The following is a 278,013-nucleotide window of genomic DNA, read 5'->3' on the forward strand; positions in this document are numbered from 1 at the left end:
TTTCTGTATGTGGGGGGCAGGGAGTGCACACAAGGAAATGAGAGATAAAAAGGGAACTTCCTAAACATTAGGAAGAACTTCCCGACAGTAAGAACTGTTCGGCAGTGGAATTGGCTGCCAAGGCGTGTGGTGGAGTCTCCTTCTTTGGAGGTCTTTAAGCAGAGGCTTGATAGGCATATGTCAAGAATGCTTTGATGGTGTTTCCTGCTTGGCAGGGGGTTGGACTGTATGGCCCTTGTGGTCTCTTCCAACTCTATGATTCTATGAAAGCTAGTTCAGCTCTGCTCCATAGCCTCTGAAGTCATCCACTATTTTTAAAAAATTTTTATTGATAAATGCAATACTCACAAACACAAAATGAACTTATTACACATACATTGAAGTCATCCACTATTGTCTAAGCAATATTTGCAACCCCTCTTTCCCCCAGGCTTTCCCTTTTCTTGCTTGCATTCCAAGCACTGTCATTTTTCTGGCACTCTGGGGACATAGAAACAGGCACCCCTGCCTACATGGGTTTCTGCCTCTCTCTGGCACTTAACTCCTTAGCCATTGTGTTGGGCAGGGGGACCGAAAGGGGACCATCTTTCATCCACGTCAGTGAAAGGAGCAAATATGAGCTCCCCCTCATTACAGGGTCTCTGTGGAACCAGGAACTATGCAAGCTGCTAGGAGGCTTTGATAATTAAGTGGCATTCAAATCCTGCTAAATAAAAATTCTGGAAGTTTGGACGTACGTGGCCTCATGTACTCACCACTGCATCCTTGAAGTTGGCAAAATCATGTTGTTGGATTATCTGGGAGCGGGTGACGTATTTTCACAGATATATATACAGTAGTACCTCGGTTTACAAACACAATTGGTTCCGGAAGTCTGTACTTAACCTGAAGCGTACTTAACCTGAAGCGAACTTTCCCATTGAAAGTAATGGAAAGTGGATTAACCCGTTCCAGACGGGTTCGCGGAGTACTCAACCTGAAGCGTACTTAACTCGAGGTATGAGTGTAATTGGTTCTGGAAGTCCGTACGGTACTTAACCTGAAGCGTACTTAACCTGAAGCGAACTTTCCCATTGAAAGTAATGGAAAGTGGATTAATCCGTTCCAGACAGGTCCGCGGAGTACTTAAACTGAAAGTACTCAAACCGAGGCGTAGTTAAACCAAGGTATGATATATAATGTCCATGAAATGAGGTTTGTGCCAAGACCTTAATAGATGGCTTGCCTGCAAGCACAGAAAATATCTCACCTACTCCTCTTTACAGGAGTCTGTAAATTCATAATTCTGGTACGTGATGACAGAAGGAAGACAGGGTCACAATTTGAGGCAATTCAAATGCTTATAGGCTGAAAATGTTTGCAGTGTGATCGTTTTACCTGTGATGAATCAAAAGCATACAGTGTTGCATGTCTAGATTCACCACCACAGAGAGAAGGCTTGGAAATCGAAATTAGCAGCCGGATAAGATTGAAAACAAATTTCCTGCTGAAGTGGTAGACCCCTGGATTGTTAAGTCCAGTCAAAGGCGACTATGGGGTTGTGGCGCTCATCTCGCTTTCAGGCCGAGGGAGCCAGTGTTTGTCCAGCTTTCCGGGTCATGTGGCCAGCATGACTAAGCCACTTCTGGTGCAATGGAACACCATGATGGAAACCAGAGCACACAGAAATGCCGTTTACCTTCCCGCCACAGCAGTACTTATTTATCTACTTGCGCTGGCGTGCTTTCAAACTGCTACGTTGGCAGAAGCTGGAACAGAGCAACAGGAGCTCACCCTGTCATGCAGATTCGAACCGCCGACCTTCTGTTCAGCAAGCCCAAGAGGCTCAGTGGTTTAGACCACAGTGCCACCCAGCGCTGAAGTGCTACTGACCCATAAGATGATTATATCTTCTTGATGACGGTTTGAATCAGCCCATGGCTGTCATGGAATGATGTGTATTTAAGACTGGGGCTAGACTTTGGATAGCACTGGGGTGGGGCAGGGCGATGCTGAAGTCAGGGCCATGCCCATCATATGGGCACCTCCTGCTAGTTCTACCAAACTCCTGAATCTGAACAATGTTACTTTTTCTCATGAAATTTACCTTTTAGTCAAGAGGCGTGCTGTGTGACAGCCATATAACTCATCATGGTCTATGTACTTAACAGCGTGATAGGACTTCCCAGTGTGCAAGCAGTACGCCTTGTAAAACAGTTATGAATGTATTAAGTAATGAACTTAATTAGGTATGTTACTTGCATATTAGCAGCGTGCATGACTCATTATGAGGAACTGCCTACATGAGTTTTTAAAACTTCTTATGTGGTTCACCACATTCTTTTTCAGTCTTAGAGTTTTGCTGTTCTTAGAAGGAAGAACATGAATCAATCAGCAGAGAAATTGCTAATGCTTACAGGTTAATATAAAACCAGTGTTTGACAGGTGGACTTTGCTTTCACTCCTAAAATTGAACCACTCACCAGATTTTGGAGGAAAGGACAGGAAAGACTTAATAGTCCTCTCTTCCACCAATCACCGCCATCAGGGCCGGCGCGTCCATTAAGGCAAACTAGGCAGCTGCCTAGGGCGCCAAAATGGGGGGGGCGCTGGCCAGCCTGCCCGCCACCCGCCGGTGCTGCCTGGAGCCGCCTCCACTGTGCCTGTCACTGTTGAGCGGCTTCAGGCTGCTATCCTGAGGTGCGTGTGTGCCTCCAGAGAGCGGCCTGAAGCTGCTCAACAGCTGACAGGCGCTGTGGAGGCGGCCCCAAGCTCGTGCTCCCCCTGCAAAGCTCCGCAGGGAGCGCGAGCCTGGGGCCACCTCGCTGCGCCTCTCAGCTGTTTTTTATTTTGTTTTTATTTTTTCTACTTTTTCTTTTTTCTTTTTTTCTACTTTTTCTTTTTTTTTCTATTTTCTATTTTTATTTTTTCTACTTTATTTTTTATTTTTTATTTTTTTCTTTTATTTTTTATTAATTGGGGGGGGGCACCAGAAGGTGATCTCACCTAGGGCGCAAAAAACCCTAGCACCGGCCCTGACCACCATTTGTATCAGATAATATGGTAGCTCTGGGTTTTTGTTGTTGCTGGATGGGTAGTTTCATATTCTTCTGTGACTTGAGCCATCTGTAAATGCTAGCCCTAAATTATCTCAATAGTGTATGGCACACCTTGCTGTCAACTTTTGTTTCATGATCAGCTGTCGGGCTTCAGGGAATCGTCTCCCCTCCCCCCCCCCCCGGTGGCAGTAGATAAGCAGATCAAAGGAAAAGGAGCCTTCTTACCAGTTAGAAACTTTAATAATCAGAGCGAGAGAACAAAGAACACATCTCCTAGTAATGGCGGTGCTCCCAATTAAGAATCCCACCCCCTTATGTACCTATTAATCCATGTCATTCCTAGTCTTGTAATCTGATTTTGTACACTCTGTGCTTTGTGTGCTTTCTGTTCTGCCTCTTTCCGAGCTCTTCTTGACCTTGGGGAAAGCGGAGGGATGCTGTCCAGAGACTGTGAACCTGTTAACCCTCTCTCTCCCAGTGTTTCTTCTTCTAGCTGTTCCCCATCCAGTATTTCCCAGCTTCTGCCCCCTGAACAATGTCCCTCTGCAAACCACTGTTCCTAATCTATACTGTCCTCCTGCTCCTGGGAAGTTTCAGGATCTGGATCAGGAGCAGGGGGAGGGGGAGGGGGAGGCTCCCACCATTCCTCCTCAGTGCTGCCCTCTGCAGCACGGTCCCTGACATCAGCTATGATTTTGTCCAGGTGTGTAATTTTAAGATTGCATTTTAAGCTGCATTTTAAACTGTATTCTAACTTATATTTTAATCAACTGTTTTTGTTTTTTTAAAAAAATGTTTTTACTGTATTTATATTCAGTGTTAGCCGCCCTGAGCCTGGTCTTGGCTGGGAAGGGCGGGGTATAAATAAAAAATGTATTATTTATTATTGATTGTGCAGGTACAGGACTTGAGAACAACAGCACTCTCTTTTCCTGTGTGTCAGGAGTATGGGCAGGAGTCAGGCTCTGGGGCCTGTAGTGCTTTGCAGGACTGGGGCCTGCCTCAGCTTGTGCTGGAGAAGCAAGGAGTGGCCACTCAGGTGAGGCCACTTGATAACTCACTGCACCTGGTGGCAAGAGCTGGGAGGGATAAAAGCTCAGCATTTCCCTTCAGCTCTTTGCCACAACAACACGATCCCAGCCTTGTTGCATCTGGCCTCCTGTTCCTTGACCTTGCTCCTCGACCCTTGGACCTTTGCCTTGCTGATGCCTTGCTCCTCGACTCCCAGTCCTTCGCCTCCGCCTTGCTCCTTGACCCTCGGGCCCTCGCCTCCATGACGCCCTGCTTACCAACCTTCGGTTCCTTGACCCTGCGACTGCCTGCTGCTGGACCCTCAGCCCTGCACCATCCGGACCCCGTTCCTGCTTCCACACCACCATCTTGCCCCCGGTCCTGATGTCCTCAGGCGGGCCTGCTACCTCCCGCCGACCAGACCGTGACACTGTGGTTTCCAGTGACTAGTATTCAGAAGCTTTATTGCCTCAAACTGTGGAGGCAGAGCAAAGCCATTGTGGCTAGTTGCCATTGCTGTCCTCCATGAATTTGTCTAATCCTCTTTTGAAGCCATCAAAGTTGGTGGCCTGTTGTGAGAGCAGCTTCCATCTTTGAACTGCGCACTGCATTGAATACTTCCTTTTGTTTGTCCCAAGCCGTCCAACATTCTGCTGTATCGGATGCCAGCGTGTTCCAATGTTACAAGAGAGGGAGCAAAACATTTCTCTATAGCCTTTCTCTGCACCCTGCAAAATTTTATTCACTTCTCTCATGTTGCCTGTTACTCATCTTTTCTTTAAAATAAGAAACCCCCAATACTGTAACCTTTTCTCATAGGAGAGTTTCTCCATCCCTGACTCAGTTTTACTTAGAATTTCACATGTGCACTGTTTCATTTCATCAGTCAGAGCTTTAATTCTGAAGGCGTGTCACAAACCAGCAAAGCTCCTCGACTATTTCTGAAAGGATGTCACAACTGGGACAGATTTTCTATAGCTGCAGCTACATCTCCTGAAGTGGGCACTTGTACTGAGCCCTTCAGTGATCTTTCAGCAAGCACTTAAACTCCTGCCTCCAGATTTCTCCAAAAAGCACAGCTTTGAGATATGCCATGCAGATGTGAAATCCGCCAAACATTATGTCAAATCTGGGACTTTTCATTTGCTTGTATTGTAAATGCAACGGCAAATGATAAGTCACAATAATAAGCATACCCTCGGCTATTTTGACAGATCTCTTCATTATTTCTGTACAATCTATAATGATGTTTGGAACTGGTTGATTTCCAGAGGGTTTTGTGAATTCCTTTGGAATGCTAACAAGCCCGCACTGGAATTTCCTATATATCGGATGCCAGAAACACCATCCACAAAGTGGATGAAAGCTTCATAATTTTCCAACATCACAGATCATCTGCCTTCATCAAGTTGTACAAATGTGTGTTCTTTGATCTTCAACATCTTTTCCTGTTTGGCCCCAGTTCCAACAAAAAGCTGTGGTATCTTTTAATTTTTGCTATTGAGTCTTGAGCATTTTTCTTATTCTGAGAGTTCCCATGCAACATGTTGAGAGCAGATATTAGCCCTGCTGCTGCAGCACAACTGGGCTCCTTCATCTGCCCCAGCTGCAACAAAACATGTCTCTTCTGTATTGGCCACTACAGCCACAACAAGCGCTCTAGCTCAGTGTTTCTCAACCTTTTTTGGGCCATGGCACACTTGTTCCATGAAAAAAATCATGAGGCACACCAACTCTGTGCCGCCCTATATTGACTATATAATTATGACTGTAAGAAACACTTGCCTAGTTTTGGGACGGCTGGGAGCAGGACAGCAGCCAGAGCAGCGGCGGCTCCCCGTCGCCCCCGGGCACGTCCAGCCCGCCAGGTGGCCAGCAAGGAGAAGGAGGAGCGGCGCCTGGTGAATCTGGCCTGGGCGGCGCTGCGGCGGCAGGAGACGCCGACAGATCCTGCCCCGAGGAGCCCATGCGTGGGTCGGGTATGTTCCTCCACCGCCGAGGGGAGAGGAAGAGGACGGTCTGCCGGAATGACCTTGAGCGATTCTCTCAGTGTCTCCGGGAAGGCGGGCGGAGCCGCGGCTGCAGAGACGAGTCGCTGGGGAAGGAGGGAGGGAGCTGCAGGGGCCGGATGTCCCTGCTCTGCAATGGAGCGCGGAGGTGCGCGGAGGAGAAAGCAGCTTTTCTGGGTTTTAAATAAATCTAACAGCTGGGAGAAGCTCTGGCTCCACGTCTGGCTTGGCTCTTTAAGCCGCCCTCCCCTCCGCATGCATCGGAAAATGGAGGGTGCCAGGACCGTGACAGAAACCAGAGCACACGGATGTGCCATTTACATTCCTGCCACAGCAGTACCTATTTATCTACTTGCACTGATGTGCTTTTAAACTGCTAGGTTGGCAGGAGCTGGGACAGAGCAACGGGAGCTCACCCTGTTGTGGGGATTCAAACTGCCAACCTTCTGATCAGAAAGCCCAAGAGGCTCAGTGGTTTAGACCACATTGCCACCTGCATCCCGAATAAACAAGCACACAATCACTGAAAGGTCCACCCGCCATTGTGAGGCTCAAAGCAATGAAGATGATGCCTCCCCAGCTGTTGCCATTGGCTGTGGGTCTCTTGTGATGTCACAAAAGCACTTGGCAACTGAGTGGATATAAAGGCAGGCCAAGGGGAAAGCCCTTTCCTGTTTCCAGCAGAACACACCTGGCAATGGGTGTGACATTCGGCACTGCCCAGGTTTCTTCCACTTGGAGGAGGCAAAGTGGTGAATGGAAGGAGGCAATCCTCTGGCAGTGGGATGCTAGGGAGCGATAATAAGGCAAGTTTGCTTGCTTGAAGGCTGCTGGTATCTGTGTTTGGAAGCTGGCAGACGTCTCATGATGGTCATAACAATAGCTTCTGGCACAATAGGACACTGTGACGGAAACCAGAGTGCACGGAAGCGCCTTTTACCTTCCTGCCGCAGCGATACCTATTTATCTACTTACACTGGTGTGCTTTCAAACTGCTAGGTTGGCAGGAGCTGGGACAGAGCAACGGGAGTTCACCCCATTGTGGGGATATGAACCGCCAACCTTCTGATCGGCAACCCCAAGAGACTCAGGGGTTTAGACCACAACGTCACCCGCATCCCCTCCTGGCAGTATATCTGACTCTTAACATGGTGTGACCAAATAAAATAAAATATGGTTACCTCTTGCACCACAAACAAACACAAACAATAATGCTTGTTTTCTCCTGCTCTGGAGGGTAGGACTCAAGCAGGGGTGTAGGAAGGGGGAGCGGGGGGTGAGATCCGCCCCAGGTGTCATCCCTGAGGGGGTGACAAAATGGCACACCATGGAGGGGGGTGGCACTTGCCACGGGGCCTGGCCTGCAGCATGCCCAAGCCACGTGTCTCTCCTGGGAGTGCCGTGGTGGCTTGAGGCCCCATGCAGCCCAAAACGCTGCCTGATCACCGTGGCGCTCCTCTGGGCGGTTGCTTTGCCTCCCATTACTCCGGGTGCTGGAGCAGCTAGCCAGGCAATGGCTTCAAGTTACAAGAAAGAGTATTTATTTTGGTGGGTCTTTTATTTGACTCACACACTAAATGTACAAAAAGCGCAAATGTTCGGGAATTCTTGCCTCTCCCTTTATTGCATCTTTTACTGTCATTGACTTGATGGCAAAGGTGTCATGAAAGTGCTCAGAATTTAAGAAGGAAGGCTGAGTCATGAATGGATATTAATGTATTCTCTTCACTGGCTGCTCCCTGTACAGCTGCTTCTAGCTTCACACTGCTCTCAAAGACTAATACTGTAATTAGTTTTAATTAGTTTTGTGTCTTTATTGGCTAAGCGTACCATTACCTTACAACGTTTCCTAATGACTGGGAAATGATTGGTGGTTTGGTGTTGAAATATAAGGGGTTCAATGATTCTGTAAGGTTGTCTGAATTCCTGGCAGGTACTATGTTTGGCCTGATCATTCCCAATAATCTTCTTTTGACTGAAGAACACCCACACCCAACATGCCCAGCTGCTCTCTGTTTTACCTACCCTTTGTGTTGTCTTCAAAATTACACCTGACACTCCTTTCTCAGTTCACACCCAAGAATCAACTGTGGGAGTTAAGACAAGTGTTAAGTACAGCCCATTCAAAACCCTTTGTACCCTTTAAAACCCATTTTAAACATAGTTGTCTTAATTCTGTCTTGATGGAAATGCGGGCAGCACTACTAATATTCCTGGTATTTAGCCTGTTTCTTTCAGGGCTGGCTCTGGCCCAACTTTTTTATTATTTTTTATGTTTTATTTTTATAAAAAATCACTGAATAAACACTGATGCAATGCACGCATTCTGGCACACACAGTGCTGTTTTCATTGGCACCAGCACAAACGTTTGAAGTTAAGCGTCTCTCGCCATCTTTCATGCCAGCTCTCTGTTTGTAGCTTTCGACTGAGTGTGACATTCTGTAAAAGTAGGGTTGCCGTATTCCCCCAAGTGAAAACCCGGACTAAGATGTTGAGTTTTGGTTGTTTGGTTTGTTTTTGCTCTAAGTTGTTGAGCTTTTTTGGAGAACATCTCCCCCCCAAAATCTAGGTTTTTGGTCTTCATTGTATTTTTTTTCTATAATTTTTATTATATTTTCTGTTTTACATTTTAGAATATTCATTTAAACAACCTTAAAATATCAATGACTTCCCTTCTTTCCATGGTTCATTTTGCATACCATAAATCCCTGCTATTTTTCATAAACCATACCATTCAGTATTCCATTATTGCTTCCATCAAAACTTACTTATACTGTTGAATTTATCTTAATGCTGCCAGTGTTTTCAAGTGTACACAATTTCCCCCCATATATTCAATAAACATTTTCCAATCTTCTTTAAACGTATGTTCTTCTTGTTTTCTAATTCTCTATGCCAGGTCTGCAAACTCTGCATATTCCATCATTTAAGTTGCCATTCTTCTTTAGTTGGGACCTCGCTCATTTTCCCTGCCTTTTTTGTATTTTTTAATGCTTCCCCCAAAAATATTACCACCCCTTGCCCCACATCCAAGTTTCCCCGGACATTTTTGTCTAATTATTGAAAATCGGAAAACCCGGACGTATCGCAGCCTTAGTAAAAGCCATGTGGATGGTTCTGTATTTTGTGCTATATGTAGACCTGTGGTTTAAAGCAGAAGTCTCCAGCCTTTTCAGACCTAGACCTAGAATGGACTGCATGGCACACAAAGCTTTGTCCCCCAAAAGAAGGGTTTGTCCCCCCCACCCAAAGAAGTGTGGTGATAGGGGAGAACAGCTAGTGGGCTTCCACCACTGTCCACCTGAGGCTATCATCTCACTCTTCCATTGGTGGGCTGTTATCCAGTCATGGGATGCGGGTGGCGCTGTGGTCTAAACCACTGAGCCTCTTGGGCTTGCTGATCAGAGGGTCGGCAGTTTGAATCCGTGTGATGGGGTGAGTTCCCGTTGCTCTGTCCCAGCTCCTGCCAACCCAGCCATTCGAAAGCATGCCAGCGCAAGTAGATAAATAGGTACTGCTGCGGTTGAAAGGTCAATGGCATTTCCATGCATTCTGGTTTCCATCACGGTGTTCCATTGCACCAGAAGTGGTTTAGTCATGCTGGCCACATGACCCAGAAAGCTGTCTGTCGATAAGCGCCAGCTACCTTGGCCTGAAAAAGAGATGAGCACTACAATCCCATAGTTGCCTTTGACCCAGGGGTCCTTTACTGTTTTTTATCCAATCAAGGCTCCCAAATAGGGGTGTAGGATAACTGCAATAAAAATGGAAACAACAGCAGAAACGGCCACATATTTGTCCTATGTCTGAAATGGAAACCAATCCACTGAATGCAAGCGGCGCTCACACTTCTTGTTGTTTTCAGTCCGCAAATGCCACACAATTAATGACACCACCCTTTCCATTGGAATCAAGCAACGCCAATGTAATTTATCACAATGGATTATGTAGGTTATGTAGCTTCACCACCGCAGGCAGCATGCCAAACGATGGTTTTTTGGGGGGTGGGAAATGAATCGCAGTGGAAAGGAAACAGTGCCACATGCAATGAATAGGAAGCAGAACCAAATGGGATACCTTCTGACATCTCTTGTTCGGACCTACCAGAAGAAGACTCATAGTAAGAGTAAAGTGATTTGCTGCCATTGTCAATAATTTTTTGATGTCAATGGATGGTTTGACATGGTATCTGATGCAGGTGGATGACAAGTATAATCAATATATAGCATGGGGACCTAGGGAAGGGCTTCATAGTCCCTCCCATTCTACTGAGGTACATCTGACCTCTTCATTATGCGCTTTTAGAAAAGAGGTTAAGGCAAACCTCTTTCAGCTGAGGAAACAAACTGTTAGCTTTTTACGGTCGGATTTGTGCAGAATTGATTAACAACTCAGTGGTGCCGTTTAAAATATTCTTCTTTGTGTTGGAGTCAAGGAATTGTTTTAATTATATTTGATTTGAATTCTATTGTACTGTTTAATTCTTTTTGCCAATGTAAACACCTCTGGGGCCTACTGGTGAATAGTGGCATAATAAACTCTTAAATACACTGGGACCTTACAGCGAACGGCAGGTAATAAATTGAAATAATACTAACATTACACTAAAACGAGGAAAGTCTTTTTCCTTGCAGACAGCGACACAAACAGGGCAGATATGGCCAGGCAGCATGCCTGATACTAGGGGCAGGACCACACCCCTCAGTACTCAAGTAACGCCCCTCCAAATGAGTGACAAATGAGAACTAGGCTAAAGATGCCCAAGTACTAAAAAAAGGTAAAGGTAAAGGACCCCTGGGCTGTTAAATCCAGTCAAAGGCGACTATGGGGTTGTGGCGCTCGTCTCACTTTCAGGCCGAGGGAGCTGGCATTTGTCCACAGACAGCTTTCCGGGTCATCTGGCCAGCAGGACTAAACCACTCCAGGTGCAAAGGAACACCGTGACGGAAACCAGAGCACAGGGAAATGCTGTTGACCTTCCCACTGCAGCGGTACCTAGATTGGCAGGAGCTGGAACAGAGCAACGGGAGCTCACCCCATCGCATGAATTCGAACTGCCAACCTTTCCGATTGGCAAGCCCAAGAGGCTCAGTGGCTTAGACAACAACGCCACCCGTGTCAGGACCCCCTAAAGAGGACACGTCCAGGAATTCCTGGACATATGTCAGCCCTATCACCAGAGCCAATGGTCATGGGAGTTGTAATTCAGCTACATCTGGAGGGCCCGTGTCAAGCATGGCTCTGAGAAACACAGGGAAATATGCCCATGTCCTTCTCATTCTGGATCTGCTGTGATCGCAGAAGGTTTCTGTTCTCAAGTCTGCTAGCATATTACATCAGCCAGTGCTTTTGGATTCACTTAATGAGCAGCAATTAGGCTTTGATTAAAAGCAGTGTTGTGAAAGCTTCACCTGGGCGAGTCTGTTGACTGTCTCTCCATTTCAGTCTGGACTGCCCTAGTTCTTAAATGATGCAAATAAGCAGAGCTCACTCAAATGGATTTCTGGATGGTTCAAAAGTCCCCGGTTTGAAGGCCTTCCAAAATAGCTTAGAAGAAGCAGCTTGTCATTAGCCATCATAGACAGTTTAGGCTGAGGGTCTACTAACAGCAAAATGCTAGATTAAGTAGATTGGGATTCAACCAATGTGCCATCTTCTGATATATTTACATGTTTTTGTTTCAGGATATGAGAGAGGGAGAGAGAGAGAATAGTATACTGTAGTGCTATTTTCATACTTTGGTTCTTCAGAGGAAGTGTGCATGCACACAAAAGCTCATACCAATGACAAACTTAGTTGGTCTCTAAGGTGCTACTGGAAGGAATTTTTTTATTTTGTTTCGACTACGGCGGACCAACATGGCAACCTACCTGTAACTTAAATAGAAATGTGCATCACTTCTTAGTGGCAACTATTGGTGGGCAAGTTCAAGGCTTTGCAGTAAATTGTATGATGTGACTCTGCGGGTTAGGAAACCGAGGGTGCATTCTGTGGGCCGCCGTGAAATGTGGGGTTTTTGCTGCCAAACATTGCAGGAGTACCTTTGCCGTTGTTCCGTGTCACTTTGGAGCGAATTGTATGATGTCGGGTTTTTGGCAAAACTGTGACCTAGTGGGTTAGAGTGCTGACAGCTCATTTTGTGGGGCGTCTTAGGGTTTCACCGCCAAACTTTGCAGGAGGTCTTTGCAGGTGTTTTGGGCCGCTTTGGAGTGAATCAGACCAGGGCCGTCTTAAGCATATCAGGCGCCCTGCTGCTGTGATGTGACGATCCCTCCGGCGCCCCCCGCCCTGTTTCTCCGCGCGGCGGGCGGGTGCAGCATCCTGGCGGCCCCCTGGCGGCCCGGCGCCCTGCGCCACCCAGCCTGGCCATAGGGCCGGCCCTGAATCAGACAACATCGTGTGTTCAGCAAAATCGCTGGTTAGGGCTCCGAGGGCTTCTTGTGGAGCTCCTGAAACGTGTGATTTTCACTGCCAAATGTTGCACTTGGACGACATTGGGTTTTCAGCAAAACCCTGGCCCTCCTGTCATGGGCTTGGAGCCCAGTGCTGTCAACTTTCCCATTTTTTGCAGGAAATTCCCTTATTCAGTGCCCTTACTTTCATATCTGGGAGTTGACAGCCCTATAGGATTCCTTCTCTTCAAATCTGGGGGTTGACAGCTATGTTGGAGTCGGCTTCACCCGCTGAGCAGCAGCCTGAAGGAGCAGAAGGCAAAGTGACTCCACCTGTTGCTGAGCAGCCCTCTTGCTCCTGATGAGAACTAGCTGGCTCCAGCTTTCTTAAGCAGGGTTTCCAGCCTCAGTCAGTTGCTGAGATCTACATTTGTTCCTGAGCAGACCTTGCTGCTTCTTGCTCAGGCACCCCAACCTTCGGCTCTCCAGATGTTTTGGACTACAATTCCCATCATCCCTGACCACTGGTCCTGTTAGCTAGGGATCATGGGAGTTGTAGGCCAAAACATCTAGAGGGCCACAGGTTGGGGGTGCCTGTTCTTGCTTTCTGAATCCTTGGAACCTCGGCTTTCTTGACCCCTGGATCATCTGACTACATAAACTGAGATACTCCTGAACTTAGGACTGGACTGGACCTTTTATACAGACTCAACCTCCAGGCAAGTACACCCTTAAGATTCAGTTTGTTGGCTGGCAACAAAGGACTGCAACACCTGCAGGTTAGGGTGCTGAGGGCTCATTTTTTGGCCTACCTGGAAATGCAGCGTTTGCACTGCCCAATGTTGCAGGGGGCAATTTGCAGGTCTTTGGCAGCGCTTTGGAGTGAATTGAACAAACGTTGGGTTTTCGGATAAAATGTGACCTGCACCTTCCTACTGTTGTTTTCTATAAACTGGACTTGGACCCAACAGCCTTTCAAATATAGCCCCCCCCCCAGTATAGGAAAGCCCTTCAAACTGCAAAGTACATGGCCATCCTGTTTATGGGGTTCACGCGTTCCCTCAACCTCAAGTTTTTAAATTGTACAGTAAATGAGCAGATGTTACACACACACTGCTAAAACTCACCACCTCAGATTTGCAGATACCACCTCTATTTTGTCGTACCTCTTTTATTCCTGTGAGCTGATCCGCCAAACAAATGAGGAACCCATCAAAGAAATAGGAGAATGTGCACTTAAGGTGAATTTATGCAACCACCATATATAATTTTAGTCCAGATTTACTCAAACCATTTGTTGCCACAGTCAGCCAGAGATTCATGATGGATCCTTTGCAAAGGTGTAGACGCCGCAACAATTGTGCTACCATTAAGATGCCGCAGAACTTTTTGTTGTTTTTCATCCAGCATGACAAAGGACTTTGTGTTACTTACAGTAGAAACAAAGTCCAGGCATTGCATTCTGTGAGAATTATGAATTATGAGCTCCTCCTTGTACTGCTGGAAAATGCAAATAACTGTACATTGTGCTTTTGCTGTGATGGAGACCAAGTCTGGAATTCCCAAGGGAAAGTGTTATGTATCTTTCAGAAGGTACACTTTGAGACCATTATCATGGCAAGAATGCTGTTGCCGCTTTCTTTCTGCTGCAAGTTTGCTGTGTCTTTTCCAAGACCAAACTGTTCTTTTTTGACTCAGGCTGTAATCCTGGATGTACCACACACATCTTTGTGTACCTGGAAAGGGCACAGACGAGTTGTCGAGGAATGTGTGCTAGAGATAAAGATTTTTGGCAGGAGGTAACCCCTTCGACAAAACTGTAGGGAATAACCTTACATTTACAGAGCAAAATATCCTCTTGAATGATATACCCAGTATATGGAACCTTACAAAAGGACAACACGACTGGACTCTCCGTGTCCTTACCACAGCAAAAAGAGTGCTACTGATGAACTGGAAAAATAAAAATACAGCTCCCTTCTACGATTGCATTGAACACTTACACATATGAACAACTTGCATATAAACACAGACTTGCCATGGACAAATTCAATGACATTTGGAATCCAGTCTTACAAATACTGTAATAGGTTAAGATATGATGAAGTACAATAACAACTTTGTAAAGTATACAGTTTTGGGTCCGTCCCCCCTTTATTTCCCCTTCTACACAGGTGCTGTGTCTCTCCCCCCCCCTTCTCTTTTATTTATGTCTCGCCATGTTTAGTGCACATACAATTATGTACTTTTTTAACGTTCAATAAAGATGTCAAAAAGAAAGGAAGAAAGGAATGTGGCTTCAGACCAGGAGTTAAGAAGCATGCCCGCATAGGTAGTTCAGCTTTGCAAAACCTAAGAACAGCAAGAAAAGCTTCCTGCAGCAATCTCTAGTGACGTGGAAACCAAAGATTACGTTTTCAACAATATTGTGTAGGAAGAAGATGTGGGGAAAGAAGTTGCCCTGATCGCAGACATATTTGCCCAGAAGACCTACAGATTTCAGTGAAACTTACTTTCAAGTTCATGCACTCGGAATTGCAGTCTAAACACCCAGGCTGTTTCGCAATGTTTAGGGCTCTGACCAGGAAGCAGGAAAGAAATGCTGAGGCCACTGTACTCTGAGGCTAGTCTAGACATCTCTCTCTCTCTGTATAAGCTGTCCTTAGTCAGTACACAGTGTACTAGAAACTCTGGGACAAACCACCTGTCAGCAGGACACGCTCCTAGTGTTTCCAACTTAACATACCTGTTGAGCAGAGACCGATCATTTGCATTAGCTCATTAATGATGAGGAATACAAAGGATGTCATTACGGGCCAACTGGAAAAGTCTGCCACACCTTCTGCAGTTGGTCAGCTTCTCTTTTTTCTATCGTGTATCATTTTTTTATTAAGTTTTCTAATTTACAGTTTAAAAGATTCACTCAACAACCTTAAGCATCAACGATTTCCCTTCTCTTTCCATGGTTCAATTTGTATAGCATTAGTTTGCCAGTGCATGGAAGACAATCTTACTAGGCTACAAGTGATCGCCAAAGAAGATCATCACAATACAATAACAAATGATTTTATTTTTATTTTATTTTTTAAAAAAACTTATTCTGGGCACTAACCGGCTCAAGAGATTAACAACCTCAGATTATTCAGGCCGAAAGCAGCTGCTATCAACAACTCATCAAAGGACAGACTCAACATTTCTCACTGTTGATGGGAGTTGATGGGTCAGACTTGAAGAAGTCACCAGTTCTCCATTCGTCAACCAACTCAATAACAGGGAACCATCAGCTGTCTTCCTGTTCACATATTGTTTCGGAAAGTGCAAACTGGATAGGTTTGAATTTAAAAATTCCAACCAAAGTGAATTTCTCCCCCTTGCCCTGCCTTGTCACGTGATTTGCTCTGGTCTATTGCAACTCAAGCTCTTTCTTGCAAGTCTTGTAGTAGGTTGTCCAGTAATCCCCTCCTTGAGAAAATTCTCATGGATGACTCATGAGCTAAATCCTTGCCTGATGTGCCAGAGGCTCCAGACTTACTGTAGTTCAGTTGCGTACAGAGAGATAAGACTACAAAATATCCCCGATCCCATTTTGTTGCTTCTATCTACTGCAGTGTTTTAACTGGCTCGATTCACATCATCATTCAAGAAAGATTTGCCTCGGTCTGTAGTAGAGGAGGTCAGGAAGCGGTTGTAACTGGGATGTGGTTATAGTTTTACCATAGATGTTACTCCAGAAGAATGTTGGTAGAACTACCAATTCTATGACATCAACATTTTCTTAAACCCTATGGAGATTTTCTTAAACTCAGCTAAGCTGTTTTATCCAAAGGTCTTATCTATTTCTGTCTTAGCCCCAATCCCTCAACTATTTCAGACACTTCAGAGCTTGCTGAAATGCTAAATTGACTAATAATATGTTGAAGGAGACTCTGCCCAGCAGCACAAAGCCTGATCGTTGATGTCTCTGGGAGATACCAGCAGAGAAATCTGAATACTACATTTCTGCCCAACGTATATGGATCTTATATCTCTTGTCAACGATATCTGTCTGCCTTTTTCAGCATGTTAATATGTTCTGCTATTTCCATCACCGCAGACTGATAAAAGATGACTCATGTATTATTCTTTTTAATGGAAATATTTTTGGGGGTGAGGTCACCAGGGGTTGCAGCAACTTCTGGAAAACCCAATGACAATACAAAGGGAGTGTTTTTGAAACCATACATCCTACAATAATACACATTTCATCTCCATTTTGCAGGGGCAAACCACCTTCTAAAGTCCTAGTAATGGAGCCAGGAATTTTCGAAAGGAATTGAACATTTTACAAGGAAATACTGCACAAAGCACAGGGCGGGGTGTTGCAATAGCTCAGAGTCCCATAAAACCTCCTTTGTAAAATTCCACAACCAAGGCCAAATTCAGAGAATAATTAGCTGCTGCCACTTTACAAATTATATTTCGATGAGAAACACCAGAGCTTTAGCGATGATCCCGTGAACTAACCATTCCTGTTGAGGACATCGGCCTTCAAAGGGAAACCAGAGAAAGGATTATTATCCTTTCTTATTGCATAAGATTACTGTTTGTGCCTTGTGGCATTGTACAGAGGAATGAAACTATTCAGTTGCAAACTTCACCACTGACTTTTATGTTAAGCCTTTCTTATCAGAAGAAGACAGAAGACTTCTATTTTCAGCATAAACCCTGGACTTGTCTTCCCATAGGCTAGCACAGACAACATGGAAACAGAGATTCTGCATTTAGTTCCCATAGATGGTGCTGGGGGGCAGGCAGGGGCACAAACACATGCCCCCCACCCACAAGGAGCTTCCCTCACTTGCCCTGTCCATTTCTGAACTGTTATTTTTCTTTCTTCCCCACCTAGAAATACACATTGCCCCTTCTGTGCCACCTTTCATAATTCGGCCCCCCTCATGCTGCTACTGCCAGTTCCATATGTTGATGTTGGTTGTGTACCTAGTCCCAGATTCGGTGCTCCCTCCCAGCACTCCCCTGAACATGCACAGAAACAAGGAGCGCACAACTTGCCATCCAGTGCTCTTGATTCAGCACCGAGGGCCTTCTGGTGGTTCCCTCATTGCGAGAAGTGAGGTTGCAGGGAACCAGACAGAGGGCCTTCTTGGTAGTGGCATCTGCCCTGTGGAACGCCCTCCCAGCAGATGTCAAAGCAATAAGCAATTATTTTACTTTTAGAAGACAACTGAAGGTGGCCCTGTTTAGGGAAGTTTTTAATGTTTGATGCTGTACTGTTTTTAATATTCGGTTGGAAGCCTCCCAGAGTGGCTGGGGAAACCCAGCCAGATGGGTGGGGTATAAATAATTTATTATTATTATTATTATTCGGCATTGTAATGGGAAGCAAATGTTGGAAGCCAAAAGTGCCAGGAGGCCAGGTTCAGAGCATCCTTTCACTTGATGAATTGTGCCGTCCGCACCGAAGACCACACAAGTACCCTTGTCTGCCGTTATTAAGAGATTAGCACAGGCCACTGTTTCTGTGTAGATTGCGGGGAACCGACAGATTGAACCCCTGTCCCCCAAAGTCCATATTAAGATGCCTTATGGATGATGAAGAGCTCCCTTCTTATAGACCACAGGTAGAGAACCTCCAAAGATGGTTGTACTTCCATTCCCAGCAGTCCTAGTCAGCATGGTCAATAGTCACGATTGATGGGTGTTGCAGAACAAGGCATTGGGCTTCCCATACCCCAACCCAGGGGTCAGCAAACTTTTTCAGCAGGGGGCCGGTCCACTGTCCCTCAGACCTTGTGGGGGGCCGGACTATATTTTGAAAAAAAAATATTGAATGAATTCCTATGCCTCACAAATAACCCAGAGATGCATTTTAATTATAAGGACACATTCTACTCATGTAAAAACACCAGGCAGCCCCACAAATAACCCAAAGATGCATTTTAAATAAAATAACACATTCTACTCATGTAAAAACATGCTGATTCCCGGACCGTCCGCGGGCCGGATTTAGAAGGCGATTGGGCCGCATCCAGCCTCCGGGCCTTAGTTTGGGGACCCCTGCCCCAACCCATATAAATAAGAGACCAATAAGACTGGTTTGGGGTCAAAACAGGCCACAGCTTTATTGAAAACAGATGAAAGAGGTTTGGCTTGGGCATGGGGCACTCCAGATACTTCTGGCCCGCCCACTGGAAGTGACGCATGGTCAATCCAGGCGGGGGTTCCTAAGACTTACATCAAATAGGGCGACCCCTGCAGGGACTGCCATCTTTGGCCGTGGCCCTGCCTGGGCACGCGGACATGGCCATTCCCCCCAGATCTCTTTAATGGGATACCCCAGCGTTTGGAGGGGCAGGCAGAGACTACAACCTCCCCTCCATCCAAAACACAGGATTGCCCCAACTCACAAGTACTATTGTCCGTCATTATTAAGAGATTAGCACAGGCCACTGCTTCTGTGCAGATTGTGGGGAACGGACAGACGGAACCCCTATCCCCAAAAGTCCATATTAAGATACCTTAGGGATGATATCAAAATCTCCATCCTTATAGAACACAGATAGAGAATCTCCAAAGGTGGTTGTACTTCAATTCCCAGCAGCCCTAGTCAGCATGGTCAATGGTCAGGATTGATGGGTGCTGTAGTCAAGCAAATTCTGTAGGCCCCTCCCTGTTATAGACTATAGCCCTTTTCAGATATAGGCTATTTATTTCTGTAGAACGAATGTGCATGGAGGAGGCACGTTTCGCCCCAAATCTCTGCGCATTCAAACATCTAAGGGGAGCCTCCCCACCTATAGCTTTCCTACAGACATTCCAGTATATCTGAAAGAGCATCTCCACCCCCATCATACAGCCCAGACACTGAGGTCTAGCTCCAAGGGCCTTATGGCGGTTCCCTCACTGCAAGAAGGTGAGGTTACAGGGAACCAGGCAGAGGGCCTTCTCGGTGGTGGCGCCCAGGGGCGTCTTAGCCATAGAGGCTACTGGTGCAAGGCGCCACGGCGGCAAGTTCTGGAGGGTGCCTCCGCCATGCTGTGCCGCGCCCGGAGCCTCCTTCCTGCCGGAGGAGCTGCTTCAAGCCCCGCTGGCAGCCCCACCCTTGCCCGCCTCTTCTCGGGCTGCAGGCGCCGTTGCAGGGAAGCCGGCTGCGAGCCTCCCATCGGCGCAGCAGCCAGGGCTCCCTGGACGGCAGCGCCGCGCAGCCTCTTCTGCCAACCAGGCGGAGGCGGAGCACAGCTGGCAGCGTCCCCGCCTGTTGGGCCGCCCCCTCTGGCTGCCCGCCGTGCCTGGCCCTGTCTGGCGGAATGCAAGTCTGGCATCGCCGTCGCCGGTCCTGCCCATGGTGGGCAAGAAGCAGAAGGCACGCCATACATGGGGGGGGGAGCAAGGTGGGCTGCAGAGGGGCCGGAGGGAGAGGTGCTGCCCACCCAGAGGGAAACATGGGGTGGGGATGGGGGGTGCCTGAGGGATCCCTGCAACTTGGCGCCAGATAATCGGAGGACGACCCTAGTGGCGCCCGCCCTATGGAACGCCCTCCCACCAGATGTCAAAGAAACAAACAACTACCTGACTTTTTGAAGACATCTGAAGGCAGCCCTGTTTAGGGAAGTTTTTAATGTTTGATGTTTGATCATGTTTTTAATGGAAACCCAGCCAGATGGACAGGGTACAAACAACAATTATTTTGAAAATAGTATATAACAAATGTGCATGCGGGAGGCAGGTTCGGCCCCAAATCTGTGTACATTCAGTATCAAACATCTAAGGGGAGCCTCCCTACCTATAGCTTTCCTACAGACATTCCAGGGGTGGGGAGTTAACACCCAAAAAGGGCTCGTGAAAGGCTATTTACACAAACACACACAGAGAGACAGGGAGCTCCATAAATGTGTGTATGCAATGGGGAGCTGGTCCCATTTCCAAATTCCATACTTTCAGCCAAATCTATGAACACAGCTGACACATGTAAACTTCCCCAGACTTCACCACGGCTTTATGCTCCTGTGAAGTACTCATTGGCCTCATCCTGAACAGTTTCTGATGAGGAGTCCTTCATTCCATGCCACTAGACGAAATGCAACGTGCTCATTTGTAAGATGTCATTGCACCATAAAGCTAAGCTAAACATGCAAAACACAAGTACAGAACACTGAGCACCCCAGGTATTTTGGCTTTCACTTCTTAAGAGAGCGCTCTGCACAGTATTTTTGCAAGCCAAACAAAAGTTTCCCAAGAGAAAATAAACACAAGAGGCAGAAATTGTGTCTTTTTACAGGGAAGCCAGAGGAAATTAGGATTGCGCCCTTTTGACCCATTTCAGCAAAAACGCGCCCATCCCTAGCAACTATATTTTGGTCTGTTCCTGGCCTGACCTCAACAGAGAACCAAAAAATTATGAAAGCCACACTGTTCCGATTTCCATTCCTTTGCTTTTCATACTGATCTTGATTCAAAATAGGCAGAAAGTACATTAAGCTTCTTCAAATACTGTACAACTTGCAGCTATTTTCGGTTTTTGATCTCCTTCCATCTCAGAGAGTTGTAAACACAACAGCCTATTTAGCATTCCTGGCAGGGTGTCTTATGCTAAGCAAACACATATGACATACACAGCATTTCCAGTAGCGATGTAGTGATTTTTTAAAATCCACTCAACAAATGCATATTAAATAACGGCCTGATCCTAAGGCTCACCATAGCTATAACACATCATCATCAATTTATTTATTGTCTTAAAACATATGATTTGTCTCTTTCCTCCAAAGCAAGTTCCCAACACACCCCAGGCTCCTCTTTACCAGCAAATAAATGCTAACGTTAGGGAATCCCAACTGCTATTTCAGTGGATCATCGCAACACACAACAGCTTGGTTCACACAATAATAATAATAATAATAATAATAATAATAATAATAATAATTTATTATTTCTACCCCGCCCATCTGGCTGGGTTTCCCCAGCCACTCTGGGCGGCTTCCAACAGAAAAATAAAACACAGTAATCTATTAAACATTAAAAGTCTCCCTGAACAGGGCTGCCTTCAGATGTCTTCTAAAAGTCTGGTAGTTGTTTTTCTCTTTGACATCTGATGGGAGGGTGTTCCACAGGGCGGGTGCCACTACCGAGAAGGCCCTCTGCCTAGTTCCCTGCAACTTGGCTTCTCGCAACGAGGGAACTATGGCTTAGCACGAACATGCAAAGGTGTGGGCTCCCAGAGAGTAGACTGTGGTTGCTTTGCTCCCCTTCTCTGCTGTTGTACAGTAATCCTGCAACATCCACATGCACTATGTTCTGGGGATCGTGCCTAAAGCCAAAATCAAGTGGAGCAAAATAAAAACAACCACTGCGTTCAATGGCGGGTGGAATTGCCAAAGTCTTCTTCCCCTAGATGGCTGTTCTCTTTCAACCCCTTTTTTCCTTTGTTTTTGTGATGTGCGTAAAGCTAACTGCACACAAGTTAAATGCACATACAACAAAAAATAACATTTAGAATATACTGGTCCCCATTACGTTTGTTTGAAAATGGGCTAAGGTGTCTAAATGTTGGAGATGCAATAGGGAAAATGCTTCTCTATGACATGTTTTTTCATTGTCCTATATTGAAAGATTTTTGGCAGAATGTAACAGAAACTATACATACAGACCTGTATAGAACAACCTTACATTTACAGAGCAAAATATCCTCTTGAATTATATACCCAGCACATGGCACCTTACAAAAGGACAATATGAGTGGACTCTCTGTGCCCCTACCACAGCAAAAAGACTGGTACTGATGAATTGGGGAAATAAAATGCAGCTCCCTTCTATGATTGGATTGAAGACTTATACAAACTCGCAACATATGAAGAACTTGCATATAAACAACAAACAGACTTGAATCGAAGCAAACGTCAGTTGGGTTTTCCATGGATTGACGTTTGTTCCAATTCAGCAGTAAAGAGCAGGTTTTCCTGGGGGAAGTGGCAGGGCAAACAGGAAACCACCCTGACCCATACGTTCTGACCATGGGATTAACATCCCATGATTAACATCCATTCAGTTAGGGAAGTTTTCATCCCTCCATGTTACAGTTCTCGGGTCAAAAAATACCAGACTACTTAGATAAAATATGATTTAAATACGTATTTTGTGATAACATTTGTATGTAAGTACTGTTCATATTTAAATATGCATTTATTTATTTTGGACACATTTCTTTTAAAAATATGTTCAGATTAATGCAAAAACTTAGATGGAACAGGTTTATAAATAAGCTGAGGTAAACTTGACATGGACGAGAAATAGATGACCCATCAATTTCTACAATTAGCAGACCTGGCCAGGCCCATTTATTTAAAAAAAAAAACACAAAAGTGATTTGACCATTGTAGTAACCCTCCTCTTTTTCAGATCCCTTGGATCTATAGGAAAACAGAGGGTCGGAGGGGACTCCTGACATCATTTAGTCCATCTCTAATCCTGTAACAATAAAAGCTACATCATAGTGAAAATATAGGGACTATACCGAATATGCCTGTGAAGTTTGTTGATGCAAAGTGCTGTATGTGATAGTGTAATGCAGTACAGAGTTGTTGGAGAGGTTTGACTATTTGCCACTGTACAATGTTTTTATTTTTATTATTATTATTATTATTATTATTATTATTATTATTATGAACTCTCTTAGCAGTGTACAGCAGCTAAATAAAAACAAAGGGTATAAATATACGATAAAGCCATCAACACAGAAGTGAACTACGTCATACTGAGGCAGAGCAGTTTCTTCATATTTGGAAGGTGAGTCAAAATGAGCCGTTGACAAAAACAGTCACCGTTCTCTGGTTCCCTTGAATGTCTCAATTGCTGCATCAACAACTCATCTGAGACTGAAATGAGTGTATGAGTGTGTGTGTGTGTGTGTTGGTGTCAAGTCTGACATCAACAGTGAGGCAATTCGCTTTCTTTTTCCTGCTCAGTGCTTCGTCTGACGAGAACATTGAAGATTTAAAAAAACATACAAGTCAATTTATTATTAATATTTGAAGCTTTTTGCATCTCAAGCATCTCAGTGATCTTCTTCCGCTGTCCCCTTGGCTGAAGCTCTAGCAGAGTAAATTCTGGATAAACTAAATATTGTGGACATTAGAGATATTTAAGAAATGGCCCTGAAGCTATGTCTTCCAGGATGCCACAACCCCAATCCTGAACAGGCCCACCATGGGTGATATTTGCTGTTTAATAACGATTCGTGCAATTCCAAATAGGACCCTGAGCGGTAGTGAAGCAGATGATGTAATAATAATAATAATAATAATAATAATAATAATAATAATAATAATAATTTATTTATACCCCAACCATCTGGCTGGACTTCCTCTGCCACTCTGGGCGGCTTCCATGAAACATTAAAATACATCAAATTTGTGGTCTGATCAAAGGGTTGAGCATGTTCCAGGAAGATTTGTACTAGCAGTGAGAACTGATAAAGTATCTGTCATCAGCCAGACAAGAGCTGGAGAGAGAAGTGTCTGCTGTTGTCTGATCTAATGGACAATTTTTTGACTGCAAACTCTTCAAAAACTCAACTGCTGTGGATGCCATTTTCACAGTACTGTGAAATGCACTGACAGGCTGACAAACAGCAACAACAGCAAACGCCTGAAGTCACCGAGCTATGATGGGAGTAGCCCTTCACTTCAAGTTATGGCCAAGTGGAAATGAAAAAGAAACAAGCTATTCCTCTCCGAAGTCTTCAGAGCTTCTTGCCCAGTCCCATTTAATCAGCTTCTTGGAGACCACATATTGTCCCACCCCAGGCTCAGTTCTCCTGGAACATAGGACCTACAGGCCACACGACGGCATTTTTCCCAAAGTTACTAATGTCCCAGGAGTGGCATTTTTAAACAAGTTATTTTGCCACTTCATCAGTTTCTGACAAACATCAATCATAGCTGGGGCAAAGTCATTAGATGAGGCCACTGTTTAGGATGCTGAATAAACACACACACAGAGAGAGAGAGAATGCAATCCTGTTTCAAAGGAGCTATTTATCTTAAAAAGCTAATAAAGCAAACAGAACATGAGTTTGACATCTATGGAAGAAACAAGGATGAAGTCCGAAGATCAAAACTTACTCAGTTAATAGGAAAGTCCATCTTTAACAATGACAGATACCCCCACAAACATCTCTAAACCTCCTCTTTTACACTATTATTAAAACAGAACACTTCCTAAATCAAAAGAGCAGCTTAGGTGGCAGAGATAACTGGAACACTTATTTAGATGGCAATCGTGTCCTCACTTACCTGGGAGTAAGTCCCACTGAACCTAATGGGATTACGTTTGAGTAGGCACACACAGGAGCAGACTGTTAAGTGGTTTATACGTCTCCAAAATTTAAGAGCAAAGGCAGATCATTCCTAGCTGAGATGCTATACCATTTGCAGATGTCATTGAAGCTCTATTACATAAAACTCCTCGTTATCCAAATTCTCTCTATCCACCATTTAGCTCAATGTCACCTTTTGTAAACAGTTTCCTTTTCCAAGCACCTGATTATTGAAATGTTTTGGACATCTTCCAGACCAAATGAGACACCGCCACACGCCCTCACTACTAACTAAAGCTCTTGGCATGGTTTAAGCCTACGGTAGCCAAAACAAACTACATCCCGAGCAAAATATTGTTGTCAGCTTTAAAGCATGGAAAATGAAAATCTTTCCACCCATCTCTGTGCTTCCAAATACTTTGGCAAATGAATTGGAAATATGGATGAGCCTCTTCTAGAAGAGGGATCAAACAAATTCACGCTAAAAGGCCCATGTAAAGGGAAACATCTAACAGGGCACGGCTGCAGAGAATAATAATAAAAAAAACACTAAGTCATTACATCAGTAATTACAACCGGAGTTTCATGCCAGGTCATACGAGGTCATGCGTTAATAGGACAGAAAGAAATGAGGGTTAAAATCACTTTTGCAACAATTACCTTCAGAAGAGAGGTGTTTGTATTACATGGGACCCTAAAGCAAATATGAGCTTTAGTAAAGGAAGTGAGCCAACCTAGCAGTTCGAAAGCACGTCAAAATGCAAGTAGATAAATAGGAACCGCTACAGCAGGAAGGTAAACGGTGTTTCCGTGTGCTGCTCTGGTTTGCCAGAAGCGGCTTTGTCATGCTGGCCACATGACCTGGAAGCTATACGCCGGCTCCCTCGGCCAATAATGCGAGATGAGCGCGCAACCCCAGAGTCGGTCACGACTGGACCTAATGGTCAGGGGTCCCTTTACCTTTACCTTTAAAGGAAGTGAGCAGTGCCCGACCACTTGGAAACATTAAGATGCTCTGGAGGAAAACATGTAGCTGTGAGCTCCAGCCCCATTGGTAAGGCTTCACACATAACACCATTGGCTTTGCACAAGGCAGAAATAGCACCAGGAGGGGGTGTTGCTTTTGCCTTCTACAAAATCCCCCCACAAAAATAAATCCAGCCCTTCCCTTCAGTCCTCTGGATCTCTGTAACCATGCAATAATGAATGGAATCAGGTCAGGATCAAGCCAACTTGACGTTCTAACCTAGGGATGAGAATCCTGGGCTGCTCCAGGTATGTTGTTCCCCCTCCCCCCGCAAACTCAGAGGTATTTATTTATACTTTTCAAGTTTATGCATTTCACTAATTTTATACATTTCACTGATTTTACATTCATTTTGACATTTCAAAACGTGACTTCCATCCCCCTCTTTCTGCGGTTCCTTAAATGTTCTTTTAATATTGTCCGCATATCCAAATTAACTTACTGGTAATTTGCTCATTTATTCATCTTCTTTAAATATATACAACTGCAGGTTGTTACAATAACCCTGTCAATGTTTTTATCTGTTTATAATTTATCTGTAAATATTCAATAAACCATTTCCATTCTTTTATTAATTTTTTTTTGTTATCTTGATTTCTTATTTTTCCGGTAAGTTTTTGCCATTTCTGAATATTCCATAATCTTTTGTATCCATTCTTCCTTTGCTGGGACTTCTGCTTCTTTCCATTTTGGGGCAAGTAGCATTATTGCCGCTGTAGAAGCATACATGAATAAGTTTCTATACAGGTTATGAAGCTCTGTCCCTATAATTCCCAGAAGAAAAGCTTTCTGGGTTGTTGCTTAAACATCTTTTTCGTTTCATTATATATCATTTCCCAGTAAGCTTTAATCTTACTGCAAGACCACCACAGATGATAAAAAGAACCTTCATTCCCATTACATTTCCAACACTTGATTTTGATTTATACATTTTTGCTATCTTAGTCGGGGTTAGATACCATTGATATATCATTTTTATATAATTTTCTATTAGACCATAACATGCTGTAAGTGTTCCAGGTATGGTTGGTCTCCACCTCCTATCTGCCCCAACCAGCAACCATTAGGAATGATGGGAGTTGTAGTCATTTGGAGGGCCACACATTGCCTATCCCTCTTCCCACCCATGCAATGAATTATGATTGGATGCCATATCAAAGTCACTGAGAAGTCCTCAACAGTGTGGGGATGTTGTGGATAGTAGGAGAGGATATCCTTCTTTACTCATGCTAGTGAGCTAGTAGTAGAACACATTTCCTTGTACATAGCAGGAAGCTAGTTGATGGATTCGTGAGAATTATCTAAGTTGAGCAATCCAGTCTGGCTTTAGATTGGATAGTTCCTGGTAAATCCCCTTTAGTTGCCTCTTAAAACCAAGAATGACACAACAGTCTTCTTTTAAAAGCAATGACAAGGTTTTCTTACACTCTTGTTTGCAGTACGGTCCTGAAGGCAGGCTTTAGCTTGTAGTTACAGTTTCAGAGAAAAGTGTGGGTTCATCCTCTGTGAGGGATGAGCCCATGTGCTGTTGGCTGAGAGCCAGCAGACAGCAAAAGGCAAGATGGAATAAGGGGGGAAAGGGAAAATGACTGTGTGACCAGCCCTTTTATAGGAACTACCAGGGTCACACCCATCTACCTGGTCACACGCAAGGGGAGAAGTCCTCCTGGCTGGAGCAACATCCCGCTGTGTGTCCACTCTGGGAAAACAGGAAATGTTGTATTTGACTGCTTCAGTGATGTTACATTCCACAAACAGCAAGGATCTCTCAGGTGTAACATTGTGGCAAAGAGGCTGCACGATGAATGAAACTGACGTTTGTGTTTGCCGTAACAGAGCATACATGATGGCAAGCTAACTCTCTCTCTCTCTTTTTTTTAAAAAAATAATTTTTATTAATTTTTATAAACAAAAAAGAGAAAAAATCAACAAAAACGTACAACACAATAAAACACATTAAAATACAATAACATGACAATAAAGGAAAACACAAAAATCCTAATACAAATCCAAATTCCTTTAACATTGTATATAGGGACCTCCTCGAGTTCCCTTAATCTGCGCTTCTTTTCATTTTTATCTTTAGCAATTTCTAATACATTTTTATAAAAATTTCTTGAAATTTCAAATCTTTCATACCTCTATATACTTCAGATAATCTCTAAATCCACAGCTTCTATACAATTCTAAATTTAATCTTAATATACAATGTTAGCATATTTTTTCAAATAAATTTTAAAATCTTTCCACTCTTCTTCTGTCACTTCTTCTCCCCGGTCGCGAATTCGTCCGGTCATCTCAGCCATTTCCATGTACTCCATCATCTTCATTTGCCAATTGTCCACTGTTGGTAATTCATGGGACTTCCAGTTCTTAGCTAATAATACTCTTGCCGCCGTTGTGGCATACATAAAGAAATTAACATTTTTCTTAGGGAAAACTCTCAGGCTCAACTTCTCATCTGTCATGACCCTGAAGAAGTTTAGCTCACTATATAAATGCTATTAATTTTGTGGTTATGGCTGTTGCTGCTGTTTTAATTCCCTTTCCAGATGCAGATAATTCCATCAGAATGACCAAATCTATCTCCATCGCAAAACAAGGCATGAAACTAGGTTCTTATCCAGAATGCTGATATTACTTTGCTGTACTCTTTCAATATTTTAACCATTCTCTGCCCTTCTCAAAAATATATATATATTTTAAAAAAACTAAACTAAATTATAACCCAACTCTTCTGGACATCAATCATATAAGAAATATGCAAAACAACTAAGCAAGTATTAGAAGTCATTCCAGAACTGGCCCTACCTGTCTCCAAGATAATAATGCCCACTCACATCACAAAGAGCTCATAACCCACCTAATCTCAGCAGCCAGAAGCATCATAGCCAGACACTGGGGAGACCTCTCAGGAGCAAGCATGAACCAATGGTATCAAATAGTATGGGAAACAGCCTTATTAGAAAAACTAACCAATAATGGAATGGCAAATGCTTATGCTTGGATATTTACAGCTGGCAAAATTAACTGACTCAATAAGGGGATCATCACCACAAAAAATATCGAATGAATGGAGTGTCTATAAAAAAAATATCTAAAAATGTACTATCCAAACAATTCTTTATTAGCAGAAATAGAGTGACGTTTGAGAAAGACAAAGATGAGGAGAATAGAAAAAATCAGGAAAAGAAAGCAGGAAATGTATAACACCAACCCGTGGCACAGAAAGAATTTGATATTGTATAATAAGGAGGTCTGGAAATATCTAAGATGAAACAGGAAGAGATATTTTAGTTATAAACTGTTCACATTGCGAACGAAGAATTTTGTGTTCGATTATATATTCTTTGCATATTATTTCTATGTTTCTTGTTGAATTGGAAATCATATTCTATATTTATGTTATATTCATGTAACTTTTTTAAACAATAAAGTTTGCTATTAAAAAAAAGAAAAGACCAATAAACTGAAACTGACACGAGGACAAATAGGATAATAATAATAATAATAATAATAATAATAATAATAATAATAATTTATTTATACCCTGCCCTCCCCAGTCAAAACTGGGCTCAGGGTGGCTAACACCAATAAAATTACAATAAGACATAAAAGAAAAGAAAACAATTAATTAAAATACTGATTAAAATACAATATTAAAATTTAAAATGCAGCCTCATTTTAAGTAGTCCATAAATCAAAACCACGAGGGAAGAAAACACAGGGGTCAGACTGAATCCAACCCAAAGGCCAGGCGGAACAGCTCTGTCTTGCAGGCCCTGCAGAAAGATGACAAATCCCGCAGGGCCCTGGTCTCCTGTGAAGAAGATGCCTTCACCCCGGTATGGTTCCCCTTTATCACATACACAGTGCAACAAGACAACAACAAAAACCCGTCAACAGCATATGAATCAATCTGGCTAACCTGACCCAAACACACACACATGGAAACAAATTTGACTACAGCCAATCAAAGACAACCAACCACACCTAGGCCAACCCCAACCTCTCAGCACCAAAGGAATATGGCAAACAAATAGTAAAGAGAAGCCATACAAGTGACGCTGACACAAAACCCCGCATATATACTAAGTAGAAGAATTTAAGCATTGCTACCCGACCCCACCCCACCCCACTCAACATTCCCCCCTCTACCTCTGTCCCCCTCTTTTCTTCTTAACCTAACAATGTATGCAATGCTAATGTCTCACAACAAATGATGCTGATCTTGAAAAAGCGCAACTTGAAAAAAGAGACAATGCACGTATTTTTGTAAATTAAGAAAACTTTAATAAAATATATTTAAAAAACAAATATCCCATCCCCAACCTGATGATGATGGCCCTATATTTAAACACGCGATGAAGCAGTTCTTCAAAGTAAGCCAATTATAAGATAAAATGGAAGGGTGTACCTAAAGATATTTTAAAGGGCACTTGGTGGAGATAAGAAACTAATGTTTAATTTAAACATAATGGGAAATGTCATGTTGTCCCTTTGAATGAAGGTGGCCTTTGAGAGACCACATACAGATTGAAAATACAATAATGCATTCTAAAAGTTCCAAAGGCGCAGTTCAAAGAAGGCAATGACTTTGATGTGGAAGACAGCCATTTTAGCATTAAGAGCAGGTGTAGTATAGTAATGACAAGCATGAGCTATGAACCAAGAAGGCTCTGGCTCCGATCTCACATTGGCCACTAGGCAGCCTTAAACAGGTTCAACTTTGCAGGATAAACCACGGGGAAATAATAATGGCCTACTTTAGAGGGTTTAATATGATAGAAATAACGTCTGTTGGAATATTGGGGTGTAAATCACCAATATTCTTACTACTGCCACTGGCTTCGGCAAAGAAGACAGCAAACAATCGTAGGTGCTAATCTACGTTTATTCAGAGAGTGTGTGTTCAGCCATCACTCTCCAGTTCAGAAGAAAGTGAAAGTAGAAAAAAGAACAAAGAACATCACATGACAGGAGATCAGGTTACAGCTTGAGCTCCTGTGTGGGAAAGTTACAGCAATCACATAAAGTAAACATTCATCCACATGCAGCATCTGTGCCATGCAGAGGATTTATGCTAACATCTCCCCTGAATCCTGAAATGGAAAAAGATGCAAATGTGAGAGCATCATTAAGAGAAGTGAACAGACAGTTGTCATAAACAAAGTAGGACTTTCCTGCTGTGGAACTCTCTGAGACTGGATTGACCAGCTTTGGCTTCCAGGGGACCAGAGCAGTTGCTCTGTTGACAGAAACAGTGTTGCGTTTGACAACCTGTTGTTGTGGCTTAGCCTGTGTGACTGCTGCCTGTTTTGGAGTTCTAAGCACAGCTAAATTTGCAATTGCTGTGTTGGCAAACTCCTGAGAATACCTCTTGGGTCCTCTTCTAATCCTCTCAGACCTGCGTGAGAGGTGCAAATCCTGTTTACTGAGATTCTCCCCTTCAGGACTTTTGGGAGAACTCATACCAATGGTAAACAGTGGGTCTAGTGCTTCAAGCACTTTTTCATCATCCGATGAAGGTCTGTTAAAAACAGCATGAGTTCCTTTGTGTATGACTGTCTCCCCTGTGTCAGAGCTACTCGGGGTAGAGCCTTCAGCAAAGGAATCATCTTCACTACCACTTGTGTCAGTGTAGGAAGCATCAAAATCATTGGCACCTATGGGAAATTCATCAAGAACATATGTTTCTTGTGGCGTAGGAGAGTGTTCTACCTCTTGAGTAAGAATCACCTCATTGGAAGAATGCAACATAACTCTGTATTGACCTTCCTCAAAACCCAATAGAATGCTTTGGACTGGCTTGCCCTCAAGCGAAGCCACCCACATTTTGGTTCCAAAAACCTTAGTGTTGCTCACATCAGGCTTTTGTTGGAACAGAATCTCATAAGGAGAACACTTCTGTCCTTTAGGAACCTGTCTGAGCCACTGGTAAAGGAAAAATGAGATGCTTTCAGCCCACAGTTGTTCAGACAATCCTGAACTCAGCAGTTGCGCCTGCATGCCTGCTTCTAACTTAGTGTTAACCTTAACACATAAGCTTTTGTCCCAAGCTGCCTGGGTTTTGGCAAACTTGTGGTGAATGCCTTTGTCATCAAAAAAAGCTTGAAACTCCTGTGAAGTAAAAAGAGGAATGTCATTGGTTAACAAACATTCAATTTTACAACCATGTTTCAGTTCAACCTTAGCATGAAATTCAGAGAATTTCACAAGAGCCTGCTGAGGCTTTTGCAGAGGATAAAACCACGTATACTTAGAGAAGTGGTCAGTTATCAGAAGATAATATTTGGCCTTGCCAAGGGACTTTGGCATAGGACCAAAAACACCAGCAGAAACGATCTGGAAACAACGTGTTAGACCTTTCTTGCTTGGTTGCTTCTTTGCCTGCTTAGGCTCCTCTGGACCTGTTAAACAATCATCAACAACAGTAAAACATGCATCACTTTTACCATAAGATAATCTGAAAAGGTTATCTTTGTCTCTGTGTCCCGTCAAAAGAACTTCTCCATCTTTAGAAATCACACAGGTGCCCCTGTGAAAACACAGCTCAAACCCCTTTTCATCAATTTGAGAAACACTGAAAAGGTTTTGCTTCAACTCTGGAACAAGATACACATTACTGATACTCAGATTTAGAGATTTCAGAAAAATAGTTCCTTTTCCAATGGATTTCAAGGAATTGCCATCTGCCTGTGACACGATGGAGTCCAGCTTCTCGAAAGTCTGGAACAGTCTCTTGTCGTTCACCAGATGGTGCGAAGATCCCGAATCTATGATCAGATAAGACCCGTCATCTTCTTGGTCATCAAGCTGAGTGAGCATTACAAGCATTTTGCGTGCTGTAGGGCCCTTGCTGCTGCCGCCGCCGCTGCTGCCGCTGCTGCCGCTACCGCCGCTGCCTCGCCCCTTAGGCCCAGAAGCCTGTTGTTGACTTCCTGAGTCCTTCTGGGGTCGTCTGCATGTCTTGGCTGTGTGTCCAGGAATATTGCATAACTGGCATCTGACCACAGCTTTAAGGGCTTGTGCAGTCTCTGCAGATGCACCAGGTGAGGGTGAGTAGCGCTCCCCGTTGGCCTCCGCCTGTGCGCGGGTCCTGTCCTCCTCATTAAGCAATGAAGCATAAATTCCTGCTGCAGTCATTTGCTGAGGGTCTTGAGCCCCCAGCTGGGCTGCAATAGCATTATAGGACTTGGGAAGGCTATTTAGCACTGTAAAGCAATAAATGTCGTCATCCAAATTGACGTTTCTGTCAACTAGCTCCTGGCGTAGTTGACGCATCTGATGCAAATGGGCTCTCAAGTCTCCTCCCTCCTTCAGACGCAAATTAATTAATCTCTGAAAGTATAACATTGTTGATCCGGCGCGCAACCTAAGGTGCTCGTCCCGAAGATGAGTCCAAACATCATAAGCATTATCTAAGTTCCGAATATGAACCAGCTGTGATGGGTCCAAATGCAGAACTATTGTTGCCCTTGCCTGTGCATTACGGTTCAACCACCTGTGGCCTGGCAAAACGGGCGGTGCGTTCTGAATCAACTCAATAAGTCCTTGCCGGATAAGAACACATTCCATTTTAACACTCCACGTTGCGTAATTGGAGTCATTTAACAAAGGACACAAACTCTTGGGTGTTTGATCTGAATCCCCGGCTTTAGCCATCTTGCTTCTGTAAGCGTGCTGCTAGCTTCTGACTTTAAAGTACTAAGAAGCTGCAAATTAGGCTTTCGGCAGGCATCTGCAATTAAGCTGCTGCTTTAGAGGTTTTATTGCCGCTATAAATCAGTCCCGGTTACTCACTGCTCCGGTGATAAGGAACGCAGACGTCCGTGCACTTCCTCCCCTGGAACGCAGGAACCGGTGACTCCCAAGCAGGCGAAATTCCTCAGGATCAGCTGCTGCAGATTGAGGCCTCCTTGCCAGTTTACGCTTTTCAGAGGTCCGAAGATCGGAACCATCCTCTGCTACCACTGTTGGAATATTGGGGTGTAAATCACCAATATTCTTACTACTGCCACTGGCTTCGGCAAAGAAGACAGCAAACAATCGTAGGTGCTAATCTACGTTTATTCAGAGAGTGTGTGTTCAGCCATCACTCTCCAGTTCAGAAGAAAGTGAAAGTAGAAAAAAGAACAAAGAACATCACATGACAGGAGATCAGGTTACAGCTTGAGCTCCTGTGTGGGAAAGTTACAGCAATCACATAAAGTAAACATTCATCCACATGCAGCATCTGTGCCATGCAGAGGATTTATGCTAACAACGTCCACAAAGTCCTCTGAGCACAGACAATGATAATTGTGTCTAGGGGAAAGTAGTCGTGTTGAATCAAAGCACCCAAAGGAAAGCACAGAAAGTAAGAAAAAAACCTTGTCATTTAAAAAACTTTGCAAAAGACAATCAAAGCGACTTTGAATGTTGGCTGAAATAATTTGGAACGTGAATGCATCTCCAGGAGCAGACTGGTAATGTGGTGAGGGAGGACAAAATTTGATGCCACCCTCCCAAATTCTTATTTCCACAATAATTCTGGCAGTGACGTCTCTCGGTCCTTTCAAATATAACTCAAAATGTGGAGCAGCGGCTTCCAGAATGCTAACTTATATAGGAAACTGTTGTGGAATTCTACTCAATATTGATCCAGAGCAGATTCCAATGTATAGTTAGCAGATTAAAAACTTAAACACGTTGCAGGATTCCCCAAAAATAGACCAGAGGAAATTAATATTTCACCCAGCAGAGCTTTACTGCTACTGAAGGCAAATGAGCATAGTGGTCACAAATCCAATACATTCAGGAATGGCATTGTCCATAAGAAACCCAGTTGCAGAAGACTTAACTTAAAATAATAATAATAATAATAATAATAATAATAATAATAATAATAATAATTTATTTATACTCCACCCATCTGGCTGGGTTTCCCCAGCCACTCTGGGCGGCTTCCAAAAAAATATTAAAATACAACCGTCTGTTAAACATTAAAAGCTTCCCTAAACAGGGCTGCCTTCAGATGTACATTCGTGCAATATTATATTATGTTAATTGAGTTTATATACAGCCCTATACCCAGATGTCTCAGGGCGGTTCACAGAAAAGATCACAACATATATATATAATCATATTAAAAAACAACAACCCCATAAACCCCCCCACCCACCCAAAAAGAGCCCCATTTTAAAAGGGTGTAGGATTTCAAACAGATGAACCAAAGGCCTGGTTAAAAAGGAACGTTTCTGCCTGGCTTCCTCGGCCTGAAAGTGAGATGAGCACCGCAACCCCACGGTCGCCTTTGACTGGACTTAACTGTCCAGGGGTCCTTTACCTTTAGCTTTTTTTACATGGCTCTCTGAATCATTGAGATCTTCTGAGTCATTCTGTCAAACAGTCATGGCACACTGTGCTGGGAAGGGGAAAGCTAAGAAGCTGGCAAATTACCGGTACTTCTAACCATTCTTGTGAATCACAAGTATAGGTTCTCACCTGGTTTGCGGATTCTGATCTACTAACAAGCTGCCTATTTAGCATGATGCCCTCTACTGAATCACAAGTTCTTCTACAGCTTCCCCCATCACTCAAGTTGTCTATCAAGAGATAACTGGAAAGAGACAGACAGAAATGCCGTGGACCTTGTTGAGACACATCCAAGGCTGAGGGCAAATACGGATGACTTTACCCTACATTTTATTTCATGTGTATGCATCTCTTTGAATGAATTCAAAGGTCTGGCTGCAGTGTGGATCTGAACTATATGCAAGACCATGCCCACACTTCAGACTTTCTAGTTCTGATAGGTAGGCAACACATCTCATAATATTTTAACACCATTTTAAAACCACAGAGGTTTATCTGACTAAGTTCTATGTAAAGTAGACCCATTGAAAATAATGGACCCTAGTAGTTATGCCTATTAATTTCACTGGGTCTACTCAGGGTGTTACTAACCTTGAAGAAAACCCAGAACATGTAAATTAGTCCACAGTTACTGCTGGAATATTTTCAAAAATCTTGAAGACTGGAAACATGCCTTTTCTATTATAGATATACTAGCTGGCCCTGGCACGCGTTGCTGTGCTTTAGTCTGTCAAATGGAGGGTAATAGCCCCCCTTCAGATCTCCCTGAGCCTTCGGGTCCCCCTGTTTTACAGGTGTTATTTTACAGGGTGAGTCCCCCCACCCTGTTCTGATCCATTAGTTATCCCGTCCCCTCTTCCCCCCACCCCCAAGTCATCCCTGTGATTGGGGTCACCCTGTCCTGAATCATGAGGTATTCGGACCCCGTTTCCCCCGTTCCCCCCCCCAGGTAAGTCCCCACCTCCATTCGGTTGGTGTGGGTGACCTATATCATTCCCCCCAGGGGTGTCCGAAGGATGAGGTCTCCCGCCCCCACCTCTCCCAGGTCCGCTGGTCCTCCTTGTGATTCTCCTCCCCCTATGTTGAGGTATGAAGTATTCCGTTCCCTTTCCCCCTGAGTCATTCCCGGTCCCCCCCCCCTGTGTCCGGGGGTTTGACGTATTGTGTCCTCTCCTCCCCCCATTCCATGGTCCCCTTTGAGTGACTGTGTGTCGACAGTCGTGTCGCCGGGCCGTGGGGGTTTCAGTGACAACGTCGGGGTGGTGTGTTTCCCGTGGCGGGTGTGGCGGGGGAGGGGAGCCCTCTGTTCTGAGGCCTGTGGTGGTGAATCCAACGGTTGGAAATGGCGTCCTGGCAAGGTTTGTGGTGGAGCTTGGGTGGGGGCGTGGTCAGTTGTATCCGCCCCCAGAGATGCAGATTTTTTGGAATAATTCCCGGCTTCCCCGGGTATCTGAGTGGTGGGTTCGGAAATTTGCCGAGAATTGTGTTTTTTCGGTACAGGTATGGCATCTGACCACGGAAAGGGAATGGTGTCACTCTCTTGGTGGCAAGTGAGGTTGTGGCCAAAGCTGAGGAGTATCGGTCCAGAGGTTTTTGTGACCATTCATGTGGAGCAAACAGGGTCAGTCTACATTTTTATAGTCTACATTTCCTTTATATAGATAAAGGAAATCTAGAATAGAATAGAATAGAATAGAATAAGTCTTCAAAAATCTTGACGGCTAGAAACATGCATTTTCTATTTCAAGTATATAAAGGAAATGCTCACAAATCCTAATTCTGGATTAGACTCCAGATTTTACCCCAAATTCTCTGGAAATACAGAAAATAACTAGCCTTCCTTACATGTAGCTGTGCAATATATATATAAAGGTAAAGGGACCCCTGACCATTAGGTCCAGTCGTGACCGACTCTGGGGTTGCGCGCTCATCTCGCATTATTGGCCGAGGGAGCCGGTGTATAGCTTCCAGGTCATGTGGCCAGCATGACAAAGCCGCTTCTGGCAAACCAGAGCAGCACATGGAAACGCCGTTTACCTTCCCGCTGTAGCGGTTCCTATTTATCTACTTGCATTTTGACATGCTTTCGAACTGCTAGGTTGGCAGGAGCTGGGACCAAGCAACGGGAGCTCACCCCATCACAGGGATTCGAACCGCCAACCTTCTGATCAGCAAGTCCTAGGCTCAGTGGTTTAACCACAGCGCCACTATACATATATATATATACTTTTCTTAACAAAACACAGAGGAGTCAACTGCAGGAGAATTTCCAAGTCAAATTTAAGAGTGTCATGTCTCTGCCTTGGTTGATAAGCAGTACATTTAGAAGGCGGGGAGAATAAGCGAGTGGGCACCATGACTTAAGAAAGGCTGTTTCTCAGAACAAATAATGAGTCACTATAATACAGAAAGAATTAGTCATTGCTTGAACTGAGCTACAAGTGGAGTCCTTTCATGAGCTGTATCAGAAGCAAGCCAGCAATACATGGTTAAGGAAGATATTCAGTGGCTGCTCACCCATTTTGTAGGTTTTGTACAAGGGGTAGTCAAATCCCGAACAAGGCATTGCTCCGGCTTAGCCAACTTAGTAGTGCCAACCTTTAAAAGAAGGTACTCCCCCTGAAAGTGCCAACATCTCATTTGAAAGGGGCACATCTTACTCTGAAAACCACTATTAAGAAGCAATAAAACTGGAATCACTTCTGCATAAGCAAGAAGCAGAAGAGCTGGGTCCTGCTTCTGACTCGAGCTTCTTCAAATTTCTGCATATCTTAGATTAGAACATATACTGTATCTTTTCGTCTATAAGACGCCCCCATGTATAAGATGCGCCCTATTTTTGTGGACTCAGATTTAAGAAAATTTGGGAGGGGGATGTATCCGTGTATAAGATGCCCCCTAATTTTTGACATTGTTTCTTAGGGGGGGAACCTAGTCTTATACACGGAAAAATATGGTAACTAATCTTTGACAAGCAGTAACCATGCTTCCAAATAGCATGTGGGGCCATGATGGTATTTAAGTGCCAATGGCCTAACTGGTGTCCTGTTACCGGGAAATTGGAAATGGGGGTGAGAGACCTCCCCACGAGCCTTGCCACTCCACACCACGAGGCAAAGACAAAGAGCCTCCGTTGCACATTCTCAAATGTAGCAATTCTCTGAAAAATGTATCTTTGTACCGGCTCAATGGGAAAACTTTAGAAATTCATAAGAAATCACACCATTGTATCAATCTTCCAATGACATTTAGGACCCAGGGAAGTGAGGTGTAAGGGGGAGAGGCCACCATAATCCCTGAGATGTACAGGGCCTTCCCAAGGAGTCATGACCGGTGATATCCTGCCCCAAGAGTGTCAGACAGATAACCATCTCAGTCACAATGCCTACAGTGGGATGAAGCCCGGACAAGACCAAGGGGTGTATTTGACTTGACTCAGGAACCAGGAAACTGCAAATGCTTTCCTTTGTATTGTGATGGAGCAAGTGTGAAAGACTATATTTGAGTGACAGGGGCATGCCTGGGTAGACCACACCTTTTCTGTGAAATATCTATGACGTCTTGATGATACATCCTGAACACTGTTGGAGGAAGGGGGTGCAGTAGGTGTGGCCCCCCCTCGGGTGTGATCCCTGAAGGGGGTGTGACACCACCGCCCCGCCCCCGGGACGCTTGCCATGGGCGGTGCCCCCCTGGGATTCTCGCTGCTCACCGTGGGTGGTGCCCCGCTGGGATGCTTGCCCCATCCCCACGGGCAGCTTGCCCTGCCCCCGGGTGCACCCCTCCGGGTGCCGTAGCAGCTAGCTCCGCCTCTGCTCCTGAGACGTATTTGTCATTTAAATTCTACTCAATATTGATCCAGAGCAGATTCCCACGTATAGTTAGCAGAGTAAAAATTTAAACACTTTGCAGGATTCCCAAAAAATAGACCAGAGGCAATTATATTTCATCCAGCAGAGCTTTACTTCTACTGAAGGCAAATGGGCATATTGGTCAGAAATCCAATACATTCAGGAATGGCCCTGTCCATAAGAAACCCAGTTGCAGCAGACTTAATTTAAACTTACAGTAACTTATAATAAGTCTAAACCTTAACACTAAGCATACGTATGTACAATACAGAACACCACACCAGAAGGAAAAGAGATCGAAAAAGAAAATGAAACCCAAGCTCCTTCTGGCCTTACTTTTATAGTCAGCATGACTTTGACAGAAGAGGTAAGAGAACCAGTTTAAGCCAGCTGTACCCAGCTTCTCTGAAGGAATAACCCAAACATCACGAACCTTTTGCTTGTTTCCTTCACACAGAGAAGCTTCCAGAACCCTCTTGAATTAATTGGAATAGGAAAGATCTCTACATATCAGATCAATACTTTCTGCACTAATGTACTGATGTAACCATTGTTAGGGGATTCTGGGTGCTTCGTCTTTGTGGTAGCAGGACGTCTTGTTGCAACAATAAAGATCAGGCCTACAGGCCACTGTTTTGCTTCTATCTCCTGACTGAAGTCTCTTGCTTGTGACCCCTGACCTGAACCTATGGGAGTCAAGGTTAGGCATTTGTGGGGTGCTCCAAGTACTCCCTTATACTGTACAGTCTGATACAGAATTGCAAGAGAAAGGAGGCAGTGATGTGGATAGCAGGAGATAAGCATGGCTCCAGAATATGGCTCAGGACTTATCATGACCTCCAGACCAGGTCATGCTCTAGCCCAGAATGGTCCACTATTGGTCCACTAAGTCCACCACGAAAGTGGATTGCAGAGAAAGCAATCTCTCTCCATGTGTGATCAGTGACTGTTTCCAGTAAGGGACAAAGCCCCCCGGGGCAGTCCAAAAGGCACTTGGGTGATCTGGAATGAAAATTAACCGTGATCAATGGCCACAAGCACAACACCATTTAGATATGGCTGGGTAATTCTGGTTTAAATTAAAGCTCTGCTGAATGAAAGCAGGAAATTATCAGGTTTAACCAGGTGTGGAATGTACATTACATCATGTACTAGAAGCTCAGTCGACAGAGTAAAGAAACAAGACAGAAAACAATGGGCAAGATTGTCATTTAGTAAGTACGGCATATGCATCAGGCTCATTGAGAAGATTTACTTTGTTGCATTTTTCCAAATCACTAAAAATTCCTCAGTTACATCAGATCATATGCATGTGGTAATAATTCTTCACATCGTAATCTAGGGGGGGGGGCTGGATGCAGCCATCCAGGGCTGTCTATCTGGCCCTTGGCACCCTCCCCAGACCAAACACCCTCCCGGCTGTACCTCTTATTCCCAGGTCACACCCCTCGCTCACCCTGCTTTGCACCCTCCTTGTGGGTTTTTGCCTGGCTGGAGTGTGTCCTTGAATGCCTCTTGCTCACCTGGATGAAGGGCAAAGAGCGGAGTGCAGAAACCAGCCTCCTGTGCAAAGTTAAACTCTACATTCCCTGCACCACCCAGTTCCAACCCCTGGCACTACCCTCCACTGGCATGTGACCCATGGCAGCTTCCCCAGGAGGGAATGTGGCCCCCCCTAACCCCTGGGGTGCAGAGTTCCCCACCCCTGCTTTACCCCAGTGGTGGCCAGCTAGGTTAAACATTGGTGTAACCAGGGGGGCAGCTACCCCCCCATTAAACCCAGTAGGGTATTTTTCGCTCCATAAGGGGCACTTTTTCCCTCCTTAAAAGTAAGGGGAAATGTCTGTGCGTCTTATGGGGCGAATATGTGGTCATTGGGAGAGTCAAAACCGCTTCAGGATTGCTCTCAGGCACATAGTTTGTATATTTAGATATGTGTGCATTTAAGAATATATTCTATACAGTATTTGAGACCTTAGAATTCTTATAACACATTAATTTCAGTGGGTCTGATTAAAACTTAAGTTGAACATCGCTCTCTGTCTGCAAGATTGGATGCTGTGAGGGGCTTGAAATGAAAGCCTCAAGACTTGCCCCCTTTAGACCAAAGTAATGCAATTATGTAGGGAAACAGAGATGGCTTGAGAGACCATTGACTGGCTTGCGTCTCAAAGTGCCTTCATGAAAGCCCAGCTTTCCCAACAGGAAGCACCAACTGTTATCAACCGAAAGCCAAGGGTTCTCTTCATGTGGACACCCTTTGAAATAATAATCCTATCGAGGTAGGGGGTGGGGGATATAATATAATAAAGAATCTCCTCTGCTTCTCAGCATCAGCAAAGTGCTCTGAGCTTCTGACTGACTGCGGATGAATTTTAATGAGGCCTGAATCTGACTCGCAAGGAGGCAGCGCTCCTTTTCAAAGCCGCTTCAGATAAGTCAGTGTGATATTACAAACATGGGCTCAAAACATGGCATAATGCAATAAAGCTCTTTGGATGAAAGAACATTTGGGGAACAAGAAACTGCCTAAATAAAATGACCCCTGCTGTGCCCCCACACACCTTGTAAACCACAAAAATTACTAGCTCCAAATCCCCTTCTCTAATGTCCCTTTGACTTTCTGTAACTCAACAGTTCAGCACGCAGAAGAAATAACTCTAAAATATATGCTAATCGTCATATTTCAGCCTCAACTATGCAACCGTCAGGCTACTTTTAGACAAGAAGACATGGCCACAGCCCAGAGACCTCCTGGCCCTGGGGATCGGGTGACACCAGAGAGCCAAGACTGTACCATTGGCTGCTATAGTCCCCAGCCTGGGTGACTTGTTTTATCCCTCTGTAATGTCTGCAGGCTACCTGACTTTCTTATTTATTGGTGCCTGGTGTGAAGGTAAGGGTCCATAAGAGATGAGATGAAAGGAACAACCCAAAATAGATTAGACAATAGAGAGGGATTGGGACAAAACTACAATGTCAGTGTATTAGAAGCAGCAAAGACCGCCAGTATCAAAGCAACAATTCTTCAACATCAACTTCATTGGACCGGTCATGTTGTGTGGATGCCTGATAATCGTCTTCCAAAGCAACCACTCTATTCCAAACTTAAAAATGGAAAGTGCAATGCTGGTGGTCAACAAAAGAGGTTCAAATATTCTCTCAAGGCAAATCTAAAAAATATATATAGTATAAACACTGACAACTGGGGAACACTGGCCTGCAAGTGCTCCAGTTGGAGAACAGCCTTTACCAAAGGTGTTATAGACTTTGAAGACATTTGAACTCAGGATGAAATGGAGAAATGTGCTTAGAGGGAGGCACGCTTTGCAAACCCTCACTGTTATCAACTCCCTCCTGGAATCCCATGTCCCCACTGTGGAAGGACGTGTGGATCCAGAATTGTCCTCCACAGTCACTTACGGACTCACTGTTAAAATTGTGTTTATGGAATACAATCTTACTCAGCTATGAGTGATCGCCAAGGGAGAAGAAGAAGACAGGACTCTTCTACAGTCCACACCTAGGCATTTGTTGTTTGCAGACAACAGCTTCAGAGCATTGCTTTGCAATGCAAGGAGCAAAAACACCTGCCTTCCACCTGCCAGTATTCTTCCTGCTTGACACCTGACTGCTTCATGTTGGCCTTTCATGTGCCTAACTCAGGTACTTAACTGACCTTGGACAGGAGTGCAATGGGCATTTTCTAGATGTTCCCCAATTCCACTGGGTATGAAATAGCAAGGTTGTGCAAATAAACATTATTTATTTATTTAGGAATAATTTTTATTTGGTTTTACAGGTGTAGAATTATAGAAAACAAAATACATAACCATATTTAGAGATTTCTTTGAATCTCCAGACTTCCCACCCCCCCTTCCATGGGCCCTATTGTCTACCTTTTCAACTGCATATTATTTCATAATCCATATTGTAAGAGAGAGGGCTTGCAGAGAGCAGCCCACTCTGCTTACTTCCACCAGATGGGAGAGCAGCAGCAAGTCTGGGAGTTCAAATCAGGAACAGGAAGGGTTAAGACGGGTCCAGGGCTCTGCAGAGTCCTGGTGGCTCAGCTCCAGGTTGGTAGCAGGGAAGCAGGGGAGGAGCTAGCTTCAGCAGGGGCTGGAAAGGAGGGAGGAGAGAGAACGGCACCTCAGGAGCCTGGTTTGGGACCACGGAGGACCCATAGAGCAAGGAGGAGGGGCGTTTGGAGTCTTAAAAGGGGGGTCAGAGCCCACGAGACGCCATTGTGGGCTTCTGCCCCATGCAGAGCAGACATGATTTGAGACATCTCACCACTGTATATAGCATGCACAATAAAACTATGAAAATCCAGAGGATATGTGGAGTGCTTACTCGGGAGTAGCCAACACCCCATCTGTGACAGCAAGCCCACAATCTTTTGATGGCTACCCCGAGGGAAGAGGGCTGCAAATGGAGCAGCCGGCATGAAGTTGGCAGCATCTAAAGCAGAAGAGAGAGATGCCGAGGGAGGATTGGCATGAGTTGCCAGCACCCTGCAACTATGGAACGGCTCAAGCACCAGGTAGGCACCCGGGCACAGGGGAAGCCAAGCTTAGTGAACCGAGCAGCTCTGAACACAGCCAAGCCGGGGGAGCGGAGGCTGGACAAGCAGAGAGGACACTCGGGACGGGCCAGCACTTCGTAGGGCGACCCTCAGCACAAGCTGGCTCTAAGACTGAGAGGCATGGTGGCGTGGAAGTGCAGGAGGCTGAGAGGCGAGTCCGGGCAGAGGGGACAGACGGAGGGGAAAGGCAGCGGCCACAAGTTCCCATACAGTCCCGGGGAGGCAGCTGCAGCACAGCACAGCCCCCTCCAGCCAGAGGTGATGCAGAGGGACAAAGCCCGCGCGCGGGTACTTTCAAACGCTGACGCGGGAAAACAGAGGGAAGAGAAAGGCGGGAGATGCCTTTACAATGCACCCAGCCACTGGGTGGAACACTGCCCCCAGAGGAAGGAATGGCGAGAGCAGGCAGGCACAGACACAAGCCTGGATGCCAGATCAGGAGGGGAGGGGCCAGGCAGAGCACCAACAACTGAGCCCTCCTGTAACACCCCACAGCACGACAAAGAGATGGAAGTGAGTCTGCAGCTGCCAAGAGGCCAGACCCAGGAGACAGTCGGGCTTCTCCGCAGGGGCAGCAGCAACGATTTCCTATCGGTGCACTTGGCTAAGCAGGATCAGATTCCCATTTTCCCAAGGGAGCTGCCCATGAGCGTCTTGACCGTAGGCGGCCGGGAATTGCAGGAGGGTGAGGTCACGCAACAGACCCCCTCTCGGAAGATGACAGTGAACAAGCACGCAGAAGTGCTAGCTTTGGACTTAATGGACAATGACCCTGTGGGCAGCCAGCGCCGGGGAGATCTCACCTTTGGAGATGCAGACGGCAAGGAGCACTGCAGGAAAGAAGGAGAATCCTCAGGATCGCACCACATCAGCTCCCCAGGCGGATGGAACGACGCAAAGGCGGGGATGCAGGAAGAGAAACTGAGCCAACTCACCAAAGAGGACACTTTTACCCAGAACATACGGAGGGACTTGAGGGAGAAAAAGGGGGCAGGGGAAGGGCTTGCCGAGAAAGAGGGGTTACTCTTTAGCAATGATGCCCGGTATATGCCCCAGGACTCCCTCAGAGGGAAGATTCTCAAGCAATATCATGACAACCCCACGGAGGGGCATGCAGTACATGTCTTCACGAGGCTCACACCCAGTAAGGCCAGTCTTGGGCGAAACCCCAGAGCCTTCCCAGAGCAGGGGGAGGGGGAGATTGGGGGACCTCCTATTGAGGCATGGGGTGAGAGGAGGGAGACAGTACACCAACAACTGGATGGAGACGTGGCAAGGGGCAATGAGGCTTACAAGGAGGGGGCAGACCATCACAGGGGACTGGAGAAGGTCTTCCACGGAGGGGACAGGGTCTGGCTGTGGTCAGAAGGCCTTCCCATGGGGGGAAGGGGGAAGAAGCTGGCACCCAGAAGGCTGGGGCCCTTCAAGGTTCTGACACAGATCAACCCTGTCACCTTCAGGGGGGAAGCACCTACAGCGAGAAAGGTCCATCCCGTGGGTCACAGGTCTTTGCTCTCACACTTTAGGGAAAGCCCAAGGTTCAGAGGACGTGACACACATCCAACACAAGACGCTGACAGGAGGGAGGGGGAGGAAATCACACAAAAGACACTAGACAGAAGGGTGGAGGGAGAAGGCAGCCAAGAGGTTCCAGAAAGAAAGGAAGAGGAGGAGGTCTACAGTGCCACAGCGAGCCCGGGCTCCCGGTGGGGGGAGGGGGGGTTAAAATGTCTGATGGCCAGGCAGGGCACTCCTGCTTCCCAAAACGCGGAGGCAACCACGCACACCATGCAAGGGGAGGACCGCACACTGGAACTGCACGCTCCTTTCTCCCACAGACCCAAACCACCACACGTCAGTAGCACAGGGAACACAGAGGGGGAGGGCGATCCCAGGTGGGGAGCAGGGGAGACGCAGACCCAAGGAGCCCTCCGGGAATCGGAAGCAATTTTCCAGAGGGAGGAGGAGGATGACAACGGAAGGAACTACACGGACCAGCCACCCAGCACCGACGGGGAACAGGATTTTACACACACTACAGAGGAGGAAGACCTGTCAGGCTTCCAGCCCTCTTTACAGACATCAGACCAGGCAAACCAGGCCTCAGGAAGGGGGGGGGAGCCTGGAGGGGGGGTGGATGTAAGAGAGAGGGCTTGCAGAGAGCAGCCCACTCTGCTTACTTCCACCAGATGGGAGAGCAGCAGCAAGTCTGGGAGTTCAAATCAGGAACAGGAAGGGTTAAGACGGGTCCAGGGCTCTGCAGAGTCCTGGTGGCTCAGCTCCAGGTTGGTAGCAGGGAAGCAGGGGAGGAGCTAGCTTCAGCAGGGGCTGGAAAGGAGGGAGGAGAGAGAACGGCACCTCAGGAGCCTGGTTTGGGACCACGGAGGACCCATAGAGCAAGGAGGAGGGGCGTTTGGAGTCTTAAAAGGGGGGTCAGAGCCCACGAGACGCCATTGTGGGCTTCTGCCCCATGCAGAGCAGACATGATTTGAGACATCTCACCACTGTATATAGCATGCACAATAAAACTATGAAAATCCAGAGGATATGTGGAGTGCTTACTCGGGAGTAGCCAACACCCCATCTGTGACACATATTTTATATCTTTCCATATTGTCCATGATATTTGCTACAAGTGTTAATAGAATCCTACTAATGTTTTCATCTGCTTACAGAGGACTCCTAAATAAATTATAAATTTCCCCCATTTTTTATTGAAGTTTTTGTCTTCTTGGTTCCTGAGCTTTCCGGTCAGTTTTGCCATTTCAGTGTAGTCCAACAGCTTGATTTGCCATTCCTCTCCGGTAGGGACTTATCCTCTTTCCATCTCTAGGGTAATAGCATCCGCACGGCTGTTGTCGCAAATACAGTGGTACCTCTACTTACGAATAACTCTACTTATGAATGTTTCTAGTTATGAATGGAGCTCCGTCCGCCATTTTGGATGCGGTTTAGATAGGATTTTTTCTACTTACGAATTTTTAGATAGGGTTGCTTCAACTTACGAATTTTTTCTCCCAATGCATTCCTATGGGATTCGACTTACAAAATTTTCAACTTACGAATGTGCATTTGGAACGCATTAAATTCGTAAGTAGCGGTACCACTGTATATAAAGTCTTTTCTGCCCCTTTGGGATATCGGTACCTAAAATTCCTAATAAAAAAGTTTGTGCCAAGAAGCATTCCAAGCATTTTTTTAATGCCAGCTGTCCACAAAAACAGTTTATGATAAGCCTAGGAACAACCTCTTTATCTAGCGTTCCTTATCGCAACTTCCAACCAGTGACATATTTGCTCATTTGCAGATTTCATATTTTTTTATTTTAATGGCATGGTCTCGGCAACTGTGGTTAATGCTTAATGTTGGGCCATGCTTAATGACATCACTGGACCTCACCCCATGACATGACTGGGGCCACCCACATGACTTCACACCATGGGCGGGGGGGGGGGGGCTGTCCTTCTAGGTTTCAGGTTTGGGTCCTGAAATCTCAAGGTCTGGCAACTCTAATGCATGTACTGTACACTTCTTAGAATCAGAGCCAGTAGAGACAGGTGACTGATTCCTAAGCTGCCAAATGATTTTTTGGAGCTAAAAGTGACTGGGCCTACCATACACTGAGCAGTGCGCCATACCAGATTTAAGGAAGCAAACAGATATTCAAATGTGCTCAGATCAGCATTCTTCCATTTTGCATCTTTGTCAGATTAGCCTCCTCCTTGCTGGCTTTCCAGAACTTCAGTGACATAATCAGCCACACCACAATTCCTTTCATGAGCAAGCTGCTGAATAACTCACAGCTGTACTAGTCAGGATTCAGAACGAAACAGTCAATGAAAGTCAATATTTGCTCAACCAAACAGGCCCATTCTAGCATAAGGTTTCCATGACCTGGTGACTCAAACTGCCTGAAGAGGGCTGTGAATGCTGCATCTATGAAAGGCTGATTCATTTCGGAGATTTAAGAGATCATTATGGTTTGCTGCCGAGTGCCAAAACCCAAAAATGCCCATGCCCAGTCTCTGTCTTTTGATGGCAAGCCAGCTCCAGGAGAAGACTGATGAAGTAGCAGATGGGTCCTAGAGACAGAAACAAAGACAGACAAGGCCACAATTGGTGAGAGCCACTAATGACTATCAAATGGCTGGTACCCACCAGCGACAGAGTCAGGCATTCATTTTCAACGGGAGCTTTCTCTTCAGTTGTCATAACAGAAGCTACAGAAGCTGTGAGGTCTAGAGCAGGGGCCGGCAAGGTTTACCGGCCATGGGCTGGATCACTCCCATGGAGATCGTCCATGGGCCGGAATGGTGCAGCACAATGCCAGAAATAGCTTCTGTGTATGTCCACGGTGCTGGAAATCGCTTCTGCACATGCCTGGACACCGAAAATTGTGCCTGCGCAGAAGTGATTTCCAGCATCTGGACATGTGCAGTCTTTGTGGGCCACATCTGGCCCGTGAGCCGCACGTTGCCGACCCCTGGTCTAGAATATTGCTGGAAAACGTCTTGAAAAGAAACACAGAGCCGCCCTGAATCAAAAGACAGACTGTCTTCTTCTTTGGCAATCACTCGTAGCCGAGTAAGATTGTCTTCCATGAACACAGTCTTTACAGTGAGTCTGTAAGTGACTGTGGAGGCCAATTCTGGATCCACACATTCTTCCATGGTGGGGACATAGGTTTCCGGATGCAAGTTGATCATGGTGAGGGTTTGCCAAACGTGCCTCTCCCTTTCGTCCTGAGTTTGAGCGTCTTCAAAGCTCATGACACCTTTGGTAAAGTCTGTTCTCCAATTGGAGCGCTCACAGGCCAGGGTTTCCCAGGGATATATGCAACCTCAGCCCCAGGGGCCACATGTGCCCCCCCAATACTGCCCTGGCTCCTCCCTCTTCCCAGGCTAAATCCATCACTGGTCCTTCTCCATAGCCCCTCGAGTGTTTTCTCTGGTTGGACTGAGATAATTCATCTTGCTTGTTCATTTGGATGAAGGATGGATAGATGCATGCAGAGGCCCAAAAAGGACTGAATAAACCCCCCATCTTTGATATAGCATTAAGACTTAATATACTACTCATTTTGGAAAAACTTGCAACCTCGCTTTTCTTTTTCCCTTTTTATTTATGATTTTCAATTTCATACTTTTCAATAATTTCACATTTTAACCTTTCCAAACTCGACTTCCTTCCCCCTCTTTCTGCGATTCCTTAAATTTATATTGTATACTTTCTGCCTATTCCAAATTAACTCATTTCTTCATCTACTTTAAATATATACTCTTACAAAACTGCAGGTTATTACAATAACCCTGCCAATGTACTTATCTGTTTACAGTTTATTTGTAAATATTCAATAAACCATTTCCATACTTTCATAAAAAGTTTTTAAACTTGATTTCTTATTATTCCGGTAAACTTCACCATTTCTGCATATTCCATAAGTTTTTGTCTCCATTCTTCTTTCGCTGAGACTTCTTCTTTCCTTTTTTGGGCAAGTAACATTCTTGCCATTGCAGTCGCATACATGAATAAATTTCTATATCGTTTGGGTACTTCTGGTATATACTACTCATTTTGGATAAACTTGTGACCTCACTTTTCTTAATCCTTGAATTATTTATTCTCCTAATCTTAACTCCACTTTAATGGATTATTATTTTTAGTCTGGGAGTACATAGGTATTAAATATATATGAGAAAATGTTGCGCCTGGAAGCCAAGATGCAATTCTGTAGAATGTTAAGCATAAAAAAGCAAGACTCTCACCATGTCTTCAAAGCATAGCTTGACATAAGCCGTGTTTGTCATCTTACGACAAAAACGATTAAAAATATGTCTGTTTTCAAATGTATTCTTTTCTTACTTAGTATTACCTGCCTGTTGGGACAAGGGTAGTTTCAGAGTGTAATAAAGATGAAGAAATCGAGATAAGAAATTACATAGACTTTACTGAGGATTGTAAAGTTAATAGCCTTTATTAAAAGCATTTAATTTTATATGTTAGAGCATTAAACACAAGGAAAACAATCAAAACTTCCAGCAAGTATGTGAGCACAGAACACTCTTAAATTCTTAAACTGTTTATGCTGCATCAAACACACAGCATAGAATTTAAATAGCTTCTTTCATGTTTGGTATAGTTGACGGGCAGTTATTCATTAAAACACACTTGTGGGGGGGGGGGGAAATCCCTTTGCCATTAGCAGAAATGAGAGAGGAATATTAAGCCATACAAACCATATATTCATGACATCACAAGGCGTCCTGACTCTCAGGTTCGGTGAACAACATTATGCATTTCCTGGGAATGTCAAAATATATTTTTCTACCAAAAATGAAGGTGAAAAGGTAACAAAATGCAGCCAGGCTTGATTTTGAACAACAATGGATAGGAAAGAATTTTGAAATGTTGGAATGTTGAAAATCCTAGGCCATAAACTCAGGGGTGGTGTGTCGTGTTTTGCTACCTTAGGCAAAAAGTGAAAGGGCTTCCAGGGCAACCTTACCTGGGTTGTGCAGCGGTGGTGGCTTCCAGCAAGATCTCACCAAAATCTAATGAGATATCAGCAGATGTTTCACGAGATCTCAGCGGATCTCTTGGGCTTGCCAATTGGAAGGTTGGCAGTTCGAATCCCCGCGATGGGGGTGAGCTCCCGTTGCTCTGTCCCAGCTCCTGCCAACCTAGCAGTTCAAAAGCAGGCCAGTGCAAGTAGATAAATAGGTAGCGCTGCAGCGGGAAGGTAAACTGCATTTCTGTGTGCTCTGGTTTCCGTCACGGTGTCCCGTTGCGCCAGAAGCGGTTTAGTCATGCTAGCCACACGACCCGGAAAGCTGTCTGTGGACAAACGCCAGCTCCCTCGGCCTGAAAGTGAGATGAGCGCCACAACCCCATAGTCGCCTTTGACTGGACCTAAGCGTCCACGGGTCCTTTACCTTACCTTTTTATACTCTCTGTGCAGCTAGGACTGGATACAAGTTCCACCACAAGAAAAAACACCCTTCTTAGAGAAATGCAGCCCAGCAAGAAGAGCTTAGCCTAACCTTCTCCCTAGCATGCTGTTTTGTTTTGTTTTGTTTTAGCAGAGTATGAAAACATATCCTTTCCCCCATCTGCAGAAGTGGTACAGTCAGCAATAAACATCACCACATTTCTGCTGCGTGTATAGACCAGTCAATTCAATGGTGCTTACTTCCAAGTGTTTAAGGTCAGATTAACCTGCAGTTGCTGTGCTTCTACCCCCTGGCATTAGAAGGAAGTCATAAGCAAGGAAAAGAACACATTAGCAAATCTCACGGGATGCAACTGAGGAACAGAGGAGTGAAAAGAGATGATAAAAAAACAATGTCCCCCCACGGAATACAGTCCTGCAGCTGATAATACTTGTTGATAGATGGCAATACAGTTGTCATCACTGGATAGATGCACTGGGAACTATCGGGAGTTCAGGTGTGTGAAAGCATCGTGGGGCCACGTGGTCTACCCTTGTCCCCTACTCAGAAGGGGCCTGGCACCTGAGTTCCTTGTCATTTACATCTGGAGCCGAGACTGAAGAACCTTCTCAGGTAATCTCACAGTATAGTGGAAAGGTTGATGCATGGAAAAGCCATCCTACTGAGAGCCCTGAATCAATAGATAGCCACCCTGAAACCATCAACAGAAGCTTCCCTGCCATTTACAGGGAAGGGATAAAATAGAAGGTTGATGATGATTATTATTATTTACTATGCGGAGCTTAGTTGTGGCGCTCATCTCGCTTTACTGGCCGAGGGAGCCGGCGTACAGCTTCCAGGTCATGTGACCAAAATGGACTAAGCCACATCTGGCGAACCAGAGCAGCACACGGAAACGCTGTTTACCTTCCTGCCTATTTATCTACTTGCACCTGATGTGTTTTCAAACTGCTAAGTGGGCAGGAGCTGGGACCAAACAACGGGAGCTCACCCCGTCGCGGGGATTCGAACCGCCAATGTTCTGATCGTCAAGCCCAAGTGGCTCAGTGGTTTAGACCACAGCACCGTAGTACTGGACTAAGATCTGGGAGACCAGCCCTGAAGTTCACTCAGCAACCCGGCCCCATCACTCTTCCTTAGCTAAACTACCTCATGGGGTTATCATGAGGGCAAAACGAGGAGGGAGAGAACCATTTCTGCCACCTAGAGCTTCTTGGGGGGAAAGGTGGAATGGAAATGTGATAAGTAAATAAATAAGTAAGATTAAATAGCTAACTAACAGCAAAAATAAGACACCAACATGACAGACTATTCATGGGAGACTTTCAGTTTGGCGTTTCAGTTTGGACTTTGGACATGTGGATTGACCGCAGACTGGGGACTTGACATACTGACTTGGTGCCAAGACACTGAACAACAACTCTCTCCAAATAAGAGAACAATTGTTGAGCCAGTTTCCAGATTCACATGTGGTGTTAAAGGGGAGCAGACAGTATTAACTGTGTACTGTTTTTAACCCCCACCCACGGCAGCCATTTTGTTTTACGCCACATTCCAGCAGCAGCCTTTTGGGTGTGTGTGTGTGTGTGTAAATAATTTTTATTAATTTTCAATTAATAATATTCCAATTGATAACAAATCGAATCAAATCTTGCCACATCATACAAACAATAATATCAATTATACATCCGAATTAAAAAGGAATTTCAAGGGAGCTTCCCATGTTCCTTCATTCCAATTTTATCTTTGTTTTCCAGTGCTCTGGGTGCTCTTCCAACTCTTCTTCAATTAGTAAGATTTATGGCACAGAGACCTTCCAAGCCTTTTAACCAGTTGTTGCTCCAAATACAAATTTTCCATAGAAAAACAATGCCACGGGCTATATCTCACAGTTTCAGTAATTATTTGTTGATTGTTTTTGCTCTGGGATCCAAGCCAGCTCCCCCCGGGCCCCTGGGGGTAGGGAGCCACAAATCATGAATTCACCTTTACTTTAATCCAGGTAAAAAGATGGTCCGTGCAAACAAAATGCAGTTTTTGCAAGAGATATTCCCAATCCATTGAATGTCTCCCCCCCCCCCGGGACTTCATTTATTTTCCTTCTGTGCCACAAAACTGCCACAGCCGCCACCATATTTCTCAGCCTGAGCCTCCTTCTTATCAAATCTTATCAAATTTTGCCTTGGGGCTCTCCGCAGATGGCTACGCAGCCAAATATCAAATTGATTTTAACAGCCCCCCCCCGCATTCCTTTTGAGTAATTAATTCTTTCTGGGTGAGGTTCACCGAAGTAGCAAATGTAAGAATATAAAAGAGAAAGTCGCTCACCCTACTTAAATTAAAGTGCAGCGATGAAAGTCCATTTCAAGTCCATTTCAACCTTGGACAAGTCCACACCTTGGACAACCCAGTGATTGTTTTGTTTGGCAGGTCTTTTTAAAAAATCTCCTTCTTTCCAGAACATGCCTGTTTCTTAGTCCAAATTTTAATGATTTTAGGAAACAGGGATCTCCCGCTCATGGCGATGATATTGGAGAGTTGCCAATTTGTGCAGTGCTCATACCTAGCGTCCCTGCCCCCTGCTGTAGTAAGCAGCAGTTATCAGATGAGCAGCAGGTGATGGCCAGTCCCCCCCCCCTACCCTGGGGGGCAGCATAGCTGTCAAGTTCTCCCTTATGCTGAATAGGCTTCCTCGTGAGAAAAGGGAAAACTTGACAGCTATGGGGGGGGGGGGTCAGCTCCCATATTAGCCCTGAAAACCTGCACAGTTGAGATCTGGTGTTCTGGGAAAGCAGCCAACAGCCATGGCAGGAAACCGGAAGCTTCCAGCCGCCGCCATTTTTTTACTGGTGCCATGATGCTCTCAAAACTCCAACCATGCCCATTTGCCCCAAATGGTTGGAGACCCCACTGCCTAGCAGCTACGTTTAGGGGTGGGAGAGAAATTCAATTCAATTCACATGTATAGTAGAGGTAAACCTTCCCAATTTCATTCCCAGCAAGTGTCCCGGAAAAAGGGGGACACCATGCTGTGAGAGCACGGCATCCATTTTTGGTGCTATGCTTTGAAAAAAAATTGCTTTTGTCAGGGTTATGATCTTTCGCGGTGCCCCAAAATGTTCTTCTGCTAGGGTCCAAGGGCAGGGGCTACAGCCAGGAGTAGCATTAGGCCCTCTACATGGGTAGAGGATGTCAGCTGGTGCCTGATCATGCTCACCCCTCACACTGGCTCTAGAACGTCCATGTAGCAGGATGCAAGAGAGAGACATCCCACCGTGTCCTGCTTATAGTACTCTGGAATCACTCCATCAAATACTTTTTGTTGTTGTTTAGTCGTTTAGTCATGTCCGACTCTTCGTGACCCCATGGACCAGAGCACGCCAGGCACTCCTGTTTTCCACTGCCCCCCGCAGTTTGGTCAGACTCATGTTAGTAGCTTCGAGAACACTGTCCAGCCATCTCGTCCTCTGTTGTCCCTTTCTCCTAGTGCCCTCAATCTTTCCCAGAATCAAGGTCTTTTCCAGGGAGTCTTCCAGGGAGTCTTCATGAGGTGACCAAACGTCCTCCTTAATGCCAGGCTTCAGGGAATTGGCTTCCTCCCCCCACCCCTGTGGCAGTACATAAGAAGATCATAGAAAGGAACGTCTTACCAGTTAGAAACTTTAATAAATCACAGCGAGAGAACAAAGAACACATCTCCTAGAAATAGTGGTGCTCCCAATTAAGGATTACACCCCTTTCTGTCCCTATTTATCTACATCATTCCTATGTCTTGTAATCTGAGCTTGTACCCTCTGTGCTTTCTGTTCCGAGACTTTCTGAGCTCTTCTTGACCTTGGGGAGAGCGGATGAATGCTGTCCAGAGACTGTGCATCTGTTAACCTTCTCTCTCCCAGTGTTTCTTCTCCTAGCTGTTCCCCATCCAGTATTTCCCAGCTTCTGCCTTCTGAACTATGTCCCTCTGCAAACCACTGTTCCAAATCTATACTGTCCTCCTGCTCCTGGGAAGATTCAGGATCTGGAGCAGGGGGGAGGGAGGGGGAGGCTCCCACCATTCCTCCTCAATGCAGCCCTCCTCAGCACAACTGACACTTAAGCAATATTAGGTGGAGGTTTGTGGATTTCCCAGTCTGTAGCATTAGATAGAGGCAGGATTAACTATATTCCACAAATGAGCCCACTTTCACCCCACAGAAATCATAGAAAGCTGGACACACGCTTTTATTTATTTATATTACTTTTCCAGAATATACAAACATGTAGAAAATTCAATTTCTTCCTCTCTCTCCCCCTCCCCCCATTCATTTACGCCAATTTCATTTCTTTTAAAGTGTTTATGGATTAGTTTCAGTCCGCAGATTGCAATTTATCGCATGAATAAAAATAAGGAGGAGAGCAAAACCCAATTTACTTTTTTTTATATAAAAAAGAGAGAAAATGAAGGGTGGACGAAGGTACAGCTGGTTTGCACACACGCATGGAGTTACCCAGTCGCTTACAAAGGCAGCAGTGTGCTTGAGCGTTTCAGAAGGCAGTGAACATTACACACATAAAAACTTCTAAAGAAATTGTATTCCAATTAAATGCATCTATTCACATCACAGTCTGTCTTGGAAAAATGAAACCGTGGATTGGATAGATAGATTTGGAGATCCATTTGTCTCAAAAGCCTCAGTGTATTTTTTTAAATGAACACAGAAACCCTCACTCCACCATCACATATTGTACAATTACCATCTCATACTGAATTTTGATATAAAATGAAGTGAAATCTTGAAAATGTACCCAATTCCTGCTAAGAACCAAACCTTTTAGCACAATGTACATGAACAGGAATGAGATGCATTGAGCCTTCAATTGCACACTCCCTCTCCTCTTGCAAGTCTGAGGAGCAATTTGAAACTTACCATGCTGTCCAGACCCAGAACTCTGGTTAATCTTAACCATGGTTAGTTTAAACAAGCCAGTTTCAGGAACAATGGCTTGGCATTTGGTTGTTTTAAACGAGGAATTGTTAGTGCAAACCAGTTCATGTCTCCGGATGACATGACACATCATGGTTAATCAAAAGTGGAAGTGGACGCATCCAAACTTCTCTCCAACCATGTGGGAAGAGGGGAAGAGGTAGGGAGCATGTGCGCCTGAGTCTTGCTACAATTTGTTCCTACCCTTGTAAGGTAAAAGGTAACGGTAAGGGACCCCTGGACGGTTAAGTCCAGTCAAAGGCGACTATGGAGTTGTGGTGCTCATCTTGCTTTCAGGCCGAGGGAGCTGGCATTTGTCCACAGGCAGCTTTCTGGGTCACGTGGCCAGCAGGACTAAACTGCTTCTGGCAAAATGGGGCACTGTGACGGAAACCAGAGTGCACGGAAACACCGTTTTACCTTCCCGCCACAGCAGTACCTATTTATCTACTTGCACTGGCGTGCTTTTGAACTGCTGGGTTGGCAGGAGCTGGGACAGAGCAATGGGAGCTCACCCCGTCGCAGGGATTTGAAATGCTGACTTTCTAATTGGCAAGCCCAAGAGGTTTAGACCACAGCGCCACCTGAGTTGTACACAACTCTATATCATTATTTAGCATGATAATATGAATGCGGGCAGGATCAGACAGCTTCGTAGCTTGTGCAAGATGACCTCCATAAATTTGTGTGAAGCAGGGCTCAAATTATAGCAGGGTTCAAATTATAGGGCAAAGCTCTCTCTCTCTCTCCCTCTCCTGCCCTCCCTCCCTCCCTCCCTCCCTCCCTCCCTCCCTCCCTCTGTGTCTTTGGATTTAATTTGACCTTACAATTTTAGCCAAATCCTGTACTTTTCATGGCTTTCTAAAAACAGCAACTAAGGCGGCTACCCCTTTGGTCCCCACTGCAATAATGGTGTGGACATTATTGTATTACATTTTTAACACATTACTATGCAGCCCTAGGAGATAGCCATATCAACCATGAGAACAAGCCACAGAGGGTCTCAATGAAGCAACTAGTTTTCTCATTATGAACTCATGCCGAGAAAAATGGGCGTTTCATTATAGAACATCTGTTTATATTATTTAATTATTCTACTCCACCTAATATATGCATATTAGGCATATGCAGTTACATCAGATCAATATCAGAAAAATATGTGATCCATTAGCAGGCAACTCTTTGAGGTAGAGAAGTTTAGCTATTAGGAATATTATTATTTTCCCTGTAATCTTTTGTCCCTCTTTGCGATTGTGATTGACGCTTTGCTTGATTAGGCATCTTTTTATAAAATGCCCCATGAGGATGATAGAAGTTGGAAGCAAGTCAAAAGCATTTTCATCATGTGGATGAAGGGAATGATTTGTGAGAGAGGATTATTTTGGGCCAACTATTTTTATACACACGGAGTGGTTTATTTTTACAATGCTATTTGATTAGTTTCTTCGTCATTACTGAACAATTCCCAGAAGGTGGAGGCTTATGTGAATTTTTTATGAGATGACTGCTCTAAGTCCTGGATGCTTCTAGTAAGTTGCAATGTCAAACATTGGCATTTTAGGGGGACGCTGTGTTATGATTTTAGGTTGTTTATATGTTCCATTTGATATACGTAATCATGTAGATAAGGGACCCAGGTGGCGCTGTGGGTTAAACCACAGAGTCTAGGGCTTGCTGATCAGAAGGTCGGCGGTTCGAATCCCTGCAATGGGGTGAGCTCCTGTTGCTCAGTCCCAGCTCCTGCCCACCTAGCAGTTCGAAAGCACATCAAAGTGCAAGTAGATAAATAGGGACCGCTCCGGCGGGAAGGTAAACGGCGTTTCCGTGCGCTGCTCTGGTTTGCCAGAAGCAGCTTTGTCATGCTGGCCACATGACCCGGAAGCTGTCTGCGGACAAACGCTGGCTCCCTCGGCCTTTAGAGCGAGATGAGCGCCGCAACCCCAGAGTCGGACACGACTGGACCTGATGGTCAGGAGGCCCTTTACCTTTGATCATTTAGATATGTTTATTATCTATAGAATAGACAAATTTGACCATTCCCTTATGGATTAATATATTTAAATTAACTGTGAGAGATAAGCCGGTCATATTTTCAAATATGCAAAGTGCTCACAATCTTAATTATATCTGACTTATCTTTGCGATAGAAACCCCAATGGGTAATTCATAGCATAATCCCCTGTCCATTCAGGACTTCACCCCATTGATTTCAGTGAGCCTTCTTGCAGGCAAGTGAGAGCAATTCAATACATCATCATCATCATCATCATCATCATCATCATCATCATCATCATATATTATTTATAACCCGCCCATCTGGCTGGGTTTCCCCAGCCACTCTGGGTGGCTTACAGGACATTTAAAACTGTAAAACATTAGACATTTTTTTTTTCCAATACAGGGTTACTTTCAGATGTCTTCTAAAAGCCAGATAGTTGTTTCTTTCCTTGACATCTGATGGGAGAGTGTTCCACAGGGCAGGCACCACTACTGAGAAGGCCCACTTCCTGGATCCCTGCAACCACACTTCTCACAGTGAGGGAACTGCCAGAAGGCCCTCGGAGCTGGACCTCAGTGTCCGGGCTGAACAATGGGGCTGGAGACACTCCTTCAGGTATACTGGGCCAAGGCTGTTTAGGGCTTTAAAGGTCAGCACCAAGACTTTGAACTGTGCTCGGAAACGTACTGGGAGCCAATGTAGGTCTTTCAGGACTGGTGCTACTGTATATGGTCTCGACGGAGACTGCCAATCTCCACTCTAGCTGCCACATTCTGGATTAGTTGTAGTTTCTGGGTCACCTTCAAATGTAACCCCACATAGAGCGCATTGCAGTAGTCCAAGTGGAAGATAACCAGAGCATGCACCACTCTGGCAAGACAGTTCACAGGCAGGTAGGGGCTCAGCCTACATACCAGATGGAGCTGGTAGACAGCTGCTCTGGAGACAGAATGGACACACTTCTTGGGAATAACTCCTGCTGAACACATCCTGTTAGGATGGTCCCCCCTTGAAGACTGATGGATGCAATGAGTTTCCTAAAAGCTCTGGGGGCTTCTTCCTGCTTATATGATTGGCACGCCTGTCAGAGCCCTGGCCAACCTCTGCAGTCTTGGGCCACTGTCACAATTGTTTCTGAGCGCTCTTTGCCCGCTTGGCTCCCTGGTATACAGCAGAGCTTAGGGCAAGGAGACACTTATCGTGTTTTTAATATTATCCATGTCCTGTTGGGAGCTGCCCAGAGTGACTGGGGCAAGCTAGCCAGATGGGCGGCATACAAACAATAAAATTATTATTATTATTAGCCGGGAGATGGCTCAACAACAAGTGGAGGAAAATTCCAGTTGAATGCAACTGAACATTGGTGAGGGCTCATTATCAAGTCTATATCAAGTCTACCTAGTGGCAGTGAAGGCATACAAATAAATACAGATATTAATGTATATTTTGGGGCATATACTAATTAATGTACATGACCCGAGTGGGGGGAATTAGTGTGCTTCTTAATTTTTGTGCAAACACAAAATTTGTCTGGGATTGCCATTGTTTGGCAGTGGAAGTTGACATTTAATCAAGTTAGGCAAGCAGCCCAACAAATAGGATGAAGATGGGTGTAAGCTATTCACTAAAAAAAAAAACACATAAGATGAGGCTACTGCCAGAGTTTCTACGGAAGACCAGAGCATGTTTTATAGAGCCGTTTATGACGCAGAGACACAGGAGAGGAGAAATCTAATATTTCAAATAGGAGCTACTGTGTTAAAGTACCTAAATCTTTATTCACTTCAGCAGAAGTGTTTTGGCTTTCAAAGTTGCGAAGCTTAGCACTTAGAGCTTCCATTTAGTTCACCAGTAAGATTATACAAAATTGTTTTTGAAGAATTGACATCCTTCAGAAGAGAGATGCCTGAAAGATCTCGGAAAGGAGCCTTGGCACAAAAGCATCTTTCATTAAAATAATAAAAAAAGACATTTTCTTGTTGCTACCCTGCAAAGAAACCACACACACCTGAAAACCACTTTCCCCTAAGTGGACACAACTACCTGTCTCCTTTTAAACTGTGTAGTATGCTCTTATAGCATGCCGGTTATTTGATATGGTGGCCTTCAGCCAAGCTATTTCAAAATTATTTCTGGGGAGCAGAATGCTACAAAATTGGCTTAGAGCAACTGCAGTAAACAAAGGAAAAACAACATATGGTAAAGGGGGAAGGAGGAAGAAGAGAAGCAGAAAGCTCTGGTTCACCTTACCAACAAGTTATTTTTGTTTTGCTAATGACAATGGATGCGAAAGATACCACTGCATCACATTCGGGCCCCATCTGCAGTATTAAGTGTTTTGTTTTTACAACAGCTCTTTTGTGAAGAACTGTTTTTGCACAATAGAGCCGTGATAAAAATAAAAACAACCAGGGGCTATGCTCGTTTTGCTTGCTAACCCTGCCAACACCTCCCTCCCCCTTTACACATGGCCAAGCCCTCCCTGCCCTGCTTGTTGCAAATCACGAAAAACCCTTTACCAGCCTGCCCCAAATCCCTCAGACCATTATCATGCTTCCCAGGCTGCCTGCCTGCGTCTTCATCCTCTAGATCAGGCATCCCCAAACTTCGCCCTCCAGATGTTTTGGACTACAATTCCCATCTTCCCCGACCACTGGTCCTGTTAGCTAGGGATCATGGGAGTTGTAGGCCAAAACATCTGGAGGGCCGCAGTTTGGGGATGCCTGCTCTAGATCTTCTTCTCCTTCTCTGGGCTTCCCTGCTTGCCCAGCAGCTCATCACACCATAGATTGCAGTGCCACCTGTCTGTGGCCAAGTGAACTGCAGCATGACAACACACTTATGATTTTATATATTATAGAGAAAAGAAATTTGCCCTTGCAGCTGCAAGAGACGGGAAAGGGAAGGAAGCAGCAGGCTTTTATGAGAGCGATGCCAAATCCTTGCCTGGCTTTTATTTTAATTTTAATTTTTTACTGCCTTTTTATGCAAATCTTATAACACCCCCCCTTGCATTTCAAAAATATTTTTTTAAAAAACAAATATCTGCATGCTTGCTCACAAATGATCTCAGGATTCCAGAATGCTGGGTTGGGAAGTAGCAATAATACTTCTGACATTGGAAAGGACCATTGCTGAATGGGATTTACTATTCAGTAGATATTATAAAATGATCTTGGCATTCCTGGATAGTATAGCACTAATATATTGTATTTTAATATTTTGTTGGAAGCTGCCCAGAGTGGCTGGGGAAACCCAGCCAGATGGGCGGGATACAAATAAATTATTATTATTATTATTATTATTATTATTATTATTATACATTAAGGGCTGTGTAGACCCTCTGAACTAATTCCACTTCTAGCTAATTGTGTGAAAGCAATTGCTTATAATTTGTTTCCATGACTTCAGTCTAACTATAACCATTTAGGACAAATACATGTTGCTGCTGTTAGATATTCCCTTGCTTTGAATTATAAATGGCACTGAAATTCCTACGTGTTATAAAGTGAATTTGAAAAATCCATAGCGGAGGTGTCTCCCAGCTCATTTGCAATTCCAAATGCAGACAACTTACATCAACATGTGGCTGATAGTGAAAAAAATATTTCACTTCCAGTGAAGCTTCTGCGCTACCTAAAAAGGAGCCTTATTTTTCAAGTGGAAAGGCTGTGGAGCAGGGAAATTCTTTTAAAGGCCAACCTCTTCTGTATTTCATGTCAAAAATAACAAAAATGCTATAAGCGGAAAAAATCATCACCTATGTCAATGCACTGTAAAGCAAAACACATCTTTTCGAGCTGCATAAAAACAACCAATTTTCACATCTAGTTTGAAAGGTCATATTGTCTCAAATCCTATGAAGGCACAGAAGAAGAAAACTGCCTTACTTACCTTCCAAGTCCCGGACTGCAGAATCTGGGACCGGCAGCCGCGTGACACCGCGTCGACATAACTTCCGGTGTCGCTTTGCCCTTCTATGGGCACCAAAAATGGCCGCCGCCGGCTTCGAAAGTCGCTTGTACGCATGTCAGGAAGTGCGTTGACGCAACTTCCGGTGTCGCTCCGCCCATCTATGGGCACCAAAAATGGCCGCCACCGGCACTGGAAGTCGCGTCTATGCACTTCCGGACATGCGTAGATGCGACTTTTGAAGCTGGCGGCGACAATTTTTGGTGCCCATAGAAGGGCAAATCGGAAAGGGAAAAAATGGCCGCTGGTAGGAGAAAATAACGGAGAAAAACGGGAGACAAAGTGATACGGGGGACCACCGGGAAAAGGTAAGTAAAAACAGGGGTTTCCCGGGGAAAACGGAGTACTTGGCAGCTATGCTGCCTTATGCTGCGTCAGACCTCTGGCGCTTCTAGCTCGGCCTTGTCTACTGGCAGTAGTTCTCTAGGGTTTCAGACAGGGGACAGCCCTACCTTAAGTTGCCAGGAAATGAATTTGGGACTTCCTCCATGGAATCCAACTGCTCTACCACTGAGCTACGCTCTTTCTCTCAACATCAGCAGAAATATCTTATTGGTAGCGACAGCAGTTCCCAGCTCTAAAGAGCACAAAACTTATTGAGTTGGAAAGTGCAATAATAATGCAGAAACCAACAGCTTAATTATAACTTCCTTGTGTCCATAACTTCACAGCATGCCATGTATATATAGCAAAGGTCACTTCTGTCACGTGGAAGATACAGAGGTGATACAGCTCTCTTCATCTGAAGTTATTGTCTCTGTAGACAGATATTTGTTTTCCTGTTGTTAGCTACAGAACTAGGTTGTTTGCTAGGTGGCTGGAAAGTTTTGTCTTTCTATGACTAACAGCAAGCAATATAAATTTGTATAAAGGTACTTATTTAAAAACCTGGGAATATATTAAAAGAAATTTGCAAAATTTGGAACAGAATGAATCTATTAGATAGAGTGTCGACTATAAAGATGAATGTATTACCAAGAATGTTATTTCTGTTTCAATCGATTCTGGTGATTGGCGAGACAGATTGTTTCAACATCTAGGTGGTAAGCCAAATTTTTAAAACTTTGAAATTAACATAAAGGCACCAGTCAGATTAAATCAAAGGAATATTTGGTGTTATGTTGGAGGGGATACCAGGAAACAGAGAACTATATTCACATGTGGTGGGGATGTAAATATGTACAATTTTGGGGGCAAAGGGTGTTTAAGGAGATAACAGAAATCACTGGGTTAAAGCTGAACCGAAAGTCCAGAGGCAGCATTATTATCAATTTATGATGGGGTGGAAGCTAGGAAGGACTTGCTCATAAATTTATTGACAACTGCACAAATTATGATAGCTAGGAAGTGGAAGCAGAATATAAAATGGAAGAATGGTATAAAGAGGTGTGGGATATATCTATTAATGATAAAAAAATGGGGGGGGGGGTTTCTGCCCGGACACGGAGGTCCAGCTCAGAGGCGGTTCCCTCAGGGCCTTCTCAGTTGCCTTCTCAGTTGTGGAACGCCCTCCCATCAGATGTCAAGGAAATAAACAACTCTCTGACTTTTAGAAGACACCTGAAGGCAGCCCTGTTTAGGAAAGTTTTAATGTTTGATGGTTTTTTAAATATTCTGTTGGAAGCCACCCAGAGTAGCTGGGGAAACCCAGCCAGATGGGCGGTGTATAAGTAATTTATTATTATTATTATTATTATTATTATTATTATTATTATTATTATTATGGGTGGGAGAGCTGTAAGATGTATCTGCAGGTATCACCTCTTTCAGTGCTTAATCTGAAAAGGATCCTGATTGATTTCAAGGATTTATCTTGCACAACAAAATAATGAAAAGGCGTGGCAATGGGAGCAGAGAGATAAGACGACAGCTGTTTCTGGTTAGAACCTCTTTTGAGCAGAGAATATACTGTACTTGCCAAAGTAACACACTGCTCTGATGATCTATGACTGTGAGGAGAGGCAATTAATGCAGCAAACATAAGCTTATTCATGCAGTCACTTCTGAATCAAATAAAGTTTTAATGGAATGAATCTGAATGCAAGAAGGGGGAAAAATAAAGAGTTCCCCAGTGTCTTTCTCCCATCTTTGTTTACAATATCCCCTCCCCATCATTTCAAAAAATGTATTTCAATTATTTATCTCCTTGTTATTTATTCATTCTCATAGTACTGTTTCATTAACTAGGATGTGATCTTGATTCTCAGTTCCCCTTAAGTATTTGGGGCATTAATTTTACACATGGAAACTGGGGTAGTTTCATTCTGACAAGGACTGAAGGATGTTACCTGCTTATGTTTCAGTGCAAATGAAGAGCATGCATTGAGTCAGATCAGCCTTAACTAGTTTAGATGAAGTTTAAGAGGGTATCTGAACACAATACTTCTTAAAGGCAGTTTAACTGCAAGATGGTCACTTGATTATAAAGACATTCCAGAAGGATAGCCATAGCGGTCTGCTGCAGAAAAAAATAACAAAGAGTTTTGTAGCATCTTAAAAGACTAATATGGGACCCAGGTGGCGCTGTGGGTTAAACCACAGTGTCTAGGGCTTGCTGATCAGAAGGTCGGCGGTTCAAATCCCTGCAACGGGGTGAGCTCCCATTGCTCGGTCCCAGCTCCTGCCCACCTAGCAGTTCAAAAGCACATCAAAGTGCAAGTAGATAAATAGGGACTGCTCCGGCGGGAAGGTAAATGGCGTTTCCGTGCGCTGCTCTGGTTCGCCAGAAGCAGCTTTGTCATGCTGGACACATGACCTGGAAGCTGTCTGCAGACAAACGGCGGCTTCCTCAACCTATAGAGTCGGACACGACTGGACCTGATGGTCAGGGGCCCCTTTACCTTTACCTTTAAAAGACTAATACAGGGGTCAGCAAACTTTTTCAGCAGGGGGCCGGTCCACTGTCCCTCAGACCTTGGGGGGGCTATTTTTTTGGGGTGTGTGTGAACAAATTCTTATGCCCTACAAATAACCCAGAGATGCACTTTAAATAAAAGGACACATTCTACTCATGTAAAAACACGCTGATTCCCAGACCGCCCACAGGCCGGATTTAGAAGGCGATTGCGCCAGATCTGGTCCCTGGGCCTTAGTTTGCCTACCCATGAACTAACAGCACAACCTCAACTGTTTAGGGAAGCTTTTAATATTTGACAGACGATTGTATTTGAATATTTTGTTGGAAGCCGCCCAGAGTGGCTGGGGAAACCCAAACAGATGGGTGGGGTAAAAATTATTATTATTATTTGCTGTTGTTAGGTGCTTGTTACTCAAAGCTCTCCAAGTGGCTTGCTCTTAAAACAAAAACACCTTTTTACCATTAACGGAATTCATATAAAGCACCTGCAATTATATATACATAACCCTCTGCCCCAAGAACCCCCCCCCAAAAAAAACCTACAGCAAGGTTTGGCAGCACAGTAACAGCAAAATAGCATTATCTCAGTCCATCTAAAGCCTGGGAGGGGAAAAGTAAGCCCTTACTTGATGCTGGAAAGATGTCAGAGAAAGCACTAGGTGGACGTTGTTGGGGAGAACATGCCACAGAGGCTCTCTAAGTCCTACTGAATTCAATGGGGCTTACTCCCAAGCAAGTAAGGCTAGGATTCAGCCTAACAAAGTTATCGAGACGTAAATATTTGTGGGCTGACTTCATTGGGGCATCACTTCATCAGAAAGCTTGTGCCATAATAAATGTGTTGAGTCTTTAGGATGCCACTAGGCTCTCTGCCAATTTAATAAATATTTGTTAAATTATATGGGTGGTAGTCAGCGTTAGCCAGTAGACGCATTAACATCTGCAGACTTAGGGTCTACTATGAGCGTAGCTAACACTGGAGATTACCCTATGAGCTTGTCAATTAATAAATATATTTATTAAATTAGTGGAAGACAATACAGTCCATGTGAAAATTGTTTTAGTTGACATGTACATCAACTAAAAACAAACATCATTCCAGGAAAGCTCTTTTCTATTCTTTCTCACACAGAAAAGGGGATGTCTTTCTAAAGATGGGGATTGTGATTTGCAATTTCTATAAGTACTCACACTGAATTTCTGTGCAAGAAAGCTTGCTGCCCAATTCATCAAGGCACATTTTTATACTATCAACTTTAAAAATATATCAATTAATTAATCAACACTGCAGTCCGATTGTTCCTGCCACCTCGTCACTGATCACCTTTGTTTCGCCTCTTTGGTCTGAATCTGTTCCAACATCTATCTGTGTTTGTCAGCGGGTCCATTTCAGAAACCAGGGACTAGTCACACCAGTGTGGAGAACCTGTGCTTCTTTCCCTTAATACCCAGTATGCCTCACCCAAGTATTTGTCTTGTTTTCCACACTTCAGTGTTAAGTCACAATTGCCATCTTTGATGCTCACTGTTACCGAAGGCAATCATTTTTCTGCTTCTCCTTCAGATGGAAGCCTTCAGAGACACTGCAAGAAACATCACCTTTCACATGCTGTCCTATTCTTAGTTACTATTTCAGATGATTCTGAAAGTAGCCTGGTATTCAAGGTATTTTAAAATGGCCCATGAGAGAGAGAGAGAGAGAGAGAGAGAGAGAGAGAGAGAGAGAGAGAGAGAGAGAGAAGGCTCGTCTGTATTTGTGTAAAAACCTTGTTAATACCTTGATAAACGCAAACAGTCATTGGCGATAAAGTTTAACCTTTCATTTCGATGAAGTTGTTGAATGTTTGGTGTTTTCCAGTTGCGCAGCAAGTGACCAGCATAGCAGTATGTCCCTGATGGTGCAACAGATGCCTTTATAATTTAATTCATGTGCAGTCCATGAATATTCATACATGTTACTTGAAAATCATTCAGCAAAGCAAACAGTTCCATAGCCTCGAGTCAAGACAGGGGGGAAGCGCTCATCATTGGCAAATGTTTTATCCGTTATTAACGTCCAACAACAAGCACCACATCCTCAGCGGAGAACATTATTTTGTAATTGCCTTGTTATTGCTTCGCATGCTAGGAGGGCATAGCGGTCCATCGGAATTGGGATGCAGACAACAACATTGCGCTGCTAAGCACAAAGCCAACAATTGATTGCGGGCACCACCTTGTGGGAAAGCACACAAACTACATCGTAGGCTCAGTTCAGAATTTTACAACAAAGGCTCACATTACAGGTATTTTCGGTTCTCAACAGATGTCAATGCCTTCTTCCCAGTGCTCAGTGGAAGAGTCGAATAGCAACGAGATCAGAAAACATGGTATTTAATGAAAAGCACATTCCTTTGGGGTGATCTGTTTGTGAGAATGTTACCAGGAGCCTTCTTCGCTCCTTCCAAGGGTCTTTCTCCACGGCACTTACAATTTCTTTACTACAACTGCTTAGGATACAATGTTTCTCTATGTATGACTTGAAAAGCACCACCGCCCCCCCCCTTTCAGTATAGGAAGGCAGTATAGGAAGCTGCCTTATATCTAGTGAGATCACTGGTCCATCTAACTCAGTGGTTCCCAACCCTTTTTTTTGGCTATGCCCCACCCAAGCATCTCTAAAAATGTGACACCCCCCCCTCGTAATTATAGATGTCCATTGCTGTTATATGCAGACGACGCCGTGATTCTCTCTTTCTTGAGAATTGGACTTAGGAGGGCCCTTAAAAATTTTACTTCATATTGTAAATCAAATTTCCTTACTATAAACCAAGCCAAATCAAAGGTTTTAATTTTTTCAAGAAGTCGGAAAACCTATAAGTGGGAACTGGAGGGGAAACCTATTGAACAGGTTCACAAATTTCAATATCTGGGTGTCTACTTCCAGTACAACATGGGCTGGAAAACACATATCGCATATACCCTAAATAAGGCCAAAGCTCTTTCGTTCACACTGTTGCGCTTTTTCTTCTCTGACGGAGCTCTTCATGTTCCATCAGCCTTAAAGGTATATAATGCTAAAGTGATCGCGACAATGGCCTATGCTGTCCCGTTATGGGGGGTCTCTGTAAACCTGATGTCCTTGGAGACGGTCCAAAATCAATTTCTGAGAAGTTTGTTAAAACTGCCCCAGTGCGTGAGCAATTCAGCCATTCGCTTAGAACTAAAAATCCCTTCTCTAGAAAACGCACTATGGAGGCGTATTTTTTGTTATTGGCTGTCCTTGCGACACAGACTTTCAAAACTCTATCTTATTCAATGTCTCTGGCGAGACGAATTCGCTAGCCCATGGGCACAGAAGATACATACAAAAATCGTGTCCTATGGACTGTCTCCATCGGACCTATTGAAACTAGATCTCGCCTCGGCCAAGAGAATACTTATGCAAAAACTAGATGAGTTTGATCTCCAACAAAATGTCATAATGGGAAGTGGTACATGTTCACCGCTGAATCTTGGTATACGGCTCACACCGCAGATTCCATCTTATTTGTCATCTTTATCCGTTGCGGCTCACAGATTTGCTTTTACTAAAGCAAGATTTAACGTTTTTCCATCCAACGTTATGAGCAATAGGTTTACTAAAGGACAAATTTCAGCATTATGTGCATGTGATAACAAAACTGTAGAATCTCTCCACCATATATTATTCTGTTGCCCCTTGCACACGGACTCCAGGACCAGATTTCTATTTCCCTTAATAACAGAAAGTTTGACTGAGAACTTGGAGTCTCAGTTAACATATCTGCTACAAGACAGCGACTCTAGCAGAACACTGCTAGTAGCAAGATATTTGGTTACAGTTCTCTCATACAAAAGGAAAAATGGTTTACTTCATGATTATTGAAAATCTGTTTTATTACCCGATTTATAGTGGAAATTGTCGAAACAAATGTATTGTTCCATCTATTTTAGCCAAGGAATTCTTGCAAATTATATCTGCCTATATGTATTGATTTTTATTTTTATTTTTAAACTTTATTTACTCTTGCTTTATTTTATCCTGTCTTGCCCAGTGTTTTTGTACATTGTGTTGCATAAGATTATATTGTGGGCCTTTGGCCGTAATAATAATAAAGTTCATTACCCCCCCTCGTGACATATACAGTGGTACCTCTACTTACGAATAACTCTACTTACGAATGTTTCTACTTACGGATGGAGCTCCGTCCGCCATCTTGGATGCGGTTTAGATAGGATTTTTTCTACTTACGAATTTTTAGATAGGGCTGCTTCTACTTATGAATTTTTTCTCCCAATGCATTCCTATGGGATTCGACTTGCAATTTTTTTCAACTTACAAATGTGCGTTTGGAACACATTAAATTCGTAAGTAGAGGTACCACTGTAATATTATTCAAAAAGTGAACTCCTATTCACGTGGTAGGAATCCCAAAAGGCCTTTCACTGTTAATAACTTCATTCTCGAATTGCGCCCCTTAAAAATCAAATTGCCCCCCTGTGGGGTGTGTGCCCCATGTTGGGAACCACGGATCTAGTGGAATGCTGCCTATGGTGTGACTAGGAGTGACCAACCAGCATTTCAAACAGGAGGCATCTTTGGCTGTACCACGAGATGGTGGGCTTTAGACAAGGGACCTCCTGGCTGCAGAAGATGTCCTACAGCCTTTCCTGATAGACGATTCATTACGATGAACAGGATGCAACATGGTTTGCAAAGAACTCCACGAAGAATTCAGACCAAGAACCAATATTTGGACACCACATAAAACAGCACCCTCTGGTCCTTAATCCACCTCCTCATAAAAGTGTTTTGCACATGCATAAAGGTAAAAGGTAAAGGACCCCTGGATGGTTAAGTCCACTCAAAGGTGACTATGGGGTTGCTCATCTCACTCTATAGGCCGAGGGAGTCGGCGTTTGTCCACAGACAGCTTTCCGGGTCATGTGGCCAGCAGGACTAAACTGCTTCTGGCACAACAGAACACGATGACAGAAACCAGAGTGCACGGAAATGCCGTTTACCTTCCTGTCGCAGCGGTACCTATTTATCTACTTGCACTGGCGTGCTTTCAAACTGCTAGGTTGGCAGGAGCTGGAACAGAACAATGGGAGGTCACCCCCTCCCAAGGATTCGAACTGCTGACCTTCTGATCGGCAAGCCCACGAGGCTCAGTGCTTTAGACCACAGTGCCACCCGTGTCCCAAATAAACAAGCACACAATCACTGATAGGTCCAACCACCATTGTGAGGCTTGAAGCAATGAAAATGATGCCTCCTTGACTGTTGCCATTGGCTGTGGGCTTCTTGTGATGTCACAAAAGCACTTATTTATCTACTTGCTCTGGTGTGCTTTTGAACTAGTAGGTTGGCAGGAGCTGGGACAGAGCAACAGGAGCTCACCCCGTCGTAGGGATTTGAACCACCAACCTTCTGATTGGCAAGCACAAGAGGCTCAGTGGTTTGGACCACAGCACCACCCGGATCCTCATAAAAGTGTTTTGCACATGGGTACAGATACGCAAGTACTATCTCATTGAAAAAGCATCATGTATGCTTCTCATATGACTTTTCCCTTTAAAGTGCATGGTGGGATCAAGGACAATGCCCTGGCTCCTGTGTATTTTAAAGAGGGAAACAATGTTTAGAACATGGATGTGCACCCTCACAACTGACAATTTATAATGCGCATTCTCTCCCCTAGCACAACTGATAATGAGTGGCTCTTCTTAATACATACAGCCTTGTGACTCACTGAGTTATTTGTAGTTTGACAGATCACTCTCCTTCCCAGGCTGAGAGAAAAATGGCGAAAACAGGATACTATTGGGACAGTGTGACTTTTGCAGTTGCTGCTAAAGTTGCAAAACAACAAAGCATGAGACGGAGGGATGGAGAACTTCAGAAACAACAATGGGATCTTAGCTCCGCCCAACACATGATGGAGAACAGCAATGACTGGGAAAAGATAAGACATAATGTTTTTACAAGGACAGGAAGAAACACCACGGACAGAATAATTGCCACACAGAGAAAGAAGAAGGATATAGTTTGACTGCTTCACCTGTAAGTTTATAAATCATTTCATGTGTCGATATGAATGGAAGTCGTTAAAATTGCAGTTGTTGTATAAGGGATTGTTTTTTGATTGGAGTGTAATTGAAATTAATAAGATTTTTGGAATGCAGAAATAAAGTAAATCATCAAACCATCAATTCTAGCACGTGGTGGGGGCACCTAAATTGTATAATTTGGGATCTGAATGATTGGTGTAAGTAACTGTATTATAATTTGCCATTGTTATAATGAGGCTCTTATTGAATTATTGTAATTGAAAACTACTAAAAAATGTTATCATACAGCCATGTGACTCATTTCATATAGACTCATATGAAAGGGACGTCATAGTCTAGGGGAATTTGTGGCCTTCCATTTGCTGCAGGACTCCCATATTGGTTGGGACTGATGGAAGTTGGAGCCCGAACTCCCACTTTCATTGTTACAGCTGAAAGGCTGCAGCAATGCAGGAAACCTTCTGGTACAGCATCTCCGATGAGTGGATATAGAATCACAGAGAATTTGTAGTGTTGCAAGGGACCACTAAGGTCATCCACCCCAACCCCCTGCAATGCAGGAATATTTTGCCCAATATGGGACTCAAACCCATGACCCTGAGGTTAAGAATCTCATGCTCTTCTGACTGAGCTATCCCAGGAAATGGAGCCTCTGCTTAAACATCAGTCCGCCACTGATGCAGTGAGTTCCACACAGCCCCTATGCCAACAGTGAGTGAAAGCAGCTGTCAGTGACGTTTATAGAAATAGTCAACCTTGCACTAAGGAATGCAGCCTGTTGACTGTCCTGTGACAATGCACTTTCTACAGCAATCTGCTTAACAACTGGCTATTCAAAGTCTGCCTCAACGGGACAGATACTGAAGGCCTCGTCCTACCTTCAAGGACACGGGCATGTTTTCTGAAGGCATGTGATCTGTTTTTTAAGATACGTATAAGCATCACGTTGGGTCTGTCAAACAGCTGTTTGGGAGCAGAGAAGCAGCTGCTTTTTGAAAACAGTCATACCATGGTTTTCAAACAGCTTAGTTTCCAAATGTTTTGGCTCCCGAACGTCACAAACCCAGAAGTGAGTGTTCCAGTTTGCAAACTATTTTTGGAAGCCAAACATCCAATGGGGTTTCTGCGGCTTCGGTTTTTGAATGTTTTGGAAGTTGAACGGACTTCTGGAACAGATTCCGTTCGACTTCCAAGGTACGACTGTATATGCATCTTCCTTCTGCAAGGGATGCTTGAATTACAGTTTTGTCATATCATATCATATCATATCATGTCATATCATCTTATCTCCTCCCTGTTCTCTCTAATCCAGGCTAAACATACCCAACTCTCTCAACCATTCCTCCTTTGATATTACCCTGTTTGTGACTTTGGAGGGGGAACTGTCCGACTTTTAAACACAGAGTGAGAAGTGACTTGTGAGTCACACATCTCTTATTTGTTCTCTGAATGGCCCTGTGAATCAGCTACTTGGCTCCAATTTGGGCCACTGACCTTGCTACAGACTATTTTGAGTGCCTCCTTTTTTATTTGATTAGAAGAAGAAGAAGAAAAACCACAACGTGGTCACTGAATTTTCCACACACAGGGCAACACAAAATGTTCTTTGTGGATCAGATTGTTGTAGTTTGGTGTTAGTCATATTTTCCAGCAGGTGGCTGCATAGACTCAATGTTCTATACTCCCGACTCATACATAATTACTCTTACTAATGGCAAATGTTACTCTGTGAGTGTGTGACTAATTTATTTATTACATTTCTGTACCCCCATTTCCTCTATTTTTTTAAAAAATAATGTATTTATTAAAGATTTTCTCAAACAACAAAACATACAAAAATACCAAACACACAAAGAGAATTACAAAACATAAAAAAGAAAAAAACAAGAATACAAAAAGAAAAAATGCAAAAACAAAAATTCTAACTATAACCCTTATTTCCAATCTATTGACTTCCTCATTCCACCTCCTTCTGCGATTCTTTACATATCCTCCGTAGTAAACTCTAAATCTTATATAATTTCTAATTATTACTTTAACTATACCTTAATTCTTTAATCTTTTATATCTTATCCTTTTATAGTCTATCTAGATCTTACTTCTTAATTTAATTGTCCTTAACTTCTATCAATACTTATTTCACACCATTGTATTATCTACAACCTCTATTTTATCTCCCTCACTTCCACTAATTCTAATCTATTATAAGTTTATTCTTTAAATAAATTTTAAATTTCTTCCAGTCTTCTTCCACTGCTACTTCACTCCGATCCCGAAGCCCCTCCCTTCCCCGAAAAACATTTCCCTGGGTGTCACGACCAGTCCCTTAATACAATCCAGTTTCAGACCTTTTTAACCCATCCATCAATTAAAAACCAATAGATCTTTCATCCCACACCAACTCTTGACCACTCTAACCCATGCTGCTCTCCCACCCCCCCATTCTGTTGTACAAATTCTTTAACACATCTCCTGCAACTCTCATTTTTTGCACCTTCCATTCCCACAACTTGTCCATTGCATGGATTGCGCTCCCCTTCCCCCCATTTCCTCTAAGGAGGTGGGCACATAGTTCTCTCTCCTTTCTCATGTTCTCAACAACCTTGTAGCATAAGCTACACACTTCTGCAAGCATAATGCCCACCAGTTGCTGTCTGACCAAAATTCCTCCTACTATCCCTGGTGATGCTGCCTGGAACTAAGGTGAGTTAAGAGTCCAACCTTGGGAGAGCACCGTGTTGGCTACTGCAATGAGCTTTCGGAAATGGATCCTCCTTGGAGGAGAAATCAGTTCCAATATTTGAGATGAGAAGCCCGACTGGAGAGAGCAGTCAAGGTGCATTTCTTTCCCCTAACATCTGCGCAGGGGAAAGTGTGTGAAAGAGGGGAGGGGAAAGAGAGGGAGAAGGAGAAAACGCCCCCTAAGCCCCCATAAATAGGGCAAAGAAGAGCTTATTTCCTCCAGAGTTTATTTCTCTCACAAAGGCTGTGACAAAACACACTTTCACAAATAATTAGATTATCCCCTCTTCCCTACAGAACTCCGGCTGGGAGCTCCCAAGCAGTAGTAGTAGTAGTAGTAGTAATTTAATTTTGTTATTCATACCCCGCCCATCTGGCTGGGTTTCCCCAGCCACTCTGGGCGACTCCCAACAGAATTTTAAAAACACGATAAAATATCAGACATTAAAAACTTCCCTAAACAGGGCTGCCTTCAGATGTCTTCTAAAAGTCAGATACAGTGGTACCTCGGTTTGCAACCGCAATCCGTTCCGTGGAGGCGGTCGCTAGCCGAAGCGGTCGCTCCCCGAAGGCACGCTTCTGCGCGCACGCAGATTGCTTCTAGGCATGTGCGACCTGCGCAGATTGCATCTGCGCATCCGACGCCGTGGAACCCGGATGTGAACACTTCTGGGTCCGTGGCGGTCGCTCGCCGAAGTGGTCGTAAACAGAGGTAGGTGTAAACCAAGGTTTGACTGTAGTTGTTTATTTCCTTGACATCTGAAGGGAGGCCGCCACTACTGAGAAGGCCCTCTGCCTGGTTCCCTGTAACCTCACTTCTTGCAGTGAGGGAACCACCAGGAGACCCTCGGAGCTGGACCTCAGTGTCCGGGCTGATCGACGGGGGTGGAGACGCTCCTTCAGGTATACTGGGCCGAGGCAGACTTTTTAGTGTTCTGTTGGAAGTCGCCTGGAGTGTCTGGGGAAACCCAGCCAGATGGGTAGGGTATTTTTTATTATTATTATTATTATTATTATTATTATTATTATTATTATTATTATTTCTACTACTACTAGCCAAGACGGTAAGCTTTGGAATTGCCAGAGGGGAGAGGATTGGAATCTGAGGCTGCCTGTAGCTATTGGAACTGATGGTTGCCACAGGTACCTGGGAGTCCCTGATGCTGTGGAGGTTGTTCATATGCCCAAGAAATAATATTTTGTTCGTGTGGTTACTCCATAAAAAAGATAATTGTGAACCATTACAGTTCTTCAGAATATCACTTGCTGTTCCTCACTCCTCCATGCAAGGTGTGTAGAAAAACAAACAAACAAAAAACACCTTAAGTCTCCCACTGACAACTAGGGTTAATAGAGTTCTGTCCTATATTATGAGAGTTTGGGGGAGGTTATTAATCCAAAGTTATGGCAACAGCTTTCTGTTACTACCCAATTCTGTTGCTACAGTTGAGCGGCAGACTGTTGCCATACTACATCTGTTTAATTCTGAGAGTAATTTGAAAGATAATTCAACAGCACTAAGTGCCTCAAGCCTTCTGAGAATCAAATCACTTTAAATGAACATAATTGTAAGATATTCTTATTCAACAGTGGAACATATGTGGCAGCTGAAAAGCGGCCTGCAAAAATTAATGCATCAAACACAATTTTCAGTGTTTCACTTCAAACAGAAAATTCATTTCAGAAGTCATTAAAATTAAGAAAATATTGGCTGAGCATGTATTTCCAACTCAGTCTCCATCATCGTATTAGAAGGATAATATTGCGGCAACAGAATGAAGTTTCTAGTTAGGTTTTTTAATCCCTTAATGAACTTATCATATGCATCTCCATTAAGATGCCTATTCAAGAAAATAAATGCTTGTATCCCATTTCTAACATACAGGCATTAGAGTTCTAATGTCCCTTCCTTTTTAAAACTACTGATGATTGATGTTTCCACTTTTAAATTTTGGCTGTGAACTGGTGGCTTAATTTTATGTACGAAGCTTGTACCATTTTTAGGACTCCTTTCTCCTTCATTGTGGTGTTTGGAGAAATGAAACAGCCAAACGGTGAAATTGTCATGGATGGAGAGACATCCGGCATTGACAGAGCTACGAAAGAAAAGGCTCTGTGTGCAACTTGGCGTGAACTCAGAGGGAAAAAGCTATCAAATCTCTGGTGCTTTACTTGGGAAAAGAACGGAAGCGGCGTAAATGGAAGAGTTTCTAAAAGATAAGGATGGAAAACCATGGCAAACACAACAGGAAATGGGAACTGAAGATAAAGAGCTGGGTGCAAATTAATGGCTATATAACAAGAAAAGAACTATGGAATAATATCTGAATATATGGAATAATATCTCAATATATATTCACAGCGGAGAGATTCCTATATGGACAAAGACGGAAATATTTATTATTGTTCCATATGGAGGCATGGTTGTTGAAGTTACTGGAGGCAAAGGTGATATGTTCAATTAGACAAAAAAACATTGCTGACCTGTATTATTATTAATAATAATTAGAGAACTACTTTTGGACTTTTTGTGTGAAAAGGAAACTGAATGAATTCGTATTGGGAGCAATGAAGAAATGAATTAAAATTGACAATACTGAACCTTGTTTTTTGATTCAAAGCCCATCCTTAAAAATTCCTGTGCAAATAAATATATATAAAATGAAGAAGTTGTTTACAGATTCAGTAGCTAAATTAGGACACCAAACAAGAACAAGAAACAATCATCAGAAGTGTACGAAATTGCTAGGGATGGAATTTTGACCAATGGGCTTGATATACTTAGATGCCACCAACGGCTGGGGATCTAAAATCCATAAGATCGGCAATGTTCCTATGTGCCTCCTATATTTTTCTTCCAGATTTGGAATCTAGCACATATATGGAAAGCATGTCTTCAGTCACATTCTTCCTAGTTAGATAAGTTTCTGTGATTAGTCCAACAAAAAATAAGCTCCACAGTCTATTGGCCTCCTGAAGGTGTAGGGGCTGGTGGCCAAAAATACTGCTGGAGTCAAGGAGTAAGGAGTTCTCTGGTAAGAATTAGGTAACCTACTATGTTAGGCAACAGAGTGGTTTCCATTATCCCAACAGTGTAGTTAAGAGCTGAGCAGTAAGTACTGATGTCCTAGAAGTCAAGAATTCAGACATTAGTGACCAAAGAAGTGGGCATTAAGGCATCTTCAAAACATTTTCAGAAAATATCTCAATGCATATGGGATTTATTCACACTAGTGGCCAAAACTGTGGAAACCTTTTGGGAAAAGTGCCTTTCCGAGGTTTGATGGCTCATAACACCTGATTGGCTCTCTAAACACTCGTGCTCATTGGCTACATTCAAATGAAGGAAAGCTAAAAGTTGTGCTTCCTTTTTCTGGTTATTTGGCTATAACTTTTGATTGAATACAGATAATTGAGCACACTTTGTTGCATTACATTCTTCATTAAGTTCATAGAATCATAGAGTTGGAAGAGACCACAAGGGCCATCCAGTCCAACCCCCTGCCAAGCAATTATATATCTTTCCACTGATATATAATTTTATGTTATTACTCTAAAAAGTGGTGTTGTGAGTAATCAAACTTCGGAAATACACTTTTACCAAAAGGTTCCCACAATTTTGGCCACTAATGTATTTATTGCATTGTAAATCTATGGAGATGACCTCAGGTTGTGTCCTGTTAGTGTGCTCTATGGATGGAAGGCTCTTTGACCCAGTAGATTCTTCCATCAGCAGAATAGGGATCTTTAGCAATTCCCCTCCATTTCTTTCATCCCTAACCCAGATCTGTACCAGATGTTTGAAGGGTCTTTTGGAACAGCATGGAAGATGGCACAAGATCATCACTGAAGATCGCCTTAGTCCCCGTTCCTCTGCTGGAAGGCTCCACCAAATCAGATAATTTTCAATCGGCAGAGAGGCACCACTTGGGTGCAAAACATTCATTTAAAATGAATGAATGAATTGGCCTCCCATTCTGGACTCTGGGCATACAATTATTTTTGTGCCGCCATGTCAATGCTCATAAATAAGAAAACGGGAGCATAGGAGGAGAAAGTTCTTAAATTCAGCTGCATTACAGTATTGAAGGTCATCGACGCATTTAATAAACTAAATAAACTTCAATTTTATTTGTATTATTTATTGATATTCTCCAACTCGCATTTATATTAACAAGCAAGAGAGCTTCTCATCCTTTACCTACCAGTGCATAGCAAATTTCAAGAGATAAACTGGAAACCAGTTAAGTAGTTCCTGTTACTAAGACAGGCTGCAGATTGCAATGGCGCGCCTCACATAACCCAAATGTACTTCGCAAAGGAACAGTTTTTATGGTAAAACATGGCAGAATGGAAATGAGAATTTCCACATTTACAGTGTATTTTTTTTCTTTTTACAACATCTTACAAATTAATCAGATATTTATGTGCTGCTTTGTTAGATAGTCCATGTGATGGATTTACAGCCTAGAACTACAATGTATATGTAGCTACATTATAATACAATTCAGGGAATATTTATATTACAGGATGTATGAAATGTATGGCTATGAAATGTTTGGACCAGTATTTCTCAACATATCAAAGCATACAAATCCCCATAAAATATTACAAAGCATAATGTAAACGGTTAAGTTATATAGGCATTCTTTTCAAAGATCCAAATGCTGCAATAAAAAACCCATATAAAATGTAACAAAACATAAATTACATTTCAAAGTCTGTACATGATTCATCTCACAAAGAAAAGCATTAAACATGTATCCACACATTCTATACAATATTGCTTATTTTGGTCTTTAAAGATCTGCAATCTCTAAAAAAGGTTCTTTTCCCCAAGAAAAACAAAGGAGGGTGTGTGTTTTTCTAGCACCTTTTTAACTAAATTCCAAATGAGTTTAAAATTCTTATTGATCAACACGATCAATAATATGTGATAATGTATTTCTGAGCCCTTTATCAAGATTTGACCACAACAGGCAAAAGAGGTTGGCTTATTCAGTTAGTGCAAAGCCTACCAGGTCACTTCTTTTGGTTAGAAAAATATATTTGCTGCTAAAACATATGTTATACTTCCATTCCTTTATAATGGAAATCAATTCATTTCTTCAGTGGGGTGGGGGTGGGGATGCAATGCTCAGTCACTAAGATAAATGCATACCAGTCATTCGGCTTTCTTATCTGAACTTCAGCTACATTTCAAATCTGGAATAATATTCTTACCTGTCTCTTCTTACCTATATTTGAATAACCCCCTTCCAAATCAATTCTATCAATGAGACAAAGATTCTGTTTGTAGGATGCTTACCTTCCAAGTCCCGGACTGCAGAATCCGGGACCGGCAGCCGTGTGACACCGGAAGTTGCGTCGACGCAACTTCAGGTGTCGCTTTACCCTTCTATGGGCACAAAAAATGGCCGCCACCGACACCGGAAGTCGCGTCTATGCACTTCCGGACATGCGTAGATGCGACTTTTGAAGCCGGCGGCGGCCATTTTTTGTGCCCATAGAAGGGCAAATTGGAAAGAAAAAAAAAGGCCGCCGGCAGGAGAAAATAACGGAGAAAAACGGGAGATGAAGTGATACAGGGGACAACCGGGAAAAGGTAAGTAAAATCGGGCTTTTCCTGGAGAAAACGGGGTACTTGGCAGCTATGAGGATGTCCCTTATACCTTGAGCACGTCTTCACATGCAGAACAACCCTGTGTGTTATTGTTAACCAGCTCTTTTTTTTTTGGTTACTGATTTTACCGAAATTCCTTAAAAAAAAATTACAATCAGAGTTCAAGATATACATGATGTGCAATGCATTTCGACTTTCTGTTGCACAGCAACAGTATATTATAAAAGCAGCCTCCCTGCAAAAAAACTGCAATCAACCCTAGATTCAGAAACAGCAATTCCCAATCTTCATATTTGCATACATCTGCCGGAAAGAAAAATCCTTTAAACATGATTGCTGCATGATTGCTGCATCTCAGGTGGTTTTGGATCATTGTGTGTGTAAAAGTCCAATGGGGGGGGGGGGAAACGACACATTGATTATACAAGTCAGAAGGACGACAGCCTCCAGTGGACTGAAGACGTGCCTCATTTTGTCTCTGTAGTAAGGCAACATCTCTAGGCTTCTGCCTGGAGTTCTGCCTCGTCCATCTGAAGAGTGTCATTATCACCCAATAATTCTGTTTCGGGCACCGAGCCCTCTTCCTCCTCCTCTTCCTGGACCAGACTCTGAGCAACATCTTCTGCGGCGTGCGCATCATCTGCGCCTTCAGACAGCAGAGCAGCCCTGTCCGCCACCGAGGCATTGGAGGGAGCAGTTGTTACGTATCCCGTGCTTGTGGAACCGCTGCCACTGTGGTGGGACCCTGGTTTGGGAATCATCTGAGGGGCCATCTGCTGAGCAGCCATGTGCATCGGGATCTGCACGGGATAGAAATTGGGCAAATAAGCTCCGTAGGCCGGCATCGGTTGGTAACCATTGACGGGAATGTAGAGTTGAGGTGGCGGAACCATGGGCCGTATCTGTCCTTTCATTTGTATGAACTGTGGCTGAGGGAAAGCTTGTGCTTTCTGTTTTGGTCCAACATACCTAGTGTTGCTGACATTGCTGACGGGGCTTGTGCTGAGGGAACTGGTTTGCGTGGTGTTGCTCGCCCCGGACGTTTGAGCCGAGCTGTTGTAATTCGACAAGTTCCCCCAGGTTCTCAGCCTGTTGTGGATGTCTTTAAATCTTGGTCTTCGGTTGGGAAATTCGCTCCAACATTCCAACATCAGCGAGTACATCCACGCAGGGCAGTCATCGGGACACGGCAAAAACTGCCTGTTTCTTATCATCTCGATGACATCTTGGTTGGAATAGCCACAGTAAGGCTGCAAGCCGTAGCTGAAGATCTCCCACAATACCACTCCGTAGGACCAGATGTCAGAATCAATGGAAAACTTGCCATACATGATGGCCTCAGGGGACATCCACCGTATGGGCAGAGGAGAATTTCCCATGAGTTTGTAGTAGTCAGCAGAATAGACTTCCCTGAAAAGGCCCAAGTCAGATATTCTCACACTGAGTTTGTCAAACACCAATACATTTCTAGTGGCTAAATCTTTGTGGACAACATGGTGGCTCGACAGGTATTCCATCCCTGCAGCTATCTGAGTCACAATGTGGAAAAAATCTGCTGGCTCCAAGGTGGACTTCACGGTCTTGTCGTCATCAGTGCTGCCGACGTCAGAATGAGGGGACCTCATAACCAAAAACTCATGCAGGTCGCTATGGGAACAGTAGCTGAAAATCATACTGATGGGCTGCTCTTTTGTCACTATTCCCAGTAAGCAAACGATATTTGGGTGCTGTAACCTTGACCTCATCATCGCTTCGTGTTTAAATTCTTCCCGGAGGGCTAAGTCAGCTTTATCCTTGAGGGTTTTGATGGCAACTGCCTGTGTCTGCTCGCCTGGCGTCGTGCCAAACAGGTGGCCCTTATAAACTTTCCCAAACTTCTCCTCGCCAAGCTCCTCCATGAACCTCACCGTGGAGAGACTGATCTCTTTCAGCTTAGTCTGAAAATAAAACATACCCAAAATCATTCTCTTGATTGTTTAATTCTATATCAAAGGGAAATGTTGCAAATTATTAGGTGGTTCTCACAAGAAGAAAGCTATGGATCAAAGTGTGCATTCAGCATACATTTACAGTGGTACCTCGGGTTACGAACGCGATCCGTTCCGGGTCGCAGTTCGTAACCCGAAAAGTTCGTAACCCGAAAAGGGCCCGAACCGCCGTTTTGCGCATGCGCAAAGCGCTATTTTCGTGCTTTGTGCATGCGCAAAGGTGCGCGGCGCTTCTGCGCACACGCGTGAGGCGAAAATACTTCCGGGTACGCGAAGTTCGTAACCCAAGGTGTTCGCAACCCGAGGTACGACTGTATACTCAAAGGGATCTCATTTGTTTTACAAACTCACATACAGGACAAATTATTTCATGTCTTAGTATTTCAATTGTCTTAAAGCAGCAAGTAAGAGAAACTGCCATGTGTTTATCAACAGGATCATCCCAGTGGCTTATGATTTCCCTCATGTTCTAGAAAGCGATGTTACTTTTTAACACAATGGCCTTTTTGCTAACCCTAAAAGTCACAGGAACTGGCATCATTTCCACCTCAATATCTCATAACTGAAGATTTTCATTTCACTGGGCATGTGAATGGCTTGTGGAAACAGGCTTGTGTCCAATGATGGTTGTGTGCTATCTGAAAATTACCGTGCACAGGGTGGGGAACTCGAATTTCACTAATCCCACTCCCAACTTAATCTAGCCCGCTATGTCCCCAAGAAAGCTGCTCCTGATTTTTGAGGGAGGCTCTGGAACAGTAGGAGGATAAAAGCTGGGGAACCTGCAGCCCTCTAGATCAGGCCTCCTCAACCTCTCCCCTCCAGATGTTTTGGCCTACAACTCCCATGATCCCTAGCTAGCAGGACTAGTGGTCAGGGATGATGGGAATTGTAGTCTCAAAACATCTGGAGTGCCGAGGTTGAGGAAGCCTGCTCTAGATATTGTCAAACTACAAACTACAAACTACATCATCACTGAAAATTGGCCATGCTGGGACTGTTGTACCACCTTAAGGAGCCATCTCTGGTCTAAGATATGGCACTGAGGGCTGCAGCTGGTAGGGGAGGATTGGCAAAAATTGGGTTTCTTGCCTTGGGCAAGGAGATGCTTTCTGTCACTATAAAGCTACCACTGGATAAAACCTGGTGTCTTTTTTTCTTGTCTAAATGGTACCTGTTTGTGCTGATTAATGAGAGGCATTTCCATATCCTGGCTAGGAGATGCCATCAGCTGGCGACGCTGTGGAGTAGTAGCAGATGTCTTCTGCTTGTTCCTGCACATACACACCAAGAAGAAAAGGCAGGCAATAACCAAAGGAATTGCTATGCTGGGTACCAGGATGTAGAGGATTCCCATTTTGCTGTTGTCACGTGGACCTGTTTAGGTTTAAAAATAATAATCACGTTTTCAGGAGGAGTCGTAAACATTCACACGTAATGCAAATAAATGCATGCACACAACCGGCACCAAGACTGTTAAAGATTCATTGCCCGTGTCTGCAGCCATGGGATTGTTGTCTATCACATGACTGTGTATGTTTTGACTCCACAGAGTGGGAAGTGACAAAGACAGGATGTTTGTGTTACTGTGTTTCCTGAAGTGGGACTATTGTCCTTTGTTCACTCTCTTTGCCGTCTGATGCTAGAGAGAGAGGGGGGGAGCCATGTTGCAGTGCTCCGTGTGTGTTTATATGTCAATAAAAGTAGATTAGCCAAAATGCTGAGTTGCTGAGTTCTGTTATGCAACTGCACAACCTCTGCGGATCCGTGAAGTGTGCTGATGTTTCTTGGCATCAGTCGCTGTGATGTTCGGGCTGAAGGAAGCTTTTGAAGCTCCTGAACAATCAACCAGGAGGGAGGGAACATGCCAGTCGGGCATGTGTCTCTGCCAGGGTCCTACTCGTGAGTAGGAGATCTTAACACAAACTTCAGCACATGCACCCACACAAGGAAACCCAATGGTAAACAAAATAATAATATTGCATTAATTGCCAACAGATTTCAAATTCCTAAGAATAAGGGGTGAATACAGTCCAAGAGAAGTTGATACGCAAAATAAATACAAGCTACATGGATCCAACCAGCACTCACTGGTCATGCATAGATAACTCTCTATAACTGAACTTTCTGAATACACAAATAACAATACTTCCCACCCCTTTCTGAAACAAAGGATGAAATCCTATGCACACTTACCTAGGACTAGGTCTAACTGAATACAGTCAAACCTCGGTTCCCGAACGCCTCTGTTATCATATGTTTTGGCTCCCGAACGCTGAAAACCCAGAAGCAATTGCTCTGGTTTTCAAACGATTTTTGGAAGCCGAATGGCTCCTGGGGAGTTTTGTTTCCTTTTTCCTCCATTGACTTTGCCGACCGCCCTTTGATCCTTGGTTGTCGAACGTTTCGGAAGTTGAACAGTCTTCCGGAACGGGTTACATTTGACAACCGACGTTTGACTGTACATCGGGGCTTGCTTCCAAGGTAACACACCAAGATTGTGCCGCATTGTCAGGGTGTGGCCCAACAGCCACTCATACAGGCCACTTCTAACAAGGCACACCAGCCTTGCTATAAGCCTGCAAACTTTTTTACTAGTTTATTTGGGTAGCCAACCTTTCCCCATCATCCCACTGCATTTCTATACTGGGCACGGAGAAGGGGGGGTTCTTCCCCTCATGGCCTGCTTTGCCCTTAGAGACAGCCCCCTCACTTGCCTTCTTGCTTATGGCCCCAGGTGAGTGCTTAAATAAAAAGGGTAAAAGGTAAAGGACCACTGGACAGTTAAGTCCAGTCAAAGGTGATTAAGGGGTTGCGGCGCTCATCTTGCTTTCAGGCCGAGGAAGCCAGCGTTTGTCCACAAACAGCTTTCCGGGCCATGTGGCCAGCAGGATTAAACCGCTTCTGGTGCGACGGGACATTGTGATGGAAACCAGAGCGCATGGAAATGCCATTTACCTTCCCGCTGCAGTGGTACCTATTTATCTACTTGCACTGCCATGCTTTCGAACTGCTACGGTATGTTGGCAGGAACTGGGACAGAGCAACGGGAGCTTACCCCATTGGGGGGATTGAAACCACCGACCTTCTGATTGGCAAGCCCAAGAGGCTTAGTGGTTTAGACCACAACACCACCCGCATCCTGTACATTACAAGTACAATCTACATAATCTTGACCAAGGACTCCTAAGTAATGTGGGCCCTCCTTTCAAACAAACTGACAAATGTTCACCCAATATTAGGTAAGATCATTAGATAAACTGCAAACCTGAAATATTTGTCTTGCTTTCCTCAAACCCAAGAACAGCAGCAGTACAGGCCATAAATTACATGCACTTAAATCCCCCTGGCTTCAGTGTTGAAAATCAAACAATGCATTAATACAAAATGGTGCAACGAAAAGGCCTTTCATTTGCTTTACAACTTTTTTTTTCTACAAACACTCTAGAAGCAGGGAAGAAAAATAATACATACTACAAGAAGGTACTTCACACAGTTCCATGCGTACGTTTTTGTTTTGCGTAAAACACCAGGGACCTTCCATCTGGCTTCCGGGATTGCGACAGTATGCGTGTCCCCCTCCAAGTTCTGGAAACTCTGTGCTTGACAAGTGATGGGGATGAGGATGCTGAGAGTCCCAATATTGGCAATGGTGGCCTGACTTTGTGACACTGATGGTGCCTCTATAATCTGCTCCAGAGCCATTGTAACACTGGTGATCTGCAAGAAGTAGTTTGGCAGAAGATGATTAACACAAAGCAATCCTCCCCTTGCAAAACAGTTTCCCTTGTCTAGTAAATCTGTTGTTTTGCCGACCTCTATGTCAGGAAAAGACAAACTCCCTATGTGATGCAGTGCAGAAATGTATGCATCATCACTTCTTAGCAAACTCATCTGCTTCAACATGACTTAAGCCTCTTTTTCACAGAACAGCTTCACCTAAGATTAACTAACTGATCCAAAAGCGAAAGATGAGTGAAAAGGCTTACTCTTGCAATAACAAACAAGAATAGCCCAATATGTATGACTTTCCCATCAGCTAGAATATGCTATATGAATAAATGAATATTTAAAACGTGGACCACTTATAATTGCCATCTCCAACTCCTTGAAAGATTCCATCAACGGTGTCTCCGGAAAATTTTACACATCACTTGGGAAGACAGGCAAACAAATGCCAGTGTACTGGAAGAAGCAAAGATCACCAGTGTCGAAGCAATGATTCTTCAACAACAACTTCATTGGACTGGTCATGTTAGGCGGATGCCTGATTATCGTCTTCCAAAGCAACTACTCTATTCCAAACTTAAAAATGGAAAGTATAATGCTGGTGGACAACAAAAGAGGTTTAAAGACTCTCTCAAGGCAAATCTTTAAAAATGTAGTATCAACACTGACAACTGTGAAACACTGGCTTACGAGCGCTCCAGTTGGAGAACAGCCTTTACCAAAGGTGTCATGGGCTTTGAAGACGTTTGAACTCAGGACAAAAAGGAGAAAAGTGCTAAGAGGAAGGGACGTTTGGCAAACCCTCACCATGATCAACTTCCACCCAGAAACCTATGTCCCCACTGTGGAAGGATGTGTGGATCCAGAATTGGCCTCCACAGTCACTTATGGACTCACTGTAAGATTGTCTTCCATAAACTGTGTTTATGGAAGACAATCTTACTCGGCTACGAGTGATCGCCAAGGAAGAAAAAAACAAATAAAGCAGCAATTCAGAAACCAAATAGGTCATGGCGTGAAGGCCAACAAACCAATATCTGAACCACGTAACTCCCACCAAAATTTGCATCCCATTTTAAACTGCTGTTCCCCACCCCCTGCTTAGCTTCCTCCGCTCCTTTAAAAAAACCAACATTTTCCTTGTTTCCCCCCTGCAACTTTCTAATCACCAGCCCTGTTCTTTATTTTTATCGTGTATCTGGTTTTGCTTCACTTCCATAAACACAACTGTACCAGTTTCATAATATTTATGTATCCCATTAAAAATTGCTCCAGTTGCACAAGGTGATCTGTACTGGCCCGCTGCCTCAGGCGTGTCATTTTGTGGGTAGAAAAGTTCCCTTTCCAGAGATGTCAATGCTTCCCTTTTCCAGCAGACTTATTCCACTGTGGATTCTTAACACCTCAAGCACTTCGCAACAGCACAAAGGTTGTGCCATAGTGCTGTGTATACACTGCATCTTATTGAAAACAATGAAGCTGGGAAAGGTTAGTATGCAGGAGGGCAGCCTTTTCTAACAGGGAGGTCTGGCAGTATCTCAGGTGCCTGGGGCAGAATCTGCATTCCTCTGGCAACAACCCTTTACATCATGCAGAGAGAAGCTGGAGAAGAACGATTTGACATCTGCTGTTCCTCTTTCTCACCAGCACACTTCACTCCCCTTCCAAGTACGCCCCAAGCAGCCGAGAGAACATGAAATTCAGCACATCGCTTTTGCTCTGCAGAGGAATGCACATTTAAAGCATCGCAATGGAATGAAACAAGCCTTGCTAATTTTGCAAAAGAGATTTGGATTTCTCTTGCAAAAAAGCACTGCATTGAAATGCAGTTCTTCTTTTGTATTCCTCTATTGTTTTACAGTCAGTGTTAGATCCTTTCAGGTCAGAACAGAAAGACAGAATGCCAAATCTAGGTATGTTTTCCATCAGGGAAAACTTCTCCATCCATCTTGCCTCCTGTGCCCAATCCAATGCATCGCTTTTTGGATGCCGAACTGCTTGCTCTCGAAGCCTAAGTAAAGCTTAATTGCTAATTTAGACTTGAAAAGCAAAAGAGGGGCATCCAACATTATCCTACCACCAGTAAAAAAAATTTTTTTGAAATTAAAATGTAAAGAGACCAACAAAACTGTCCCATTAGTGCAAGTATGTCGGCCTGCACAATGGGACTTCCTCTCCCATCCTTCTCTGCCCTCACCAATCTTTTCCAGGCATTTGAGAATTCCCAGAACAAAATGGCGGATGGGGCGGGGAAGGGAATCCAAGAGGGAAAGGAACCCTCTTCTTGCAGATGTCCTTTCACTAACGGGGAAACATGACTAGATGCATCCCATACTTTGTTGTTGTTGTTGTTTAGTCGTTCAGTCGTGTCCGACTCTTCGTGACCCCATGGGCCATAGCACGCCAGGCACTCCTGTCTTGCACTGCCTCCCGCAATTTGGTCAAACTCATGTTCGTAGCTTCGAGAACACTGTCCAACCATCTTGTCCTCTGTCGTCCCCTTCTCCTAGTGCCCTCAATCTTTCCCAACATCAGGGTCTTTTCCAAGGATTCTTCTCTTCTCATGAGGTGGCCAAAGTATTGGAGCCTGAGCTTCATGATCTGTCCTTCCAGGGAGCACTCAGGGCTGATTTCCTTAAGAATGGATAGGTTTGATCTTCTTGCAGTCCATGGGACTCTCAAGAGTCTCCTCCAGCACCATAATTCAAAAGCATCAATTCTTCGGCGATCAGCCTTCTTTATGGTCCAGCTCTCACTTCCATACATCACTGCTGGGAAAACCATAGCTTTAACTATACGGACCTTTGTCGGCAAGGTGATGTCTCTGCTTTTTAAGATGCTGTCTAGGTTTGTCATTGCTTTTCTCCCAAGAAGCAGGCGTCTTTTAATTTCGTGACTGCTGTCACCATCTGCAGTGATCAAGGAGCCCAAGAAAGTAAAATCTCTCACTGCCTCCATTTCTTCCCCTTCTATTTGCCAGGAGGTGATGGGACCAGTGGCCATGATCTTGGTTTTTTTGATGTTGAGCTTCAGACCATATTTTGCGCTCTCTTCTTTCACCCTCATTAAAAGGTTCTTTAATTCCTCCTCGCTTTCTGCCATCAAGGTTGTGTCATCTGCATATCTGAGGTTGTTGATATTTCTTCCGGCAATCTTAATTCCGGCTTGGGATTCATCTAGTCCAGCCTTTCGCATGATGAATTCTGCATATAAGTTAAATAAGCAGGGAGACAATATACAACCTTGTCGTACTCCTTTCCCAATTTTGAACCACTCAGTTGTTCCATATCCAGTTCTAACTGTAGCTTCTTGTCCCACATAGAGATTTCTCAGGAGACAGATGAGGTGATCAGGCACTCCCATTTCTTTAAGAACTTGCCATAGTTTGCTGTGGTCGACACAGTCAAAGGCTTTTGCATAGTCAATGAAGCAGAAGTAGACGTTTTTCTGGAACTCTCTAGCTTTCTCCATAATCCAGCGCATGTTTGCTATTTGGTCTCTGGTTCCTCTGCCCTTTCGAAATCCAGCTTGCACTTCTGGGAGTTCTCGGTCCACATACTGCCTAAGCCTGCCTTGTAGAATTTTAAGCATAACCTTGCTAGCGTGTGAAATGAGCGCAATTGTGCGGTAGTTGGAGCATTCTTTGGCACTGCCCTTCTTTGGAATTGGGATGTAGACTGATCTTCTCCAATCCTCTGGCCATTGCTGAGTTTTCCAAACTTGCTGGCATATTGGGTGTAGCACCTTAACAGCATCATCTTTTAAAATTTTAAATAGTTCAGCTGGAATATCATCACTTCCACTGGCCTTGTTATTAGCAGTGCTTTCTAAGGCCCATTTGACTTCACTCTCCAAGATGTCTGGCTCAAGGTCAGCAACCACACTACCTGGGGTGTACGAGACCTCCATATCTTTCTGGTATAATTCCTCTGTGTATTCTTGCCACCTCTTCTTGATGTCTTCTGCTTCTGTTAGGTCCTTACCACTTTTGTCCTTGATTATGGTAATCTTTGTACGAAATGTTCCTTTCATATCTCCAATTTTCTTGAACAGATCTCTGGTTTTCCCCATTCTATTGTTTTCCTCTATTTCTTTGCATTGCTCATTTAAGAAGACCCTCTTGTCTCTCCTTGCTGTTTTTTGGAAATCTGCATTCAGTTTCCTGTATCTTTCCCTATCTCCCTTGCATTTTGCTTGCCTCCTCTCCTCCGCTATTTGTAAGGCCTCGTTGGACAGCCATTTTGCTTTCTTGCATTTCCTTTTCCTTGGGATGGTTTTCGTTGCTGCCTCCTGTATAATGTTACGAGCCTCCATCCATAGTTCTTCAGGCACTCTGTCCACCAAATCTAAATCCTTAAACCTGTTCCTCACTTCCACTGTGTATTCATAAGGGATTTGATTCAGATTGTATCTTACTGGCCCAGTGGTTTTTCCTACTTTCTTCAGTTTAAGCTGGAATTTTGCTATAAGAAGCTGATGATCTGAGTTACAGTCAGCTCCAGGTCTTGTTTTTGCTGACTGTATAGAGCTTCTCCATCTTTGGCTGCAGAGAATATAATCAATCTGATTTCGATGCTGCCCATTTGGTGATATCCATGTGTAGAGTCGTCTCTTGTGTTGTTGGAAGAGAGTGTTTGTGATGACCAGCTTGTTCTCTTGACAGAACTCTATTAGCCTTTGCCCTGCTTCATTTTGAACTCCCAGGCCAAACTTGCCAGTTGTTCCTTTTATCTCTTGATTCCCTACTTTAGCATTCCAATCCCCTGTAATGAGAAGAACATCCTTCTTTGGTGTCATTTCTAGAAGGTGTTGTAGGTCTTCATAGAATTGGTCAATTTCACTTTCTTCAGCACCGGTAGTTGGTGCATAAACTTGGATTACTGTGATGTTAAAAGGTCTGCCTTGGATTCGTATCGAGATCATTCTGTCATTTTTGAGATTGCATCCCATTACAGCTTTTGCCACTCTTTTGTTGACTATGAGGGCCACTCCATTTCTACTACGGGATTCTTGCCCACAGTAGTAGATATGATAGTCATCCGAACTGAATTCGCCCATTCCCTTCCATTTTAGTTCACTGATGCCCAGGATGTCGATATTTATTCTTGTCATCTCATTTTTGACCACATCCAGCTTACCTCCATTCATGGTTCTTACATTCCAGGTTCCTATGCAATATTTTTCTTTACAGCATCGGACTTTCCTTTCGCTTCCAGGCATATCCGCAACTGAGCGTCCTTTCGGCTTTGGCCCAGCCGCTTCATCAGCTCTGAATCTACTTGTACTTGTCCTCCGCTCTTCCTCAGTAGCATGTTGGACGCCTTCCGACCTGAGGGGCTCATCTTCCAGCGTCATAACTTTTATATGCCTGTTGTCTTTGTCCATGGAGTTTTCTTGGCAGGGTTACTGGAGTGGCTTGCCAGTTCCTTCTCCAGGTGGATCACGTTTAGTCAAAACTCTCCACTATGACCTGTCCATCTTGGGTGGCCCTGCATGGCATAGCTCATAGCTTCTCTGAGTTATTCAAGCCCCTTCGCCACGACAAGGCATTGATCCATGACTAGATGCATCCCATACTTTGTAGCACAGTAGTAAAATGTACTTGGCCCAGAAGTCTAAACAATGTCATGTATTTTGTGACACATTAAAGGTAGAGTGAGGAAGCAGGGGCCCAAGGGCCACATAGCCTACTTTCATGCAAGCTTCGGCCTAGTTTCAAGTTTCTTGCCAGCTTTTTTCTCTCTCTTTTGCCTCCTTTTTTCTATAATTTTTATTAAATTTTCTGTTTTCCATTTTAGAATATTCATTTAAACAACCTATGACTTCCCATCTTCTCTTTCCATGGTTCATTTTGCATAACATAAATCCCTGCATATTTTATATAAACTAAACCATTTAGTATTCCATTATTACATCCTTCAAAAAAACCTTGCCGGTATTTACACTGTTGAATTTATCTTAACGCTGCCCACGTTTTCAAATATACACAATTGCCCCATATATTCAGTAAACGTATTCCAATCTTTTTCAAACGTATGTTCTTCATGTTCTCTTATTCTACTGTAATATGTTAATTAACTTATTCATCCTTTTTAAACCCAGTGCTTAAATAGATAAAAACCAATTATTTGATTTTGATGCGTTTGCACGAAAGAAAAAGCAAGAAAGATAACTTACACCTGTTGAGCCGATCTACAGGTATTCCGATCCTTATGCAATTGGCAGCCTCCAAAGTTTCTGGCAAGGGCAAGTCTTCACATTTGGGTGGCTGGAGTTGCATCAGAATGAGCGGATTAGATCTAGCAATGTTGTATTCCTGCCTACAGAGGTCATTCTCCAGAACTTCACACTCATCCCGACAGAGCTCCCTTGGTTTAGGTGTCCGAGCACGCTCGTCGCAGAGAGGAAACACAAAGTGGCAGAAGGAGGGAATGGCAAACTGGGAGCACTGATCCGATAAATGGGTGGATGTGCCAATCATGGTAAATGCAGCTGGAAAGAAAGACAAAGCAAACGTTAAAGACTCAGTTCAGGCAAAAAATGAGATACAACACATTATTATGGATCTCCTACAGAAATGGGGCTCAAGATCATGGCCACTGGGTCCCATCACTGGTCCCAAGAGTCTCTGGAGGAGACTCTTGAGAGTCCCATGGACTGCAAGTAGAAGGGGAAGAAATGGAGGCAGTGAGAGATTTTACTTTCTTGGGCTCCATGATTACAGTAGATGGTGACAGCAGTCACGAAATTAAAAGACCCCTGCTTCTTGGGAGAAAAGCAATGACAAACCTAGACAGCATCTTAAAAAGCAGAGACATCACCTTGCCAACAAACATCCGGATAGTTAAAGCTATGGTTTTTCCAGTAGTGATGTATGGAAGTGAGAGCTGGACCATAAAGAAGGCTGATCGCCGAAGAATTGATGCTTTTGAATTATGGTGCTGGAGGAGACTCTTGAGAGTCCCATGGACTGCAAGAAGATCAAACCTATCCATTCTGAAGGAAATCAGCCCTGAGTGCTCACTGGAAGGACAGATCCTGAAGCTGAGGCTCCAATACTTTGGCTACCTCATGAGAAGAGAAGACTCCCTGGAAAAGACCCTGATGTTGGGAAAGATAGAGGGCACAAGGAGAAGGGGACGACAGAGGACAAGATGGTTGGACAGTGTTCTCGAAGCTACCAACTTGAGTTGGACCAAACTGCGGGAGGCAGTGGAAGACAGGAGTGTCCATGGGGTCACAAACAGTCGGACATGACTAAACGACTAAACAACAACAAAACAACTGAAACAACTTCAAAGCAGGCTACCAAATTAAAAGCATTAATAAAAGAACTGAGAACATAGTATGCTAGATACATAGGCATCTCGTGTGTGTAACCAAAGTAGATATTTTGACATCATCACATTCACAGAGGGCTCATCTGCACTGCAAATTCCAGGCTGATTTGTCTCTCAGATGCAGAATTTTCAAACTTTCATAATCATGAATATTCCCAGAGTTCTTTGGTGTGAGAGGTGGTGGTCAAAGCAGTATAATCTGGTTTATGTCGTTACATAGCCCTTTGCAATGGCCGCGTTATAATATGATCACCCTGAGTTTCACAATGAAAAAGTACCCACCAACAGACCACCCACCATTTTTTCCTTTCCCCTTTGTTTGGCATGTACAGTGGAACCCAGAAGTAATTGCTTCTGTTTTTGAATGCGCCTCGGAAGTTGTACGGCTTCCACTGCGTGTTTTTCCATTTTCTCAATGGAAATTGCCAACAGCCCTTTGTGCCTCGGTTGTCGAACGTTTCGGAAGTCGAATGGATTACGATCAACAACCAAGGTTCGACTGTATCTGGTCAGCCACCTCTGCATTTTGAGGCACTGTCCCCTTTTGCAGCCCCCTCTTTTCAACAGCAGGACAACCTGCCATGACCCATTGACGAGTGACCATCTGATGAGGCTCTTGGACAGATCTGGATTGTGAAAGGAAAGTTTCACGTTATCCTACTGGTTCCAAGCAGAGATGCTCAAACCTATCTGGAAGTCACACCCTGTATTCTGCCATCAAATGAGTGATGAGATAAAGCCCACAATGTGCATGATCAAAGACATGTTGTTCCACAGTATAGCCTCACATGTTTGACTGCTGAGCCCTGGCACGGGAAGCGAGTCTCATGACTAAGCCCTAGTGAGGTCTGGCTCAACTTATGCTTTGTTTTGTTTTTAAATCACTATGGTGGATAAATGTATAACATGCATTTTTCCACTCCTGAAACTGAAACACACACAGCACAATTTGAAGGGGGGGGGAACCTGAATGGAAATATAACAATACATATTTGGCTAATACACAAGCTAAGGAGAAAATAATATTGCAAAGTTCAATTGCATTGTCCGTCATAGGTTGTATGTCAGGCATAGGCAAACTCCGGCCCTCCAGATGTTTTGGAACTACAATTCCCATCATCCCTAGCTAACAGGACCAGTGGTCAGGGATGATGGGAATTGTAGTCTCAAAACATGTGGAGGGCTGAGTTTGAGGAAGCCTGGTCAAATTTAACCCTTAAGCCTATGCCTGTTATATGTCATAATCAGAGAGTTGAAACTGCCCCTCTCCCGGCTTTTCTAGCAACTGCTGCTTAAATGCTCCTATTTGCTGGATTTTCACCTTGTCGTGGTCTTGAAATATTCCATCAACGGTGTCTCCGAAAAAATTTACACATCACTTGGGAAGACAGGAGAACTAATATCAGTGTACTGGAAGAAGCAAATATCACCAGTGTTGAAGCAATGATTCTTCAACATCAACTTTGTTGGACTGGTCATGTTGTGTGGATGCCTGATGATCGTCTTCCAAACCTACTACTCTATTCCGAACTTAAAAATGGAAATCGTAATGCTGGTGGTCACCAAAAGAGGTTTAAAGACTCTCTCAAGGCAAATCTTTAAAAATGTAGTATAAACACTGACAACTGGGAAACACTGGCCTGCGAGCGCTCCAGTTGGAGAACTTTGAAGAAATGTGATCTCGGGATGCAAGGGAGAAACGTGCAAAGAGGAAGGCACGCTTGGCAAATCCACACCATGATAAACTCCCACCTGGATACCAATGTCCCCACTGTGGAAAGACGTGTGGATCCAGAATTGGCCTCCACAGTCACTTACGGACCCATTGTTAAAACAGTGTTTATGGAAGACAATCTTACTCGGCTACGAGTGATCGCCACAGAAGAAGTTGTTTAAATGCTGACATTTATCACTTGAATTTTCTTTGATGTTTAAAAGTTAGGGAAATAAAAGACGTATCACAGGTGTGATACATGAAACAGGTCCCACCTACATATAGGTAGATTTCCACTTTCCGAATTGTTCTATAGCTTTCAGCTCACGACAAATCTACCCATCCTGCCAATGCAAATTGTGACAATCAAGGAAATGATAGAATAATGAAATTACTTAGTACCCCAACAAATTGCCACCTTCCCTTCCTAATGCGCAGGCTGTTGCTTCCCATTGGCACAGTTCACACTACATGTTCATCATAACATGCTCATTTGTTTGGCCTTTTATTCGAAAGCTGTGCTCACACCATAACCATAAAGCACATTCAAAGCATATTCTGTCCCTCAAAGAATTATGGGCACTGTAGTTTGTTAATGGTTGCTGGGAATGGACACTCTGTGAGGAGAAAACTACAGTGCCCAGAATTCTTTGAGGGAAAGTGTGTGTTCCAAAGTTACAGCGTGTACATTGCCTAGGACTAGAAATGCTTGTTCCAAATGTACACTGTCGATTTTAAACTGGTAATCAGATCTTACACAAAAGCACATACAAGCATGTGTGTGTACTTACTGAAATACACACACACAGAGAGAGGTGCTCACACACTATTACAAACACATGTCTGCAAGTGAAGGCAGGCACTTCTGCCCCACTCTCAAAATGGAACAAAATGGAAACTAACTCTCCCTTGGGTACTGTCACAGTGGCAGGTACTTTCATAGAATCTTAGAGTTGCAAGGGACCCCCAAGGGTCATCTAGTCCAACCCCCTGCAATGCAGGAATCTCAGCTAAAGCATCCATGACAGATGGCCATCCAACCTCTGCTTAAAACTCTCCAATGAAGGAGCATCCACAACCCACTGAGGGAGACCATTCCACTGCCGAACACCTCTTACTCTCAGAATGTTTTTCCAAATGTTTAGCCAGAATCTCCTTTTTCTGCAACTTGAAGCCATTGGCTCAAGTCCTACCCTCCAGAGCAGGCAAAAACAAGCACGCTCCCTCCTCCATGTGACAACAAGCCTTAAGGTATCTGAAGCTGGCTATCATATCTCCTCTTTTCCAGGCTAAACATACCCAGCTCCTTCAAGAGCTCCTCATAAGGCTTAATTTCCAGACCCTTGATCATCTTGGTTGCCCTCCTCTGCACATGTTCCAGCTTGTCAACATCCTTCTTAAATTGTGGTGCCCAGAACTGGATACAGTAGTGTGGGCTGACTAAGGCAGAATAGAGTGGTACTATTACTTCCCTTGATCTGGACACTAGACTTCTGTTGATGCAGCAGCAATCTCTCTCTCTCTCTCTCTCTCTCTCTCTCTCTCTCTCTCTCTCTCTCTCTCTCTCTCTCTCTCTCTCTCTCTCTCTCTCTCTCTCTCTCTCTCCCTCTCTCCCTCTCTCCCTCTCTCCCTCTCTCCCTCTCTCCCTCTCCCTCTCCCTCTCCCTCTCCCCCCCTCTCTCTCGTAATTGGTGGGCTTATAGTGAGCCTGTTTGGTCTACCTAGCAGCTCTCTTGTTAATCATCCTATTGCCTTATCCACATCATGTTCCTACACTCTTAGAATAACCCTTGAACTCAGTGGCAAAGATAGTACAGTACTGATTAATTTTCTTGGTTGGGCAGAGATTTTTTTTTCGAGAAGCTGAGTAACTGAACAGTGCAATTCCCAAGACTGTCAAGCCGGAGTTATCACACGGAGCTTGTAGTCAGAATTTTGAGCTAGGCCCTTTACAGCAGTCAGGACCATGTTAAGTGAAAAGTATGAGTGCACCAGAAGAAACCTGATATTTGCTAATGACTTTGGTAAGCTGCACTAAAGATTATAATGAATGACCAAACGACTTCAGTCAATGGCAAAGCATCTTTGAACAAGCCGGCCTTTAAAAAGAATGCAGATAAGAAGAAGGCCAAGATAAGTAAAGATCGTGGGCCCACTACAAAAGGAATACTTGGAAGGGAACATAAAATAGTTGAGCAATTTTCATATTTGGGATAATTGCTGCCAGAGAGTTTCCCTCTTTAGCAACCCTGGTTGAAACTTGCTTGCTTGCTTGATTCTATTCCTTTGCTGCTTTATATTCAAAAAAATCCCAAAGCGGCTTACAAACAAAAGATAAAAATAACATAATGGAACATCATGAATACAGCATAAATCGTATAGAATACTTAACGAATCAGCAGTAAAACAATCCCAAATCCAAAATACTGTAAAACAATGTCCATATATGTTACACTATTAACAAAACAACTAAAAAATAAGCTAAACATCAGTTACACCGAAAATCATATTATAGGAATCACAAAGTATGACAGCATTCATATCTAGAAAACAATATTAACAAAAGAGAAACAAAACAAAACAAACAACAAACAACAAACAACAAACAACAAACAAACAAACACAAATGGTTCACATTGGGAATCAACAGAAGGAATCTGTCAATAAAAGCATTGAGACTTAACAGCCTACATGTGGGCAGTCTCAGGTCATACATGCACACACCAATTTCATCATGTGATCACATATGCAAATGTGAGTTTACAATGCAGTCATCAAGCAATTTCTGAAAGTGCAACCACAATTTGGCCACCTGCTACAATCGCGTATCCGTATACTGCTCATCAGTTTACATTTTACAGTTTTCTACACCTCCAGGACTGAGGACAAGTTTACAAAAAAATCCCTAAAGCTGATTAATGGGAAAAGGTTTGTACACTTGCCCTATGCTCTCTATATATAAAAATGTAAACTGGGTATGTTCCTTCGTCTCCAATGTTCAACAAAACCGTTTGACTGATTGAGGTGAAATTTTGACACAACATCACATGGAATGTCCGAAGGCTATAGGAAAGTTTGCTAAGAAAGATGTCACACTTGTGCCAGGAAAACTCCCCCCCCAAAAAAACCCCGTGTTTCAAAACGCACCACTCAGCCAAAAGTGCAAGCTGGGAAAAGAACCAGGTTGCAAACCAGTGCCCTCTAGCGGCGGCTACACTGGTACTGCACCTATAAAACCTTCCCTCTCAACAGCACCTCGGCTCCCGTTTACATACTAGGCCGAAGCCTTTACAGACTAGGTCGAATGGAGGTACTGACTTGCCTGGTGGGGGTTGGGGGGAGGAGGGGACGGGATAGGTCAAGACACAGTGGGACCAGTCACAGGGATGAGCCGGGGGTGGGGGGAAGAGAGGGTGTGATAAGTCATGGGCAGGGACAGGGTGGGGGGGGAATCAAAGGGATCAGCCGGGGGTGGGGGCGGGATACGTCATGGATCGGCACAGGGTGGGGCAGTCACAGGGATTAACCACAGCAACGCATGGCAGGGCCAGCTAGTAATCTATAGAAGTTGCCAACTGCTAAGTAAGAACCACAATACCTCAAGGACCGCCTCTTTCCATATGAACCTACCCAGACTCTGAGATCACCATCTGAGGCCTTCCCTCCTTTGTGTGCCGCCTCCTCCTCAAGAGGTCCGGAGGGTGGCAACACGAGAACGGGGCCTTCTCTGCAGTGGCTCCCCATCTGTGAAATGCTCTACCCTGGGAAGTTCGCCTGGCGCCTTCATTACACACCTTTAGGCACCAGGCAAAAGTGTTCCTTTTTAACCAGGCGTTTGGTTGATCCAATTTACATCTTATACGCTTTTAAATTACGGTTTTTTTGGGGGGTGGCTACTGAGTTGTTGTTGTTAATTTTGTGGTTTTATATTTTGATTTTTATTCTGTGAGCTGCCCTGAGACCCTCAGGTATAGGGCGGTATATAAATTCAATAAATAACAACAACAACAACAACAACAACAACAACAACAACAACAACAACATTTTGTGCAGTGGAAATGGAAGATGTCTAGAGAGCTAAACAGATGGGGCATATAAATGAGAAACACTACAGAAATAATCCCATGCAGTTATTTCAGTAATCTTCTGGACAGTGCAGTCATAGCTGTGCCAGCTGTACAAGGAAAAGCACCAGAGAATGAACCAGCTGTGGTGGGTATGATGCGAGGCTGGTCTTCAATGGGCCCCAGTCTCTTGGGTAGAGAGACGCTGGATGCTTGAAAGGAGCATGCCACAACCAACACTCAGAGCTGTCCTTGTAGAAAAATGCACGGTGCTATTCTTTGGCCAGGAATAACTCAGTGCACCCTGTTACAAGTCAGAAAATTAGATCTAGTGGTTCAGAAGGTTCACAGCTCAATACAAACTAGTTCTTTCATGTTTTGTATCTCCTGTAAGAGATGCTTGGATATGGAATCTCCTTGCTCACTACTGGCCGATGTCTGAACTTGTTTGCAAAACATCTTGACCTGTATATGCATTGGGCAGATTAAGCAAGATAACATCCACCCTTTGTATATTTTTGCCATCAATTGCCTAGCAAATAATTCTTTTTGTTGTTGTTGTTTAGTCGTTTAGTCGTGTCCAACTCTTCGTGACCCCATGGACCAGAGCACGCCAGTTTGGTCAAACTCATGTTCGTAGCTTTGAGAACACTATCCAACCATCTCGTCCTCTGTCGTACAGGCATTGAAGCAGAATATAGCACTCCCATTGAAATCGGGTGCATGAAGATGGAGTTTTAGCAATATATGGCAAGGCACACAACTCCTTTCCAGTACTGCAAAGCAGCTTATTTCAATACTGACTTCCCTAAACATCGATAATAGATTTGCCGATGGCTACTCTTAGAAGCATAGGAACCCATGGCAGTTTTCTTCAGTGCCAGAAGCAGTAATAAGAGGTGTATTGCACAGATAAAATATACGAGTCAGCTGGGCTTAAAGAAGCCATGCCACACGACCTCAGCGGGGGCGGGGTATTTATTATTATTATTATTATTATTATTATTATTATTATTATTATTATTATTATTCTGAATTGCAGAAGGGCACAGGAAGTTTAAAGACAGAAAAAAAGACAAAAGCACAGTCTTTGTCTCCCCTTTCTTTCTATTTTTTTTTTGCAAAAGAGAGAGAGATATTTCAGAGATGCTTCACACTTTACACTGAAGAGTTTTACTACCACAGTGCTTGAAGCAGTCTTATAAAATTAATTTTCCTGTTTGGACTGCAGGTGTCACTATTTTCCATCCCCATAGGTACATGCTTCACTGGCTTAAATTAAAAACTAATATAATGGTTACATATGTAGGCTTCCTTTTCTTTTTTCCTTTTTTTAAAAAAAGAACTGCCAGAAAACTGCCTAGAACAAAAATAACCTTGTTCTAGTTCTCCCATTCTAAGATTTGCCACCTTACGTTTGATTCTTATGCTTTTACATCGAACAGACTTTACAGTGAACTACTTATCGACCCAAAATATCTGGCGCAACGATAGGAGGGAACGTCTATTCTTTCAAAACAATGCATAATAAAGAACTGTCTCAATATGACAAGTGTCCCAAATCTGCAGACTTTCAGGATCCCATGCCTTCAAAAGTGTTTTCCAAGGGGGCAAGGGGACCATCAGATAATAAGGTAGAAGTTAAAGGACCTCTGGACGGTTAAGTCCAGTCAAAGGAGACTATGGGTTTGTGATGCTCATCTCGCTTTCAGGCCAAGGGAGCCGGCGTTTGTCCACAGGCAGCTTTTCTGAGTCATGTGGCCAGCATGACTAAACCACTTCTGGCACAACGGGACACCGTGACAGAAACCAGAGCACACGGAAACACTGTTTACCTTTCTACCGCAGCGGTACCCTACTTGCACTGGTGTGCTCTCGAACTGCTAGGTTGGCAGGAGCTGGGACAGAGCAACGGGAGCTCACCCCGTCGCATGGATTCGAACCGGCAACCTTCTGATCGGCAAGCCCAAGAGGCTCAGTGGTTTAGACCACAGCGCCATCTGTCTCAAACAAACAAGCACACAGTCACTGATAGGTCCACCCGCCATTGTGAGGCTCAAAGCAATGAAGATGATGCCTCCCCAGCTGTTGCCATTGGCTGTGGGTTTCTTGTGATGTCACAAAAGCACTTGGCAACTGAGTGGATATAAAAAGCAGAAAGCCCTTTTCTATTTCTATTTCCAGCAGGACACACCTGGCAATGGATGTGACATTCAGCACTGCCCAGGTTTCTTCCACTTGGAGGAGGCAAAGTGGTGAATGGAAGGAGGCAATCCTCTGGCAGTGGGATGCTATGGAGTGATCATAAGGCAAGTTCGCTTGCTTGAAGGCTGCTGGTATCCATTGTTGGAAGTTGGCGGATGTCTCATAATGCACCTAACAATAACTTCTGGCACAATGGGACACCGTGATGGAAACCAGAGCACATGGAATCACCGTTTCCCTTCCCACCGCAGAGGTACCTATTTATCTACTCACACTGGTGTGCTTTCGAACTGCTAGGTTGGCAGGAGCTGGGACAGAGCAACAGGAGCTCATTCCGTTGCAGGGATTCAAGCCATGGACCTTACGATCGACAAGCCCAAGAAGCTCAGTGGTTTAGACCATAGCGTCACCCACATCCCATCAGGGTATGCATCTGGAGTGCTCATTCTAGTTTTTCCTGGCTTAACTCTTCACCTGTGGAAGCTACGATGGCAAGACCGAGGAGAAAGCTAGAAAGCCTTGGTTATTTCTGCAGTTCATTTATAGACACATGTAAGCAGCCCATTTGGATTACTGTGTGCATCTCCTGCATTCAAGTTTGCTCATGTCTTTTTCGCAGAGCACAGCTGTTCTTGTTTCTACATGTGGAGGAGCACGGTTCTCTGGATTGTGGCTTATTACAAGCCCCGATAACTATGCATACTGAATCACTGGACCCTTTGTATGTAACTGCAGAGTTGTCTGAAAAATCACTGGTGTACAACAGGAGCCTGAGCCTTTGCTGCGAAAACCTATTAAATAAAAGCAAATATACACCCTACGTAAAACTCTGAATAGGAGCACAGAAACATAGGAGCTGGCTGGCAGTTCCTCTCCCAGGTTTCAGACAGATTTTTCCAGCCCTAACCTGGGATGCTGGGAATTGGACCTGGAACTCGGTACATGCCAAATGTGCGCTCTATCACAGAGTCCCAGGCAGCCTTCCCCAACCTATCACCATCCAGATGTTTTAGATTCCAACTTTCATCAGACTCGGCCACGTGGTCAGAGAAGATGGAAGTTTTGAGCTTTGAGTCCTAAACATCTGGTGGACATAAGGCTGAGGAAGGTGCTTCCTGGAAGAGATCCACCATAGCAAGCATTTCATTTTTTGCAGCAGACTACAGAGGGTAAATAGGTAAAGGTAAAGTCATCTCGCATTATTGGCCGAGGGAACCGGCGTATAGCTTCCAGGTCATGTGGCCAGCATGACAAAGCCACTTCTGGCGAACCAGAGCAGCACACGGAAATGCCGTTTACCTTCCTGCTGTAGCAGTTCCTATTTATCTACTTGCACTTTAACGTGCTTTCGAACTGCTAGGTTGGCAGGAGCTGGGACTGAGCAACGGGAGCTCACCCTGTTGCGGGGATTCAAACCGCTGACCTTCTGATCAGCAAGCCCTAGGCTCAGTGGTTTAACCCACAGATACAAATAGTTAAAAACAAAACAAAAGGTTGCACAGTGAATCCCAGTGTTGACAGGTATTTTAATCCAAATAGAGGCATACCTCGGGTTGCATACGCTGTGGGTTATGCGTGTTTGGGTTGCACTCCGTGCCGAATCCAGGAGTACCGCAATGGGTTACTTCTGGGTTTCGGCGCTCGCACATGCGCATGAACGCAAAAATGACATCATGTGCCTGCGCAGAAGTGCAGAATCGCTCATGCCCGTGCACAGACGTGGCGCTGTGGGTTGCAAACGCGCCTCCCACACAGATCACATTCGCAACCTGAGGTATTAGTGCACTACTCAGGTATGTAACTGCTTTGCAAGATCGTTGAATTAGCTGTAGGGAGGTTAAAGAACATTGTATCATTATTCTTAATTATTAGGTAAAGGTAAAGGACCCTTGGATGGTTAAGTCCAGTCAAAGGCGACCATGGGGTGTGGCACTCATCTTGCTTTCAGGCCAAGGGAGCCGGCGTTTGTCCGCAGACAGCGTTCTGCAGGACTAAACCGCTTCCGGCACAACAGAACACCATGACTGAGACCAGAGTGAATGGAAATGCCGTTTACCTTCCCGTCACAGTGGCACCTATTTATCTACTTTAACTGGTGTGCTTTCGAACTGCTAGGTTGGCAGGAGCTGGGAAAGAGCAACGGGAGCTCACCCTGTCGCAGGGATTCGAACTGATGACATCCTGATCGGAAAGCCCAAGAGGCTCAGTGGTTTAGACCACAGCGCCACCCACGTCCCTTTTATATAAAAATTATATACTGTTTTGATTATAAAAAACCTCAAAGCAGTTTACAAAGATACAAGAATAACATCAAGAAAAATCACAACCCTACTTTCAACCCTAAAAAGTTAAAATACTAAAACAGATTAAAATTACCTCCACTCTCTAAGCATCTAGATAGGTTGGTGTTAACCTGAATCTGAATGTTTTTAGCAGCGAAGGTGTCCGCTTGGTCTCAATAGGCAAGGAGTTCCAGAGAGACCGACATAGAGACCGACATTGTCCACCTATGATGCTGCTTCCAGTGGCGGGTGCTAGTGACACTGAAAGATGAGAGTGCAAAATATGGTCTGGAGCTCAAGATCATGGCCACTGGGTCCCATCACTGGTCCCAAGAGTCTTTGGAGCAGACTCTTGAGAGTCCCATGGACTGCAAGTAGAAGGGGAAGAAATGGAGGCAGTGAGAGATTTTACTTTCTTGGGCTCCATGATTACAGTAGATGGTGACAGCAGTCACGAAATTAAAAGACGCCTGCTTCTTGGGAGAAAAGCAATGACAAACCTAGACAGCATCTTAAAAAGCAAAGACATCACCTTGCCGACAAAGGTCCGTATAGTTAAAGCTATGGTTTTCCCAGTAGTGATGTATGGAAGTGAGAGCTGGACCATAAAGAAGGCTGATCGCCGAAGAATTGATGCTTTTGAATTATGGTGCTGGAGGAGACTCTTGAGAGTCCCATGGACTGCAAGAAGATCAAACCTATCCATTCTTAAGGAAATCAGCCCTGAGTGCTCACTGGAAGGACAGATCGTGAAGCTGAGGCTCCAATACTTTGGCCACCTCATGAGAAGAGAAGACTCCCTGGAAAAGACCCTGATGTTGGGAAAGATGGAGGGCACAAGGAGAAGGGGACGACAGAGGACGAGATGGTTGGACAGTGTTCTCGAAGCTACGAACATAAGTCTGACCAAACTGCGGGAGGCAGTGAAAGACAGGAGTGCCTGGTGTCGGACACGACTAAACAACAACAACAATGAAACACTACTAAGCTGTGATCTGCCATGCTATTTGGCTACTCAAAATACAAAAGTGCCACCACTGCCCACCACTAAGAGACATCCAGGAGCCCTACAGGGCATGATGGTGGGCAAAATCACTGGGCAGAGGCCTTGTGGTTTGTTTGTTTTTGGAGGGGTGAGATCCTCCTCAGTACCATGGTTTGTTTGTTTGTTTGTTTGCTTGTTTGTTTGTTGTTTAGTCATGTCCGACTCCTGTCTCCCACTGCTTCCTGCATTTTGGTCAAACTCATGTTGGTAGCTTCAAGAACACTGTCCAACCATCTCGTCTTCTGCCGTCCCCTTCGTGCTAAAGTCTGTCACCAGCCCTGCCACAGAATAACACAACGTGAGCAGACAGAAACCTCATGAATTTCAATCTCCCCCTGCAACACACAAGACATCATTGCACCTCAAGAGTTAATCCAGATACTCCAAATCACTGTGTCCTATAACAGGGGTGGCCAACTCCCAAGACACTGCAATCTACTCAAGGGGTTCAAGTTGTTGAGCTTTTTTTAGGGAGGAGGAAAGCCCATTTTTAAGGGATGCAGGGCAAAAATGCTGTGCTTTTTTTAGGGGGGACAACGTTGTTGAGCTTCTTTCGGGGGAGCCAGTGATCTACCAGTGATTTACCACAGACTTCCGGTGATCTACCAGTAGATCACGATCTACCTGTTAGATGTGCCTGTCCTATAAGAAGTGAACAAGATCATGTTCATCAAGGTGCCATCATATGAGATAACACCCAATTATTCATGCAGGTTGGCAAAGGTGTCTGCCGTAGATGAATTGAAGCATCCTCTTCTTGACCTGGGGTCACTGCTTCCCAACACAAGCAAACACTTTAACCCTGGAAAAAACATCACTCCAAAAGAGGTTTCTTTTTTTGTGTGGACAGCTCTACATTCAGGCTAGAGTTGTACTCCTGTTGCCCCAAAGCAGGAACTAAAGTGAAGGGAAGAAACCCTTCCCCAGACATATATTAAAGCCCTGAGAGCGATTCCTTGCACTTCAAATTCCACCTTAGGAGGACTGCAAAAGCTACTGCGTAATAGGGAAAACACACTGCCACAATTCATTCTGTGATGCAGGCTGTAAAAAGCTGTTCCCAGATTGATTTCCATTCATTACAGTGTTAAAATTGGATTTCAGGCTTTCGCATGAAATACAATGTTTTCGGACAAGGATAGAGGCACGCAGGCTTACCAGTGATTCGGTTCTCGATTTCCCCTTGCATCTGGAGGGAATCCACGTAAATAGTCCTGTTTCCAATGATGCGAGCGCAAGCAATTCCCCTGTAAGGCTGGCAAAACCCATCTTCGTGGTAATCTTCCCTGCAAAAGACAAATTGGGGAGCCTGTAAGTACATCTGCAGATGTCTGCCTTGTCCCTGATGAATTTTAAAGAAATATGTCCTTCAACAGCAGCAGAGAAATGTTAAATCTGACATTTTTCATTCCTCCAGATACGGGTCTCTCACCTCAAGTTTTCACTAGACAATGTTTCTGGAAACAAGAAGGGCATCAATGAACATATTAATTCAAGGAAGGGAGGAGGGGAACCCTTTTAAAGTGAAAACAAGAATTATCTAAGAAATCCTATGCTAATGATAATGGGATGTGGCAGGTTATTCTATTAAAAGGCTGCCCAACTGAGACCACAATGTGTATCGTGTTACACCTCGTAATACATTGCTGGCATTTAACAGCATGCGATGCAATTAGGCAAGCAGTTGTTTCTCCTCTCCTGCCTCCTCCTGCAATTCTTCATTTCCTGCAAGCGAATAGCAAAAGAGGCCTTGCCAAGATTTAATTAAAATATGGCATAATTCTGAACTATGGCTTAGATAAACAGAATGAAATCAGGGCTTAAACGTCCTTCTCTCCGACCCCCGTCTAAAGTTAGATTTAATGCCAAATTCTTTTATTTCTTCTGCATTATGTTGAATTACTGTCTGGGCTGCTAAAAATCTGCTTAATGTATCCAACTTAAATGGAGTTGCTCCAGAGTACCATTGCTAGAAAAAAGAAAGACATTCCTTTTAATGCTAGGGATGGCCAGTTACTAAGACTATGAAAGAAGATAATAATAATAATAATAATAATAATAATAATAATAATAATAATAATAATAATATTTATACCCCACCCATTTGGCTGGGTTTCCCCAGCCACTCTGGGCGGCTCCCAACAGAATATTAAAAACACGAGAAAACATCAAACATTAAAAACTTCCCTAAACAGGGCTGCCTTCAGATGCATTCTAAAAGTCAGGTAGTTCTTTATTCCCTTGACATCTGATGGGAGGGCGTTCCACAGGGAGGGCGCCACCACCAAGAAGGCCCTCTGCCTGGTTCCCTGTAACCTCACTTCTCGCTGTGAGGGAACCGCCAGAAGGCCTTCAGAGCTGGACCTCAGAGCAGAACGATGGGGGGTGGAGACGCTCCTTCAGGTATACTGAGCCGAGGCCGTTTAGGGCTTGAAAGGTCAGCACCAACACTTTGAATTTTGCTCGGAAACGTACTAGGAGCCAATGTAGGTCTTCCAGGACTGGTGTTATATGGTATCGGTGGTCACTCCCAGTTACCCGTCTAGTTGCCGCATTCTGGATTAATTGTAGTTTCCAGGTCACCTTCAAAGGTAGCCCCACATAGAGCGCATTGTAGTAGTCCAAGCGGGAGATAATCAGGGCATGCACCACTCTGGCGAGACATGCCTTTGATACCTGAGAAATGGTTCATGCAGGACACCTGCCAGCTGAGAAGTGATACATTCTTTTGGCCTTATCAGTGCTAGACCTTGAGCTAAGTCACTCAATGAGCTGAGCAGCACTGGTCAAAAACAGCACAAAAGACTTGTGTCCTATCAAACTTGGCTGGGGCTTGATGCACAGGACTGGGAGACCGAACAAGACATATTTCAATTTGCTGCAGATAAAAGGTTCATTTCAGCTGCAGCCTTATCAGCACAGAAAAACAGCTCATTTTGCAGTCATGGACATCCTTGTTGCACCTAAGATGCACAGAAGGCGTCAGAGTCTGATAAACTGAACAAGTCAGTTGCTTCTTTACTGTTTATTTATTTATTTTTCTTCTTTCCATTTTATATTATTTATATTTTATACATTTACAGTCGTACCTTGGATCCTGAATGCCTTGGTGCTTGGGATGTTTTGGCTCCCGAACGCTGTAAACCCAGAGGTGAGTGTTGGGGCTTCTGATTGGTCGCTGTAAACCCAGAGGTGTCCGATGGGGCTTCTGATTGGCCGCAGGAGCTTCCTGCAACCAATCAGAAGCCACTCTTTGGTTTCTGAACATTTTGGAAGTAGAACTGACTTCTGGAATGGATTCCGTCCGACTTCCAAGGTACGACTGTATTTACATTTTATACATTTTTTTAAACAAAGTAATAATCATAAATAAATTAGAATAAACATGTGCACCCCGACACCAAGACCATTCCGTTACAACTATCCAACCTCCCAAAATTTCAACACCTCTTGCAATGGTTGACCCCTTTCCATTTTAACAGTACAAATTATACAAACACCCTCCATATCTCCTCAAAATCAATTCTCCTGCATATTCCCCATCTTAGCTTAATGCCACATGTTAATTTATCATTAACAGCCATATCCCACACCTCCTTATACCATTCTTCCATTTTATATTCTGTTTGCCCGTTCCACTTCCTAGCTATAATAATTTGTGCAGCTGTCAATAAATTTGTGAGCAAGTCCTTCATAGCCTGGGAACCTTCCACCCCATCCTAAATTGAGAATAATGCTACCTCTGGACTTTTGGTCAGCTTTAACCCAGTGATTTCTGCTATCTCCTTAAACAACCTTTGCCGATTTTTTTTTTTATTACATATTTACACTCCCACCATTCTTTACTGTTTAGTGCAGAGGTGGACAGAAGATAGATCTCTGACCAATTTGTACTAGATAGGCAAGGATTTCAGATTATCCAGTTGTTTGACACGAGAGCAACAATAAAATAAGCACCGCCATTGTGCACTTACTTAGACTTCTGAAATTTAGAAAGACTGGCCTTCACCCCAGTATGGTTCCCCTTCATCACATATACAGCCCAACAGGACAATGACAAAAACTTACCGTCAGCATACAAATCAATATGGCTAACCTAATCAAAACACCCTCCCTCCCCACTCACGCAAGAAACTAAGGATCATCACAGCCAACCACAAATGAACAACCACATTCTAAGACAAATCCTGACCTCTCTCACCAACAAAGAAACACGAACAAACAACAGAGAACCTGCACAAACGACGCTGACGCCGAACCCCTACACATATCAAGAAAAACAGAAACATCGGCAATCCACCACACCCAACTCCCCATCCGACCCACCGCTTTCCCCCCCCTTCCTCATAATGTCTCAACAAGTAAAATTGATGTGTAAAAATGATGCATGGAAAAAAATGAGACATTGCACTACCTTTGTAACCCAAGAAAATCTTTAATAAAAATAATTATAAAAGAAAGAAAGAAAGACTGGGGGTAGCCAGGAATGGATTTTTGTGTGAAAGGTTTGTGAGCTCAGCTCAAGTTTGGTACTGTAAGCAAACTCCAATGCTCGGCAGCTTCTCAGGGACACTGTGGTCTTTAGTTTCAAGTGTATGTCTTCTGCACGTTCCTCTAGCTCAGGCATGTTCAAAGTCTGGCTCGGGGGCCAATTGCGTCCTGCGTCCCGCTTTAAAATGGCCCCACGGGCAATTTGGAAAAATCTGTTGCTGCCCCTGAGCGCCTGCTGCTCTGCTTACTCTCCCCTGGAGCCAATGCTCCGCCAAGGAAGGTTAGAGGCGGTCAGGGCAGTTTGCGATTGGTGCGTCTCTGGCAGTGGCGCTGCGTGATTGGTTGCTTGGGTGGTACTGTTCTTGCTGCACTGTTCCTCAGGAGCTCAGCACGCAGGTGCGAGGCGGACAAAGCAGGCAAGGTGAAGCGAGAGGGGGATTCTGCAGCGGAAGCTCAGCAGGTGCCATCCGCAAGGATCAGGGGCCGAAGCCCCAGGAACCTCGTTCACCTTCCTGTGCACAGCCATTCACCTTATATCACTGCCTGGCTGCGGTAAACCCACCCATTCGCTGTGGTCTTCCCGGTGCAGTCAGACACCCCAGCATGCATGGATGTATGTATGTACCTGTATGGACGTGTAAACAAATAAATCCTCCCCTGTGCTTGCTCAAAAACCCCAATTTGCATCACGACTGGTAGCGAGTCAACTTTTGCTGCAAATCCTCTCGCGTGCCCGAGTTTTGAGGTCTGTTTTCTTGGCTCCGCAGCCAAAGGCTGCCAAACATACGACGCTCTGCTTTTACATTAACATTTCAGTGTGTAGGAAACTATTTACATTCTCGTCTTTACGGACACCTATGTAGTCCCATGGACTGCAAGAAGATCAAACCTATCCATTCTGAAGGAAATCAGCCCCGAGTGCTCACTGGAAGGACAGATCGTGAAGCTGCGGTTCCAATACTTTGGCCACCTCATGAGAAGAGAAGACTCCCTGGAAAAGACCCTGATGTTGGGAAAGATTGAGGGCACAAGGAGAAGGGGACGACAGAGGACGAGATGGCTGGACAGTGTTCTCGAAGCCACCAACATGAGTCCGACCAAACTGTGGGAGGCAGTGGAAGACAGGAGTGCCTGGTGTGCTCTGGTCCATGGGGTCACGAAGAGTCGGACACGACTAAACGACTAAACAACAACATGTATATAAAAACCATCGAACATGCTGTCCATGGGTGCATTTGTGAAAAAGCAGGGATCGATCTGCTGATATTGCAGAGAGGGCTCACGTCATGGACACACACACACACACACACACACACACCCTTTCTCCCCCCCCCTATTGTTTCATAAAGGTCTCTGTCTGATGCCTCTTGGATTTAGAACGTGAGGTTGTTTTTTGTTCGGGGCTTTTCCCATGGTTGTTGTTGTTTAACTGGCTCATAGTGTGTGAGGCGGTCACCCTGGGTGTTTAGATGCTGCGGTTTGCCAGCCGCCTGCCGCTCTGTATCCCTGCCACTGGTTGACTCGCGCAGGTGCCTGGTGTGTTGCTCACTCTCCCGGCCACCATTAGGCTCACGCTGCCACCCGCTGTTCATTTCTCACTCCCGCCTGCCATGTGGCTCCCTGTTCTGCCTGTGAACCTAGTTTCTGCTATTCCAAAAGGCATTTCCTAAGGATTCAATCCTTTAAAAAGGTCAAAAACTCTGGGGGAACAATCAAAATGGTCAGCCCTCACGCATGTTCACTTCATCAAATCTAGCCCTCTTTGAAAAAAGTTTGGACACCCCTGCTCTAGCTGATAGATCCTGAAGTTCAAGGGAAATACAAGGTCAGTCCTGAAAGTCCCGCGTCTGCCTTTCTCTTGGTTTCATGGATACCTGTAAAGAAGTTAAAACTTATAAGCAAGTTTTGATTTAGTCACTACTGCATTCCCCCTGCCATTTTAGTCAGCAATTGCTTGGCTAAGCCGGAAGGAAGGTCTCCTATTCTTAAGCCAGAGTATCGACATTTGTCCTTCTTGCCCAAGAGATGCAGCACAGGAGGGATGGTATGAAGACTTTCAGCTTCTGTCAGATTCTTGATTACTTAAAATGAATTTGTTAACTTTGCAGAGAAGGTCAAAGATGGGCTACAATAAATGTATGGTTTGTTGTAGCAATTAGGCGGTTGCATTGTTGTAATTATTGCTGCAATTATGGCCAAGAACAGCACAATGGTATTTGCAAGCTTTAGGTCAGCCAAGTTCATAGAAAATGATCAAGGAACAAAATGGATGTAGGAAATGTTGAGCACAGACACCTATAATTTAATATAATGTATTTAACTGGGATGCGGGTGGCGCTGTGGGTTAAACCACTGAGCCTAGGGCTTGCCAATCAGAAGGTTGGCTGTTGAAATCCCTGCAATGGGGTGAGCTCCCGTTGCTCGGTCCCAGCTCCTGCCAACCTAGCAGTTTGAAAGCACCTGAAAGTGCAAATAGATAAATAGGGAAGGTAAACGGCGTTTCTGCGTGCTCTGGTTTGCCAGAAGCGGCTTTGTCATGCTAGCCACATGACCTGGAAGCTGTACACTGGCTCCCTCGGCCAATAACACAAGATGAGTGCCGCAACCCTAGAGTTGGTCGTGACTGGACCTAATGGTCAGGGGTCCCTTTACCTTTACCTTTATTTATATAGGATGGAATATTTTTTTTGAAAATGAAGCCTTTTCTGCACACGTGGAGTTATTGTTTCCCAACAAAACTTCAGCAGAAGCACCAATTAGGGCAATTTCTTCTCTCCCTGACAGGTATTCAATACACTTTACAATAACTAAAGTCATCACAGAGTGTGGCGCTAAACAGAAAGGGGAACCAATGTAACAAAACAGGAACAGCCTCATTCCCGGTTCACAAAGAGTTCATGTACGTACTTTTCACTTAACCACACGGTAGTGACTCAGTTTCAAACCAGAGACTGCCAATTTGACGGAGGTTAAACATGAAATGAAATCTAGACCTTTCACATCTTTGGAGCCAAAACATGGCTTAAGGGGCCACCTAAAAGATCATTTTCATTTTGTCTCGGTAATGACAAGAATTCAAACTGCTTCTGTCACAAGTGCTTTGTGTTCGGTAACATCTATATGACGCAACTGGGAGAGATCATCAGGGGCTTTGGGCTGGAAGTTCATCAGTATGCGGATGATACCCAGCTCTACCTCTCTTTTAAATCAGAACCAGTGAAGGCAGTGAAGGTCCTGTGTGAGTGTCTGGAGGCGGTTGGAGGATGGATGGCAGCTAACAAATTGAGGTTGAATCCTGACAAGACAAAAGTACTCTTTTTGGGGGACAGGGGGCGGGTGGGTGTGGAGGACTCCCTGGTCCTGAATGGGGTAACTATGCCTCTGGTGGATCAGGTGTGCAGCCTAGGAGTCATTTTGGACTCACAGCTGTCCAGGGAGGCGCAGGTCAATTCTGTGTCCAGGGCAGCTGTCTACCAGCTCCATCTGGTACGCAGGCTGAGACCCTACCTGCCTGCAGACTGTCTTGCTAGAGTGGTGCATGCTGTAGTTATCTCTCACTTGTACTACTGCAATGTGCTCTACGTGGGGCTACCTTTGAAGGTGACCTGGAAACTACAACTAATACAGAATGCGGCAGCTAGACTGGTGACTGGGAGTGGTTTAGACCACAGTGCCACCTGCATCCTGTGTGGACAGAATGCCTCAATGGGGCTGGAACAGCATGACCAAGTGGTAGAGATGATGGGAGCAGGTAGTACAACAGCAGGCACCCCCAAACTTCGGCCCTCCAGATGTTTTGGACTACAGTTCGCACCATCCCTGACCACTGGTCCTGTTAGCTAGGGATCATGGGAGTTGTAGGCCAAAACATCTGGAGGGCCGCAGTTTGGGGATGCCTGTCCAACAGCATCTGCAGAACACCAGGCTGGGCTTGAGTAAAGCTGAAATATATTCAATGTACATGTAGATACCACCTTTCCTTCATGGAAGTTTAGGATTTTGCTCTTGAGATCCAGAGGTCCGGGGCATTAATCTTATCCTCTTAATTTAAAGGAAGAGGAGAATACCATTACCCAGAAATACAGCTCTAAAGGAATTACCAAAAGGGATGCTATGAGTGCCTTTTAGCCTGAAATATGTTTCCTCTCAGCCTGATATATTATATGTGCTTAACCTAGCCAAAGAGAGTCATTTGAAAGTCAAAACTGAGGCTAATTCAAGTTTTACATTCATGTTACAGGATATGGGAAATCCAGGGGGGGGGGATCCATTTGTGAAACTACCCTTATCAGTCACAGCACAGGCCAACTTTAAATAGTCACTGAGGGGGGCGCTTCACACATTATATCATTTTGAAAGTATAAACTTCATGTACGTATTCCCAGGGCCACTTCAGCATGCATGTTTGAAAGCTTCCCTGTAAATAGCTGTCTATGGAAAGCTAACAGGCAGAGAGAAGGATTCAAACCAGAACTTCTCCCTAAAGTGCTAGCTTTCTACAAGGAGGATCTGGGGGTCTCATTTTAAACATTGAATAGCAATCAAGCATGTGATCGCCAGCCCCCGTCACAGAGTGTTAGAAACAGAGATATGAAAGTTAGCAGCTAAAAGGCACCTTAAGCCCAGGTTATGGGGTGCAACAACGGGCAGTCTTGGTGTGCTTTCTTGTAACAAGAATACAAAGCTAAAAATGAATGAACTGCAGCTAAAATATTATGTCCATTTTTCACATGGTCCAGTCCTTCCCCTGCCCATCTCCCTAATATTCTTCAGAGGGTCTCTTCTCCATTCTTCAGAGGGTAGCTGGAAGTGGGGAGGCAGAAAAAGCTCCTTTCCTTTGGTACTGCAGTGTTAATCTGAAATCTTAGGCGCCGTACTGCGGCCAGAGCTCAGAAACTGCTCACACTAATGAAATTCCTTGTCACAAAATGCCATACCCTCCAACTCCCGGTTTGAAAAATCTGGGATCAGCGGCGGCGCGGCACCAGAAGTCGCTTCTACGTGGCGGTGCGGCACCGGAAGTAGCTTCTATGCATGTCCAGACATGCGTAGAAGCGACTTCCAGTGCCGGGCTGCCCGTGTCTGCATGTCCAGACAGCCGGGAGCTGGTACATGGCTGCCAGCAGGAGCTTTATGGGATATAATCAATTTGGGATAACAGCGGGAAATGGTAACAAAATACGGTAGTTTCCCGCGAAAAACGGGAGACTTGGCAGCTATGCAAAATGCACCTAGAACAATGGGAGTTTCGAACACTGCACGGTATGAAGTATTCTGCTTTGGAGGCAAACCATGGTTTGGGGGCTAACCATGGTTTGCCCAGTTTGAATACTGTTGCTAAGCACAGTAAGTAAATGAAGTAAAAACTGGAAGCTCCCAGATATCTGAGTGTGTAAGGGGAGCAAGAAGGAGCAAACAAGCCAAACACCTGTTCCTGGCGATCTAGTATGATTTGCCTGCAAACCAGGCCAATAATCTAGATTTTTTTTTACCCTCCATTACCAAAACTTTCTGCTATGTAAAATGGGATATAAAAGCAAAGCTTAAAAATATGTATATTTCCTTAACCAAAGAAAAGTTATATGGGTGCATTCAACCAACTTGTCCATCTTCCTCTTCCCATGCCCTCATCCATGTACGATGCACACTCCTTAAGAGATTTGGTATAGAAGTATAGAAATAAATAATCTGCACTGTTGGTTCTCCCAAGTGCCTGGAGCAGATCAGACATGGGGGCAACGGGAAAGGAAGTCCCACTGCCCAGGCAGAAGATGACGTTCTTGGATACAAGTCATACAAGCAATACTCAACAAAAAAAGGCATCAGTTAGTTCAAAAGGTGCGTCTTTGGGGCAATTATATTTGAAATATGGCACCTATTAAAGAAAAATTGTATTTTATCTTCCAGAGGACTCCTGGCACAAAAACAATAATAAGTCTTGTGGCACCTTAAATTTATTATGGCAAAGCTTTGAGGACTCCAGGCCACTTCATCAGATGAATGAAGCATTATCCTGGATTACATGCCTGGAGGAGGTTAGATGGAAACGAAATGCAGAAAGTACAGAGACAGTGCTAATTACATAATTAGCAGTAGTCATTCACCCGTTTTTTTGTGGATAGCATATATCCTGGTGTTGGTCAGTTACAGTAGTGAAATTTGCTCTCCTAGTGAGTAAGCAAAAACACACAGAGAAAAATCTACAGCACCTATTCCTAAGACATCATTCAACAGCACCATTACTCAATTCATTAGAACCAATAAATGCATTTAGGAAAGGCGATGCCTAATTAATGAATTAGTGACTAATGGATAAAACGTGCTGCTGGTTTTTTAAGTGGCCCTGAGATTTTGTTTCATTCATTAAATAAAACTCAAACCTGTAGACTCCATGTCAAAGCAATATTTGAAGATTTGCCAGAGATAATTTCCTCTGTGCCATTAGATTCATGGGTTAGTGAAATTAGGCTTGTAGTGTACTAATACCACCCAGACAAAGGTTTGAAAGATACCTGTAGAACAAAGGAGCCTTTCTTTACAAATCAAACAAGATAAATGCAAGAATAAATGCAGACAGAACCCGGTACAATATTATACACAGGCTGTCATGTGATTGAGCCAGAGGGCATATAAACATAATAACTATATTGTCTTCAGTAGCGAGAGAATAGGTAGGCACATAGCCTAATCTACATTGAGAACATAAAATCATGCTATAAAGAAGGCTTATTTTACTCAGAACTGAAGTACGACAGATGCTGGTATATATTATGTGTAACTGATGCTTCTCTGCAGGGATTTTTCTTCTTTTATGTCTATTCCTTATCACTGCAGGCAGATAAAGCTGCTCTTGTCTGCCTTCTTAGGGGCCCCCAGTTTGGACAAACTCTATGGAGAAACATTTCTGCAGCATCTCCTCCTAACCTCCCTTTCTGCCCCAAGCACCTTGCAATGAAAGCAGGCTGCTTCTTGCTGCGTACACCCCAAAATCACACAAAATATAATTTGAATTGACTGCTCTTGCCTGATTGTACGGAGGTTGCAGGAACAACCAACGCCGGAGAGAACAAGGAAGGCAAATAGCATGGAGTTCACCTCAATTCTGGAAAGAACAAGTCTCCTGAAACAGTTGTGAGTGGGCTGTAGTGGTGTCAGTCATTTTTGGACAGGATGGAAGAGGAAACAATGGAAAGGGGGTGCTCTAGCCCAGTGGTGGGGAACCTTTTAGAGGTCAAGTGCCCAAACTGTAACCAAAACCCACTTATTGCCAACACGGCAATTTAATATTGGGTAGTAATGACTGTCTGCATGTGGACATACAAATAAATATACCGTAAGGAAATGGGGTGAGATTAACCAGAGTTATTAATCTTTTCTTGAAGAAAAGTGCCCAAAGTTGTGGAGTTTTTTGGGGGGAGGAGTGCCCTGAGTTCTTCTCCGGGGGGGGGGGGGGTGTCTGGAGTTGTTGAGATATTTTTGGGGGGGGGATTGCAAACAGTTGTTGAGCTAATACTGGGGGGGGGGGTTGTTGTTGCTGATAAACACTAACACACTTCACCATGCAAGGCAGAGGAAAACAATACTCACAAAGCTCACAGGAACCAACAAATTATCAAAAGCCCTTGACTCAGCCAAAAAACACACTCATTACCGCCGCTTTCTATCTGCTGCTTGTGGCACTAACCAATCACACCTGACACTGCTGCGGGCAGCGCATGCTCTATGGAGCGATTCCTGGCCGGAGAGGCGTTGGGAGGAGGAGCCAGCTTTGAAAACCCCCAGGAACAGCACTGCAGGGGCGATGGTGTGCATGCCCACAGAGAGGGCTCCGAGTGCCCACTCTGGCGTGCCATAGGTTCGTCACCACTGCTCTAGCCAGACATGATGCAAAGTACGTAGAAGACTTGAAGTACAGAGCAGTGACACACCTTTGCAAACGCTCCCGCCCTCCCATTACACCCAGCCAGCATGGTTGAGGGTTAGGGGTGATGTGGATTGTAGTTGAACAACATCTGGACACCCAAGTTTGGGGAAAGCTGCTTTAGAACATAGAAGCTGGCCACACATTAACCTGCATCAAGGCTGCTATGCCTTGAAAAAAAGCCATTGCTATCTGAAATTTAGTTCACGTAAATCAGGCATCCCCAAACTGCGGCCCTCCAGATGTTTTGGCCTACAACTCCCATGATCCCTAGCTAACAGGACCAGTGGTCAGGGATGATGGGAATTGTAGTCCAAAACATCTGGAGGGCTGAAGTTTGGGGGTGCCTGACTTAAATCATGCATCTCTTGCGCTTCTCCTTTAGTTTAGTGTTTCTTTTTTTTGCAGGCCTCTCAATCTGTAGTGGCCAAGTTGCCGATTGTGGACTGATACTGCTTTGGCAGAATTCTAGACTCAGGTAGGTAGCCGTGTTGGTCTGACGCAGTTGAAATAAATAAAAAATTGTCCAGTAGCACCTTAGGGACCAACTAAGTTTGTTCTGGAAATAAGCTTTCGAAGTATGCATGCACACGAAATCCTGCCAACCTAGCAAGTCGAAAGCACGCAGTGCAAGTAGATAAATAGGTACCACTGCAGCGGGAATGTAAACAGTGTTTCCGTGCGCTGGTCTGGTTCGCCAGAAGCAGTTTTGTCATGCTGGCCACATGACCTGGAAGCTGTACGCCGGCTCCCTCAGCCAATAACACGAGATGAGCGCCGCAACCTCAGAGTCGGTCACGACTGGACCTAATGGTCAGGGGTCCCTTTACTTTTACCTGAGGTGCTACAGGACAATTTTTTTGCTTTTGCAGAAGTTTGCAAATAACGGTCATCATACTGTTTCAGAGCATGCAGTAGACTGCAATAAAATAGCAATTAAATGGCTAATTAAATCAAAAACACTCACTAGCAAGAATAGAATAGAATAGAATCTTTACAATTTTCAGATCCAATGTGAATCGCTATGTTGGGAGCCAACATGGTGCTCTCAGATGTTGTTGCAACTACATCTCTTATCATCACTGGACACGTTGAAGGGATTTGGAGTCCAACATCTGGAGAGCCACACATTGTCTATCCCTGCATAGGCCAGTACATTCGTATCTTCTACTTCCACATAGTTGAGCTACTTTTAGCATCCTTTTTAAGCTACCCGAGAACAACAAATCCTTCCAAAAAGAAATGCAATTAACTACTGGCAAAAGAGGTAAGGCACTGTTCTTGTATTATTGAAATAATGGTGCCTCTGGCCACAGAGTCTGCTGGAGACATATAATCAGTCTATTGTAGACATGTGCGAGGATAGCAATACAGTAGTGAAAAGCAGATGTGGATGCAGACGTTGATTTCTTATGAGAATAGATTAAACTATGGATCAGCTTTAAGCTCCTTTCTATTGGCAACTGTAATGAATACCATAGTATAGGCAATTGGGAGGAGGCCCTAGGAATATTATGGTGTGACAAGAGGATAAATACAGCTCTTTTTTTGGGGGGGGAGATCTAAACTGAAAGACGCATTGAGTGTTGTTGATGTTTTAAGTCAGAAAATAAATCAAATAAAGTCAAATCAATACTTCATTGAAAAAGACCAGAAAGGATTATGAACATTCACAGGAACAAACAAGACAAAGCAATGCTGAACAGAGCACTCCTGTTCAGAATTCCAGCTATCCAGCCATGCCTGCTTTCAGAATACTCCTTCCTTCCTTCCTTCCTTCACCTTCCAAGTCCTGGACTGCAGAATCCAGGACCGGCAGCCGTGTGACACCAGAAGTTGCGTCGACGTAACTTCCGGTGTCTCTTTGCCCTTCTATGGGCACCAAAAATGGCCACCGCCGGCTTCAAAAGTAGCTTCTACGCATGACCGGAAGTGTGTCGACGCAACTTCCGGTGTCGGCCCGCCCATCTATGGGCACCAAAATGGCCGCCACCGACACTGGAAGTCGCATCTACGCACTTCCGGTCATGCGCAGATGCGACCTTTGAAGCCGGCGGCGGCCATTTTTTGTGCCCATAGAAGGGCAAATCAGAAAAAAATGGCCGCCGGCAGGAGAAAATAACGGAGAAAAACGGGAGATGAAGTGATACGGGGGACCACCGGGAAAAGGTAAGTAAAAATGGGGGTTCCCGGGGAAAACGGGAGACTTGGCAGCTATGTTCCTTCCTTCCTTCCTTCCTTCCTTCCTTCCTTCCTTCCTTCCTTCCTTCCTTCCTTCCTTCCTTCCCTCCCTCCTTTCTTCCTTTTATCTATATTTATTGATACTTGTCAATATGTTTCCATGCACCCTGGCTTCCATCACGGTGTTCCACTGCACCAGAACCAGTAACCCCCTACCACCCTTTCTAGCTTCTCAGTTTGGCCATGTGCTGATGGGATGCTGCAAAAGCACTGGCAACGCAGCAACCAAACCACCACCACTGTCTTCTTCCCAGCCTTTAAGGCGGGAAGTGAGTGAAGACTGCCACAAAACCACAGGGACTATGACTACCCCACCCTGCAGCTCCAAGTTTGGGAGAAGATTGAGGCTCATTTGGCTTGGGCAGAGAGCAGCTGAACTCTCATGGTGGTGAGCAAAAACGGGGGACATTGTCCGTGAAGTGTTGTGACTGTGTCTATGTGGGGCTTGTGTTATTTCACCATTGCTTCCATTTTCAGGTGTTTGCCGATTTGCCCTTCAGCTGACCAAAAACCAATACTACCAGATTAGTAGAACGCAGGTGGTGCTGTGGTCTAAAACGCTGGGCCTCTTGGGCTTGCCAGTCAAAAGGTTGGCGGTTCAAACCGTTGCTCTGTCCCAGCTCCTGCCAACCTAGCAGTTCGAAAGCATGCCAGCGCGAGGAGACTAATAGGTACCACTGCGGTGGGAAGGTAAATGGCATTTCTGTGCGCTCTGATTTCTGTCACGGTGTTCTTTTGTGCCAAAAGCGGTTTAATCATGCTGGCCACATGACCCGGAAAGCTGTCTGTGGACAAACGCCTGCTCCCTCAGCCTGAAAGAGAGATGAGCGCTGCACCCCATAGTCATAATTTGACTGGACATAACTGTCCAGGGATCCTTTACCTTTATTATTTGTCCAAAGATATATGGAACACTGCTTTCCATTTTCCTTTCCTCTTGTTTTTTCTTTTCTTCCCCTAATGCCCAATCAGCATTCCATGCCTATCAAACCAGTCTTTACTGAGATATTTATATCCTCTCTTAAGGTTTTGTGGCTCCCCTGGTCTTTATTTTCTTTCTTTTTTTGGATGTTTGTAAACCTTTTGGTTCCCTCAAGCTTGCTGAAACACTGCATTGATAGTGGTATTTTAACTGTATAGGCAAACTCGGCCCTCCAGATTTTTTGGGACTACCATTCCCATCATCCCTGACCACTGATCCTGTTAACTAGGCATCATGGGATTTGTAGTCCCAAAACCTCTGGTGGGCCAAGTTTGCCTATACCTGTTTTAAGTACATAAGCACCCACTCTCATATAAGTTTGTTGTTATCATATATAGGGAAAAGTTAAACAAAGGCAAACAGCTTGACTATCCCCCCTCCATTAATTAAAAAGCTTCCACCTGACATTACCTTTGTTATTTTTAGCTCACTTATTTGCAACCAATTCAAGGTCAAAACAACAATGGCAATACATTTTGGATGGAGTATTTGGTTTGTTTTACAAAAACGGTTGAAGAATGCTCCCTCAACAAATAATCAACAATGAGAGATTTTTAGAGAAAAAAACATTCAATTTTTTTCCATCCCTGTTTTGTCAACAGAAAACACATGGCAATTTAAAAGGGAATTTGTGAAGAATAAATTGTTGGATCGGTTTGACTGCTCTTAAAAACTGACTTGATTTATACAATATGCGGCAATCTATTTAGATTTGCATTATACATTCTAGAGGGATTCAGCTTCATGAACATGGTACTAAGCAATGAGCTTAAGAACTGAATAAGGACATTCACATAATATTCAGAAACCAAAATATTCTGTTGGCTTAGTGTGGCACAGTGTCTTAAGCTCTGTTTCTGCTGACCCAGCCTATGTAAAACTACCGTGTTTCCCCTTTTTTAATACGTAGTCAAAAAGTAAGCCAGGGCAACAATTTTAAGCATTTGAGAAATATAAGACATACCCTGAAAATAAGACATACCCCCATGCCTGCCAACTGGGGGCCTGGAACCAGGAGGTAAAATGGCGTTTAAAAACGCCGTTTGAAGTGATTTCAGCTTGCCTCCCCGCCGCCTGGAACCGGCTGCTGCAGCGCGCAGCAGCGCCGGGCGGAGCGCCCAGCAACACGGACGGAGCGCTCAGCAGCACCAGGAGGAGCGTCCCACCGTGCCAGGCGGCGGGGTGGCAGGCCTCCTTGGCATGGCGAGGAAGAGACGAGGCCGCTGGCTCGGGCGCTCCTGAGTCCTGACCCCAGCCGCTTCTACGCGGCAGCAGCAAAAGAGACGTGCGGCCACATGGAGAGGCGAGCGCCCGAGCGGGAGACGCGCTCTCTGCAAAGCTCTGCACTCACTTCATCCGCCCGACGGGAAAGCGAAGTGGGGAAGAGAAAAAGAGAAAAAACCGAAGCGGCTCTTTTTCTCTTCCCCACTTCGCTTTCCCGTCGGGCGGATGAAGTGAGTGCAGAGCTTTGCAGAGATCGCGTCTCCCGCTCGGGCGCTAGCCTCTCCATGTGGCCGCATGGCTCTTTTGCTGCTGCCGCGTAGAAGCGGCTGGGGTCAGGACTCAGGAGCGCCCGAGCCAGCGGCCTCGTCTCTTCCTCGCCATGCCAAGGTGGCCTGCCACCCCGCCGCCTGGCACGGTGGGACGCTCCTCCTGGTGCTGCTGAGCGCTCTGTCCGTGTTGCTGGGCGCTCCCCCCGGGCGCTGCTGGGCGCTCCGCGCTGCAGCAGCCGGTTCTGGGCGACAGGCTAAAATCACTTCAAATGGCATTTTTAAATGCCATTTTCCCTTCTCAGGGCTGACTTCGCTGGGCGCGCGCTACACCTGAACCAGGAACAGCTGATTTCAGCGCTACAGCTGATCTGTATCTGCATGTGCCAGAAAGTGTCATGTGTGATTGCACAGAGCACCAAGCCTTAAGACATCCCCTGAAAATAAGACACCGTGGTTTTTTTTGAGGAAAAAAAGTTATAAGACGGTGTCTTAAAAAGGGGGAAACACGGTACCAAATGCCAAAAAAGTTCATATCTTCTGGACCCATGGCTAATCAATATTAGGAAAGTTAAATATTTAAGCGACAAACTATATTTCCAATCGTGTTGCCAGAAATAGCTATGAACTACAGTGGTACCTCGGTTTACAAATAGTCCTGTTTACGAACGCCTCCGTTTACGAACGCCGCAGACCCAGAAGTGTTTACATCCGGGTTCCGTGGTGTCGGATGCGCATGCGCAGAAGCGATTTGCGCATGCGCAGAAGCGTCCCTTCGGGGAGCGAACGCCTCCGTTTACGAACGCCTCCATGGAACGGATCGCGTTCGTAAACTGAGGTTCCACTGTACAATGAAATTAGCATTAGACAATATATATCTTAATTGGGAACCCTCCTTCATACGCTTTTAAGAAAAAACCCACAACATAACAACATATATCCTGTTTCCCCTATTTTAAGACGTAGTCATAAAATAAGCCATAGCAGGATTTTTAAGCATTCAAGGAATATAAACCATATCCCGAAAATAAGACATAAGTGATAGGCGCAGCAGCAATGCCGGCCGCAGCAGCAGGAGGAGGAAAAAAATAAGACACCCCCTGAAAATAAGCCATAGTATGTTTTTGTTTTTTTTAAGGAAAAATAAATATAAGACGGTGTCTTATTTTTGGAGAAACACGGGTACCTAGAAGTGGGACCTGTAACAAAATGTTGCAGCGTGGAGTGCTCTGCTTGGGGTTCCACCCAGATTCCCATCGGCTCTCCCAGTACACTCCACTTCAACCTGCAATCCAGTCCCCCCTCAGGTCAGTCAGCATTCTAAGCCTGCTGAGCATTCTCAGTTCTGATTGAATGGGAATCCTAAGTTGTCTTTACTTCTGAAAGCCTAAGGGTCGCCCTGAACCTGCTAATACTTATTTTTTGTCTGTGGATGGTGCCATTTTGGTTTCAAACGGATGAACACTTGGAGAATGAGTTCAGTATTACGATACAGGATTAAGGTCCTATATAGGGTAGGACCTGAACAGGGTAACTGTGCCCCTGAAAGACCAGATGCACAGCCTGGGAGTCATTTTGGAGTCACAGCTGTCCATGGAGGCACAGGTTAATTATGTGTCCAGGGCAGCTGTCTACCAGCTCCGTCTTGTACGCAGGCTGAGACCCTACCAGCCTGCAGACTGTCTTGCCAGAGTGGTGCATGCTCCTGCGGCATCTAGACGGGTGACTGGGAGTGGCTGCCGAGACCACATAACACCGGTCTTGAAAGACCTACTTTGGCTCCCAGTACGTTTCCGAGCACAATTCAAAGTGTTGGTGCTGACCTTTAAAGCCCTAAATGGCCTCATCCCAGTATACCTGAAGGAGCGTCTCCACCCCCATCATTCAGCCCAAACACTGAGGTCCAGCTCCGAGGGCCTTCTGGCCATTCCCTCACTGCGAGAAGTGAGGTTTCAGGGAACCAGGCAGAGGGCCTTCTTGGTAGTGGCGCCCTTTCTATGGAACGCCCTCCCATCAGATGCCAAGGAGATAAAGAACTACACAACTTTTAGAAGACACCTGAAGGCAGCCATGTATCAGGTAGTTTATAATGTTACATTTTTTTAATGTTTTTGTATATGCTGGAAGCGACCCAGAGAGGCTAGGGCAAACCAGTCAGATAGGTGGGATACAAAAAATAAAATCGTTGTTGCTGTTGTTGTCGTCTAGAAGCTTTTAAAGGTACATTATACCTTGCCACATATGTACTGAAGCAGGGCCGTCTTAAGCATGTCGGGCGCCCGGGCGCCGTGGTGCAGAGATCGCTCCGGCGCAGCCCCCCGCCCTGTTTCTTGCCATGGCTGGTGGGCGGGCGCAGCGCGGCACCCCCCTGGCAGCACGGCGCCCTGGAGCCCTGCGCCACCCAGCCTTCCCCTAGAGCCGGCCCTGTACCTAAGCCTCTTAAACTGACAAAGCATGATGACAGAACCTGTTTCCAAGCAGGAGGAGGATTGTTAGCAGATTCCTCCATAAATCTGACAGGGGTTGCTTTTGTAGTGGCACATGGTCGGGAAAACTATTAAATGCACGACTGGAGCAGGATTTCTAGAGTCTGAGATTCTGGGATGGGTATTGGGAGTTTTGTGGGTATTTGAATCCAAATTCACCCAACTTTTTCCCAGTCAATAGTTCCCAGTCATCTCTAATAAACATGCAAGCATGAAATAACTGAACATATATGGGTGCTTGATACAAAGAAATAAAATCCTGACTCGAAAACGGAGAACATGAAACAGCCATGAAACAAAAGCTGAACAATGGACAATTCAACTCTTTATTGATATGTGTGTGAGTAACCGAGAGAATAAACACACATTCTCCTATAAATTTCTGTCTCCATGTGGCCCCAAACAAGTTTAACCTTTTGGGGTGGAAAATAAGAACTTACAGTATATCTGAGTCATACATTCTGGCTGTCCTTCAGGCCCTTTTGATAAATGAGATAATACTCACACTTGACAATATTATGAATTTAGTTTCCAATTCTGCAGTCTTATCTCCTCAACCCTTGAGATACAATACAAGCAAATTTTTGCAATTATATAAATGGATGCAAAATACATTCAGATATCTTGAAAGGGAAAGGGAAACATTCCCATTTAATATGAAATTGAGATAAATTATGGCCAAGTACAAATCATGAAGTACAAACCAATTCATATTACAATGATTACTCAAAAATAACATCTTCAGAATCTGATTTAACTTGAGTTTTTGGGTAATAGTAAAATAAACTGGGTAAAAGTTAGAATTATAGGGATGCAAGGCTGTTTTCTGCTAACATTAAGTGTTTATCGCCATACCAGTACAAATACCATCTCAATGTAGTGCTATATTGCCCTTCTAAAATGGAAAACCTGCCTGCAGAAACAAAGCAAGACAATTTTGTCAAAATGAAACCAAATAAAGCACAATGCTTGTCTCCAAAGATCTCTTCAATCGTTCTGAAAAGTAAAGAAATGAGATGACTTCCATCTTCATTTAATGGTTCTATTACTGAGCCTTTTGCATCAAAAATAACTTAGGGCACCCAGTAAATAAATCACAAGGAGTACTTACTGGAAATTGTGGTTCGGACTGTGTGTTGGACCTATAAATGAATAAACAGAAATTATTAAATAGCTCTGGCTCTTGGAAAACAGAATTAAAACAAGTACAATCTTTTTAACAATGATTTTTCCTCAGTGTAGGGGGGAAAAGTATTTTCCACCCCACTATTATTTTGTGTTACTTTCAGAAGTGCAAATCAGTAACTTATAACTGCTGGATCAAATATGGCAAATGAGGTTTTGTATACACAAGAAAGCATCTCTCCTATTGGTCAATGCAACATTCTCCTGCTAAACACTATTAAAGCTAATTCAACCGTTAAAACACGACTCACAGGTACTGCTGTATGACCTTTGTTGCAAAAACAGATAATTACAGTGGTGCCTCGCTAGACGAATTTAATTCGTTCCACGGGTCTTTTCTTATAACGAAAAATTCGTCTAGCGAATCCCATAGGAATGCATTGAATTTTTTGAAATTTTTTTTTGCCCATAGGAACGCATTAATTGAATTTCAATGCATTCCTATGGGAAACCACGATTCGCTAGACGATTTTTTCATAAAACGAATTCGTCTAGCGAGGCAACCTCCGTTCGAAAAATCCTTTCGTTAAGCGGAAATTTCATTAAGCAGGGCATTCGTTAAGCGAGGCACCACTGTATGAGATGCTGTGATTTGCTGTCGCTCGAGGTTCAGGTGGCCTCAGTGTCCTGGAGTGCCTTCCATCAGCTTTGGCTGGTGGCCCTGCTACACCCCATCTGGACAGGGATAGCCTAACTAACTAAGCTCTGGTAACCTCAAGGTTAGATTACTGCAAAGGGCTGCCTCTAAAAACAGTTCGGAAACTTTGGCTAGTGCAGAATTCAGTGGCCAGGTTGCTCCCAGGAGCAAGACGGTTTGAACATATTACACGGATCCTGGTCCGACTGCACTGGCTACCAATTAGTTTCCGGGCCCAATTCAAAGTGCTGCTTTGGACCTATAAAGCCTTAAATGGCTCAGGACCACAATACCTCAAAGACTGCCTCTTTCCATATGAACCTACCCAGACCCTGAGATCATCTTCTGAGGCCCTTCTTCATGTGTCTCCTCCTCAAGAGGTCTGGAGGGTGGCAACACGAGAACAGGGCCTTCTCTGCAGTGGCTCCCCATCTGTGGAGTTCTCTCCCCAAGGAAGTTTGCCTGCCACCTTCATTATACACCTTTAGGTGTATACACTTTTATACACATTATACACCTTTAGGCGTCAGGCAGAAATGTTCCTTTTTAAGCAGGCTTTTGGTTGATCTGATTTACATCCTATGCCCTTTTAAAATGTTTTTTTTTAGGGGGAGGGGGCTATTGGGTTGTTGTTTTTATTTTTATTATATGTTTTGTGGTTTTATATCTTGATTTTATTCTGTGAACCGCCCTGAGACCCCAGGGTATAGGGCAGTATATAAATTTTAATAATAATAATAATAATAATAATAATAATAATAATAATAATAATAATAAATAAATAAATCACTTAAGTCACCTGTGGCAATTATTATAATAAATAGGCATAGAGGATACAGCATCCTTCATTGTTAGTGCCATTACAACAAAGACTTCAAACTGATCTGTACCCCAATGCAAAACCCACTGTGCAACTTATTACTTCAGTCAATACAGTTTTGGGGGATATCCTCCGTACAGTAAAATGCACACCTTGATTTTTAGCCAAGAGTCAGCTGCTAGCTGCTACAGGCATCATGTGCAAAGATTGGGGCCAAAGATATGAATACCAGATGGGGAACAGCTACTTAATTTTTCTGGCCAGTGAGAACAGAATGAGTTCAAGCAGTACTGTGAAATGTGAAGTAATGGAAGTTTGCCTCTCTGTGCCTTAAGACTAAACCTTATTTCACATTTGTGCTGTTCTCTGAACTTCATATTTACAGACCGTTCCATCTGCATCTACTTTCTTTTATTACTAGTAAATGGTATCAGGTTCAACCCAGACCTTTTGTGCTGAGGAGGAAGCCTCAGGCAAGGACTTTATTGATTTTCTTTCATGTTGCAATTTATTTTCTAAAAAGAAAAAAAGAAAATGGGGGGGGGGGACACCCAGTGAATTAATTTCTCATTTTGTGATTGTGAAAACTAGGAGCTAGTCTATAAAGCAATAAACCCAGCTATAAAAGCCACATTTTAAAACAAAGTGACTCACCCAGCCTTACAAACAGAACTCCTGTTGCAGTGATGGTCTTCATCCCATTTGTAGCCACGCATTGATAATACCCAGTGTCAGTGGTGTCGAGATCTTGGATTCGAAGTCGCGAGCCATAGTCTGTTTTCCTTATGGTGATCCTTCTTGGTTCTTGAACCACTGGCGCATCGTTTTTCAACCACCTGACATTTGGCGATGGATTTCCTGCGACTTTGCAGTGGAGAATTGCCGTCTGGCCCTGGACTATGGTGATATTGTTGACTGGTTCCAAAAAGGTCAAAAAGTAGCCTGAAAAGGGGAAAAGGTCAAAAAGAGATCAAAGCTGAGCTGGGATAAGCAACTGCCTGGGGGCACTTATTTATGAATAGTTTAAGAAAATCATTTCAGGTCTGTGGTTTTTAAAATTAAGCATTATCTGTGCAGATAGAGAGGTGATTATCTGAGACCTGGATTGACAGTTCTCTGCTTCTGTAGAAACAAGTTTAACCAAAAATTTGATTTGTCACTTGAACAGAAATCCTCACGCCTTACTTCAACGATTCATGACAGCGTTGGAAAAATTAGGAAGCTGGTTGTTTCAGCTTATAATTAGCATGCTCAAAACATGCTCTTCAACAAAAAGTGGTTACTTACAATATTCTGTTACTTCCTATTAGCAAACACAAAACTAAGCAATAAAATGAAATAATTTAAGCCTAAAGTACAGTATACATATATGGTAGTTCAAATCATTGCTAGTAAAAAATAAATTTTTCAGTTGCAAATGATTGTTTTAATATTTTTATTCAGCTTTGTGATTGAATTTGCTCATAGCACATAACACCCTGCCTTTTACAGTGGTGCCTCGCTTAACGAACGCCCTGTAAGACGAAAGTTTCGCTTAAAGAAAGGATTTTTCTAGCGGAGGTTGCCTCGCTAGACGAATTCGTTTTACAAAAAATTCATCTAGCGAATCACGGTTTCCCATAGGAATGCATTGAAATTCAATTAATGCATTCCTATGGGCAAAAACAAAATTCAAAAAAATTCAATGCATTCCTATGGGATTTGCTAGACGAATCTTTCGTTATAAGAATAGACCCATGGAACGAATTAAATTCGACTAGCGAGGCACCACTGTATAATTTTTTGAGGCAGAAAGTTCTTCCCACTCACAGAACACTATTGCAATGGATATAATTTAACTACCACTTCTTTGGCTTGCTTTTGCCTATTGTTACCTGCTCCTTTTCTAGTAAACAATGTGCCCCCTCCATTTTCTTTATTCATCCTTTGCACACCTGCTGAGTTGCTGGGCTATTTCCTAGTGATGCACAAACAAGCTCTGCAGTAGCAGGTCCTATGCCAAATTCCTACCACAATTATCCTTAAAACCCAAATCAGGGGGAAATAGGCACCCATGATTCATATATAAAAACAACTGGAAACTATATAAAAACAATACCAAATACCATCAGCTGGACAACGCAGTAAAAAAGAGGCCCCTATCTCTTACACACCCTCATTAAAAACAACCTTTAAAAAGTTATTACAGCCTACCTAATTGATAAAAAGGAGGGGGATCAGCATATTAAAAAGGTAAAGGACCCCTGGACAGTTAAGTCCAGTCAAAGGCGACTCTGGGGTTGTGGCTCTCATTTCGCTTCCAGGCAGAGGGAGCCAGCGTTTGTCCACAGACAGCTTTCCAGGTCATGTGGCCAGCATGACTAAACCGCTTCTGGAGCAATGGGACACTGTGACAGAAGCCAGAGCGTATGGAAATGCAGTTTACCTTTCTGCCACAGCAGTACCTATTTATCTACTCGCACTGGTGTGCTTTCAAACTGCTAGGTTCACAGGAGCTGGGACAGAGCAACAGGAGCTCACTCCATCGCATGGATTCGAACCGGCGACCTTCTGATCGACAAGTCCAAGATGCTCAGTGGTTTAGACCACAGCGCCATCTGTGCCCCGAATAAACAAGCACACAATCACTGATAGGTCCACCCGCCATTGTGAGGCTCAAAGCAATGAAGATGATGCCTCCCCAGCTGTTGCCATTGGCTGTGGGTTTCTTGTGATGTCATAAAAGCACTTGGCAACTGAGTGGATATAAAGGCAGGCCAAGGGGAAAGCCTTTTTTATATCCAACAGGACACACCTGGCAATGGATGTGACATTCAGCACTGCCCAGGTTTCTTCCACTTGGAGGAGGCAAAGTGGTGAATGGAAGGAGGCAATACTCTGGCAGTGGGATGCTAGGGAGTGATAATAAGGCAAGTTTGCTTGCTTGAAGGCTGCTGGTATCTGTGATTAGAAGCTGGCAGACGTCTCATGATGGACCTAACAGCGGCTTCTGGCACAATGGGACACTGTGACAGAAACCAGAGCACACAAAAACGCTGTTTACCTTCCTGCTGCCATGACCACAGTGCCGTTTACCTTCCCGCTGCTGCGACCACAGCGCTACCCGTGTCCCTGGGATCAGCTCCACAACTCTAGCCACCACAGAAAAATCCCTATTTTTTCTGCTTCCAGCTTATCCTCTCTTCCTGGAAGGCATATATGTAGGGCTTCGGTCACCATATGTAATTCACGGTGCAAGTAATAAGATCAACGGAAGGACAAGCAAGTAAGGACTCAGCAACGGTCTCACACACATCATGATCGTCAAGGCCTAGAACAAGGGTAGGAATCTTGTGGCTCACAGGCCAGATTAGGCCACTAGGCCTCCATATCTGGCCCACAAGGCTGTGGACCACCTGAGTGGAGGAAGTAGAGATGCTACTGGGCCAGTTGGGGGGGGGGTCCAGGCATTGCTGATGACCTGCTAGTTGGCACCTGCCAAACTGATTGTCAGGGCTTCCAAAGCGCAGTGCATGGAGCTAAGCAAGCTCCATCTGTGCAGGCAAAAACCGGTCACCTAGCACCATTGTGATGGCTGGTGATTAACCGCGCCAGGGTGGCAGTGGCGAATGAGGAATTGGCCTGCCAGCTGAATATAGTTCCGCATGCCTGGATTATTATCAAGTCACAAATTTTGTTGATTTATTGGAAGTTTTAAAGCAGAGGCAGTGGCATAGGAAAGGGGGGCGGCAGAGGGAGTGCATCGCCCCCGGCACCATCTCTGGCAGGGTGACAAGAGGGCACCCCACAGAGGTGCCATCTTGCTGCCGCAGCCGCGTACAAAGGATCCTCCGCTCATGGCTACACCCTCTGATGCCACTGCTTCATCCGCACAGCAAGGACGGAGGGGTGGCAGGAGCAGCAGCAGCCGGCGCAGCAGCAGTGGCAGCGGCAAAGGCCACCGCCTCCCCAAGGCACACCATCGCTGCCTGCGTCTGCTCTTGCTCTTACTGCCGCTGCCTCAGAGTCCCCGCCACAGTCTCGGGCAGAGTGGGGTGGGGTGGGGGAGGCAAGTGTGGGCAGAGAGAGGGAAAGAGAGAGCTTGTCTCTCCCTCTCTCACACACGTGATGCCTGACTCTTCTGATGGAGTGGGGCAAAGGGCTGGGCGCGTGAAGCAGAGGGAGCGAGCAGAGCCGCGCAGATGTTTGCGGCGCCATCAGCAAACCGCCCATACGGGCGGTGGCTGCAGCCACAAGCAGGCGATCCTGCCACCATACGGACGGTGCACGCATGAGCCGTACATAGCAGCGCTGTGCATGCACCGTATGGTCGGTTTGCCCCACCCCCACCCCGGGTACCATTCATGTTTTGTTCGCCCCTGAGCAGAGGTTGGATGGTTAGCTATCACAGGTGATTTAGATGAGATTCCTGCATTGCCAGAGGTTGGATTAGACCAGTGGTTCCCAACCTTTTTTTTTTTTTTTGGCCATGCCCCACCTAAGCATTTCTAAAATCCTGACCCCCCCCCACCCCGGTGACATATAATTCTTATTATTCAAAAAATGAAATCCTATTCATGTGGAGGAAGTTTAAAAGGCCATTCGTTGTAATAACTCATTCTCGAATTGCCCCCCTTAAAAATGAATTGCCGCCCCCCGTGGGGCATGTGCCCCATGTTGGGAACCATGAGATTAGATGGTCCTTGAGGTCTCCACCAGCTGTATAATTCTATGATTCTAGAATGGTCTTAAGCTGTTGGGCAGGCAGACCGCATTCAGTTTGGTGGCCATTCCATTCTTCAGAGACATTTCCAAAGTCTCACAGTTCATGACGATATTTGCATGCTCCCCCACTGTACTGAACAATTCTCTCAAGAACTTATTTCCGCCGTCAGATGTGTTCGGCTTTGCTTTTTGTTTCTGCTGCTGTTATAAAAACCTGATAAACTACGTTTGCATTTACAGGCTGTTTACATATCTAATAGCTCCAACAAAATCCATCAAGTACCGTAAACCAGGTGCCCAAATGTGTATCTAATGTAGCCATTTCAAATACAACACATGGATTTGCACTTCATAACACAGCTATCCAGAGGAAGCAAACAAATTTGTCAAAAAAAAACACCCAACAGCAACAGAGCAGCTTGCAAAATAAGGACAAACAGGATCGGAATTGAACACATCCATGCTCGGCTATAATGAAGACTGCCTTAAAATGAATGCACCATATTTTAGTTTCACTGCGCATCAGATGCTCGACAGGTTGATTCAGACAGGATAGGTGTGTGCTACGCAGCCAGAAAGCACCCAGGCTGGCAGAGAGCCGAGCGCAATTATTAGAATGTTCCACAGTATAACATTCCAAATTGCAATTCGTGCTATGAAATAGCTTGTAAAGGGAAAGGCCTGCGGTAATCAAAAAGTTGTTCTTAAAAGGGTGTTCTGTTCCGAGATGCTGGAGCAATGAGGAGTGCATGTCAGCAGTAGCTTTAGGAACATAAGGCTCACTTATTCAACTCTCAGATGTTTAAAGATAAGTAAGCATACACCAGAGTATCTGAAGTTCTAGTAAATTAAACTCAAATCACGGCAGAGTAAATTAAACCAAATTTTAGAGAAGCTTTTCTTGTTGGAAACATTTCCTAACAGATCACTTCGTTCCTTCGTGCCCAGCGCTACTCGGGATATTTAGGTATAGTGCAGTTTGCCCCCCTCCCTCCCCCCCCAAAGAAATAGCAGCCAAAGATTTGGGTGGTGGTTGAGCTGTGCAAAGAATGTCTATATAAAACTATCTTTCAATTTCCCCCAGCTCATTTCTTGGTCGGTGGCATTGGGTGGGTGCAAGGCACAAAGCAGAAGAGAAGGTAACTGGTTAAGGTGGGTTGGCTGAAGAAGGGATAGCATATGAGTCAACTGCTGGAGGCAAAAGCACTGATGAAAATGCTGGACAATTTTGCACACGCCACAGAAAATTCAGCAATAGCAGCAAACCTTGAGGAATTTTGGCAAGGGAACTTGCTGGCTTCAGGAATACATTTGGCCCATTATTTTAAAGCAAAACAGCCTGATTCACACTTCCCAGGATTATAGTCAAATCAGAATGCAGTTGTCCTTCAGTTCTGACACTTCTCCAAATTCTGCGCTGCAGTTATTTGCTCAAAAAGGTACAAAGCTGTGTACAGTGGTACCTTGGAAGTGGAACAGAATCTGTCCCGGAAGTCTGTTCGACTTCCAAAACATTCGGAAACCAAGGTGTGGCTTCCAATTGGCTGAAGGAAGCTCCTGCAGCCAGTCGGAAGCCACGTTGGACATTCAGGTTCCAAAGAACGTTTGCAAACTGGAACACTCACTTCCGGGTGTTTGGGAGCCAAAACCTTCGGCTCACAAAGGCGTTCGCCAACCAAGGTATGACTGTATTTTAAAATCCGTACTTTATATCAAAGTGTAAGAAAGAAAGAAAGCTTATTTTATAATACAAGTAACTCACAACTTTAACTTTTGTGCATTCAGCTTTACACACTTACCAAAAGAATAAATAAATAAAATCTTACGATGAAGGGCGGTATATAAATTTAATAAATAAATACATAGATATAAAGGTAAAGGTAAAGGGACCCCTGACCATTAGGTCCAGTTGTGACTGACTCTGGAGTTGCGCACTCATCTCGCATTATTGGCCGAGGGAGCCGGCGTACAGCTTCCAGGTCAGGTGGCCAGCATGACAAAGCCACTTCTGGCGAACCAGAGCAGCACACGGAAACGTCGTTTACCTTCCCGCTGTAGCGGTTCCTATTTATCTACTTGCATTTTGACGTGCTTTCGAACTGCTAGGTGGGCAGGAGCTGGGACCGAGCAACGGGAGCTCACCCCATCACAGGGATTCGAACCGTTGACCTTCTGATCAGCAAGCCCTAGGCTCAGTGGTTTAACCCACAGCGCCACAGTCAAATTCAGGCTTCCTCAAACTTGGCCCTCCAGATGTTTTTGGCCTACAACTCCCATGATCCCTTGCTAGCAGGACCAGTGGTCAGGGATGGTGGGAACCATAGTCTCAAAACATCTGGAGGGCTGAGTTTGAGGAAGCCTGGTCAAATATAACCCTTTCTATAATCCACACCTGTTTAGCCATATTGGGCCACTATGTCATTCTTCAGAGCTGATGTTTTGCTAAATGTCCAGACACTCAAGACTCCCATAAACAACAACCTCTCTGTTCTGGTGAGTTCACCGTTCCCTGAGTTCCCTATGAACTGCAGACTTTGCAGAAGGCATGAAATGAAATCAGACCCAGCCCCCATCACTAGGTCCACTGAAACATGCAGAGTATTTGGAAAAAGGCCAGAGTCTTGCTTAACATCGTATGGGGCTCTGGAGAAATCAAGAAGCTGCAGGAGGTCCTCTTGCCGTTTCCCCTCTTTCTCCAATGTGGTATTTGGAAAGTTGGAAAGCAGATGAAAAATTGTGTCACCTCTTCCCAGAGTCTTCTGCATATACTAGAAGACTTGGGGAGAGGTCCTGTGTTGGGTTCTATGTCTTTTGCAGGATTAGTCCAGAGAGAGGCTGAGCCCTTCCCTTAGCTGGTCCCCTGTACATGCAGAGTTTGGATTTGATATCCCACTTTATCACTACCCAAAGGAGTCTCAAAGCGGCTAATATTCTCCTTTCCTTTCCTCCTCAACAAACGGTCTGTGAGGTGAGTGGGGCTGAGAGACTTCAAAGAAGTGTGACTAGCCCAAGGTCACCCAGCAGCTGCATGTGGAGGAGAAGAGACACAAACCTGGTTCACCAGATTATGAGTCTACCACTCTTAATCACTACACCACATGGGTGTGAGACAGGGAATCAACCACAGACAATGTCTGATTAACAAGTCAAGCTGAATCTTGGGAGACTCCTGGAGATACTTGTATATCTTTGCATATTCATTAATTTTATTCAAGGTAACAATTTGCAGGTTAATTTTAAAAAGTAACCATAGCAATAGGATATAAAATAAAATAAAATGTACTGAAGATAGTAGTAAAAACTTAAGTATAGAAAATCAATTTTTTTTGGGGGGGGGGTTATATCAAGTTGTACCTTGGAAATTGAACAGAATCCGTTCTGGAAGTCCGTTCAAATTCCTATACGTTTGGAAACCAAAGCGCAGCGGAAGCCGCGTCAGACGTTCGGGTTCCAAAGAACGTTCTCAAACCGGAACACTCACTTCCGGGTTTGTGGCATTCGGGAGCCAAAAGTTTGACTTGCAAGGCTTTTGGGATCCAAGGTACGACTGTACTGTACAATCAAACCTTGATTCTCGAATGGCTCCGTTTTCAAACGTTTCGGCTCCTGAACGTTGAAAACCCAGAAGTAAATGCATTGGTTTTCAAACATTTTACGGAACCCAAACATCCAAGACAGCTTCTGCTTGAGTGCAAGATGCTCTTGCAACCAATCGGAAGCCACCCCTCGGTTGTCGAAGGGACTTCCGGAACATATTACATTCAATAACCGAGGTTTGACTGTAATAGATCTTATTCTAATGGCCCCTGCTAAAAACCTTTATTATTATAGTTGGTGGTATTATTATTATTATTAAAATTTGAATACTGCCCTCCATCCAAATATCACAGGGCAGTTAAATACAACATGAAAACACACAAAAAAACACTAGACTCTTAATCTCAAGGTTGTGGGTTTAATCCCCACATTGGGCAAAAGATTCCTGAATTGTAAGGTAATTGGCTTGATGATGCTCATGGTCTCTCCCAAAATAGATTCTCTGATTCTATGAAATCAATATCCCCCCCTCCTATGGGTTTCATCTGTTCATGAATATCTATGTTCCACACATCACATTTGTGCACATGGAAACACCATTTTGAAACCTCCCATTTACTCACACAAACATATACCAGCCGACATCCAAAAACATGACATCCATTCACGTTCGTGCCCTGGCTTCAGTCCACAAATATCCACTGGCTTCTGTTGACTATCTTCCAAAGGTGAACTTCCATCAGCCGACATCCACAAACATCCGTCTGCTTTAGCCTTGTAGCCTCCACCAACTTCCGAATTCAAAAGCCACTGGCTTCCATCCACCAATATCTGCCAGCTTCTCTTAGGTCCATCATGAGACATCCACCAGCTTCCAACCATGGATACCAGCAGCCTTTAAGCAAGCAAACCTGCCCTATTATCGCTCCCTAGCATCCTACTGCCAGAGGATTGCCTCCTTCCATTCACCACTTTGCCTCCTCCAAGTGGAAGAAACCTGGGCAGTGCTGAATGTCACATCCATTGCCAGGTGTGTCCTGCTGGAAATAAAAAAGGGCTTTCCCCTTGGCCTGCCTTGATATCCACTCAGTTGCCAAGTGCTTTTGTGACATCACAATAAACCCACAGCCTTGTGCTTTGAGCCTCACAATGGTGGGTGAACATATCAGTGATTGTGTGCTTGTTTATTCAGGAAGCGGGTGGCGCTGCGGTCTAAAGCACTGAGCCTCTTGCCCTAGAGGCTTGCAGTTTTTGCTCTCACCTGATCCTCTTGATTTGCTAGTGTTTCTCAACCTTGGGTCCCCAGCTGTTATTGGACTACAACTCCCATCACCCCCAACCTCTGTTCCTTCTAGCTAGGGATGGTGGGAGTTGTAATCCAACAACAGCTGTGGACCCAAGGTTTAGAAACACTGTAAGGACACAGTAGCAATGGTTGAGCGACCCAGCATGGACAATAGGAAAGGGGTAATAACCTCACTTCTCAAATCTTTATAAAGAGTGCACATGAGCCACTGACTCAATACTGCCATCTCCACAGGGACATAACCATTTTTCCAGTGGTGAAAAACATAGATCATTAAACAAATCCTTCAGCTGTCAGGTTTTGATAAGGCTAGTATTTAAATAAACTATTTTTACCTTTATGTGTTGGAACTGGTCTGTCATGTCCATCCATTTGGCCTAAAGGATCATCAGAATCTGGTATTTCCATTTCACCTAAATAAATAAAAAACAAACAAACCACTTAACACAAAATCTAGTTCAGATACTCAGCTTATCTTTTTCCTCTGTCACTAGGATGTTATTTTGACTGGCAAATTTGGTAAGCTACAAAAATGCACATCAAAATTTATATCCATTGTCTTCCCGGGAGATCAGATCTTAGCTTTTATTGATGACAGTCACCTCTTTTCACACCAGAGCATTAAGATTTATTTCCAAGAACAGGTAAACAGAACAAAAATCCTGAAGTATGTGTCTGGTAAAACGCCCCTGCTATTCCAATATATGTGAGGTTTCCTTCTTTCTCATTTCCAAAGGGAAGGGGAACTCCATGTTCCTGGAGTCAGAAAAAAAGGACATAGTATTTCATTGTGCTTTGGATTTCTTCTAGAAAAGGGCCTTGGAGTGACCATTGTTTTTGAACTACCCAAAACATGTTTGCAGAGGAATTGTTTGATGCACATACAGGTCTTTACTTGAAGAGACTGTGGTAGTTCCTTATGCCTCCCCCCCCTAATCTTCCATAAGTCTTGCACCAAGTTCAAGGGGAACGAACAAAATGCAAAAACAGAGAACTTTTGTAACTCTCTCTACTTCTGTAATCCTGGTATAATCTAACTCTGGATTGTCATCTACCTGCCTGTGTCGTCATCAATACCGCAAGACATTCTTTGGATATAATGCTCTAGGAACTGTACAGACAAAAAGCTAAGCTCCAAGAAACGGTTATGTCATGAGACTGCAATCTGGATATGGAAAGAATGCTTCTTTAATTAGTTTTAGAGCCTTATTATTTAACTCCTATCTATAAAGGGGGAATGGTGCGGGGGATCTGAGTGTTATTCCTATCCACTATCTGAGCGGAACATGCAACAAAATTGACCGGTTGCTCTTGAAACACACTGGCCAATGGTTCCTTCATTTGTACAGAATCTACTGGCTACAGAAAAGCGAAATTTAGAATTATCAGGAATTGACAGTGTCTACACACCCAAATCGTAATTCCTAAATATAACCCTCAATTTGTTGATTTAAACACACACACACACACACACACACAGAGAGAGAGAGAGAGAGAGAGAGAGAGAGAGAGAGAGAGAGAGAGAGAGAGAGAGAGATTTGTTGCTTAGAGAAAATTCAAATTCCTTTCCCCTTTTTCCCAATTCTTTAGCTATTTAGAGAGGAATCCTGGAGACAGAGAAACAAGAGGAGTAAATTGATGACCAGACACAGGGAGGCTATCTCATTTCCCAGCTCCCACCCTCCTGCATTCCTTCCTGATTTCTCAATCCCTCAAATCAAGATGGAAAGAGAAAAAAGCATTTGCTCATTTATTTATTTTTTTAAAAGAGGAACTTTAATAATAGCTTTGTGATATTCCTTCTTGAGCGCAGTGTGTTTATTTCTAGCAAAAACATCTATCCCCATATGTGCCTTATCAGTGGATAATTACAAGCCACAGAAAGATTTAAAAAACCAACAAAAAGCTGTATGAATGAGCTGCATTAAATTTATAAGATCCTCTTTACATTATGTAAATTATACATCACAGGCAGGCATGTCATTACAAACTTTTCCCTTTAAAATTTACTTTTAGAAAAAGAGACACTGACCTAGAAAAGTCACCTTCAAAAAAATCTATCCTCTCTTAAATTTTAGACCAGACGTTTTCAAATTGGATGTCAATGCAATGCCAGACTTTGGTCTGTGTGTCATAAAGACCACGAGACTTTGCCTGTACATTTTTTGTGAAAAACTGCCAATGAACCATCTGGCCCAACAGATACTCCTTTCCTTTCATAGCAGCGTGTAACATTTAAAGCATTTTTAGATGTTTCAATAACTACCTGTGAATCCATTTCTTTCTACTGTTACCAGTACTCCTCTCACAGGTTTTTCCCCCCTTTCCAATTCCCGCAACTTAATCTGTGATCCTCTTTTAGCAGATGAAAATAACACTGGAACCTCCTAACTCTTCAACAAAGATGGGAAACGTCAGATTCAGGGGCCGAATGTGCCTTCCACACCCCTTGATGCGGCCCTTGGAATGTTTCCCATGTCACACACCTCAATGACCAAGCTTCACATTCTGAGTGATTTTGTCTGACTGGAATGGGTCCTTGAATGATGCCTCTTGCTTGTCTGGAAGGAGGACAGAGTGCAAAGAAACTAGCCTACTCTACAAAGGTCAAGGTTGCTCGAGTTGCTCCCCACTTTTTTGCTTTTGACCCCACAAACAAAATACACTTCCTCATTTGCACCTGGTTAGAAAGTTCCATAAACCCAGGGTCTAGTCAACGACTCAGAAATAGCCATGCAGTGAATTACAATCATACAGTGGTAGCTCTACTTACGAATTTAATGTGTTCTGAACGCACATTCGTAAGTCGAAAAAATTTGTAAGTCGAATCCCATAGGAATGCATTGGGAGAAAGAATTCGTAAGTCGAAGCAACCCTATCTAAAAATTCTAAACAGCATCCAAGATGGCGGACGGAGCTCCATTCGTAAGTAGAAACATTCGTAAGTCGAGTCATTCGTAAGTAGAGGTACCACTGTACCTCGGTTTAAGTACGCCTCGGTTTGAGTATTTTCAGTTTAAGTACCGTCTGGAACGGATTAATCCACTTTCCATTACTTTCAATGGGAAAGTTCGCTTCAGGTTAAGTTCGCTTCAGGTTAAGTACGCTTCAGGTTAAGTACGCTTCAGGTTAAGTACGCTTCAGGTTAAGTACAGACTTCCGGAACCAATTGTGTTTGTAAACTGAGGTACCACTGTAATACAGTCCAAATCCTTACCAAGATCTGACTCAACTCAACTCCCATGCCAGAAAAAGTCATTGCTTATCCCACAATGGAGTCATGGACTTTCCTAATTTGGCAGGTAAAAGGTAAAGGTAAAGGAACCCTGGACGGTTAAGTCCAGTCAAAATCGACTGTGGGGTGCGGCGCTCATCTGGCTTTCAGGCTGAGGGAGCTGGCATTTGGCCACAGACAGCTTTCCAGGTCATGTGGCCAGCAGGACTAAACCAGTTCATTCTCACAGGCACATATCCAGTTCAAATATTCATTCTTCCCATCATGCTTCGTTATTTCCTTCTTAAGTTTTTCAGCATGTAAGCTATACAAAGCCCCTTTTACCAATATCAGAAGCTCAGCCATGATATTCCATCACCAAATGACTACAAATCAGTCTGTGTGCTAGCAGAACAAAACCCACAGGTAGTGTTCAGCGGCACAAATGACCAGAGCTACTGTGGAACTCGGTAACCAGGATGTCGATAACCTTCTTCGAAAATCTGGCACAAGAAAGGATCCTTCAGAGCTAAACAATCGATGCAATAAGCCCACCAAGGACCCCAAACGCAACTTGCTGATAATTTCTTTCTCAGACTTTTATCTGCAAGATAGTATTGTGGGATATCATCGTTCTCCTTCAATGGTTGATTTATACTCCGGTTGTAAAATCCACACATAGACAGGTATGTGAAATGAACTGCTGACCTTTTTTGGGGGGGGGGGGGTGCTTGGCAGTTAAAGTGAGCTGATGGCCAAATTTGACACGGCAGTTCCATTTCATTACCCAGGCTGAGTTAGGCGAAACAAAGGGATGATAGTTGCCACATTATGTGGATGAAAAACTTCAATGGATCCTGCAGCAGGCACTGGGGAGCAGGGATGGGGCACAGCAGTCTCAATAATATTCTAATACTAAACTCATATGTCATATATCCTCTCTTTCTTTCTTTCTTTCTTTCTTCTCTCTCTCTCTCTCTCTCTCTCTCTCTCTCTCTCTCTCTCTCTCTCTCTCTCTCTCCCTCTCTCTCTCTCTCCCCCTCTCTCTCTCCCTCCTTCTCTATTTCTATGTGTTTTGTCCACTTCTATCCTACTTTTCCAAGGAAAGCTTGGGCTGACTTAAAATAATTAAAGCCATTTTTTAAAAAAACAGCCAACAGTATATTCCACAAACAAGAAACAAGTACAGTATGAGAAACAAATCCAGCAGCATGTTATTCATTTAAATAATTGAAAAAGCCACGTAAGTCCCAAAATGCCTTCCAGAAAGGGTGAGTTTTGCAATCTCTTTGTAAAGGTCAAGAGAAGAGGAGGATTTTTGAACCTTCAAATGGAACACATGTCAGAGTTTCAGGAACACAGCTGTAAAGGCCATGCTGGTTCAAATCATCTTGGAGGAACCTCAGTGAGTGGACTCAATTCAGGGAGAAATGCTCTCCAAGATATGCCCTAAGCTTTTAAGGACTTTTTAAGGTCACATAGAATCACTTTGGGCAATGATGCCAACTGGTAACAGTCACTCTTACAAGCTGGGGTTCCAATGATGATGATGATGATGATTTATTTATACCCCGCCCATCTGGCTGGTTTCCCCAGCCAATTTGGGCAGCTCCCAACAGAATATTAAAAGCACAATAAAACAGCAAACACTAAAAACTTCCCTAAAGAGGGGCTGCCTTCAGATGTCTTCTAAAAGTCAGATAGTTGCTTATTTCCTTGACATCTGATGGGAGGGCGTTCATGGGCGTACCCAGGATCAAAACTAGGGGGGGCAAGGGGAGGGGCCAAGGCACGGAAGGGGAGGGGCCACAAAGTGGGCGGGAACGGCGAACTCGCGCTCCGCCGGGCTGTGCCCCTCCCTAGAAGCAGGGCTGGTGGGCGGAGGCGGAGCCCAGCCCAGCGGAGCGCGGGTTCAGCGTTCCCGCCCGCTGCGCCGCGCTCTCTGGTTCCCCGCCGCGCTTGGCCTTGCCAGAGGGCGCGACGGGGAGCTGGAGGGAGGGCGCAGCGCGGCGGGCGGGAACGGCGAACTCGCGCTCCGCCGGGCTGTGCCCCTCCCTAGAAGCAGGGCTGGTGGGCGGAGGCGGAGCCCAGCCCAGCGGAGCGCGAGTTCGGCGTTCCCGCCCACCGCGCTGCGCTCCCTGGTTCCCCGCCGTTCTTGGCCTTGCCTGAGGGCGCGCCGGGGAGCTGGAGGGAGGGTGCGGCGCGGCGCGGCGGGAATGGCAAACTCGCGCTCCGCCGGGCTGTGCTCCGCCTCTGCCCACCAGCCCTGCTTCTAGAGTAGGGCAGCTGCCCTAACTTGCCCCATGGTGGGTACGCCCTTGAGGGCGTTCCACAGGGCGGGCGCCACTACCAAGAAGGCCCTCTGCCTGTTTCCCTTTAACCTCACTTCTCGCAGGGAGGGAAACCGCCAGAAGGCCGTCAGCGCTGGACCTCGGTGTTTGGGCTGAACGATGGGGGTGGAGACACTCCTTCAGGTCTACTGGGCCAAGGACATTTAGGGCTTTAAAGGTCAGCACCAACACTTTGAATTGTGCTCAGAAATGTACTGGGAGCCAATGTAGGTCTTTCAGGACTGGTGTTATGTGGTCTCAGTGGCCACTCCCAGACACCAGTCTAGCTGCCACATTCTGGAATAGTTGTAGTTCCCGGGTCACCTTCAAAGGTAGCCCCATGTAGAGTGCTGCTAACTTTTTGTCTGCAAGCTGGGTAAGAATAGTGAGAGTAGTGTGGTTCGGGACCATTTACATAAACTGGTGCAAAACAGGGAAGCAAGGTGGATGGTGGTAGGGCAGCTTGGTGATGTGACAGTGGTGAGAATTGCAATGGTGAGAATTGCAACTGCAAGGAGAAAGCTGTAGTTCATCTTTCCCCATCCTGATACCTCCCATAAATTGTTGGGACTCCAACTTCCTTCAGCCCCAGTCAGCATGGCCGATGGTTAGGGATTTCTATTTAACAAAAAATTATATAGTGTTTGTTTGTTGTTGTTGTTGTTTAGTTGTTTAGTTGTGTCCGACTCTTCGTGACCCCATGGACCATAGCACGCCAGGCACTCCTGTCTTCCACTGCCTCCTGCAGTTTGGTCAGACTCATGTTGGTAGCTTCGAGAACACTGTCCAACCATCTCGTCCTCTGTCGTCCCCTTCTCCTAGTGCCCTCAATCTTTCCCAACATCAGGGTCTTTTCCAGGGAGTCTTCTCTTCTCATGAGGTGGCCAAAGTATTGGAGCCTCAGCTTCGGGATCTGTCCTTCCAGTGAGCACGCAGGGCTGATTTCCTTCAGAATGGATAGGTTTGATCTTCTTGCAGTCCATGGGACTCATATAGTGTTTGATTGCAAGAGAAACTCTGAATGATGATGGGAGTTGTAGCCCAAGAACTTCTGAATCACTCCAGGTCATGACTATTCTAGACTTCCCCTCCTATGTTTTTGCTGCTGTTTTATTGCGTGTTGCATCAATTGTGCTCCAAACCATCTTCATGCTCAGCATGTCTACTTGTGGGCTAATTTGGAAGTAGTGGGTAAAGGTAAAGGAGCCCTGGGCGGTTAAGTAAAGTCAAAGGCGACTATGGGGTGTGGCACTCATCTTGCTTTTCAGGTTGAGAGGCCTGGTGTTTGTCTGCAGACAGCTTTCCAGGTCATGTGGCCAGCATGACTAAATCATTTCTGGGACAACGGAACACCATGATGGAAACCAGAGTGCACTGAAACGCCATTTACCTTCCTGCTGGTATCTCTTTATCTACTTGCGCTGGTGTGCTTTCGAACTGCTAGGTTGGCAGAAGCTGGGACAGAGCCACGGGAGCTCATCCCGTCGCGTGGATTCGAACCACCAACCTTCTGATCGGCAAGCCCGTGTTCTACTAATCTGGTAGTATTGTTTTTGGTCAGCTGAAGGGCAAATCGGCAAACACCTGAAAATTGGAGCAAGCGTGAAATAACACGAGCCCCACATAAACACAGTTAAAAGACTTCACAAACTATGTCCCTCATTTTTGCTCACCACTATGAGAGTGGTGGTGCTGTGGGTTAAACCACTGAGCCAAGGGCTTGCCAATCAGAAGGTCGGCGGTTCGAATCCCCGCGCCGGGGTGACCTCCCATTGCTTGGTTCCAGCTCTTGCCAACCTAGCAGTTCGAAAGCACGTCAAAGTGCAAGTAGATAAATAGATACCACTACAGCGGGAAGGTAAACGGCATTTCCGTGTGTTGCTTTGGTTCGCCAGAAGCGAAGATGAAAATAAATCCCACTTGAGTTTAAATAAGCAGATGTATGTCCAGATGAGAGGTGGGAAATGCAGTGATAATCCTCAAATCTACTGTTCATGTGGACAAATGGAAGAGGTGGTGTGCTTGCTGGTAGTGGTCACAGGTCTATAAAACAATTTTCTGGAGGGGCCACATGTGTAGGTGAACAATGCATGACAATAAATGAAAGTATCTTTCAAATTACTATCATCAAGCTCTCTATTATTTCCTTGGCTGCACTCTCGTTCGCCCCACCGTCAGTTATCAAGGTCTGTAACTCCTCAGACAAAGGAGCCACTGTAGGTTTTTAATTCAGCTGCCAATCTAATTACTTTGGCTGCGAAATGCAAACTGCTTTGGGTTGCTGAATCATACCCTTTCATGGGAATTCATCCCCCAACATCTGCAGCTCCTGGCAACAGATATCAAAAAAGCGGCAAAGGGTGTTGAAATGTCTACAAAGAGGCAGTTACTGCTGCAGTTTGCACATCCCTTTCACGGTGGTGCAAGGATAGGACCTGCACTGTCTCCACAACTTACAGTTCCTGCCTGGAATGAAAAGAACAGGGACAAATGGGCAAGTCGGAAGACTTCCTGTTTAAACTACACGATAAACACACATGTAGAGGCATTTTACTTCCTTCAACAAGCAAAACTAATGACTTCAGTGTCAAATTATTTTTTAACCTCAACGGGGTGGGGGAGACACTTTCACATTCGTCTCATGCTGAATTCAGAGTAATGGCAATCTTGCAACACGGAAACCAGGAAGACTGAAGCCAAATGACGTCACCCGGACCCAGCTGGCAATGTGACCCAACAAAAGGATTTTGAACCTAAAATGGACTTTTCTAGCAATTAGGTCTTCTACAAAGTGGCAGGCCATACGTACACACTAAAAGCCCATTTTATCACAGTGCAATCCTATAGATTCAGAACATAGGAGCCAACTCCTAGGGGGTGAGGTCCCTTTGCGCCCCCCCCCATAAAATATCTGATGGACACCCCCAAGTTGATGGACATTTTCAGTCAAATAATGTGTGTGTGCTGCATCATGTGATCAATTATGCTAGGGCAGGGCTTACTCCCCTACCCCAATATTTTATTTCAGAAGTACTGCTCCCAGGTACGTAGGTCCAGTGTTGCAGCCACAGCACAAATTAACTATTTTAAATTAACTATTACCATTAAAGCATTGTATAACTTCATTCTTCATAAGCAGCCCTTAAAAACAGAATGTAAGGAATGTCATTACTGTGCTATTTTCTATCAAATGTTACGTTCATTGAGATTGAAACCAATACAAAGGCATGTGAATAATATCAATAAATGTAATTTTATATTTAAAAATAACACATTGGGCAATGAAATTCTGATTAGCTTTGGGACAGGGGAGTACATATTGTTTCTGCAGAAGGCAGAATTTTGCTTTCTTTCTTTTCTTTTCTTTTTTAAAAAATTCTTACCTTTGGAATGCTACACTTTATCAGTGCAGTTCCCTTTGGCAAAGAAACTCTAAATGAGAGAGCAAAGGCTCTTGGGGAGTTGATCTGAGGCTCAAGGCAATGGCTACGCCTGCTGCTATTGAGACTTGGCTGACATTCAACAAGGAAAATATGGACAGCCTTCCTAGACTAATAAAGCAAGAGTGTGTTGAAACATAAGAAAAAGGCTCAAGGAGACTAGGGCGTCCAATGCTCCCTTGTCCTCTTGTACCAGTAAATTCTGGTCCTAGTTTTCATGAAACCATGGTTTGTCATTTTGTCTGAACAGGGAAACTACGGTTTGATCCTGGTTTGCAGGCAAGCACAAATCACAGATGGTTCGGATGAAAGAGCAAACAATGACTTTATGTAAACAGGCTTTAAAAAGATATTAAACTCATCATGAAAATGAAACAGAATGGAAGTGAAACAGTCTAGTACAGGGGTCAGCAAACTTTTTCAGCAGGGGGCCGGTCCACTGTCCCTCAGACCTTGTGGGGGGCCGGACTATATTTTGGAAAAGAAGAAGAAGAATGAATTCCTATGCCCCACAAATAACCCAGAGATGCATTTTAAATAAAAGGACACATTCTACTCATGTAAAAACATGCTGATTCCCGAACCGTCCGCGGGCCGGATTTAGAAGGCGATTGGGCCGCATCCGGCCCATAGTTTGGGGACCCCTGGTCTAGTAAGGACACTACATCCCATAAGACTCAGCTCAGGTATAAAACCAAACTATGGTTTAGCACTACAAGAAAATGGTTTGTGCTTGAGCACTCCCCATGCTCTGATTCAAAGGGAGTCGCTTCTCTTTAGCAAAAAACATTATTTGCAGGTACAGTAGTACCTCGGAAGCTGAACAGAATCCATTCTGGAAGTCCGTTCAACTTCCAAAACGTTCAACATCCAAAGCACGGCTTCTGATTGGCTGCAGGAAGCTCCTGCAGCCAACCGGAAGCTGCGGAAGCCCCGTCAGACGCTCGGCTTCCGAAAGAACATTCAAAAACTGGAACACTCACTTCCGGTTTTCGATCGTTCGGGAGCTGAAACTTTCGACTCCCAAGGCGTCCAGCAGCCAAGGTACGACTGTACTGTATATCCAAACCAACAAACTATGGATTTCTATCCAAGCCAGGATTGTAAGTCATGGCTGACTTTGGAAGGTAAGAGCAAGCCATAGTTTGCCAGTATGCTTTGTACTAAAAAGGAAGTAGCAGTCTTGAATTGGAGTGCATGAGGGCAAGAAACGACACAAAGCATGCTCACACAACCCCATGGAGGAGTAAAACACAACCTGTTTCTCCCTTAATTCTGACTGTAACTTTGCTCCATTTATTAACTTCACAGCATAGTTGATGGCAGGAAACTTAACTGTACTCAGCTGCGTTGTTGGTTTATTTGCACGAAGCTGTGCTACATAGCTTGAGATAGCCATAACCACAGTAGCAACATCCAATGCCATACACAGGTTGGGTATCCATAGTTTGGTAGCGCACTGTAACATGCCCTGTTCTCTGGAGTAGGTTTGCGAGTTCCCCGTGCAAGTTCCACAGGAGAAAAGAAACACCCGTGCATTTGTTTCTGCCCTGTTGATTCCCGAGTAGGCCCTGATTCAGAGAAACACAAGTCCCATTCAGAACAGAGGATGAGATGTAGGCAAATCTTAAATAACTCCTGATCACAAAATACTTGGGGAATATGGAGAGTGTCTAGTTTCTGGACTGCTGGGAAATGACCACATGTTACCCTCATGTTACTCTTAGTTGTAGGGTGGGGCGAAAGGGGGTCCAGAATGTCATCTCAGCCATTCAGCTGCTCTAACTAGGCATGTCTCATTTGAAAGGGAAAATATACAATTTCTTACAGAATCTCAGTAATTTTAAGGGAGTTGATCAAGGGAAGTTGATTGCAGGGGATATCAATCTGCTCCAAGCCCTTATTTACTTTTGAAGTATTAAATATACCGTCTAGATAACCGTTAGAGACGTCTACTTGTAGAAGCCACATCTGTTGCTGATCTTTAGCTTAGAAATAACATAGTTAAAATATGAAGTTAATGAATGAAGATCAGCATTAAACTGCACGCTGAAATGAATATTTTCCTTCACAACAGATGGTAAATGTTGGTTAAGTATTATACCAAATAAAAATCCTTCCTGAAAATGAGGAAACATTCCAAAAACATTTCATTGCCTGGGTTGTAAATATAGTGCACAAAATAGTACGGCTGAACACACCTGCAGCTCAAAGCACACCAAGAAACATGATAATTAACCATGACATTATTGCATGATTTATTACTTTACTGCTTCTGGCTGTGAGAACAACGCAACAAAAAAACAAAAACCAGTCTCTCCAAAAGGCTGAAAATAATAATAGTTTATTGGCTAACACTCCATAAATCTGGCGAATAAATGATTTTTCAATATTCCCCTTTGTGTGAAAAAGAGCAAGTATAAATATAGTGTATAAGTAGTATTTGCTGTCTCATAGTGAAGCCTTTAAGGATAAGGATAACTAGATTATATATTTTATTTTATTTCATCTGTTAAAAAGAACCCTACTATTCCATAAAATCCATTAAGCAGGGCTTTGCTTTTGAAAAAAAACTTAATCTGAAAACATTTTTTAATTATTATTTTAAGAATGCAGTAACATGTACAAAAAGCAAAAAATAGCACACAACTTTTAAAACACCCCCCCCTACATAATCCCTGTTGCATGTCTAAAATGCAAAGTGTAACAATTGATAGATTGACGCTTCCCTGACTGGTATTTTGAAAACCCAAAATCTTCAAGCTCACTGGGGTTACTCCCACCTCCAAATTTTCTACTAAGTCCTTAAATTTTCCTAACTCAGGGACATCAAATAAAGTGTTTAGTTTACAAGCCTGCTACATACACACACTTAGATAAGATGAGGGCAAAGGATTATGCGGCCACTGAATAACTTGGTATGGTATCTTTTCGAGAGCTGCTCCACAAATATTTGGAACTTGTTTCTCCCCTCCCCCCCAAAAAACCCCATAGAGTTCTTCATAGAACTCTAACCCAATGGTTGCCATTAATTTGATTTTGAATTGATTTTAGAATGTATTTTAATTAATTGACTGTGCAATTTTATGTACACTGTGCTATTTTTATCTGTTGTTAGCCACTCTGAGCCCGGCTTTGGCCGGGGAGGGCGGGATACAAATAAATTATTATCATTATTATTATTATTATTATTAGTAGTAGTAGTAGTAGTAATAATTTGATTCTTTGATTCTGTGAAATGCAGCCCAGTGAGGACCAAGCAGATTCAGTAGCTTTGGAATGTAGAGCAGCGGTTTGCATTTTGCTAATTATGGTGTTATGGACTTCCTGGGTGGGTGAGGCAGATCCCCAGGGTCCATGAACCACCAATTGGAGAAGGAGCATCTCTACCCCCATCGTTCAGCCCGGATACTGAGGTCCAGCTATCTCTGCACTGTAAATACTATGCGCAATAAAACTATTAAAGACAGAGCAGAATCGGGCGTCTTTACTCAAGAGTAGCCACAACAGCACCGTTACAGTCTGGTACTCAAATCTCACATTTACACATAATATCCAGATTTGGGAGAGGCAGTATTAAAAAAAAAAAAATCACACTCACCACACTTTCCATAGCAAGAGTAACGAGTGTGTGTGTGTGTGTCTTCCTGCCAGAATAGAAGCTGAAGATGGGGGGGGGAGAGATATTGGCAACTTCTACAATGGGTCCTGCCCCCTCTTTCAGCTCCAAGATTGGGGAGGGAAATTTAAGGAATTTAAGCAGGCTTCCTTCCCATCTCTCTCTTTCCGGCAAGAGATTAAGGCTGGGAAGGTTGCTGTAGCTGTAGCTCTGAGATGAACTACAGTGGTACCTCTGCTTACAAATAACTCTACTTACGAATGTTTCTCCTTACGAACGGAGCTCCGTCCGCCATCTTGGATGCGGTTTAGAGAGAATTTTTTCTACTTACGAATTTTTAGATAGGATTGCTTCGACTTACGAATTTTTTCTCCCAATGCATTCCTATGGGATTCGATTTAAAAAAAATTTCGACTTACGAATGTGCGTTTGGAACGCATTAAATTCGTAAGTAGAGGTACCACTGTATAAAATTGCAGTAGCTGTCAAAACTTTAAGTCTCTGTCCTCTTTTTTAATTTCGACTGACTCTCGACTTTTATGTTCTAATTACATTCACTGGAACAACTTTGATGATTAATCAAATTAAGCCAGCATGTTAAAAGCTGCTGGTGTATCTTCTAAATCAAAACAACAAAAGTCCTGTTGTTGTTGTTGTTGTTGTTGTTCTTGCAAATGTAACATCCTGAACTTTTTGTGTTATTACTAAATCGAGACCAGTTTAAAAAGCACTCTTTAAATAATATGTCACTCCACAAAAGTATTCAAGCAGCAAATAATGGCGGAAGGGAGCTGTGTGTTTACTGAAAATGACAACAGTGTTCTAGAAGAAACTAAAATCTCTTGCAAAGGCTTGTCCACAGAACATTTTAGGTTTTCAAGTTGCAGCCAAAAATTCCGAAAGTGCATGGAGTGTGGTCTAAAGTCTGGAATTTTTCTTATTAAGTTCTGGAAAAGTGCCCAGCTGGCCAGAGTTAACAGTGATTATCCACAACCATTACACCTGTTGGCAAAATTTATTGGTTCTCCTGGCACACAGGAACGTACAACACAACTTCTTGTAACAGCCACCTGACTTGTAGTTCTTGCGAACCTTATTTTAGCGGCAATTCTTCAGATGCTCAAGAGGCATCGTAATCTATGATACTGAAAGGGGTTCTGAGATTAAAATAGCTTTAAAAACCACAGCCACAGTTCCCTCTTTTGTTGTAACCTGCAAAGTGTTAAAAATAATTAAAAGGAACTGTGGTGGAACCTCAAACGTAAGCTTCTGGCTAGAGAATCGTTGTTCTTGTGCAGAACCAGACATCAAAAATGATGAGCAACCCTGATTATAAAAGGTGAATATTGGAACATAGCTGCCAAGTCTCCCGTATTTCCCGGGAAACCCCCGTTTTTCCAGCTGTTCCCAGCTGAAAAAACGGATTTTTTTTGTTTTCCCCCGGTTCATTCTGCCGCGACGGCCATTTTGAAACTGGGCGGAGCATGCTCAGAAGCGACTTCTGAGCATGCTTTGCCCAGTTTCAAAATGGCGGCAGCACTACTTCCGGTCTGCTACTTCCGGTCCGATCCCTTATTTCTCAGACAGGAACTTGGCAGGTATGTATTGGAAGCATAGGAACACTTCTATGGCATTACCAGTGGTTCCCAACAGGTGGTCCGGGGACCCCCAGGGGTCCGCGAGCTATGCCAGAGGGGTCCGCAAGATGCTATTAGAATAAAAAATATATTAAATATATTTCGTATGATAACAGATTTTTTGTTTTGGCCGCTTCCTGCATGAGCAGAGTCTAGCGCAAAACTAGAATTAGATAGAGGCAGTAGTTCTGCTGTATGCCGTTAGGTGGCGCTTTACAAACACTACTGTTTTGCAAAGAGGCAGTGCACACATTCTACTAACGCTCACCCCCCCAAGATGCTTTGCGCGCGTCGGCTTCATTTGTGCGCTACTGCGCAGGTACCCTGTCTTCTCCATTCCCCTCCCTCCTCCCTGGCGTGCGCTGCCTCTTTGCAAAACAGTAGTGTTTGTAAACAAAGCAAGCATTTTCTTCCATGTGTTTCATGAAAAACAAATATAGGAATCGGCTCGACATGCAGTCGGATTTCAGAGTGAAAGTTTCAAGTTTGGAACCTAATATTTCAGAAATAATGGACTCAAAGGACAGATTTAACTTATGTCATTAAGAACTGAAAATTAAAACTAACTGTATACTGATGGAGTACTCTGTTGTAACTGTAAAAAACGTATAAATATAAAATATAAAAAGACTCTTAATTTGGCTCTCACTTTTTAATTTTAGGATTAGGAATTAATAGGGGTCCTTGTCACAATAGCGGCTCGATGAGGGGTCCTCGAGAAAATTTTGTTGGGAACCCCTGCATTAAACTATTCATGTTGTTTCCTGTGCAAATTCCTTGTTACAGCCATGTAGCCACTATGCGCTTTTAACAAAAATATATCTACTGTAATTTGAAAAATGATTAGTAATTAGTGTGTTTAATGGGGCCTCTGTGTGACCACGAATGTCAGACGAGAAAATGAGAGAGATCAAATGAAGGAAGGAATAATATCTCTAAGGCAGGGATAACCAATGTGGTGCCGTCCAAATATTGTTAGCTTGTAACGCTCATTATCCCCGACCATTGAACACAATGGCTGGGTCTGATTTGAAGGGTACCACCTTGGCTGTAGTTTATGTTAACACCTTTCAAACTTAATTTACGTTACTGAATATTTAACGGTGCATTCAACATGCCGTATATCCAAACTGACTACGATTTCCCCATTCAGCACCACAGATAAAATGTGGAGATATCTATCAATGTAATTTAGGAGGTGAGATGAAGGGTGCTTTGATTTACAATGAACAACATCGTCTCACGTTGATCAATGATCCTTGGGCAAATCTTCTAAATGCACTAACTGATCCACACAATAGCCCCAAAAGTCTATCACACACCACACACACACACACACACACACACACACACACAGCGCGCACACACAGTCTAAACCAGTGGAGTCCAAACTTTTTTCAAAGAGGGCCAGATTTGATGAAGTGAAGGGCCATGAGGGCTGACCAATGGGCTAACCAAGTTGTTGAGCTTTTTTTAGGATTGAGCTTGCTGAACTTTATTTTTGGGGATTTTACCTTTTACCCCAGGAAATAAACTGCCACAGGGGCCAGATTAAACCGTACGGCGGGCCGGATCAGGCCCCCAAAACAGACTTTGGACATGCCTGGTCTAAACTGTGTTAAGCATTCAGAGGCTGCTGTAAATCACCAATGACAAAAAAAAAAACTAATTAAAATGTCAGCTTCTGACAACATGTTCTATCTAACAAATAAAGTTTGCTTGGCAACCAGCTAATGAAAATCTCATTTGAAGATTATATCTGGGGCTTACAATATGTTGAGACTTACAATTTCCATATAGGTTTTACACAATTTAACACTTGGCAATGTAAGGAGTGTTCTGTGTGCGCTGAAAGTGGGGTGGGGTGGGGTGGGGTGATAAATAACCCCCTGATATCTCTGGACCACTCACTGTTCTGTGTTAAATACTCAAGAGAGAGAGAAAACAGCAAGCATCCCTGAAACATTATCTCCTCTCCACATGGATGGTAGTGATTTATTAAAAAATCTCATCAACAGATCAAAGACAACTGCCATTTTTTTCCGTTCATGTGACAGGCATCCAAAAATGTTACACACCACTGTATTTCTAATATATAAAGCTAACCAGATATAATATATAATATATAATATATAATATATATAATATATAAAGCTAACCAGAAGATGGCTCTAAAACAGGGGTCCCCAAACTAAGGCCCGGGGGGCGGATGCGGCCCAATCACCTTCTAAATCCGGCCCGCGGACGGTCCAGGAATCAGCATGTACTTTGCACAAGTTGGAAGGCATTCGGTTATGTGTACAGTACTAAAAGTCCAGAAAGTAATCAAAAAACTAACAATATCATATATTCTATTTCTGTAAACAAAGGGTTGGATTTTACTGACCAATTCCACTAGCAAATGCCCACACAAGGATTTTTGCTAGTACAACCGGGCCCCCTCCCTCTTGCCCCACACCTCTGCCCCCCCATTGGTTCATGGGGTTATAAGCAGAACCCCCTAAACAGCACACAGCATAAGGACAGCAAATATCGTTGAAGCAAGCAAGCAGAAATTCTTGCACTTAAGGATAGATAGATTTAGCATTATGTTGAGTTGCTCTCATAATGTGTATCTTAATACTCTTCCAAGGAAATATTTTAGCAAGAGATGTATCCTTATTCAAAGACTGTAGACAGTGAAAGGAGCATTAGCAAAGTCCTGGCTTTTGGCAAAGTGACAAAATATACATTCACCAAATGTTGATTCCTACAGTTCACATCAGTCACACCTCTCAGTCTGTAAGGACCTACAAATTACAGCTGTTGAAGTTTTTGCATAACATAAACTTGGAGCTCTAGAGAACTCTTACCTGTCTCAATTTATTTATATTCTTGTTAATGGAGCGGTTCACTATTTATACTAGTTGTTTAAACAGTAACATTGCTGTTTTCCGGGTTGCAAATTTGCATAGATATAATTAAACTTGAACAGCTGCAGCTGTAGAAAACTTAGTTGGGATATTTCTTTAATTTGAGAAAGCAATAATGTTATTGGAGATGTATACAATTAAGCTGGTTCCTATGTTCCTATCTATTCTTTTTATTCTTAAATTGTGGTGGTTTTACATTGCCCCCCCCCTTTTTTAAGTTGAAACTTCTTTATATACAGTGGTACCTTGGTTCCTGAACATCTTGGCTCCCAAACATATCGGCTTCCGGACGTTGCAAACCCGGAAGTAAGTTTTCCGGTTTGTGAATGTTTTTTGGAAGCCGGACGTCTGTCTTGGCTGCTGGGGCCAATCAGAAGCTGCACCTTGGTTTGCGAATGTTTTGGAAGTTGAATGGACTTCCAGAACGGATTGAGTTTGGGAACCACTCCACTTTGTGGGGGGCAGCGCGGCGCCACCTCGCCACCTCCACCGACGGCTGCCCTGCCTGAGTAGGAGGAGGAGGGAGGGATAGAGGAAGGGCTGGCTGAGCAACCGAGAAGCTGTGCGCTCGAGTTGCCTCCGCTTCCTACAGACCCGGCGGGGGCGCAAGCTGAAGTCCGCCCTCCTTTCCCTCCGTCCCTCTCTGGGGGCAAGGCCTGACTCTGTGGCTTAGAGTCCCTCCGCCTTCTCCGCCTCCTGCTGCGAATCCCCCTCCCCTTTCTGTGGCTTCTGCTGCCGCTGCAGCCCAAACAAAAGCGGTGGCGGCATCTGCTGCGCACTCCGAGGGCGCGCCAACCCGGGAGCTGCTGAGGTGCCGTGCCGCCGTGGGCTATGGTTGCAGCTGCCAGGAGCGGCCCATGTGCAGCCCTCAGAGTCGGGGCCAGCGGGGTTGGGCACGCCATTGGGTCGTGGCCAGCAGGAGCAGTAAGTGGCAGCGCTGCCGCCGGCGGGGCTGGGCTGGGCTGGTTAGGGACGCGGCTCCAGTGCTGCCCTCATGCTGGAGCTCGAGGAGGGGGAGGGAGAAACGGAGAAGAGGAAGCCGCTTCCCTGTCTCCATTGCTCCTCCTTTCCCTTCGCGCGGTTCCCTTCCTCCCACCGGCGTCGCTGGCCTTTATGCGCGCAACGGACACCCCGCCCCCCCAGCGGGGTGCCTTCTGATTTGCCGCCCCAGGCAGCCAGAAGGCTAGCGACGCCGCTGTGCCTTGCTGAGCCGCTTCAGGCTCTTCTTGCGGGACCCCGACGCATCTCCAGCTCAGCTGCAGCCATCCATCGTGAAGCAGGACGATTTATTTTTATTTTTTTGCTTCGTGGGGGGCAGCTGCCCCCCCTGCCCCATGCTGGGTACGCCCATGCCACCATACACCGTGAACCCAAAGTGGAATCCTAACCTTGAGAATGAGATCTAGCGCTAATGTGTTGTGAGCTCATATGTTTGCCTGGATGCAAATGAGGCCTTCTAAATCCACTCAGTGCTATAAAAACATACGGTAAATGCAATGTTTTATCAACCTGGCCTTTTGGTTCTTAGCCCACCTAACACAGATGTCAGAGACTTTATAATTAAACTTGGTAAGGCTCACAGACCCAGCACGAAGGTGAGTGTTTATGACCTTAGTGAGATGGGATTTCCTTTCAGAAGCCAAGACATTAGTGGTGTGATCTTAACTCCTCTTATACAGAAGCTGCCATTGGAGGAAAAATTGCTATGATGGGAGAAGAGCAGATTGGGAACAGCCTTGCAGAAAGGTAAGATCTGATAAAGTACTGGATGTAGAATGAGAGGCCAATGTGGAATCTATGATGGGACCGAGTTTCTTAAGGAAAGGAAAAATAAGTGACAGCGTTTTCTTAGGTAAAACACTGGTGTCCTTACATCATTCTAAGTGGCAGCTAATTTTCCAGTGCACCTGGGGCAGGGAGAGAGAAAGGAGTTTGGATATTTTGCATGAAAGAATGGCTTTAATGGACCCGTACATTATTATTTGTATTTTGTTTGTTTATAGTTTTAATCAATTTACAGTATAGATCACTTGCTATTCATAGATCTTGAAGCAGTCTATGATATGGGGGAAAAATCAAAATACATAGACATATTTCTAACTACAATATCAGATTATTTACATCAGGCATCCCCAAACTTCGGCCCTCCAGATGTTTTGGACTACAATTCCCATCATCCCTGACCACTGGTCCTCTTAGCTAGGGATCATGGGAATTGTAGGCCAAAACATCTGGAGGGCCGCAGTTTGGGGATGCCTGATTTACATTAATCCAAATACAGTAGCTGCAAGACCCACTATGGGGGAAAAACCTGAATATAAGGTAAAAGTATTCTTCTGTTTTGGATTTAATAACCTACTTGAAATTTTTATCATCAGTATGAGATCGGCTGATGTATATGTGAAAATAAATTTACAGTCTCCCTAAAATACAACCTCTGTATTATAACAGTCTCCTGAAGACATTTTATCAGGTCATATTTCTTTATCTCCGTAGCAATGTTCTATAAAGCATTTCTTAATTCATTAATATGAGCTGTCATTTCAAAAAGTAAACTGAAGCTATTATAAATACAACATGATGCCATAAAGTAGTGCTTGAGAAAGAACATTAAACATTTAAGGTAAAAGTGTATACATTTCCAATGTAGAATGAAGCACTAAATCAACTAAAACTTACTTCTGACAGACTAGTGATGAATTATGGGATTTTCACTAATCCCCAGATAAACAAAGTGTACACTGTTCTGAAAGCAAGAGCTGACTGTTAAATCACACAGCAAGGATTTTGTTCCTCTGCTGGAAAATGTGATATTGCCTTGATTGTCAAGCAGACTGAAGTACAAAATTTTCCAGCTGCCTTTCATACATACAGACAGAAGAAAAATTATGTGGTAGAAGTCATAGGTGTACAAAGGACTGGACAATCACCAGCAATCTAGAACACAATCAGGGGAGAAAGGCTTCTAAAATAGGGGAAATATATGAAGATGGAATTATTTTCTCTTAAAAATATAACATTACTTCTGCCATCTGATATGGTACTTGAGGTAATGCCATATATATATATTTTTAAAAAGATAAAATTGGCATTCACTGTTCTGTCCACTTTTGTATCTGAGACGGCAAGTGGCCTCTTGGTCTAGAAAGGGTTCTTCATATCTGGATAATCACTTATTGTGGCATTTCATGAGCTAGAAAGGGTTTAAAGATGGGAAGGCCTGGAAAAAACCCGGAAAATTTGGAAGAAAAACCCAGGGTTTCCCCCTCAGTTTTTTCCAAAGCCGTTGTTTTCCTGGAAAATTGGGGGGGGGGATATTCAAACTATATCAAACTGTGTTGTTGTCTTTTTTCAATTTCCCCGGGGGGGGGAACGGCTTTGGGGGGGAAATGGGGGGGGGGTGTCTGTCAGGTTGGCCGGGGGCTAGGACCCCCAGACAAACCAGGAATTCTGGTGTTCCTCAGAGAGAAGTCAGAAGTGAAAGCAAAAACAAACGGAAACAGAGTACGGAAACACCCTCTTTGGTGATTCCAACAGTTTTTCCAGTTTTCCCCCCAGGCTTTCCTATCTCTAGTGGAGATGCAGTCAAAAGGATAAACGAACTCATCAGAGATGTGGTTACAGGTAGGTAGCCGTGTTGGTCTGGGTCGAAGTAAAATAAAAAAATTCCTTCAGTAGCACCTTAAAGACCAACTAAGTTTTTATTTTGGTATGAGCTTTCGTGTGCATGCTGAAGGAATTTTTTTTATTTTTCATCAGAGATGGTATAACCCACTCTCTAGTGGTGATAAATTGGCAAAGCAAAATGAATAGCGTATTCAAACATGCCTGCCCCTGGACCCCTGGTAAAGCAGCGTTTCTTAACCGCTGTTCCGCGGCACACTAGTGTGCCGCGAGACGCTGGCTGGTGTGCCGCGACGTGCGGTGACAAGAAGGGCGATTTGCTGCCTTGTCACGTGCCTGGCGGCCGCCATTAATAAACACTGACCCGCCGGAAAGGAAGCCGGCCGGGTCACGATGTGGGGCGAGCGCAGCTTTCAGCAGCCACCACCACGGCCTCGGACATGAGAGGCGGCCGGCGGGTGCTGCTGCTGCTGTTTGTCTCGCTCTCGGTCCTCTTGCTGACTCGATATGTGCATTCTTTCTTCACTTACGTACAAATGTAGCAAGCTGCGTGAAAAGGTAAAGGTAATTTCCTGCCCTGAAATTCGGCCCGGGAGGCACCACTTGCGGGGGTGGGGGGAAAGGGAATTTCAAGTGGATCTATAATGGTTAAATCCAAAGAATCCAATTCCTAGAGAGGCTTAATAACGCTAGTGGGGGCGGGCGGAAGGGGAGGTCAGTAATGGACTCATCTTCCTCGCTGGAGGAGGCAGAATGGCTCATTTGCAGCTTTCAGTAGGGTGAGCAGATGACCACCAGGTTCAATAATAAAGGGACCTTGGGTGGGTGGAGGGTGTTGGAAAGGTGCAGAGGAGGAGAGACAAGGGATGGTGGGGGGCTAGGGTGGGGGTGCAGGAGGGAAGCACCCCCTTTCTCCCCTAGATCCTCTCCCTTAAGGGAGCAAACCTTGCAATGCACGTGGGAAGGGCACGCAGAGCAGGTCAGAGGTCCTGGCACTGGAAGTGAAGGTAAAAGGACGGACTTCCTAACTGCAGCACATTGTTAAACTTAGGAACTCCCTCCCACAGGAGGCAGTGATGACCACCAACATCGCTGGGTTTCGTGGAGGAGAGGGCAACCTGCTGAGGGCTCTCCTCTGCCCTGCCACATTTGGAAGCAGCAGTGTTTCTGGATGCCAGGTGCCAGAAACTACAGGAGGGGGAAAGTGGTCTTGTGCCTGAATCCTGCTTGTGGGTTTCCCAATGGGGCCTCTGGATGGCCATTGTGAGGGCAGGATGCTGGACTAGGTGGGCCACTGGCCTGATCCAGCGGACTCTTCTTAGGTTCTTATGAAAATGCCTTGTCTCCACTTCTTTAACCCCTGGCACCTAAATTATTGGGGATAGACTGCTGCTGTAAAAGGAGGCTCCCCACAGCTAGTGGCACAGACATTCCCCTCCCCTAGTCAATATAGGCACAGAGTTAAATTTTTTAACTTTTTTAATGGTGGTGTGCCTCGTGGTTTTTTTCATGGAACAAGTGTGCCTTTGCCCAAAAAAGGTTGAAAAACGCTGTGGTAAAGGACCCCTGGACGGTTAAGTCCAGTCAACGGCGATTATGGGGTGCGCCGCTCATCTCGCTTTTCAGGCTGAGGGAGCTGGCGTTTGTCCTCAGACAGCTTTCCAGATCATGTGGCCAGCAGGACTAAACTGTTTCTGGCACAACGGGACACCGTGACGGAAGCCAGAGCGCACGGGAAAATGCCGTTTACCTTCCCGCCACAGCGGTACCTATTTATCTACTTGCACTGGCGTACTTTCAAACTGCTAGGTTGGCAGGAGCTGGGACAGAGCAGCGGGAGCTCACCCCGTCACGGAGATTCAAACCGCCAACTTGGGCAAGCCCAAGAGGCTCAGTGGTTTAAACCACAGCGCCCCCCGCGTCCCTTTACCAAGCTGGTATGGCCATTTGGTCAAGGATAATAGAGGAGCTGTAGTCTAAAACATCTGGATGGTGCCAGGTTGGGGGAGGTTGCCCTAAATATTTACCTGGTTGCAAGCATCCATTGTTTAACCCAGGGCTAGGGGATCTAGTGCCCTTGAGATGTTGGACCACAACTCCATCAGCATGGCCAGTGGTCAATTGTAATCCATTTATATCTGGGGGGCCACAGGTCACCCTACTCAGGGAATCAGCCACATGAGCTCTGACTTGGGGGCCGGTCCTACTATTGGGCAGAGTGAGGTGGTCACATCAGGCAACTATTCTGGGGGCTTTAAGGCTACCTTCCCAGAATACACTTTGCATACAAGCTTTTTTCCCAGGTTTCCATTTGCTACATTTTAAACAAACAAAACTGAGTAAACAAATAAAATTTGCCTTTCACAGCTGACATGATGAACATTCATTTTGTAATCAGGTTCGTGTCTCAACCACAACATGTTTTGGAAGCAATTTTGGAAGCATTTCAAATTAAACTACAGATGTGATTTAACAATGTGCAACATGTGGGGGGGGGTTAAGTGTGTGTGATGTAAAGCGTTTTTAAATTAATAGGATGGAGATCACATTTATATTTTGTATCAAACTAAGTTACATTGTTGCAATATGAAAAGCAATTTTATTATTTATTCAGCAATATGTGTGTGTGTGTGTGTGCGCGCGCGCATCAAGGAAGAGAGAAGGAATGAATATCAATAATTTTTTAAACTATTCTCAACAGTCCAACTTTGGGTAGAGCCATAACTAGAGGATGGCACTGAAAGATTATTTGGCTTGAAAGAAAGTAATGTCCAATAGCAGTTACCTTTTTTTTTAGCTCAGTCTTCTTTTGTTGAAATATTTTTGTTACTCTGGACCCACACAGCAGCTGTGCTCTCTCACTAGCTGAGAAATTACAGTTTATCTGACAAGTTACAGACCTTTAAAAAGGCTGGCAGACATATGCTGCACCAGATCACAGAATCAGTCAATTTGGGAATGTATTCATACTCCTATAAACACTCTCATGTGTTTGTAATTAGTTATGGGGTTCCCTTTGGTTGATTACCAACAGCTATATCCAAGCAGCAGGTTCCTGTAAGGCTGTTTCTCTTTGGTTGGTGACATACAGAATCTGCTGCAGAATCTCATTTCCAGAAATCTAGGATTCGAGGCCCTTTTTCTGTAGAAATTTGCAGAGTTATGGCAACTGGAATTACAAAGGTACAGTATATTTAAAAGCAATTGAGGGTACCTGTGAAATGTTCAAGGGAAATCTTAGAATGGCTTTGAATGATGACTTTTACCTCCCCACAGAGTTTGTGGTGTTTCTCCATCATATACTGTATATTCCTGCGTATAAGACTACTTTTTAACCCAGGAAAATCTTCTCAAAAGTCGGGGGTCGTCTTCTACGCCGGGTCGTATTTCTTATATGGCGAGTATATCCCAAACTTCTATATTTTAACTGGAAAAGTTGGGGGTCGTCTTATACGCCCAGTCCGTCTTATACGCCGGAATATATGGTACTCTTTCTTTCCCTTATGTACTCATACCTCTCTTGCTAGTCCCACAACGCTTTCCCAAAAGATTCTACAACACATTAAAAGATATAGCCTAACATATGCAACAGATCTCCTTCATGGATCACTGCCTTGTCATGGCGATGGGGCTTGAATAACTCAGAGAAACTATGAGCTATGCCGTGCAGGGCCACCCAAGATGGACAGGTCATAGTGGAGAGTTTTGACTAAATGTGATCCACCTAGAGCAGGAACTGGCAAGCCACTCCAATATCCCTGCCAAGAAAACTCCATGGACAAAGACAACAGGCATTTAAAAGTTATGACGCTGGAAGATGAGCCCCTCAGGTCAGAAGGCGTCCAACATGCTACTGAGGAAGAGCAGAGGACAAATACAAGTAGATTCAGAGCTGATGAAGCGGCTGGGCCAAAGCCGAAAGATCGCTCAGTTGCGGATATGTCTGGAAGTGAAAGGAAAGTCCAATGCTGTAAAGAAAAATATTGCATAGGAACCTGGAATGTAAGAACCATGGATAATGGTAAGCTGGATGTGGTCAAAAATGAGATGGCAAGAATAAATATTGACATCCTGGGCACCAGTGAACTAAAATGGAAGGGAATGGGCGAATTCAGTTCGGATTACTATCATATCTACTACTGTGGGCAAGAATCCCGTAAATGAAATTTCTTGGAAATGCCTACTTAAAGGATCGGGTGTCCTTCCCATGAGGCTATGCTATCCCCTCCACCCTCAGTATTATAAAGCAACAACAGTTTGCAACCATTGAAATGATCTTCCATTTAAGGGCCAAGGTCAGATGTCAGCAAATTTCTTAAAACAATGGCTATATCTGAGGACACACTGACTCAGATCCTACATGGATAAATTTGCCTTCTGGGTTGGGCTTAGTTGGAAACGCAGCATCTAAGACCTATTCATGCAGCCACAGAAGAGAGATGCTATGCAAGTCTCTTCTCACCGCTTGCGTTGAAAGATTTAAAATAGGCTTTTTTAAAAAAGAAAAAAGATCTCTTGATTGCCTTATAAATCATGCCAGATCCAAATTAACTAGTTGTGTTGACAATAAGCATTTGGGTCTGTCAATAAAAGTATAATTGAAAATTGCTGCCAGTTTTAGGATGAAGTAAGACTTTAAAGGCTTCATCGCCTTTGATGGAGCAAGTGGGATTAGTCTGATCCCTGTCTTATTGTCCTTCATGTTGCCTAGTGGTGTTTGGATAATGCTCCTGGAAGAGCAAGTAAGCTCTCTGGCTGGCCTCTCTCCTTTGGCCTCTGGTTGAGAAACTGCACTTCTGTACCCCTCAGGGCAACAGTTGCTTTGGTGCAATTAGTGCAAATTGACCCTATGATTGCAGGCTAACAGGAGGTAGCTTGCATTCCAGGCATTCTCTCTCCTTTTGCAATTAAAGAGTGTCTCCTTGTTGAGAGGGAGAATGAAAAACAGCAATTCAACAATTAGGAGGTCATGCTAAAAGCAGGCCCCTTCTGAGGAAAAATAACTGCAGAAAACGTTGCATTGAGATAAGCTTTTGATATGGAAGATGCAAATTGATATAAGAGAGTATCAACCAACACTCACACCCTGAAATCTCCATATATAGGGTAGGTGATACCTTGCCAGGATGAACACATCTATTACGCTACAGGTAGGTAGTCGTGTTGGTCTGAGTCGAAACAAAATAAAAAAATTCCTTCAGTAGCACCTTAAAGACCAACTAAGTTTTTATTTTGGTATGAGCTTTCGTGTGCATGCACACTTCTTCAGATACACTGAAACATCTATTACGCATTAGCTTACTATTACTAGTAAGGTTACTAGCTGAAGTTTAACAGATTATTCCCATTCACTGAAGCGAATTCTGAGTTTGCAATATGGGAGCATGTAAATTTGTTTATCACCTATAATCACAGACCTCTAAGAAGTTTACAGCAAAATAAAATACGAAGTAGCATACATCATAGGGACCCAGGTGGCGCTGTGGTTAAACCACTGAGCCTAGGGCTTGCTGATCAGAAGGTCGGCAGTTCGAATCCCTGTGATGGGGTGAGCTCCCGTTGCTTGGTCCCAGCTCCTGCCAACCTAGCAGTTCGAAAGCACGTCAAAATGCAAGTAGATAAATAGGAACCGCTACAGCGGGAAGGTAAACGGCGTTTCCATGTGCTGCTCTGGTTTGCCAGAAGCGGCTTTGTCATGCTGGCCACATGACCTGGAAGCTATACACCGGCTCCCTCGGCCAATAATGTGAGATGAGCGCGCAACCCCAGAGTCGGTCACGACTGGACCTAATGGTCAGGGGTCCCTTTACCTTTACCTTTACCTAGCATACATCATATATACACTGTAGAGTAATGTTTCCCAAACTGTAGTCTGTGGGCCACCTGTGGCCTGCTAGCTTCATTCAGGTAGCCTGCAGAGTGTATAAAAATACAATTAAACATCGAGGGCAGAACAGGAAATCTACTGAGTGATCTGCGGAGATCCTCAGCAATTTTGAAGTGGTCTGTGGAGAAAACTGTTTGGGAGCCACTGCTGTGGAATATTAAATGTGACCAGGGCCGTCTTAAGTATATCTGGTGCCGTGGTGCAAAGCTCACTCCGGCACCCCACCCCACCCCGTTTCCCAGAGTTTTTTTTTTAGGGAGGACACTGCTGATGGCGGGGCTGGAGGAGATGGGCAGTGACTGGAGGGCAGCTCCTTCAGCGGGGAAGAGGCGGAGGCTGGACGCGGCACCTCCCGGCTCAGCTGACTGCTTCGTGCCGCAGTGGCCACGGCAGATAGAGGCTCCAGTTGCGGCACTGCTTCAGTGTGGCATGGCAGAGGAGGGCAAGAGCAGCGAGCTGGTGCTGGGAGGCACCGCATCCAGCCTCCGCCTCTTCCCTGGTGCCCTCCAGAACTAGCCTCTATGGGTAAGACGCCCTTGAATGTGACAAGATAAAATTAGCATTCAGGAAATACTTGCTAAATTAAAACTGTTTTCATGCCACAACCCAATCCATACAATGTCAGCATCTGCCTCTGGAAGGGTGTACTATAATGCAAGCACTAGATCTTCTCTACTGGAATATAGAGAGATTTGATTTCTAGTGCATGAAGCATCTCCCAAAGCCAGTCTATGGGAAATAATAAAATCGAGAGAGAGAGAGAGAGAGAGAGAGAGAGAGAGAGAGAGAGAAGGCCCAAAACATCCTAATGAGAGTTTTGTGTGCTCAGTGGCCAAGGTAGCCACTTACACATTGCCAAAGAAGAGGAGGAGCTGCACTGCATATATTTGCATAAAATCTGCATTTGTTGGAGCATTTGTACAAATGCAAATTTATGATCACTTACTAAAAATTCATACCCTGCAACATTCCTGTGATGAAAATAGGTATGTCCCATTCCATAATGAAAATTTTCCTATTTATACCCCACACATCTTACTGAGTTGCCTCAGCCACTCTGGGCAGCTTCCAACGTACTGTATATTCCTGCGTGAAAGACTACTTTTTAACCCAGGAAAATCTTCTCAAAAGTCGGGGGTCGTCTTATACGCTGGGTCGTATTTCTTATACGGCGAGTATATCCCAAACTCTATATTTTAACTGGGAAAGTTGGGGGTCGTCTTATACGCCAGAATATAAAAAACATAATAAAGCATGAAACATTTTTTAAAACTTCCAATAACAGCAGGCTTCCTTAAACTCGGCCCTCCAGATGTTTTGAGACTACAATTCCCTTCATCCCTGACCACTGGTTCTGCTAGCTAGGGATCATGGGAGTTGTAGTCCCCCAAACATCTGGAGGGCCGAGTTTGAGGAAGCCTGCTATACAGGATTGCCTTCAGACAGCTCGGGGGCTGGATAACTCCAACATTTCTCCAAGGAAATTAGGGACATCCTAAGGCAGTGGTGGTGAACCTATGAGATGCATGTCAGACATGACACGCAGAGCCCTCATTGCTGGCACGCGCCCCATCGGCCCATTCGCGTTGTTGCTGTTCTTTCTTTCCCCCCATTGTTTCTTTTCCCCCTGGCATTTGTTCTCCCATTGCTCCTCACTCTACAGCTTGTCTCTGCTGTTAAAACCCAGATCCTTTTGTTGTTGTTGTTGCTGGTAGCCAGAGATTGATTTTTTAACCCTTTCTGGCGCTTTGGCAGACGATGATTGGGTGTAACAGCGTTCGTTTTTAACCCGCTCTGTGCTGGTTTTTTTGGTGCTTTGGCAGACTATGTCGGTGCTGCATGTTAGTTCCAGCGAAGGTATTATTCGTCATTTATTTCTGTTCTCTTTCCCCCAAAAAAGTGCAGCAGCTTTGGGGCATCCCCCCCCAAAAGCAAAGCAACTTTTGCACACACACCCCCACAAAAATCTCCCAAACTTTGGTCAGCAGCTCCCCCCCAAAAGCTCAACAACTCTGGGCACTTTGTGATAAATAAGGGGGTTTTGGTTTATTAAATACAGTTATATATTACAATTATACATTGTTGTTATTTAAACTATAAATATCGCAAAATTATGGGTTTTTTCTCGAAGTGACACACCACCCGAGTTATGTTTTTTTTTTTTTTTTTGCGAATTTTGACACACCAAGCTCAAAAGGTTGCCCATCACTGTCCTAAGGAAAAGTGGGAAAAGTTTATGTTGAATTGTATAAAGATTGATGCTCAATAAAAACTTATTTTTTAAAAAAAGAAAAAGAAAAGTGGGACATTCCGGGATCAAATCAGAAACCGGGATGGCTTCTCTAAATCAGGGACGTCCCTGGAAAATAGGGACACTTGGAGGGTCTGAAATTTACCTAGATATTTTATGAGGAAGGGCCAAGCCTCCTACTTTCCTTGTTTAGGTTTCTTATCATTAAACAGGACTTGGACCAGAACAGCCCTTCGAATAGAGGATTTGGCTCTTCAAAGTAGGACAGATGGCCTTCCTATCATGGAACGATGTGATGGTTGGGAAGGAGGGGAATGGAAAATCAGGAGGAGGGGTAGAATAGAGAGCTTCCTGGACAGGTGTACTCCAAAATATAATCTTTTTGTTGCTGTCTCCCCAGTTGTGAATTCTTTCATCCCTAACACGCATCTAACAACTTCCCTCCATTCTGACCCATGACCTTGGCCCTACAAATGCTGTCAGGGCACATCTAGGACTGCTAATGACCTAGTTGCAGCCAGTGAAGCAATCTGCATTTAACTTCTGGGAGATTCAAATTTCAACTCTGCAGAAACAGTCTTTTTTTTTAAAAAAAAATGCAGCTGTGATGCAGAGCAGGTAGAAAAAGTTGCCAAGGAATAGCTTTGGATGAAATTCTCTGTCTTCTCCTATGAAAGTAAAACACCCTTATGCTTGAGGCTGGGGGACCTAGCCAACTCAACCATGCACCAGGACTAGGAAAGGGATGACAGTTCAGTGGAAAACATATACTGTACAGTGGTACCTCTACTTGCGTTCACCTCCGGTTATGTATCCTTTGGGATATGTACATGGCAAACCCAGAAGTATTTTTCCGGGTTTCGCCACGCGCACATGCGCAAAAGCGCTCCACACACCGCACGCATGAGCAGAAGTGGAACCTCTGGTTGCGAATTCCTCAGGATGCAACCAGAAGCTCCGGAATGGATCCTGTTCGCAACAGAGGTACCACTGTAGTTGCTTACAAAAAAAGTTCAATTCCTCCAACCCTGTACAGCTGTACCTTGGTTGTCACACACCCTGGAACTCGTACGTTTTGGCTCCCAAACGCCACAAACCCAGAATGATTGTTCCAGTTCGTGAACGTTCTTTTGGAACCCGAACGTCCAACGAGGCTTCTGCGTCTTCTGATTGGCTCCAAGAGCTTCCTGCAGCCAGTCAGAAGACGCGATTTGGTTTTCCAATGTTTTGGAAGTCGAATGGACTTCCAGAACAGATTCTGTTCAGCTTCCAATGTACAACTGCATTAGGAATGAAAAAGTACCAACTCTGAACCCGGGATAGCCATGGCTAGTCAGTTTAGCAATACTGAGCTCGATGGATAAATGTTCTCACAATAAAGGAGCTTCCTTTGCTTAGGTGTGTACAAAAATACTTTTTTTTCTGAAAGAACTGTTCTGCATAAGGAATAAATACCCCCCCCCCCAAAAAAACCTCGGACCTGCCTGAACTATGACATCATGTTTGGTTTCTAAGAATTCATGAGCAGACCAGGCAAATGCCACCAAATAAAAAAGCCAGTTCATACCAGAAGGTTGCCAAGCCCATAAACGTTTAACATCATTATTAGTAGTATTAGGATTAATATTAGAATTTATATACTGCCCTATACCTGGAGGTCTCAGGGCGGTTCACAGAACAAAATCAAAATATAAAACCATGATATATATAATCAAAACAACAACCCAATAACACCCCCCCAAAAAAATCTCTCCATAATGCCCATATTTTATCAACTCTTGCCAGAATACGCTGAATACATTTTGTCAGTTCAACCAAAGCATGGACAAGAGTTCTGTAGACCGTTATGCTGTACAACTGCAATCCATTGTTAACATCTATGTTTTAATTCAAAGCCGAGGCAATATTTTACTGAAGTGCTATCAGATACAAAAATTGGTCTTGTTTACTTCTGTGTAACGTCAGCACACGTGCAATTTTCAAAGCCAAAAACCGGCTTTAAAGTTAAATAAGGTACTTTCTAAGTTCTGTATTTCATGAAGACATGGCCCATTAGATGCAGCACAAAAGTTTACCTAAAAGTTCCATTTGAACAACTTCTCCTGACTCCCACAAGGTCCAAGATAAACAGCGCCCTAATAAAAGTTGATAGCATGGGCTCTGTTCAAGTGAAACCACTTTTATAACTTGACCAAGTGTGCTCTCTGCCAGGAAATTGTTGCTTTTCCAGTCCAGCGTAAGAATGCTGCTCTGCCTTATGTCTGCTGGCAAAAATGTCTCTGTTTATGGGTGGGTTTAAGAGGGAGGATTTTGAAGCAACATTCAGGCCTTAGATAATGGTTTGAGGATTAAGATTTGGTCCCAAGTTTTACAGCTCATGTCATGCTGCCCTCATCAGAAGCAGATAATACGTGAAAAGGACTTATTTTAATATTTTACTCAAATTTTCTAATACTATTTTCCTCCCCCTCAATTTCTGTTCAAGGCAGTATCTTGCTATTCAAATCCTAACAAAGTTTATAGCACTAAAACCGCAGGCATGCCTGATTTATATAACTCGCAACACAACGTCGAAAATCATCATGTGCTCTCTTGCCGAAGAGGTTATAAATGTTACGGTTTCTTGTAAGAAAGTGATTTGCATCTCAAAGTAATTTAATTTGTACTCAGGTTTCTGCTGTCTGCCAGGACATCGCGTCAGCTCTGCAAGCAGAAACATCTCATGCTATTTCGCTAATAGGTCTTTCCAAGCAATGAGTCCTTGGACTAAGTCACTGCAAATAAGTATCTTCTGTGCAGATTTGTCATTATGCACCTGTAGATTTTAGATCTCATGCTAGGGAACTTCCTGGTACAGTAGGTCAAGGTAAGCTCCTTCACTGCAACCCCCTCATGGGCTTTCGCTCCCGTTGACCACACTGGGAGAGAGTAAATGTAAGGAGACTGCTCCCAGTTATAATTTATAGGCAGTGGTCACTTTTGCACATTACCCGCTCACACAAAATTATGGCTGTGGCAGCAGTAGGGGAAATATGCTGGCAGCAGGAAGGGGCAGCAGCAGGGCTGTTGTTGTTGTTGTTGTTTAGTCGTGTCCGACTCTTCGTGACCCCATGGACCAGAGCACGCCAGGCACTCCTGTCTTCCACTGCCTCCCGCAGTTTGGTCAGATTCATGTTCGTAGCTTCAAGAACACCGTCCAACCATCTCGTCCTCTGTCGTCCCCTTCTCCTTGTGCCCTCAATCTTTCCCAACATCAGGGGCTTTTCCAAGGATTCTTCTCTTCTCATGAGGTGGCCAAAGGATTGGAGCCTCAGCTTCAGGATCTGTCCTTCCAGTGAGCACTCAGGGCTGCTTTCCTTCAGAATGGATAGGTTTGATCTTCTTGCAGTCCATGGGACTCTCAAGAGTCTCCTCCAGCACCAGAATTCAAAAGCATCAATCCTTCGGCGATCAGCCTTCTTTATGATCCAGCTGTCACTTCCATACATCACTACTGGGAAAACCAAGCAGCAGGGTACTGTATCTTGAATACAGTGGTACCTTGGTTCTCAAACGCCTTGGTTCCCAAACACTAAAAACCCGGAACTAAGTGTTCCGGGTTTCGAACGTTTTTCGGAAGCCAAACGTCTGGTGCAACTGTCGGCTAATGTTTCCAGGGCACCTGCTCCAATCAGAAGCTATGCTTTGGTTTTCAAACATTTTGGAAGTCAAACAGACTTCTGGAATGAATTTGAGAACCAAGGTACCGCTCTACTTGGCACTTTTGTTTTTGCTATTTATTTTGCGTTTATGTTTTTGAGGCTTTAATTTGTTTTTGTGACTGTGTGGAACTCAGTTCAGCTACTGATTGATTGGTTGTGCGAATGTGGAAATGGATAAAATCCCCCCATCTAAACAATGACTATCATCAGTGCAGGGAAGAAGAAAAAATAATTTTAATTTTTATAATCTACAATACTGTCTTATTTATTTTACAGTACAGTGGTACCTCACAAGACGAATGCCCTGCAAGACGAATTTTTGCAAGGCGAATGTGTTTTGCGGTCTGATGGTGACTCGCAAGACGAATTTGTTTTGTGAAAAATTCGTCTTGCGAATCGCGGTTTCCCATAGGAATGCGTTGAAATTTAATTAATGCGTTCCTACGGCCAAAAAAAGAAATTTCAATGCATCCCTATGGGATACCGCGATTCGCAAGACGAATTTTTCACAAAACGAATTGACTCACGGAACGAATTAAATTCGTCTTGCGAGGCATCACTGTACGGTACATTGTTGCTTTCATTTTATGGATCAATGGTCTCGTTAGTTAGTAAAAATCATGTTAAATTGCTGTTCTAGGGGTTGTTTTTAAAAGTCTGGAACCGATTGATCTATTTTGCATTACTTTCTATGGAAAAATGTGCCTTGGTTTTGGAACGCTTTGGTTTTGGAACGGACTTCCGGAACGGATTACGTTTGAGAACCAAAGTAGCACTGTAATGGGATTAAGCGGAGAGTCTCAGGTTCCAGAACAGCCAATGGAAGTGTTGGAAGAGGGGAAATGCACAAAAGTAAATCCACAAACACACATAGCAAAGACTTGAAAAATAAGCCTTATAATTTCCTGCATAACCCCACAGTTTCTCTACGTGCAAAGCTGTCCTCAGACACTGACTATGTGTGATAGTTGTACAGATTCTTTAATTCAGTATGTACAGATTCTTTAATGAACTCCTGGAGTGATGGCAGGGAGTTTAGTCTGCATAAATACATCTTTCAGGATTTTCGATGGATACTCTTCTCATACTGGAGAAAGCTAAAACTAATGATTCAAGCAAAAACAAAACACAACAAAACAAAACTCCAAGGACCTGGATTTTCAAGAGCTGACAGCTGTTAGAACCTGTTCTCCAATATATTTGGGTTTGGCTAATTGGAAATGTTACTCGATTAATAAGCATTTAATTTTCTTAAGCTTCCTAAACTTCAAGGATATTTTATGTCGGTGAACTGTGTTTCTCTGCCAGAAGCATTAATGGATTGTTGATTTAAATAAATTCCACTGGGGGGGGGGAGAGATGTCCTTGTGATGAGGGCTGTCAGAAATCTGTGTCGTGTTATATTTTATTGCAATATTATAATGGGGTAAGTAAGCATTTGATCCAATTTCTTTTAACAAAACTCTGCTGCTGAAGAACTTCTTCACACAATGGGACTTTCTTCTCTCTCTCTCTCCTCCCCGCACACTTAACGAAATTGATTTAGAGAGGGGGGTTCTGATACACTTGCAGAAACAGAACATTTGTAATAGTGATGTTGAATTCCACTATTAATTGTTTAATTGCACACTAAAAAAGGGATAAAGATGTAATTATCAGCCACATACAAAAAAACACAAGAAATATGCTCTGCGTATGAATTTCAGAAGTGTCTTTTTGTTACTGTTGAATCATGAGGGAACAGGGTACTTTCAGAAAGAACATTCATCAAGGAAACAGTGCTGTAAGCCCATAAGATGCTTCACAAGATTTTGGATTACGATAGTGTCTACCCTGAGGAGACTCTAGTTTACAAAGAAGATTAGCTGGACAAGATCAGCTTAGGAAGACCATTAAGACAACCCGTTGCAGAAGATTTCAAAATATGGTTTCTGCTTGTTGAAAGATTGCTGTTCTAGGGGTTGTTTTTAAAAGTCTGGAACCGATTGATCTATTTTGCATTACTTTCTATGGAAAAATGTGCCTTGGTTTTGGAACGCTTTGGTTTTGGAACGGACTTCCGGAACGGATTACGTTTGAGAACCAAAGTAGCACTGTAATGGGATTAAGCGGAGAGTCTCAGGTTCCAGAACAGCCAATGGAAGTGTTGGAAGAGGGGAAATGCACAAAAGTAAATCCACAAACACACATAGCAAAGACTTGAAAAATAAGCCTTATAATTTCCTGCATAACCCCACAGTTTCTCTACGTGCAAAGCTGTCCTCAGACACTGACTATGTGTGATAGTTGTACAGATTCTTTAATTCAGTATGTACAGATTCTTTAATGAACTCCTGGAGTGATGGCAGGGAGTTTAGTCTGCATAAATACATCTTTCAGGATTTTCGATGGATACTCTTCTCATACTGGAGAAAGCTAAAACTAATGATTCAAGCAAAAACAAAACACAAAACAAAAAAAGGGATAAAGATGTAATTATCAGCCACATACAAAAAAACACAAGAAATATGCTCTGCGTATGAATTTCAGAAGTGTCTTTTTGTTACTGTTGAATCATGAGGGAACAGGGTACTTTCAGAAAGAACATTCATCAAGGAAACAGTGCTGTAAGCCCATAAGATGCTTCACAAGATTTTGGATTACGATAGTGTCTACCCTGAGGAGACTCTAGTTTACAAAGAAGATTAGCTGGACAAGATCAGCTTAGGAAGACCATTAAGACAACCCGTTGCAGAAGATTTCAAAATATGGTTTCTGCTTGTTGAAAGATTATGGGATGCGCTTCTTTCAAACAAAAGGTGGCAGCATTCGGTCAAAACAGAAACACGCACAACACCGTAAAAGGTCACAAAACCTGAAGAGGAAGGCACAGGGTTAAAGAAAGCAAAATAAATAAAAGTTATAACATTTAGGACTCTGAAGAATATGGAGAACAGAAGCTTGAAAGCTTGTAGTAAGGCACATTATTATTTTGTTTAATGTTGCCACACTCTAAACTGTTTGAGGGCAGAAATCAAATATTCAGCCATAAGGGAACTGTAAAGACCATTCTTCACTTAGAATTGCTCAACACAAAGCTCTGAATAAGGAGCGATTCAAGAGGATACAAGAACTGAAGTACAGTGGTACCTTGGTTCTCAAACGCCTTGGTTCCCAAACGCCAACAACCTGGAAGAAGGGCATGGCACAAATGGGGTACCATGACTCAAAAGGTCCTCTTCCTGGTCATGCTCAATGGCAACATCAGAAATAAATGATAAATTACAAGAACTCAGGCCAAAGAAGGATGATTTCAAAAGAGTATCTTCACAGTTTTAATAAATTTTAATAAGGATAAATTTACTGGATGTTTACTGGAATTTATCCTTATTAAAACTCTGTGAAGATACTCTTTTGAAATCATCCTTCTTGGCCTGAGTTCTTGTAATTTATCATTTATTTCTGGACTCTCCCAAGAAGTCCAATTTCCACTGTAATTTAATGGCAACATCAGGCAATAGACCTCTATGCAGGTCCTATCAGAGAAGACAGTCCTTGACAACTGCAATTCTGTACAGTGGTTCCTTGGTAGTCAAACGCCTTGGTTCCCAAACGCCAAAACATAAGTGTTCCGGTTTTAAAACGTTTTTCGGAAGCCAAATTTCTGATACGGCTGTCGGCTATTGTTTCTGGAGCGCCTGCACCAAACAGAAGCTGCACCTTGGTTTTAAAACATTTCGGATGTCAAACGGACTTCCAGAATGGATTAAGTTTGGCACTTTTGTTTTTGCTATTTATTTTGCATTTTTATTTCTGAGGCTTTTTCAGTTTTGTTTTTGTGACTGTGTGGAACCCAGTTCAGCTACTGATTGATTGCGTGACTGCGGAAATGGATAAAAGCCCCCATCCAAAAAAAGACTATCATCAGTGCAGGTAAGAAAATAGTAATAATTTTAATATTTATCATCTACAATACTGTCTTAATTTTTTATAGTACAGTATAGTACAGATCTTGGTTTTCATTTTATGGATCAATGGTCGTTAGACAGTAAAATTCATGTTTTAGGGGTTGTTTTTAAAAGTCTGGAATGGATTAATACGTTTTGCATTACTTTCTATGGGAAAGGGTGCCTTGGTTTTGGAATGCTTTTGTTTTGGAACAGACTTCTGGAATGGATTAAGTCTGAGAACCAAGGTACCACTGTACTGGAGTTGAAGTACAGTCATACCTCGGTTTAAGTACACCTCGGTTTGAGTACTTTCAATTTAAGTACTCCGCAGACCCGTCTGGAATGGATTAATCCACTTTCCATTACTTTCAATGGGAAAGTTCGCTTCAGGTTAAGTACGGACTTCCAGAACCAATTGCACTCATACTTCGGGATAAGTACGCTTCGGGTTGAATCCTCCACGGACCGTCTGGAACGGATTAATCCACTTTCCATTACTTTCAATTGGAAAGTTCGCTTCAGGTTAAGTACACTTCAGTTTAAGTACTCTGTGGACCGTCTGGAATGGATTAATTCACTTTCCATTACTTTCAACGGGAAAGTTCGCTTCAGGTTAAGTACGCTTCAGTTTAAGTACTCTGCGGACCCGTCTGGAACGGATTAATCCACTTTCCATTACTTCCAATGGGAAAGTTCGCTTCAGGTTAAGTACACTTCAGTTTAAGTACTCCACGGACCGTCTGGAACGGATTAATCCACTTTCCATTACTTTCAATGGGAAAGTTCACTTCAGGTTAAGTACGCTTCAGGTTAAGTACAGACTTCCGGAACCAACTGTGTACTTAAACCGAGGTACCACTGTAGGCTCTAACATTAAATCCCTTTGTCTTCCTGGTAAAGCAAATACACCTTACAATGTATCTAAAAAATGTGATCCCTGACCATGAGGTTTGGAGGAATGAAGGGCAAAGCACATTGGAGTATACAGCTGGGATAGAGAAAGCCAGTTTACACACCTGCATAGGAGTTGCTCAAAGTACCCATTCCCCAATGAGGAATCAATACGACATTCTTTTCACAGATGATGTAAATTCACAAGTGTCATGGAAAGAGCAGAGATTTATCTTGAGTATTGAAACTAACCGTGAGCCATAAATGCGAGCCTAGGGAATGTTATGGTTTCCTCTTCAGAGAAAGTACCTTGGAAATCCAGTCCAAAAGTAACAGCTTTCCTTTGTCTTCATTCAATTACCATATTTGTTCCCTGATATCATTGCTCCCAAAGTCCTACCGGATATCCCACTTGGCGCCAAAAAGACGCACGTTTCTATGAACAGATGTGACTACCTGGTGCTTTGTACCTGTTTAATGAACGATTGCTTTAGACTTTGCTCACAATGCCGGGCCTCTGAAGAATCAGCTGTAATAATGACACCCATCCCTCTTTTTCTTTTTCATCAGATTTAGGTGAGGCACTGGAAGTATTAGTGCCAGGAAGCGCATATTCACCCGACGCCGTTGTGCGTGGGAAACGATCTAGGGCAGGGTTTCCCAAACTATGGCCCGGGGGCCGGATGCGGCCCACGGGTCTCATTTATGCGGCCCACGACAATCCCCGCCGCCTGCTGCCACCGCCCGCTCTTACCGGCGCGGCTGCCCACTTCCAGGTCGGAAAAGCACCGGAAATAGCTTACGTGCATGCGCAAGCGTGATTTACGGCGCACTTCCAAGTCGGAGGAGGCCCGTGTGCATGCGCACAAACTACTTCCGTCGCTTTTCTGACCCGGAAATAGCGCCGGAAATAGTGTGTGCGCATGCGCACGGGCGTGTGCTCCCGCCGTCCAGCCCGGCCCACCACGCGATCGGTGCTGTGGGCACCGGCCCGAAGCCGGGTAAGTTTGGGGACCCCTGATCTAGGGAGTGTTTCCTGCCTGCAGCTGCATGGAGGGAGAGGCTCAATATCTTTGGGCCATCTCCCCTCATTTTAAAAATTTTTAGTCCCCCCCCCCCAAATGGGGTGTGGGTGTGTCTTATCCAAGGGGGCGTCTTATAGACGGAAAGGTGTGGTATTTTCTGCTTGGGATTGACCATTGTAATGCATGGTATATGGAACTGCCTTTGACAACTGCTCAGAAACTTCAGTTAGTTCAGAATGCAGCCAGTGGGCTGCTGATTCAGTCTGGTTGGGGCAATGGAGCCGGTGATGGATGCTTCTACCTCCCTTTCCCAGGGAGCTCATGAGGTCCTTTTGTGAGCTGTACCCATTCTTCCAGACCAAAAGCCACTGGAAAGGAAATTCCACTAAAACTGAGAAGTTCAAGGTGGGGAGTCTAGAGGTGGCCTTGGGTGAACGGGATGGTAGGAGGTTGGAACTCAGGAGGTTGTCTTGAAAGTAAATCTCAAATAAATTGGAAGGGGGAGCCATTTAAGTGTCTGTTCCTTTATTTATTTATTTATACCCTGCCCATCTGGCTACGTTTCCCCAGCCACTCTGGGCGGCTCCCAACAGATAAAACATGGTAAAACATCAAACATTAAAAACTTCCTTAATCAGGGCTGCCTTCAGATGTCTTCTAAAAGTCAGATAGTTGTTTATTTCTTTGACATTTGATGGGAGGGCGTTCCACAGAGAGGGTGCCACTACCGAGAAGGCCCTCTGCCTGGTTCCCAGCCCCTGACAAAGAAAGTTAATCACCATCCTTAGTCTAAGAGATTTCATATTCGCCACTCATGATCTCAAAGTCCTGAATTCTTTCTCATGCTTTCTCAGGTGGTATACCGTCTCATGGAAATTCCCACCCCTGGGGAGGGAAGAACTGCTGACAATTCCTTCTTGGAAAGGGATATTTGGTTTCCCAGTAGGGGTGACTGACCACCTGTGGGATGACTGACAGCCTCCCTCCACAGAGGGAGACAGGGGACAGAGATGATCTATAGAGCTTTGAAAAGGTAAAATTGGATAGTCTGCTCTCCCCACTATGCCTGCTAAGAGTGATACTAAACTTCCTCTATTAAATAAAAGTGATAGTTCAACACCATGTAACAGTTTCTGCCACACTGCAGACTTGCCTCCTGGTTTACTCGCTGAAACCCAATCTGGACATTACTGAACATAAAGCATGTACCATCCATCAAACTAAGTTTAAGGGGGGGAAATACCCTTTTCTCATGGGAAAGACTCTTTTCACACTTCCCTCTATCCATGCATCAATCCAACCCCCAGAAATCCATCCAAATTCTGACAAGGCCCCTTCTTCCTCTGCCCTCCTGCTTCTCCTGGGCTAAAAGGTCACACGTCGCGAACAATAACCACAACTAAATCAAGCAACTTTGGAGGCTGCAAGATGAACAGTCGGAGCCTCGAAGCATTAAATGCAAAAAACGGTATACTCATTCAACCAGAGGCCTCAAGGGCCCTATCACTTTTCCTCCAGTAATTGAAGGTCTCCTTCAGCAGGAAAGCTGCGTCGGTCTGCTTCAGAAGCCCTGTTCAATGTCTTTAGCTGCTGGTGTATGACTTCATGCCATATTTTGCAGCTGGAGGAAGCAGTTACATTCTGGCCATGTGAAAATTTACTTCACCATTTGAAAGGTCACTTTCAATGCGAGGCAATGCTAAGTAATAACTCCATGCACAAACATATACAGTGGTACCCCGCAAGACGAATGCCTCGGGATGTGTGTGCGGCAAATCCGTAAGTATTTTACCGGGTTTCGCCCCGCGCGCACGCGCAGAAGCTGTCCTCAGGTTGCAGAAACCCTGGGATCTGACCAGACCTCCGGAACGGATCCCATCTGCAACCAGAGATAACACTGTACATTTCATATTTTTTCTTTTTTCTTAAGGGGAAGATTACTTTAGATATCTGCCATATGGAATCTACCAGGTGGCATTAATTGTTTCAATAGAACTGAAACTAGAGAGTAGGTTCTGTTTAATCAGGTTGGAAGGTATTTTCCCCCAACTCATCTCTTAAAAAAAGAAGTTCCAAGGCAGTGATCTGAATGGAAAGTTTCAGGGCCGGCTCTAGGTAGAGTTCCGGTGGTGTGGGGCGCCGGGCCGGTAGGCAAGGCGCTACGCGGCAGCCATGCTGCACCCTGCGAGGGAGGGAGCGCCGGATCGATCTCCGCCCCTCAGCGCCAGGGCACGCGACCTGCTCGAGACTGCCCTGGAAAGTTTACACAAATGAGCAGCACTGCAGAACACACAGCTGCATGAGAAGATACAAGTTTTAGCCGTGCAAATGTCTCATCCATCCATTTTTTTTTAATAAAAAATACTGGATTCAAGCTGCAAAAAGGTGCAGAAAGGGCAAAAAGAGCCCCAAAAAGAGCTATGAGATTGCAAAAACGGCATGAAAAGAGAGGGGTAACGGTTGGCAATCCCAGGAGCCTTTGCTGCTTGTGGAGAGTTTGAGTTTGAGAAAGGAGGTTTGGAGGGAGCGATTGTGGAATTTGCTACCACGGAGTGTGGTGGAGTCTCCTTCTTTGGAGGTCTTTATGCAGAAGCTTGACAGGCATATGTCAAGAATGCTTTGATGGTGTTTCCTGCTTGGCAGGGGGTTGGACTGGATGGCCCTTGTGGTCTCTTCCATGATTCTATGGTGGAGTCTGGTGGACTTGGCAGAGAGGGTGTTTAGAGGCTTTTTAGATGGTTTCCCCACTATTTCACATGTAGTGGTAGCTTGGTTCTCAAACGGCTTAGATGACGAACACATCAGCTCCCAAACACTGAAAACCTGGAAGTAAGTGTTCCAGTTGTCAAACGTTTTTCGGAAGCCGGACATCTGACGCAGCTTCCGCTTGAGTGCAGGAAGCTCCTGCAGCCAATTGGAAGCCATGACTTGCATTTCAAACAGCTTTGGGAGTCGAACGGACTTCCAGAACGGATTAAGTTCAAGAACCAAGGTTCCACTACAGGCATGCTACTCAGAATCGTAACCCTTGTCAGAAAACGCCTGTATACTTCAACAATTCCCATTTCACATCTATTCCTTTCCGGTTAAATAAAATTCACAGCCTCAGTTTGCACCCTTTTGCTGCTTTGGACAGCAAAAAGAGGTGCACTTAAAAAAAAGAGAGATAGGAGGATGATCAGTACTTTTCAAACTGAATTACATATTTTTAAAACGCCATATGCAGGGAGATGACTGCATCAAAATATCTGAGAAAGCAGGGGAATCAGGTCAAAATATAACCTAATATTTCATAATTAGACACAGCACCTTTTAACAATTGAAACATTCATAAAAATAAATGGACTGCTTCTACTTTGGGGGGAAAAGAGAACAATAATATACAGTTATGTTGCCTACAGTAAAACTTTAACTCACTACAACTAAAAAGAAGGGTCCTTTGTGCACTGAAAAGGGAAAACTAGATTAATTTCTGTTCTAGCAGAGAGAAAAACCTAATAACCCAAACCTGGGCAGAGAGTCAAGAACGACATTAAAATAAAGATACAGAAAACATACACTCTTTGGGATCCTGATGACATCCATACTTCTTAGGAGCGCGAAGGCATACCTCAAAGCCTTTAATGATCCAAATATGGAACAATAGCACTTAAAACTTAATAATGTAATAAAATATGAAGCATTTTAAAGGGAAAAAATAAAAAACCCTGGGACCAATTCCTGGCGCCACTGGTTACAAAGGGAACCACAAATACAGTATATTTACAGCAAGATTTCAAATCATGCCGCATGAGCCATTGAGCCAGTAGCTTTTTTCAGGCGACTGCGGCTTCGCCCCCACCTATCACAATCGCTCCCTATCAGAGTTATGTGAAATTTAACAGGAAAGCTTCCTGTTTGCAATGAAGTTGTGCTGTATGTTCCGTTTCTTTGCAAGATTGCTTTAATTACCTGTAAAGCCAGCTTTAAAGCGCAGGCAAGAGATGGGAGATCTGGCTTGGAAAGCTAGGAGGAAGAAATATTTTCACCGGAGAGACTCATAGAACAAATATGAAAGGAAAAGTCATTCATGGCTGAATCTGCCACTGGACTTCCCGATGTCAAAGCTCAGTTGTTGTAGACCAGGGGTTAGCAAACTTTTGCAGCCGGGGGCCGGTCCACTGTCCCTCAGACCTTGTGGGGGGCCGGACTATATTTTGAAAAAAAAAGAACAAATTCCTATGCCCCACAAATAACCCAGAGATGCATTTTAAATAAAAGGACACATTCTACTCATGTAAAAACATGCTGATTCCCAGACTGTCCATGGGCCGGATTGAGAAGGCAATTGGTCCGCATCCGGCCCCCGGGCCTTAGTTAGTTTGGGGACCCCTGTTGTAGACCAGGCATCTCCAAAGTCCATTTTGGGGGACTAATCCGGCTCGCCAGTCAGTTTAATTTGGCCCCTGTGGCAACAACTTCAATCATAAAAAAACTCAACAACTTTGAGGTAAAATTGTAAAAAAAAAGAGCTCAACAAATTCAATTCTAGAAAAAGGTCAACCACGGTCGGCCCTTACACATGTTTACTTCATCAAATCTGGCCCTCTTTGAAAAAAGTTTGGGCACCCCTATTGTAGACCCTTGCAGTAAGCTTTTTTCAGGTGGGGTGTCCAGACTGTTCATATGAAGAAAGATTCTGGGTGAACTTTAGCAAAAAGGAAAAGAAGAAGAAAAGGTTGAAAAATAAATGGCATAATAAACCTAAAGGAATAAAAGGAGGGAAATCTTAAAACTCTCATTCATCATTGCACTCAGGCAACTGTGATTACCATTTCCTCAACCCTCCACTTTAATAAATCTTCACTATGAAAAGAAATACTGAGATTGATGACAGGTGCTCATGGTGTGAGTTGTTATAAGTATCCCAACCTCCTATTTCCTGTTTCACAGGATGGCAACTCCATTTTCATTTGCACAAATACCTGTTCCCCACAAAGAAGCCTACTTGGTTGCTAAACAAGACTTAAGAGCAACATAACCGCTCTTTAAAACCAATTTTAGTTCTACGCCATCAGATATTTTGTCTTCCAGAGGTGCTGCTTCTTTTGGTGGATGAAAGAACAGCAGCCATCTATACATGTCCCTCTCTCCACAACACACACACACACACACACACACACACACACACACACACACACACAACACCCCAGTCAGTAATTTAGGAATGGGTGGGAAGAAGAATTCAGATATCTTTTGGTTCCCTATAGTCTGCCATTACAGAACCACAAACTGGTTTGAAGTCAGCAGAAAAGTGGTTTTAGCAATGACGGCATGTTTCCTAGCAACTTTCCAGCCCGCAGTGAAGAGACAAAATGCCATCAAGTGTTTTGGCACCTTTGATTTATGTACATTTGACAAAAATGCTGAAAAATTAATCATCCTGTCAATCGTAAACTAGTGTGGTTTTCCTTAACCAACAGTCATGGAAAGCTTTCCCAAAAGAAAAATTAATCTAAATCTGAAACTAATGGGTACTGAAAGCTAGTAATTACCACTCGACTGCTTGCATTCAAGTATCTGCCTGGGTGCTGACTGTCACGGAATGATCATATTTTGTTTCCCCCTTTTTATTACGAGATTAGAAGTGGAACTTTACAGAGAAAGCAGTGCCTTAAGGCCAAAACAGAAGAGCATGCACGAACAGCTTCCTGTTGTTTTTTTAAAAAATATTTATCCAAATATTTATATAACACTAATTCAGGAAAGCTCAGTTGTTTATAGAGCATGGTGCTCGTAACGCCAAGGTTGCAGGTTCGATCCCTGTATGGGGCAGCTGCATATTCCTGCATTGTAGGGGGTTGGACTAGATGATCCTCAGGGTCCCTTCCAACTCTATGATTCTATGATTTTAAAGGCCAGGGCAGGCTGCTTCACCTTACCTCATAGATGACTAGGCTTAATGGCTTGATAGCTACCAACTGACAGCATCACTCAGGCCCCTCCATTGGCTTCTGCCTGGTGGCTTCACCCTTTAACTTCAGCCTCCTAATAATAATAATAATAATAATAATAATAATAATAATAATTTATTTATACCCCTCGAATCTGGCTGGGTTTACCCAGCCATTCTGAGCGGCTCCCAACTGAATATTAAAAACACGATAAAACACCAAACATTAAAAACTTCCCTAAACAGGGTTGCATTCAGGTGTCTTTTATTATTATTATTATTATTATTATTATTATTATTATTATTATTATTAAAATTTGAATACTGCTCTCCAGAGATCACAGTGCAGTTCACAATGTGAAAATACAACATGAAAAAACAAAATACATGAGACTCCTAATTTCAGGGTTGTGGGTTTGAGTCCCACATTGGGCAAAATATTCCTGCATTGTAAGGGGTTGAGCTAGATCAGTGTTTCTCAACCAGTGTGCCTCCAGATGTTTTGGGACTACAACTCCCATCATTCCTGACCACTGGTCTTGCTAGCTAGGGATGATGGGAGTTGTAGTCCCAAAATATCTGGAGGCACACTGGTTGAGAAACACTGAGCTAGATGACCCTCAAGGTCCCTCCCAACTCGAATCCCTGATACTCTTGATTCTATGAAACCAATATCCCCCCTCCAATGGGTTTCATCTATTCATGAATATCTACCCTCAACACATCACATTCGTGCACATGCAAACACCATTCTGCCTCAACCACATTTGAAACCTCCCATGTACTCACACAAACATATACCAGCCAACATCCAAAAACATGACATCCCTTCACGTTCATGCCCTGGCTTCAATCCACAAATATCCACTGCCTTCTGTTGACTGTCTTCCAAAGGTGAACTTCCATCAGGCGACATCCACAAAGATCAGTCTGCTTTAGCCTTGTAGCCTCCACCAACTTCTGAATCCAAAAGCCACTGGCTTCCATCCACCAACATCTGCCAGCTTCTCTTAGGTCCATCATGAGACACCCATCAGCTTCCAACCACAGATACCAGCAGCCTTCAAGCAAGCAAATGTGCCTTACTATCGCTCCATAACATCCTACTGCCAGAGGATTGCCTCCTTCCATTCACCACTTTGCCTCCTCCAAGTGGAAGAAACCTGGGAAGTGCTGAATGTCACATCCATTGCCAGGTGTGTCCTGCTGGAAAGAGAAAAGGGCTTTCCCCTTGGCCTGCCTTTACAGTATATCCATTCAGTTGCCAAGTGCTTTTGTGACATCACAAGAGACCCACAGCCAATGGCAACAGCTGGGGAGGCATCATCTTCATTGCTTTGAGCCTCACAATGGTGGGTGAACATATCAGTGATTGTTTGTTTATTTGGGACATGGGTGGTGCTGTGGTCTAAACCACTGAGCCTCTTGGGTTTGCCGATCAGAAGGTCAGCAGTTCGAATCCCCATGACGGAATGAGCTCCCATTGCTCTGTCCCAGCTCCTGCCAACCTAGCAGTTCGAAAGCACACCAGTGCAAGTGGATAAATAGGCACCACTGCTGCGGGAAGGTAAACGGCGTTTCCATGTGCTCTGGTTTCTGTCATGATGTCCCATTGTGCCAGAAGCGGTTTAGTCATGCTGGCTACATGACCCGGAAAGCTGTCTGCAGACAAAACGTCAGCTCCCTCAGCCTGGAAGCGAGATGAGCACCTTTGACAGGACTTAACCATCTGGGGTACTTTTACCTGCTTGTTTATTATTATTTATTATGAAAAGGTTTTATTTTGAATATATATATGTAGCCTACTCTTCGTCTGTATTGATAATAGGCATGGCATAAAATTGGTGTAGAGGATTCTCCCCCCCCCCATAAGGTCTGCATTCCCTTTTTAGGGAAAGTATAATATAAAGTTCACAACAAGTGCACATAAAAACATACAAGAAAAACCATATAAAAAGTTTAAATCAGATAACTATGGTGGAAAGATTACTTGATGGAAGATAAGACAGGTTAGCCATAAGTCCAGGAAATCCAATAAATGTCAACTTTTGGGGGGTCAATGAGCCCATCCGGGGAGGAACTACATTTTATAATGTTTGATTTTTTAATTATGTTTCTATATATGCTGTAAGCCACCCAGATGGGTGGGGTAATAATAATAATAATAATAATAATAATAATAATAATAATAATATAAAGCCCTACTCTGTGTGCCATCTCTGAGAGACGTCCAGAGGTTAGCAATGAAAGAATCCACACCCACCCACATCTATGGGATGCTGTGCAACCTTGTCATCATTTCAGCACCATGAAAATATATATTTTGTTTTTTCCAAGCCTCTGGGCCAGAGCTCTCCAAAACGTTTCAAGTTGGTGACACACTTTTTGGACATGCATCATTTCACGACACAGTAATTCAGTTTTGCATAATTTAGCGACAGAGTAATTCCGTTTTACTAGCAAACCGAAGGTTAAACATGGGGAGCGTTTGTGCCCCCTTCTTCTTCTCTGGTGATCACTTGTAGTCGGGTAAAATAGACACGGTTTTAAAAGTGAGTTTGTAAGTGACAGTTGAGGCCAATTCTGGACCCACACGTCCTTCCACAGTGGGGACATAGATTTCTGGGCAGGATTTGATCATGGTGAAGGTTTGCCAATTGTGCCTTCCTCTTAGCACATTTCTCTCTGTTGTCCTGAGTTCGAGCGTCTTCAAAGCCCATGACACCTTTGGTCAAGGCTGTTCTCCAACTGGAGGGCTCACAGGCCTCTGTTTCCCAGTTGTCTAGGAAACTGGTGACTGGGAGCGGCCGCTGAGACCACATAATACCGGTCTTGAAAGATCTACATTGGCTCCCAGTACGTTTCCGAGCACAGTTCAAAGTGTTGGTGCTGACCTTTAAAGCCCTAAATGGCCTCAGCCCAGTATACCTGAAGGAGCGTCTCCGCCCCCATTGTTCTGCCCGGACACTGAGGTCCAGTACAGAAAGATAACAGAACCAGAACCAGATTAAACCAGCTTTCCACAGGGCCTGTAAGTCGGAGCTGTTCCACCAGGCCTTTCGTCAGAGTTCAGTCTGATTCTTCTCTTTCCGTATAAGAAAAAGCATTAAAGAGCCCTCCTAGCCCGCTCACAGGTCCTTGATAAGACCAGTGGTAACAGTTGGCCCTGGAGAATATTAACCACTCTCAATTTTACCCGTGGACTGCCATCTGTCCAGATTTTAATTTCTTCTGAACTAATTTTGAGATGTATTTAAATTAATTGATTGCCTGTTTTTATTCACACAACTTTAGATCTTTAAGGTGTTAGCTGATCTTTAAGGGCAGCTAAGACAAACAGCCTAAACAGAGATTCACAGTTCCAAAAGAAATACATTGGTACTTCATGTTGCGTAACCTCCAGGTTATGGAATCTTTCGATTATGGCTGCGGCAATCCTGGAAGTGTATACTTCCAGGTTTCGCTGCTCGCGCATGTGCAGAAGCGTTCTATCGCGCCGTGTGTGTGCAGAAGCAGTGCCTCTAGTTGCGGATTTTTTCGGGGTGCACACGTCACCCCAAGAAAAATTAAATCCATAACCAGAGGTACCACTGTATTTAATTTCTCATAGAATTACATGGGATCATAATGTATAGAAAAACAACCCTTCGGGTACAATCCTACTCCTTTCCTTGACAATGAGACCAGGCAGCCTAGAGCACATTCACATTGCTCTCCACGGCAAATAAGAACTGGAGAAAGTCGATGTCGTAGTGGACTAGAGAGAAAGCTGTAACTATGAAAACCCCAGATACTCCAGGCAAACTTAATCTGATTCTGTTCATTCCCATGCAAAACAATCCCAGGTGGCGCTGGAAAGAAAGGAAGTCAGCAAAAATTTATCGCAACCAATCCAAAAAATTTATTTACTCAGGTGCACATCACCACATCTAGACAAGCAGAGATTCATTTCTGAAATCTGTTTTAGTTCAATCTTTCTTTAATGATATTTGATATTTTTTATTATTTTAGGGGAAGGGGGGAGAAAGCCTCGCAAAGAAACAAGTTTTGGTGCAGATTGCAAGAGCAGGATTATACTTTCGTTGCTATCACCAAATATACCCCCACAATGTACAAACCAGCTCCATCTTCTGAAGAGGTCAAAGTTCTCCTTTTGATGTTGACAGAAACCTGTATGCGGATTAATTCTGAAAAGGGAAGGACATATGTTTCCATTGTAATTCCTGTGCTAGCATTTTGTGGTAGTGTTGAAGTCCTTCCAAAATGGAAAACATATGCTATTTTTTATCATGGAATAAAGAAATGTTATTTATATTTTTGTTGTTGTTAAATTAGGAAATAAGGGTGATTTATCACCTGTGATCCCTGGAAAAGACCCTGATGCTGGGAAAGATTGAGGGCACAAGGAGAAGGGGACGACAGAGGACAAGATGGCTGGACAGTGTTCTCGAAGCTACGAACATGAGTTTGACCAAACTGCGGGAGGCAGTGAAAGACAGGAGTGCCTGGCGTGCTCTGGTCCATGGGGTCACGAAGAGTTGGACACGACTAAATGACTAAACAACAACAACAACAATCACCTGTGGCTCACCTCTGAGTGAGTCTTAAAACTTATGTAGATGATGAAAAGAAATTTAAAAAAACAATTTTACGTTTAAAAATGCCTTATTTCAAAAATCCATGACTTGCAGTTCGACAGAAAAAAATGGAAAACCGAGTATTAACATCGCTGTTCCAAAAGATGGCATTCCCAAGTGTACAAAGGATTTCATATTTTGTATTTCAATATTATCCACAGGAGGTCCTAAATAAGACAACTAAGATAAGAAAGGAGAGAAGAATTGGAAAACAATTTTTTACACTTAAGACTGCAAAAGTCTTTCTCAAGTGTAAAACAAAGGTGTAAATAAGTTGGAGATCCTCAAATGATGACTTATGTTTGTTGGTGCTTACAGGCAAAATTTCATTCCCAATGCCCTTTGTTGGCATACATTTCTTGTTCCTCTTTGCCAATTCTTCATTTTCACCAGTGTCGGGGAAATGCAGTCAGTCAAGGCAGACTGCATTACAGTGGCACCTCGGTTGAAGTACACAATTGCTTCTGGAAGTCTGTACTTAACCTGAAGCGTACTTAACCTGAAGCGAACTTTGCCATTGAAAGTAATGGAAAGTGGATTAATCCGTTCCAGACGGGTCCGCGGAGTACTCAACCTGAAGCGTACTTAACCCGAGGTATGAGTGTAATTGGTTCTGGAAGTCCGTACTTAATCTGAAGCATACTTAACCTGAAGCGAATTTTCCCACTGAAAGTAATGGAAAGTAGATTAATCTGTTCCAGACAGTCCGCGGAGTACTTAAACTGAAGCGTACAGTGGTGCCTCGCTTAACAAACGCCCCGTAAGACAAATTTTTCGCTTAAAGGAAGGATTTTTCTAACGGAGGTTGCCTCGCTAGACGAATTCGTTTTACGAAAAATTCGTCTAGCGAATCACGGTTTCCCATAGGAATGCATTGAAATTCAATTAATGCGTTCCTATGGGCAAAAAAAAAATTCAAAAAAATTCAATGCATTCCTATGGGATTCACTAGACAAATTTTTCGTTATAAGAATAGACCCGTGGAACGAATTAAATTCGTCTAGCGAGGCACCACTGTACTTAACCTGAAGCGAACTTTCCCATTGAAAGTAATGGAAAGTGGATTACAGTGGTGCCTCGACTTACGAATTCAATCCTCCGTAGGTCGAAAAATTCGTAAGTCGAAAAACGCCATTGGAAATGCGATTTCCCATAGGAATGCATTGGAAATGGAAAAATTCGTAAGTCGAACCAACCCTATCTAAAAATCCCTATCTAAAATTTCCTTTCGGATGTCGAGACATTCGTAAGCGCGCGGCCATTACCCCCATTTGTAAGTCGAAAAATTCGGTTGCCGAGTCGTTCGTAAGTCGAGGTACCACTGTTCGTAAGTCGAGCTTCCAGACGGGTCCACGGAGTACTCTACCTGAAGCGTACTTAACCCGAGGTATGAGTGTAATTGGTCCCGGAAGTCCATACTTAACCTGAAGCGTACTTAACCTGAAGCGAACTTTCCCATTGAAAGGAATGGAAAGTGGATTAATCCGCAGAGTACTTAAACTGAAAGTACTCAAACCGAAGCGTACTTAAACCGAGGTGTGACTGTATAATCTGTTTCGCACTGATCTGTCAACACCACTATTACTTAAAAGATGGGATTTGGGGGCTGCTCAGCTGTACACCTGGGAAAAGGTGAACGTCACTTCCTGGAGTTTAGGTAGGCTTTGAAACATTTATAGGTTGCTTCATTGACAGTTTTAAGGTGCTGATGTGCCACACCTTGGATCACAAGACTACTGCTGCTAAATACTAGGAGACAGAACCACTTGACATCCACCTAACATGGTGTGTGGAACCAACCTTAAACCAAAACTGTAAACAAGTTAAAAATGCCAAATAATTGATTGACGTGTGTTGCCAAGTTTTCCCTTGTGCACTGGGGGAAATTGTGGTGAGCCTAAGATGGGCCCCCCTCCAACTTGGCAGAGTTTAGCTAAAAACAAAGGTGGTTGGAGGGAGAAGCGAGACCCAAGACGCGGGTTTTGCCCACTTCATTTAACTTACGGCATTACTCTACAATTTTCATACAGCTTATTGCTCTTTGTGGGTAACTGCAGCTAGTTACGAACAGAGAGGGCTGTGGAATTAAGTCTGATAGAAGCATACATATTTCAAGGAGGAAATCTGGCTACGCCATTTAAAAAGAGAGACTCCAAGGCACCACAAGAACTTAACTCTTTCATAACTCAGCAGCAATGTGTACATAATCATACACTTAAATTCTGTTGAAATCAACCAACCTTCTTTTTGGGGGGGGCAGAATTGGTAGGGAAAAGCGAGACTGTTTAAAAATATGGATTTTTAAAGTCCTTGTTTCTGGGGTTCCTTTTCTTACCATCCCAGCCAAACTTTACAACATCATTTCTGGGGGGAAACGTTAAATATACTTTCTCTCCTTTCTTTATTCCCATGGTTAAAACAGAGTTGATTCATTCTCACAGCAGATAAATCTTTCTGACTGGTAATTATTCAGGAAAAAGGAGGCAACATGTGTGACAGGGTACCTTTTGTTTCACTTCAGCTCTGACAATCTGTTTTTCATTGAGCAGTGTTTTTAGTTCATTCTCCACAACATTTTTCTTTAATTATGATAAAAGACAGTAACTTAATCAAGCATAAATCCTGCCCAACTGAACATAAGAAAACAAAGGGAAATATTCATGCAGGTGGCCTTTTCCTCTCAATTATTGGTTATACGGCACTAGAAAGCATTTGCAAAATTTGTTCTCCCTCAAAAACTGCAACTGTAATAAAAGAATCAACACTTCAACCCTGGTTATTTTTTAACTAAACAAAATGCAAAAATTCTCCATATATAAGCTCAGGAAGAAACTCCCAGGACATTTTTATTTTAAAGTTGTCATTGTATTTGTATAATCATTTTGTTATTTTGGTTACCTACCTGGTTTTCTTCTTTTCAAAACAAACAAACAAACAAACTCAAAAGGGCTGTCAGAGTTTCAAGAACCACAAACCAATCATGTTGCTTTGTGGCAAATGCCTGCTCCGTGTCCCTGGTGGCCTTGAGAAACCCTAACCCACCAAGTGATGATTCCCAAGGCCAAAGTAAACCTCTCTCATACACAAAAAATACACACTAAAACTTTCATTTTTAAGCTCGTGAGTACAATGAAATACAGAAACTAACAGGTAGTAGCCAATCTTTTGTTGTTGTTGTTGTTGTTGTTGTTGTTGTTGTTGATTATGATGATGATTTTATTACTTATACCCTGCCCATCCGGCTGGGTTTCCCCAGCCACTCTGGGTGGTTCCCAACAGAATATTAAAAACACGATAAAACATCAAACATTAAAAACTTCCCTAAACAGGACTGCCTTCAGATGTCTTCTAAAAGTCAAGTAGTTGTTTATTTCCTTGACATCTAGTGGGAGGGCGTTCCACAGGATGGGAGCCACCACCGAGAAGGCCCTCTGCCTGGTTCCCTGTAACCTCACTTCTCACAGTGAGGGAACCGCCAGAAGGCCCTCGGAGCTGGACCTCAGGGTCTGGGCTGAACGATGGGGTGGAGACGCTCCTTCAGGTATACTGGGCCGAGGCCATTTAGGGTTTGAAAGGTCAGCACCAACGCTTTGAATTGTGCTCGGAAACATACTGGGAGCCAATGTAGGTCTTTCAGGACCAGTGTTATATGGTTTTGGTGGCCACTCCCAGTCCCCAGTCTAGCTCCCACATTCTGGATTAGTTGTAGTTTCCAGGTCACCTTCAAAGGTAGCTCCACGTAGAGCGCATTGCAGTAGTCCAAGCCTTAGCTGCCAAGTATCCCGTTTTTCACGGGAAATCCCCGGATTTTAATCCATTTCCCGCTGTTCTCCCAAATGGAGAAAAATCCCAGGATTTCCTACCTGCCAGGGAGCCTCCATTTTGGGTGCTGCTCTTCCCATGTTTGGGCACCGGAAATCGGGCAGAGTGGCACTGGAAATCGGGCATCTTGGCCACTGGGCATGCGCAGAAGCGACTTCCGGTGCTGCTTTGCCCGATTTCCAGTGCCCACACATGGGAAGAGCAGCCCCGGAAGTTGCTTCTATGCAACTTCCGGTGCCGCGCTGCTGCTTATCCCACATTTTTCAGCGGGAGACTTGGCAGATATGGTCCAAGCGGGAGATAATGCTTTGATGGTTTTCCTGCTTGGCAGGGGGTTGGACTAGATGACCCTTGTGGTCTCTTCCAACTCTATGATTCTATAACCAGAGCATGCCCCACTCTGGTGAGACAGTCTGTGGGCAGGTAGGATCTCAGCCTGCGTACCAGATGGAGCTGCTAGACAGCTGCCCTGGACACAGAATTGACCTGTGCCTCCATGGATAGCTGTGAGTCCAAAATGACTCCCAGGCTGTGCACCTGTTCCTTCAGGGGCACAGTTAACCCATTCAGGACTAGGGAGTCCTCCACACCTGCCTGCCCCGTCCTCCAAAAACAGTACCCCTGGTGAAAGAAACTACAATCTCAGGTTCAGACCTAAAGCTACCCCCATCCTTTTTTGTTTTCCCACGCAAGCAAAAGGGGGAGCAAAGGAGAAGCAAATGGGCTGCATGCCCAGTATGGTTTACTAAACCAAGAACCTTGGACTAAATGTTTTGTGCAAACATACCCATTGCCAAAATATCCTTGCACAAAGCAATTTTAGTTTTTTGCCTATGGGGCTTGCCATAGTTTGGGCTATTAGGCTTGCCACCCTGATTCTGCTCCCACCCTCTCTGCCGATACTGTGAAAGCGTGAAAAAAAGGCAGCTGCCAAGTGGAAATGGAATTCTATGATGTTCACAAAATCCTTTGGGGGACAGGGTGGGAAGCCTGTGGCCATATAGATGCTGTAGGACTCCCAACTCCCATCAGCCCCTGGCAACAAGAACAAAGGCCAGTGGTGTTGGTTGCTGAGAGTCCAAGAACATCTGAAGAACCACTGGTTTTCCAGCCCTCTTTTTGGGGAACAACGTAGCTGTCAACCCCTTGAGAGAAACAAAATTGAGTTACCATTGCCCATTTCTGTGTATTTCTCTCTCTCTCTCTCTCTCTCTCTCTCTCTCTCTCTCTCTCTCTCTCTCTCTCTGTGTGTGTGCATGCGCGCGCACACACACACACAAACACACACACACTCACACTGGGCTGATATGGAGGGTGGCATGGCATGAAGCAGCTATGAAAAATCTCAAAGTACTCCAACCGAGCCAAGTTTTATACGAACGTAAAATATTTGCATTCTACACGAAAGTCTGGGTAGGGGCGCAATTCTTTTCCCACACAACATATTGTGGTCAGAGGTATCCAGCTCTGATGAGCCCACTGTGAAAGGCTATCATTGTAAACATTTTGGCTTGGGGGCAAATCCCACGGAGATCAAAACGGTCTTATTTCAAAATAAGGTAAAGGGACCCCTAACCATTAGGTCCAGTCGTGACCGACTCTGGGGTTGTGCGCTCATCTCGCATTATTGGCCGAGGGAGCCGGCGTATAGCTTCCAGGTCATGTGGCCAGCATGACAAAGCCGCTTCTGGCAAACCAGAGCAGCACATGGAAACGCCGTTTACCTTCCCGCTATAGCGGTTCCTATTTATCTACTTGCATTTTGATGTGCTTTCGAACTGCTAGGTTGGCAGGAGCTGGGACCAAGCAACGGGAGCTCACCCCGTCACAGGGATTCGAACCGCCGACCTTCTGATCAGCAAGCCCTAGGCTCAGTGGTTTAACCACAGCGCCACCTGGGTCCCTATATTTCAAAATAAACATGCTTCAATTTTGATGTGCAAATAATCATAGTTCGCAGATCAGTATAAAAATAGGAGGAAATGCATTCTGTTTTTCAGAACCAAGACAATCAGTCAGATCTAAAGGAGGGCCATTATGCTTTATAGTTCTGTTGAAATAAAGGGAACAATGTTGGCATGACCAGCACAGCAATTCTAATACCTAGATCTTCTGAAAGGAATTAGGATCGGGAAGAGATGCCTCTCCATCCACAGAGAAGGGGGGGCACAACCACTGCAGAGCCCCCTCCCCACACCAGTGTTCCCACTGGCAGTATATTTGTATGTTTACCCAACCCTTCACCAATGGTCCTATGGTGGGTAACATTACAACATAAAACTGCAGGTGAAACATAAAATATCAGTGCCACTTTTTCGTCTGAATTCAGCTTCCATTTGCCAATCTGCACCCACCCCATTACCACCTCCAGGCAATGGTCCAGCATCTGAACTTCCTCCCATGATCTGAGATGAAATTGAAAGATAGAACAGGGTGTCATCAAGATATTGATGACACGTCACACCAAATCACCTGATGGCATCTCTCAACAGATTAAAAAAAAACGTAAGGCAGGCACAGAGGCTAACTGCCAAAGTCCTCTGCAATAGTCCCTCAATGCTACTATCACAACACAGCCCCAAAGGCAGGACTGAGACTAATCTATTTTGGGGGGGAGCAGTGGTAGGGCATACACAGTCTTAGATCTGCTTGTTTTAAGGCTCCGGATCACTCTTCTCACCACCACCACCGATGCCAGCCTGAAGATGGAATAAATAGCTGTGCCCTCATTGGAATAATGGGTATGGGTGTGGTTTTTTATTATTATTAAAAAAATTAAGTTACTTCTGTTCCTTTCCTGCTGCCCTGGTTGGCATAAGCCAGCAGTACGGAGGAAGTAGCAGTCATATCTGTCATCTCATAGTTGTTGAAACCCACCTAGGATTGTAAAATAACTTGTTCCATTTATTTCAATGAGACTAAAACAGGGGTCGGCAAGGTTTACCTCGCCTGGGCCAGTTCACTCTAGCAGAGATCCCTTTGTGGGCCAGATTGCACACGCGCAGCCGCGTTTTCTGACATCTGCGTCTGCGCAGACACAATTTCTGGCGTCGGCGTCTACACAGGTGTGATTTTCGGCATCTGAGCAAGTGCAGACGTGATTTTCGGAAGAGAGTCCCCGCACTGCGCTGTGCCGGTTTAGCATAGCGTGCAGGGACTCGACGATCGGGCGGCTCAGTTCGGGGGCAGCTCGTGCGCCGGTTAAACGGTCCCTGCAGGCTGCTTGTGGCCCATGGGCCTTAGGTTGTCTACCTCTGGACTAAAGCATATTTAACTTTCTATGGATTCAGTCCTACACTTTGTGGTTCACTTAGCCATTCCAAAACTTTTATGCACTCTGAAATTATGTCCACTTGTTGCTCTTAGCAAAGCTTTCTAGAAAAGGAATGCCAAATCTGTTATGAAATTCTACTCAATATTGATCCAGAGCAGAACTCCGATGTATAGTACACATTACAGAATTCCCAAATAATAGACCAGAGGCAATTAATGTTTCATCCAGCAGAGTTTTACTGCTACAGAAGGCAAATGAGCATGATGGTCACAAATCAAATACATTCAGGATTGGCCCTGTCCATAAGAAATCCAGTTGCAGAAGACTTAACTTAAATTTACAATAACTTATAATAAGACTAAAACCTTAACACTATGTACAGAACACCACTCCAGAAGGAAAAGAGATAGAAAGAGAAAGTGAAACCCAGGCTCCTTCTGGCCTTATTATTATAGTCAGCATGACCTTGACAGAAAGAGGACCAGTTTAAGCCAGCTGTACTCAGCTTCTCTAAAGGTATATTCCAAACATCATGAACCTTCTGCTTTTTTCTTTCACACGTAGAAGCCTCCAGAAGCTTGCAGAACTCTCTTGAATTAACTAGAATAGGAACGATCTCTACACATCAGATCAATACTTTCTGCGCTAAGAAATGCAAACTGGCAGAATCACCAACAGCTATACAATGAGGTCCAGCTCCGAGGGCCTTCTGATGGAAGTGAGGTTACATGGAACCAGGCAGAGGACCTTCTCAGTGGTGGTGCCTGCACTGTGGAACACCCTCCCATCAGATGTCAAGGAAATAAACAACTATCTGACTTTTAAAAAGGTAAAGGGACCCCTGACCATTAGGTCCAGTTGTGACCAACTCTGGGGTTGTGGCGCTCGTCTCGCGTTATTGGCCGAGGAAGCCGGCGTACAGCTTCCAGGTCATGTGACAAAGTCACTTCTGGCGAACCAGAGTAGTACACGGAAACGCCGTTTACCTTCCCGCCAGAGTGGTACCTATTTATCTACTTGCACTTTGAGGTGCTTTCGAACTGCTAGGTTGGCAGGAGCTGGGACCGAGTAACAGGAGCTCACCCCGTTGCAGGGATTCAAACCGCCGACCTTCTGATCAGCAAGCCCTAGGCTCTGTGGTTTAACCCACAGCGATCTTAAGGCAGCCCTGTTTAGGGAAGTTTTTAATGTTTGATGTTTTATCATGTTTTTAATATTCTGTTGGGAGCCGCCCAGAGTGACTGGGGAAACCCAGCCAGATGAAAGAGGTATAAATAAATTTTTTATTATTATTATTCACACAGTAACTCAGCAGTGATATACTAATCATTAGTAATTATAAAAAATGCCATCCTAAAGTATTGCATCAACTCAACCAAAGCAATCCTAAACCACCAGTGCCCTAATAATAAGCTTCATAACTAAGCCATGCACTCTTTCAAAAATGCAAGATAAAATATTCATTACAGCATTTTTATAAGAGATGGTTTGTTTCAGGAGAAAGTATTTTCGCATGCAGTCAAAAGCCAAATCAAATGAAAAATGCAGTTGTCAAAAGGAAGATAATTCCTTCCCATTTTAGATATCTGGAATACATTATTTCAGGCAGCATGGAATTGCTTCTGGCTACATTCGTGGAATGGATTTTAAGTGAAACCTGGTGTTGGTGTGCATAAATGTTTTCCCCAGGTGCACAAAACACCATCTAAAGAACATTCAGATCTATGGCCACCAAACTTGTAGTTGGTTTTCTTGTGGTGGCTGGATGAGGATTCTCTTAATTACCTGCAGTTTTTGATTATAGCAATTTTAGCTTCTATTTAATGTTTATGGTCCAAAGCTATTACTAGCTGCTTTAGTAAGAGCTGCTTCAAGGCAGCTTTAGTAAGAGCTCCTACAAGGCTGTAGGACAATCTATTGTGGAATAAGAATACTTTCGAGGTGTACTTATGTAACCTACATGGACTTTAACACAGGAAAAGAATGAAAATACCAACTCAATTCCAGGAAATATGGTTATCTTTTAATCTCATTCCCTTTTTAAAGGCAAATTCACAGATTTCTGTGAAATTATATCCTAAGCAAATATGCTTAAGACAGCAGTGGTGTAAACCCACACCCATGATTTTTTTTGTCCTGAAATGATATCTCACATAGAAAGGCAGATTTTTCTTGTTTGCAGACTGGGAGAATGAAGTAAAGTTTCATGGGCAGAATTATATATATATTGTAATACTGAATATAAATTTCACTTTACCTAAGCAATGAACAATTGAGCTGTATCTGAAATTCATGATGGAAGCCAATACAGTGGTACCTCTACTTACGAATAACTCTACTTACGAATGTTTCTACTTATGAATGGAGCTCCGTCTGCCATCTTGGATGCGGTTTAGATAGGATTTTTTCTACTTAAGAAACCCTACTTTAGATAGGGTTGCTTCGACTTATGAATTTTTTCTCCCAATGCACTCCTATGGGATTCGACTTACAATTTTTTTCGACTTATGAATGTGCGTTCGGAACGCATTAAATTCATAAGTAAAGGTACCACTGTATGGCTGTTCTCCAATTTGCAGTTTCGTCTCTGCCTCTCCCAGACTGTAACACCTGCTTCAAATGCACTCCAAAATTCAAAACGAGTAATGAAGGAAGCATATAATTTATGCTTCGCAGCACAGACAGGTGAAACCAATGTCTAAGCATCTAAGATATAGCATCGCCGCTGGCTGTGTGCTCTGAAAGAAGTGTCCTTTTCAGAAAATACAAGTTATAAATTACTTCTGACAAATTGACTTCCATCTGCCTTGTACAATGACAAGAACAGAGATACTACTCAAGACTTCACAAGATTCCTTCTTCCTACTTTGCTCAGACCATGCCCCCAAGCCTTCCTCTGTTACTTACAGAAACCTGCAATTTATTTTACATCAACAGGCAACGAAAAATCACCGCCAATTGGGATAGGCGAGTTAAAAACCTTACTCCTGCAGAAATTACCTTAAGAAACCATGAAAATAATGCTAAAAGAGGTGTTTCAAATGTTTAAAATATTGATCTATTGATTTATTTTCTGCCACAAATTCCAGATATGCAGGAGTTTTGGTTACCCATCATATAAATGAATTCTGTACATGTTTCTCCTTAGCTATTGGTTTACATGATTCTAGGCTTAGATCTGACACCAAGACGACTTCAGGACACTATTCTCGTTTAAATTAACCCCTACAGATTAACTTTAAAATCAAAACTTCATTATCACTCACACACTTCCCCCCCCCTTTTTGCAATATCACGCTGCTAGGCCACTCCTAGCTTGCAAATCAATATTGATTGATTTCAAAATGACTCGAGCTCCAATACTTTTTTTAAAAAAAGATTTCTTTGTTACTGCATTCCAAAAACATAGTCTAATGTTGGAGTACACTGGATCCCGTAAAGTTAGTAACTGAAGTTTCTCGTGGGTCTATCAAAAAGTCTGAAGAAGAAAACAGAGGAGATGCTTAAGTGAAATGTTTATTAAGCTCATAACAAAAAACAATGCCTAGGCGAAATCCTAGGATGATAGTAAATGATGAAAAAGGTCCTGTGTACTTCAAGGGCCTAAAAGGGCTTTTCTTTTACAGTAGTTTCTTAAATGAGTATAACAAATTAGAAGTAGGTGTTCTAAGTCTGCTAACTCTTGTGTCAAAATAAAACCAACTAGAAGCAGAATTGACCCCCTATTTCACCCCTGAGCTCCAACAGACCCTTGGCAGCACACAAAAGAATTTATGGTGGGAAATTACTAAAACAGAAAAAACCCTACTCCAATGCTCTTGAAATATAACCATAGAAAATGTAATTTATGATCAGGGAAATTGCAAAGTTATTTTCTGCACTCTGTTTTCAGAAGTCACTGAGGAAAGAATAGACCCCAGTTAACTTAGATGTTTGATAATTTCACCTTCTCATTCCTTTCAATAAGGGTGAAGGAAGTCTCTTCTCAAGGTCTTGCCACTGGGCCAATTGCACTGGAAAGGTGCCATGGCTCAGTGGCAGAGCATCTGCTCGGCATTCAACAGGTCCTGGGTTCAATCCCCAGCTTCTCCATATGAAATCGCGGAGAGTCAGCGAGGAATAGGAAATGTGTGTGTGTATTATTATTATTATTATTATTATTATTATTATTATTATTACACACACACACACACACACACACACACACACACACACACACACACAAACACACTGGTACCTCTAGTTGCACACTCGATCCATTCCAGGGTGCCATTCGCACCCCAAAAAGTCCACTACTAGAGCACCGCTTATGCGCATGGCATGATAGAGCGCTTCTGCGCACGCACAGAGATCACTTCTGCACATGCACACGTGGCAAACCCAGAAGTAAACACTTCCAGGTTTGCTGTGTTCGTGACGCAAAAAGACGCAACATGAAGCAAACGCAACATGACGTATGACTGTATATATTTTCTGTTTTATAATTTAGAATATTCATTTAAACAACCTTAAAATGTCAATGACTTCCCTTCTTCTCTTTCCATGGCTCATTGTGTATATCATAAATCCCTGCATATTTTACATAAACTAAACCATTCAGTATTCCATTATTACTTCTATCAAAACTTATTTACACTGCTGAATTTATCATAATGCTTCCCACATTTTCAAATATACACAATTTCCCCCCCATATATTCAATAAACATTTTCCCATCTTCTTTAAATGTATGTTCTTCTTGTTCTCTTATTCTATATATACCAGTGACTGGGAGCGGCCGCCGAGACCACATAACACCGGTCTTGAAAGATCTACATTGGCTCCCAGTACGTTTCCGAGCACAGTTCAAAGTGTTGATGCTTTAAAGCCCTAAATGGCCTCGGTCCAGGATACCTGAAGGAGCGTCTCCACCCCCATCGTTCTGCCCGGACACTGAGGTCCAGTACAGAGGGCCTTTTAGCGGTTCCCTCGTTGCGAGAAGCCAAGTTGCAGGGAACCAGGCAGAGGGCCTTCTCGGTAGTGGCGCCCGCCCTGTGGAACGCCCTCCCATCAGATGTCAAAGAGAAAAACAGCTACCACATTTTTAGAAGACATCTGAAGGCAGCCCTCTTTAGGGAGGCTTTTAATACTTAAAATAATCTATTAAGTATTAAAAGCCTCCCTAAAGAGGGCTGCCTTCAGATGTCTTCTAAAAATCATTTCATTTTTCTGTTGGAAGCCGTCCAGAGTGGCTGGGTGGGCGGGGTATAAATAATATATTATTATTATTATTATTATTATTATTATTATTATTATTATATGTTAAATCCACAACCTGAGCAGGGCCGGCTCTAGGTAGACCCCCGGCGAAAACCATGCTGCGCCCTGCGAGGGCGGGGGCGCCGGAGCGATCTCCGCCCCTCAGCGCCAGGGCGCGTGACCTGCTCGAGACTGCCCTGAACCTGTGCATATTCCATCATTTTAAGTTGCCATTCTACTTTGGTTGGGACTTCTCTCGTTTTCCATTTTTGGTCTAACAAAACACAAAATTTATTCATGTATGCAACTACAGCGGCAAGAATGTTGACTTGCCCCAAAATGGAAAGAAGCAGAAGTCCCAGCAAAGGAAGAGTGGATACAAAAACTTGTGGAATATGCAGAAATGGGGAAACCTACCGGAAAAATAAGAAATCAAGATAAACTTTTTCTAAAAGAATGGAAAGGGTTTATTGAATATTTACAAATAAACTGTAAACAGATAAGAACAGTGGCAGGATTACTACAATAACCTGCAGTTTTATAAGAGTATATATTTAAAGTAGACGAATACATGAGTAAGTTAAGTTAATGTGGAATATGCAGGAAATATAAAAAATAAATTGAAGGAACCGCAGAAAGAGGGGAAATTATTGTCAAATTATTGGAATGTATAAAATTGAAGAAAAAAAACATAAAAAATCATCATCATCATCATCATCATCAAGAAGCAGAACCTGATAGATTTATACCTGCCACACAGCAAAGACAGGTGCAATTCTTAGGGGAAGGCCATACTGCAGTGGTATAGCATCTGCTTTGCATGCAGGTCCAAGTTGCAAAGTAGGGCTGGGAACAGCCCCTGTTTGAAACCCTAGAGAGCCTCTCATACTGGCAGTCAGTGTACAGTAAAAGTAAAGGGCCCCTGGACGGTTAAGTCCAGTAAAAGGTGACTCTGGGCTTGCAGTGCTCATCCCGTTTTCAGGCTGAGGGAGCAGGCGTTTGTCCACAGACAGCTTTCCGGGTCATGTGGCCAGCAGAACTAAACCACTTCTGGCGCAACGGGATACTGTGGCTGAAGCCAGAGCACATGGAAACGCCATTTACCTTCCCACTGCAGAGGTACCTATTTATCTACTTGCACTGGTGTGCTTTTGAATAGAGTGATGGGAGCTCACCCCGTCATGCGGATTCAAACCGCTGACCTTCCAATCCGCATGCCCACCTGCGTCCCAGGCAGTCAGTGTAGACATTACTGACAGTCTCCTTCTCTGTGGTGGCAACCTGCTTCAGGAATGTCCTATCCTCACAAGATACAACTGGTACTGATCCTGTTAACTTTTAAGTGCCAATTGAGGACATAGCTTTTGCCCATGGGAGATCGATATGATGAACCAGCTCTGAGTTGACACAATGCTCTATCAGCCCATTTTTAATTGATTCTTGGACTTTTTAAAATCTCATGTTCAAATTTTATTGTTATGATGTTTGGTTTGTCTCATAACCTGCCCTGGGATCATGGCAGGATTTAAATTGAAATAAATTATTATTCGTTCGTTTAATTTCCATGTGAACCCTGCCCTTTTTGATTTACATTTAATAAACAAACAAACACTTCAAATAGCTGCTGGAACTCACGACACCACTATGAGCTCGTGAGGACTTAAGTTGTCACGGTTCTTAAATATCTTAGTTCTTAAATAATGGAGCTACAGAACATTTAGGCATCTCCGTTCGTTCGATGTGAAGAGGGACCCAAAACCACAGCAAGGCAATCCAACATGCCCAATTGCATTTCAGAGGATGTTGTGTTTATTTGCTATTGGCTGTAGCACCAAGGGTTCTTTAAAAACAAAAATAAACATATCAGAAGCTATGGTCACAATTTTTTTAAAAAAAAACCTTTAATATGCTCATTATCATTAAGATCTTTTAAATATAAACGTTATCATTAGAAGACTTCAATAAGACTACTGCAATGCACTCTACGTGGGGCTATATTTGAAGGTGACCCAGAAACTACAACTAATCCAGAATGCGGCAGCTATACTGGGGACTGGGAGTGGCTACCGAGACCATATAACATCGGTCCTGAAAGACCTGCATTGGCTCTCAGTACGTTTCTGAACACAATTCAAAGTATTAGTGCTGACTTTTAAAGCCCTAAATGGCCTCGGCCCAGTAGACCTGAAGGAGCATCTCCACCCCCATCGTTCAGCCCAGACACTGAGGTCCAGCTCTGAGGGCCTTCTGGCGGTTCCTTCATTGCAAGAAATGAGGTTGCAGGGAACCAAGCAGAGGGCCTTCTAAAAGTCAGATAGTTGTTTATTTCTTTGACATCTGATGGGAGGGCACAGGGCCGGTGCATCCATTTAGGCAAACTAGGCAACTGCCTAGGGCGCCAAAATGGAGGGGGCGCTGTTGGCCAGCCTGCCCGCCGTCCTTGGTGCTGCCTGGGGCCGCCTCCACTGCGCCTGTGACCTGCTGAGCCGCTTCAGGCCGCTATCCTGAGGCGTGCGTGTGCCTCCGGAGAGCGGCCTGAAGCTGCTCAACAGCTGACAGGCGCAGTGGAGGCGGCCCCAGGCTCGCACTCCCTGCACGAAGCTCCCTCGCCGCACCTCTTTGCTCCGTGCCCGCCGGAGCTCCGCAGACGAGGAAGAGGAGGAGGGCGCTGCGTCCATGGCGGTGGGTTTCTTTGCCCGGGGAGGTGTGCTGAGCCTCCGGTCGCCGTCGCCGCAAAGGGCCTATTCAGCGTGGCCTCCTCCTCCTCGGCAACGCGCAGCAGGGCTGAACCAGGGCCCGACCGGGCTTCCCTAATGAAGCTGCCGCGCTGGCCCTCGTGCGCCTCCCCTTCTCACCGCCCCAATGGCAGGACCCTCGCCTGGCACCGCTGCCGGCCCTAATGAATGAATTCTCTCTCATTTATTTATTTATTTATTATCATTTATTCTTTCGGTGTGCTCCCCCCCCCCAAAAAAAACCTATGAGCATGGTCTGTGCAAGGGCGGCCTCAGCGGCAGCCGCTCTCCTCACCCCGAGAGGAAAGGGAGGCTCCTTCTCTCTCTCCTTTTCCTCTTCCCTCCTTCGGCCCTCGCACCCCATGCCACCCCGGAGGCGATGGGTCCCCTGCTGCTGTTGGTGGTGGATCGGGCCCTGGCCGCCCCCCCTGGACAAGGAGCTCTGCCTGATGCCCCCCCCCCAGCGCCTTGCGAGGTAAGAGCAGCGTTCGCCTGGGATTAGGACTACCTGGATTTAGTCATTATTTTTTATTTATATATATTGATACAGCCCCATTTTTCCACGTCAATATGTATCTTTATTTTAATGGCTCAGTGAGCCGGTTTTTATTACACGCCCTGCTTGGGGAGGCAGTGTCACACAGTGGTTAGCTCAGCAGAGGTTTCAGGAGCAGGTTTACTGAAGGGAAGGGCTGCAGCTCAAGGGTAGCCGCTTTGGCCACCATAGTCTCCAAATAGGTTTGGGGGTGTCCTCGCCCCCATTTAAAAACCCTGGAGAGCTGTTGCCGGTCAGTGGAAGCAACACTGAGACAATTTATAATGGGATCTACCTCTAACCACTTATACTGCAGATGTGCATCTTAGGTTAACAGTACAAAAGAATTTCAGATGTAGTTTATCACTTTTCTTGTAAGTATTACAGCTTTAAACCATGGGTGGGCAAACTAAGGCCCGGGGGCTGGATCTGGCCCAATTGCCTTCTAAATCTGGCCCACAGACAGTCCAGGAATCAGCGTGTTTTTTTACACGAGTAGAATGTGTGCTTTTATTTAAAATGCATCTCTGGATTATTTGTGGGGCATAGGAATTCGTTCATTTTTTTCTTCAAAATATAGTCTGGCCCTCCACAAGGTCTGAGGGACAGTGGACAGGCCCCCTGCTGAAAAAGTTTGCTGACCCCTGGGCTTTAAACTGAAGTTAATCCAACAAGCAGAATTTTAAGTTTGTGACAGTAAGTCTCCCCTGCCCCCAAATCCTTCAGACTGGGTTCCTCTCTTCTCCCGTATAAAACAAATGGAGCTGCAGGAGGTTTATAAGCCCTTTGCCAGACCCAATTTATTTTCTTAAATAGCTTGCAAATTTAGTAATTGAGTTCTTCAGGAATGCACCTCCTAACGGCACTTCCTGTAGTATTTTAAATCCCAGTTAAGCAGAGCTTCCAAGCAGAATGCAAACATTCAATGCTGAGTGCGCAATAAGCTCCTATGTGCATAAAAGCATTCCTGATTAGAATTATCATGTAAAATTATTCAATAAAGCCTTGTCAACGTGGTAAATGCTTGCATGCAATAGCTACCTGTTAAAGATATTACCTTTCTATAGCAAGTGCAGTTCCACAGAGCAGTTATGACCCCATGTTAAATCCCAAACTGCTGGGGGTGAAGGAAGAGACAAATATTGCAAGCAAAAGGGCATGGCCAATCATGTGGGTCTAAACCATCCAATAGAAATACTGCCAAAAAGGAGGTACCAAATCCGGCATCGCCTGAGCTCTGCGAGTGCAGTTTTCTCCCGACTGAAGTGCAGAGTGTTTGAGGGCCGGGACATGTGCAGGGAAAACAAAATGTTTGTTTACAAAGCTATTGTACTACCAACCTTACTGTATGCTTGTGAAACGTGGACCACTTATAAATGGCATCTCCAACTCCTCAAAAGATTCCATCAATGGTGTCTCCCAAAATTGTTACACGTCACTTGGGAAGACACGCAAACTAATGCTAGTGTACTGGGAGAAGCAAAGATCACCAGTGTTGAAGCAATGATTCTTCAACATCAACTTCGTTGGACTGGTCATGCTGTGCGGATGCCTGATTATTGTCTTCCAAAGCAACTACTCTATTCTGAACTTAAAAATGGAAAGCGTAATGCTGGTGGTGAACAAAAAGGGTTTAAAGATTGCCTCAAAGCAAATCTAAAAAAAAAAGTAGTATAAACACCGACAACTGGGAAACACTGGCCTGTGAGCGCTCCAGTTGGAGAACAGACTTTACCAAAGGTGTGATGGACTTTGAAGATGCTTGAACTCAGGACGAAAGGGAGAAACGCGTTAAGAGGAAGGCATGCTTGGCAAACCCTCACCGTTATCAAATCCTGCCCAGAAATCTATGTCCCCACTGTGGAAGGACGTGTGGGTCCAGAATTGGCCTAAACAGTCACTTAGGGACCCATAGTTCAGACTGTATTTATGGAAGACAATCTTACTCGGCTACAAGTGATCGCCAAAGAAGAAAAGGACAGCTTGGTTAGAGACATCCATGTGATCATTCCCATTTACATTGTTGTAATTGCACTCCCTGCAGCAAGGAAGCATGCTGTGAAAACTCAATGTCTGAGTAGGTAAAGAGCCCAATATCCTAGGTGCTCAATACCGTATATTAGCCTGATTCTCCAGGTGCTCTCTTAGTCCAAATATTGAGGGAAAAGAAGCAATTATAAACAAATGATTGACTTATTGAGATTGTACCCCCCCATTGCCATTTTCATTTGTTCTATTTTCACATAATAGCAAAAAACTAGAGTGACATTCTTTTTTTTCCCTATGAACCGCCCTGAAACCCCCAGGTATAGGGGTGGTATATAAATTCAAATATAATAATAATAATTTTGGACGTAAACATTGTATCTAAACTTATTGTTAAGGGGGAAATGTTTTTGATTTTTTTAAAAGAACACTTTAATCTGTGATTTAGAGCTGATTACAGTGGTACCTCGGGTTACAGATGCTTCAGGTTACAGACGCTCCAGGTTACAGACTCTGCTAACCCAGAAATAATACCTTGGGTTAAGAACTTTGCTTCAGGAAGAGAACAGAAATTGCGCAGCGGCAGCATGTCAGCAGCGGGAGGCCCCATTAGCTAAAGTGGTACCTCAAGTTAAAAACAGTTTCAAGTTAAGAACGGACCTCCAGAACGAATTAAGTTCTTAACCAGAGGTACCACTGTAATGCATAATGATGCTCAGTCCAAACCTGTCTTTTTTCCCCCTTTTTCTTATTACGCTCCCTTCATTCCGTCACCATTATACAAGGGGCTGTGCTGTTACAGTGAAGAATTCTTTAATCACTTCAGACATGCATCCACTTTTCTACTTGGCTTGGCCCCAGCAAACATAGTCGTGCTCTACCTCACTTAATTTCTCTCCGTAGCCTTCCCTTTTCCTTTGGGTAACATACCTCATATCAAAGGTTACAACTTGCCACAAGATTCATCTAAAGAGGAAGGACACAGCTGGCTCAGGAACGAGGTTTTTCTTGGATTCACACTGTGCTCAATATCGAAAGCAAAGAAGTATCCAGGCTCAAGGCTCCCTGGAAAATTTCCCCTTTAACCTAAACACGCTTTTCTCTAACTATCGATGTTAAGGGGCCTTATTGTGGTCATTCAGCTGTTTGGGGAAAACACAGTGCACATCAACCAAGGGCCTTATTACTCTAGAGACAGGGGATGGGAAAATTTGCCCACTACTGTGCTTTTTTTCATGGAAAAGTTGCCATTACTAAAACACATTGTTTTCTAAAATTAACAATACCAATGAACCTGAACAGTATCAAAGCACAGTTAAAGGATAATATTTTCCTCTTCTTGAAGCCAGTGCAGGATAACAGCACCCACCTGGTGGTGTCCTAGTGCCCGCTCGAGAAAGGGCATAAGAATGGGGCATCTTGGCACTGTCTTCCAGCCAGTGATAGAAACTCAGATATATAAGCTAATCGCCAAATGGCTTCTTATATGTAGGTTGCAGTGGCCACAACAGAATGTCTAGGTGTCATTTTTTTTCCTCCAGTGAAGTTTACTGTTATGATTATTATTATTAGTTTCATTTCTATGCCACTTTATATTTTAAAGAAAAAAAATCTCAAAGCGCTCTACAACACATTAAAACATCAAATCAAACAACGCAGAATAAAACCAATTCAAGCATAAAAGGAAAATATTTCTTCTCTAAGTGGCATTTTGCTTTCCCCATATTCATGTACCTACTTAATTTTTATAGCTGCCCCATAACAGAAGTACTCTAGATAAAAAAGGTAAAGGTAAAGGATGGTTAAGTCCACTCAAAGGTGACTATGGGGTTGCGGCGCTAATCTCGCTTTCAGGCAGAGGGAACCGGCGTTTGCCCACAGACAGCTTTCCAGGTCATGTGGCCAGCATGACAAAACTGCTTCTGGTCCAACAGGACACTGTGATGGAAACCAGAGTGCACAGAAACGCCATTTACCTTCCCGCAGCAGTGGTACCTATTTATCTATTTGCAATGGCATGCTTTCGAACTGCTAGGTTGGCAGGAGCTGGGACAGAGCAACGGGAACTCTCCTTTTATGGGGATTCGAACCGCCAACCTTCTTATTGGGAAGCCCAAAAGGCTCGGTGGTTTATACCACAGCACCACCTGCTTACTGAATAAACAAGCACACAATCACAGATCGGTCCACCCGCCATTGTGAGGCTCAAAGCGATGAAGGTGATGCCTCCCCAGCTGTTGCCATTGGCTGTGGGTTTCTTGTGATGTCACAAAAGCACTTGGCAACTGAGTGGATATAAAGACAGGCCAAGGGGAAAGCCCTTTTCTATTTGCAGCAGGACACACCTGGCAATGGATGTGACATTCAGCACTGCCCAGGTTTCTTCCACTTGGAGGAGGCAAAGTGGTGAATGGAAGGAGGCAATCCTCTGGCAGTGGGATGCTAGGGAGTGATAATAAGTCAAGTTTGCTTGCTTGAAGGCTGCTGGTATCCATGGTTGGAAGCTGGTGGATGTCTCATGATGGACCTAAAAGAAGCTGGCAAATGTTGGTGGATGGAAGCCAGTGGCTTTTGGATTCGGAAGTTGGTGGAGGATACAAGGCTAAAGCAGACTGATGTTTGTGGATGTCGGCTGATGGAAGTTCACATTTGGAAGGCAGTCAACAGAATCCAGTGGATATTTGCGGATTGAAGCCAGGGCACAAACGTGAATGGATGTCATGTTTTTGGATGTCGGCTGGTATATGTTTATGTGAGTTTGTGTGGGAGGTTTCAAATGTGGTTGAGGCAGAATGGTGTTTCCATGTGCACGAATGTGATGTGTGAAAGAATATATGAAACCCATGGGAGGAGGGATATAGATGTCAGAAAATCAAGTTTGGTAGGGACCATGAGGGTCATCTAGCCCAACCCCTTACAATGCAGGAATATTTTGCCCAATGTGGAGCTCAATCCCACGACCCTGAAATTAAGAGTCTCATATATTTTGTGTTTTGATGTTGTAATGTTGTGAACTGCCCTGTGATCTTTGGATGAAGGGCAGTATTCAAATTTTAATAGCAGTAATTGTAGTAATAGTAGTAAACTTGCACTGGAGCTGGGACAGAGCAACGGGAGCTCACGCCGTCGCAGGGATTCAAACTGCCAACCTTCTGATCGGCAAGCCAGGGTGGAGCAGTGGTTAGAGCAGGCATCCCCAAACTGCGGCCCTCCAGATGTTTTGGCCTACAACTCCCATGATCCCTAGCTAACAGGACCAGTGGTCGGGGAAGATGGGAATTGTAGTCCAAAACATCTGGAGGGCCGAAGTTTGGGAATGCCTGGGTTAGAGTTTCGGACTAGGACCTGGGAGGTCAGGGTTCAAATTCTCACTCAGCCATGAAACTTACTGGGTGACTTTGGAGTCAGTCACGGTCTCATTTACCTATTTGACAGAGTCCTTGTAGGGATTAACTGAGCAGGGGGATACTTTAATAATTTAAAAGAAAAAAAAGAAAAAAACCTGATCTGTAGAAAACACAACCTGAAGAAAAAGACAATGGATGTAGTTTTGTAAACAAGGAAAATCTTTAATAAAAATTTAAAAAAAACTGAGGAGGGGGATGAACCATGTACTCCTTGGAGAAAAATATGTGCTATAAATGCAATAAATAAGCTCTTCCACTTAAGAAAACTGGCGAGGGCACCCAGATGAAGATGTCAGTCGCCAACATGGCATCCAGAGATCTCACCAGTAGCAAAATGCACCTGGCTAATTTCTAACACTGGCCTTCCCACCACCCCCAGGTTTGGCATTAGTGTGAAAAGTTCCTATATGAGCTCATGTGTGCACTCAGGGCCTTTGAAACAATGAGTGTTTCCAAATACGTGGAGCAGCTCTACACACATAGGTGCCTGAAGGGGCAGGCATTAATAATAATAATAATAGTAATAATAATAATTTATTATTTATACCCTGCCCATCTGTCTGGGTTTCCCCGGCCACTCTGGGCAGCTCCCAACAGAATATTAAAAACACGATAAAACTTCAAACATAAAAAACTTCCCTAAACAGGGCTGCCTTCAGATGTTTTCCAAAAGTCAGATGGTTGTTTATTTCCTTGACATCTGCTGGCAGGGCGTTCCACAGGGTGGGTGCCACTACCGAGAAGGCCCTCTGCCTGGTTCCCTGTAACCTCACTTCTCACAGTGAGGGAACTGCCAGAAGTCCAAGCTGAGGGGGAGGGAACCTCTGGCCTTCCAGATCTTTTTGAACTGCAACTTCCGTCATCAGTGACCACTAGCCATGCTAACGGGAAGATGGGAGTTACAGTCGAAATACATCTGGCAGGTCATGGGTTCCTCACCCTCAAAGTGAAGCGCTCAATAAATACTGAACTGGAAGTTATGTTCACACTTAGTTCAACTGTAAAATAAAAAACAAAAAACCCCTACTTTAAAGCACATACACTCCTCTAATATGTCCCTGCAGAATCGTATTATTTCTATAATAGCCACCAGCGCATGCTCTGCAAACCATTTTGCTCTCTAAAACCAGCAACTTGACAAGACACCCAAAATAGTAAGGTGACCAGAACAACTTTCACCAGAACTATTTTCTATTGGAAAAGTGTTCACATGTGATGTTTTAAAATTTAACAGATGTTTGCTGTTCTGCTAGATTTACGATATCCACACTGCATTTTGTTTTGGACACAGATAATCTAATTCTCATATCTTGATCATCAAGCTTCTTATGTAAACGTCTATATATTTTTACCTTTTAAATATTCTGGTGTATAATCATGTTAGTCTTTTAGATTACTTACTGTCGATTTCTATCATGTCCTCACATTAAGGGCATGGAAGGTGCAGCAATAATAATAATAATAATAATAATAATAATAATAATAGATAAGTTGCATACTTAAAGCTGGACAAAGGTCCTGGAAATTAGTTCCAGGACTACTTTTAATTTTAAGAGCCAGCAGTGCGGTTTGCTGTACAGTAGTTAAAGTGAAGCCTGTCTCTTTGGAACAGACTCCCTTTGTCTCAAAGCTTGTCTCCCCAAGGCTTAGCAATTCTAAGCCTTTCCTTCCCAATTGCCACCAGCTCTTCCACACACTGGGACCCTACAGGAATATTCTGCAAATAAACTGGCATTGCATATGGGAGAGGTAGCATTTCTGAAAATACTCGCTGGATTTCAGCCTCCCACCTAGTATGCTAAATATTTTTTTCAAGGGATACTTAACTACGGTACATTTCCCCGAAGTGTCGCCTATCAAGAAAATTAATGACATTTCCCCTGCCTGATGCAGAGGTTGCAGGTTACACTGCGGTCAACGTGCCATTATGAGTGTGTCTGACTGGGTGCCAATCTATATAAATCAACAGATTTAAAGTAGTAAAGCTTCTCCTGGATTGTACAAGACGAGGAACAGTCTCACCATCTGAATGGCTCTTGAGAGACAATGGACACATCTAGCACAAAAACAGAATACCAGCTCAGCACTGCAATTCCTCAAGGACCACTTCTTCCCATATGAATCTACCCAGACCCTGAGATCATCTTCTGAGGCCCTCCTTTGAGTGCCTCCTCCTCAAGAGGTCTGGAGGGTGGCAACACGAGAACAGGGCCTTCTCTGCAGTGGCTCCCCCTCTATGGACTGCTCTCCCCAGGGAACTTCGCCTGGCACCTTACACACCTTTAGGCACCAGGCAAAAACGTTCCTTTTTAACCAGGCCTTTGGCTGATCTGATTGACATCCTGTGCCCTTTTAGAATGTGGTTCTTTTTTGGGGGGGGGTGTTTATTGGGTTATTGTTTTTGGTATGCTTTTATATGTTGTGGTCTTGTTTGTGAACCACCCTGAGACCTCCAGGTATAGGGCAGTGTATAAATTGAATAAATAAATAAATAGTAGAAAATTTTCATGCTGAAAAAGCAGGCTAACCTCTTTCCTTTCATGCTAGCTTTTGAAGTACAGTGGTACCTCTACTTACGAATAACTCTACTTATAAATGTTTCTACTTACGAATGGAGCTACGTCTGCCATCTTGGATGTGGTTTAGATAGGATTTTTTCTACTTACGAATTTTTAGATAGGATTGCTTCTACTTACGAATTTTTTCTCCCAATGCATTCCTATGGGATTCGACTTACAATTTTGTTCGACTTACAAATGTGCGTTCGGAACGCATTAAATTCGTAAGTAGAGGTACCACTGTACTGGGATATTTCTGAATGGAGAACAGCACAGGAAACTCTGTTATGTCACTATTCTGCTGCATTAGTTTCAAGTCACTAAGCCTGTAGCCTTTCATATATCACAGGAATACAATTCTCATAATACCTGACCATGAAAATAAAAGTAAAGGACCCCTGGATGGTTAAGTCCAGTCAAAGGTGACTATGGGGTTGTGGCGCTGATCTCGCTTTCAGGCCGAGGGAGCCGGTGTTTGTCTGCAGGCAGCTTTCCGGGTCATGTGGCCAGCATGAATAAACCACTTTTGACACAATGGAACACCGGGGCAGAAACCACTGCTGCAGTGGTACCTATTTATCTACATGCACTGCCGTGCTTTCAAACTGCTACGTTAGCAGGAGCTGGGACAGAGCAATGGGAGCTCTCCCCACCATGGGGATTCGAAAACCTCTGACCTTCTGATCAGCAAGCCCAAGAAGCTCAGTGGTTTACACCACAGCACCACCCATGTCCCAAATAAACAAGCACACAATCACTGATAGGTCCATCTGCCATTGTGAAGCTCAAAGCAATGAAGATGATGCCTCTCCAGCTGTTGCCATTGGCTGTGGGTCTCTTGTGATGTCACAAAAGCACTTGGCAACTGAGTGGATATCAAGGCAGGCCAAGGGGAAAGCCCTTTTCTATTTCCAGCAGAACACACCTGGCAATGGACGTGACATTCGGCACTGCCCAGGTTTCTTCCACTTGGAGGAGGCAAAGTGGTGAATGGAAGGAGGCAATCCTCTGGCAGTGGGATGCTAGGGAGTGATAATAATAAGGCAAGTTTGCTTGCTTGAAGGCTGCTGGTATCTGTGATTAGAAGCTGGTTGATGTCTCATGATGGATCTAACAGTAGCTTCTGACACAATGGGACACCGTGACAGAAACCAGAGCACACAGAAACACTGTTTACCTTCCTGCCACAGTGGTACCTATTTATCTACTCGCACTGGCGGGCTTTAGAACTGCTAAGTTGGCAGAAGCTGGGACAGAGCAATGGGAGCTCACCCGATTGTGGAGATTCCAACCACCAACCTCCTGATCAGCAAGCCCAAGAGGCTCAGTGGTTTAGTCCACAGTGCCACCTGTATCCCTAGGTTAACCCCTAGGGGGCAGGAACCTTTCTCCAACATGCCTTAGCAGCACAGACACTCAAGTAGTGTTCAACCAAGGGAGACAGGGAGTGAATCACGTCAGCTACCCCCTTTCCCTGCTTAGGCGGCTTTGTGAATTCACTTTGTGACATTCAGCACTGCCCAGGTTTCTTCTACTTGGAGGAGGCAAACTGGAGAATGGAAGGAGGCAATCCTATGGCAGTGGGGTGCTAGGGAGCGATAATAAGGCAAGTTTGCTTGCCTGGAGGCTGCTGGTATCTGTGGTTGGAAGCTGGCAGGCGTCTCATGATGGACCTAAGAGAAGCTAACAAATGTTGGTGGATGGAAGCCAGTGGCATTTTTATTCGGAAGTCAGTGGAGGCTACAAGGTTGAGACAGAATGGTGTTTGCATGTGCACAGATGTGATGTGTGAAAGAATAGATGGAATCCATGGGAGGGGGGTGGTATTGGTTTCATGGAATCAGAGAATCAGGGAATTGAGTTTGGGACGGACCATGAGGGTCATGTAGCGTCAACCCCTTACAATGCAGGAATCTTTTGACAAATGTGGGGGTTCAAACCCACTTGTGTGTTTCTGAACTGCTAGGTTGGCAGGAGCTGGGACAGAGCAATGGGAGCTCAGTCCATCACGGAGATTTGAACCACCGACCTTCAGATCAGCAAGCCCAAGAGGCTCAGTGGTTTAGACCACAGCGCCACCCACGTCCCTACCAAACCATAGGCTGTGCTGGCTGATAGGAATTGAAATCCAGCAATACCTGGAGGACCATATAGATTCTCCATCCCTATTCTAAAGATCAAACTTACAATTAAGAGAATTCCCTATCTCTGGAGATATGCCTAGGTCTGAGAAGGAATAACTTCATTACCTGCAATCACAGAGAACTACTATATTTTACACAGAATAAAATTTAGGAGATTTATTCACGATTCAGACATGTAACATACACAAAGTTCTCCATGTAACTGAATCCCCACATTCATTCTTGAGTTGGGGAGGATTTTTTTTAAAAAAAACAACAACAACTTTACAAATGAAGTTAAAAACAACAATGGAACAAAACGGTTTTCAAAACGAAGGCACAGAAAGTAGGCAGTTAACAGAAATGTACACAACAGTCAAATGACTTTGCCATTTTTCTCCATAACTGATTCTGCATCAAGGTGCAGAGCAATATGTGAAAAAAATATCCTCAAGCGAAAGATTATCAACTTGACATGTTTTTCCTGTAATATTTTTAATCCCTCTAGGACAACACTGCATTGGATTATTCATCAGAAGAGTCTTAGAGGTTATTCTTTCCCTCTTACAAAAGATATATTGTTTCTGTATCTTCCTTTATTTTCTATACACTTGGCACTGATGTGTAAACATTTTTGTTTTAAAAATGGATTTGTTAGTTAATAAATTCCTCAGAAAGGATTGGCATAGTTTCTACTGCTAAAATAAAAGACAGTGGTACCTCAGTTTTCAAACGTAATCTGTTCCAGAAGAACTTTCAACTTCCCAAACATATGAAAACTGAGGCGCAAAGGGCAGTCTGCAAATTCAGTGGAGAAAATTGGGGGGGGGGGACTCAGTGGAAGCCATTCGGCTTCCAAGGCGCGTTCAAAAATGGAAGCATTTCCTTCTGGGTTTTCGGCGTTCGAAAACCGAGACGTTCAGCTTCCGAGACGTTCGACAGCCGAGGTACCACTGTAAGCTCCAAAGGTAGAGTCCTGAGACACTGTTCCTAATACAGCTACATTTCCCCTTGCTGGATTGGGGCAATAATATCATTTCTACAAGCACAAAGAAGAGCTAGGGCAGGCATCCAACCTCATACTCAGAGTAGGACCCCCCACACCCACAAAAAATTATTTGAATGTGCCTACTCCAAATAGCACCACTAAAACACTGTTGCTCTTAGCCAGGCATGTCCAACAGGTAGATCGTGATCTACTGGTAGATCACTGTACATCTGTGGTAGATCACCAGTAGATCACTGGCTCTCCCCAAAGCAGATCAGGAACTTTGGCTCCCCTAAAAAAGCTCTACATCTTTGCCCTGAAGCCCCCAAAACAGGGCTTTCCTTCCTAAAAAAAACACTCAACTTTAACCCGAACCCGCCAAAACATGGATGGCTTTCCTTCCTAAAAAAAAAGCTCAACAACCTCAACCTGAACCCCCCAAAAGGGGGTAGATCACTGCCAGTTTTTAACTCTGTGAGTAGATCACAGTCTCTTGGAAGTTGGCCACCCCTGCTCTTAGCTTTATTGTTTTCAACAGCCTGACTCTCCTACAGAACTATTTTATCTTAAGGGCTATGCCTGCTAGGTGGGTGATCAGATTGCCAAGAATCCACCTTTGAGAGACGCAAACTCTCTGCTATCGCAGAATTACCCTTGGCAATGGTATAACTATGCCTGCAAAGGAAAGTGTGCAAATTATGAGATATACCCCCCCCCAACTGAAGTCAATGGACAACCCCAGGTGGCTTCTCTCCCCAACGCCTCCTCGGTTCCCCACAGCCACAATAAAGGATAAAACTGGGTAACTTTTGCAGAATGTCTTGGCACAGCGCTAGGCCTATAGAAATTCCAGCTAGAGAACTCAAATCTCATATTTTAAGATGCAAAACTTTGAGGCTCATCACTGTAGAGATATTAAGGGAGAACAAAGTGAGGACTTGAGGGTGGGAATCTTTATAGAAAACATGCAGGGAGAGCACTAAATGAAAAAATATTACCACACCACCATTTTAATTATTATTATTATTATTATTATTATTATTAATTTATTTATTTATACCCTGCCCATCTGGCTGGGTTTTCCCAGGCACTCTGGGCGGCTTCCAACAGAGAAATAAAATAATCGATTAAACATTAAAAGCCTCCCTAAACAGGGATTCAGATGTCTTCTAAAAATCTGGTAGCTGTTTTTCTCTTTGACATCTGATGGGAGGGCGTTCCACAGGGTGGGCGCCACCACCGAGAAGGCCCTCTGCCTGGTTCCCTGCAACTTGGCTTCTCGCAACGAGGGAACCGCCAGAAGGCCCTCCAAGGAGTGCAACGCCTCTGTTGCAAATTCGGCTTCCAGAAGCAACCCCCCCCCCCAAAAAAGAGGCCAGGTAGTGGGCTCATCAGGGAGGCCATCAAAACAGGACCTTTGTAACCCCCCCTCCATACTTCTTCCTCACAAAATTGTCCTATCCTTTCTTATTTCAGGTTGCTAATGTCTTATTTTGTGTATATTTCCTGTCTTCTGTTAACCACTTTGAAGAATGCATTTTAATCCCACATGAGAGGATTGTGTTATTTTAAAATTTCCAGAACAATAATTAAAACATTATGTCCACAACAATGCCAGAAAATTAGCGTGCCAAATATTTCCCTGCATGCTGACTGAGCTGTGAAAGGAGATAAATGGTGGTGGTGGGGGAACCCTTTATCTTGCAGCCTGTCTATTAAATGGTTCTAGTGATTCATTACAATGTTCATCTGAAGAAATAATTTGTAATTCTGAAAAGCTTGTGTTAGGGCATATTTTCACTTGGGAGATAGGGGATCATTCACTTGTGTTTCCATTTATTTTAATTCTAGACTCCACCAGGACTCAAGTAATATTCACATGAAATGGGGCTCCTGAAATGGCATAGAAGATATCCCACATGAAATAGCTAGGGCCGCCTACCATTTTGTGCTGTGGCAATTTATGCAGTAATAAAACCTACTCTCGAGGTCTGTGAGTTGAATGTCATATATGAAATGCAGCTGATGGCACAACTGGAACAGACATTTCCATCTTGGGTGGTCTGTCACACCAGCTTCTTAGTAGATCGAGCTCTGAGTGGCCAGACCAGAGGACTACACAGTGTAGTCTATGGGTTATACAGCAAAAGCCCTCAAATCACATGGAACAGCACATGGGCTTTCTACGGAATCTGCTGGGTTAGCCAAAATGTGGAATATTACGGCGTAGGACTCAAGTTCACAATGTGGTTTATTAGACCCTGGTAATTAGGCAGATTAATCTGAAACTGAAGACAAAGCTTTCCAACTCAACTTTATAGAGCATATAATTTTACTATTAGCTCTTTCCTCTTGTATATTATTCAAATCAGATAAAATAAGACTTTGTTACTACTTGGTACCATTCATGTTTTTAAAAGAAAACTACCAGGGTTTAATCTCTGCGAATCTTAACATTTTGCAAATGTAGTCTTCACATTTCTTCCCATGTAACTTGTTTCTTTTGCACTGCTCCCTACACAGAAATATGAGTCCCTTAGGCAGTAGTTGTAAGTTAGGAAATGTAAATGAAATGTTAGGAAATGTAAATGAAAAACAACATCAAGAATCCAATATCGTTCTTCCAGGGATGTATTTATTAAAAGATTTATACACCATCCTTCAGCAGAGCTTACAGAAGATGGTTTGGTTTTTAGTATGCACTCCTAACAATACAAACCTATATATGTACGTGTTTACTCAGAAGTAAGGCCCGCTGAGTTCAGTTAGGGTTCACTTTCAGGGAAGTGTGCATAGGATTGGAGTCTAAAACGCACCAAATTTCCTCCACTTTAATATAGAAAAGTAAGAAAGCCAGGACTGGACTAAATATACGTAAATATCTCCACGTAGCTCCTCTCCCCATTTTACATGTAGTGTTTTTTTAACATCCCAAGAGAAATACCTACATATATTCATGAAATACATACATGGAATCAGTTGAAAAAGTAGCTGGCATTGCAGTTTTAAATTTATTACAGACGGTGGAAACATTTCCAGTGGCCATCCTGTAAGATCCTATCGTGAATACTTTGCTGAACATATGGAATAGTATTAAAGGATGGACTTCTACAATTCCCAGACCAGTTTCGTGGCTGACAAAAAAAATGAATGGAGACTAATTTCCCAATGGGATGAGAACATTTGTCTTCCCTGACTTAGGAGGCAAGTAGGTTGGGCTTGTGTATTAAACTGTTTCAGGAGGAGGAAAAACAGTAAAAACTATTATAGACCACTTCTCAAATAAAAGTGTAATTGCTTAGTGTACAATCCACCAATAACTTCTGGAAGTCTTACTGAAATGAGATTTGTTTTGAGATAGATTTGTTTCCTTGACATTTGCATAGTAAAACTTCCTAGTAAGGTAAGGTAAAGGACCCCTGGACGGTTACATCCAGTCAATGGTGACTATGGGGTTGCGGCGGTCATCTTGCTTTCAGGCCAAGGAAGCCGGCGTTTGTCCACAGACAGCTTTCCGGGTCATGTGGCCAGCATGACTAAACCACTTCTGGTGCAATAGGACACCGCGACAGAAACCAGAGCGCACGGAAATGCAGTTTACCTTCCCACCACAGCCGTACCTATTTATCTACTTGCATTGGCATACTTTCAAACTGCTAGGTTGGCAGGAGCAGGGACAGAGCAACGGGAGCTCACCCCATCACGGGGATTCGAACCACTGACCTTCCGATCAGCAAGCCCAGGAAGCCCAGTGGTTTAGACTTCAGCGCCACCCACGTCCCGGAGACTTCCTAGTACATTGTGTTCATGAATTCTTGGTGAACAACAGATTTGATATAAACTACATTCTTCCTGGGGACGCGGGTGGCACTGTGGGTTAAACCACAGAGCCTAGGCCTTGCCGATCAGAAGGTCGGCGGTTCGAATCCCCGTGACAGGGTGAGCTCCCATTGCTCAGTCCCAGCTCCTGCCAACCTAGCAGTTTGAAAGCACGTCAAAGTGCAAGTAGATAAACAGGTACCACTACAGCAGGAAGGTAAACGGTGTTTCCGTGTGGTGCTCTGGTTCGCCAGAAGTGGCTTTGTCATGCTGACCACATGATCCGGAAGCTGTATGCCGGCTCCCTCATCCAATAACGCAATAACGCGAGATGAGCACCAGAACCCCAGAGTTGGTCATGACTGGACCTAATGGTCAGGGGTCCCTTTACCTTTACATTCTTCCTGTTTTGCAGTTCAGTCCCTAACAGCTCAATGATTATGCATGGCTACTCAGAAGCAAGCCCTACTATCTTCAATGGGACCTTTTTAGAGAAGTGTGCCTAGGTTTGCAGCCTTAGTCATTATACTATGTCTCTCTATATATATGGACAACTGGGGTCTTGCTAATCCCCCTTGCTATTCCCCCACCTTAACCGCTACGTGGGCTTCCCCTTCATTCTCCATGCAACTACTGTATTAAATCACCTTTTTACCTTCCCAACCCTGTTTTTTGAAGCCACTCCTTTCTTTTATTTCTGCAGCCCTAATTCACTTGTTTTAAGCAACAGCAAAAGTCTGAGGGCCAAGTTTGCCTATGCCTGTCCTAACACATCTTTTGTATTACCAATTTTTTCCTTAAAATAAATCCTTTTTCTTGTTTAACTTCCCTAAGTCTCCAAGTACCAGTGTTGTTGTTGTTTTTTTACAAAAAAAACAAAAGTTAGCCAGTGGTTAAGAAAGGGTCCGCCGCAAGTATGCTGAGAGAGAGACTGGCTGAAGTTCTGACCTGATAATTAAGTTGCAGAAAGAGGCACAGGTAATCGAGGGAACCTAACAGCCATATTATAATTTAATGAGCCTTCAACTAATATTAGAGTATGAAAGAACAGATACTACATTCCTGCCATTCTAACTTGTCTACAGCTTCCAGTAGAGAAAAGTGTGGCTGAGGATACAGGGCCCCTCTTCATGAAAACAAATTTCATTAGTAAGTTTCAGAGCAAGCTAAATGTTCAGATGACATGCCTGACATTTAAAATGTTAGCTGAAAAAACACTTTTTATCCTGAAAGGAAGAGAGGCAGAGAGAAACCAGATGGCAAGGGAGGAAAAATCAAAAAAACACAAGAGTTATTCAATTGCATTTGCATGGAACTCTTAGTGGCTGCAGAAAGAGCTCCAGCAAAACCTTTCAAGCACAAAAACCTGGGAGTGCATACATGTATTCCCCAGGACATTTCCATGCATGGGGTGGGAAGCCAGATATGTGAATAGCACCCCCCCAAAAGTTAACTATGAATCCCCAACAACCAAGCAAAACAGCAGGATATTGAGAGCTACAGACCATTTGTTTGCCAGAAACCATTTGTCTGATGGGCGAGGTTTGTAGCAGCAACCTCTGGGACCAACAAAAAGGCACTTCTTTAAGCATCCATGCTTGTGGGACACAAAATTGTGCGTGGTGACCGAAATACAACAGGCCCATAGCTCTGGCATGATGATACTCCAGCTCCCTTCTGTGACTGTTTAGGCTTTCGTCTTTTCAATATCATTATTTTTTAAAGCAAGTTCCTCTTTAGCTCTTTTATTGATGGAGACAGAAAGTAAAAATCTGCAGGCAGCATTCTACCCAATATCTCACAAAGTAATCAAGCTCTCCGTGTTCGGTCAATAAGTACAAAAGCGTTCAGGTAATCATTAAGCACTTGCACACTTCACATTTTATTTTTAAAGGTGTTAAGGTATTTAATAAATTAACCTTTACCCTATTATACTACTATAATCTAGATCAGGCATCCCCAAACTGCGGCCCTTCAGATGTTTTGGCCTACAACTCCCATGATCCCTCGCTAACAGGACCAGCGGTCGGGGAAGATGGGAATTGTAGTCCAAAACATCTGGAGGGCCGAAGTTTGGGGGTGCCTGATCTAGATTGTGCCACACAGGTTCCCAAATGATGGGCTGCAGTGTACTAAAAATAACCATGTGCCTTCCAGATAAATATTTAAAGGTGCACATACTTTGAAAACTACAAAATACATCTCTTAACAAACCTTCCTGGAATTACTTCCCTCCATTTCCCTGCCACAAACACATATCTATATCTAATATTATTTCTGGCTATTTGTTTGAAGTACTGTATTAGTTAAACAGGCATGTATTTAAAATATGTATTACTAAGATTTAAAAAATTACCAAGGTGAAATTACATATGATATTGTGTGAATGCCATTAACATGCACATTTTAAAATACTTTGCATTTTTTTATATATTTATATACCACTTTTCAGCCCAAAGCAATGGACAGCATATTCCAACAAAATACACAGTAGAGTACAATCAAATGTCAATCCATCAAAACAATGTGAAACATCAAAATCACAACATAGGAGGACCACAAAATGGCAGCCATGGGAGTATGAGCCTGTATCACAATCTCAGGAGGCAGAAAGCAATTAGTTCAGTGCTTCCCCCCATTCTGAACTCCAGAAAGCTCTGCTCTCCTCCCACCAAAACTGCTGTTTCCAACTGAAACCAGTGAAATCTTCCCTCCAAGAGCAAGTCAGAACTTTTCAAGGGGGAATTTTGTAGGGAGCACAGCAGCGGACATGGTTAAATTTTCCCTTCCTAGCCCGCTGTGGTCCAGATTCTGCTTAAAACTCCCTGTGGCTACAATTTCTGCTTATAAATGAGCTTAAAACGCCAAAAGCAAAGTAGTCACGGCACTTACTGCCATGTAATAACCTACCTGCTGCAATTCCAAGTGATGCAGAATACAGTCGTGCCTTGGAAGTCAAACGGAATCCGTTCTGGAAGCCCATTTGACTTCCAAAACGTTCGGAAACATTCTGATTTGCTGCAGGAAGGCCAATTGGAACCCGAAGAACCCGCGGCGGACGTTAAAAAACCGGAACACTTTCTTCCAGGTTGCGATCATTCGGGAGCCGATTTGTTCAGGAGCCAAGACATTTGAGATCCAAGGTACAACTGTTCCCAAACATCCCCACCTCTGCCAAATTCTATAAATACAGCCCAACATCTGTTACCAAGATACTATGACACGTCCAGCATACTGATACATACTCATAATCTGAAACCAGAAGTAAGAAAGGGAAGTAAAGAATTAGGCACTTTTATTACACTACTAGTCATGACAGCTATATGTTGTCTCCATGATCAGACATCGCATGCCTCTGAATGCTATTATTGGAGAACACAGCTTGTGGGTCAAACCCTCCCCCCAATTTTATTCTCACATTAAACTTGTGAAGTAGAGGAGGTTTAGAAATGGTCGCTGGCCCACAGGCATTCCTTCATGGCTTCATGTCCGAGTGGCAATTTTAACCTAAGTCTTCCTAATCCTATATAACACTCTGGCCCAGGGTACAAAACAAACAGTACACTGGCATATTTTGTTTAAGCTGCTCACAGCCAGAAATATTTTTGTTTGTTTGCTTGCTTGTTTGTTTGTTTAGGGACGCGGGTGGGGCTGTGGTCTAAACCACAGCACCTAGGGCTTGCTGATCAGAAGGTCGGAGGCTCCCGTTGCTTGGTCCCAGCTCCTGCCCGCCTAGCAGTTCAAAAGCACGTCAAAGTGCAAGTACAGTCATAGCTCGGTTTAAGTATGCCTCGGTTTGAGTATTTTCAGTTTAAGTACTCCGCGGACCCGTCTGGAACGGATTAATCTGCTTTCCATTACTTTCAATGGGAAAGTTCGCTTCAGGTTAAGTACGGACTTCCGGAACCAAATGTGTCTGTAAACCGAGGTACCACTGTAGATAAATAGGTACCACTCCAGCAGGAAGGTAAACGACATTTCTGTGCACTGCTCTGATTCGCCAGAAGCAGCTTAGTCATGCTGGTTACATGACCCGGAAGCTTTACACCAGCTCCCTCGGCCAGTAAAGTGAAATGAGCGCCGCAACCCCAAAGTCGTCTGTGACTGGACGTAACGGTCAGGGGTCCCTTTACCTTTATTTATTTATTCATTCATTCATTCATTCATACAGACAGAGGAACCTCGTGTTACGTACTGTCCTCCTTATGAATGCTTCAGGTAATGAGCTCTGCTAACCCGGAATTAGATGCCCCTAATTGCGAACTTTGCCCTGGGATGTGAGCAGAAATCGCGTGCCAGCGGCGTGGCAGCAGCGGGAGGCCCCATTAGCAAAAACGCGCCCCGTGTCAAGAATGGTTTCATATTAAGGACGAACCTTCGGAATGAATTAAGTTTGTAACTGGGGGGTACCACTGTACATACATACCCTGCCCATCTGGTTGGGTCTCCCCTGCCACTCTGGGTGGCCCCCCAGCAGAATATTAAAAACACGATAAAACATCAAACATTAAAAACATCCCAAAACAGGGCTGCCTTCAGATTACTTCTAAAAGTAAGGATGGTAAACCTACCATCCTTGCCTCTCCTTGACATTTAGCATAAACTGAGAAAGCTGGCAAGGGATGGCTGCCCTTTCCCTGCCAGAATATCTCACAATTAGGATAGGCACTGAAGGCCTTTTGAACACTCTACTCCACCACTGGTTCATGCCTGAAGTGACTGAGGAGTTGCTCGGCTCCCTTTCTCATGTAAAAATTGGACATACTTTTGCTCATGAATGGTGTCTGAATCAGCAGAATCAGCAGCCATGGTCCAGTCTATTTAGGCTCTAGGGCAGGGGTGTCAAACTCAAATTCATCGGGGGCCGCATCAGCAGTTTGGTCACCCTCAAAGGGCCGGTTGTATCTGTAGGACTATGTGTCCATTCTTTATTATCATAAATTATTGTCACTGCATTCAATTATTACTGTTTTTTGTAATAATGTAAGTAATAACTAGCTCTGAAAGCAGAAACATAGTCAGAATAATGGCAAGTAGATGCATCCTATGTTTCTGAGGAGAGGGAGAGGGAGGGGAGGGGAGGGAGGAAGGAAAGAAGGAAGGAAGGAAGAAAAGAGGGAGTGGGAGGGAGAGAGGAAAGAAGGAAAGAGGGGAGAGAAAGAAGAGTAGGAAATAAGGAAGGGAATAAAGAAGGAAAGAAAAAGAAAGAGGGAGAGAAGACAGAGATAAAGAAGGAAGGAAAGAGAGGGAAAGAAAGAATAAGAACGAGAGAGTGGAAGAAAGAAAGGGAAGGGGGGGTCGCCGCCTTGATTCAGCGCCAGAAAAGAGCGCGAAGGGACCCAGGGGCAAAAAGCATTTCCCGTGCAGCGTGAGGCAGTGGGTGTCCGTTTTAGGAGAAGTGCGTAAAGCCTCAGAGTTGCACGTTCGTGAGGCTGAGCCATTGCTGAGCTCACGTTCATGAGGCTGAGCCGCGGCAGGAGGAGGAGGAGGTGAGGCAAGAGGAGGAGGCGGCGGCTACCCGGGTCGGTGCCCAGCAGCGCCGTGCGGAGAGTCCCGAGCCTCTGGGATGCAGCAGTGCTCTGTAGCACTTTGAATCCTCCTCCTCCACGCGGGGCTGCTGGGTGCTTTGTCTGTGCTTCAGCAGCAGCAGCAGCCGTTTTCAGGCGCCGAGCCATGGCAGGAGGAGGAGGATTCAAAGTGCTACAGAGCACTGCTGCATCGCAGAGGCTCGGGACTCTCCGTGCGGCGTTGCCGGGCGCTGACCCGGCAAGCTGCCTCCTCCTTCTCCTGCTGTGGCTCGGGGCGCTCCACGCAGCACTGCTCCGGCCGCCTTTCTATCCCCCCCGGCCCCAGCTGTTTGTCGGTGCTTTGTCGGCGTGGCGCTTCAGCAGCAAGTTCCCGCTGCTGGGTCCCACTGGCTGGGGCGCTCAGCGGGCCACATGACAAGGTCTGGCGGGCCGGATTTGGCCCCCGGGCCTTGTGTTTGACACCCGTGCTCTAGGGCAGCAGGGGAAGACCTCTCCTCTTCTGGGAGGGGAGACTTTGCGGGCGGGACCCGCTCCTCGCAGCAAGCAGGGGGGGGGCGTGTATCAGCCCCCTGCTTCAGCTTATCCCTGCTGCCGCGCCAAGCCATTGAAAGAATCTTCCTTTCTTCTGCTGCATACCAACAGATCTCCCGCCCACCCTCCCTTCAGGTCTTCCCTTTGTGTGTGTGCTCTGACCTTGCTATGGACTTCGGTTGGTTGCCTTGGTTGCCCAAGGGGCCTGGTAGGAGTTTTTTTATCCATTTGGCTAATTGGCACCGGGTTTTTTCGCCTACCTCGTAGCAATTCGTCACAACTTCTTTCAGTATTTGGCGGTTAGGCATTGGAATATGGAGTTGTCTGGTGTGTTTGAGGACTGGTTGTGGCCATCATCCAACCCTCCTCTTATACGGGTAATCCCCTTAAGGGATCCAGCGGTCGTGGATCCCGTCCAATGCCCTGCTGGGGCTCGGGTCATGGCACGACCCCCGGTGACACCAGGGGGAGCTCTCAGTTGTATTTGCATCAACAGGCTCCTCCCTCGGGGTGTTAACCTTATATGACCCCCCGCCGAGCAGGGTGGAGTCATGCTTGCTAGGGTGCCCAATGCCTAAGCCAATACCTCTCACTTGCTCTAACCAATAAAGTTGTGGCCTTATTTTATCCATTAACTCAGGCATCCCCAAACTGCGGCCCTCCAGATGTTTTGGCCTACAACTCCCATGATCCCTAGCTAAGAGGACCAGTGGTCAGGGATGATGGGAATTGTAGTCCAAAACATCTGGAGGGCCGAAGTTTGGGGATGCCTGCATTAACTCAAATCCATGTGTCACTGTGACTTTATTTCTCGCGGGGGGGGGGGTCCTCGGGCCACAAATGGGAGTTTTTGAATACTTAAAAGACACCAGAAGAAAGGAAGAAGCAACTGAAAATAGGCAAGAAACAATAAATTCAGAAGGAATGAGATCTCATCCTAATCTCTACAGAAAGGGAATATACTACCTTGAGAGTCTGCAAAACCTGCTTCTCTAGAGGTTTTTTGAGAGGAGATGGGAAAGCCATCTGGCCAAGATATTTTAGGTATAGGATATCCCACTGCTGGAAAATTCCCAGATGTCTGAAAATGCAGTGCTGATTCCTAGGAAACTGAAATGATTCCCCAGCTCTGGGAGTTCCACTACACTTACCCACCAAGTCCCAGCCAACATTATGATTCTAGATGCAAAGCAGGTATGCACAAGTGTCAGGCCAAAGGGAGCTGCAACGCCTCTTAGAGAAGCACCGGGGAGAAAGCGTATAACCTCCTGTTGTTTCAGTATGCACAAGGCTTCAGACAAAGGAAGGAGAGGGTTGGATTCCTTGCAGGAAAGAAAGCAGGCCCAGAAAAGGGCAACCAAGTGGAAACAACTGGAGCTATAAATACCCCAAAAGGTTTTGGAACAAGTAATGATGCGGTAGGAGTTCAGAGACACAGGTGCTTCTTTCTGAGCTCAAGCCAACACACAATATCCAGATCTTTAAAAGGTATCAACACATGCGATACATCAAACTTCTACTGGTGCATTTGAGGCCACTTGCAACCCTCAATGCATTGGGATTGTTTTCTAATGCTCTTATCATCTTCTTCAATCTCCCCAGCCCCTTCTGCAAATGGAACATTTATTATTCAAGGCTTGCATTTGGAAAATCTGTAAATGAAGGAAGTTATTTCGAAAACTCTGGAAAAGCCCAGTGGAAAAGTAACTGCGTTAGCTCAAGTTTTATTACCTTAAAAGTGAACAGAAAATAAACAGATTCAACAGAGCACAAAATCCTCCCTCCTCCCCACCCTTTTGCATTACAAAAGTGAGAAGTGGAGCCGTTAAGTGGTAAAAGCAGGTCATGGAGATGCAAGTACAACTGCATTGGCCAAAACTCCAGCACATGTTAAAAGGAAGCAGAGGAGGAACATGGCTGGTATTTTATTTCTCTTGGTGCATCCGAGAAACCAGAAAAGTCCTGAAAGACTTTTGTGAGTATTGGGTGGGGAGGATGTGGGGACAGATGGGACTTTATTGTCACCAAATGCATCCCATGTCATCTAGATTGGATCGCCAATGGATTCTCATGCCAAGGGCCTATTTCAATTCATTACCACAATGATTTTGGCGAGACAAAGCACGGAAAGAAAAAAATTAAAGTTAAACGCCACCTACACCTCTGCAGCGCTAGGATACATCAAACAAAGTCTGAATGCTTTATAAAATACATTTATCAATTAATTGCTCGGGGTCCCTTCACACAAACATTCTTCACAATTTTTCTTCTATGGGGGAAGCACTGTACACAATAGCAAACATTTCTGCTTAGCACATTTCTGCAACCACAGGCACATGGCAAAATGCACACATGTGTACTCATTGCATGTGTAGTATTTCTTTTTTATTTGTTTGTTTGTTTGACTTTTTATTTTATCTTGACAAAGTAATAATCATAAATAAATAAGAATATAAATGTGCCCCCCCACCACTGACACCATTCCATTGTAACTATCCAATCTCCCAAAACTTCAACACCTCTTGCTTTGGTTTGACCCCTTTCCCTTTTAACACTACAAATTCTACAAACAACCCCCCCATCTCCTCTAAATCATTTCTCTTTTATATTCCCCGTCTTACCTTAATGGCACATGTTAATTTATCATTAATATCCCACACCTCTTTATACCATTCTTCTATTTCATATCCTGCTTAGCCCTTCCACTTCCTAGCTATAATAATTTGTGCAGCTGTCAATAAAATTGTGAGCAAGTCCTTCAAAGCTTGAGAACCTTCTACCCCATCGTAAATTGATAATAATACTACCTCTGGACTTTTGGTCAGCTTCAACCCAGCGGTTTCTGTTATCTCTTTAAACACACTTTGCCAAAAAAAAATTGTACATATTTACACCCCCACCACATGTGTAACATAATTCCCTGTTTTCTGACATCCGCTCCAACATAACACCGAATATTCATGTGTAGTATTTCAACAATCAGCTATAGCCACCCAAGGCATGGTCATGTGAAGTTAGCCTCACCAAGATGCCTCAAAATACTGGGTGCCTGAAAAATGCTAACAACACTGAATTCAAGCAAACCTTTATCCAGTGAGTAAGTTCTCACAGAAAGTCAATATCACATGTTGACTACAGCTGATCATCCACAATCTCCTCATTTTCCCCCATCCCAAATTGCAATAAGAACAGAAATACTCTCATGAGCAGTTTCTCATATTTCCTCATATGAGCAGACCACCCAAAAAGTGCTTTATTGCAAAGACTGAACTGTTTGGTTTCCCTAGAAATAGAATGACTTTTATCTCATGGAGTATACCACAGAACTGAAGCAAGAAATACACATGTACAGTCCTGGTGGAAGTCTAAACTTCTGAGCGGCTTACAATTAATAATGAAGGGGATCTGGAGCCAATAATAACAGTTACTACACAAGTATGGTTTTTTTGTAGCGGATAGAGACTGAAGACAGGTGGAAGCCTAAATAGCCAAATTCCAATTGGGCCTGGAAAGCATTTTAAAAGATACAAACTCCATTATGAATTGCTTAAAACACACCCATTCACACACAACACGGAAGTGGAAATAATTTATTTCAATCCCAATGTGAACGGTTATGCAAACTTTTCCATCTCTCACCATAGCTGCCAAGTTTTCCCTTTTCTCGCGAGGAAGCCTATTCAGCATAAGGGAAAATCCCTTTAAAAAAGGGATAACTTGGCAGCTATGTCTCTCACTCAGAAATGTCACACTCAAAGTGCAGCACTAATGGTAAATAAGTACCTTCCAGATACCCCACAATGCAGCAGTCAGACTTCACTTCACTTCCAGGAACTTGCCCCTAGGCTTGGCAAAAGCCAGGGTGAACAGGCAATGAAAAAGGCATTACATACATCTATATCTATGGTGTTGACACTGATGGAATTGAGGTCCAGAAATTCAGGGTCCACTAGCAAGCTCTGTTGTTGTTGTTGTTGTTGTTGTTGTTGTTGTTGTTGTTGTTGTTGTTGTTGTTACAACATCCCACCCACTGTACCAAGCTCAGAGAAGGCAGTGGCTCTCCCAGATCATGGCGGCACCGAGATTCTTTAAATGGAGATGCTACAAAGTGAGCCTGGCACCTTATGTGTACAAAATACCTGAGCTATGTCCCCTTACATACACATACATATATACAGTCATACCTCGGAAGTCGAACTTCTGAAACGTTCGACTTCCAAAGCGCGGCTTCTGATTGGCTGCAGGAAGCTCCTACAGCTAATCGGAAGCCACAGAAGTCCTGTTGGACATTCAGCTTCCAAAAGAGTGTTCAAAAACCAGAACACGGACTTCCGGGTTTCGATTGTTCGGGACCCAAAACGTTTGACTCCCAAGGCGTTCGGGAGCCAAGGTACAACTGTATAATAATTCTCACCACACCTATTAATTATAGCTACTACCTTCACCACCTAAAAAAGAATGAAAGAACTGTAATTCTCAGGAGCTTAGGAAATGCTTTAAAAACACAAAGGCTTCCTCTGACCACAACAGTAAAGATGTGGGATTGGGAGTCAAAACAATGAGAACCACATAGGCATGGCATGAGTTTAAAGCAAGCCACGCCTTTGTTAGCTACATCACTCATGAGTTGGGCTACACAGGGACAAGGACCCCAAATGATCAGACATGCCTGATGACAGAAATGCCGAAGCACATTTACTGGGAAATCTGGGGAAGGGAGCAGACTAACATGGAAGACGATCTAGTAAAGCCTATGCCAACTTGGTTGCCCATCTATGTCTTCTACTTAAATTGTCAATCTCTGTCTTTTCTTTTTCTTCTGACCTCACTGTTTGCAATTCCCTCATGTATGTATACTTGCAAGTGAGGCTTACACTTCATGCACGGAATAAAATGGCTCTAGTAAATTACTGCTTATGCCATAATAAATCTGTTAGTCTTCATAGTATTACAATACTAGTTTCCCTATAAAATCATATAATTGTAGAATTGGAAGGGACCCCGGGGTTCATCTAATCCAGGGGTCAGCAAACTTTTTTAGCCGCGGGCCTCTCCACTGTCCCTCAGACCTTGTGGCGAACTGGAAAAGTGGCACTGGGGGAGGGAGCTGGAAGAAGAGGCGAGGGGGGCAAGTAGTCCTTCTCCCCACCCCCCAGCCCCAGTTCTTACCTTCCCTGTGGCTGCCACTGCCACCACCATCGATGCTGCTGTTTCTTGTGGGTAGGCAGAGCAAGCTCGCGCACTCTGCTCTCTGGCCCACAGGAGCACATGGGCAGAGGAAGGAAGGAAGGAAGGAAGGAAGGAAGGAAGGAAGGAAGGAAGGAAGGAAGGAAGGAAGGAAGGAAGGAAGGAAGGAAAGAAGATGAGCGGCGCGAAAGAGCTGGCTCCGGAGAGGGGCTGCTTAAAATGGCGCTCAGCCAGCTCAGCCCAGCCCCCTTCCTCCTCTAGGCAGGGCAGGGAGAAGCCAGGAGGAGGGAGGGAGGAGGCACCACCGTGGTGTGTGTGAGGGAGGGGGGGAATGGAATGGTGCGGGAGGGGAATGGTGCAGCCCGAACGAACAGAATCCACACGCCAATCCATAGACAATCCACAGGCAATTGGGCCTGATCCGGCCCCCGGGCCTTAGTTTGCCGACCCCGATCTAGTCCAACCCTCTACAATGCAGGAATCGTGGCTAAAGCATCCATAACAGATGGCCGTCCAACCTCTGCTTAAATAACCTCAAATGAAGGAAAGTCCACAACCTCCCCTGTCAAGCAGCTCTTACTGTCAGAAAGTTTTTCCTGGTCTTTAGTCAGAATCACCTTTCATGAAAATTGGATTCATTGGTTCAATGTATTGTTGTTTAAATATCACTTACATTTCTTCTTTATGACACTTATTCCTAAGTGCACTCAAAACTCATTCAGGGCTATAATCAACAATCTTGATATAATCTTTGGCAGAATTCCTGAAAACTAGATGTAATACATTTCCTTTAAAACTTATTTAAAGAAAGGAAGAAGTGGCTGGGGAAACCCAGCCAGATGGGCGGGGTATAAATAATAAATTATTATTATTATTATGAAAGAACCTTCTGCCTGTCAGGCCAATTGAAAAAGAGTACGTTTTATATAACTTCTGAGCATGGAGTTTTCTGAAAAGTTTATGTGCAATGGCAACAAGTCCCAGAAAGCTGGTCTCATGCAACTTTGACCGGGTGTAGAATTCACATCCCAGCACACAGCAGTAAGCACTGTAAAAATACCATTTGATAACATGTGATGCACACAATGGGAGTGTTCAGAAAATCATATTGCAGCTTAATAAGCTGAGATAGAAACAAGGTTTTGGGGCACACACAAAGCCCATTCCCCAACCAGAAAGCATTCCATTAATTAAAGGTTCCAATTTTGTGCAAATTCGTAAACCATAGTTCACAACTTCAGGGGAAAAAATGGATGTTAGGCCACCTTCAATACATGACTTGATATCTTGGCTTGTTCTGAAGCTATCAACCATAGCTTCCTGGTTTGGGGAAAACAGTAAATTAAAACCTTTCACTGGGGAAGGGTGAGAGCACCCCAGTCCATATAGAAGAAATTGAGTGGTACAGAAGGAGTGAAAGTCCATCAGTGCACAAAAAACTAGTTGAGAAAAACCAGTATGAATTGAAAAATATCTCCTCTCGACAGATGAAGACATCGGACCAAGGAGTCAAGATGACCACAGAAAACAGAAAAGGGGTGCTTAGAATTACAGGATTGAAGAAAGACGCAGGGCGGCAGGGGAAGGTTAAATGAATGAGGGTAGAAAGAAGGGTGAGGAAGGGAAATCCTATATAATAATATGCAAGTGTCTCTGCGTCCAGTTGTCCCGTGTGTCCCTGGGCTACTGCGCATGTGCCCCAGGGACACAGGGATTGGACCAGAGACTTAGAACGCACACATGCGCGCCCTCCCCCCCCACCCCTCTGTCTCCTCCAACTGCCGTTCCCAGCCAGACAGCGCGTCGGGGAAGCGAGTGTGGAGGCCGGCGGAGGAGAATGGGGGGGAAGAAGGGCGCATTTGAGGAGCCCGGTCCGGCTCCCGCAGCAGCCGCCGCGTCTCCAGAGCCCGATGCCGCCATCTTTGTCCGCCGCCGCCTCCTCCTCACAACGCTCCCTGGCCCGTGAGAGGAGCGGCGGGACCGCAGACTTCCCTCCCTCTCTGCGCTCGCATGGGACGGAGCTTCGGAGACCTTCTCCGAAGCCCCGTCTCATGCGGGAGGTGCGCGACGAGGCGGGGGGGAGAAGTGCTCCTCCCCCCCGCCGCCTCGCCGCGCACCTCCCGCATGAGACGGGGCTTCGGAGACCTCCGAAGCTCCGTCCCATGCCGGCTCTGCACAAGAGCAGCGTTCTTGCGCCTGTTTTTAAACGGGCTGAATTCCACTAGTAGTTTATAATTGGCTATGTAATAGGGTAACCCGGATCAAAATAGGACTGTTTATATAGACTTGCCGACCGTAAAAGGGGACTTGTGATTGGAAGGGTTAACAATAGAAATATGGTTTTGACTGAGATGGGGAGTTCTTAGAAGAGAGAGGTGTGGGTATAAGGAAGATAATTTTTAGTTTAGTATAGTGTAAAAGCAGATTAAGAATTTTATAATATGAATTAAATGAAGAAGTATGTTAAGGCAGAAATATAATATGTAAGGAAAGAGGAGTGTGATGTCATAGATGATAAATATGTAATCTATAAAGAAAAGGATAATTATAGAATTTTGGTGTAAAATTTAAAAGGTATAAACATGTTTAAGATAGAAAGAAACAATGTTAAGATGATGATTATGACATTGCCAAAGAGAGTATAAGATGAACCACAGTAAGGGGGGCTGAGGAGGTCAACCTACAATGTCAGAAAAGATGAATGGTTTTTGAACTATATATGTATGTTTTTGTTTTTTTTATTATATGTTAATGTTTTTATTTGTGTTTTTTGTTTTCTATTTTAGGTAATGCCGGGGTTGGTGTGTGGGTGATGTATGTTTTGTTGTTATATGTCAAAAAATTAATAATTTTTTTATTTTTTATTTTAAAAAGTAAATTAAAACCTTTCTGGTTTGGTGGTTTCTTTGCTCAGGAAAAAGAGCAATGGGATTGTGTGTATTGCCGCCAAACGGCTCATTCACATTTCAGCTTATTACACCCAGATGTGATCGTCCAGGCAAGTATACTAAACACAACTGGCTTGCAACAGACAAGAGACGCATCTTGCACAAGATCATTGAATGGCCATCACCACATGCCCAGAAGCACCCTGGAGGAAAGTCTGAATCCACTTGATGCAATTTTAATTTGAACTTTTTTTATTATAAAAAAAATCTATTAACTACTTCCACATTAAATGTTCTGAACCTGAAAAATATTATGAATGATCTTCACAATGCAAAAAACAAAACATTTTCTGGGGTAGTTTTATGATTCGGTTAGACAGTTATGAGGCCTGTGTTGAAAAGCTAACTTTCACACTCAATTAATCCCAACTCTAACCTGCTGCAGAACCCTGGCTGAATTTATCTTTTCTTTACGCAGCATGCAAAGCCTTCTAGTTAAATACACAAAAGTATAGAAAAATAATGTCAGGGCATTAAACTGGAAAAAAGCAAGCAAATTCAGTTACAGCAGCCACTTCACTGTGAAATAATACTTACCAGATGAACTGTTACTGAATGGCTTCAAACTACTCTAGCACATTCAAGCAGGATTGGCCTAAACTACTGAAGAAAATGTTTAAGTTACAGCTATTAGGGGATGTACTCAGGAGTTCGGTAATGAAGGGTATGCAAGCTTTTGAATTTCATGTAACTAAAGGCAGGCACAAAACAGGTACTGTAACTGAGTGGTTCTCAAAGTTTTTGCAGCGGCAGAATCCTTGCAGTAAAATCTTTTAAATTTATACTTTTAAAAGTAGGGATGAAGCTGGCTGGCTACGGGGAGAGCAGACAAGGGAGAGCCAGTCAGAGCAGCAACTTTGAAAAAGAAAAGAAGCTCTTATCATGCAGAGTTCTTCTTATCTTAAAGGAGCAGCATATTTAACCCTTGCTGCCAGGCTGAAGCTCACAGGAAGGTGGTAGAAAAGGTACATGGGATTCCCATGATATGTGTTTCAACAGCACATTTAACACAGGAGCAGGGTGGCATGGGAAGGGCTTTCCAAAGAAAGCATTGTTTACCTGGCTGTCCATAAACCCCAGGTACAGCATAATGCGGGTAGGGGAAGATGGGTTAGAGCAGCATTGTCCAACGGGTTCGACTTGTAGATCATGTGATTGTTTCTCCGCGATCTGTCGATCTCTCTCCTCCCCAAACAGCCCTTTCTCTCTCTCTCTCTCTCTCTCTCTCCCTCTCTCTCTCTCAGAGAAGCAAGCAGGCACCAAGCAGGCGGAAGCAGAACCGTCTTACCCATACATGCTAGGGGTGCGGGGCACCCGGGCACCAGGCTCTCTGGGGTGCCAGGTCAAGAGTCTGGGGCCCGAAGGTTGAGTCTGGGGAAGAGCCCACCAGCCCGTTAGAGTGCTGCAGCAGGCTCTTCTACTGCGGACGGCTCTGCGCCGAGAGTTCAGGGGTGACCGAGCCATCAAGACGCTGAGGCGGCCAGCTGGCTCTGCCTTCCTGTGCATCTGGGACTGGGCAACCGGGAGGGGCCGCTTTAGAGAAAGGGCTGGCTTTAGAGAAAGGGCTGGTTTGGGGGGAGAGAGAGAGAGAGAGAGAGAGAGAGAGAGAGAGAGAGAGAGAGAGAGAGAGAGAGATGTGCTGGACATTCCAGGATCCAGTCCTCGAGGAGAAGACTGCCTTGTCCCCCCTCCCTGCTGTAAAGCTATGAGCGCTCTCACTGAGCACAACAAGGCTTACTCGCACGTAAACACGTGCAAGGGAGTAGAGGGCCCTTCCTGGCTGCTGCCATCCCGCACATGCGGGGAGGGGTGGGTGGGTTTGCCACGTTCGCAACCCGAAAGTTATGTTACCTGAAGGTAACGTAACCCAAGGGTCCACTGTATGGGGGAAACCCTGACTCATTCGAAAATTGATAGTGGTATCAAAACTTCCAACAGAAGCCTGACAGAGAAAGAAAGAAGCCGGAGACTGCTCGGAAGTCTATTTCAAGTGTGATACCACTGCAGCTCTATAAAAAGCTCACCATTTGTAAGCCAGTATGGGACCTCCAACGCTTTGCTCTCAGTTGGCCCCCAAATCCCAGAAGCAGCAAGACGTGCAAAGTGAAAATTCTCTCATGCTGCCTCCAACCTTCTTGGCTTCCCATGCCAAGGGAAAATAACAGCACAGCTGCCAGTCTTTGGGCTCCAGAAAATGCCTGACCTTGTTGTGTTCTTAGTCTGGCTGGTAGAGAAGGAACTGAAGGGAAGAAAGAAAACTGTGAGTTCACAGCAACAGAAGAAGAAGGGGTCCAAGGAGTAGGGAATCATTTTTTTGTCAGAGAAAAGGAATTACACCAATTATTACACATGGAGTTATGGGCACTATTATAATATTGCTGAGGGGGAATGGTTTATGGGTTGATAGAGGTAATGTTTGATATGGTGCATGGTAGCAGCGTTTGGCTGACTGACACCCTTTTTTATCATGTGAACTGCCCTGAGACCTGCAGGGATAGGGCAGTATATAAAATTATTATTATTATTATTATTATTATTATTATTATTATTATTACAAAGAATGTGATAGAAATATGTTGTCACCAACAGCTTGCCAATGGTCCAAGTTGGAGGGGCCTCTTGACCAACCAATCTCTGGTGATCAAAGCAGCCAGATAATTTAGTAGTGCTTTTCTTTTCTGCTGTTATTTACAAGAGTCAAAGAGCTTTCTTGAAGATAAAGGTAAAGGGACCCCCGACCATTAGGTCCAGTCGTGACCGACTCTGGGGTTGCGCGCTCATCTCGCATTATTGGCCGAGGGAGCCGGCGTATAGCTTCCAGGTCATGTGGCCAGCATGACAAAGCCGCTTCTGGCAAACCAGAGCAGCACATGGAAACACCATTTACCTTCCTGCTGTAGCGGTTCCTATTTATCTACTTTCATTTTGATGTGCTTTCGAACTGCTAGGTTGGCAGGAACTGGGACCGAGCAACGGGAGCTCACCCCGTCACAGGGATTCGAACCGCCAACCTTCTGATCAGCAAGCCCTAGGCTCAGTGGTTTAACCACAGCGCCACCTGGGTTCTTGAAGATATCTTTCTTCAAAAGGATTAGGGAGGGGGAAACTGAGCAAACAATGACCTCTTTCCATGAAACAACTTGCTACTGTCTCACAGGCTCCTTTCATTCAAGTTCATCACAATTTGGCTACCTGGCTACATTCATTTTTAAATTTTCATCCATCATATAGATACATCCAGAAATGCAAATCAATAAGATTTCCCCGCACAGTTGAAGCAACTGTCAACAAGGGTGCAAGGAATCACAGGGTTAACTAGCTTATTTGGTCATCAATCCGATATTTGTATGATGCTTTTCCAACAACCGAGCAGAGCTCAAAGCTGCTCACAAAGCATGTAATGTGTCGAAGCATGAAAGCTGACGTTATTCTAACCACCTATTTGCAAATTTCAAAATGAAACATTAACCTAGTGGAAACATTTGTTTCTTTTTCTATGAAGACAGAATACCTTCTGAAAACTACAGGTTTCATTTTGAAGCGAGGGCACTGGAGGAAATTTTAAATTACATGTTATTTTTTTAAAGAAATACAAAATGTAACAGTCTAAATCAGTCGTCACCAACCTGGTGTCCCCGAGATGTTTCGGACCCCAACTCCCAAGAACTGAGCCCAAAATATCTGTAGGGTACCAGGTTGGGGAAAGCAGGGCAAAAAACTCAAAATCAGACAAAAAGTTGTATAAAAGGTAAATGCCGCGTAAGCTGGGAAGGGACCTTTAACTTCAAACCTCTCCCATGGTTCAGTCAAAACACAAAGAAAAGACGAGCATTTATGTCAAATTGCTATTTGTTCCAAATGGTTACAGGGTATGCTACAGGAGCCAGCAGTCTAAATAACAATAAAAAACAGGATTAACAAACAATGCTGCCTCTTTCATGGCAGCAAAAGCCTGTCATTCGTTTTCTTTGAAGCCCTAACTAGTTTGTACTCATTGGATTAGAAAGACTTGGTACTTGCATACTTTCCAGACATACTGAGCTTAATGACAGCTTCCTTTTATAAAGCAACAAACCCAGGGAGAACAAACAAACTTAAATTGCACCTCCTTCCTTTACACAAGGAAGCCTGCTACAAAAGTAACAGAATTTTAACCAAAGTAACAGTAAAATATGGAACAAACATATCACAATTCAAAGACATTCTAAATGATGTGACACTAGCTAGATGTAGCTTGTTTCCTTTAAGATGTTAGCTATGCTTATAATGACCAGGGCTATGAGAAAAACTTAGTATTTTTTTCTGGAATGTAATTATATATTTCAGGTGCTACATGCTTCAAACTTATGAGTTCACTGAATGCAAACTTTTAACTTGGCAGTTGTGCCCAAACTACACGCAAGAGGCCTGAGATCTAGGGCACCTTTATCAAGCACATTTTGCAGCACACAGAAACAAAAACTTTTTACATTTTAATCTTACCCACCCAAAGCATGAATGCTCATTTTGCAATTAGTAACCAAATTGCTTCCATACATCCGACTAATACTCAGCGCTGTTAACACCTTGCCCAGAGTGAAATGTATTTAAAAAGAAAAGTAGGATCAGCTTTCCTGCAAACAACTGAAAGCTTCCTAAATAGGATTAATCTGCCAAGTTTGTCAATCTTCCATTCTTCCCCTACCGCCACATTGCTGTGCTTTCCACAAAAGACAAGATTGTGGAATCCCAGCATTTGTGACATAACTACTGCTTTTTTAAAAATAATAATAATAATCAGGTCATGCCCTAGGAAGAACTATTTTCAGGGGAAGTCTTAACTGCTGCTTTGACCCAAACTTAAGATTCTTTCATTATCAATTTAACTGTTAAAGCAAAGGAGAGATTTTTGTAACTAGTGAAACGGTTTCACGTTAAAGCCTGCAATTCAAAATTCATCACAAACTGAACGAATGACAATCTAAGTGGCATTACTCATGGTGTTAGTTATCCAATAGCCATATTTATTCAGGAGTAAGTTCCACAAATTTCAGTGCAACTTAACTCTCAGATGTGCATAGGACTGCACAGTTGTAATCCTACAGGTTGGTTCCAGACTTAGTTATGCTCAGAACAGACCCCTTGAAATTACTGGTGTTTTGTTGCTGCTTTAAAGCATGTTCTATTACAATCTACTGAACCCCAAAAAAGACAAGCTGTTTTTAATTCAATGCCGTTTACTTGTCTACATTTACAGTCATACCTCGGTTTAAGTATTTTCAGTTTAAGTACCTGTCTGGAACGGATTAATCCACTTTCCATTACTTTCAATAGGAAAGTTCACTTCAGGTTAAGTATGCTTCAGTTTAAGTACTCCACGGACCTATCTGGAATGGATTAATCCACTTTCCATTACTTTCAATAGGAAAGTTCGCTTCAGGTCAAGTACGCTTCAGTTTAAGTACTCCACGGACCATCTGGAATGGATTAATCCACTTTCCATTACTTTCAATGGGAAAGTTCGCTTCAAGTTAAGTACGCTTCAGTTTAAGTACTCCACGGACCATCTGGAACAGATTAATCCACTTTCCATTACTTTCAATGGGAAAGTTCGCTTCAGTTTAAGTACGCTTCAGTTTAAGTACTCCACGGACCATCTGGAACGGATTAATCTACTTTCCATTACTTTCAATGGGAAAGTTCGCTTCAGGTTAAATATGCTTCAGGTTAAGTACAGACTTCCGGAACCAATTGTGTTTGTAAACCGAGGTACCACTGTATTTGAATGAACTGCTGGATCCTAGGAACCTTGGCTCAGAATGTTTGTGCGCCAGTAAGTTCCACTTAACAGGACTTACCTCAGAGTAGCCAAGCATAGGATTGCATTCTTAGGCCTCCATCATGTACCCACAGAAATCAAGCCACATATTGAAGTACAGTCGTACCTTGGTTGTGGAACAGAATCCATTCTGAAAGTCCATTCAACTTCCAAAAAAATTCACAAACCAAGATGGGGCTTCCAATTGGTTGCAGGAGCTTCCTGGACTCAATCGGAAGCCACAGAAGCAATGTCGGATGTTCGGGTTCCAAAAAACATTCGCAAACCAGAACACTCACTTCTGGGTTTTACGGCGTTTAGGAGCCAAAACGTTCAAGTCACAAGGTGTTCGGGAACCAAGGTATGACTGTACATATGTGAATGGGAATGACCATGTGGTACCTCGGGTTAAGAACTTAATTCGTTCCATATGTCCGTTCTTAACCTGAAATGGTTCTTAACCTGAGGCGTGCTTTCGCTAATGGGGCCTCTTGCTGCTGCTGCACCGCTGGCATGTGATTTCTGTTCTTATCCTGGGGCAAAGTTCTTAACCTGGAGAAACCACTTCCTGGTTAGCGAAGTTTGTAACCCAAAGCGTCTGTAACCTGAGGTACCACTGTATTAGGTTTGAAAGGACTATGCCAGGTGTCAGCAAACTTTTTCAGCTGGGGGCTGGATCACTGTCCCTCAGACCTTGTGGGGAGTCGGACTCTATTTTGAAGGGGGGAAATGAACGAATTACTATGCCCCACAAATAACCCAGAGATGCATTTTAAATAAAAGCACACATTCTACTCATGTAAAAACAGGCAGGCCCCACAAATAACCCAGAGATGGCATTTGAAGTAAAAGGACACATTTTACTCATGTAAAAACACACTGATTCCTGGATCATCCGCGGGCTGGATTTAGAAGTCGATTGGGCTGGATCTGGCCCCCGGGCCTTAGTCTGCCTACCCATGGACTATCAGGGGTCAGCAAACTTTTTCAGCTGGGGGCTGGTCCACTGTCCCTCAGACCTTGTGGGGAGCCAGACTCTATTTTGAAGGGGGGAAATGAACGAATTCCTATGCCCCACAAATAACCCAGAGATGCATTTTAAATAAAAGGACACATTCTACTCATGTAAAAACATGCTGATTCCCGGACCGTCCGTGGGCCGGATTTAGAAGGCGATTGGGCCTCATCCGGGATCTGGGCCTTAGTTTGGGGACCCCTTGACTATGCAATCAACCCAAGCAACTGCACACACACATTCATATGATCATTACACACATATGTGAGACTACACCTGGCATCCCCAAACTTCGGCCCTCTAGATGTTTTGGACTACAATTCCCATCTTCCCCGACCACTGGTCCTGTTAGCTAGGGATCATGGGAGTTGTAGGCCAAAACATCTGGAGGGCCGCAGTTTGGGGATGCCTGGACTACACCGTAGAGAAGCAGCTCCCATGTGGCTTGGTGTGTATGACTGAAGGAGGTCTTACATCTAAAATGAATTAAAAAGTGCTTCCAGGTGAGTGTTTATTGTGATACCAGTGCTCTTCAGTCACGCAAGTAGTAGCTGTTGTTTTCAGTGTCTTTTTTTTTTAAAGACATTGTTGGCATCAAAATGTCACTCAGCATGTATTTTCCCTATTTAATCCAGATTTACCCTATCCACAGAAAATGGGATAAGTTTTTTAAAAAGCCATACTGCTGCTCATGACTGATTTGCAGTATCAGCACAATCTGTTTCCAATATTAAGCCCTCACCTGTAGCACCCTAAATGTGCATAAGATCAGAACATTATACAATGGTACCTCGGTTTAGGAACACAATTGGTTCCAGAAGTCTGTTCATGAACTGAAACGTTCATAAACTGAAGCAAACTTTCCCAATGAAAGTAATGGAAAGTGGATTAATCCATTCCAGACGGTTCCGCGGAGTACTCAACCTGAAGCATACTTAACCCGAAGCATGGGTGTAATTGGTTCCGGAAGTCTGTTCATAAACTGAAGCGTTCATAAACTGAAGCGAACTTTCCCATTGAAAGTAATGGAAAGAGAATTAATCTGTTCCAGATAGGTCCGCGGCGTTCATAAACCGAAAATTCATAAACCGAGGTCTTCATAAACCGAGGTCTTCATAAACAGAGGTTCCACTGTACTGCAATTTTAAATAAGTAAACCCTGTTAAGAGTGAAGGGAACACTGTTTTTGAGCGAAAAATGCTAAACATCAGTCTGAAACGCACCCCCTTTTCTCCCTAATGTTTCAAATTAACTTTTTTTTTGCAATTAAGGCACGAACATACAAGTTACACTCTTATGGATCAAGAGGAAGGCTTAAGTTTCCACTTATTTAGGGTAAAGCCCCAAATAAAGATAATTTCTGTGACTTAATTAGTTTTATAGCTCCAGATCATACCGTCTTCTGGACCATTATTATGATACTATGGTGGATGTGTAATAGAAACTCTTCTCCACCGCCAGCAAATAGCCTATCATGTTTGCTGAAACCTCCACAAGAGCTTCTGATTATCATAGCTGCCAAGTCTCCCGTTTTCCCTGGGAAATCCCCGTTTTTCCAGCTGTTCCCAGCTGAAAAAATGGACTTTTTGTTTTTCCCCGGTTTATTCTGGCGCGGCGGCCATTTTGGAATTGGGCGGAGCATGCTCAGAAGCAACTTTTGATGCTGCTCTGCCCAGTTCCAAAATGGCTGCAGTGCGGCTTCTGGCGCGGCGGCCATTTTGGAACTGGGCAAAGCAGCATCAAAAGTCACTTCTGAGCATGCTCCGCCCAGTTCCAAAATGGCGGCAGCGCTACTTCCGGTCTGCTATTTCCTTCCCGGTCCATTATTTCTCTGACAGCAACTTGGCAGGTATGCTTATTATGTGGAGGCTCCATTTGTGAAATTAGGCCCCTCAAAAATAGGGAAAGAGAAATCAAGCAAGCAAGTCTCTGTGCAATTGGGGCACATCTATGGATGCCCTTTCTAACATGGGAGAGTTTTCCATGTGGTCAACAAGAGGGGCTTGCACAGCACCAACCCATCTCTGTTCAAGTATAAACGGTGTTAAGTCCCACAGCTGGTAACGCAAACTTATTTCACTGAAATTCTGAGAGGCCAGTCACAGCAAGAGTCATTTTGTCAAAGTAAACCACAAACATATGTGGATATTTTTGAAGCTACTCAATAGGCTGGCACTCTTTGTCCCTTTGAAGTACAAACTCCCAACACATCCCACGAAGAGACTATACCCCGAAGAAGGCAAACAAACCCGTCTCTATCTGAAACTGTGTGCAACGTGGGTTTTTTTTTAAGAGAGTCAAATCATTCCACAGTAAATAAGGTGCAACCACTACGTGAAAACAGCAATTTAGAATCTCGCACAGAGAACATTTTTGCAGATGGAAGAGACATGGGATTCTTTATAAAAATAAAAAAGGCACCTCTGGGGAAAAGACTTGAAAGCTGACCCCTAACTTTGCTTATTTCTCAATCAAAATATTTCCAGTATTTTACTAAAACGTGATATTTTTTTTTTTTTAGGAAAAAGAAGAACAAGGCTGAAATCTGTCAAAGGAGGAAGGAGAACCTCTTGCGGTGAGAAACAAGGGGCAGGAGACTTTTTGGAGCTTTCAGTGCTGGCCCCCTAAAACAGATCCAGCTGTTGAAAGGAAATGGGGTTGGGGTGGGAGGTTATATCTCATTTTGTGCCTGGGACTTCCAGCAAACAAGAGCAGCCAGCCATCCTCACTTCAGCAGCTCCCAAGTCTTTTTAAAAGAGCATGCATACATAATTTCTATCATATTTTCAGCCATTTATCAGTCCTGGGGGTATTTCAGTCTGGGAATGATAAAGGTGCCTCCCCAACAGAGACAAAAGGCCACAGGAGGGAGGGGAAGAATCCAGGGTACTTGCAACTTGTATATTAGCTCTTGTTGATTTTGCAATCTTGCCCTGAGTCCTTCAAGGCAGCCATAAGGTTCCCCCCCTTTAAAAAAAAAAAGGCAGAAATGTTATCTCTTGCCCTATGCTAAAGCAACAAATGGCAAGACCCTGGGACCCTGGAGCTGAATAACAGGAAATCTAGGCATCTGTCACCTCCTGGGGGGAGGTAAATGGATTAGTGCGTTCAACAAAAGGAAGAGAAAAGTTCTTTTAAACATGCAACTGATTAACAGGCCCTCTCTAATCTGCAGTATGGGCCTGTTATTTTTCTATTGGGAATGGGATCCCTTTTCAGGGCAATCAAAGTTAAAGCAATTTAAAAATAATAATAAAACCAAAGAAATGGAAGCTCCACTGGCTACCTGCCAAATTACCCCGCAGCCAAGTGATTAAGCATGATTCAAAGGTGTGGGGAATGACTTTGTATGATCTCTCTGCCATTGCTGGGCAGATCTAGCCAAAGTTAAGAGTGCAAAGGAGCCACACACAAAAAATTTACCTGGAAAGAGGATGGTTGGCCATAGAATTATTTCGCCCCAGGATCAAAGCCTAAGTCTAACAGCGCCTGGGGCGGAGGGGATAAAATGCAAGGCTGAGAAGAAAGCGCCACAAATCCACAGCTGGACATAAAATGCAAGATCAGGCAATTGCTTTTGCAAGGACTGTTAAGTCTTCCACCAGTCTCATATTCACTCTGCACACCCCCGGCTCCTCCCTCTCTAAAGAGCTCCCATAAATCTCGCTGCTGTTAAGGCAGGGAGAAAGAGAGATGCCGGACGAGCTGGCAACCATTCAGCAGCAGCAGCCAGCCAGCCAGTGTGCAAGGTCAGATGTTAATAGGGCCGCTTGAATTCAGGCTCTCCAAACAATCGCAAGGCTTGTTGAACCGAATCCTAATGTTTCCTGACCGCCCGGGCTCCCCCCCCCGCCCTCTGTGATCCTCTCTGCTCTCTTTCTGGGTTAGGTCAGTCAGGTAACACACAGGAAATGGGGCTCTCCGAAAGCGCAAAAAGCACTCGTGGGAAGGGGGGGGGGGAAGAGAGAGAGAGAGAGAGAGAGAGAGAGAGAGAGAGAGAAGGACAAAACTCCAAAGCACAGCTGAACACACCCTTTCCCCCTACTGGGGACACTCAACAACCCAATAACACACTATCCCCACTGATGGTGGACTTTCTGCCCATTATGGGTTCGGTTCCTTGGAAGCGCCAAACAAGAGGCAGCCACTCGGCTCCCAAAATATTTTGTCTGCCCTCTCCCAACACCCCACTGAAAAATAACGTGCAATTAAAAGGAGGGAAATCCCCTTTATTTCCTCATCTCCTGTCCCGATTCCTCACTCCACAAGGTGAAAACTTCACGTCTCCTACAGAGGCGGGAGGGGGGGCGGCGTTAATGCTGGATGGAGCCGCGTAACTCTTCCCAAACTTTCCAAACCACCATTACGCATCATGATGCTCACCTTCCCCATCCCATCTTCTCTCCCTCTCGGTGGGGAATACAGCGATGTTTTTATTTTGCACAATAAAGTATAGGGGGGGAGAGAGAGAGAGACGGAGAGAGAGGAGGGCAGGATGGCGCTGCTGGGCTTTTGCAGATGAAAGGGTTTGGAAGGACAACTCCCAACACGAGTGCACGGACGTAAATTTTCAATGGTGCTTCAGGAGAGCAACAGCCCCCAAAGGACTTTGCAGGACGCCTTTCTCCGCGCCAAGTACAATACAGCCCGAGATTCGACGGCGATCCTTCGCGTAACCCGGCGATCCTTCGCGTAACCCGCCCCGCGCGCCTTCCTTCCGAGTAAGCATTAAAAAGGGCACAGCTTCAAAAGTCCTACCTAGATAAACTATTTTCTAGAGGGCACGGTGGCAAATTTCCTACACTCCCTCGTCGTCGCCCCCCCCCCAGGCTGCCGTTGTACCCGAGGTGAAAAGGTATCAAGCAGGACTACTCGAGAGCAACCGGTTCGCCCCTCGACGGAGCTGCCACGGATTCCGATCGGGCTACTCCCGAGTTTAAAAAATTAAATAAAATCGCATTTTTACTCCTCCTGCACGCCTTTGCCTAGACAGCAACTGGTTTTCGACGCCTCTTGGGGCGAAGTCTAAGTAGGGCTACTCGAGAGTAAGCCTCCCAGCCGTGGGAGTCCAGAGAGTTCCCTTCCAAGACATAAATGGGGCCGCTCCGGAGCGGCGCGCACCCTCGACGGCATTCCGTGGCATGGGTCTACTCGAGAGCAAGTCGGGGGGTCGGCCGACGGGGCAAGGGCGAGCCGTCGGGGCGACTCTGGAGTAAGACCGGCGGCGGTGCTGCTGTTGCTGCTGCAAACCGACAGACACCGTCGAGACGCTTCCAACCTTACCTGCCGCGTCGAGGAAGAGGACGCAGGCGGACGCCGCCAGCACGGCTACGAAGGTGGCGCTGGCTGTCCCCATGCTGGCGCCGGCCAAGTGAGAAGGACGAAGGGGCCGCCGCCGCACAAAGAACCCTTTGTGGCCGCCCTCGCCTCTTCGGCTGGCGAAGGTGGCGGACGCTGCTGGCGGCGCTTCCCGAGGATGCTGTCTTCTTGCGGGCTCCCTGGACGTCGAGCGACGGAGAAGCTGCAGCTGCCGCCTCCTCTCCGCCTCCTCCTCCTCCCGCGAGCGGACGCTGCCCGAGGGGAGGAACGCGGCGGCGCCGCCGACTGAGTCCGCCTGCTGGGAGCGCGCCTCCCTTCGCCCGCCGGCCAGCCCACTCAGCCCAGCCAGCCGCTGCTCCTCGCGCGCACGGCAGCCCCGAAGGGAAGGCGAGGGGCGGGAAAGGCGCGCCCCCGACGCCGCTATCGCGATCCCTCGCGCCGAGCAAGCGGCGAACCAGGGTGCGCGCCGCCGCGAGGCGTGAAGAGACGGGTGGCCTGGTTCGGGCAGGGGCGCGCGCATCTGGAGGAGACCGAATGGAGATCTGGAAGCACAGAGTTGTAGAATTGGAAGGGACCTTCGTGGGTCAAGTCCCTTTTGCCCAGCATGGGACTTGAACCCACGACTCTTCGATTAAGTCTCACGCTTAGAGTTGCCATATTTCAGAAAGGGTGATGGCTTTCTGCCGTGTTTAAAAAAGTAGTAGGGTTGCCTAGTTTCATTATTATTTATTATTTTGGAAGACCACAAAATTGTTGAGCTTTTTTCGTTTTCTTTTTAGGAATAACACACATCAAAATTTTGGACAAAGTGCTGCCTTTTGGAATTGGAAATTTCCCCCACACACCCCATCTTTCAAATTGACCTTTAAAGTAAGGTAGCCCTGCTCATGCTCTACTTTCTGAGCTGCCTGCTCAATGGTAGCCGTCTTCAGATATCCCAAGGGCTCTGGAGGGTAGGACTTGAACCAAAGTTACACAAGAAAAGAGATTCCAACTAAACATCAGGAAGGACTTTCTGGCAGTAAGAGTCATTCAACAGTGGGAGGTGGTAGACTCTTCCTCCCTAGGAGATTTTAAAGCAGAGGTTGGATGGCCATCTGTCACTGATGCTTTAGCTGAGTTTCCTGCATTCCAGGATCAATCCCTGCTGGCTGGGAAAGGCTCCTGGCAGACACCCCAGCAAACCACAGCCAGCCAGTGTCATGCTTCAGGCTTCATGCTAAGCCAAACCATGGTTTAACCATGGCTGCCTGGCGCCCAGACATGACAGCGCAGCCACTCTGCTCATCCCCCTTTGCTCTGCTGCTTAGTGTTGAGCTAAGCCGTGGCTGGGCTTATCCAAACCTCCCAACCCAGGTTTGTGGTTTAAACCAGGGTCTCCCAAACTTGGTCCTGCTAGCTGGGGATGGTGGGAGTTGTAGTACAAAAAAACAGCCAGAGACCTAAGTTTGGGAAACCCTGGTTTAGACTAACCATGGTTTGCAACCCAAGTTTGGTTGGGGGCTCGCCAATTGCCTGGGAAAACTAAACCAGTAAGGCAGGCATAGCCAAACTTGGCCCTCCAGCTGTTTTGGGACTACAGTTCCCATCATGCCTGCACTAGGGAGTTCATATCCTTATTATCAAAAGACTACAAATTCCTACTACCTGTCCACATTCTGTCTGGCCTATGTATGTGGCCACGGACTTATTCTTATCTCCATGCCACATGCAAAAGGGGGTTGAGTTTTGAGTGGGTTGGAGGGCCCAATCCACATACATTAAGCAAGCAACTTGTGCGAATTCAACCATGTAAACATGTGGCAAAGATAGTGATGTCAAATTCTGGAGAATAATCTTTTGGAGAATATTCTCGAGAATATTCTCTATTAATGAGAATATTAGAGAATTTTCATTTAAAATAGGAGAATTCACAATTCTGAGGTGATGGCACCAGTAATTGTCATGTTACGGTTTGGTATAAGGAAACTCAGTAGTTAAATCATATTTCATTCTTCCATTAGAACATGTACATGTTATAGGACAAGTCAAAAAAAATACAATTGGCATGTTAAGGTTTGATTCAAGTAAATTCAGTAATAGGATATCTTGTGCTTCTAATAGCTCTGATGCTTAATAACTGTTTGGTGACTAAAACACAGCTTGATAAACAAAACTATATGCATACATAAAAATAAGCCATTAATATTAAATATATTATATTATATGATAATATATTTCAGTATGTCAATCAGTAAATGGCACCTTGTACCATTGAACGGCACTGCAAAAAACAGTTACTGGTGCTAAATAAAAATATAGAAACGTCAACTCTTTAAATCAAGGGCACCTCACACACTGTTACACATAATTGTATAGGCCAAGGTACTTTAAGTGTATAAAGCACTAAAGCTACTTTCTGTTAAAAAAACAACAACCACACTGTATGGCCAAGGGTAGCCTATAGAATTGCTAAGAATAAGGTCACACCAAAATAGGAAAAAAGGCTATTACATATAGTTGAACTACATACAAACTCAAATGCTCATCAAATTAAAAGAAAAGCATTTTTAAAACTAAAAAAAAGTTTTCTGTAGCTCACATTTCAGAACTACCAATAGTGAATGACACAATGCCCAGTAATGTAACTGGATCAAAAAAGTCATTATTCATTACTTACACTGGCAATATCACAGCTTGACTTAATATCACAGCCAGTGTGGTGTAGTGGTTAAGAGCAGTAGACTCGTAATCTGGGGAACCGGGTACGTGTCTCCACTCCTCCACATGCAGCTGCTGGGTGACCTCGGGTTAGTCACACTTCTCTGGAGTCTCTCAGCCCCACTCACCTCACAGAGTGTTTGTTGTGGGGGAGGAAGGAAAAGGAGATTGTTAGCCGCTTTGAGACTCCTTAGGGTAGTGATGAAGCAGGACATCAAATCCAGACCCTTATTATTATTATTATTATTATTATTATTATTATTATTATTATTATTTACTAGATTTTTAAAATGTGGGTTGTAAAACTTGTTCTTACATTTGAATTTACCAGTTTGTGGAGAATATTCTCTGGAGAGTTTTCTAGCAGAGAATATTCTCATTCTCAAGAATGTTCTCCGGAGAATATTCTCACCTCACATTATTACTAGGCAAAGAATTAGAAAGTGGGCAGGATTCTGGGGGAAATGACTTTGCCAATCTCACCCAATACACAATTATTTGGCTTCAGGCACAATCCTTGGAATATAACACACACACACACCCAATGTAAGTTGTGGACTTTGCTGTACAGTGTTCTGAGCCCAGAATATCCTCTTGGCACCCTTCAGAGACCTACGGGTTCCCTACCACAAATTAAAAGTCCATTAAGAGCTAACTAATCTGCATTAAATCTTAGGCCATCCTTTGACTGCAGTGATTTCATGTCTCTCCTCCAGGGCTGTTCCATTAAAAGGACTATTTGCATGTTTATATCCCTGGAAACTTGCAGCACAGCAGGAGAGGCATGTAGGAAGTATTCCTCCATGCGAAAAATCTCCTGTGTCTTTTCTCATGGGACTAGTTTCTTCAGTTTGACTAGTTCTGGTCAGCACAGACGAGGAGGGAGTGAATTTTTAATTTCCTGGGAAATGGAGCTTCAGCCAACCTTGAGTGGGAGATTTACTGCAGGCAAGCCAGACCTTCCCTTAGTTGTTAAAAAAGAGAAATCCTGACGTAAGATTCTTTTTTGCAATGAAGAAAGCAGGGGTCGACCTCAACTGAGTGATCCTTCTCCTTGCCCTCTAACCCACGACTCCTTTAGATCCGATTCTGTTTTTCGTTTGGGGTCATGAAAGAGGGGCATTTCTTGCTCAGAAATAACTTGCCGCTTCCTCTATATTCACCCACATTTAAAGAACATGGCTTCACCCAAAGAATCCTGGGAGCTGTCATCTAACCCTGTCACAGCTACAATTCCCAGCACCCTTAGCGGCGGTATAAAAATTCTTAGCAGCAGTCTCGGAAGTCATGTACTTTAAATGTGGAAAGTTATGGTATGGGCCAGTGGAGACTCCCCTATAGGGTAAAGTGGGGCACAACCCTCCCAAGATTCTGACTCCCCCAAAAACCTCCAGAAAGCATTATCCTTGGCCGAAGTCTTTTTGTGGCTTTTCAAAGAGAAAGTTCAGTCTCTCTCTTGTCACCCAGAGTTCCAAGATGTGACCGGAAAGTTCAGTGAATGGTCACAGAAATTGGACAGCGAGAAATATTCGACCGTACATACCTTACAGGCCTTCAAAGTAGGCGCCCTCAGATACAATTCACCGTTGACAACATTAGTAGAACTGTTGGAAAATTTGGAGAAGTCCTCTTTTGGCTTGTGAAATGTTGGGAAATCTGTGCCCTTTCAGTGTAGATTTCAGTTTTGGAAAAAGAAAGAAATCTGGTGGGGCCAGATCAGGAGAATATGGAGGGTGGGACAACTTAGTAACCTCAGTAACGATCATGGTTCAAATCCCCGCCATGGGGTGAGCTCCCGTTGCTCAGTCCCAGCTCCTGCCAACCTAGCAGTTTGAAAGCATGCCAAAAAGTGCAAGTAGATAAATAGGTACTGCTCCAGCGGGAAGGTAAATGGCGTTTCCGTGCGCTGCTCTGGTCTCGGTGTCCTGTTGCGCCAGAAGTGGCTTAGTCCTCCTGGCCACATGACCCGGAAAAACTGTCTATGGACAAACGCCAGCTCCCTCGGCCAGTAAAGCAAGATGAGCATCGCAACCCCTGAGTCGCCTTTGACTGGACTTAGCTGTCAGAGGTCCTTTACCTTTTTTATGCAATTCTTCCACCATCATTTGGATGGACAAACACCGATCCCGCATCAATAACTCACGAACTCTACCGCCATTTGCCGCCGTTCTGCTCGTTGACGGTCTTCCAGACCGAGGGTCATCTTTGATTGTTTGCCGCCCTTCATGGAAACCACTCATACACTGTCTTTCAAGTTACAGCTTCATCTCAGTACACAATTTGTGAGCATTTCGTGGGTTTCGGATGCCGATTGTATGTTTGAATATTTCTCGCTGTCCGATTTCTGTAACCATTCACCGAACTTTCCGGCCACACCTTGTATTATTAATACATTTACTCAGAGGCAGTATGGTGTAGTGGTTAGTGTGTTAGACTAGGACCCCGGAGACCAGGGTTATTAGGTTCTTGTTGTTTTTATTTTGATTATGTATTTTGTGGTTTTATTTTATTTTCTTATTTTATTCTGTGAACTTCCTTGAGACCTGCGGGTATAGGGTGGTATATAAATTCTATTGATGTTGTTGTTGTTCTTATTGTTGTTCTTCCCCAGTCATCCATGACCTTCTTTATGTGACCTTGGGTCAGTCACTGTCTCAGCATAATCCACCTTGCACGGTTGTTGTGGGCGAGAACTATATATACCACTGGCAGATGGTTGTGGTCCCACTAGCGCAGGCTTCCTCAACATGGGCCCCCCAGCTGTTTTTGGCCTACAACTCCCATGACCCCTAGCTAGCAGGACCAGTGGTCAGGGATGATGGGAATTGTTGTCTTAAAACATCTGGAGAGCCAAGATTGAGGAAGCCTGCACTAGCATATGGTTTTTACCAGCATGGATGTTTGTGTGGCCTCCCAACCCACAAATCTAGCGATTTCGATTGCTCAGTAAAACAAAAGAGATGGGAAAAATGAGAAATAACTTTAGGACACATTGTAAAAAATGATTTGTGAGATGGTGTCTTTTTTAAAGGTCTGTTATTCTTTAAGTGATGGTAATCTTAAAATATTGATGCAATGATATCTAATCCCTGATATATTCATAAGTATAGTCTGGCTAATTATTAGAAGCAGTGACATGAAACAGGAAATGATTTGTATGCCCTGTGGTCATGCCTGTACGGCAAAGAGTTTGGATAAGAATCCATCAATGAATAAGAGGAGTAATTGACTTCATTAGAGAGAAATCCTCTTATAGTCTTCTTGAGTTACATTGAGAGGAAATCTCCCATTCTTGTAAAAATCTGAATGAATTTATGCTGGCAGCAGCTCACATATTAATCACTCAGCCTTGGAAAAACTCAATGATGTGTGCTGCAGATGACTAGATAGCAAAAGTTATGGGATGTTTTAATGATCAGCAAGCTTTCCCATGAATTAAATACAGTTGATAGGGGAAAAGAAAATTGTAAGCAGGAATGCACTGAATATTTAGGATACACAGAATTGCGTAGAAAGCCACAAATATTTAAAAGATTTGGTATATGTTGATAAGAGGCTATTGGTAGACATTTTTGGTTATGACATGCAACAATAATATGGGCTGAATGATGGGTAAGTGGAAAGAATCACTGTAGATAGTTTATAACTGTTTTTTCCCTGGGATTATCTTTTAATACTCTGCTGATTTAAACACATACAAATATATTTTTTAAAATAAATAGTAATATTACCAATAAATATATACTTAATCAAAAAAACTAATAGATTAGTTAATCAATGAGCAAAGAAATCCGAAAGCAGGTGGACATCCTACTGGCAGGACATTGGACCATTCTCACCCCCTATTGATTTCAGCTGGAAGAATAACCCACACAATTTTCAGGGCCGGTGCAGTCTGTCCCCTGTGTTAGTGGAAGGACCTCGGATTCTGCAAACCCACAGCCTCTCCCACTATTCCCAAGACACTCCCTGGAAATGCGTCTTTTCCCCCCCTGAGCTCTGAGGTCGGAGGACTTACCTTTCCACAACCTCACAGAGAAGTCATGCAAGGTTGGACCTCTTATCGGCAAGGGCAGGACTCTTTTGCAGCCCTCTGAAAGGGAGTTCTGAAAAACAATGTTCCACGGAAAGACTTACATGGCGGACTTGTATCTGGGTAGACGTTGGGGACACTGAGGTCCTGCTCGGAGGGTCTTCTGGCGGTTCCCTCCCTGCGAGAAGCGAAGTTACAGGAACCAGGCAGAGGGCCTTCTTGGTAGTGGCACCCGCCCTGTGGAATGCCCTCCCACCAGATGTCACAGAAATAAACAACTATCTGACTTTTAGAAGACATCTGAAGGCAGCCCTGTTTAGGGAAGTTTTTAATGTTTGATCTTGATGATGATGATGATGTTGGGAGCTTCCCAGAGTGGCTGGGGAAACCCAGCCAGTTGGGCAGGTATAAATAATTATTATTAGTTGTTGTTGTTGTTGTTGTTGTTGTTGTTGTTGTTGTTGTTAGATTGTACTGTAAATATTCTTAACCAGTTGACCCCCTGCCCAAATAGCTGCCTTGTGGATCTGCAGAACAGGAAGGTGGGATATAAATATTTTAATAAATATGTACAGGAAGAGTCGCGTCTTACAGGATTAATGTGTTTCAAAGTGCTGTCACTCACATTGTGTGTCAAACAATATGAGGGTGGGGGAGGAAAATACTGTATTTGTGGAGGGTTGTAAACTTTGAAGCCTGCACAAATAAAAGTATGGCTGTGGGTGTGGCATTACCAGTTTGTTTTCTTATTCCTAACTGCAGACTGATCATCTATGTAGCTTCTAAGTAAAGTGATCAAAAACCAATTGCTCTTTCTAACAAACTGTCCAGACTCATTATAAGAGCACTGCGCAGTCTTAAGAAGAAGCTGTCCCAGAGAACATGACCCTCTCTCGAAAACACAGGGGGATTACATTTCACTAATTTCACTGTTAAAAGTAAATTTGTGTAACTTTACCCAATAAGGGACTGAAAACTCTTTCTGTTCGTTCTTTGAAACTTCCAAAACATTTCAAAAGTGATTTATTGCAGTTGTCAAAGTCATTTGGACAAGAACTCAAACAGTATGTTGTCTTGCTTATTTTAGTTATTTTGTTTTGTATGCATGTAAAGAAGGCTTCAGTTGGGAGGAATCATTCCATAAAGCAACCACAGAAATATTCTGAGCACATTTCGCACGAGGACATGGCTAACAAAGCTACATTCTTTGCTTGGAGGTCAGCGGTTCTTCAGACTTGTTTAAGAAACTCCAGGGGGTATTTTTTAATCCAAAGTCCATTTTCCATATTGCCGCAGAAATCAGCATCTTTTTGACACCAGGTTATGACATTTTTATTCACCCAGGCATTTGTATGACTATAATCCCATGGGCTTCTTTGCAATTGTCATTAGTCTTTTATCATGGTTGTTGATGTTATTGTTTTATTATATTATATTAAAAGTTAAGTAATTTATTATCTAATCTGCGTTGCTCAGCACCCTGATATAGGATCTGACAAAGGATGCCATTTAAATATTTTGAATAAGGATTGTGTATTTACGGCTCAGGTGTTGTTGCAATCGTCCCTAACCCCAGTGCTTTTTTTCTTAAAAAATGTTTAGGGGTACCCTCATCTTCCTACTCATATTGGAATGCTGTCCCTCAATGAGGCCAAACAGGGCCATCTTACCCATAGGCGTTAGGGGTGCGGGGCACCCGGGGGCCGGGCTCTCAGGGGCGCCAGAGAGTTGAGTCTGGGGAAGAGCCTGCCCGTCGGTGAGAGTGCTGCGGCGGACTCTTCTGCTGTGGGCGGCTCTGTGCCACGAGTTTGGGGGTGACCAAACCAGCGAGATGCTGAGGTGGCCAGCCGGCTCCCTCCTCCTGCATGCCTGGGACTGGGCAACCTGGGGGGGGTGCGGGGCAGATCTTTGCACCCCAGCGCCGCAGCAAAACTTAGATTCACAAAAGGTTTAGGGGTATGCGTACCCCTGCATCCCCCCAGGAAAAAAGCACTGCCTAACCCATGCTGGCTGGGGCTGATGGGCCATGGAGTCCCAACAAATCTGGAAGGCAACAGCTCTCCATTCCTCTTTTAAAATAAAATGCTGCTCGAAATAAAGTACCGTAGAGAGGAGGAGGAGTTTGGATTTGATATCCCGCTTTATCACTACCCAAAGGAGTCTCAAAGCGGCTAACATTCTCCTTTCCCCTCCTCCCCCACAACAAACACCCTGTGAGGTGAGTGGGGCTGAGAGACTTCAAAGAAGTGTGACTCGCCCAAGGTCACCAAGCAGCTGCATGTGGAGGAGCGGAGACACGAACCCGGTCCCCCAGATTACGAGTCTTAACCACTACACCACACTGGCTCTACTACATGATGAGTCTACTACATGATGAATCCAGAAAAGCTTCCAGAGCACATGTTTTGAAAAGCGAAAGCTGGAAGGGTGATACTTGTACAAATATATGAGGAATAGCTGAGAACATATTGGCCTACATCAGAAGCCATCTCCCTTCTAAGAGCATAATGTCCAGCACCCTGTTTTCAGAGTGGCAATTGCAAAGGGAAGGCTACTAGCAGGTTCTCCTGTGGAAAGTCCACAAGCAGGACTTTCCATGATCTCCATACTTGTGATCCACAGCAACTGATATTCAGAGGCATGTCACCTCCAACAGTGCATGGAAAACATAGCCATTTTGGCTAGAAAGCACTGGTATCCTATTTGTCTAGTAATCTTTTTTTTAAAAAAAATTATTTGATTTTACAGGTATAAAATTATAACTACCATATACACCCATATTTAAAGATTCCTCTGACTCTTTGGACCTTCCCCTCCATGGGTCCTATTGCCAACCTTTTCAACTCCATATGATTCAGTAGCCTCTATTTTATGTCACTCAATGACCTGCATAGTATTTGCTACATTACAAGTGTTATTGGCAGAAAGTGAGGAGGAATTAAAGAACCTTTTAATGAGGGTGAAAGAGGAGAGCGCAAAATATGGTCTGAAGCTCAACATCAAAAAAACCAAGATCATGGCCACTGGTTCCATCACCTCCTGGCAAATAGAAGGGGAAGAAATGGAGGCAGTGAGAGATTTTACTTTCTTGGGCTCCTTGATCACTGCAGATGGTGACAGCAGTCACGAAATTAAAAGACGCCTGCTTCTTGGGAGAAAAGCAATGACAAACCTAGACAGCATCTTAAAAAGCAGAGACATCACCTTGCCGACAAAGGTCCGTATAGTTAAAGCTATGGTTTTCCCAGTAGTGATGTATGGAAGTGAGAGCTGGACCATAAAGAAGGCTGATCGCCGAAGAATTGATGCTTTTGAATTATGGTGCTGGAGGAGACTCTTGAGAGTCCCATGGACTGCAAGAAGATCAAACCTATCCATTCTTAAGGAAATCAGCCCTGAGTGCTCCCTGGAAGGACAGATCGTGAAGCTGAGGCTCCAATACTTTGGCCACCTCATGAGAAGAGAAGAATCTTTGGAGAAGGGGACGACAGAGGACGAGATGGTTGGACAGTGTTCTCGAAGCTACGAACATGAGTTTGACCAAACTGCGGGAGGCAGTGGAAGACAGGAGTGCCTGGCGTGCTATGGTCCATGGGGTCACGAAGAGTCGGACACGACTAAACGACTAAACAACAACAACAAAGTGTTATTGCAATCCTGCTAATGTTTTCTTTTCTTTTTTAAATAATAAATTCTTTATTGTTTTAATGCTTTGAAATACGAGAACAAGATATACAAAGAAGAATACGCATAGAAGATACATAAAGTATAAAAATTCACACAAAAATTACATAAAGAAAAATACGTAAAGAAAAAGATACAAAAAAGAAAGAGGATGCTACTATAAAAACATCGCTTCCAATTATTCTCTCTGTAATTTGTGTTTTTCCTATTTTAGTGCATGTTTATAACTATCTACTTGTCGTTTCATTTCTTATTGTTTGTACCAGGTTCAGCCTAGATCTACTATTAGGATTTCAGATACACCATTATTCAATAAATATTCTTTAAACATCCTCCATTTCCTGCTAATGTTTTCATCTGCTTTCAGCTGTCTCCAAGATAAATTATAAATTTTCTCCACTCTTTGTTAAAGTTTTGGTCTTCTTGGTTCCTGAGCTTTCCAGTCAGTTTTCCCATTTCAGCATAGTCCAGGGGTCCCCAAACTACAGCCCGGGAGGCTCTTTTATGCGGCCCCCACGGCCCGCTGCCCCCTCCCGCTCTTACCGGCCTGGTGCGGTGCAGCTGCCCACTACTGACCCGAAAAAGCAGCAGAAATAGCTTGCATGCATGTGCAAGTGTGTCATTTCCGGTGTACCTCCGGGTTGGAGGAGGCTCCTGCACATGCGCAGAAGCTATTTCTGGCACTTTCCAGGGTGGGAGTGTACCAGAAATAGTGTTTGCACATGCGCATGGGTGCGGCCAGCTGCGCACTCCCGCACGCCCGTGCATGCTCCCCCGCCCTCCGGCCCACCGTGCGGGCCGTGCGATCGGCACGGTGGGCATCCGGCCTGAAGCCGGGTAAGTTTGGGGATCCCTGGCATAGTCCAACAGTTTGGTTTGACATTCTTCTCCAGTAGCGACTTTGTCTTCTATCCATCTCTGGGCTAGTAACATCTGTGTGGTTGTCGTTGCATACATTAAAAGTCTTTTTTGCTCCTTTGGAATATCAGCACCTTGAATTCCTAATAGAAAAGCCTCTGGTTTTTTTAAAAAATAAAAGTTAGTTTAAACACTTTTCCCATCTCATTATATATCATTTCCCAGAATGCTTTTGTTACCTTACAGGACCCGTCTAATAATCTTTTAAGTCATCCAAGTTGGAATCCGTCTTGTAGGAGCAGATTACATTGTGAAAAAGTACTTTCTTTTAAGGTCTAGACTTTTCAATCACCCCATATATTTAATTCAGTCTTTATATCTAAATAACATGATTTACAGGGTGTTTCTATCGTTAGGCAGATTGAGTGGCTGCCTGAGGCAGCAAATATTGAGAATGGGTGGGGAGCAGCAAGAAGGCTTTGTATCCCCTAAGCCTTGTATCCCCTAAGCCAGGCATAGGCAAACTCCGGCCCTCCAGATGTTTGGGACTACAATTCCCATCATCCCTGACCACTGGTCCTGTTAGCTAGGGATGATGAGAATTGTAGTCCCAAACATCTGGAGGGCCAGAGTTTGCCTATGCCTGCCCTAAGCTAACCCGCTGCCCTCATGTTATGTGGAGAACACTGCCCCATTTGTAACCAGTGTTGGAAGTCAGGTGAGATTCTGTAAATGAAGTGGAGGAGGCAGGAACCCAAAATCTCTTGGGTTTGTTGTGATGAACCTCATAGAATCATAGAGTTGGAAGACACCACAAGGGCCATCCAGTCCAACCCCCTGCCAAGCAGGAAACGCCATCAAAGCATTCTTGACATATGGCTGTCAAGCCTCTGCTTAAAGACCTCCAAAGAAGGAGACTCCACCACACTCCTTGGTAGCAAATTCCGCTGCCGAACAGTTCTTCCTAATGTTTAGGTGGAATCTTCTTTCTTGTAGTTTGAATCCATTGCTCCGTGTCTGCTTCTCTGGAGCAGCAGAAAACAACCTTTCTCCCTCCTCTATATGACATCCTTTTATATATTTGAACATGGATATCATATCACCCCTTAACCTTCTCTTCTTCTTCAGGCTAAACATACCCAGCTCCCTAAGCTCCCTAACCTGTAACACAGGCATGTCCAACAGGTAGATCGTGATCTACCGGTAGATCACTGGACATCTGTGGTAGATCACCGGTAGATCAGTGGCTCCCCCCAAAGAAGCTAAAAAAACTTTGGCTGCCCTAAAAAAAGCTCAACATCTTTGCCCTGCACCCCTAAAATGACCTGCACCACAAAAAACAGGGCTTTCCTTCCTAAAACAAAAAGCTCAACGTCGCTTTCTTCCCTAAAGAAGCTCAACAACTTTTATGTGAAACCCCCCCCCCAAAAAAACCAGGGCTTTCCTTCTTAAAAAAAAAAGCTCAACAACTTTGACCTGAACCCCAAAGGGGGGGGTAGATCACTGCCAGTTTTTAACTCTGTGAGTAGTTCGTTGTCTCTTGGAAGTTGGCCACCCCTGCTGTAACAGAATGATTGAGTGCACTCAAGCAACTTTAGCTTTATCCTGTATTTAGGATAGGAAGAAGCACAAAATAGTGAATTCACTAGTGTGGACACAGGAGAATCTACCCAGGTTTCATCAAATTGACTTTCATGGTTTGAAAATAAAACCAGTGGTCAGTGTCTTAGCATCTCTGTATCATCAGAAGAAAGTTATGTTGAAATAAATATGTTGTTTCCAAGTAAATGTTTTCAGGATCCACATTATCCACAAATTAATGCATATTTCTTCTATCTCCATTAATATATGTTCAGACATTAGCTCATCAGATGAAACAAGATCTTCCTTACAAACCTTTAAACCATAATAAATGGGTTGGTTGTTCAGTTGCCACTGTGTTGTTTTCTGTCATAGCAAACACGGCTCCTCCTCTGGAAACTAAATAATAGATAACACATTAAAACTTTATGGTGATATCTTCATGAATCTTTAAACATTTGCTGTCACTTACAAATTATAGTTCCGACAAGGAAAATTAATGGTCAATTTCATTTCCTGCAGAGTCAGTTTGCATTTGTGAATTTTGTGTCAATACAGCTGTTTTGTGCAATTCTTACCTACTGAGTATAATATAATGGAAATAATTATGGTGGAATTAATAACAAAAGGAGCTGCATACTCTTTTGCCCCTTTTTAATTAAATTATATTTTTATTTATAAAAGTTATAGGGTAGTGAAATGGGTAGAGAGGCTACAAATTCCCAGTGAGCTGTGAACCTTGGGCTAGTCACTGTACCTCACAATTCTTGTGATGATGATGATACAAATAATAATAATAATAATAATAATAATAATAATAATAATAATAAATTACTTAAACTCTGCCCATCTAGTTGGACTTCCCCAGCCAGTCAGGGCAGCTTCCAGCACATATAAAAGCATAATAAAATGCCAAACATTAAAAACTTTCCAATACAAGGCTGCCTTCAGATGTCTTCTAAAAGTTGTGTACAGTGGTACCTTGGAAGTTGAACGGCATCTGTTCCAGAAGTCTGTTCGACTTCCAAAACATTTGGAAACCAAGGCGCAGCTTCCCATTGGCTGCAGGAAGCTCCTGTAGCCAATCGGAAGCCACGGAAGTCGCATCGGATGTTCGGGTTCCAAAGAGAGTTTGCAAACCGGAACACTCACTTCTGGTTTTCAATTGTTCGGGATCCGGAACGTCCGACTCCCAAGGCGTTCGGGAGCTGAGGTACGACTGTATATGTAATGATAAATATAATGACTTAATTGTATTTAGGGCCCATGGTATTGCAAGATCCTATTGATTTAAATGGGGCTTCTCTATTCCCTAGTGCAGAGAAACCTCCTTGTGGATTGCGTCCTTTAATAATAATAATAATAATAATAATAATAATAATAATAATAATATATTATTTATACCCCGCCCATCTGGCCGGGTTCCCCCAGCCACTCTGGGCGGCTTCCAACAAAACAGAAATTCTAAAATACAGAAATCCATCAAACATTAAAATACAGAGATCCATCAAACATTAAAAGCTTCCCTAAACAGGGCTGCCTTGAGATGCCTTCTAAAGGTCTGGTAATTGTTGTTCTCTTTGACCTCTAGTGGGAGGGCATTCCACAGGGTGGGAGCCACTACCGAAAAGGCCCTCTGCCTGGTTCCCTGTAACTTGGCTTCTCGTAGTGAGGGAACCGCCAGAAGGCCCTCGGAGCTGGACCTCAGTGTCCGGGCAGAACGATGGGGGTGGAGACGCTCCTTCAGGTATACCGGACCGAGGCCGTTTAGGGCTTTAAAGGTCAACACCAACACTTTGAATTGTGCTCGGAAACGTACTGGGAGCCAATGTAGGTCTTTCTGGCTTGCTCAGAAAATTATCTGGCTTGCTCAGCCTAAAAAGCTGGAACTGTGTACCCAGCCTTCTTGCTAACTTCCCACCACCAAAGCCAGCTGACTCAAAAACTTGCATTGCTTCCAAGACGTGCTTAGACTTATTACCTGGCAAGTCACCAAGAGAAGGTTTTACACACTTGAGAAGCAGACACAAAGAATGTCATTCTGTACACCTTTCACAGCAACATTAGATTGTGACAGTCTTGGGAAGAAGACATCCTTTGTTATTCAAAACCAAACACTGCTATAAATGCAGAAGGGTATGTGGTCTCTACAACTCATGCTCTCAGATTGTGGAACAAACTTGCTTAAATGTTTGGCACTGTTAAGTTCCGTATGTTGTTCTCTGTTGTGCAGCTGATGGGCTTTAGATCTATGGCAGATCTTGACAGTTCTCAGCATGTGATCTCTTGACAATTCCCTTAAAATGCTACATAGGTGTTATTGTATCCCAGGGCACAGAGCAAGAATAACAGGAGCGGGATCTGTGAACTGAGAGAGGGGATTTAAAAATCATACTTCCACCTAGGGTGGGAATGCCCCTTGGTTGACATGTATTGGGATGATGTAATCACTGGAATCATTTTCATTTCATAAAAGTGAGTCGCTTGTTAGACTAATGTCTTAACTTGCCCTTGTCTATACCTCCCATGCCCCTGTTGTACCTTGTACCTTTTTGCCTTGCCTACGTACCAATCTGAACGAAGCATTAAATCCTTTGGCAGAAACAGCGCTGGGAGTTGGAGTTCATTGTCTGGCAGTGAAGGCCAGGACAGGGAGATGGATTGGGAAAGATATCTGACTGAGGCCAGAGGAAAGAAGTGGCGCTGTGGTCTAAACCACTGAACCTCTTGGGCTTGCCGAGCAAAAGGTCAGTGGTTCGAATCCATGCAACTGGGTGAGCTCCCGTTGCTTTGTCCCAGCTCCTGCCAACCTAGCAGTTCGAAAGCACACCAGTGCAAGTAGATAAATAGGTACTGCTGTGGCGGGAAGGTAAACGGCGTTTCGGTGCACTCTGGCTTCCGTCACAGTGTCCCATTGCACCAGAAACAGTTTAGTCCTGCTGGCCACATGAGCTGGAAAGCTCTCTGTGGACAAACACCGGCTCCCTCAGCCTGAAAAGTGAGATGAGCACCACAACCCCATAGTCACTTTTGACTGGACTTAACCATCAAGAGGTCCTTTACCTTTTTACCGTTACTTTACAGGAAAGAGTGCTTAAACCTTTTACTCTCTGTTTGAAACTGCCTCATTCAAAGACTGCTTTTCATTAAAATTAAGGAGCCACCAAGGTGTCATGAAACACATGGGTCATGTGTTGTTTATTGGAGGGGGCCCAGAGATACAAAGAGGACATCGAGGGATATCAGCAGCAGCAGCAGCAGCAGCAGTGCATACACACACACACACACACACACACACACACACACACACATACACATATATATAAATTAGAGGTACTCTCATGTGGACTAAAGAAAAAAATCACCATTTTATAGTTCTAATTTGGTGGGGGAAAAAATAAATTCAGTAAATGGACAAAAGTACAAAGACTCACTAAATGTTTAGGAATATGAGTACCCCTGCGTACCCCCAGAAAAAAAGCACTTATTATCACCATCATCATCATCATCAGGTGCCCTTATGTTCATTGGAGAAATGTTGGAGGGTTCACACGATGCTCATGCTGAACACGGCTGAGATAATCAACCCCCCAAATCTTAGCCTCATGAAGGACAAAAACCACCCACCATATAAATTCCTACTCCATGCTGAAAACATAAAATAAAGAGCCACAAGTACAAAAGAGCAGACAGCTTCTGGTTGCTCACCCTATTCCTTTACATCTTTAGAATGTATGCTGGTGCTCTTCAACATCTGGTCCCAAACTGTTTGCTCTCCATTTGATGAAAAAACATCTACGCAGAGATCTGCTTGCATGACCATCTGGTTTTAAAATGTGTCTGATGCTACAAGCCATAGATGCTTTCTGATAGTAGACTAACACCCCAATCCTATCCATGCTTTTTGAGAAGTGAGTGCCACTAAGTTTAATGAGCCTTCCTTCCCAGTAAGTGTGCTTAGGATTGTAGCCACATACTTCAAAACTATCGATAAATGTTGGACAGATAAATTTTTTTTAAAGGCTATTTTATATTTATACATTGACTCGTTTTTTTTCATGTTGCTGTTGAGATCTGGTGTTGCTAAGGCTTTAGTTCGTAAAGTTTCCAATGGTCTCATAATTGCTTCCAGAATCCAGAGAAACTTCGTCTGGCTCAGCACACTCAACCTACCACAAATGTTAGTTTATTGGGGGCCTGATCCCCCCCACTAGTGTCATGGAAACAGCCATGCTGAAACAGCTCCCACCCCCACTTAAAATGCACGGTTGGAACTAACAAGATAATTGGTCCTGCTTTTGTAAAGTTATCACTTCCCCAGCAGTAGTTATATCTAATTTAGTTTGCAGTGGCAGATCTGTCTTAGGACCAGGTTAGTGCTGCTTCATTCCAGAGGAATGCATCTAGAATTATCATCACACACTGATTTTGTGTCTACGGTTGTTAATATAGGTTAAAACAGGGGTCAGCAAACTTTTTCAGCAGGGGGCCGGTCCACTGTCCCTCAGACCTTGTGGGGGGCCGGACTATATTTTTTTAAAAAAATATATACAGTATGAATGAATTCCTATGCCCCACAAATAACCCAGAGATGCATTTTAAATAAAAGGACACATTCTACTCATGTAAAAACACCAGGCAGGCCCCACAAATAACCCAGAGATGCATTTTAATTAAAAGGACACATTCTACTTATGTAAAAATATGCTGATTCCCAGACCATCCATGGGCCGGATTGAGAAGGTGAATGGGCCGCATCCGGCCCCCGGGCCTTAGTTTGCGGACCCTGGGTTAAAACCATCATTCAGCCTAGAAGAATACATTGAAACTGGGGCTGGAGAGGTGAGGAATCTACCCTCTTAAACATTATTTAACCACTGCAGTTGCTTAAAATGTATAAAGGAAAAAATACTGGATTGTATCAGTGACGATGGCCTTCAGCAGTCAGCAGACACATTGCCAGGGGTGAATTCATGGGGCCTGGGGGTCTGACTTTGGAGTGTTTCCAGGAAGGTAATTAATTTCGGTCCTGGTTACTGTGGAGGATATTACTTTGGGAGGCTAAATTAATTCAAATGGCTTTAGCTTGCCTCTTCTGACATTTAAAGTTAAACTCGTGTCTATGCATATGAATTAGAATGTGCAAATATCATGCAAATTTGTGTCTGTAGCGCTTTTATGTACCTATCCATGCCCCTGGCTATCTCTGAGAGCGTTTCTGCTTGCGCAAAGTGAGGTGCCCAATTTTTGCCGATCCTGCAGCCACCTGCAGCCTCTGAAATGTGGTGAAATTGGGGGACACTCTAGAACAGGACAAAGGTCTGTATAGTTAAAGCTATGGTTTTCCCAGTAGTGATGTATGGAAGTGAGAGCTGGACCATAAAGAAGGCTGATCGCCGAAGAATTGATGCTTTTGAATTATGGTGCTGGAGGAGACTCTTGAGAATCCCATGGACTGCTAGAAGATCAAACCTATCCATTCTGAAGGAAATCAGCCCTGAGTGCTCACTGGAAGGACGGATCCTGAAGCTGAGGCTCCAATACTTTGGCCACCTCGTGAGAAGAGAAGACTCCCTGGAAAAGACCCTGATGGTGGGAAAGATTGAGGGCACTAAGAGAAGGGGACGACAGAGGACGAGATGGTTGGACTGTGTTCTTGAAGCTACGAACATGAGTTTGACCAAACTGCGGGAGGCAGTGGAAGACAGGAGTGCCTGGCGTGCTCTGGTCCATGGGGTCACGAAGAGTCGGACACGACTAAACGACCAAACAACAACAACAACTAGAACAGTATAGGATACAGCATAGAAAACTGAAGTAAATGGAAGGAGAGGGAGATCAGGGACAAGTGCCATACAATGCAAAAGCATTTTCTGCTAGCACAAAGCCACCGTTGAGATACAGTCCTATGTTATTCAGAATGTGATCCTAATTACAACCGGGGGGGTGGGGTGGGGTGGGATCACTATATCTGTTTTCCTTAACAAATGTTGCTATCTTTTGTATTATCCAGTGCATTAAAAGTTGCACAATAGACAGAAATTCAACAGGTCACTCTTTTGCATCACCCAAACTCCATGCCATGGTATGCTTCAGTTTCATTCATTCATTCATGGCCCTCCCTTCCTCTAAGCACCTCAAGGTGATACAAAAAACCAAAGTGCTGCACCAACAAGCACAAAACAACCCCTCTGCAGTGCCACAAATCCAACTCAATGGTGTAACGTTGGAAAATGTCAGTCACTTCTCCTACCTGAGCAGTTATCTTTCCACAAGGGCTGACACTGATGCCAAAATCCAGCATCGCCTAAGCTCTGAGAGTGCGGCTTTCTCCCGACTGAAGTGCAGAGTATTTGAGGACCGGGACATTTGCAGGGAAACCAAAATGTTTGTTTACAACGCTATTGTACTACTAACCTTACTGTATGCTTGTGAAACGTGGACCACTTATAAACGCCATCTCCAACTCCTCGAAAGATTCCATCAATTGGAAATTGTCTCCGGAAATTCACATCACTTGGGAAGACAGGTGAACTAATGCCAGTGTACTGGAAGAAGCAAAGATCACCAGTGTCAAAGCAATGATTCTTCAACATCAACTTCTTTGGACTGGTCATGTTGTTCGTATGCCTGATTATCGTCTTCCAAATCAACTACTCTATTTCCAACTTTAAAATGGAAAACGTAATGTTGGTGGTCAACAAAAGAGGTTCAAAGACTCTCTCAATAATAAAAAAGTAGTATAAACACCAACAACTGGGAAACACTGGCCTGCGAGTGCTCTAATTGGAGAACAGCCTTTACCAAAGGGGTCATGGACTTTGAAGACACTCAAACTCAGGATGAAAGGGAGAAATGTGCTAAGAGTAAGGCATGCTTGGCAAACCCTCATCGTGATCAACTCCCACCCAGAAACCTATGCCCCCATTGTGGAAGGATGTGTGGATCCAGAATTGGCCTCCACAGTCACTTACGAACTCACTTTTAAAACCGTGTTTATGGAAGACAATCTTACTTGGCTACGAGTGATCGCCAAAGAGAAGAGACATGGCTCTCCTCCTCTTTATCTCCACAACAACCCTGTGATGTTATTTAGGCTGAGAGATTGTGACTGGTCCGAGGTCACGCAATGAGTATCATGGTCGAGTGGGGATTTGAACCCTGGTCTCTTACTCCCACTCAAACCATTCCACTGCACTGACTCTCATGCCCTGTCTCCTCTCTGATTTCTGCCTGTCAGAAGTGCAAAAGCCACAAAAAGTGAGAACAGAACAGATGGTCAAACAGCCTTTGCAAATATCTTCTGTGTTTGCTTTCTTCTTATAAAAGATCATGAGACAATTGCGGCTTTTTTCTTTCGCCGTGAACAACAGTAGCCTTCCCGTGAACTTGCTGCACCCCACGGCACTTTGCTGTGACATGGGTTTTTGCTACCATTGCCCTCCTCTGATCTTTCCTTCGCTCTGTGTGACATTCCAAGCTCTCACACTGAATATTAAAAGGACAGGAGGAACTGCCTTCTCTTTTCTCAATCCATCTTGCTCAAGACTGCCTGGTCTAATCAGCAGCAGTTCCTGCAAACATCTTTACAAGCCGTGATGTACACTGCATACAGCACAATTTTTATAGCTAATTTTTATTCCCATTATTCTATAGCTAAATGCATGCAGCAGCAAATGGCAGCCTTTCTAATGAGCACAGCCAGGTAAATTACAGGCCAACCCTGTGATAGTTCTTCATTCCCAATTCATTGTAACCCCCATCTCTTTACATCAGCTGGTGTATAATATAGAAAGCACTTTCCCCAATTATATCATGGAGGTCTTTGGTTCCTCAGGTGAAACATGCCCTATTCTTATACAGTGGAACCTCAGCTCCCAAACGCCTTGAGAGCGGAACGTTTCCGCTCCCGAACGGACGAAAACCGGAAGTAATTGTTTGGGTTTTCGAACGTTCTTTGGAAGCCAAAGGCCCGGCCCGGCTTCCACGGCTTCTGATTGGCTGTAGGAAGCTGTGGCAGCCAATCAGAAGCTGCGCCTTGGTTCCCGAACCCTTTCGGGAATCGAACAGACTCCCGGAACGGATTAAGTTCAGGAACCAAGGTTCCAATGTATCTGTAAAGTATGCAAAACATTCAGATCCCATTCTATTTGCTGCATATTATTGGGGGAGTGTGTTGAACTCCAGCACAGTGCATACAGGACGCTTTGGGTAAAATTTAGTGAGATGTGACCTTCTCTCAAACTGAAAGTGGAAACTTGTTTTTACTACTGACACAGCAAGTTGTGGTGAAATCAATCACTGTGTGGAGAGCCAGGATATGACATAGGCTTCACTTATGTTCTTACTTGAAGTCTCAAAATAGGACATGGGCAGGGTGTAGACTTTCTGTCCAATTCACCCTGGATAATAAAGTGCTTTTTAGCATGACATAGGGAGCCATACTAGTCTAGTCCAGCAAAAACCACTCAAAAGTCTTATGATACCTTTAATGCATTTATTATCATGTTACCATGCTGCCTTTTTTTAAATAAAAAAATCACAATAGGACTTGTGCAGCTCTTATTTAGGAAAGTGTGCTCTGTCACATGTGCAGAGTGCCACTGCCTCCATTTCCCCCTTTAAAAAAAATCCAGATAAGAACATTAGCAGGATTATTGTAATAACCTGCAGTTTTCTAAGAGTACATATTTAAAGAAGATGAATAAATGAGCAAATTAAGTTAATTTGGATATGCAGAATATATTAAAAAATAAATTTAAGGGACCGCAGAAAGAGGGGGAAGGAAGTCAAGTTTTGAAATGTCAAAAGATTGTACAATTAGTGAAATGTATAAACTTGAAAAGTATATTAAAAACTTTTTTAATTAAAAAAATGCACTTGCATGATCAAGGAAAGATCTTCTACTTAAGAGAGCCCAAGTATGATTTTGAAACAAGATTTACTCCATACTTCTCATACAGAAATTGATGCCAAGCGTAAGTTTTTGAATTCATTTTTCTTTACACCTACACACCTGTTGCCCAAAACTAAACACAAACAAGGAAAACTTGCTTCCAGTTGCATACAGTTTTCCTCTCCCCACCCCACCCAAAATAAATAAAAGTAGTTGAACTCTTCATCGTCCAACACTTTCCCCCCTCTAAATTCAAAGAACAAAGCGTTCCAACCAATGGACAATAAATGAAATTAAAAACACTGCTTCATTTGAGCCAGGGCACAGCAGAACATATTTGTAATGCATGGATCAGTCCCAAAAATGTGTAGTAGAGAGAGCTGCTCATCACAGTCCATCACACCATACGAACCAAAATAAACATTGATTATGTCTGAGCTTGGCCAGGTCACTTTGTATAGGCTTGCCCAGGAATTCCTCTGCAGCCTTTATTTCTCCCCTCACATCCCAAATAACCAAAATATTGCAATCTATTAATGTCTAGGGTTTAGGGGGCTTCCCCCAAAATCTCTAGCAATACGCATCCAGTTGCCTATGCACATTAAGAATGAACTGGAACAGAGCAAAGGCCTATTTAGTCCAGCATCCTATCGTCACAGAGGTCCTGATCCCTGGTTCATTGGATTGACTCTGCCAGTGCATTTGCACAACACCAAACTCTCTGGTGCCTCACCCCTCTCCCTCCTGGTTATTAATAGTGACAACCTTCCCTCCTCCCCTTTGTGGGTCCTCTGGTTAATCATTTCCTTCTGCATCTTTTATAAAAATCCAAATCTTTTACCTCTCCCTTATATCCAAAACTCACCATTAAACTACAAGTGTTATTCCAATCCTACTAACAATTTTAACTGTTTATAGTCATACCTCATATTACATTTGCTTCATGTTACGTTTTTTCAGGTTGCGTCCCGTGGCGACCCGGAAGTACCGGAAAGGGTTACTTCTGGGTTTCGCTACTCGCGCATGCGCAGTAGTGCTAAATCACGCTTTGCGCATGCACCCAAGCGCCAGATCACGCCACGCACCTGCGCAGATACGGCGTTTCAGGTTGCGGGCTTTTCATGTTGCAAACGGGCCTCCGAAACGGATCTCGTTCGCAACCAGAGGTACCACTGTACAATGTTTTTAAAGATAAATTATAATTTCCCCCCATTCTTTATTACAATTTTGGTTTCCCCGATTTCTGGTTCTTCTGGTCATTTCAGCCATTTCGGCATAATCCATTCGCTTCATCTGCCATTCTTCTCTGGTTGGGACTTTATCCTTTTTCCATTTCTGGGCCAATAATATCTGCGCAGCCGTGGTTGTATACTTAAATAGACTTTTCTGCTCCGTTGGTATTTCGACACCTAAAATTCCTAAAAGAAAGGCTCTGGGCTTTTTAGGAAAAGTTATTTCAAACATATTTTTCAGTTCAGTATACAGTCGTACCTTTGTTTTCGAACAGCTTAGCTCATGAAAAACTCCCCTGTCTAATGAAACACATAAGAAATAAGACAAACGAGACAAACTGTTGTAAGAATGTATGAGAAAAAATAAAAAGAATAAGCTAATAATGACAGGTACATTCATTATCAGAATGAGACTATACACCGGGAAATGATAGGAAGCCCAATTACATTCTTTTAATTTATGTTATAAATAGATAAGAAAATAAGAGATAGTAAAAAATATAAATTAAGCTTAATTTCTGTAATTATATAGAATATTACTTGCATATGGTTTTTGTTTCTACGGTTTATATTTATGTTTATTCAAGAAGATGTACACCATACTTGTTATATAACATTGTAAAAAAAAAAAAGCATCAATAAAATTTAAAAAAGAAAGTTCACAAACAACTTGGAACTTGAGCGTCGCAAACCCGGAAGTAGGTGTTCCGGGGTTGTGAACTTTGCCTCGGAAGCCGAACGTCCGGCGTGACTTCCTCGGCTTCCGATTGGCTGCAGGACAGCCGGCCCTTGCTTTCTGAACGTTTCGGAAGTCGAACAGACTTCCGGGATGCGTTCTGTTTGAAAACTAAGGTACAGCTGTAACGAGTAGCATCTCCATTCCAACCAGTACAGCTCCTGCTTTCAGCTCCAGACCAATATATATCTTAGAGCCAAGCTCAATCTGCTGCTCACACACCAACCCTGATAACTATGTAAAACAACCTCAGTAGTTCAGAAAGGACTTTGATACATCGTACGCCTCCCTGAAGTAATTTCCTAAATCATTAAAAAAATATATTTGGAAGGCATCTCTCCCCTTGTTTCCTTCTCTTTCAAGTGCACACAAAAAGCATCTGTCGCCGGGCTTCTCCTGCCCCTGCAAACACGCCACATGTTACTGAAACAGATGTTGGACAGCCCCATGCAGCAGACAGATGCTGACGAGCTTCCATGTCATCAGAAGTGATATGTGGGAAAGCAGTACACACTATAATATTTCTGGCATTTCCTCTTCCTAAACACAAAAGCAAAACTCAACACTTAACTTTTTATTATTATTATTATTATTATTATTATTATTATTATTATTATTATTTGGGGGGAAAGACCAGCCCAGATACGTTCAAAGGAACAGATCCCCAGCGATCTGCATTAATGAGGTCCTGAGTAGTATTTTGCAGTCTGAACTCTCTGACCCCCTCATAAAAACCAGAAATACTTTTGTGTTCTAAAGGAGAGGAGGAGGGAATATTTCACTCTTAATTTCTCGGGGCCTTGTTTCTACAATTTAAATATGGAAAATTGCAACGGTGCTAGAAAGGCAGTTTGGGGGTGCTTAAAAATGGGGGTGGGGAAATGGCATAATGGTTCGTTCAAAAAGCTCACGTAAAAAAAAAAAAAGATAGTTGCTCAAGACCAAACTCTTCTTTTTGTAGCTATTTGTAGGTTAGGCGGGATTTTTTTTTTCCAGCTGCTCCCACCATGAGAACAGAAAGATAATGATAACTTTTGCTGTTATTATTGGTTGCCATGCAGCATGCAAAGCTATGGAGAATGCTTTAGGTTGAAGCATCAAAGAATTTTTACAAGCTTGGCCTGGAGGTGAATGATGCAGCCATCGTGCTAAAACTAAGCAGGGGTAGGTCTGGGCAGCGGCTGGATGGGAGATTCTTTCATAACCCGCAATGTATTATTTTGAGTCCCAGGGAAGAAAGGTGGGATATAAATAAAGCAAATTACTAGGTGGAATCCAATAGGGAGGTGGAGCTCTGGGCCACATACCCAAATGCTCTACCAAGTGACCTGTACAGCGCATAACCTGAGCCTTTAGAAATGTGAAATGAGCTTAACCCAAGTTCTCGTCAAGAAAAGGTGAAATTGGCAACCTTGCGTACATTTTCCAAATTCGGCCGGCATGTGGTAGGCTATCTGTTTCTAGTTACAGGTAGGTAGCCATGTTGGTCTGAGTCGAAGCAAAATAAAAAAATTCCTTCAGTAGCACCTTAAAGACCAACTAAGTTTTTATTTTGGTACGAGCTTTCGTGTGCATGCACACTTCATCAGATACATCCATCAGGTTTACCACTCCTATCAGCCCATCACCCATTCCCACCCACCCCCACCACCCTCTGAATATACATAAGGGTCTGGCTCTTCTGTTTCAGTGTATCTGAAGAAGTGCGCATGCACATGAAAGCTCATATCATAATAAAAACTTAGTTGGTCTTTAAGGTGCTACTGAAGGATTTTTTTTATTTTGCTATCTGTTTCTGTTAGCCTTGGGAAAGAATAAAGAGTAATGTTTACTTTTGAAATGTTTAAGATTTTGTTTTTGTTTTTTGTTAACTTTGCTTCTGTTAAATATGTATTCTGTAGTTGACCTCCTTTGTAATGTTTCATTTCGAAATCTTTGAGACGGCATTTTGGTTTCCTGTTCACTGTGTTGCTTTGACTGTGTACTTTTTATTTGACTTTCTTCAGAAATGTTTGATCCTGCACTGTTTTACTGATGTTTAATATGCTGTAAACCGCTTTGACATTTCTCTTAAAAAATAAAGCGGTATAGAAATGAAATAATAATAATATAGTAATAATGCAGGATGCTGAAGTCTCACCTCACCTCAGATTAGCCCCCTAATCTCCCAGATCCTGTAATTGCCACCCTAAAATAATTAAAAAACAGAGGCTTTTCTATTAGGAATTGTAGGTGCTGATATTCCAAGGGAGCAGAAAAGACTTAATATGTAAGCAATGACTGCAGCATGGATGCTACTAGTGCAGAAATGGAAAGAAGATAAAGTCCCTACCAGGGAAGAATGGCAAATTCTTGGACTATGCCGAAATGGCAAAATTGACCGGAAAGCTCAGGAACCAAGAAGACCAAAACAAAGAATGGGATTTTTTTTAATTAATTTATCTTGGAGACCACCGTAAGCAGATGAAAACATTAGCAGGATTGCAATAACACTTGTAATGTAGCAAATACTACCGAGATTTTTTTAAAAAAATGGATTAGAAAAGTTTTAACAACAGAACCCATGGAGGGGAAGGTGGGAAGTCCAGAGATTTGGAAGAATCTTTCTATGATGGATGTGTGTTGTGGTATTATTATAATTGTATATTTGTAAAACCAAATAAAAAAATTTTTTTTGGGGGGGGGGAGGATTCTCTTCCAGCCCTACCTGGAAATGTCAGGCATTGAACCAGGGAGTTTCTGAATGCAAAGCAGATGTGTTAACACTGAGCTGCGCAGTCCCTCTTCATGGCAGACGTTGGGGTTCTGTTATTAATTTAATAAATTTGAGAGAGAGAAACACACACAAAGGAGATCCAAGCAGTCCAAAGCCGACTTCCCCCTGCCCCCAGCTGCATAAATGAGAAAAATGCAAAGATAGAACAACATCAAGGAACACTGTTTTGTCATATCCTCTCCTGGGCGTAGCCAAGGACCAACCAGAACCAGAACGGGGCAAAATGTGGCCCGTTAGGAGAAAGACAGACAGGAGCAGCAGCTGTAGATGGCAACTTTTTTGGCCTTCTTCCTGAGCACATCTGGTATTTGTGCTTAATGCACTGGAACCACAGTGGAACATCAAACGAGACACCCATATTGCAGTGGGAAGATATTCCCCAACCAAGACGATGAGGTATTGCTGCTTGCTCAGGAAGAGTTTGGTTTTGCTTATTTGGGAACACATTCTGTGGACAGCTCTCCACATTTCTTTTCCCATCCCTCACCACCTACATTTATCTAGGTCATTTCTCTTGCCCCGTAGTCACATGGATTAAGATATAGTCCTGCTTTCAGAAATAACGTTACGTGCAAGATTCTAGGGGGAGTCTGCTTTTAGTAAAAGCTGGGAAATGCACAGTTTTTCAAATACGCTAACATTTTAAAAATAACGAACCTTCGGCAAAGTTCTCTTGTGCCGACACATAAGAAACTTGCTTTATTTGCTATATGAACCGACTTAGTTCATTTGCTTTTCAGCAAGGATCTTTGCAATATGGCTCTGCATGCTTCATTGCTCCTAACCCATCCCTCTTATTCAGATGCCTTGGCCCTTTTCTCTTGGTCACGTTGCAGTGTGACCAAGACTTTTATATATAAGAAACATAAAGTGAGAAAAACTGATGTAACATGATCCACAACTAATATTCCCTACGAGGAATTATAAAGAGTCCACCTTAGATTTTTTTGAGGATTTTATAGCCCAGTTGATAAGAAAGAAAGATGAGCATGTCCTGAAGGCATGAAGTATCAAATCTTCTTGTTCTGTGTTGTAAAAATGAGATGATCCAACATTATATGGTCATTATTGATAAGTCGTGGTATTTAGGAGCCCTTCTTTTCCTGTTCTTGTTGTATTATACAGTGGAACCTTGGTTGTCGAACGCTTTGAAAGTCGAACGTTTCGGCTTTCGAATGCTGACAACCCAGAAGTGAATGCTTCCATTTTTGAATGCGCCTCAGAAGTCGAACGGCTTCCGAGGCGCATTTCTCCATTTTCTCCGTTGTAATTGCCAATCGGCAATTGCGCCTCGGTTGTCGAAGATTTCGGAAGTCAAACGGTCTTCTGGAGTGGATTACGTTCAACACCCTTGGTTCCACTGTACAACCTTTAGAAGGCATCTGAAGGCAGCCCTGTATTGGGAAGTTTTTAATGTTTGATGTTTAATGACATTTTATATGTGTTGACGTTTTATATGTGTTGGGTAGGGGGACCCAGGTGGCGCTGTGGGTTAAATCACTGAGCCTAGGGCTTGCTGATCAGAAGGTCGGCGGTTCGAATCCCTGTGACGGGGTGAGCTCCCGTTGCTTGGTCCCAGCTCCTGCCAACCTAGCAGTTCGAAAGCACGTCAAAATGCAAGTAGATAAATAGGAACCGCTACAGCGGGAAGGTAAATGGTTTGCCAGAAGCAGCTTTGTCATGCTGGCCACATGACCAGGAAGCTATACGCCGGCTCCCTCGACCAATAATGCGAGATGAGCGTGCAACCCCAGATTCGGTCACGACTGGATCTAATGGTCCGGGGTCCCTTTACCCCTTTACCTTTACCTATATGTGTTGGGTGGCTCTCAGATGGGCAGGGTATAAATAATAAACTGTTGTTGTTGTTACAGTGGAAGCTCGGTTGTCAGTAAGAACTGTTCGGCAGTGGAATTTTCTGCCAAGAAGTGTGGTGGAGTCTCCTTTTTTGGAGGTCTTTAAGCAGAGGCTTGACAGCCATATGTCAGGAATGCTTTGATGGTGTTTCCTGCTTGGCAGGGGGTTGGACTGGATGGCCCTTGTGGTCTCTTCCAACGCTATGATTCTATGATTCTGTGAAATGTAATCTGTTCTGGAAGGCCGTTCGATTTCTGAAATGTTTCACAACCGAGCCTCAATTGTCGGTCAGCAAATTCCTTTAAAAAAATGGAAAAATGCGCCTCAGAAACCGTTCAACTTCCGAGGTGCGCTCAAAAATGGAAGCATTCGCTTCTGGGTTGTCACCGTTCGTGTTCTGAATTGTTTGAGCTTCCGAAGCGTTCGACAACTGAGGTCCCACTGTATGATTATTTCCACCAAAGGAATGCTAGAAGGGAAGGCCTCTGTCCTGGAACTGTTCTGGGGATATTACCATTGATGCGGTTCTTGAATTCTGAAACAGACTGAAACCCACACACACTCAGCAAAACACAATATCCAAATGCATCTCATAATAAGCAACCACTCGCTCATGCGATATGTCTGATAGCAACATGATCAACTAATGCTCATATTTGGAAGTCGAGGTACACAATAAGGAGTGATAAAAAGGTTCTTGAAAAAGGCTAGGGTGCTGAAAGCCCAGAATTTCACAGGGTCAACTATTTCACCCATAACTGCCTTAACACATTTTCCTCTCGGCCATCTGGACTAGGGGAACACTGGCGGAAGATGAAGGAATTTGCATGTGTATTGTAGGGACTGTATTCACTCTTTTACCTGACCTCCCAGATAGCATCTGTGCAGATGTGCCGCTAGGTTTAAGGCTTATATTAAGCAACGGAAATATTTGTAGTTCAGCCTTCAGCTTTGTGCAATTTGTCGTTGCTCATCTTGCACAGAAGTATTTTGTACAGGTATCCTGTGTAGATTTCATTTATAGGAAGAAAATACCCAGTGTCAGTTACTAAAATAAATTTCATTTCAATTTCTAGCCCTCCCTTCCTCTATTCATGATCCCAGGTTGGTTAATATAGAATTCATCCTAGCACCATTAAAACATAAAATAAAATGTACAATATCAGAGTACAACTTTACAGCAGATCAATAACCAACCATTTGCACTTTACTACCTTAGGTTAACTATAGTTGCTCTGAAAGCCTAGGCAGATAAATGAGTCTTTACCTGGGGCTGAAAGATGAGTAACAGCAGTGCCAATCATATATTAAGGAGAAAGGAACTGCATTAACTGGGTGCCACCACAAAGAAGTCTATGTCTCATTAAACTGAACAATGTGTGTCCCCTAAAGTTGGGACAAGGAAGAGGACATCCCCCTCCCCTGATCTTGGGAAGGCTGGTAAAGCGAAAGGTCCACTTTTAGTCCAAATCATTTTGGGGTTTATAAGTTACCTTAGGTTTGACTACATAGCTTTTAGGCATCCAGTATAGGCTCTTAAGAATTGACATTATGCAAGTTTGACTTGCAGAGTTGATCAGAATTCTGGGGTCTGCATTCTGCATTTATTGTGACTCCACCCAGAGGTGTAGCATGGAAGGCCGGGGGGGGCGGGCATGGCCCTGGACAGACATTTTTGATGGCGCCCCCACAACAGGCATGGAGCCCTGGCAGCTGAGTCACAGCGGGAGGCAGGTTGGTCTAGTGGATGGAGGCAGTGGGCAAGGAGGCAGGCTCCATTCACCCTCCATGTGGGCTGCCAAGTCCACCAGGGAGTGCAACACTTGCCCTGCCCCGGGCACCAGCAACCCATGCTATGCCACTGAGTCTACCCCACAAAAACCATTCACAGCATTTTTAGCTTCCCAAACTTTAGGAATCACGATTTTTTAAAAAAGTCCTTGGATATTAGTTCTCCAGTGATTGTTGGCCTCCAGCTGTCCTGTCCTGATCCCCAACCAGCACAGCCCGTAGTTAGGAAAGTCACAGGCTCACCAATCTTGCCTTAAGGGTAAAGGCCAGGCAAACTATTTTCACTGGAAAGTGCACTGCTAAGTTTGAAGGACTCCCAAGACAGAGGTGCTTTGGGGTCTAGACTGCGACTTTCTTGAAGTACAAATGGTAGAGGCTTTCCCACACTATGAGCAGCTGCTGAAAAGACAGTGTGATAATTGTAAATTGCCTAGATGGATAAGATATAAACGTTGTCTGAACATCATCAGTAACTCACCAAAAACAGAACAAATTTGCTGAGGTTTATTGCATCGTGTTGTTGTTGTTGTTGTTGTTGTTTAAAAAGGGTGTGACAAATGTAGGTTTCTTTCACAGTGCTGAACTGCTAATGGGTGCAAATAAGGAGTCGTGTGACTTTTAAAGATACCCTGAAAAATGTCATAGCTTCAACAGCTGGAGATTTACAGAATACCAGAATTCTCCACATGCTGGAGTTGATTTGTAGGCCAGTTCAATATGGTGGACAGGATGATTAAGCCACCAGGAGATTGTTGCTGTTAGAAATTGCGGTGAGTTTTGTGCATGCTCTTTAATATTCTTCAGCCTGATTGCAAAAATTAACTGCAGGCCTCCACTGCCCTGAATAATGAGTGTGAGATGGTGAATTGTTTTATTTGCTCATTCATTTGATTTTCATCCTGTCCTACCTCAAATGAACACGGGGAAGGATTTGAGATGCTGTTTTAATCTACTCTGGGAGGCTGGTTAGGATAACAATAGCAACAGCAACTTATTTATACCCCAGCCACTCTGGGCAGCTCCCAACAGAATATTAATAATAATAATAAAAGTGATAAAACAGATTAAAACTTCAAACATTAAGAACTTCCCTAAACGGGGCAGCCATCAAATGTCTTCTAAAAGTCAGATAGTTGTTTATTTCCTTGACATCTGATGGGAGGGTGTTCCACAGGGCAGGCTCCACTACCGAGAAGGCCCTCTGCCTGGTTCCCTGTAACCTCACTTCTCACAGGGAGGGAACCGCCAGAAGGCCCTCGGAGCTGGACCTCAGTGTCTGGGCTGAACGATGGGGGTGGAGACGCTCCTTCAGGTCTACTGGGCCGAGGCCATTTAGGGCTTTCAAGGTAAGCACCAACACTTTGAATTGTGCTCGGAAACACACTGGGAGCCAATGTAGGTCTTTCAGGACTGGTGTTATATGGTCCCGGTGGCTACTCCCAGTCACCAGTCTGGCAGCCACATTCTGGATTAGTTGTAGTTTCCAGGTCACCCTCAAAGGTGGCCCCATGTAGAGGCATTGCAGTAGTCCAGGGATGAGAGACAATGTCCGGACAAAGTCACTAAGTCTTACAACTCAGTAAGGATTTGAATATCCAGTCCAGTACCAAATTAACTAGTTCCCTGTGATGGCACTAATGCAAACTTTTTCCCCTACAGCTGCTTGCAGTACGTGGGATAATTCTGATGGGTTTTTTGCTGCAGATACATTGATATTAAACCTCCCCTCCCTGTGTGCTGTATGACAATCTGATTGAAATCTCCTTCTCCATGTCTGTTTAAAACAAAAACAAAAACCAGTAAGACATGTTTACAAGCTCCTCTACTTAGCCTCTAGTTTGGGTCTAGGATTGTGCACTTAGCATTGGCTGTGTTTATGGTTTTAAGAGTTGTTTATTTCTTGTAATGTCCTTTATAGGTGTTTTAATGGTTTTACATCTTGAGCAGTTTCTTTTGGAGTGGTGAGGGAATTTTGGTTAAAAAAATGTAGTAAGGATCCAGATTAATATTTTTAAAATTAAAAATAGCACATTTCAAAGTTACATTTAGTGAAAAAAATACTAGTGGAGCAAAGTTAACAGTCATCTCTAAGCAAAAGCTTAGTACTTTTGATTCGAAATCCCCAAAGCCATAATCACAGGCAGGAGTTCTCTAAAGCTATATTAAAGACATCCATTTAAGTTTAATTGTACAGTGGAACCTCGGTTTATGAACACCTCGGTTTACGAATTTTCGGTTCACGAACGCCGCGGACCCGTCTGGAACGGATTGATTCACTTTCCATTACTTTCAATGGGAAAGTTCGCTTCAGTTTATGAACGCTTCAGTTTATGAACAGACTTCCGGAACCAATTACACCCATGCTTTGAGTTAAGTACGCTTCAGGTTGAGTACTCCATGGACCCGTCTGGAACGGATTAATCCACTTTCCATTACTTTCAATGGGAAAGTTCGCTTCAGTTTATGAACGCTTCAGTTTATGAACAGACTTCCGGAACCAATTGTGTTCATAAACCGAGGTACCACTGTATTGGCTATTATGCATAGTCTCTCTCTCTCTCTCTCTCTCTCTCTCTCTCTCTCTCTCTCTCTCTCTCTCTCCCCCCCCCCCGGCCCGGTCTAACCAAGGAACTGAGTTTTCCCATTAATGCTAAATTCCAAAGCTTCTTAATCCAACATTTTACTCCAAGGGCTTCACTATCTTCCCAAGCTTTCATTACACGTATCATTGCCGCTGCCAGCAGATACTGAATAACCCTTCCGTTTATTACCTCATAGATGTATCACATCTGTAGATTTTCTGGCAAGCTTATACAACCCATCATACATGTATCAGTTTTATCACCTCTTTCCAGAAACATTTTCTTTACAGCCAGTCCCTCCTAATATGAATAATATTCCCTTCAGAACACTGTTTTCTTAGCCTTTAGCTTGGCCCAAATGTGTGGTTTTTAAAAGACTCAAAGGAATATAATGCAATCTATAGATCATGTAAAAATTAGATTCCTTTAACCAAACCTACACAGCATTAGACTTATCAGCTAATTGCAGCCCGTTGGGAGGATTCCAAATTTCCATTGTATATAGCACTCTCCCTCCTCTTTGTAGGAAATCTAAAGTTTTACTTAGTGCATAAAAAGTGTGGGTGGGGATAGGAGGATACGGGCATCACTATGGGGTGAAAGACATGTGGGTGTGTCATGGTTGGGCTGTATGAACTAGGCCTGCTCACCATCATGCCCAGTGGTCAATACTCCCATGTCTTCAGAGTGTATTGGAAAGGGGTGTGTGCATGTAGATTGGGCCAAGCCCCCACCTCTTATTAAGGAGCTCTACATCACATTCGTCAGAGCCACCTTCCGATCCACCTCAAGGGCACAAATGGTGCATTGGTAGAGAGCCCGTCCCTGCAACTTGCTCAATGCATTCTTTCAGTGTTGTCCGAGTCCCATGTGTCTTTGATTGTTCCTGCTTATCCCCGATTGCCTCTGCGACCCTCTGTCTAGAATAGTGATGGGCAACCTTTTGAGCTTGGTGTGTCAAAATTCGCCAAAAAACCGAGCATAACTTGGGAGGGGGAGGGTTGTCACTTAGAGAAAAAACCCATAATTTTGCGATATTTATAGTTTAAATAACAAAAATGTATAATTGTAATATATAACTGTATTTAATAAACCAAAAACTAATTATTTAACCAAACCAAACAAAAAACCCCCTTATTTATCACCAAGTGCCCAGAGTTGTTGAGTTTTTTGGGGGAAGCTGCTGACCAGTTTTGGAGGATTTTTTTGGGGGGTGCGCAAAAGTTGCTTTGCTTTTGGGGGGGGGATGCCCCAAAGCTGCTGAGCTTTTTTGGGGGGAAAGAACAGAAAGAAATGACAAATAATACCTTCACTGGAACTAACACGCAGCACTGACATAGTCTGCCAAAGCGCCAAAAAACCCAGCACAGAACGGGTTAAAAAACGAACGCTGTTACACCCAATCATATTCTGCCAGAGCGCCAGAAAAAACAGCACAGAAAAGGTTAAAAAACCAATCTCTGGCTACCAGCAGCAACAACAACAACAAAGGATCCGGGTTTTAACAGCGGAGACAACACAGCTTAAGGAGGAGCTTAAGGAGGAGCGGGAGAACAAATGGGGGGGGAACAATGCGAATGGGCCCTGGGGCGCGTGCCAGCAGTGAGGGCTCTGCGTGTCGCGTCTGACATGCGTGTCATAGGTTCGCCATCACTGGTCTAGAAGCTGGATTCCCCCCTCCCTGTAGGTCCTTATTATTGGTATTTTGCATCCTTTACCTGAAAAACACAGCAATATACAAAAATATCAATGACAACAACAGGTTTATTTTCTAGGTTAAAAAGAATCACGGTGGTGGTATCTGAGATTAAGTATTTTAACTGACACAATAAGTTATGTGTTGAATTTTGTTATATATTGTGGGAGGGATGCAGGTGGCACTGTGGTCTAAACCACTGAGCCTCTTTGGCTTGCCAATCAGAAGGTTAGCGGTCTGAATCCCTGTGACGGGGTGAGCTCCCGTTGCTCGGTCCCAGTTCCTGCCAACCTAGCAGTTCGAAAGCACACCAGAGCAAGTAGATAAATAGGTACCACTACAGCAGGAAGGTAAATGGCATTTTTGTGCGCTTTGGCTTCTATCATGGTGTTCCGTTGTGCCAGAAGTGGTTTAGTCCTGCTGGCCACATGACCTGGAAAGCTGTCTGTGGACAAACACCAAGATGAGCACCACAACCCCATAGTCGCCTTTAACTGGAATTAATGATCCAGGGGTCCTTTACCTTTTCACAATATATATATTGTGGGGTTCCCACTGGGCCCCAGGACTAGCAAGTTATCATTAGCAAATGCTAGAAGATCTTGCCAGGAGCAACGAAGAGCTCCTGTGTTATGGTTTCCAACCACCTACTGTATGTGTTTTTCTTAAATTAAAAGTCGTTGCGACTCTACTGATCTGTTTGATTCAGCTCATCTTTGCAGAATCTTCTAGAAATTTACATGTTTATACAGCAGTACATCCCACTTTCTCCAATGGACTTTCTTTTAGTGAATTGGCACAGAGTGCAGCTTCATTTTTTTTTTGTAAGATTGTACCTTTGACATGCATAACAGAGTCTCTAACCAAAGTCAGCCACTTTAACAGCAGCAACAAGGGTTTTCTTCCCAAATAGCCCTAGGGAGGCATATGGAACGCCCTCCCATCAGATGTCAAGGAAATAAATCTGACTTGTGGAAGACATCTGAAGGCAGCTCTGTTTAGGGGAGTTTTTAATGTTTGACTTTTTATCGTGTTTTTAATATTCTGTTGGGAGTCACTCAGAGTGGCTGGGGAAACCCAGCCAGATGGGCAGGGTATAAATGTTCTTGTTGTTGTTGTTGTTGTTGTTACCAGGCAAGTCACAGGATAGAAATAGCCACACCTGCATTGGGTATAGGGCGGTATATAAATTCAGTAAATCATCATCACCATTGAAATATACTCGGAGTCGAGAGTGAATTTCATGCTCTTTATTCAGCTCGTAGTCATCAAGGAGAAGAAGAGAAGAATGCCCTTTTCCCAAAAACCATCTGCTTATATACATTATTTACACAATGGGCTTTGCATGATTGGCTACTTCAGGGCTACACCTGTGGGCCAATCAGTTTGTGGATTGACTTCTGCCAGCAGCCTGATTGGCTGCTCCTGCAGGCCAATCAGGTTGCGGATTCACTTCTGCCAGCCGCCTGATTGGCTGCTCCTGCAGGCCAATCTGGTTGCGGATTCACTTCCACCTGGAGTTGGATTGGGTGGCTCCTGCGGACCAATCAGACTGCTGATTCTGGATCCTATTGTTCTATGATTCAGCTCAGTACATAACAACCATCCTGCTTATAGGCCTCCCTGGTTGGCCACCATGAGAACAGTATGCTGGACTAGATAAGTCTTCGGTTCGATCCCGCGGGGCTTTTCTAATATTGAAGCTGTTTGGACCAATTCAATACAACAAGCCATTACAATGTTTTGCCTGGCTTACAGGGCTATTACTTCAGCATAGCAAGAAGGCCAGCCAACACATATGTTTAGAAGCGAATTGCCAGTGCACAAACACAGGCATAAGATGGCCAAGTAATTGAACGTGTCGTTCCAGGAAGTCTTGGAAACTCTCATTAGCTTCAATGGGAATTACATAAATACATGCAGAGAAGACTATACCCCCCAAAGTTTCTAGTTTAAAAAACTTTAAAAATCAAGGATAAGTTTTTAAAGGCAGAGATTTGAATCAGCATTAGCAATAACTGTCCAAGGATTTTGATTTGATCCACACTCTGTGGGGTGCTTTCGGTTATTCAAACCATGTGTTATCTGCCTGGTATTTAGGTCCAGTCCTGCTGCTGTCAGCATTTATTTTAAAATCTGATGCAATATATTAAGTTGATTTGAAGAACAACAACTAGAATTTGTTGGGCTTGGGGGGGGGGGCTTGGGGAGACTTGAAACAAAGAGCTGAATGAGATGGAAAGCTTATGGAAATAATAAAAGCTGCAATGCTAGAAAACGAAATGGTGTGTTCCAGGGGAGCAAGTTTACAACCTTCTTGGCAACTCCTAATCAGACATATGTAACAAAAGTAACGTAACCAGCTTCTATATAAACAAAAAACACGCATACCTTCCAACAAAGGGATTACATTTTAACATCCCCATATTTTTGCAGAATTACCATATATAGAAATATGAATCACAGTCTTATGGTGCTGAGCTTGGAGCAGGAACACTTCCTCAGAAGAAAGGGCCACTCATAAAAGATGCATCTTTTATCAGGACGTCATTTACCAACTTTATTTTTAATGTGGAGGAAGAATGCGGTCACATTCACGTTTACAAGGTAATCCTATCAGCGTTTCCCCTGTGGAAGAACTCTTTGGACAGGCTTTTGTTTTTGCAAAGTCTTTAGAGAGACAAAGCTCATATTGTCAGCTGAGGAATCTTACTGCAAATAAAAGTTTATGCCAAAGGCCTCTCTATATGGCTCCAATAGGGGACCTTAACGGGTCCCTGGTAGGACACAGGGGGGAGATGGAAAGGGAATCCAGAATTT

General features: G+C 44.0%; 1 protein-coding gene across 2 annotated transcripts; it reads right to left on the bottom strand.

Annotated features, from left to right (window-relative positions):
- Positions 1-76,997: 76,997 nt before the first annotated feature.
- On the bottom strand, positions 76,998-241,011 carry ROR2 (receptor tyrosine kinase like orphan receptor 2). Of its 2 annotated transcripts, XM_035099905.2 has the most exons (9): positions 240,736-241,011; positions 135,268-135,345; positions 126,040-126,327; positions 123,855-123,885; positions 104,291-104,418; positions 90,661-90,975; positions 84,229-84,474; positions 81,929-82,131; positions 76,998-80,703 (listed from the first exon to the last, which is right to left on the bottom strand). In XM_035099905.2, the coding sequence occupies exons 1-9, from the start codon at positions 240,806-240,808 to the stop codon at positions 79,264-79,266; spliced, it is 2,802 nt and encodes a 933-aa protein (XP_034955796.1). In that variant the 5' UTR covers positions 240,809-241,011; the 3' UTR covers positions 76,998-79,263. The 2 variants fall into 2 exon arrangements, with proteins under 2 accessions (XP_034955796.1, XP_034955797.1); XM_035099906.2 differs by lacking the exon at positions 76,998-80,703 and having other exon boundaries at positions 81,978-82,131; positions 84,263-84,474.
- Positions 241,012-278,013: the final 37,002 nt, after the last annotated feature.

This window comes from Zootoca vivipara, chromosome 11 (assembly GCF_963506605.1).
Source record: "Zootoca vivipara chromosome 11, rZooViv1.1, whole genome shotgun sequence".
In the NCBI taxonomy this organism is placed as follows: domain Eukaryota; kingdom Metazoa; phylum Chordata; class Lepidosauria; order Squamata; family Lacertidae; genus Zootoca; species Zootoca vivipara.

Bases quoted from the DNA above. Each gene is read 5' to 3' on its own strand.
- ROR2 (XM_035099905.2), bottom strand. From the start codon at position 240,808: ATGGGGACAGCCAGCGCCACCTTCGTAGCCGTGCTGGCGGCGTCCGCC. The intron at 123,886-126,039 runs GTGAGTCACTTT...ATTCATTTATAG, and splicing joins AGTTCTGTTTGTAAGGCTGG to GTCCAACACACAGTCCGAAC. The intron at 104,419-123,854 runs GTAAGTACTCCT...TGTCTTTTGCAG, and splicing joins AGTCCGAACCACAATTTCCA to GGAAGATTACCACGAAGATG.